Source organism: Stigmatopora argus, chromosome 10, assembly GCF_051989625.1.
Source record: "Stigmatopora argus isolate UIUO_Sarg chromosome 10, RoL_Sarg_1.0, whole genome shotgun sequence".
In the NCBI taxonomy this organism is placed as follows: domain Eukaryota; kingdom Metazoa; phylum Chordata; class Actinopteri; order Syngnathiformes; family Syngnathidae; genus Stigmatopora; species Stigmatopora argus.
The window spans coordinates 4,272,466-4,551,364 of record NC_135396.1 but is presented as its reverse complement, the minus strand read 5'-3'; the positions used below and the strand labels follow the sequence as shown (position 1 = coordinate 4,551,364).

The 278,899-nt window shown below is 43.6% G+C and overlaps 21 protein-coding genes and 2 non-coding genes across 40 annotated transcripts in view; 12 read left to right on the top strand and 11 right to left on the bottom strand.

The window, feature by feature from the left end:
* Positions 1–3,046: 3,046 nt before the first annotated feature.
* On the bottom strand, positions 3,047–41,300 carry cdon (cell adhesion associated, oncogene regulated). Of its 2 annotated transcripts, none has more exons than XM_077612110.1 (21): positions 41,068–41,300; positions 33,972–34,082; positions 30,458–31,086; positions 19,956–20,095; positions 19,483–19,761; positions 18,516–18,662; positions 18,297–18,440; positions 17,578–17,871; positions 17,240–17,512; positions 15,567–15,796; positions 14,800–14,974; positions 13,657–13,776; positions 12,207–12,410; positions 11,932–12,113; positions 10,627–10,732; positions 8,352–8,474; positions 7,515–7,706; positions 6,276–6,547; positions 6,105–6,184; positions 4,169–4,419; positions 3,047–3,503 (listed from the first exon to the last, which is right to left on the bottom strand). In XM_077612110.1, exons 4-21 carry the CDS (start codon positions 20,026–20,028, stop codon positions 3,367–3,369), a joined length of 3,282 nt encoding a protein of 1,093 aa, XP_077468236.1. In that variant the 5' UTR covers positions 20,029–20,095; positions 30,458–31,086; positions 33,972–34,082; positions 41,068–41,300; the 3' UTR covers positions 3,047–3,366. The 2 variants fall into 2 exon arrangements, with proteins under 2 accessions (XP_077468236.1, XP_077468235.1); XM_077612109.1 differs by having other exon boundaries at positions 3,047–3,506; positions 41,068–41,295.
* Positions 41,301–64,405: 23,105 nt separating this feature from the next.
* On the bottom strand, positions 64,406–69,020 carry LOC144084027 (uncharacterized). Its single transcript, XM_077612276.1, has 8 exons — positions 68,802–69,020; positions 67,848–68,138; positions 67,618–67,762; positions 67,361–67,467; positions 66,409–66,589; positions 65,601–65,684; positions 65,441–65,539; positions 64,406–65,367 (listed from the first exon to the last, which is right to left on the bottom strand). Exons 1-8 carry the CDS (start codon positions 68,912–68,914, stop codon positions 65,104–65,106), a joined length of 1,284 nt encoding a protein of 427 aa, XP_077468402.1. The 5' UTR covers positions 68,915–69,020; the 3' UTR covers positions 64,406–65,103.
* A 537-nt stretch (positions 69,021–69,557) lies between these two features.
* prdm10 (PR domain containing 10) lies at positions 69,558–79,608 on the bottom strand. 3 transcript variants are annotated; one of them, XM_077610686.1, is made up of 24 exons: positions 79,536–79,608; positions 78,346–78,448; positions 78,046–78,152; positions 77,749–77,919; positions 77,620–77,679; positions 77,430–77,534; positions 77,191–77,365; positions 76,755–76,996; positions 76,421–76,621; positions 75,785–75,857; positions 75,582–75,699; positions 75,126–75,246; positions 74,809–75,054; positions 74,241–74,585; positions 74,020–74,175; positions 73,059–73,238; positions 72,873–72,983; positions 72,602–72,802; positions 72,204–72,347; positions 71,941–72,111; positions 71,721–71,858; positions 70,927–71,128; positions 70,713–70,810; positions 69,558–70,316 (listed from the first exon to the last, which is right to left on the bottom strand). In XM_077610686.1, the coding sequence occupies exons 3-24, from the start codon at positions 78,115–78,117 to the stop codon at positions 70,128–70,130; spliced, it is 3,519 nt and encodes a 1,172-aa protein (XP_077466812.1). In that variant the 5' UTR covers positions 78,118–78,152; positions 78,346–78,448; positions 79,536–79,608; the 3' UTR covers positions 69,558–70,127. The 3 variants fall into 3 exon arrangements, with proteins under 3 accessions (XP_077466812.1, XP_077466813.1, XP_077466815.1); XM_077610687.1 differs by lacking the exon at positions 79,536–79,608 and adding an exon at positions 79,271–79,514; XM_077610689.1 differs by having other exon boundaries at positions 70,232–70,367.
* Positions 79,609–80,595: 987 nt separating this feature from the next.
* aplp2 (amyloid beta (A4) precursor-like protein 2) lies at positions 80,596–105,231 on the top strand. 4 transcript variants are annotated; one of them, XM_077610690.1, is made up of 18 exons: positions 80,598–80,868; positions 92,108–92,281; positions 92,773–92,902; positions 95,691–95,803; positions 95,912–96,150; positions 96,245–96,456; positions 97,070–97,237; positions 97,310–97,443; positions 97,566–97,640; positions 98,228–98,386; positions 98,449–98,577; positions 99,824–99,923; positions 100,273–100,431; positions 100,574–100,609; positions 101,008–101,090; positions 102,002–102,079; positions 103,140–103,295; positions 103,469–105,231. In XM_077610690.1, the coding sequence occupies exons 1-18, from the start codon at positions 80,797–80,799 to the stop codon at positions 103,568–103,570; spliced, it is 2,319 nt and encodes a 772-aa protein (XP_077466816.1). In that variant the 5' UTR covers positions 80,598–80,796; the 3' UTR covers positions 103,571–105,231. The 4 variants fall into 4 exon arrangements, with proteins under 4 accessions (XP_077466819.1, XP_077466817.1, XP_077466818.1 ...); XM_077610691.1 differs by lacking the exon at positions 100,574–100,609 and having other exon boundaries at positions 80,597–80,868; XM_077610692.1 differs by lacking the exon at positions 102,002–102,079 and having other exon boundaries at positions 80,597–80,868.
* Positions 105,232–106,065: 834 nt separating this feature from the next.
* st14a (ST14 transmembrane serine protease matriptase a) lies at positions 106,066–116,530 on the top strand. Of its 3 annotated transcripts, none has more exons than XM_077611954.1 (18): positions 106,066–106,422; positions 107,875–108,034; positions 110,518–110,648; positions 110,722–110,959; positions 111,040–111,075; positions 111,591–111,825; positions 111,955–112,097; positions 112,183–112,286; positions 112,829–112,941; positions 113,018–113,154; positions 113,268–113,372; positions 113,444–113,551; positions 113,927–114,043; positions 114,111–114,236; positions 114,694–114,877; positions 114,980–115,251; positions 115,487–115,623; positions 115,866–116,530. In XM_077611954.1, the coding sequence occupies exons 1-18, from the start codon at positions 106,381–106,383 to the stop codon at positions 116,022–116,024; spliced, it is 2,547 nt and encodes an 848-aa protein (XP_077468080.1). In that variant the 5' UTR covers positions 106,066–106,380; the 3' UTR covers positions 116,025–116,530. The 3 variants fall into 3 exon arrangements, with proteins under 3 accessions (XP_077468080.1, XP_077468082.1, XP_077468081.1); XM_077611956.1 differs by lacking the exon at positions 106,066–106,422 and adding an exon at positions 106,494–106,576; XM_077611955.1 differs by lacking the exon at positions 106,066–106,422 and adding an exon at positions 106,525–106,620.
* Positions 116,531–116,991: 461 nt separating this feature from the next.
* dhx34 (DEAH (Asp-Glu-Ala-His) box polypeptide 34) lies at positions 116,992–127,069 on the top strand. Its single transcript, XM_077611503.1, has 15 exons — positions 116,992–118,029; positions 118,654–119,223; positions 120,022–120,124; positions 120,216–120,433; positions 120,495–120,669; positions 120,734–120,927; positions 120,988–121,089; positions 121,798–122,067; positions 122,158–122,331; positions 122,402–122,504; positions 123,372–123,469; positions 123,843–124,094; positions 124,157–124,336; positions 124,563–124,707; positions 125,395–127,069. Exons 1-15 carry the CDS (start codon positions 117,361–117,363, stop codon positions 125,526–125,528), a joined length of 3,387 nt encoding a protein of 1,128 aa, XP_077467629.1. The 5' UTR covers positions 116,992–117,360; the 3' UTR covers positions 125,529–127,069.
* spred3 (sprouty related EVH1 domain containing 3) lies at positions 125,602–132,180 on the bottom strand. 2 transcript variants are annotated; one of them, XM_077611509.1, is made up of 6 exons: positions 130,137–130,280; positions 129,891–130,059; positions 129,580–129,641; positions 129,417–129,505; positions 128,942–129,094; positions 125,602–128,875 (listed from the first exon to the last, which is right to left on the bottom strand). In XM_077611509.1, exons 2-6 carry the CDS (start codon positions 130,046–130,048, stop codon positions 127,937–127,939), a joined length of 1,401 nt encoding a protein of 466 aa, XP_077467635.1. In that variant the 5' UTR covers positions 130,049–130,059; positions 130,137–130,280; the 3' UTR covers positions 125,602–127,936. The 2 variants fall into 2 exon arrangements, with proteins under 2 accessions (XP_077467635.1, XP_077467634.1); XM_077611508.1 differs by lacking the exon at positions 129,417–129,505 and adding an exon at positions 131,751–132,180 and having other exon boundaries at positions 125,604–128,875; positions 130,137–130,293.
* Positions 132,181–132,835: 655 nt separating this feature from the next.
* Positions 132,836–134,969, bottom strand: psmd8 (proteasome 26S subunit, non-ATPase 8). The gene is made up of 7 exons (XM_077611511.1): positions 134,627–134,969; positions 134,190–134,262; positions 134,010–134,112; positions 133,712–133,877; positions 133,544–133,644; positions 133,240–133,351; positions 132,836–133,181 (listed from the first exon to the last, which is right to left on the bottom strand). Exons 1-7 carry the CDS (start codon positions 134,729–134,731, stop codon positions 133,044–133,046), a joined length of 798 nt encoding a protein of 265 aa, XP_077467637.1. The 5' UTR covers positions 134,732–134,969; the 3' UTR covers positions 132,836–133,043.
* Positions 134,970–135,179: 210 nt separating this feature from the next.
* Positions 135,180–139,436, top strand: nup88 (nucleoporin 88). 3 transcript variants are annotated; one of them, XM_077611505.1, is made up of 5 exons: positions 135,180–136,252; positions 136,508–137,090; positions 137,161–138,023; positions 138,282–138,324; positions 138,463–139,436. In XM_077611505.1, exons 1-3 carry the CDS (start codon positions 135,285–135,287, stop codon positions 137,782–137,784), a joined length of 2,175 nt encoding a protein of 724 aa, XP_077467631.1. In that variant the 5' UTR covers positions 135,180–135,284; the 3' UTR covers positions 137,785–138,023; positions 138,282–138,324; positions 138,463–139,436. The 3 variants fall into 3 exon arrangements, with proteins under 3 accessions (XP_077467631.1, XP_077467630.1, XP_077467633.1); XM_077611504.1 differs by having other exon boundaries at positions 137,161–138,324; XM_077611507.1 differs by having other exon boundaries at positions 135,187–136,252; positions 137,173–138,324.
* ehd2b (EH-domain containing 2b) lies at positions 139,400–148,311 on the bottom strand. The gene is given in 7 exon segments (XM_077611512.1): positions 139,400–141,004; positions 141,062–141,226; positions 141,302–141,734; positions 142,282–142,395; positions 143,998–144,174; positions 144,839–145,070; positions 148,154–148,311. Coding segments are annotated over 6 exon segments (1,674 nt in total). The 5' UTR covers positions 145,060–145,070; positions 148,154–148,311; the 3' UTR covers positions 139,400–140,440.
* Positions 148,312–148,840: 529 nt separating this feature from the next.
* On the bottom strand, positions 148,841–163,272 carry bicra (BRD4 interacting chromatin remodeling complex associated protein). 4 transcript variants are annotated; one of them, XM_077611500.1, is made up of 15 exons: positions 163,135–163,272; positions 161,303–161,348; positions 161,140–161,185; positions 160,032–160,091; positions 157,245–159,350; positions 156,395–156,529; positions 154,686–155,282; positions 153,987–154,176; positions 153,806–153,903; positions 153,224–153,352; positions 153,056–153,102; positions 152,832–152,980; positions 152,670–152,764; positions 152,500–152,605; positions 148,841–152,170 (listed from the first exon to the last, which is right to left on the bottom strand). In XM_077611500.1, exons 2-15 carry the CDS (start codon positions 161,341–161,343, stop codon positions 150,759–150,761), a joined length of 5,211 nt encoding a protein of 1,736 aa, XP_077467626.1. In that variant the 5' UTR covers positions 161,344–161,348; positions 163,135–163,272; the 3' UTR covers positions 148,841–150,758. The 4 variants fall into 4 exon arrangements, with proteins under 4 accessions (XP_077467626.1, XP_077467625.1, XP_077467628.1 ...); XM_077611499.1 differs by lacking the exon at positions 163,135–163,272 and adding an exon at positions 161,537–161,660; XM_077611502.1 differs by lacking the exon at positions 160,032–160,091 and having other exon boundaries at positions 163,135–163,271.
* Positions 163,273–164,068: 796 nt separating this feature from the next.
* Positions 164,069–167,531, top strand: napab (N-ethylmaleimide-sensitive factor attachment protein, alpha b). Its single transcript, XM_077611510.1, has 11 exons — positions 164,069–164,305; positions 164,927–165,006; positions 165,089–165,205; positions 165,274–165,320; positions 165,407–165,484; positions 165,874–165,929; positions 166,022–166,106; positions 166,198–166,302; positions 166,372–166,440; positions 166,641–166,691; positions 166,767–167,531. The coding sequence occupies exons 1-11, from the start codon at positions 164,208–164,210 to the stop codon at positions 166,866–166,868; spliced, it is 888 nt and encodes a 295-aa protein (XP_077467636.1). The 5' UTR covers positions 164,069–164,207; the 3' UTR covers positions 166,869–167,531.
* Positions 167,532–167,771: 240 nt separating this feature from the next.
* On the top strand, positions 167,772–171,270 carry b3gnt2l (UDP-GlcNAc:betaGal beta-1,3-N-acetylglucosaminyltransferase 2, like). 2 transcript variants are annotated; one of them, XM_077610619.1, is made up of 4 exons: positions 167,772–168,058; positions 168,666–169,210; positions 170,079–170,194; positions 170,314–171,270. In XM_077610619.1, the coding sequence occupies exons 2-4, from the start codon at positions 168,710–168,712 to the stop codon at positions 170,909–170,911; spliced, it is 1,215 nt and encodes a 404-aa protein (XP_077466745.1). In that variant the 5' UTR covers positions 167,772–168,058; positions 168,666–168,709; the 3' UTR covers positions 170,912–171,270. The 2 variants fall into 2 exon arrangements, with proteins under 2 accessions (XP_077466745.1, XP_077466743.1); XM_077610617.1 differs by having other exon boundaries at positions 167,772–168,104.
* A 231-nt stretch (positions 171,271–171,501) lies between these two features.
* Positions 171,502–176,008, bottom strand: bckdha (branched chain keto acid dehydrogenase E1 subunit alpha). Its single transcript, XM_077610616.1, has 8 exons — positions 175,712–176,008; positions 174,636–174,812; positions 174,475–174,561; positions 174,294–174,402; positions 174,034–174,195; positions 173,763–173,969; positions 173,319–173,460; positions 171,502–172,956 (listed from the first exon to the last, which is right to left on the bottom strand). The coding sequence occupies exons 1-8, from the start codon at positions 175,835–175,837 to the stop codon at positions 172,605–172,607; spliced, it is 1,362 nt and encodes a 453-aa protein (XP_077466742.1). The 5' UTR covers positions 175,838–176,008; the 3' UTR covers positions 171,502–172,604.
* On the top strand, positions 173,317–178,365 carry exosc5 (exosome component 5). The gene is made up of 7 exons (XM_077610621.1): positions 173,317–173,477; positions 176,363–176,504; positions 176,775–176,888; positions 177,105–177,226; positions 177,307–177,447; positions 177,936–178,025; positions 178,203–178,365. The coding sequence occupies exons 2-7, from the start codon at positions 176,408–176,410 to the stop codon at positions 178,296–178,298; spliced, it is 660 nt and encodes a 219-aa protein (XP_077466747.1). The 5' UTR covers positions 173,317–173,477; positions 176,363–176,407; the 3' UTR covers positions 178,299–178,365.
* A 413-nt stretch (positions 178,366–178,778) lies between these two features.
* tmem91 (transmembrane protein 91) lies at positions 178,779–190,759 on the bottom strand. The gene is made up of 6 exons (XM_077610620.1): positions 190,580–190,759; positions 187,938–188,038; positions 186,319–186,380; positions 184,418–186,054; positions 181,616–181,762; positions 178,779–180,754 (listed from the first exon to the last, which is right to left on the bottom strand). The coding sequence occupies exons 4-6, from the start codon at positions 184,808–184,810 to the stop codon at positions 180,599–180,601; spliced, it is 696 nt and encodes a 231-aa protein (XP_077466746.1). The 5' UTR covers positions 184,811–186,054; positions 186,319–186,380; positions 187,938–188,038; positions 190,580–190,759; the 3' UTR covers positions 178,779–180,598.
* A 5,717-nt stretch (positions 190,760–196,476) lies between these two features.
* ppp1r13l (protein phosphatase 1, regulatory subunit 13 like) lies at positions 196,477–207,600 on the bottom strand. Its single transcript, XM_077610615.1, has 13 exons — positions 207,411–207,600; positions 202,480–202,550; positions 202,296–202,414; positions 201,816–202,230; positions 200,323–200,415; positions 200,161–200,249; positions 199,242–199,596; positions 198,549–198,967; positions 198,345–198,479; positions 198,118–198,251; positions 197,268–197,434; positions 197,010–197,203; positions 196,477–196,875 (listed from the first exon to the last, which is right to left on the bottom strand). Exons 2-13 carry the CDS (start codon positions 202,514–202,516, stop codon positions 196,840–196,842), a joined length of 2,193 nt encoding a protein of 730 aa, XP_077466741.1. The 5' UTR covers positions 202,517–202,550; positions 207,411–207,600; the 3' UTR covers positions 196,477–196,839.
* A 582-nt stretch (positions 207,601–208,182) lies between these two features.
* Positions 208,183–209,740, top strand: opa3 (outer mitochondrial membrane lipid metabolism regulator OPA3). The gene is made up of 2 exons (XM_077610622.1): positions 208,183–208,456; positions 209,209–209,740. The coding sequence occupies exons 1-2, from the start codon at positions 208,315–208,317 to the stop codon at positions 209,535–209,537; spliced, it is 471 nt and encodes a 156-aa protein (XP_077466748.1). The 5' UTR covers positions 208,183–208,314; the 3' UTR covers positions 209,538–209,740.
* Positions 209,741–210,359: 619 nt separating this feature from the next.
* hnrnpul1 (heterogeneous nuclear ribonucleoprotein U-like 1) lies at positions 210,360–232,195 on the top strand. Of its 3 annotated transcripts, XM_077612039.1 has the most exons (16): positions 210,360–210,487; positions 210,921–211,197; positions 213,037–213,291; positions 213,407–213,620; positions 220,476–220,549; positions 220,629–220,768; positions 221,604–221,703; positions 221,807–221,919; positions 221,983–222,246; positions 225,548–225,670; positions 226,350–226,478; positions 229,234–229,402; positions 230,515–230,769; positions 230,963–231,135; positions 231,214–231,459; positions 231,696–232,195. In XM_077612039.1, exons 2-16 carry the CDS (start codon positions 210,957–210,959, stop codon positions 231,810–231,812), a joined length of 2,613 nt encoding a protein of 870 aa, XP_077468165.1. In that variant the 5' UTR covers positions 210,360–210,487; positions 210,921–210,956; the 3' UTR covers positions 231,813–232,195. The 3 variants fall into 3 exon arrangements, with proteins under 3 accessions (XP_077468165.1, XP_077468164.1, XP_077468166.1); XM_077612038.1 differs by lacking the exons at positions 225,548–225,670; positions 226,350–226,478; positions 229,234–229,402; ... (2 more) ...; positions 231,214–231,459; positions 231,696–232,195 and adding an exon at positions 223,650–225,041; XM_077612040.1 differs by lacking the exons at positions 220,476–220,549; positions 220,629–220,768; positions 221,604–221,703; ... (7 more) ...; positions 231,214–231,459; positions 231,696–232,195 and adding exons at positions 217,250–217,300; positions 217,390–217,430; positions 217,517–219,250.
* LOC144084116 (small nucleolar RNA SNORA50) lies at positions 212,479–212,617 on the top strand. The gene has a single exon (XR_013303742.1). It is a non-coding gene; the product is annotated as a small nucleolar RNA SNORA50 (small nucleolar RNA).
* On the top strand, positions 214,522–214,660 carry LOC144084117 (small nucleolar RNA SNORA50). Its single transcript, XR_013303743.1, has one exon. It is a non-coding gene; the product is annotated as a small nucleolar RNA SNORA50 (small nucleolar RNA).
* A 1,030-nt stretch (positions 232,196–233,225) lies between the features above and the next one.
* On the bottom strand, positions 233,226–249,116 carry rasgrp4 (RAS guanyl releasing protein 4). Its single transcript, XM_077612041.1, has 17 exons — positions 248,809–249,116; positions 243,690–243,826; positions 243,363–243,474; positions 242,452–242,514; positions 242,224–242,352; positions 240,720–240,861; positions 240,008–240,181; positions 239,520–239,636; positions 238,307–238,582; positions 238,161–238,241; positions 236,799–236,903; positions 236,594–236,703; positions 235,830–235,980; positions 235,716–235,752; positions 235,416–235,553; positions 234,500–234,684; positions 233,226–234,436 (listed from the first exon to the last, which is right to left on the bottom strand). Exons 1-17 carry the CDS (start codon positions 248,823–248,825, stop codon positions 234,323–234,325), a joined length of 2,088 nt encoding a protein of 695 aa, XP_077468167.1. The 5' UTR covers positions 248,826–249,116; the 3' UTR covers positions 233,226–234,322.
* A 3,083-nt stretch (positions 249,117–252,199) lies between these two features.
* The window catches only part of ryr1b (ryanodine receptor 1b (skeletal)), a 62,191-nt gene continuing 35,491 nt past the window's right edge, over positions 252,200–278,899 (top strand). The window contains exons 1-50 of the mRNA XM_077611728.1: positions 252,200–252,383; positions 253,353–253,426; positions 257,633–257,755; positions 257,836–257,937; positions 258,615–258,635; positions 260,417–260,491; positions 260,555–260,633; positions 260,711–260,823; positions 260,903–261,002; positions 261,121–261,217; positions 261,386–261,460; positions 261,563–261,719; positions 262,562–262,726; positions 262,795–262,916; positions 263,404–263,590; positions 263,711–263,846; positions 263,919–264,014; positions 264,088–264,206; positions 264,635–264,768; positions 264,835–265,076; positions 265,666–265,858; positions 266,102–266,318; positions 266,389–266,493; positions 266,875–266,978; positions 267,114–267,197; positions 267,265–267,424; positions 267,489–267,636; positions 268,291–268,496; positions 268,712–268,886; positions 268,971–269,179; positions 269,344–269,693; positions 269,758–269,893; positions 270,845–271,005; positions 271,144–271,306; positions 271,377–271,463; positions 271,538–271,764; positions 271,915–272,359; positions 272,820–273,317; positions 273,401–273,601; positions 274,105–274,216; positions 274,300–274,449; positions 274,514–274,787; positions 275,267–275,384; positions 275,469–275,601; positions 276,021–276,115; positions 276,191–276,326; positions 277,480–277,663; positions 277,747–277,858; positions 277,936–278,056; positions 278,141–278,310. Of these exons, the coding sequence (XP_077467854.1) occupies positions 252,362–252,383; positions 253,353–253,426; positions 257,633–257,755; positions 257,836–257,937; positions 258,615–258,635; positions 260,417–260,491; positions 260,555–260,633; positions 260,711–260,823; positions 260,903–261,002; positions 261,121–261,217; positions 261,386–261,460; positions 261,563–261,719; positions 262,562–262,726; positions 262,795–262,916; positions 263,404–263,590; positions 263,711–263,846; positions 263,919–264,014; positions 264,088–264,206; positions 264,635–264,768; positions 264,835–265,076; positions 265,666–265,858; positions 266,102–266,318; positions 266,389–266,493; positions 266,875–266,978; positions 267,114–267,197; positions 267,265–267,424; positions 267,489–267,636; positions 268,291–268,496; positions 268,712–268,886; positions 268,971–269,179; positions 269,344–269,693; positions 269,758–269,893; positions 270,845–271,005; positions 271,144–271,306; positions 271,377–271,463; positions 271,538–271,764; positions 271,915–272,359; positions 272,820–273,317; positions 273,401–273,601; positions 274,105–274,216; positions 274,300–274,449; positions 274,514–274,787; positions 275,267–275,384; positions 275,469–275,601; positions 276,021–276,115; positions 276,191–276,326; positions 277,480–277,663; positions 277,747–277,858; positions 277,936–278,056; positions 278,141–278,310 (7,713 nt within the window). The 5' untranslated portion in view covers positions 252,200–252,361. The remainder of the gene's footprint in view (positions 252,384–253,352; positions 253,427–257,632; positions 257,756–257,835; positions 257,938–258,614; positions 258,636–260,416; positions 260,492–260,554; positions 260,634–260,710; positions 260,824–260,902; positions 261,003–261,120; positions 261,218–261,385; positions 261,461–261,562; positions 261,720–262,561; positions 262,727–262,794; positions 262,917–263,403; positions 263,591–263,710; positions 263,847–263,918; positions 264,015–264,087; positions 264,207–264,634; positions 264,769–264,834; positions 265,077–265,665; positions 265,859–266,101; positions 266,319–266,388; positions 266,494–266,874; positions 266,979–267,113; positions 267,198–267,264; positions 267,425–267,488; positions 267,637–268,290; positions 268,497–268,711; positions 268,887–268,970; positions 269,180–269,343; positions 269,694–269,757; positions 269,894–270,844; positions 271,006–271,143; positions 271,307–271,376; positions 271,464–271,537; positions 271,765–271,914; positions 272,360–272,819; positions 273,318–273,400; positions 273,602–274,104; positions 274,217–274,299; positions 274,450–274,513; positions 274,788–275,266; positions 275,385–275,468; positions 275,602–276,020; positions 276,116–276,190; positions 276,327–277,479; positions 277,664–277,746; positions 277,859–277,935; positions 278,057–278,140; positions 278,311–278,899) is intronic.

Genomic DNA, 278,899 nt, shown 5'->3' with positions numbered 1-278,899 from the left:
TGAATTGGGAGGTCGTAATGTCTTGGACAGATACGCGCCGATTGGTCTACAAGTGCCGTGGTCTGCTCTCTCATCTGCTGCCAAAAAGTCACGCATCCATTTCGACCCAGACGGTAACACTCGAGAGGGGGAAGGGAAAAGGTTTTTACGAGCTCCCTGTACGCTTGTTCGAACCCTACCACTCGTTTTTCGTTCTCCAGTGAGTTAGTGTTTAAATGTACTTAAATGTTGTTGTTGTTTTTTTAATCTAAAATTGCCAGGAGGCCACAAGTCGACAAGTAATTCCTAAACAAAACACTAGTGGCCTCAAATGGTCTTTTGTAAGCCCTTCATAATAAATCTTATTTTATTTGTAATTCATTTAATCATTGAATATTCTCTTTTATTCTTTGTATTTGTTTTGAAAGTGTTTTATTTGATTTTTTTTTCAATTAAAAAGGGTAAATAATGGTATAACATCAAGCGAATTGTAAGCAACAACAGATTTGTTGCCAAAGAAAAGCATTTTTAAAAGCGTCAAAGGCCTCCTGTTTGTTTGTTTTGACTTTTATGTAAACAAAGTCCACATTGTTTCACATCTGGACCTCATTTCAACTGCTGACACGTATTAACAATAAATGATTCATTTCTATTGAGACGATGCCTAACAATACAATACATTTGTTGTTTATTGGGGTTCACGCTCGGGGTTCGGGCTGACGTCTTCATTTGGCAAATTTGATGCAGCCGTTCCAAAGTGCGCAAATATAATGCAACACAATTACTTTTTGGGGACAATAGTGATCAATCAATCAGTCCCATTTATGAAATATTCAATGCGAATCTGACAGTTTTTGACAATTCAGGTTTCAATGGCAGTTTGTTTTTGTTTTTTGGGGGGGAGAAAAATGCTACAAATCTCCATGAAAAAAATAAAGGGCCACGAAAAAAGTTAATGAGGAAAGAGAACCCAATTAAAACTAATGATACAGCGATAAATCAGGATACAACACATATACACATATTGTTCCACCCCTATTTGGTACTCTAATGACAACAAGCACTCCGCAATTGGCTGAATAAAACATTAGCACCTAGAAAAGTTACACCGCCGACAACGTGCAGTACTCTTAAATATTTTAGCACATAGCTCAAAGGCATCCACAAAACAATCGGGCCAAAATTGCGACGCGGCGTGCATCATGTTCTCGTCATTTTCCCTCGTCTCCTTGCTAGCCTTCTGCGTTTGGTATCTTCCTCTCCAAGGTGAGTTGTCGACAGACGTCTTGCGTACTTTTTTGTGAGTCTTTGTCAGGTTTGCTATTCGACATCCACCAAAAATCCACCAGACATGTTTTTGAGGATGTCTCATGGCGAACCTGACAGTCTGGATCAATTGATTCGAAATACTTTTTGATAACATTCTATCATTTAAATTGTCTCTAGAAATGTATGCTAGGCATACTAAAAACATGCAGATACTAATCTACTGTTTAAAAAAAACAGCCGCAAAATGGCCAACAAGTGATGACCTCTTGGCCTGCATTACGTTTTTATCCCTCTATATTTGTGATATCTACAATTGCGACTTCAACGAAATTTGAACCGCAATTAACCCGGTTTCTTGTGAACGTGGACTAACCGACCGTGTCCGCGCCATTAGCGTTGGTTTTAACCGAGCCAGAGGAGGTGGAGTACTTCAACTTCAACGTGACGGCAACGTCAGGGGCCTCGGTTCGCTTGGACTGCGGCGCCGACCCGCCAGCCGTCTTCATCTGGGGCTTTACCAAAGCCGGTTCCGACGGCAGCGTGGCGCTGGCCTGCGACTACGGCCGTGGGCCCGAGCTGCGGGCTCGCCCGGACGGCGTGCTCCGAGTGCGCGTACCGACCAACGGCTCGGCACTGGTGATGGACGAGGTTCGGCGGGAGGCGGCGGGGACGTACACCTGCCAGGCCTTGTACGATGAGGGCCACGCGGCCAGAGTGATGTTCTACTCCACCCAACTTGACGTGGAGGACGACTGATTCATAAACTAATAAACTCACGAGAATCACCAGAAAAATGTCGATCATAGTCATTGATGGTTACACACCAATATCCAATGTGGTCCAATCAACCAGTAGCCGTCCAATCCATATGAAGTGGGAGGGATGGCTGCAAATACATGCATTCATTCGCTGCCATCCCTCCCACTTGAAATGGATTGGACGTCTATCACACTCAATGGCAGTTAATGAGTTAGCATGGACATTTTTGGAAAATTTGACCAGAAACCTAAACAGGTGTCTTTCTTAATACATCATTTGCTAACAACAAACGTATCGCGCTAACTTAAAATTAAATCCAACCCATTTAGCAAATTCATTTTCAAACAAATTAAAGATTCAACATATGAATTGATTCAAAATGTATTCATTCACTCACCCATTTATTGACACGGAGTACTGCAGTTACGACCAAATTCCGTTCCTACACTGAAAACGTAACCAAAAATGAAAATAGTATTTCAAAAAGTCAAATAAAAATAATTAAACGCTGTACTTACCAATATTCTTGAGAGGTAGGAGGAGAGTTTGGCTTTTTCAATGATTAATTTGTAAACGAAAGCACGCTAAAACGACTAGTATTGAAATCAAAACCAACTCGTCCACCTGTTTCTCCCCCAATCAAACGCGCGGGGCGTTTAGGGACAGCTCAGAAAACTGTTTTTAACACATCTACATTGCGACAAGAAAAGTAAATGCAACCCGATTAGTGACATTAATGTCCATATTGTAACCAAAAGCTGTTTGAGGGTTAGTCTGTTAGCGAAGTCAATTCCGTGGGCCGCAAAACCGCATTTAATGAGAAGGAAGACGTTTTCGTGCGATTGTTCAACTCCGGCCTGAACGCAGCACATCTTTACAGATGTGCGTCGAGGACATCGTAACCAGAGGACTCCCTGTACACTAACTCTTAAACCCACTAATTTATCAATCCTCTAATTTCCTCACTAACTAATCATCACTCCATACAATGAACTCACTCACATCATTGTGCATTTAAATATTAAGACGACATGTCGACTTAACTCTTCCATATCTTCTCTTTATATTATTACAAAACTTTACAAGTCGCTAAATCTCCGAAACACAAAACAATCCTCAGGCAAACACACAAAAAAAGCATAAATAATATAAAAGCCTGACCACTTTTCTCTTTGAAACAGATACATTCATAGGAAATAATAGCTTACTACTAGAAAAAAATAAATAAGTCATCTAAGGAGTCTTTAGGAGTTCATTCTGCGTTAGCTGTGACGGTTGGCTGTCCTTGTTGCACAAAGTCCTCTCTTAGGTCCTCCGAATGTACTCTCAGTAGCTCCGCCCATCCGGCTGTGGGGAACTTCAGACCTCCTGGAGGCTGGCTTGGATCAGTTCGCTCCGGCCGGACATCCAGCCGGGCTTCTCGTCACAGTCCGAGTCGGGATGACTGTCCCAGCGCACTGCCGGTCTGTCCTGGTCTACGCAGTCCACGTGCTCCTCTGCTGTAAAAAAGCACAACCAAACCACGCGTCTGAAGGATTTGATCATCAAATGTATCAAAAAACAAGTAAAAAATATCACGGCTAGTGGACAACTATTCCAATTCGTGACCGGACTTTTGGTCGCCGGACGTTTGGTCGCCGGACGTTTGGTCGCCCGGACCCAAACAACCGGTGACCAAAAGTCCGTGACAAAACAAGGTAAAACAACATGGTCTACGCATCAACAAAAGCCAACAATGGCCCTGAGCAGTTTCACTGAGCCGACGTGTATAAGAGTTTGTATGTACATGAGTTGTCCCCTTAGGAAGGGACGTCAGTCAGGGTCTTAACAAGTTCTCCAACAAAACACAATAAAAGTATGTGAAATTTGGAGCTTTTCTTTAGCCTAATAATTAATAGGGCATTAAGTATGACTAAATAATAATTCGCAGTTTGTATTTAGGGAATTTGAGCAACGATTTAAATGGTAATTATCAATAACCTTCCGGACAACCAAACGTCCGGCGACCAAACGGCCGAGTACCATTCCAATTTATCATTAGTTTAACGTTCTAACTTCCATTTCACAGATTATGAATATGCAAATATTATATATAATAATAGATGAATATTAGAAAAACATTTTAAAAATGCGTAAATGTTCCCCCCTAAAAAAAAATCACCTGTGTTATCTGCCGGACATCCCGTGTCGTCCCCGTCGAGACAACACGAGCGCGGCAAAGACTCTTGGTGATGGTGGGGCGGCGCGTGTGCCGCATCGGGCTCGTCGCCCGGTCGCTCGCCCGTGGGGGTGTGGCCGAGGCAGGGCGCCACGCCCATTGGAACCATTTCCAGAGTGTCTTTTTGGCAGGGCGCCACTCTAGACATGAGGGGAAGCGTCCCGCCCGGTAGGACGCCGTTGCTCTTGTAGCATCTGCCAAGCCACACCCAGACACAAAGTTTGCAATTGATTTACACATGTAAAGATTTAAACATACATATTTTTAATATGCTAATCTTCAAGTTGTTTTTAATGACCAAAAATAGTCACTTTCTTTTTTTAAAGCCTTTACGGTCTTAAGTATCAACGTCCACTGTAGAACAATTGTGCCTGAAATTAATTAAAAATATATAATAATAAAAAAAATGTATTTATTTATTATTATGTAGATTATAGTTACTTGGTTATAAGTATGGAAAAACAAAGCTTTTTTTAAATAACCAAAAATGGTCACTTTCTTTTTTAAAAACCTTTGTGGTCTTAAGTATCAACGTCCACTGTAGTAAAACTGCCTGAAAGGGTTAATATTAATTTAAAAAATATAATAATAATAAATATATTTATGTATTATTATGTTCATTATAGTCACTTGGTTACAAGTGTGGAAAAACAAAGCTTTTTTTTAATAACCAAAAATCGTCACTTTCTCTATAAAGGGTCAAAGGTCAACTTTTAGCTAGCTGCGTTAATAAAGCCTAAAAGCCGACATCAAAGCTGCAATATAATTAGGGTAGCGTCGTGTTTCGTAGCTCTTCCTGCAATAGGAACAAGATTCTATCCCGATCGCAATCCTGTTTTCTTTTTTTTTTCTCCAGCTCACAGAAATAAACAAACAGGAGGCTCATTAGCGCGCGGCTCGTGTGCTGGGTGAGTGCACACAGGGTAAACTGTGATGCCTCCGAGGCTTGAGTACATAAACTGGAGCAGCATGGGAATGTGGAGCTCCAAAAAAAAAGAAGAAAAAAAAAAAAGAATAGAAACATCTGCTAGAAACGCACATGACGAAACACCGGCATTCCACAGGGCTCCATTCTCATCCCATTACAGTACATCCCATTATAGGGTGCCTGTTTTTATGTGGGTTGCTTTCCTGAGAGGCCAGTACAGAACAAACATAACAGGATGTGTGGAGCAGTAATTTCATGTTTTTAAAATATCTCTGGCAATATCTTGGGGAACGTGAGTGATAAATCGAACGCTCCGCTAGCTGCTAGCTAAGAGTGATAATCTCTACAGCACATGTGTCAAAGTGGCGGCCCGGGTGCCAAATCTTGGCCGCCGCATCATTTTGTGTGGCCCGGGAAAGTAAATCATGTGTGCCGACTTTCTGTTTAAGGATCAAATTAAAATGAAGAGTATAGATGTATATTAAATTCCCTGATTTGCCACCTTTTAAATCAATAATCATAATTTTTAAATTATTTTTTTCTGTGTTTTTAGTTCAAAAATCATTTTGTTAAATCTAAATATATATATAAAAAGCTAAAATAAAAATTGTTTTAGATCTATAACAAACTGAATATTCAGGGCTTTTAATCCAGTTCTTTTAATCCATTTATATAAAAAAAATCTAAATATTATATCTAAAATGGTCCTGCCCACATGAAATCGAGTTGACGTTAACGCGGCCCGCGAACCAACCCGAGTTTGACACCCCTGCTCTACAGTATGTCAATATTTGACACTAGGATGCATTCTTGTTTTAAAATCAGAGTATTGTCAGATCCTCAAAATAAGGTGACTCGGATTCGGGTAAAAAAAAAAAAAAGAGATCGGGAAAACCCTGGTATTTTTCTTTAGTTTACACATTTATGACAATAAACTTTACATGAACTTACCTGTTATTGTTGCAGAGGTTCTGACAGCTCATACACTCCGGAGATTCAGACTGAGGAAGTGCTGTGTACATGCCGCCTCCCTACAAATTAAAACAGTATTTCGCTGGGATCATCGGGGTCCGCTAATTGGTCAATTAGCCAGCAAAGAGTCCAAAAAAATGAGGCACTCACGTTGTGATGGTGGTGAGGGTGAGGCAGCGTGCCGTTGTGGCCGTGCGGGTGTCCGCCAGGGTAGACTCCGCCGTTGCCGTTGTGCAGGCCGTTGGGGTGTTTGTGATGCAGGTGGTGGCACCCCGGTGACAACATGCCGCCGCCCCCGCCGCCGTGCACGTAACCCCCGTGGACACCTCCGTTCATACGCCCGGCGCCGGCCAACGTGGCGTACTCCAGAACGTGTCCGTTCATGTCCGTCGGCTGGTACAAGTAACCGGGAGGGTCGTATTCTGCAGTGGGAGGGAACACATGGCGTTCCACTAGGCTCCATTCTAGACACCTTTTAGATCCCCTTAATCATGTTAGGATAGTTTGATTGCACTTTCATATTAAATTAATAAAACTTTAAATATACTTAATTGATTCCCATCTGTTATTATTTGAAGCCTTTAGACTTTTTGTCATAAATTATTAATATTATGAATAGGATAGGTGTAGAAAATCGAGAGATATTTTTAGATATTACTAATAATCATGTACAATATAAAATATGTATCATCTCGGCTATTAGAAACAAATATTTTTAGATTATTTTTTTAAGTATAAATTATTTTATCTTAGGTCATCCTCACTTTTTTAATTTTTTACTTTAGGAATTCTCAACTTTTCATAAAATGTATCGGTTCAAATGAATCATTTAAAGTTTTTTTTTCTTCTTTAAGGGAATCTACAAAGTATAGAACATTATTATCTTCATACAACCATGTACACAATTATTTTATTATTATCATTATTATTATCATTATTATTATCATTATTATTATCATTATTATTATCATTATTATTATTATCATTATTATTATAATTATTATTATTATTATCATTATCATTATCATTAACATTATCATTAACATTAACATTATTATCATTATTATCATCATCATTATCATCATTATCAACATTAGCATCATTAGCATTATTATCATTAGCATCATTATTATTATTGTTATTATTGTTATTGTTATTATTATTATTATTATTATTATTATTATTATATACAATATGTGAAGTGAAGTGGACATTTACTACAATTACCACTACTACTAATAATTCATCGGTATTGTTGTTTTGGACTGATTTGATTGTGTTTCACTGTTGAGATAACTCTTTGATTCAGTTTATTGAAGCTGACCGCATGTTTAGAAAGAGCTCAATAAATAGTGGGCGGTCAGTGAGGCGTGAAAGATAAACACTCACTGTGCGTGTTGTTGTGCTGGCGGTTCCTCCACAGGCACATGGCGATGAAGGCCAGCAGAATAAGAACCATCACCCCTAGCACGCAACCCACGATGAGGTACAGGAGCCCCCCGGGCGGTCCGGCGGGCTCTTGCGGGTGCGGCCACGCCGGCGTGAAGGGCCGCTGGCTGGCCGAACCCGGAGACTGGCGAGCTGCGGGAAGGTCGCGTTTCTGTTAAAGTCCTACTATCGAGACTTTTTACACATGAAGTAAACAACAAAAACTTGTTTAAGACTATACAAAAATAAACAGAGATCCATAACTATTGAAATTGTGCAATAACAACAATTGATGGAACGGTTTGCCTGTGCATAGTTGAAACCAGTACTCGGACGTTTGGTCGCCCGGACGTTTGGTCGCCCGGACGTTTGGTCGCCCGGACGTTTGGTCGCCCGGACGTTTGGTCGCCCGGACGTTTGGTTGCCAGATGTTTGACAACATGACAGAGTTTAATGTTGAAACCAGATCTCAAAATTATATTCATGAGAGAGAGAGTTTAATATCTGAATATCTACTGTTGAAACCAGCTCTCAAAATTATATTCACCCAGGCGATCAAACGTCCGGGCGACCAAACGTCCGGCGACCAAACGTCCGGCGACCAAACGTCCGGCGACCAAACGTCCGGCGACCAAACGTCCGGGCGACCAAACGTCCGGTCACGGTTGAAACCGAAGGATTCCGACTCAATTGAAATTGTGCGACAAATTGATTGAAATTGATCACATAAGCCCTGAGGTGCAACTTGAAGACTGGATTTTTGTATTGGGGGGGGGTCTACATATCCAACATTCTCACCTCTGGTCTCGCAGATCATGACGTTGCTGTAGTCGCTTTTGCCGCCGTCGTTGAAGCACTGCATCTTAATGTCGTACGAAGTCTCAGCCTGCAGGTGGCCAATCATGTGCCAGTCTTTCAGTCCTGAACAGATGAGGGGAAGCATAAGCTGGGTTTCGCTTTGCAATTCTAATAACGTCCTCGTTACTTTTTTTCCCGCTTCGTGGAGATCACATTTTTGGGGGCTTGTTTTGGCTTTACGCACACATCAATTTTACATGCTAAGAAATAGTGTGGCAGGCATGCACACCCCCGTCTGGTCAGTCCCGCGGGCCTCTGCACAGTTGCTGCACTCTGGTCCATCTCCATATATGGCAGTTTGTGTTTGTACTGGCTCTACTCCAGTGTTAACACACACTCACACAAACGCACACAGACTGGAGAGACAAACTCTCATTTTCAAACAATGGGGTTACTATAATTATTTTAGTAAGTAGTAGTTTATATTTGAACAGTTATTCAAAATAAGCAAATGCATTGCATTACAATATTTGGTATTCCAGTGTAATATAAAGGAGTTGAAAATGCAACATTTCAAAACAGCCACAACAAAACTTTTTCAACAGGAGTGACAGCGTAATATTATTTACGAATATGATGCAACATTAATATACAAAATATTTTTTGTAGTAGAATTTAATTTCAATTATTCTAGAATTTCTACACTCATCTATTCTGACGGCAATATTTTTTCATATTCCAAAAGACATTACTTTGAAGTGAAGGCCTTGTCGTCTTCTTTCTTATCCCGTTCTTTCCTTTCCTGTTTTTATCTTTCCTTTCCGGTTCTGTTCTCATCTTTCCTTTTCTTTCCTATTCTGTTTTCATCTTTCCTTTCCGTTCCTGTCCTGTTGTGCTCTCATCTTTCCTTTCCTTTCCTTTCCTTTCCTGTTCTCTTCTCGTCTTTCCTTTCCATTTGGGGACGGTCAGTTAGCATTCCAGCCAGGGAAGCCGAGGCGCCGCGCATCCCCGCCGAGGGCGCTCATATTTCAGTTCCGTCCGGTAAATGAAGTTGCGAGCCATTTGGCAAAAGCACACTAGGGAAGCTAACGCTATCTTTTCTCAGTAGCATAGTATGTCAACTATGTTGACATGAGGATACAATATGGGTGTCAGTCATCATTTTCGCAGGCCGCAATCATCGTTATGCTTCCCCTCGGTGGGCCGTTATTTTGTAAAACATGGGCTGCTTTGATGAATCAACACATCCAACAAAAAAAATAATCAATAACTTTTGACATTGCTATCCTAGAAAACGCTTAGATTATATTTTCTTTTTGAAGGTATTTTGAAATTTCATTTGTATCATTGTTATTAGCAGGAGAAATAGCATCTGCTAAAAATATTCATATTTTATTCAACTTTGTTACTGTGTTGTTTTATCTAAAAATAAATAAACAAATTGTAAATATTCCTTTTAAAGTCGAATTTTTTTTAACAATTTCCCCTTTTTTCCTGCTAAAAATATTCAAATTTTATTCAACTTTGTTACTGTGTTGTTTTATCTCAATTAAAAAAAGAAAAATAGTAAATATTCCTTTTTAAGTTGATTTTTTTAACAATTTCCCCTTTTTTTAAGGAAGAAAACAGTAAAGAATCAATGTTTAACGTCGATCAACCCTTCAAAAAAAGGACTAAATAAATGATATTTAAATTTCATTACAGCATCTGCTAAAAATATTCAAATTTTATTCAACTTTGTTACTGTGTTGTTTTATCTAAATAAATAAAAAAGAAAAATAGTAAATATTCCTTTTTAAGTCGATTTTTTTAACGATTCCCCCTTTTTTTCTGCTAAAAATATTCAAATTTTATTCAACTTTGTTACTGTGTTGTTTTATCTCAATTAAAAAAAAGAAAATAGTAAATATTCCTTTTTAAGTCGATTTTTTTAACGATTTCCCCTTTTTTTAAAGGAAGAAAACAGTAAAGAATCAATGTTTAACGTAGATCAACCCTTCAAAAAAGGACTGAATAAATGATATTTAAATTTCATTCCAGTCGAATTTGGGGGGCCCTTTAAGTTTGACAAACGTGGGTAACACGATACTATTCCGTTTGGATCAAAATGGACCCATTTTCAAGTTTGCATAGGAAATCAATGCTCATTTTTACATACCCAAATTCGAAAACGGATCAACCTTGACCCGAAACGATATACTGGAAAGATTTATTATTTTCAAGCAAGGTTAATCTTTTTTCCCCAAGATATCAAAGATGCTATTTGGCCACTCACCTTCAACCACATCGTGCTTGTAGTCGCTATCGTTGTCGCTGTCGGTGGGCCGGTAGTAAATATAGAAGCCTTGGATGGGGGTGTTGTTGTTACTCGAAGGACTGTACTGAAAGGCAAGAAAAAAAAAACAGGGTTACATTACAGCACAATTATCCCCCCCGGCCCCCCGAGAAGCTAATGGAGCGACCCGTTATCAGCCGCTGATTGCGCAGAGGCGGACGAGGTCGTGAGAAGCTGAGGTTACCAAAAGGGCGGCGACTATCTGAGCCCATCGGCACTTGAAAGTTGGCACCATATCAATTCGCGAGCATGAAAACGAGAGCTCCGATATCGAGGAGATCGCCGCTTAGACGGGAAGTCGCCGTGGCTTTTGTCATTTTGCCACGACCCCCATTCAACTCTGTTTGGTGGGCCTTGTCAAAAAATACATGTGGTTGAAACGAATTGTTTATCACAATGTGGAGCAAAAACCGATGAAATGAAATGTCATGAAATTTTCTAAGGGTGACTGTTTATTTGTGAATAAAAAAAAAAACGATATTTTCTAAATGCTTTATGAGCATCGCGAATAAACGCTCACCTCAGGGTCCCCCAATTCAAGTGAATCTTTCAGAGGTGAGTGTTTATTCGGGAATTAAATTAGGATAAAGGCTCATCTTGGAAACATTCAGGGTTTGCATCTTAAAGTTGTTTTGGATTGGATTGGATTGGATAACTTTATTCATCCCGTATTAGGGAAATTTCATTGTGACAGTAGCAAGAAAAGGCATACTTATAAGTTAGACAGTACAGTCAAAGGCCGCAGAACAACAAAGCAAAAGCTAAAAGCACAAAGTACAAAGCAAATCAAAGTCAATGGGATCATTAAGAATCACCAAATCATTAAGACAGAAAAGCAGCAAAAACCCAAAACGAGCTACGAGTTTCGGTAGCAAAAACGGATAGACTCAAAAAGACGTAAAGTTGGACAAAAACTGGAACCACGCACGCACTTTTACAAGCAGACCCACCCTAAGCGTGAAAAAATAAAGATGATAAAATATATAGGTAATAAATATGTATTGGAATGTTTAAGGAAGCTTAAAAACGGGAACTTTTTGAGAGGTAAAGGACATCTTGACAGTATTTAGGTCAAATAGTTGTTCCTTAATTGTAGCAGGTCTACTGCTATACGTTAAAAAGAATATTAGAGTTATAAAAGTGAATATTTACTGAGATTACAACTATCTGTCATTTCAAAATGGTTGGTCATCCAAATTGACGTGATCGCCATAAAAGTGGTTACACATGATAAAGCGTACTCACAGTCCAGCGCAGCATGATCTGCGTGTCGCTGATGGCGTCGGTGGCCGAGATGTGCGGTCCCATCACGGGCCGGTCGGCCATGCGGGGGCTCGCCAGGGACACCTGGTACGGCCGCGACGCCACGCTGTGAGGACTCTCGCCGTACAAGTTGACGGCCGCCACGCGGAAGCGGTAAGTGGAGCCTGTGAGGGCAAAAAGCGGCGGCATCAAAATCCGTAATCCGTCTACTTGGCAACAAAAAGACCACCTCGACGTCCACCGTTCGGGTTCCTCACCGGGCTCCAGGTTGCGAACCTCCACGGAAAGCTTAAGCGGCGAGATGTTGTCGGCCACCACTCCCCACTCGGCGCCGCGGCTGCGCTTGTACTCCACGCGGAACGCCGTGACGGGCGATCCGCCGTTAGCTCTCGGGATCCAGGTGACGTAGACCGAGCTTTCGGTGGCCATGGAGATGGTGGGCCGGTCGGGCGCCTCGGGCACTAGCGGGGGCGAGACGAGGAAGCCCGTCAACTTTTGAACCGCGGCATCCGGCGCGGGAGGAGTTAGGAAAGGGTCAACCGCGAGAGGAACGTGTACTTACGGCGCCGGCCGAGAGCCACGCTTTGATAAGCAGCAGAAAAAAGACGGAGAGGAGGGTTAGCGCAAGGTTAGGGAAGTCTTGTTAGTTTCCTCGTCAAATTTAGACGGCAATTATAGGGGTGGAAATGATTCAAATACTCTTTAGCTTCCAAAAATTGGAAAAAAACATACTGAAAAGAAACTAATAATTAAGATCAGTCCTGCATCTCAACCGTTTCTTCAACAAGAGTGCCTTAAGATACAAAATTCTACCCTTCAAAATAAAATAACGCTATACTTTCTAGACCAAGGGTGTCAGACTCGGGTTGGTTCGCGGGCCGCATTAACGCCAACTCGATTTGATGTGGGCCGGACCATTTTAGATATAATATTTACATTTTTTTAATATAAATGAAATAAAAGAACTGGATTAAAATCCCTGACTATTTCAGTTTTTAATAGATCTAAAAAAATGTTTATTTGAGCTTTTTTGTCTTAGTAAAGGAAAATCTCTTTTAATCATTATGTTCTATATTAAAATGGAAAACAGAAAATATTTGTATATATTTTTAGATTTTACAAAATGATTTTTGAACTAAAAACACAGAAAAAAAGATTTAAAAAATACAATTATTGATTTAAAAGGGGGAAAATCAGGAAATATAATACACATCTATAATCTTCATTTGAATTTGATCCTAAAACAGAAAGTCGGCACTCATGATTTACTTTTTCGGGCCACACAAAATGATGTGGCGGGCCAGATTTGGCCCCCGGGCCGCCACTTTGACACCTGTGTTCTAGACTATTAAATAGGGGTGGAAACCTCCGATTAGCTCAGGATACGATTTGCGAAACAATGATATTTTTCGATACGTGTCAAGAAATCAAAGCACGATATTTACGTTAAAACAAAAAAAAAAGCAATTTTCACAAAGTAGAGGGATTTTTTTTGTAAAAAAAACTCCATATATTGGTCTACCTTTATAAGAAAGAGCTAATATGAAGTATTATGTTATAGTGATATTAAAATAATAATAATAATAAGTCTATATATTGACTGACCCCTGGCCATCCCTTCCAGCCCAAACGAATTGGACACCAACCGCCGCCAATGAAAGAAAGTGTTGCTGTGGTATCTACTATTCTCAAAATGGAACAATTTACCTCTATCATGGATGACCACGCCAAAGTGCGTGTTGGGCGTTTTGTCCTCGGGCACTTTGGGGGGCATCAGGACCACGGGGGGTTTGTTGGAGGGATTTTTGTTGGACGAGGTGCTTTTTTCTAGAAGAGCAAGAAGAAAAAAAAGTGGTCATAAATGAGAAACATTTGCCATTCGGGTAAAAGAAGCAAAATGAGACTGAGATGGTTGTTCATTTCCAAGACTGAATAGAGCTCATCTTGATAAAGGCTGAGAAGAAAAGCAATAAATGGCAGTGGACAAAAGTCAAACACAAACTCTTTTGTGGCTCGCTCGCTCAGTCGGCTATTTCCCGGCAGGAGGGCGTTCCCACTTGGAAAGCGCAAATGACAATCCTCGCCGCATACTTTGGACTTTTCCGGCTGCGGTCGAGCTGTTTTCTTGGGATGTGCGGCTGTTTGCCTCCATGTTTTTTTCTCCCAAAAAGCTCCTGGACAGCCTTTTTTTAGGTCACGCTCTAACTACTAATAATTGACTAATGACAACTCTTTTTGTAGCATTTACCACGATACATCTGCAATTATGTGGTTCTTTTCATCCTTGAGCAGATAGTCAAAATGTATGGACGTAGGTATGAGTAAACTTTCACCTCAGAAACCTACACCGCGAATTTCAATACATTTGACGTCCAATCCATTTGAACTGAGAGGTTGGCAGCGAATGAATGAATCTATCCATGCCATTTTAAATAGATTAGACCAGGATAACAAAATTAGTTTTATGTGTGGCTTTTTATTCATTTTTTGTTACATTTCTAGTTCCTGTTTCAAGAATTTTCTGTTTTTAACTCTTATTGATAATTTAATGTGATTTTTATATATTTTTTCATCTGTGTTTTTTGGAATTTTTGCACTTTTTGTGCTTTCAAAAAGAATCTTTTCAGTTAAATGTTGTACTACAACGATGCCTTTCCCTCACAGTACATTCCTATTTCAACAAGTCCTAACACTACCAATAAAATGATTGTTAAATTCTCAAGCTGCAGTAGCTCAGCAGTTAGCACGTTTGACTGCCAAAATAAGAGCCTTTTTTTAAACAGTAAACTTCTCAGTATTGGACAATAATTTTACGTTTTTTTCCCCACGTGTAGTACTGCAAGCACGCACCTTTCCCAGTGCGAAATGTGAGCATGGCCGGCTGTCCCTGTCCCGCCGAGCTCCGAGCCACCATGAGCACCTCGTACAGACTGGACGCCTCCAACTCTGACAGCCGCAGCGACCGCTCGCTGCCGGGAACTCGGACCGTCAGCCAGCTCTCCATCACCGTGGCCATTTCGTCCACCTATAAAATGTCAAAATATCACGCCAAGGGCCATCTCGCGAGGTACACGGTCTTTTGGTCGCCCGTCTTTTGGTCGCCCGTCTTTTGGTCGCCGGTCTTTTGGTCGCCCGGAAGGTAAATGATAATTACCATTTAAATCATTGCTCAAATTCCCTAAATACAAACTGCGAATGACTATTTAGTCATACTTAATGCCCTAGTAATTATTAGGCTAAAGAAAAGCTCCAAATTTCCCGGACTTTTATTGTTTTTTGTTGGAGAACTTGTTTCGACACTGACGGACGTAGCTTCTTAAAGGGACAATGCATGTACATACAAACTCTTCTACACTCACACGTCGGCTCAGTGAAACTGCTCATGGCCATTGTTGGCTTTTATTGATGCGTAGACCGTGTTGTTTTACCTTGTTTTGTCGCCGGTCTTTTGGTCGCCCGTTGTCGCGGTGACCAAAAGACCGCGACCAAAAGACCACGACCAAAAGACCGCGACCAAAAGATGGCGACCAAAAGACGGCGAACAAAAGACCGGCGACCAATCGACCGCACACAATCTGGCGACATGATTTTGCATGGTTCTTCGGACTCTGCTTCACCTTACGATATCGGACGAAATAGGCATTGATGGGGCTCCCGCCGTCGGGGCCCGCCCTCCACTCCAGGTCGTACACGTCGGGTTTGTGGGTCTGCGGCGGGCTGGTGATGATGGGTGCGTCGGGCGGGAGGTGGTCGGACCGCGGCTCGTTGGCGTCCTCCTCCGCCAGGAAGCCCTCGTCGCTCTGCATGGGCGGCAGCGAGGGCCAGGCATCGGCGCCGGCGTTTGATTCTAAGAGACAACAGATTGTGGAAAAACATTACTGCCGTATATTCTGGACTATAAGTCGCACTCTCCCAAAAACGGCTTCTATGACACGAGCAAGTCGACATGGAATCACCCCGGCGTATTCTGTCGGAAACAACGTGTACACGAGGAAGTGGCGAGCATGGCATCACGACACTTTGCTTTGCAAAGTAAACGCGCTGAGAGCCGGTAACACTAAACCCGATTCCCGGGAACGCCGCCAGCTGCCACGCATTCCACACGCTGGTCGTTAAAATAGCTCCGAGAGAAATACTGTACAGATACGCGAGGCTGGCGCTCCAGGAAGATGTCGACGGAAAGGATGCTAACATAAGAGGAAGTTCCAACTTCCCTTAAACTCGCTGTCAGGGACAATAGTGTGACTTTCCATTCAAAAATATCAGTGTGTTTCTCTTAAAGTGCCCCTGTTTGGCTGCCATTGACAGAGATAGCCAACAGATATGGACATTTGTCAGAATAAACTCTCACCACAGAAACATTCATTGGGAATTATAATAGGCTTATCACTACAAGAGTAGCACAGCGGTTAGCACGTCTGCCTGGCAGTTTGGAGATCAATGACCTTCCTGTGTGGAATTTGCATATATCATCCTACAATTTTTTAAAGTTATTGTCTGCCATTGACGGCGCCATACGTCCAACCTATTTGGAGAGTTAGCAGCAAATGAACGGACTTTGGTTGATTGCGCCAAGGCCGGCCCCCTTTCCCCCTGAGCTAGATCGTGAGAGTAAGCTTTGTGCACGCCGTCCGGGGATCAGCCCCCGCGGACGCTGGAATGCGAGGAGTAGACGTGAAGGGTTAGAACGGGGAGCAGACCACCCGGCTGTCAACTTGGTACACAACCGCCTTGTATTTACGTGGCCGCGTCCTCCCACTCCGCGCCGTTCATCCCTGCGTTGCGTCCCAGCTCGAAAACGTGAAGCTGATAATATAGTGGGAGGTACCACTTTGTGATCTTAGCCAGTACATCCAAAGTCAATGTTTTTAAAATGAAATAAGTATTTTCGGTCATTAAAAATAATAACAATGATATTGAGATTTTTAGATGGATTCCTATTGTATTTTTATGTTGTTTTTTTAATATAATAATGACATGAACATAACCGAATTAAGTAAAATGGCTAGAGGATAGGGAACGCTACCAGAATGGATTGGACGTCTAGCGTCGTCTATGGCACTCAAATGCATGATAATTTCCTTGCCATACTTTGGAATATACTTCATAATATTTATTTATATATACATACATTTATTTATTAACTTATTTATTCCCTATTTATGTCAAAAATATATTTTTCTGTGGCTGTATTCTCACCCTCTTGCTACTGTACAGTGAAATTTCCCAAATACGGGATTAATAAAGTTATCTAATCTAATCTAATCTAATAAATCATTCAACCACCTACCCGTCTGCACCGTCAGCATTCCCGACGACTGCGCCGACCCGACGCCGTTGTCCAGCAGACATTGGTACACGCCCTGGTCCGATGGAACCGCCTCCTGAATGACGAGCCCTTTAGCGGAGATCCGAACGCGACGTGATGCAGTTATGGTTTCGCCGTTGAACAGCCAGGTGACGTTCGGGGTGGGGTTACCCGCCGCTACGCAGCTAAAACGAGCGGCGGATCCCGGCGAGGACAAATGTCGGTCGGCGAGGCCCTCCAAGATGGCCGCCGGCTCTGAAAGTGACAAAAATTGCCATTAGATTTGTCGGATGAATTATTCTCAAACGTCGAGTCCTCACCGAGAACGTCGACGGTGTAGTTGGCGCCCGTGACCCATCCTCGCTCGCTTCCGACGGAGCAAGCGTACACCCCGGCGTCGTCCGTCGTCACGGAGACGAGCTCCAGATTGTCCCGGAGTCGTCGCAGGCGGGGTCCGAATTGGACTCGCTCGCCGTTTTTCAACCACGTGGACGCTGGGGCCGGACTTCCGGAAATGACACACTCCAACGTGTACGACTGCGACCGCTCCAACGTTACGGCGACGGGGTTGGTGGGGTAAACGATTTGCAGGGGAGAGGATGGGGTATCCGCAACTAAATAAAAAAGGGAAAATAATACGTCTTGTGATGGTTATTTTTCCATAGTTTCACCACTCATTGGCTGCCATTGGCTAATAGTAGATGTCCAATCATTTTGAATAGCAATGGCAGTTAACATCATCAAACGAATATAAATGAGGGCCGTTTTTTCCGCAGAATTTTTTTGGGGTGGTATAGTCAAAGTCCAAACTCCCCCAAAAAGTCATTCATGCTTGAAAAAAGCGTGTGCGTTGATGAATTGCAACAATTGTGCAAAGAAAAGTGGGTGGAAATATCTTGGCATTTGGTATTACTCATCAAAAAGAGACCCATTTTTTCTGGTTATTAAAGTGGCCAATTACTCTTTCCCACAGGGACGGGAATTTTAGAGTCACTCGTTTCATTTAATAAGTAAAATAACTCATTTAAATGAGACTTACGTCGTACAGAGAGTTTGATGCCGTGGGTCTGCGTGACGGTTTCGCCCGTGACGGGATTGTACGAGCCACATTTGTAAGTGCCTTGTTGGCGGAGTGAAACGTTGTGGATCTGAAGGTTGCCAGATGGAAGAACCAAGTAGTTGTCTAAAAAATAAGAGCGAGCCCATGAGCAACAACTGGGAATTTGACCTAAAAATTCCAAAATAAAAGACAGGGCACCTGCGGATTTCTCCACGCGTTCGCCTCGCACTCGTAACCGCGGCAAGGCCGGCGGCACGCTTCGGGGCAGAGGACACTCGATGACCGCCGCGTCGCCTTCCCGGACGGACAGCGAGCGTCGACGGCTGTCTTCGTACGGCCAGATTTCTGCAAAGGGAACGTTAGGAAATGGCGAGTGTTGTTATGACTGCGAAAAGGAAAACCCAAAAGCTCATTAAGGATGTTGAAACTTCTTCTGCTTCCTTCCCGTCATCATTCGGCGGCAGGCAGGCGTCCTCGCCCTTCAGGAGAGCAACTTCCTGCTTTGCTTGGCTATTTAACGCAGTGGCAAAGAGCGACCAACAACTACTATTGGCGTTTACTTTTAAAAAAAGAACGGGCTAAACCTTTCTTGCCACTTCCTACTAAACCGCACATCTTGTATTGGCTAACTCGCAACTATATTTACATCCTCAATTCTTGACCTTGATAGAAAAAAAAAATCATATTCGCGGATCGATATAGATGTAATCCAAGAATATACCTAGCAAATTTACATGATGAGATAGTAAGCGGGAAATTAGGATGTCACAGGGAAGGGTGAGTAAAGGCAGTTTTTGTATGTGTAGTACATCTGTGCATTGTACAGTAATCCCTCGAATATCGCGGCTTCACGACATCGCAGATTTTTTCTGGGGAATTTTATTTTTTTATTTTTTTATTTTTTGTAAGTTCATAAAAATGTTAAAAGCTGAAACTTGCAATGGAAGCCACTCCCCTGTCCTTTGCTTGCTGCTAGAACTCAGCAATGAAGTAAATATATATATATATATATATATATATATATTAATTTTATTTTTTAAATAGGGGTGACCTTACTTCACGGTTTTTCGTTTATCGCGGCCATTTCTGGTCTACATTAACTGCGATAATCGAGGGATTACTGTATACGGAAGTATCTTAAAAGCAGAAAGGGAATTAGACATACCTGCTAGCGTTACATGCGCGTAGCGGCTAGCAACAGCCGTCCCTTGGTTCGACCGGGCTACACACTGGTATGCCCCGGCGTGGGCGCGCTGCAGCGAGGAGATGGTCAGCGTACCCCCGTTCACCTCCACACCGGGCAGGCTGTCGACGAGCAGGGGGGCGCCGCGAAATCGCCAGGAGAGCGCCGCCGACGAGGGGCTGACGGCGCAGTGTAGGCGAGCCGCCGAACCGGGACTCTGGACCAGTGAGGCGGGCTCGGAGAGGAAAGACGGGTATTGAACTGAGGAGGGAAAGAGCAGGAGTGATGAATGGAGGGAGTAAAACCACGTTTCCACTGCGCGATAAATCACGACCCGGTGACGCTTCATCGGCTGCGTCAGCGACGGAAATACACATCAGATGAAGAAGTCGAGACGTAAATCATTCTTTACGTTTTCAATCTGCTTTCTTGCTAAAGCTCCTAGCTTAACTTACGTGTGCAGCTAATAAGCAGGGACTGGCCAAGACACAGCAGTGTGGACAGGACGACCCTGAGGCCACCGTCCATGGCGCCCTGGGACCCCTGCCAGTGGCCGTGATTGCCCGGCGTGCGCGCCCTTCTCCGATTGGCCAACCTAGAAGAACGGGAAGAGGAATTAAAAAGAAAAACATGTCAGAAAGCAACTTGTTGTCCCGGCGACCAAAGGAGACAATGAAGAGCATCTCTCTAATCTTCGCATGGCACCACTTGACCCCCACTTTGCACCCCCCCCCCCAAGAAACGACCAGATACGAGAAAATGAGCATCGTGTTGGTAGTGGGCGACCGTGTCTCTTGTCACAGGGCTCTGCTTCCTCAGAGGTGCACTCTAGCCTAACGTCCTTGGCCAGCCCTGGCTGGACGAGTGAAAAAAAAAATGGGGTTGAGGTGGGGGGCGTAATTAGAAGAATTCCTCCATCCTTTTCAAGAAGACCCCCTCCCGTTTCTCCTCCTTCTCTTTCCGAGGGTAATCCAGGCCAGGCTTTGATCCCGGGGTTCCTACTCGGTAGCCAGGGCCTGAGCCCTACAATGGCCGCCCAGCTGTGATATTGATGCCGACGCTTCAGCGGAAGGAGCCGAGAGGGCAAAAAAAATGGGTATTGGGCGCAAATGGAGGAGGGGAGGGGGCTGAAGTGAAATAAGGCAATTTCATCTCAGGCTATTCCCAATATATTATTTTGCATTAACCGATCTGGCTCATTGGTTACCATAGACATCTGATCCATTTGGACTGGCTTTGTCTATTCGTCCCCACCCAATGAAAATGGATTAGGCCGTCAATGGCCTCGAGACATGATTATTCAATGTCAGTTTAAAATGGATTAGGCAATTTTCATTCCAAATTAAGAAAGGGCTTGGATTTCGACGTACGACTGTGTCATCGGACTACAAGTAGTATACATTGAGGCCTCTAACATCAAACCCACGTGGCAAGAGTGCATGCCGCGACAGGCCCCCGCTTTGCTGGATTCATGATATATAATTACAATAATAATACACGGGAGCAAATAAAATATGCAAGCGGGAATACTGTCCCTCAAGACTGGTAGTGGGCAAAGTATAGCTAGCTCACATTTAAATGATCCAAAGTTCTTTAGCATTTAGCATTCAATTAGCTGATGTTTATATGTGGAAAAGCAATATAAATATTGTGCAAAAAGGCCCAATCTTTCAGAATTTTTGCTGGACTTGGATTTTAAAACTCAGTTTTGGTCTTGTGGAGTTCTTGTCGCCGGGAAGTCTTTTTTTCTCTAAAAAATCCAATGAAAAAGTTCCCCTTGACCACAAAGGTGCTCCATATGATCACTGCCTTCCTTCAGTTCCTGCGAGCTCTATAGCGACCAGTCGCCCTTGTGTAAACACAGACACAGCTGCCTATCGGTCCCGTCCATCTGGTGCTGCGAGGAAACACACGGGGACATCCATCTTCCCGCTTATCTACTTGACTTTTCTTTGACATCCGCCACCATGAAAAGACACACTACTAGGATATCTGGTGTCACCCCCAAAATCCCATTAGCGAGGACCGGACTGATGCTGGTGGCGCGACATGCTGAGTTGTGGATACAGTCTTGTCAAGGCTTGTCATTTGCAATGTCAACAAAATATCCATATTTCTCCTTATGACAAGTTGATGAACGAGCTCAATTCCGAATTGTAATCCACAGTACAAGTTAGCCAAAGCTAAACACACTAGCACCTAGCGGATTTCAGAAATTTGGGGGGCTCGGGAATTGGTCGATCGATAGAGAATACAAGCAATCTTGTACGCTGATCGCATCTAGAGAATGTTAGCAACATTACCCTGATAGCATTTGGTCGCCGAAATTGACGGTTAGTTAATATGAGCGTAAAAGCTAACTTTTTCAACTTTTTACGGCGGCAACATAATGTTTCGGATTCTAACGTTGGCCGCTCACTGCCACGTTAATGTGGGATGGGAATTTATTTATTTTGGTTTCTTTTTGTGATAGAATTTGGTTAGAAGATAACTGTTTAGTAAAGCTCACATTTGGCTCACATTCAAACTCTTCAGCATTAAAAGGGACGAGAAACCAAAAAAGATGTGATTTACTAGCTCTCTACTCCTGAAAATTAATCCATATTTTTCTAAAAAACAATACTACAGTCACAATAGCTGAGACCAGCAATTATTATTGAAAAATTTAAACAATCCAAAGCATTGGATTCATCAGAGATGGAATGCCAAGTGTTTGCAGCAAAATCCAGGTATCGTCCTGAATCTGCCAAATAGACTGTACAAATAAATTTACAAAATTAACTAAAACAAGCATCCTCAAGTACATTTTGAAAAGTTTTCATCGTGGATAGGCGACTGAGCAGTTAACTATTTTACAACACTGTGACTGGCACCGGGCAAAAGAAACCAGCCGTTCCTCAAGAACTGTACAAAATCTTACCATTTATCTTGCAAGCCACCCTTCCCCTGATATATACAGCATTCCTTGTAAAGAGATAGTAGCGTTTATTTGCCTGTGCGGCAGAAGCCCAACGCCGGGATAGCGCCGTCTATCCTCGTGCCATTGGATGAAAGGGAGCCGAGGTCCTGACACGGGAGAAAATAAACACACTGACAGGTCGCCCTGAGGGAAAGCAAAGGAGCAGGGGGGGGTTTCAAGTGTAGTGGGGGGCGCGAGAGCACCTGCAGGAACTCCTTAAAGCTTCATCGGCCCCCATGTGGGGTGCGGCCCATATCCCTGTCCCATTGGGTAAACAGGGACAATAAAAAGCCATGCAGTGAAGCATCAAAGAGCCGCAGGGCGCAGGCAGAACAGGTCGCAACTGGCGCTCTTGAATCGGCTTCACAAGACTGCACAGCCCAGTGCCAGCCCACCACAAACAACGTGGACTTGCCGGGTTGAGATGGAATCTCCAACCCAGAAACCCATAGACTCTTGCGCAAAAGGATTGAGCGCTAAAAGGAAAGGACGGTTTTCAGGTCACTGCCTCGACGGCCGCGAGAAGAAGCCAAGACCCCAAGAGCTAAACCTCCAACCTGCCCGCACTCGCCCATCGGATGGGCTGCGGATGCTTGCATTCCTCAAGTCGACACGGAGACAAAGTCGGCGGAAAGGACAGACGCAATGATGGGAGATAAACGTGTAAACATGAAGACGGGAAGCCGTAGAAGGAGATGAGGGTAGAAAGAGGTGAAAAGTTGCCAAGTTCCACTATCACGACTTTTTACACAGAAATTAAATGATAGGATCTTGTCAGAGTGGTCGCAAAATAAACTAGCAATACTCACGAGGGGTCTTCTAAAATAAGTAGCACCTGGCTGGAATCAACTGATTACACTTGCAAAAGGTGTCCGCCTGTTCGGTTTGAATAAAAACCTGCACCCCCTGCAGCCCTTTGAGGACCGGTTTGAGACCCCTGTTTTAGTGGATCGGATCTGTATTGTCCTGCATCTCATAATCGCTCATTTTGGCCACGTTATCGTTTTATCGCCAGCTGTACTTGATTGTTTATGGAGAACCCACCAAGATAGGGCCAGGCAATTAAACAAGCTAATAGGTGGGGACTCGGCGCTAACGCCAGCTACCTCAAGAAAGAGGGACGATTTGTAAACGGCAAGCGGAATTAGCTGCAGAAGAAGACGAGACCGTCGTCCAGGAGGGGAAAGTCATTAAAGGGTGCCAGGAGGTCAGAGCGTGGACAGTGGAGGCAGCGTTGAGGCGGGGGTGACAGCTAGGCCAAGCGGGTCTCAGGGCTCCAAGACGCCGAGGCCGTGATAGCATGCCTGCGATGCGGGATCAGGATTGAAAAGGGGAGGCCCCGGGGGATCAGACAGTCACATCCCACAAAGACCTGTTTACCGAGGACACACAGGCCCCCCTTCCCTCACCTCCTATCTCCGCCCCGATGCCTCTCAACCCTCCCCAAAAGCGGGGAGCCGGGGCCGAGACGACGCTAATTCCGCCCTGAGGCTTTTTGGCCGATAGAGCCGAGACGGAAAGGAAGGGGAGGGGGTCGGCCAGACTGAGCCTGCCTCAATGGTACAGTATCTTAGGCTTCTCTTAATTGGAGATTGTTCAGCAATGTCTTGTTTCCCCTGGGAATCTGAATGTGTAAGGGGGTTGCGGGGGGGGTCCGGTGGGAGGCGCACTCGTTTCCCAAGCTCCTCCGAGAGCCGGATTAGTGGACGGTGACGAAACTCAATCGGGGCCTCGCGCACGGGAAACGGATCGCGGGCTATCGCCGCCTTACAAGGCCGCCTCCGGACTTTTTGCAAAGAAACTAACAAGCCGGCGCTTTTGTACGAGTCCTTCCAGCTGACTTCACAGGCCTTTTAGCCCACAGTGGGACGCCGGCTCGGACCAAAAGGTAATTCCGATGGAAAGGAAGAATGCCCGAAGGGGCCCTCTTTGCCTGCAGGGAGTGTTATAATACCCTGACATGTGCCAAGAGTCTGATTTCCTCTGCCAGGTGAGACATTCCTCCAAGTCAGCCTTGACTCATGGGATGATGGGGAAACAACGTTGATGCGAGGGTAGGATCAAGTTTTCCAGAAGGTCCACCTTCACTGGGGGGGAGTCAGGATTTGTTGTGAGGGCCATGCAGTGATTTGATCCAGCTCCCCTTCGCTCCTGGATTCCGTTGGTGCACATCTCCGCGGCAACAAGCGGCAGAAAACAGTCTCTGCTCAACCTCCTCCTGATAGATCTGTGGCCGATGCCCAAAAAGTTTAAATACAAACGTTATTAATGTCTTGGTTTTGATTTCGGTTTTTAGAAGAAAGCCAAAAGAACTGATTTTTTGCAGAAACTTGTGATTAATGGCTCAACATTGCGAGATGATTTACCGGACGAACTGCGAACCAGGTCTGCAAGCACTCCTGTTGGCCAGCCAGAACAAAAACAAACATTTGTAAAGAGGTTAAATATAATTAGTCTTCCTCACCGATGCACAAATCTCTTGCAAAAACCCAAACAAACCAGCGCCAAAGACAAATATGCGTTTCCAAACAGAGTAGGCAAAAGCTCCATATAGTTTGTCTAAATGTTTATCCTCGCTGTTCTTGCTTGTTGCGTGCCAATCGGGAGATCAAAAATCAAACAGGCTGCTGTCAATAAACAAGACACGTCTCGGCTCCCTGGCGACGTCTAAAAAGTCCAGCGTCTTGAAGTCGGCCAAGAAAAACAAGACTTCACGACAGAAAACCAAACACCATAATAGAGAACTCATGCGCACCATATTTCGTAAGCTGCTACTGTGGAGCCAGACAGAGAAGATAGTGATTGGTCGCCACTCAATGCCAACGTTTGCAAAGATCTTTGCCTTAGGTGAACAACAACAAAATAAAATCAGACACAAAAGTAAACAAGGAGTGTAAAATTGGGATGAAAATATTGACAGTAGACCAACTACTTTTAACTTTACTGTGTTTAGCGATAAATTGTGCTCTAATAAAACTATTAAAACTATATTTAAAGATTGTAACCGATGCTACATTTAGCACCTCTCAGCAAATGCATGCTGGGACTGGAAAAGACAAAATAAGAAGACAAACTGTGCGCAAAATCATTTTAGCTTTTGGTGGCTAAAATCATAGCGTGAAATTGGATCATGGTTAGCCTTTTGGGTGCGAGATTATTTGAAAGATCCGATTTCCTTAAGAATAGCAAGTAAAACTGGGATTAGCTGGTTTACGGATCAGATTTCATTTTTTTTCTTCTACTTTATAAGTAAAATTGCTATGTCGCCATTATTTGTGGAGTAATAGGAATTAAACTGGGTAGGTATATTTTAGGGATGTATACAAATCGATTGTCTGACCCCCGAATCCCGAATGCACAACGGCGAACAAGATACGGGCATCGTTATGTCCAAAACATGGTAGGTTGAGGACATCCTGGAGTGTTCCCGGTACTCCTCAGGTCAGTACCAAGGGACCCTTGATACATCTGGATCATAACTCCCGATGGGAGTTGAGTTGGGCTGTTAGCGGCAAGCGGCGAGCGGCAAACGGCATCGTTGCCAGGACAGAAAAGTCCCTTGAAACCAGTCGCCGACCGCCGCTCGTTCTGGCCTTAATTTAATCCTGTTGGTCCCTGCCAAAACCAAAGTCAGAAGTGACATGTTGGCTTGCGAAACATTTGAAATAGAAAGTTGCGGTCTGTCCAAAAGCAAAAGGAGAGCTCAGTCGGGGCCCGTTGCAAGGGGCTTATTTAGTCGGACCACTTTCGGGAATCTTGCAAAACCGAAAGATGCCGAGCAGTGAGGATGCAGAAGAGTTCAAATCCGATAGTTGTCTTTTAACTGCGTGCCAACAAAGTACACCGTTTGAGCGTCCACATGCAACACATTCGACGCGCGTCGGGCAGATTACAGCTCGTCAATAGGCGCTCCCTCAAATGCTTCCAAGTACATAATAAAGGGTATTTATAGTCACTTCAAATAGCGTGGCTTAAAGAGGCGGCTTCAGACGAGTTCGCAGTCGCTTGAAGAAGACCCGGTTTGACGTAAACGTTCGCGATGGCTTCTGGGGTGCTCTGTTCGTGGTTTGCGCCTCCTTATCTTACTTAGCGTATATTTAGAACCGGTCCGTATTTTCATTACACTGACGAGCAAAACCTCAGAGAAGAAGCAGACCTCCGATCTGGGCTGGTTTCCAAGCGGTACCGCCTCGCCCTCCCTTGCTTTCCAGCGGCTGTTTCAGAACATCTGTTCCTGCTGCTTGTTTGCCTTCCTGATCACTGCGGCCTATGTTTCTCTTTTTTCCCCTCCAAATCCGTAACGCTAATCCCCGCTAAAGAAAAACTTTAATTGACACCTTCCGAAAAAAAGTGGTGTTAGCGCGTATTACTAGTTTAAAGTCCCACTGACAGGAGTTTTTTACATAGTATTCCAGGGATACAATCTTGTCAAAGAATAGTCAAAAGACGGACACAGATTCTGAACAACCAAAACTGCTCCCCAAAAATAATTTATGTCCTGTTTTTTCTCCGCATAGTTGAAATTGGTCACGTTAAGGAATGATCCGGCAGAGAACGTACGACTCAAGAGAAAACAGCACTCGAGACTCGTTGTTTTTATCATGCGGCGAGTCGGAATACATAATTGGGTCAGAGAAGGAAGTCCCAAAGAACCCAATTCAGGGAAATGTTACTTTTCAAGTGCAAATTGGGCCTCTGGGGTCCTGGGTTTAAATCCAGGTCGGTCCATTTGTGTGGAGTTTGCATGTTAACCCCAGGCCTGTGTGGGTTTCCTCCGGGTACTCCGGTTTCCTCCCACATTCCAAAAACATGCATGGTAGTCTGATTGGACACTCTAAATTGCCCCTGTGAGTGTGTATGGTTGTCCTTTGTCTCCTTGTGCCTTGTGATTGGCTGGCCACCGATTCAGGGTGTCCCCTGCCTCTGGCCCAGAGTCAGCTGGGATAGGTTCTAGCACCCCCCGTGACCCTGATGAGGATAAAGCAGTTCAGAAATGAGACCTCTCGATTCTACAAGTAGGGATTCAAACTATATTTTGCTTTTTTGTTTATTTTACAAAAAACTACGGGTTGCTACTATGTCAAGTCCAATCGATCCAATTCAACTGAATTCGGTAAAGTTACCCCCATAGGTGATGCGTTCAAATGTTGAAATATTGTTCAAATGTCTTACAATGTTCCCACATTGTCCAACATCCACGTGGATGCAATTTTAGGAAAGGCTCGCCATTCCCTTCCGCCCTCCCTGAGCTCCTCCAGGCTGCTGGGTGTTGTCAATCAACACCCAGAGGCTTCTTGATCATGGGGGCTTTTTTGGCACGCCGCCCACCGTCCCCCCTCCTCCCACCCGACAAACGGGGGCCCGCCTTGGCAATCGTCCACCGCTCGGAGGACGAAACGGCGAGAAGCTAAATTTGAAAAATTCCGCTATTTACAATTCGGAAGGCGATTTGGAGTGAGAGTCATTAGCTACGTCCAAATATTGTGACAGCGATGAAAAAATAAGTGATTTGTCTCTTTTTACGATTCCGAGGCGGAGGTTAACGGGGCGACGGCGTAACGCGTTAGCGCTAATAAAATATGCGAGACTTCAAAACTCTTGACTTTGACTCACGCACGGGATGCCGTCGGTGACGATAGACGTCCAAAACACTGTCACCGTGAATGAATTCGCTCATGGGAAACTAGCGGGTGGACTTTAATGTTCTTGTGTGGGTCACACGGCGACATGTGTTTGTCGTTAGTGGGCAGGCTAATAGTCGAAATGTGGATGTGCAGCGGCGCTCTTAATGGCATGGCTGTGCTTTGTTCCCGGCCCGTCCGATAAGAGACGGGCCCACTAATAGCTTATTAATGTCCTACCAAAAGAAGAAAAAAAGAATTCTAAAGGGACCACTAATACCGTAGTAAAATGACATTATACAGAAAAAGAGTTCATGCTGAATTTGGCTTGCTCGATGGTGCCTGTCGTCCAGGAGATTATTAAATGTCAATTGCGCTAATGATTTTATACGCCCAATCATGGGGCACTGCTGGGAATTTCGGAAGCTGATGTCCAATCCCTTTGGACTGGGAGTTTTGACAGTGAATTCATTTTCTTGAGAAGTTTACGTGGACACTTTTTTAAGTTTTACGTGCCAAGTCATCAACAAAAGGTGTGAAGGCAGAGTTTCTTCACGTTTAAACAGGGGTCTTTGATGGTTAACAGGGGGTCTTTGATGATTAACAGGGGTCTTTGATGGTTATGAATACCCTTGTTTTGACATTTTTTTTTCCTTTTCGTTCCAAAGTTGGTGAAAGGAACATCTCCAGAATGGTACGTTTGTTATCTCGTTATCTCTAGAAATTCGAGTTACATAAAAGATCTTTTTAGTCAAGCTTTATATTTCTATGATTGATAAAGATCCAGGCCAGATAGGGCTCCGGGGCCGCCAGTTTGACACATGCGCCATGGCGGTGCGTCAACTCGGCGATAAAGATGCCAAGAAGAAGAATTCGCGGAATTTGGGTTAATACTGGAAATAAAAATAAAGTAAAGGGCATTTCCATGTGATTTCTCACGACAAAAAGAGCAAGTGGCAAATATCGGCGAACCCTGAAAGGATTTGAATGGCATCGGAAGTGTCTGCTTGTCGCCCATTGACATCACAAAGCGGCGGCCAGTGTTTGAACTCGGAGGCGTTTTTTTATGCGCGGGTAGCCATGCGTGTCGAACCGAGACTTCGCCTTCATTGGCCCCTTTGTTCACCGTCACTCGTTTGGAGTGTTCACTTTGCTGACAGAAAAAAAAACGCATTACAGTCAACACCGCTCAGTAATTATCTGGCATCTATAACAATAATTGATATACTAATCGGCGTTGCTTCTCCTAATTTGGGTGCAAGGGTCAAACTGAAGGCCCGTGGGGTCAGAATTAAACCTGGATTATGAACAAAAACATTACAATCGGATGTCAGTATATGATACCGATTGTATACATTTAAATGTCTATTATCAATTAAAGTGGCCTATCTGATTTTGCATAAAAATCGAGTTTTGCCTGCGCGGGTTTGACATTAAATTCAATAAAAAGTCCCATCACACACTCGATTTAAAACAAGTCAAGCTCCCTGAGCCGAGAAAGAAACGCAACATGTTTCTGCAGCAGGTTTAATGTGGCGGAAAACATGGCTCCCCAAAGTGGAACTCGGGTTTTCTTTTGGAACAAAGTGATGATTCAATATGCCGTGTTTGGACTCTTGTTTTTTTTTAAATGGATGTTGTTAACATCGCCACGCCAACTGAGGACATAATGACCATTTTTAGGCGTGTTTTGTTGAGAGGGTATACTTTGGCTTGTGTGTCAGTCAACTGGGGGTGGTAACGGGCTGTCAAATTGACAAAAAATTGAGTTTTTTTCCCCCAAAAGTGTCAACTTTTAGGTGACTTGTTTCATCATCAAGGAGCAAGAGATGTAGTAAATCTGATGAGTACTTTTGGTAAAACTGCATTTAAAAATCATTATTTCAATGCCATCTAATCAACACAAAGTTTTGTTTACTTTCCTGATGTTCCAAAAAATGTTAAAACGTGGGAATAACAACAAAGAAACGCTAAAAGTACAAGAAATTTAGGGCTATATACATCATTTCAAAGCACCGGTGCTCGTCTCAACTTTCCCCTGCCTTCAGCGCACCTTCCCCGGCCCCTATAATGACCACTGACCGGTAAGTCAGCGGAGCTTTCCAAGAAGCTTGCCCACTCCTCATTAAACATTCCCCGGGCACTTAGCAAACATTCTTGCGCCACTCACTCCACAAGCCTCCCGTATACAACCGCTCTCCGTACCTCCCCGGGTCTCGGCGAGCCTTCGCCGGCCCCTTAGCGTGTTCCCCCGGCCAAATAACGCCATTCAGCGGACTCTTGAGCAAGCGTTCCCCGGTTCCCTCTCGCTACCCCCGGGCTGCTAAAGCTAATGTTTCACGGTCAGCCAAGCGAACTCCCTCGGCGTCCCCCTTACCTCCGTTCCAGTAGCGTTGATTCCCGTGGACTTTATCAGCAATCAAACGCATTCTCCCGTTGAAAAACCCGCAAAAGGGCCCTCCATGCCACGCGGGCGATACGGCGACCACCGCACCGGGGAGCGTGGAGCCTGAACCCGGCTGAAGGAGTCGGGAAGTCGGGGGCCAAAGTTCAACAAATGGAGGAAAATGTATCAGGCGAATAGTTGGTGGTGGACGATGGAGCACTTTCCCCAGGTGTGGGCGGTATTCCACTTTGTGTGTGTGTTTTTTTGGTATATAAAAAAGCCAAAAAGAAGGCAAAAAAAGAATCCCACTTTGCCGGAGTTACGCGCACCCTCGTCTGGATGGGCAGTAGCCGTTGAGCGGAGGTGTTCTTCGGCGACACTCGCACCTCTGCAGCCAGTGTTGAGTTGCTCCGTGGGTCATGTCAGCGGCGGCCAGCCTGGAATGTCCCAGCCCAGCTCGCACGCTGCTCCCACCGGGGGGAGGAGAAGAAGGAGAAGGAGGAGGGAAGGTAGGCGGAGGGTGGAAGAGGAATCTTGGAAGACGGCAAGCAGGAGGGACGGAGGGAGCTGCTTCCCAACATGGACTCTGTGCGTTAGTAGAGCACATTTCACAGTGTAACCTGTTGCAAAAAATAAATAAATAAAGAGAAGACTTGGTTAGATGGAAACTGATTCACGTATTCTCGAGTTTTTGATTAAACCTTTCAGGGTCAATTATTTTTTTGGGGGGTGGTACTAAAGAGTTAAACCCTTTATTGTGCAATTGCCGGTTTTTAATAAAGTCATGTATGAGCAAATTGTATCGTTTTTGATCATTTTATATCCATTTTGTGATGATGGATACATTCTCATCTCATTTGGCGAACCGCTTTATTCTCACTAGGGTCGCGGGGGTGCTAGAGCCTATCCCAGCTGACTTCGGGCCAGAGGCGGGGGACACTCTGAATCGGTGGTCAGCCAATCACAAGGCACAATGAGACAAACAACGCTTCACGCTCACACTCATACGCTAAGGGCAATTTAGAGTGTCCAATCAGCCTACCATGCATGTCTTTGGAATGTGGGAGGAAACCGGAGTACCCGGAGAAAACCCACACAGGCCCGGGGAGTACATGCAAACTCCACACAGGTGGACCGACCTGGATTTGAACCCAGGTCCTCTACCATGAGGCCGACGCACTAACCACTCGGCCGCCGGACCGAATCATGGATACATTGATACACTGTTAATAAAGCTAAATCAATGAAATTGAAATGAAAAAAAACTAACTGAAATGCACACTTGCGACATTGATGGTTGAAAAGAATAAATATATATAATCTGTATAAAATACTACAAATAAGAGTTTGAAAAAAAAGCTTGCATTAAAATTGTGAAGAATATTTTTTTTTAAAAGTCACGCAACAGAAACAAAATTGTCCCATATTACGTATACAACATTTTTACATCCTTTAATTTTGAAATGTAACTCAAACCCAGTACAGGTATGCACACCTGTACAATAATCCTGCTCTCTCAAACCAAGTCATCTGCAATCAAATCCGGCACCCCGGCGACCTTGACCACTTTCTGTGTCGCGTTCCGCAAAACGCCCTCAACCATTATCGGCTAGTTTGCGGCGGTCTACAAGGGGGGCGTGTTTTATGAGAAGCTCATCCTGTCCGCCTTCTCTCGGGGTGAAGGTCCACCCGCAGACATCTGAAGTTTGGGGAACCCAAAGGCGGGAGGGGGGGGGTGCTTGATTGGACACAGTCACATGTGAAAGGCCAGAAAGTCCGCAGGGGAGCCGGGGGTCTGCGCACAAAAGGCCGTGATCGGGAGGGAAGCAAAGCTGACAGCGCAAACACCCCCGTCGCCTTCACCTCACCCGTATGTGAGCCGGCCGGGACCTTTGACCCACATTTAACTGATAGGAGGCCCGTTTGGTTCTCGTCAACAGATTACGACATTTTCACGTTGGGTTGGAAGACTGCAGTTAGAGAGGTCGCAGAGTTACATTCATTTTCAACAGCAACGCGCGGTAGAGGATGCCATCTGGAATTTGGATAGGGAATTGGGGTGCTACCTGGATTGGTCGCCAGGGAAGCGTCAGGTGCATTTAGCAAATGAAAACAGGGCGTTAAACTCGTCTTTGTCATTGGGCTACATTTTAGTCCAAGGGTTGCCGCAAATAGTCGACTTACGGGCCACTACCGTATTTTCCGAGGGAATTGGGGTGCTACCTGGATTGGTCGCCAGGGAAGCGTCAGGTGCATTTAGCAAATGAAAACAGGGCGTTAAACTCGTCTTTGTCATTGGGCTACATTTTAGTCCAAGGGTTGCCGCAAATAGTCGACTTATGGGCCACTACCGTATTTTCCGGACTATAAGTCGAACTTATAGTCGACTCACGGGCCACTACCGTATTTTCCGGACTATAAATCGAACTTATAGTCGACTCACGGGCCACTACCGTATTTTCCGGACTATAAATCGAATTTATAGTCGACTTACGGGCCACTACCGTATTTTCCGGACTATAAGTCAAACTTATAGTCGACTCACGGGCCACTACTGTATTTTCCGGACTATAAATCAAATTTATAGTCGACTTACGGGCCACTACCGTATTTTCCGGACTATAAGTCGAACTTATACTCGACTTACGGGCCACTACCGTATTTTCCAGACTATAAATCGAACTTATAGTCGACTTACGGGCCACTACCATATTTTCCGGACTATAAGTCGAATTTATAGTCGACTTACGGGCCACTACCGTATTTTCCGGACTATGAGTCGAACTTATAGTCGACTTACGGGCCACTACCGTATTTTCCGGACTATAAGTAGTCGACTTGCGGGCAACTACCGTATTTTCCGGACTATAAGTCGAACTTATACTCGACTTACGGGCCACTACCGTATTTTCCAGACTATAAATCGAATTTATAGTCGATTTACGGGCCACTACCATATTTTCCGGACTATAAGTCGAATTTATAGTCGACTTACGGGCCACTACCGTATTTTCCGGACTATGAGTCGAACTTATAGTCAACTTACGGGCCACTACCGTATTTTCCGGACTATAAGTAGTCGACTTGCGGGCCACTACCGTATTTTCCGGACTATAAGTCGAACTTTATTCTCGGCTTAGATGGGCCTGCGACGAATACTCTAGTCCAACATATGCCGATTTTTTTCCTCTCTGACCACGACAGCCTGTTTTTGTCATTTATCAGAAAAACTGCTATGTGAACAGCTACTTATTTAGCTATTTTTTCCATTGGAATGTTGTTACTTAAACGTTTGTTTATTCTTGGTTTGTGATCTAAAAAATTCAAAACACGAAAACACTTCTAAATTAGAAGGAAAATACTTGACATCATTGTATTTTTCCCATCGACTGCAGTGTGAAAATGTCACTCATTTTACGGAATACACGACGCAACAGATCCCTCAACACAGAGGCACTGTGTGTATAGATCATAATTTAGACAGACGCGTGTGTTAGCATTGCACCTCTTTCCATCTGCTTTCTGCATGGCTGCGGTGGGATAACATCATCCGTGGAGGGGCTCCTTGGGAATTCAACAGTGTGTGGAACATCTCACTCATTCACACTCCATCATACTGCAAAAGGAGAAGAAGCATTATCTTCAGAAAGTCAGATGTAGCGGAGAAGACATTAGAGCGCGTCGCCCGCAAAGTGAGTGTCGAGTTGTGATGCTTCAAGGATGAATGCGAGTGGGCTTTTGCGGGGGGAAACGCTGTTGGAGTGGAGTGGAAATTTAATCAATCACGCGTGACAAAATGCGGATGAAAGAATTGGAGGGATAAGGAATGAAAAAGTTCAACGTGGAAACCTAAATTGTAAACAACATCTGGGCCGCTAATATGTAAATAAATACAAGAAAAAAAATTAAAACAGAATTTATTCATTCAGTACTGCCTAACCTCACGAGGGTCGCAGGGGGTGCTAGAGCCTGTCCCAGCTAAGTACGGGCAACAGGCAGGGGACAACCAGATTTTTTTTTTTTTTTTTTAATAATCAGAAACTAGATTTTATTAATATGATACGTTAAAAATAACACAATATTGTGGCTGTCAAAATGAAGAGAAAAAAAATCATAGTAGATTGCAGGGACGACAAATTCAATTTATAGTCCGGACAATACTGCCATTATTTTGCCCTAAATTATTTTACAGATTTTTTGTTGTTGCAAGGTTTCCCACAATTTAACTCCACGTTGACTGCAAGTAATTGTGAAGCCAATGCTTCCCGATTGGATTCCGCACGAGTATTATCTCATGGTGAGCGAGAGGAGGATTAATACAAAAGTGTGGTGACCTGTGAGAGCTTTGCGACTGATTTAAAAAAAAAAAAAAAGCTACATGTCGGGGGTGCCGGAATGAACTCTGGCCCTGGCAGACATCGGCTCGGCCTCCAATGGGAAAGCCATTGTTTATTTAACTAGTTTTTTATGGAATAGCGAGTGGCAGGAAGTCCTTAAAACAGCACTGGCTACTATTTACGCAGTCTCCTTTGGGAGTAAACACCCTCCCGACCACCGTCGATCCCCCCCCCTCGAGTTGAGGAATGCGGCCGTTCACCAGCTGACGGCCATCTTGGGAGCTTGGCGCTCGTCTCCCGTTGCCGTGGTGATTGGATTTCATCCAACACCGGCAGTGATGGGGTTTGGATTTTGGTAGGGTACCCTTTTAGCGGCCATTGACGCCATGGGATGTCTAATTATTTTTTAATGGGAGGGGCCAATCAACCTTGATTGGCGGTCTCGAAATATAAGCATTTAATGGAAAGAAATTGGATAATTGGGAGTGTATGATTATCAATGGCAGGGAATCCATTTAATAATATTAAATTGTATGTATTGAATTATTTTTTGATGTTTTACTTTATCTATTAAACTTGTAGGAGAAATCAAGTAAAATAAACCAACATTTGTGTAAAGGAGAATGATCAAAATAAATATATATTACATGCGTAGAAATCACTTACCTTCTAAATAATTTCAAAGATACCACAAACAAATCTAAAAAGAGCAAAAAATCCTTAAAATTACAATGTGATCTAAGTTAAAGATCCGATTAAATGGGGGCTTGGTAAAAAAATAAAAAGACTGTACTAATGAAATTTTGCATAAAGACAACAAATGTGACACTTTAGGGTCTTTTTACAGTTATTGAACAATTCATCACTTTTTTTCCATAATTCTGGATGTGACATCACTGTGACGATCACCCCAAGCTTTCTAGCTAAAAAAAATAAAAATTATTAGACTGTTGATGGCCAGCAAATGAAATGAAATGACATTAGTGGCAACGGCAGCACCAAAGAACGCAGAAAAAAGCCAGAAGCTATTGAAAGGAGAGAAGAAAAAAAAATGGAGAAATGCTAGACTGAAACAAGAGCTTTAGTGCAGGTTAAAAAAGAGCAGCCCGCATTCTTGTTGAGGCCACGCGTAGTAAAAATACAAAGCAAACATTGGAGGTCAACACAAATCTGTCACACCGCAGAAGAAAAAAAAAGCAGCCAGATATATTCGGCTCATAAAAAAAAAGCTTGCGGATGTGCGCTGGGCTCTTGAGGCGGCATCTGCTGGAGTCGAGGTCGCTGAATCTGCTGAGACGCGAGCGACCGTCAAGCTGTCAGCGTGCTTTCCCAAACTGGGGGGGGTCTAAGAGATTTGTCCCAAAGGTCCCCCATGTCACTGCATACTGGTCTCCGGACCACATTTTAATGGTCTGGGTCCGGACTGGCCAAATCTTGGTCTCATCTCTGGATTTGTTTTCGTCCAGATTAGTATTGTGCCGATACTGGTATGCTATTGTAATATTTTAGCCTTTTTCTTGTTGTGATTTGCCCTTTGACCTGTTCTTGTCCCTGTGCCTATGCTTCCTTTGACTGATCTTCAATTTGGATGTATCCTACCCAACCAAACCTGCTCTTTAGACTACTCACCTGCTTCCGGTCTCTGTTCAGAACAAAGTCCAGAAACAGAATATTACTAAAACCTGAAAGAAAGCAATACCTAACACACATCCCTTCTGTGCAATAACTTCGGGGTGTGCAATAACAATGTGCAATATCTTGGATTGTGCAATATTTTAGAATTTACCTTGCCAGGACGTGACTTTTTATATTTTTATATCACTTATTTATGTTTTTACTGGGAAAACGCACTTTGTGGAGTAGCAACACGTATGTATGATGACAATAAAGGCTTTTGATTGATTGATTGACGTTGCCAGTTGTGTACAGTTTCCAACAAAACTAGTAATAAGCAGACCGGATAAGAGTTAGGATGGTTTTATTGAATATTTGTGCCGTAATAGACATTAGTTGTTGACTACAGATGCGGTTTGGTCACATGGTCATTGCTAAAATTCAATTTTGTGTTATGTTAGCCTCTGTTTTTTTCTGATCCAAATCCAAATAACGGTAGCCTTGCAAGCAAGACGGTCCTGTTTGATTCATTCATTCGTCACGCAATGCCGTCTTGCCAACCTAAAGTCTTTAGCCACTTAGAGAGTGAGCCAATCAGGATAAAACGATCTGCTGCAATGTGATATTTTTTTTCCCCAATTTGAACAAAGCTATCCAACATTCGGAACACCTGATCTTTTTTTCTCCCGATTTCGCTTCTCGGAAAATGTTTTGGCAATTTCTGTCAGAATTTCTCATCGGAAAAATGTCCCCCAAATTTGAACGCAACCCCTTTACAGAATTTGGTTGAAACGCGGCACGAGGCAGAATGTGTAATCATCATCAGATAATCAGCGCGGAGCCTCCAAGAATGTCAACAGAGACAGACACTTTTTTTTTTGTCTTCGCCAGTCACCGGGATTGGCCGAGGGGGCCGGGGGGTGTTTTGTCTGCGCGTCCTCATTCTTGACGATCTTCCTAAACCGAAGTCGCTGACGGGACGCAAGATGTGACAGAGCTCGTCTAATCCCAGGGGTGCCATTTCCTCCCCGGAACAGGATGATCTTTGCGGTTCGGTGAGGGGGGACGTAGAAGGGGGGGGGGGACTCTGATGTGCATTTGAAGACCCACAAAAGTGATGTCTTCTTCTTGATGATTGGGAGCTCCGTGAACAATTGGTTCTCTCGTAAATCGTCCACAGGCTCCCGTTTCACATGGAGCGCCAGACCAGAGTCGTGGTCTCGGGATCGGCTCTTGGGACTTTTAAAAACCGAGGGAAGGGATTATGTTTCAGTACAGAGACAGAGATAGATGTCCAATTCTGTTCAGCTTTTCTGAGCTTTCTCAGTGAATTGAAATAAGTGCAACTCCAGTAGATCAGCGGTCTCCAAACTTTTTCTCACCGCGGATCGGTAAAGCTCTTTCTATTTTCTCGTGGAGCGGCTAATGGGAAAGGCGACAATTTAAGACAAATTTGTTGGGGGGTGGTGCACGAACGACACCCACGATGGCAAAAAAAGCCTAACCTAAAGTCGTTAGCATAATAGCAATTATTTATTATCATTATTGTTAATCATATAATCATTATTATTAGTGTTATTATTAATTATTATTATTTATTATTAATTAGTATTATTAATTATTATTTATTATTATTAGTGTTATTATTAATTATTATTTATTGCTGTTATTATTAATTATTATTTATTGTTGTTGTTATTGATTATTAATAATAATTATTATTAGTGTTATTATTAATTATTATTTATTGTTGTTGTTATTGATTATTATTATTATTATATTATCATTATTATTTTTTTTTATTTTTTTATTATTATTATTATTTCATTATTATTTTTTATTATTATATTATTATTATTATTATGATTATTATTATGTGATTGGTTGTTTGTCTCCTTGGGCCCTGAAATTGACCGGCAACCCATTCGGGGTGTCCCCTGCCCGGTGCCCATCATTGGCTGGGATAGACTCCAGCACCCGCTGCGAGCCTTGTGAGGATAAGCGGCATGGAAAATGAATGAATGATTGGTGACTCTGAAAGAGCCGTAAAACTCCATTCGGATTTAAATCTCCATAAAAAGCCTAAAATTACAATAATAGAGCGGAAATTTGAAATGGACATGACACAAATGTGGCCCATTTTTCAGCGCGGACTCCTCTGCGGAATTCTCATGGACACTGACACACTTAATCCGCCGCGGGTTAATCTCCCGGGCGGATATTAGGAGCGGCCTCTCTGGTCGCCGTCCCCTGACCTCTGACCCTGCGTGTAATCCGCCCGCGCCGCGGGCTCATTAAACCCGGGGTGCTTCACACCTCTCGCCACGTTGGCCGCAGCTGCGTTGGGTGCCCGAGTCAGGACGGGCTGGCGTCTGGGCGGGTGGGGGTCTGTGACTTGCCCGCCTGAAAAACCGAGGGCGCCCGCATCAGCCGGAGGAGGTGCGACGCTGGAAACGTGCTCATTAGAGGCGGCGTTTGCACAAAGGCCAAAAGCCTAATGGGACGAGTGTGTCGGGCAGGCCATTAATGACGGAAGACGGGAACGAGCTGGACGGAGTGTTAATTAAGGTTTAAGTGGCGCAGGCCCCATAAAAGTCCAACAGTTCCAGAAGAATGGAAGGGGGTGTGGGGGACACCTGATTGGATACATGGAACAGGGAAGAAATTGGGGTATGCACGGCACATCTAAAAAAACAAACTAAAGCTGAAGTTTTGAGGATCTTGGACTGGTTTTGGAATCGGTTCCCAAAAGACTCTGTCCTGGTTTTGTTTTGTTTCTGGTCTTGACTGCCAAAGCTCTTGATCTTGATTTAATCTGATTCCTGATTTGGGGCAAGTCCTAGTCAGATCTTGGAATTGACGATTCCCAAGGGACTGCGTTTTGGGCTGGACTGCAAAAATCTTGCCTTTTGTCGGTTTCCTGATTTCAGGCAAGTCTTGGGAAGCTGGATTCCCAAGAACTGAGTCTTGGTCCTGGTCTTGATTCTGACTTACTCACAGTGATTTCTGTTTTCAGGCAAGTCTTGGTCAGTTCTTAGGCTGGACTCCCAAAAATACTCGGCCTAGGTCTAGGTCCGTTCGTGCTCTTGATTCCCAAGAGTCTTCAAGTCTTGAACTCAATTCCCAAAAGACTCAGTCTTGTTCTCCATCTTGTTTTTGGGTTTGGGCATTGGCCTTAACTCCTGAAAATCTTGATCTCGAATCAAAGTCAGTGACTCCTGATCTCAGCCAAGTCTTGGTCAGATATTGGAATCGATTCCCAAAACGGAGTCGGTTTGGGTTTGGTTCAGGCTACGATCTTGACTTCCCGTTCTTGCCACGCGACTTCTCCTGATCTGAAACGCCTATGCGCACTGGCGGCCCACATTCCAGACCACGTGACCTCCGCGCCGGGCCTCGGACAAGCCGGGCGGGACTCGGCTCGGCACATCTGTGCCTTATTTTGTTGCCTTTCAAAAGTTGCGCTGGTATGCGGGCAACAAACAAAGAACACTTGCACCATGTTTCCCCTCTGTTTCGAGACCCCCTCGGTCCAACGCGGCATTAGGGGGAATGCAAAGGTAGAGATCTTATATATTGGAGCGGCATTCCACAGGAGCCCCCGCAGGGTAGATGACAGGCTTTTACTTAAAAGCAAGGGGGCACGAAAGAGGGGGCTGGGGCATAGAGTCTGAAGAGGATATTAGAAAAATACTCCACGGGAAAAAAAGTCACCTCTGGCAGTCTTTTTCAATTTCAGGAACCTTTCTCAGAAAAATAAAAGAGTAAAACCGTGACTCCAGAAATATTTGGCCGAGGACGTTTGGGCGTCGTTGACGTTCGGTACTCGTTAAAAAAAGGGAGGAGGGTGCAATGAAGAAAAAAAAGGCGGAGCCATGAAATGAAGCAAAACCATCAATAAATTGAAATCCTAACATTTGATTCCATTTTGAAATGATAGAATTTTTTTAACGAGTTGACGTCGGCATCCAAAGTCAGAACTTGTAATGTCAGTCGAAAGGAAGTGGATTTGATCAAACTTAAAACTAATAACCGTGGGCTCCCATTTCCCTCATTATCATCATCATCATCATCATCATCATTCTTGTCCCGCCTTGAAATATTCTGGCGTCTGGATGCAGTCAGCGAGAGGCCTGCACTTCTTCCGCACGTCAGACTTGTCCGCTTCCCGACGGATGGATAGTGACGGCCGGCCAGTTGGTTCTCATTACGACTTCAAAACTACGCCTCCCCCCTCGGCCTCCCCCTCCGCCTCCCCCGCCTCCATTTTCCTTTTTCATCCCGAGGTACAAAATTGTTCCTCAAAGTGAAAAAGACTGCCAGAGGCCACTTTTCCTCTGCAGTCTTTTTCTAATATCCTCTTTAGACTTTGTGTTTTCCTGCAGTGCGCCGTGACTTGTGTTTCTGTTTAACCCTTTGCTGTGCCTATTAAGATTTTTTTTTCTCTCAAGTATTTTTATCCTACTCGTATAGGAAAGTGGTTTCAAACTACAATGGTGACTCTACTTACAAATGCTTCTACATAGCAAATATTCAACTTACAAAAAGCTTCCATTGCTATTTTCCAACACCCCGCTGGCCTCCCATTGGCGAAATGACTAAGAGAAAAAATATTCCTGAAATAAATCAACGTGGCTGTTTTGAACTGACCTGATGTAACCTTTGGCTGACCATGGCTGCGGTTGGCGGCGTCAGCACCTTGAAGAATGTCTTATCTCCATTTTTCTTCTTCTTCAAACCCCATTTTTTGTGCATTGTCAGATGTCAGGAAGAAGAGAGCTACGGTCCAAATGGCTCGTTCCTCCACCCCATGAGCCAATGGGTGGCAGGCCAGAGTGGGAAAGTCCTTTTCTGCAGATTCTTCCTGATAACGTATGACTTACTCCGACTGCTCGGTCGCAGAGGCGTTTCTTTTGAAGGCGCCTGGTGAGACAAAGTACAGCAATTACGCTTTCTGTGAGTGTGCGACTGTGTAAACGCTAGCGTCTTATCTGGAAACGAGGATAGGAAACAGAATTGCCAAACGTGGAATCTCATCGGCATATACTGGCCGAGCTTTTGTCGTTTTCATCTCCTTCGAGATTGCTTGGAACAACAAGAAAAACGTAAAACAGAATTACGCAGCCTGATTCATACGGCATGCTTCCGGTAAACCAATCTCAGGTTTTTCCTCCCTAGTGGCACGAATCGGATATGGGAAAACCTCGAGATCAGATTGGAATCGGGCCTTTTCTACAATACCATACGCTGAAAATCCACTTTGTGACTGGAAATTAAAAGCAACCACAAAACTTCTGCTGGTTTGACTCATTCGACTCTGATTTTTTTTGCTAGTCTTATCACAAACGCTGTGTTAAACCCACATTGTCAACAAACAAGTACAGGGTTTCGAATGTGAACAGCAAAGGCAATGCAGTTGTATTCTGGGGCTGCTTTGCTTCACCTAGTACTGGACAATGAAACCTTAAAACTGACACTGACCGTTATGGCAATTCACTTGCAGTTTGATTTGCTACATACAGGGCTGGATGACATTAATCTGGGCAAAGGACAACAAAATACTACCAAGGACATTTTGAGAGAAGTACAATGTCCCAGTTTGAATAGGCTAACGTATAGAAGTAGTTTCATTCGCAAATCTGCCTTCTAAAAGGTTTTGGAAGAAGCGTACACGTCCCCCTCTTGACGTGACAGCGCCGTGTGCGCCACGCTATAAGCGTCCGAGCCCCCCTGCCGTAGATCCAACATCTGCCGCCGCCGGTCCGCCGTGTCCAATCAGAGGGGGGCGATCTCAGCCGTGACCAATCGGGCCCACTCGGCGATCTTTTCAGAGGATGCTGCCGGAGGAGTGGGAACAAAAGCCAAGGGGTGCCTCCCTAAAGGCAAGGCTTCAAATACCACCGCCCACCCCCCGCTAGTTGCTGCGAGCATCCTCTTTGATATGTTAGCCGTTAGCCCGGATAACGTTTTAACACCCGGGTGTGGGACGTTTACCTCGACGTACCCGTGAAAAGAGTGCGGCCTCCGGCGGGAAGCTCCCTCGGTGGAATTCCAGGGTCATCGCTTATCTTGTTGACCCCGCTTCAGATCAACTCCAGAGTATCTGGAATGGCAGAAATATACGACAGTTTACGCAAGTCCTTCCAGTTTCGAGTATCTTCCAATTTACTGGGAGACAGTCCAAAATTGGCGGATATTTTGGCTTCAAAAGTCGTAAAAAAAATGACATCTTCGATTTTTCAGCCTATGCTAACGTGGTTAGTCATTGTCATTTGGAATATTAGCTTTGTGAAAACAAATGTTCCCATAGGAAGCAGCATTTTGAAAATCTTAAACGTTTGTCCTCCAATTCCTGCGTTTGGGAGATGGGAAATGTGTTTTTGTAAAACTCTGAAGCCAAGGTTAAACTTCTTGGCCGTCGTTCCTAAAAGAATATTTGGCAAAAACACAGGAAGGCTCTACCTACAGTGAAGCATGCTGGTAGCAGCATCTTGAACAGGGGCTGTTTCTCTTTAACTGGAACTGAGCTTTTAGTCAAGAAATTGGAAACAGTTCCCAGATCGCAAGATCGCAGTTGCGATCTCCTCTTTTGCTCATATTTCAAACTAGAAATAGTCCATTTTACGCGACAAGAACCTGGCCATTGCCCATAGCCGTTAGTTATCCCGGTAGAGCTGTGTTTACTGCTCGTACACTCAAAAACTAGGAAGACTTGCATCTGAAGACCGTTTCAGAAGTTAATGGAAAATCCAGATCGAGCCGTTCCATTTTGGATTATTTGCCGTGAAAGCAGATGCGCTAGCAGACAGCTCGGTAAGACCTGTCTGGACAGGGGATCAGCCCCCGACCGATGACAACATGCGAGGAGTTGGCAGACGGGCAAAGAGTGGACGGGAAGGACCGCATTGTGTGCCTGCGGGGTAATTATGGGATGCAGTAATGGTGAGACGGTCCTGGAAAGTGGGGGCAAAGACCTCCATTGACACGAGGATGACACATGATGGTCCGTGACCGGCTAGAATTACGCCGCGATGAAATATGTCAGCGCTGACCCCAACTACGCCTACGCCTCCCCCATCAATGAGACCCCCGCCCTGCTTCGGCTGTTGTCTTTCTTCTAAAACAAGCAGACTTTAAGCAACCGGACGCGAGAATAAAAATGGTTAAATTGTCGTTAAAATCCTGGCAGCTGTGGTTGGCAGATTAAGACTAATAAAATTGTGTGCGGTCGATTGGTTGCCCGGACCGCGATAACAGGCGACCAAAAGACCGGCGACCAAAAGACCGACGACCAAAAGACCGGCGACCAAACAAGGTAAAACAACACGGTCTACGCATCATGAGCAGTTTCACTGAGCCGACGTGTGAGTGTATAAGAGTTTGTATGTGCATGCGTTGTCCCTTTAAGAAGCTACGTTAGTCGGGGTCTTAACAAGTTCTCCAACAAAAAACAATAAAAGTCCGGGAAATTTGGAGCTTTTCTTTAGCCTAATAATTGCTAGGGCATTAAGTATGACTAAATAGTAATTCCCAGTTTGTATTTAGGGAATTTGAGCAACGATTTAAATGGTAATTATCACTTATCTTCCGGGCGACCAAAAGACCAGCGGCCAATCGACCGTGTACCAACAAAATATGGCAAATGTCCTAAATCATTGGAAATTAAAAAATGGAAAAAACAAAGGTGGCACTGTCCGAATAGACGCTACAAGATAGTACCTCTACTTATGAATGTCTCTACATTTTTGAAACGCCTCAGGGTGAAAATTTGGTTTCAGGATACAAAAGAAATTTCAGTTATGGAGAAATTGCTCTCTCAAAATCTTGCTGGCTTCCCATTGGTTGTCTCCCAATACCCCTGCTGGCCACCAGTTGACTTTTTGACTTTTTGTATTTTTAAACCAGTAAAAACAATGTGAAAAAATAAATATGGACACGTTTGCCTAGTGGTTGGATTTTCAGCAGTCCAACACCATGATAATACTAAAAACACTCGTGACTACTGGATCGGATCTAGTGACCAAATCCGGATTGGGACATCGCTACATTATCTTTCGCCATCCCAGGTGTGGAATCGGTTAATAGTGTATTTTGTTGGAAATTGCGGAAGAACGTCTGGACAGATGGCGTCACCCCCAGTGTCCGGTTTCGGGGCGGATGTAATTCCAGAGTGGCTGTCGGGGTGGTGGTCGGGGGGGGGCGGGATCACCTGCCCCATCCCCCGACAGGTGCCTAATGGCTGTAAAATCAGGTTGTCTCGGCGGGACGGTCGCTTGAGTCGATCTTCTCCCTTTCATCCCGCGGCCTGTCAGCTCGTATTCATCTAATTGGTGTAAGCGGCGAAGAGGCGCTGACCCGGCGCCTCCCGCGCGAGACCTCCGGCGGGCCGCGGTGCCGTGCGTGCTGCGCTTTTATGCGCTTCTGCACATTGAACTCTGCTCGGCCCCCGACGCTGACGAGCCCGGGCTCATCGTCGGCGACGGGGCCGAGCGGGAGGAGCGTCTCGCCGCCGGGGGGCCGGCGCGGGGCCGCATTCCTGCAGGTGCCGGGCAAAAGATGAAATATGAAAGAGGCCAAACGCTAGCGGGAGAGAGTCATCGTTTGTTATCATTTGACGGAATGGAGGGTTCTCCCAGCTTTTGAACTTTTGAAAGTGCCAGTGACATTAATGGATGTTAAATAGTCTGGTTCGCAAAAGATATAGATACATAAAGTATTTTGAATAATGTGAGCATTTTTCCCTGGATAAAAAAACTAAAGCATGAGAAATGAGATTTGAAAATGTGTTCTATTTCTGTTTACAGGCACCGATTAAGGGTAAGAATTAGAATTTTCGACCAAGGTTACTCAGCATTCAAGTCACTGTTTTTACCAAAACGGTCAAAAACTGGTGGAGTTCCACAAGGATCAATCCCGGAAACAGCTTTTCTAAATTGAACATCAAACGTCCCATAAACGATGTCCCTGTAAATGACACGGAATTCCAAAGCTACATAAAAAACAGTGGATACACCCTCGCATTTACGATGGAGTTTTAGACAAACGTAAAAACTGAAAAGTAGATTTATCACCCTGACTCACATCGGCTTTGTCCCATCAGTGACCTCTTACAGCCACAAACCATTAACCAGGTCCAGATCCCTCCCCACAAAAAAAAAAAAAAAACTTCCATCTCCTTTTGGCAGGAGTTAACTTTTTAAGGACGTGGCCCCGGGGAATGAAACGTGATTGGTTCATGACCAAAAATAATGGAATTTATGCTTTCGCGCAAGGCCACAAACACCCGGATGAGACAACTTTGTTCACGTAGCAAAATTGTCAACATAGGAGTTACAAAATCACCTAAAAAACATGCATGACCGCCATTGAAAGACTACTGGGAAATCTGTGAAATTATTATTATTCATCCTCCTCTGATTTTAAACAAGTTTATCGGGAGTGGACGTCCAATCCGGTGATGGTGCTCGAACACAATCAATCCCCTGCCGACCCTCTTAGTTCAAACGGCGGTTCGGTTGATGGACGACAGGAAGGAAGGCCCATTTTAGCAGAGGGGGGGTGAGTTGAGTTGTCTTGAGCAGAAACACAAAGTGGCCCCCGCCAATGGCTTTCGCTGAGTGGCTGCTGGGTAATTTATAGCACAGAGAGGCTTGTCGGGTGAAAAACATTATTTTAGCAGCCTCCGCATCCCAATAGAAGCCAGATGTGGAGGGATTAGCGAAGACCCCCGACTCCCCCCAAGCCCTCACGCTTTACCCAGATAACTCTTCAGTTCCCCATCCTCCAATCTCGCATATTTTTTCCTCCAAAATGGTCCACGTTAAATCACCTCCATCCATTTTTGCCTCATTTTACAGCACGAAATGTAATTAAATCATGTAAAGTGGTACTATCAGCATTGACTTTTCAATGTAAACGGTCTTAATCCGATTTCGACGGTGGTCTAGAAGCGTCGCAACCCCAATTGCCACAACACAAACGCAAATTTCTGCAACACAAATACAAAAAGAACGTAAATTGGTGACCCAAATTTTACGTTTTCAAGCTCTGCACACATTTTTTCTTTTTGAATTGAAGAACAAATAATATAAAACCAATTCAACACAACATACTTACGTAAAACAAAGCACAGATGGCTTGGATATCATTAGTTCTTGAATTAAAAAAAAAAAAACTATATGAATTGAGGATGTAATTCTACATATAGCAAGGTAGCATACTTTAAAAACTAGGTTGTTTTTTTTGCTCATTAAAATGAAGTGTGTTCTTTTCTTTTCCCATAATGCAAAGGAAACTATGAAAAATCACTTATCTGTCAAAGTGTACAATGTGTACACCCCAGAATGCATGTGTGTATTTCAAAAGTTGTGTTGTGGGAGTGAAGTGACACAAAAAGAGCATGTCAGTTGGCGGTCAGATTCTGGTCTCTGATGTCTCCTGCCTTCCAGCTGTCACCACGCTTCTGGCAGCCCACTCGGATGCACCCCCAAATTGCCCCCCTACACCCCCCCCCCCCTGTCCATCGCTCCCTTTGAAGATGGCGACCCAGGAAATTGAAAGCTGTTTTCAAACAAAGACGGGAGGAGAAAAGAGTACAGTCGGAGTGGAAAGAGACAGAGGGAGGCGAGCAGGGGTCGACTACACTTAAATCAGTCTGAAATCTATTTAAAAAATGCCATTTCTGTAGAAATTCAACGGCGAAGCTTCCATCGTCTTGGATGAGCTCCTCCGCGTTACTTCCTGTCGGCATTGCCTCACTTCTTGCAGTCCAGGACATTTATGGGTCACTTCCTGTTGACCTCTTGTGTCAGATCATTTCCAGTTGATTTTTGAAAGATTTTGGGCCCATTTTCTGTTGACATTGGGTCACTTTATGTTTATTTGGGGTCCTGTATACATCGACATCAACACAGCTTTACGAAGCATGGAAAGCAGCGTTGGAATAGTTACGCTAGCTACTAGCTAGCTACTATTTGTGAATGGATTGTGGCCGCCTGGACGAACGTATAAAACTCAGCGTTTTCGATGACTCATTTGGACAATTGTTCAATTCGGACACAGAAAATGAGGACTTCGCGTCCTTTGTGTGTGTAAAATACAGAAATAGCACTCATTATTGAGACTGCGGCGAAAAATACGACATTCTGAAACATTTTACTTTGAATTTTCCTTTCCTGACATACACGTCACACTCTGGGGTTCCACTAGTGCTTTGGAATAACATTTTGATGATCCGTGTCTACGAGGGCAGGCCGGCCGGCCGGCCGGTTCTGCGGTTTGGCCCTCGGGCCGCTTTCCGCTGGGGAAGCTTAACAAGCCGTGACGGACAGGTGGCGCGTCCAGAGTGGCATCTTGACAACGGGACGTGCCAAATCAAATGTCTGCGCCATTAGAAGTACACCAAGCGCGTCCGTTGTGTGTGTGTGTGTATTTTTTTTTAACTTACTTAAATAAAGGTACTTTAGTGGAGTCAGCATGGGAGAAAAGAATCACAGTCGCTGAGACAATTACAGGGATTTCCACTGTTAACGCATAGGCTTCCATTGACAGGGATAGACGTCCAATGCGTTTGGATAGCGATCATTCGATTGGGAGTAGGCTCTCCCGGTCCAAATGGGTTGGACGTTGAAATGTGGTCTCGTACATTGGTAGCCTTAATATAAAATAAATTTCCACTGACCTATTTTGATTTTTACAACAGTAATTACTCTCAATATTCTTTTTTTTTTTAAATAAATGAAACCAAATATATATTTTTTCCATGTTCATTTATTTATATATTGTGAAAAAATGGTAAAAAAACTTTAAATTTCCACTTATTCACCTTTTTTTTAATATACGTTTTAAAAATACAAGAAGAAAACAAGTCTCATAATGTTTTATTTTTTTAATTATTTTTTTTTACTAAATAAAATGGGGGAAACTATATTGATTTATCTTTCTATTTTTAATTTTTGTGACAATTAAATTTAAAAAAAATGGGAAACAATATTAAAAAAAATTACTTGAGTGTTTTGTAGAGTAAAAATTTAGTTTAAAAAAGGTATGACCGACTCAAAAATAAAAAAATAATAATAAGACTTAAAAAATATGTATAAATATTTGTCAAATTGCTGTCCATTGTAATAAAGAAGCATTTCAAGAATGGCCCCTTGGGGAACTCGTCATTTAATCTTGTTTACTCTGTCAGCTGTGTTGCTGAAGACAGTGGAAAGTTTCAAAAATGTTGCTACAAGCTGACCCTGCCCCTGTAAAAAAAAATTGGGGGGGGGCACGCTATCTTCTCCGCATTCTAATGAACCGTCGCAACCTGTGTCCACAGGTGTGGGGGTCATAGGTCAATACTTTATGGCGAAGCAAGAGGCTGTGGGAACGGGTTTCTTTTGGGGGGGGTCGGGACCTGCGCTCCCTGGAATTTGGGAGTCGCCACGGCTTTGGCAACGGCGCAACCTGGGATGACAGGTAGCCCCCGGGCCCCGTAAATAACAGCCAGGCTCTACTGCTTTTGTATTCCGAGGGGGGGGGGCGGCAAACAGGAAATGAAAACGAACAAAGATGATGTTTTGGACTTTCATATCTCCGTGCCTCAAAAATCTGGGTGTTAGCAAAGGGTTGTCAGGGTTGTTAGCCAAAAGTCCCATCACAGGTGTTGTCTTTCTACCTCATTTAAGCCCCCCCCCCGACACAGCTCGGCGCAAAAGGGGTCGACCCAAAGATGGGGCGTATCGATCCGCGCGACCGATCCTGAAGTGGGGGGGGGGGGGGGGGGGCTCGAGGATAACCCGATACGGCGGTTTTCTTTCTACACTTGTGTCACCGGATCCGCCGGCCTGAGAAGAAGGACTCAGGTGTGTACAAAATAAAAGAAGGGGGGGGGGGGGGTTATTTCACAGGCGAGGGGAAGGGGGTCCTTCACCCCGGCTGGCCCCGGGGTGGGTCACGGTCCCTGACCTGCGACCTCGCTCTGAAAGAAGGGAATGCCAAGGAGGGAGCGAGAGACGTGTTGGAGCGCAGCCGGGAGGTGATGAAAAAGTGCCCACGCATTTTCAACCCCAAAACGATGGGGGGGTCGACGCCATTTTACAAAATTAGTCTCACTGGTTACTTTGGAATAAATTCATCTTGATTAATGGCGTGTCTTTTTTAGGATGTTATGTCATTAAAGTGGCTTTTTGGATGGATGCTAATTCTCATTAGCATTTGAGTATTGTATTCCTTTGTATGTTAGCATTAAGCTAAAGTGTTCGGCAAATGAAATATATTTTGTCTTTGAATCCACAGTGTGTTACTTTAATTTTGTAATGCATTAAATAATTAATATTATTAAATAAGTGACATAAACTCAATTGTTCCTGCAAAAAAATAGATTGGACGTCTATCCCCATCAATGGCACTTTTTGCATCTTTTAGTCTTGACTCTTCCCCTTTAATCTTCAATAAAAAAGAAAGCCACTCCCCCTTGACCTTTGACCGTTGGACACATCAGTTTCTTAAAGTCATGTGCCTCCCAGATGTGAATTTGGCGACCGCACGCCAAGATGTCTCTCTAAATTGTTGAACTGTTTCTTTAAAATATAGTTTTTATTGATAAGCATTGCATGGCGTTGTTGGAAAGCTGGAATTTCCAATAGTTTTGAATGCATCGCTTGGGAAGAGTCTAAATTGCAACTTTTTTGTTTGTTTTTTAAGTCCAATCTTGTGGCGATTGTCATCCTTTTTGCTGGGAATTTCAACAAGTTGATCACTATCAAGGCGTTCCCCAGCTTTGACCGGGTGCGCGCGGGGGCCCCGAGGCATTTTTTTCCTGCTCATGCGGTGTGGCGGCCCCGCTGAAGTGGCCCTAAAAAGTTCCAAAGTGTCACTGGCGTCCAATTGACTCCCGAAGAAAGAGAGCGAGAGGGAGAGCCTTGTCTCCACGGAGGAGGCCAACGCTGAGAACAAGTCTCCATGAGAAAGGAGGCCATTGTAGGGGGCCGGCCCGGCTACAAGTCGCCCATTCAGAAGCGGCCGGCCGTGTACAATGGCTAAACTAACATCGTTGACATTTGGAGCGGGGCGAGGCGACGGCGGCGCGGGGGGGAGATGGGGGAGATAGGGGGGGACGCCTGTCGGAGGTGCTAATCATCGATCAAAAATCGCACGTCAGCGTCGGGGATCAAAACCGGCCTTTAAAGACATCGCAGATGGCCACTTCCCCTCAATGGGCCGTCGGATCAAAGCGCCGCTTGCTACGCTCTACTGGTCGCCGTTAAAAGGCGCCCGGTGGGGGAAAAGTCAAGCCGGGCCGGGAGTCGCGCCTTTTGTCGCAAGCGCGCCGCTGACGACTTGATCGCATCACATGCGCTTTATCCACACCAGTTGCATATCACACTCGTCTATGGTACCACTTTAATTGGAAACGCTGTTGTAGCGACAAAGCCAATTGTAGCAAATATATACATACATATATATACACATACATATATACATATCTATCTATATCTATCTATATATATGTATATACATGTATACACATATATATATATATATATATATATATACATATATATATATATATATATATATATATATATATACACACACACACATATATACATACATATATACATACATATATACACATATATATACACATACATACATATATACATATTCATACATGCATATATAGAAATATACATATTCATATATATACATATACATACATGCATATATATATACATACATATACATACATGCATATATATACACATATATGCACATATATATACATATTCATATATATACATATACATACATGCATATATATACACACATATACATATATATACACATACATATATATACATACATGCATATATATATACATATTAATATATATACATACATATATACATATTCATATATACATACATATATATACACATATACATACATGCATATATACATATTCATATATATACATCCACACATCCACACACACGCACACTATTATTTGAACTATAAATTGCATCTGACTACAAGTTCCACCAGCCAAACAAGGCAGAACGACGAAAAAAATACTTATAAATGGCCCATTTGGGGAGGCTTTTTTCAGGAACAAAAAGCAAACATTATATGTCAAAGTACTAGAATGGTAAAATGGAAAACAACAGTCGAAATGGGCATCTTTTAACAGGTTTTCTGATAACATTAGTCTAGACAACACAACAATCTGACGGCTGTGCGACAAAAAAAAATACATACGTTGCACCTGAGTAGGAGATGCAGGCCCAGCCAAACTCTGAAAAAAATGGCGACTAATAGTACGGAAAATACGCTGATTTTCTGCACTGCCTTTTTTTCCCTCGACACGGCCGCACGTAAGCACGCGCTGACGTCCAAGGGCGAACGTTCGTGAAGGCCGCCTGTGTATCCGCCGCGTACGCGCTTAAGGGGGGGGGGTTGGCAAACGAGGCCGGACCACCTAGCCCGGCAGCATCGTGGCGACCTGTATCCGCTCGGGGGTACGGCGCCGTCTTCAAATCTGGCCACGGTGTGACCCCGCCGTTTGCGGCTGTGTTAAAAGTAATGGCAGCTGCTGCAAGTAACAAAGTGAGAAGCTGATCTACAGTGGCCAGACCTGACCTTATGGCCATGAATCAGCTCGGGACAGGCGCTACTTGAGGGCACCTCGTAAACACAATTCCCCGCAACGTCCTGGCAAACTAGCGCCCGGCTATTTTGGGCTCGGACCGTCCACGAGTCCCGGCCAGAATGTTTCCGGGTGTATTTAAAGATGATGATTTGTTTGGTTTGGGGGTGCAAAGAGACGACGGATGGCTTGATGGTTTTACAGTAACGCCTCATTTATCGCGGCGCAATCGGTGACAAACCGCCATTTTAGGACAGTGTTTTTATGGTGTCTATTGAATATTATGTGGAATTTTAATGTGGTTTGGTCATCACTTTTGGTTGTCTTCTGAAATGTACCCCAAATGTATCCGGAAATGTCCTTCATTCAATTGAGCATATACAATAACCATTCATATTTTTCATCGAGATGAATTCCAATCTCATAATTTGCTGTTAATCCGTCTTGGGCCCATATTTATTGATAGATAAAGTTCAATTTTAGAGAGAAGGCGAATATTGAATCGGAGTTGCGACAGATTATTTAATGAAAATCATCTCCCGGCCAATGGACAACAAAAGTAGGCCTGTTACCCCCCAAAAAAACAACACAGACCCAGCCTGAGTTTATCCAGGCTAGCATCCAGCTCACCATCTCTGTCCTGGGGTGCGAGTTGGAGTCACCTGATGCGTAGGGGGGCGGAGTCACCCTGGGCGCTCACGCCGTACGCCACAATGGGGGCTCACAAGGCCGGGCCACCCCCCGAGCGGAGGCCACCCAACCGTCCTGACTGACGCTTCGCTTTTTCCACTAATGTTTGCGGTTTCTGTGTGTACTTTCAATTGAATAAGACGGGAAATGGCAAAAACATCCGCGCCAACACCTGCTCGACGGATCAGGAACGAGGGATGGGGCCATTCTAAATCTCTGCTTCACCTGGTTAGGGACAAACCTTTAGAAGAATACAGACTGGATGTGGGACACGTACGATTACCGGATTGACGGTGATAGACGTCCAATCGGGGCGAATTAACAAACAGGCCATCGACATTGCAGTCAAGTGTCAAAATCTCAAACATTGGAAAGTGATGCTTTCGATGTCAAACTAGAGATGAAGTAGGGTTTCAAATGTTAAAATATGGTTTTAAACCAGGATTAAGGTTTCAAACTAGGATGTCAATCTACAGTTAGGATGGTCCACGCTACTAACATAACTTAAAGTCTAGATAATTGGTAATATATTTGGAGAAAAAAAATGTCTTTAGGGCTCTTGTGCGCCCCCACTTAGATTGCGCCCCGGGCGGTCGGCCTCGTTGCCCATAGCAAAAACCAGCCCTACACCGGGGCTACTAACTGTTCCGCCAGGAGCTGTAGCGAGACCCCCTTGCATCTGTTTTTGCTTAGTACCCCCCGTCGTTTGCTGCGCTTTCCCCGCGCGCCGACAGAGCGACGCTGGACCAGCGAGGACTCCTTTTCTGTCCCACGTGTGTGTGTGTGTGTGTGTGTGTCAAGATCAAGCGCACACACAAATACATAAATAGACGCCACATACACACACACACACATACCCGCGCATTTGTAGGCATTCCCCCAGCACCTGCAGCCACTTATTATTTAGCTGGGGGGAAAAAGAAAGCTGCCTGTCATGTTTGTTCACTGAAGGAAACAAGTTTGGTTTTAATTAGAGCGCCTGCCAAATACTGAGGTAACTGCCTGCCCTTCTTTTTACATGGCTTTTTTGGGGGGGGGAGTGGGGGGGGGGGCAGATATGTATTAAAAAAACAAAGCTTCACTAATATATATATATATACACACAACTTTATTTCGCCTCTATACCACGTGTCAAAGTGGCGGCCTGGGGGCCAAATCTGGCCCACCGCATCATTTTGTGTGGCGCGGGAAAGTAAATCATGAGTGGCGACTTTCTGTTTTAAGATCAAATTAAAATGGAGTATAGATGTATATTAAATTTCCTGATTTTCCCCGTTTAAATCAATACATAATTGTAATTTTTTAATCATTTTTTTCTGTGTTTTTAGTTCAAAAATCATTTTGTAAAATCTAAAAATATATTTTAAAAAAGCTAAAATAAACATTGTTTTAGATCTATAAAAAACTGAATATTCAGGGCTTTTAATCCAGTTCTTTTAATCCATTTAGAAAAAACAAAACAAAATATTATATCTAAAATGGTCCGGCCCATGTGAAATCAAGTTGACGTTAAAACGGCCCGCGAACCAACCCGAGTCCAACACCCTTGCTCTAAACTATTTTTAAAAAAACATTTTAAGCGTTCATTATTTTTTACCAAAAACAGCTTTCCCAAATTGGCCCAAAGTCAACAGGAAGTGAGGTAGGAATGTCCCCAAAATTATCATTAAAAGTGCCCACAAACAACAATAAGTGTCCCACAAATGTCCTAAAATCATCATAAAAAGGCCTCAAAACCAACTGAAACTGCATATGACACATTCTTAGCCGGTTATGTCTCAAGAGTTAGCTAGCTAGCATTTTAGGCCCATTTTGGCTACATAGCTAGCTAGCCAAAATATGTTGCATTGTATGTATTTTTGTCTGGCTAGCTAGCGGCGTATGGCACATTCTTAGCCGGTTAACTCTCAAGCGTTAGCTAGCTAGCCAAATCCACATGGTCACCATTTGCTTTTATTTCTGTGCAAACCCGTGGACAGAAATTCTCCTTTTTGGAAACTACTACGTTAGCGCAAGATGTAAAATGGCGTAGCGTTTTATTTTTTCTTTCTGTCAAACGTGCTTTGGCTTCGTAAACCTGGGGAATGGCCAATTGCAAACGCAACAACGAGCACGTTTGTGTCGGTCCGCCGGCACGCCACCTGCCAAACGTTTAACGATGGAGTCCGACGTTCCCATTCCGACGGGTTGGTAATGACGTCAGCGGCACCGAGGCCCAGCTGGACGCGTCCACTCCCAGGCGGCACCTCGTTCCCCCCGTAGCGCGCTAACGACTTCCCGCTTAGCGTTCGCGAGCTACGTTAAACGCCGCCCGGAGCCGGCCAGACAACGCGGGCCAGTTTTCGACATCTGGACTGGGATTGGTGACGTTGTTAGTGAGTCAGTGTGTGTTGGCACGCCGTGTGTGTACGCGGGTGTGTGCGAGTGGAGAGAGAACGCGGGTGTGTGCGAGTGGAGAGAGAACGCGGGTGCGCACAAAGGTAGGCCTGTGCGCCACGACCTGTGGAAAATTCCCGCTCGGTGGCGTGCCAAGACGGAATGCGAGATGATGCCCTTCTGATGCTAATTCTGAGGGACAAATGAGCACGACGTATTGCGATTCCCAAATTTGGGACGTGGAGACAGCTTCTACTTTCAACGCGGCGTCCGTGGCGGACATTTTTGGCGATTTCGATACCCGATACTTATGCGATCTGCTCGTGGGAAAATGCACTGCACTTGTAGGTGACTTTGGCTACATGATTGGAGTCAAAAAGCTTCTTTCAAAGTGTCATACATAAAAAAATATAAATATACAGATCAACATAACATACCTCCAGGAAACAAAACAAAGATGTTGGTTTGGTTGTTGTTGTTATTTGTGCACTTCCCTACTTATTTATGTTGTTGAATACTTGTATATTACTTATTTATTGTTATTATTTATTGGTTATTTATTTGTCTGTTTGTTTGTTATTGTTATTTGTGCACTTCCCTACTTATTTATGTTATTGACTACTTATATATGAATTATTTATCCAATAGTTGTTGTTATTATTTATTTGTTGTTGTTATTTGTGCACTTCCCTACTTATTTATGTTGTTGACTACTTATATATGAATTATTTAGCCAATATTTATTGTTATTATTTATTTGTCTGTTTGTTTGTTGTTGTTATTTGTGCACTTCCCTACTTATGTTGTTGACTACTTATATATGACTTATTTATCCAATATTTATTGTTATTATTTATTGGTTATTTATTTATTTGCTTGTTTGTTGTTATTTGTGCACTTCCCTACTTATGTTGTTGACTACTTATATATGACTTATTTATCCAATATTTGTTGTTATTATTTATTTGTTGTTGTTATTTGTGCCCTTCCCTACTTATTTATGTTGTTGACTACTTGTATATTACTTATTTATTCATTATTTATTGTTATTATTTATTGGTTATGTATTTGTCTGTTTGTTTGTTATTGTTATTTGTGCACTTCCCTACTTATTTATGTTGTTGACTACTTATATATGACTTATTTAGCCAATATTTATTGTTATTATTTATTTGTGTTTGTTTGTTGTTGTTATTTGTGCACTTTCCTAGTTATATATGACTTATTTATCCAATATTTATTGTTATTATTTATTTGTCTGTTTGTTCGTTATTAATATTTGTGCACTTCCCTACTTATTTATGTTGTTGACTACTTATATGACTTATTTATCCAATATTTATTGTTACAATTTATTTGTCTGTTTGTTTGTTGTTGTTATTTGTGCACTTTGTAGTGAAACTTTAAATCTCAATATACTTGTACAATGACAATGACAATAAAAGCATTCAATTCAATCCGTCAACTTGACTGATCCACAAAACAGGGAGGAGTTAAGTTACAAAACTTCGCTCACCGATTCACACTTTTATATACTTTAGGACAACAACCCCCACCCTAAAGTCTACATTGCATTCACACTACGGCTTTTTGCCTTCATCTTGCGGGCACTTGGAGTTCGCGTTGTGGCTATTTGCGTTCGTGCTTTGGCCCAATTGCATTTGAGCTTTTTTTCCCCCCGTTGTATTCTGGTCCGGACCAAAGAAAGTCAACTGTGGACTTTCCCTGTGTGAATACACCCCTTAGTTTAGTCCTGCGGGTTTCCAGGATTATTCTCAAATCCGCCACCCGCCCCTTTCTGAGCTTGTTCCCCCACGAGGCCCCCTGGTGGCAGGGTAATTAACAACCCCAAATCCCAAGAGAATGAAGGCCGACTAATCCGGTTTGCGGCCATCAGGGGACGCCCGGGACTCCGCCGGAAAAGACGGAGAGGTCGCGCTCGGGTTTTAGGCGAGTTGGGAGGGGGGCCACCGTCCCCCATATTCGTCTCCCAGTGTGTCGGCTCTTTTATTGTGGCGAGCAAGAAAAACTTGAGGGGCCTCGCCATTGTGGGGACGCGCGCGAGTGCCTTCATCCGAAAAGGCGGCGGTCAATGAACGTAACAAGTCGCTGGCAAATGTGGCGTTCATTCTTGTTATGAGTGGTCCGGAAAGCCGATTCAAATCAATCAAAAGGACGTCCGGTTAACTCGTCGGCTGCCAGACGTCCAATTCCTTGGGACTGGGAGGGGCGGATGAAGGTCTAGAACAGGGGTGTCTGACTCGGGTTGGTTCGCTGGCCGCGTTAACGTCAACTCAATTTCATGTGGGCCGGACCATTTTAGATATAATATTTAGATTTTTTTTATAAATGGATTAAAATCCCTGAATATGTATTCAGTTTTTTTATAGATCTAAAACAATGTTTATTTTAGCTTTTTTTATATATATTTTTAGATTTTACAAAATTATTTTTGAACTAAAAACACAGGGAAAATTGATTTAAAAAATTACAATTATTGATTTAAAAGGGGGAAAACATGAAATTTAATATACATCTATACTTTTTTATATATATATTTTTTTAATAAATGGATTTAAAGAACTGGATTAGAAGCCCTGAATATTCAGTTTTTTATAGATCTAAAACAATGTTTATTTTAGCTTTTTTAATATATTTTTAGATTTTACAAAATGATTTTTGAACTAAAAACACTGAAAAAATTTATTAAAAATTTACAATGATTGATTTAAAAGGGGGAAATCAGGAAATTTAATATACATCTATACTCTTCATTTTAATTTGATCCTAAAACAGAAAGTTGGCACTCATGATTTACTTTCCAGGGCCGCACAAAATGATGCGGCGGGCCAGATTTGGCCCCCGGGCCGCCACTTTGACACATGTGGTCTAGAATTTGAGACGTCAGGTTAATGTTTTCCTACTTATATTCATTATAAGGAACCCGACAAATCCCATTGACAAGTGGAAATCCAAAAGTAAACGATTAACGTCAAGACATGATGTTTATCTGCGTCTGCCGGAGGAATTCTAGCCGACATTCCCGGGAGAATTGACGGACGGAATCAACAGGCATGAAATTCATTTCTTCACATGGCTGCTTTCACGTCTCCTAATCATAACCTGCACTGACAATTCAATCCCGCACTTCGGCGCCTCGCCGCACGCATGCACGCACGTTTTCGTTTTTTTTGGGGGGGTGGGGGAGGCGGTCTTTTTTAAGTTCCTCCACTTCCTTAATTGTCTCCTCACCTCATTAGGCCCCAACGGAACCAATTAAGCACAGCAAAGTTCATGACGGTAATGGCCGTAAGCGAGCAAGTGACCCGGATCGTAGCCGCGACTTCACCCGGGAAGACGGAGCGCCTCCCGGTCTGGGAGAAGGGTGTCAAACTCCAGGCCGGGGGGCCCGATTTGCGTGTGTGGTCGATTGGTCGCCGGTCTTTTGGTCGCCCTGACCGCGAAAACGGGCGACCAAAAGACCGGCGACCAAAAGACCGACGACCAAAAGACCGGCGACAAAACAAGGTAAAACAACACGGTCTACGCATCAATAAAAGCCAACAATGGCCAAGAGAAGTTTCACTGAGCCGACGTGTGAGTGTAGAAGAGTTTGTATGTACATGCGCTGTCCCTTTAAGAAGCAACGTCTGTCAGGGTCTTAACAAGTTCTCCAACAAAAAACAATAAAAGTCCAGGAAATTTTGAGCTTTTCTTCAGCCTGATAATTAATAGGGCATTAAGTATGACTAAATAGTAATTCGCAGTTTGTATTTAGGGAATTTGAGCAACGTTTTAAATGGTAATTATCACTTACCTTCCGGGCGACCAAAAGACCGGCGACCAATCGAACGTGTACGCGGGGATTTGGCCCGCTACATCCGCTTCCACTTTGTTTCTGGCTAGATTAACGCAGAACCTTGAAACAAAACTTTGCAAGCCAGAAGTAACTGTAGTAGGTATTAAAAGGCCAAACTTTTTCACTCTTAGTGTGTGTGTGTGCCTGTGTGTGTATATATGTGTGTATGTGTGTGTGTATGTGTGTGTACTGTACACTCTAGCCAGGCCCCTTCTGCGCTTTCCCTGGATTAACGCCGATTGTTTGGCAATGACTCGGACCACACAAGGCGAGCGCCGAGGGGAAGAAGAAGAATGGAAGCAGAAAAGAGAGATGACGGAGGGGGAAACTACTACTACAGCACCAGGGGCGGAGCTTAAGGGGGGCCCGACCTCGAGGGGCCCCAGTTTACAGCCCAAAAAGAGGGTGAGAGGAGGATATTTATATATTAAAAATGATGTACTGAGCTATAATCTAGAGCAGAGGTGTCTAAACTTTCATTCAAATCAAAGTACGCATTTTTGTTAAATAGATGATTAGAATCAGGTGTGGAGGGGGAAAATAAATCTGGATTTAAAATCTAATTCAAATAGTCTTTGGCTGCCATTGACGGTGATAAATACCAAATTTATTGAGTTAGAGTTCAAGAAGTGACAGAAATAAAGCTTGAAATTTCAGTGTTTTCTAGTTAATACTTTTGGCCTGGATTTAGCTAGAAAAACTGTACATAAACACACCCTAAGCACCAGCAAACTGTAATGGAAGGCCAAGCCGTGCCAAGAATAAGACAAGCTGATGGGGGGGTCGTGGCTTTGACTCTGTTTGTTTAATAGTGAGTCAGCGGCTAAGCCACAGCTTAGAAAAGTCACCACGCATGACCGGCGTATTGCCACATGAACGGACGCGCACGTAAACACACAGGGATTGGCCGCTGAGAAGTCAGGTGACGCTTGTACTGTTTCGTTAACATGGCTCATTTTGCAGGTGTGCGTTCAACACAAATGGACTCCTCATGTCTTACAAAAGATGAAGAAAATGTTTTCATTCCGCGATTAAAACAGTAACATTAAGACGGGTCTAGATATGTACGTTTGGTACACGGTCGATTGGTCGCCGGTCTTTTGGTCGCCCGGAAGGTTATTGATAATTACCATTTAAATCGTTGCTCAAATTCCCGAAATACAAACCGCAAATGACTATTTAGTCATACTTAATGCCCTAGTAATTATTAGGCTAAAGAAAAGCTCCAAATTTTCCAGACTTTTATTGTTTTTTGTTGGAGAACTTGTTGAGACGCTGACTGACGTAGCTTCTTAAAGGGACAATGCATGTACATACAAACTCTTCTACACTCACACGTCGGCTCAGTGAAACTGCTCATGTCCATTGTTGGCTTTTATTGATGCGTAGACACTGTTGTTTTACCTTGTTTTGTCGCTGGTCTTTTGGTTGCCCGTTGTCGCGGTTCGGGCGACCAAAAGACCGGCATTGAATCGACCGCACACGGCACGTTTATGTAATGTTAAGAGAAAAAAAGCAGTTATGTTTTGTATTGTTCCGAGAGTGAAGAGGGGAAAAATGGCCAAAAATGAGCAGGAACCGACAAACGAAGAAGAAGCATCCTGGAATGTCCCTCAAAATCAAGAGGAAATGACCCGAAATTGACCAAAAAACACCAAAAATGGCAAGGAAGTGACGCAAAATGAACTCATTGCCTGCCATTGACAACAATAGATGTCCAATTCACTTAAAATGGCTCCTTTTTGTCCAATCCGGGTCTAACGTCATCAACAGCGCCTGGAAAGTTCACCAAAAATAGATTGGTCCAGGCCACGAGGTCTATGAATCTGGCCCGTGAACCAAAGTGAGTTTGACACCCCCGATCTGTCTCGAGAGAAAGAAGTCCATTAGCGCGAGCTAGCGCCAATGCGCCGCGGCCCGCCTTTGTGTGCGCCTGACACGCGTTGAATGGCCGTCAGCGTTTTCTTCCCCTCCTCCTCCATTTTCTCCCTATTCAACAGCACTGGGGGTGATCGGACGCGGACGGCGCGGCCACGTCGTCGCGCGTCCGCCGCTTTTGTACGCCGTGTTTGCTTAGCGGCACGCTAACGGCGCAGGTGGCGCAGGTCGATCGGGCGCGGGCTTTGAGTTATGAGTAGGAACGAAAAGAAAAGAGTGGCAACATCTTCGCGGCAGCTGTCCGTGCACACTCGGGGGAAAAAAATGATGACTTTGCAGGGATTTAAGCGTTATTAAGCGCTCCACATGTTTGGCAGCTGACGGGGAGCGTTAGCAAGAGATAAAAGACAGGTGCTGCAATGGAGGGAAGGAGCTCTTAAAAGCAAGAAGGATGATAGCACGCTTAGCCGCGGCTCTTCTAATGACATATTTTGGCCAATTGCTAACATGTGAGGGGGGATACGCGAATGTCCACTTAGAGTATTGCGTTTTACAAATGGGATTTTAAAATAACAACAATGATGAATCTGAACTACTGTATTTTCTCGCATATAAGTCGTATTTGTAACAAAAAAATGATGACTGAATCAATGCACACAAGACTTGCTATACTCGTTTTTACCAGTAGGTGTCGACAAAGTAACATGTACGATTTGTTGGTTATTTTCTGTTTTGCAGTTTAATTACATATTTTTCTATGTTTATTGTTTTTATAAAAAATCAAGAAAAAGATGATGTTTTTTTTAATGCAGATGTTTTGAATAAAAAGGCTGTATTTTTCAGGGAGTACTACTTGCAAAAGAGTTTTTTTTCTCTTAAACGATCACAAGATAAAGTAAAAATCCTACCTTTTAAATAGAAAAAAAGTAAGCCTTTTTCCATTAGAAAGATGCTCTAATCAACATGTGTCAAAGTGGCGGCCCGTGTGCCAATTGATTTTACCCCTTTTAAATCAATAATTGTAATTTTTTAATCCATTTTTTCTGTGTTTTTAGTTCAAAAATCATTTTGTAAAATCTAAAAATATATTTTAAAAAAGCTCAAATAAACATTGTTTTAGATCTATAAAAAAACGGAATATTCAGCGTTTTAATCCAGTTCTTTTAATCCATTTATTTAAAAAAATCTAAATATTATTTCTAAAATGGTCCGGCCCACATGAAATCGAGTTGACGTTAACGCGGCCCGCGAACCAACCCGAGTCTGACACCCCTGCTCTAATCCGAATTTACTACTTTTTCAGCTATGTTTTCCCTGAATAAAGAGCCAAAATATGACTATTATAAACAATTAAGATCAAAGATTTTTGGAATTATTTCTTCTATATACCTGTATTATTCCTCATGTTGACAAAACTGTGTCTATATTATCGCCCCAACTTTATTTCAAACGAAAACATTTGTTTTCTTTGTCACTTTTCTCATTCATTCTAGCAAAAGTATGACTTTATCCTTCTAAATTATGAAACCAAGCATAATAATCTGCCACTTTATGGACCTTTGCTCCCTCCAAATGTCTGCCATGTTGCTAATTGCGCACATCTGCGTGGCCTTTTTGATGTGACGCACGTGTCCGCTCGCAGCAAAAACACGTCTTAAATCAACAAACACGCAATATCGGTATAGCTACAAAGCCCTTGGCATGATTTTATGATGTTTCTAATGTCGTTTTCACATCCAACGCGGCACAGGTGCCGTTAGACAAACAAAACGGCGAGCGGGTGAGGCCATTCGTGAGCGTTAGCGCACTTTAGCGAGCTCTGGTTAGACCGATGATGTCAAGTTTTTTAAAATGTATTTATTTTTACCTTTCCCAAATAACTAGCATGCGCGTCAAAGCAACACCATTCATCATTTTAAATGCTTTTGGACACAAAATGGCCCCGCTAGATTGGCTAACTGGACACTGTTGGTTCACACATCATGTTTAACGAAAATAGTTATTAACTTTCCGTTAGTACACAACATTTACAAAGACTGAATTGAATTATTGTCATTATACAAGTATAATTAGATGAAGTGCACAAATAACAACAAACAAGTAAATAATCAATAATTAACAAATAAGTAAATAAGTAGTCAACATTCAAACGGACCATTTAGCAAACAAAACCACTGATGCTTTGTTTAGCCTAGCTTAGCACGTTCATACCGTGTCATAGAAAAATTAAGATTATTTTATGAAGATTTTTTCAATATACATGTTTTTTTAAAGTTACCCCAGTTCTATTTTAAGATGTAAAGCGTAAGTGCTGTTATAAAAACACAACAGCAAAAATGTGATGCCTTTAGTGAGTTTGAGCTTTCCTTAGTTAGCCTACTTTAGTTTAGCATGTCAATTTTCTCTAATCAACAAACTTTCATAGATGACAAAATATGAACATTATTCAAATTTACTTCAACTGCCAGCTAACTTTCAGTTATTACATTCACACAAACATTTAAAAAAACTGAATGGTCATCAATAAAAAAATATATAATAATGTAAAACTATTAATCCTGACAACAACCTAATGTGAACCACTGCTTCTTGTGTACTAGACTAGCCTATCTTAGCTTGCCAATATCCTGTTAAAGAAGAAAAACAAAGCTAATATCTGAAGATTTTTATTGAAATATGTTTCCTTACGCTACTGTAAAATGCGTGTGAAATTCGACCCGCAGTAATTGTCAGGTTAAATCAAGGGATTGACCTTTCCCAAGTAGCTTATTTTGTTAAATAACACTACACTTGAGAAGCTTTGAAACATAACTTTCCTTCAATCCGTGACACGTGAAACATACATAAATAAAGTCAAGGTTATATAAATCTTAACCAAAAAAAGCTTTTTAATGAGTTTATTCATTGTCCGGCAACGTTACCATGCCGACAACCTTTGAACACTTCCCATCAACACTACAAAATTCTCTAGTTCCAAAAGCCCCGAGGCAAAAACACAACCCGACAACACCAACGGCGCCGCCCTGCTTGCTTGAATCCAACATGGCATCTGTGTTTACTTTTGTACGATTTCATATTTAACAAGGGGGAGTCCGGCGAACCTTCTACGGCATAATTGAATTTTGGGATCAAAGAAGCTAAGGTCAAGAGGGCTCCTTCGTTTAGAATAATAACAAAAACACTTCCGGCATTGACCTTGCTCCCCTTTCTTCTACCTTCAATTTGCTTCTTACCAAAAATCATTTAAATTTTTTTTAAAAATACATGAAATATCTAGAGCAGGGGTGGCCAGCAGGCGGCTCTCGAGCCCATTGCGGCTCCAGGCCAAAATGAATGTAGCTCTATGCTTCTTATCATGTTTTGTATATACTGTCTTATTTTTATTCTCTCTTAAAACACACTCAAATTTAGCAAGGCCCATTAAAAACAAATAAAACATATTTAAAAAATAATAATTGCCAGATGGGATTTTTTTATGCTGTCCAACTTGTTTGCCACCCCTGATCTAGAGTTAAAATAATATCAGTGCAAACATCAAGTATTCCCAGAAATTAGTATCATTTGATCTGATTTAATAGATTTTAGGGGATCGTTAATCTGACAATCAAAACAATTTAACCGATACTAGCATCAATTAACCTGCTAGCATTTGGTCACAGACAGTGGTTTTCAGTGAATGCACACGTTTAGACTGTTCGAGCATTAAAATGTATTAATATGTGAATAAATAAAGATTTAGTGACCTGATATAATGCTCTAATCCAACATGCATACACATGTATATGTACATATGACTTTTCAAGGGTCAAATCAGCAACAGTTTTATCCAATGACATTCAAATTCAAGGACATATTATAACAGTATATAGAAAAAAATATCAGGACTCACCAGTGAAAACTCATCAGGAAGTTTGAAGCAGCAATTTGGCATTCCCCAAATTAAACAACGCTGCCAATTTGGGTCTGAAACGGTGATATTGTCTGAATTTTCTGGCTGGTACTTTAACAAACATTTGCTCAATACTTGTTCTTAATCTATCTCCGATTTTTTCCACCATCAGCATAATCAGTATACGTACATATACACAAATATGTGCCGTAAAACATCGAACACACCGGAAATCACTTTGACGCAAAGTGCCTAACAGCTGCATGGTGACACATGATAGCAGTGCGCCCTCTGGTGTTGAATTCGGGAACAACGTCTTGCTGTAGAATTTAGACACATCAATCAATGAATGTACAATTGCTAATGCCCAATCAGTTTTGTCTTTTTTCCAGATTTACGTAAACGTCCCATCGTGGAGGACAAACGCTGCGCCGACCTTTCGCACAAAGACTTGCGAGCGTCCGAGTCGTCATCGGAATCGAGGTGCTCTGGGGGGATTTTGCCGGCAGGCTCCGGGGAGGGGGCCCCGCTAGCCTCTTTCCCCACGGCCAGGCCCTTCAGGTGGGCTTGGAAGGTGGCGGTCTGCTGCTCCAGGGACAGGAAGTTCTCTCGCACTTCGTCCAACTAGAAGAACCACAAAAAAATGTATTTCGGGGAAGAAATATACTTTGGGCGAAATGCACGTCGCTTCTTTGACCTGCTCCATGTTGGACTGGAGAAGCATTTCGGGCCACACGGATTCGCTGCTGCAGTTTTTGAGGGTGTTTCCTGCGTGGCCGTGACTCCATATCAACTCCTGTGGGATGAGGAAGGAGGGATGTGGAAAAGATCCCAGGAAAGGAAAAGGAGATGTTTACCTGGAGGAGCTGTGTGCTGTCTTTCAGAAGATCCTGGCAGCCCTCCAGTTGCTCTCTATGGTGGCTCAGAACTGCAAATAAAGTCTTTGTCCAAACATGAAATATTAATGAGAAGGCAATGCACCAGAAAATACCAAGCATTCGTGCATAAAATTCTACAAAAGGTTGTTGACGAAGTGGATGATTTTTGGGTGAAATTCCAAAACTTTCGTGTTGTAAGAAAGAAGAAATAAAAACAGCCCTGATATGAAATTCAATATGAAATATGAATTTTTAATAGCACTATGAGATGGTGGAGAAAAAGTATAAAGCATTCGTGTGTAAAAAAGTTTTTGGTCAAATTAGATGACTTCCAGGATTTTTATTTTGGAGGTGATATTATTTCCACGATAAACATAATATATAATAAATAAATAAGTATGTACGCACGCAGGTACATACATAAATAAATAATATAATTACATAATGTAAAAAATTCCTAAATAATTCATCTGCCGTTTTTTCACTTTTGGACAAATTTCACTTCTTTTATTTTGTTAATCAGTCATAAAATTCTATCTAAAACTTAATATGATAAAATATATAATAAAATAATATAATAAATTCCAGAACAAATCAACAGTAAGACTGCCATTTTTTCCCTTTTGGACAATTTTTAGTTTTGTAAGTTAGTTATAAAATTTGATCTATTGGCTCAAGGGTGCAAATAAAATGCATGAAATCTCGATTTAAAATGTTCAATGATTTATGCATACATCCCAAGGGAAGTAAAAGAAGAAAAAAAGAGCTTTTGAGTTTTTTCTCTTACCTCTGCATCCTGATGGGCTGAGGCCAAGTCCACTCGGTTTTCGGCGCCTTGATTTGTGAGCGTGACGGCGGTGTGAAGCTCCTCGAGTTGGCGCCAGTTCTCCACCACGCCACCCCGCAGTTCCTTTACCCTGGACTCATATTCAGCTTGAACCTTGAGAAGCCTCCTAAGCGAACTACTCCTAAAAAGGTGAAAAAAAGCCCCTATTTGAAAACGCACCCAGAAATCCACCACATCTAATTCCCTACACCACATGTGTCAAAGTGGCAGCCCGGGGGCCAAATCTGGCCCGCCGCGTCATTTTGTGTGGCCCGAGAAAGTAAATCATGAGTGCCGACTTTCTGTTTTAGGATCAAATTAAAATGAAGAGTATAGATGTATATTAAATTTCCTGATTTTCCCCTTTTATATCAATAATTGTATTTTTTTAATCATTTTTTTGTGTTTTTAGTTCAAAAATTTTTGCTAAATCTAAAAATATATAAAAAAGCTAAAATAAACATTGTTTTAGATCTATAAAAACGGAATATTCAGGGCTTTTAATCCATTTATAAAAAAAAAATCTATTTCCTTACTTTCCCCCTTTTAAATCATTAATTACAATTTTTTAATCCATTTTTCCTTGTTTTTTAGTTCAAAAACCATTTTGTAAGATCTAAAAATATACAAAAATATTTTCCGTTTTCCACTTTAATATGGAACATAATTTTAAAAAATGGTTTCCCTTTGAAATGAAAACCAATTATTAAATAAATGATTTTCTCTTAATAAGAAAACAAGCTCAAATAAACATTGTTTTAGATCTTTGAATCAATTTATAAAAAAATATATATCTAAAAATTATATCTAAAATGTTCCGGCCCACACGAAATCAAGTTGACGTTAACGCTGCCCGCGAACCAACCCGAGTCTGACACTCTTGCCCTACACCTACATGAACCTCTTCGCTTACCTTTTATGCAGATAACTTTGAACCAGCGTGACTTTTTCCATCAAAACACGATCCTCCTCTCTGGATTCGGACCGCTCGTATACACTTTCCAGCGTATGGAACGTGGACTGCAACGAAAAAGGACAAGAGAACTCGGGTCGCCGACCGTCCCCTCAAAAAACGGAACCGTCTCGCATTCAGAAACCAAATTACGCTTCGTATTGAGCGACCAAGGGGCTACGCTTTATCCCGTTTTATCACCCCCAATGAAAACCCACCTCCAGCCTGGAGAGGAGATCCTGTACACGGGGCCCGCTAGGGTCCGCTAGAGGCTCCTGGAGCACGCTCAGAAGCAGGCTGTCGGCCAAGGCCAGCGCCAGAGGAACGGAGACGCCTGAACGTTTAACATCTGGACTCGGAGACCTAAAGCAACAAAGACACAAAATAAGCAACAAAGACACAAAATAAGTACAAAGACCCCTGTGAAGGTTCAAAAAAAAATCCTCACCGCTCATCGACAATCATCCCTCGTTGGGTGGGGACTTCTTCCCGTACTGCTGGGGTGGGTTCCCGTTGGCGGGCCGACCTGAAGTAGCTTAGCAGCAGGTAGCCGCAGACGCCCAGCGTCAGGTACAGCGACGCCGCTAGCCAACTCACCTTTTCCAGGTAAATGGAGATGGCAAGCAAGAGCAGGGAAGTGCCGCATATTGCAAAGACGAGCGTCCGACTTCTCTTCCCCCGTGATGGGGAAAGTGACGAGGTGGACGGCGTGGGAAGATCACCAGATGTTTGCGGCGAGCTGCGTGGGAGGGGTCAAACTTATTTGTCGTTCATTGCTGTCGAGTTGTACTTACGGTTTCATTCGGTGGGTCGTTACGTCTGCCAATTACCGTTTTGACCCGAATATAAGACGGTGGTTTTTTTTTGCATTGAAATAAGACTGAAAATGTGGGGGTCGTCTTATATCCAGGTCTAGACATTAAACCCAATGTAAATGTAATATACATCTATACTCTTCATTTTAATTTGATCCTAAAACAGAAAGTCGGATCATGATTTACTTTCCCGGGCCACACAAAATGATGCGGCGGGCCAGATTTGGCCCCCGGGCCGCCAGTTTGACACACGTGGTTTATGTCGTTTATGTTCCAAGGCTAAATTCAACTCAAATATGTATTATTGTCATTAATGATAAGGTTACATGTGCCTCTGAGTTTGGCATTTCAAATAAAAAAAGAAACAACTGAAACCAATGAACCCAACTCTTCATTGATTGTTTTGTGGGATTGCCCAAAACAAACACTTCATTCATACATTCCTTTTTTCATACTCGGAGTGATATTACTTGTAAATCACATTGCGTTATTACATTTATGGAATCGATGCACCATCCAGGAATATTGTTAATAACTATCTAATTCTCGGTGTCTAACGTGGGCCAAAGACAGGAAGTCAAACTCACCTGTGCGTCTTTTCCAGGTTATTCTGAACAGGTTCCGCCAGCGGCCCCCGTCGGTGGGCTCGATCCAGGGCCGCCCGCGCACCCGCGTGACCCCCGAGCATCAGCTGAGGCATGGGCACGAGGCCTGTTGCCCCACTCTGAAAAAGCAAGTGGAAAAGAATTAGAACGACATACCGACAGACTTTCGATTTACCTGACGAGCTTGTAGAACAGGTACAAACCGGGAGATTAAGATAGGCCACACCTCTGACAGCAACATGGCCGTTTCAAGCCCTCACGCTCCAACCTGGAGCTGGAATTAGCTCACATGTAATTATCAGGTAAAGTGAACGATCACATTTTGGGTATTAAGGTCAAAGACTAGAAAAATAAATTGGTGATAACTCAAGAACGAATAAAGGGATGATCCATTTTGTAGGGTGTTTGAAATATAAAACTGATGATAATATTGCGGAGTCACGGGGTCAAAAGGTCACAGAGCTCCGGAAAGGAATTTTGTGATAACTCAAGAATCAAGAGAATGTCAATTTTGGAGTATGTTTGCAATATGAAACAGGTGATAATGTTATGTGACAATAAGGTCAAAGGTCACAGCGGTCAGAAAAGGAATTTTGTGATAAATTAGCAGGAAGTTTGATAGCATGATATTATGCAATACTATAGGTGAGAGTTTTAGGGGAATTCTGAATATGTTTTCAGTTGAATTGTTTTTTTTTTTTTAAACCTTTCCGTAAATAAAAACAAAATACTTTGCAATTTTTGTTAAAACAATTCAAGGCTATATTTTTTATACATAAAATAAAATCTTATTATTATATCCATGATGGAGGACACTGTAAACATGATTCTAGAATTATAAACAACAACCGTGCCATTTAACTTCAATCCTTGCATATTTACTTCACAAATAAATCATTTTTGTGGCTGCCTAAAATAGATTAAAATAATCTTACTGCTATTTGAGCAGGAGATGATGCCCAGATAATGTAAATAACTTCATAATTGTCACCCGTTGCATTGTGGGACAGAATAACAACAAAAATAACATTTTACAAACACATAAAACTGTGCTGATCTTCATTTTGTCCGATGATGCGTCTTTTTTTTTTCTCTCAATGATTAATTCGCGGCGATTGACAAGTATGTCAATTACAATGATGATTGAAAACCAACCTAAGTTCTACTCAGGATCACTAAAGAAAAAAAAAACTAGTACTTTGTTTTCCCGGAGAACAAAAAATGGGGATCTCTTCTGCGGATCCAAGATGGCCGCTCTGAAAAGGACTTGACTGACTTCAATTCATGGTTGTCAAAGTTCAGGGAAATTTACGGTTTGGTGATTCGGACTTGGCTGGCGCCGGTACCGTCGGTAGTGGTGGTTATGATGTACTGCGTGGTGGATTGACGGCTCGCCGGCGCCTCTAATTGTTCCACGGGATTTGGACCGGCGCTTGGGGGAGAAGAAGCCTTGCTCGGGTCGAGCTCCGTTTGACCGTCGGAGATGACGTAGTGCGTCTGGAGGGCCCCAGAGTAAAAATTCATTAATCTGAATAACAGCCATTAAAACTGCAAATAAATAGAAGGGAAAAAGAAATAAACATTCCAATATGTGGAGAGTAAAAATGCTTTAACTGGTTGACCTGAAAAACAATGAATTATACTAAAAATATAAAAATAAACAGTTCACATACTTTGATACCAAAAGGAGAATTATTGATCAAGATATGGTGCAATATTTGTTGCAAATCTACCAGTTGTATTTATTGTGTAAAAACTACCCTTCCAAAGGGTTCTATCTGTTCTTTAAAAATTCACCTATTCGCTGCCAACCCTCTCAGTTGAAGTGGATAGAACATCTATCACCATCATCAGGAGAGAATAAATATATTTTTTTTCGCAGTGTCCACTCACCGTTTTCACCTGGTTGCTGTCAGGTCCGGGCGCGGGCGCTGTGGCCTCGGTGATGACGTACTGAGTCTGAGGTAGTGTCATCATTTGGATCTCGGACGCTAATTGAGTAGAAGTTCAGTTATTGAGCGGTCAAAGTCCAAGAATTTAGCAGTTTTTATTAAACTATACTCTTATTTGGAGAACTGTGCGCATCACGCGAGTGTGCTGGACTTACGGTAACCTCGGTAGTTCCAATTGCCGGATTGTATGTAGGCGTGCTGCACCGCCCCCTGCTGTTGCTGTTGCTGTTGTTGCTGCTGCGGCGTCTGTTGTTGAGCAGGCCCTCCACTCTGAAGATTCTGGTTGGGAGCCAATTGGGTAGGGCTCAGCTCCTGATTGGTCTCTTGCGAGTTAGGGCTGAGAGGTGGGCCTGTCACCTGAGGAAAACGTCAGAGATTGATGATTTAGAAATAAGTCACTGCCATTATGGTGGATGGACGGAATGCAATCATTCCATACTGTCAATATTTGGTCCATTTATATGAGTGGTCCTTTTTTTAAAATTTTAGCAGAAACTAGGTACAAACAATGCATGTAAAACTAATATTAAAATGAGAACAACGGGCTAAAGAAACATCTGTGTCACATTAATGGTGTAACCTAAGCAACAGGCTGCCGGCTGTCAGAATTTAAAAAAAATGTAGTCTGAGCATAAGTTGAAGGCCTAGCCAACTATTAAAAAAAATAAAATAAAAATAAAAAGAGTGATTTATAGTCCATTAAAAAAATCTATTTTTAATGTCATGCATAAGAAGCCACGGGGACACTATATGTCGGATACGCCACATCGTGTTTCCTTTTAGGAAAAATTGTTCTAAGTTCTTATTTAAAAAAGGGAAAAGAGCAACAGTCTAGCTAAAACACAAAAAAGATGGACTTTATTGGCTTTTGCAGGTCACGTCAAATGACACGGCAGGTTAAATCTCCAGTTAGCTACAACACAATAAGTCTAACACTAGGGGCTCCCACCTGATCGACGCCTTGTCCGGGAGCCGAAGGTTCCGCGACCTGTATCTGTTGCACCTGGATAGCATGCTGGCTGTAGCCATTGGGGTCGTGCAGTTGGTTGACATCGACAGCTTGCTGCTGAGAGTGCGGCGAGGGAGCCTGGGAAAGACAAAAACGGTGACTCTTAAGTCCTCTGATGGCCTTTCCATTTTTTTTTTTTTTTTTTTAAATGTGTTCTTACCGGGGCCACGTGGACCACCTGCAGTTGAATGTGCTGCTGCTGGGACAAGTTGCCTCCAGCCTGGGACACGGGGATGTATTGTATCCGCTGGTAGTCCCCCTGTGGGGTTCTGTAATCAGTTGTCAGCGTCTGAGAGAGTTCCGTCATGGCCTGGGTTAATAAGTCGGTGGTCTGCAATTTAAAAAAAAAAGAACAAAAAGTGGTTATGATTGCAGGGCTTTTTGTCTGCTAATTGGAGCGAGGTTGTTGCATTTGCGACTAACCACGACGGCCTCGGCGGCGCCACCGTCCGCGCTGATGACGGGAGGCGTGTTGTTGATGATGGTCGTCGGCAGTTGAGTTTGAATGTTGTGGACGTGCTGAGCGAACTCCGGATGCTTTTTTCGGATGTGCTGCACCATTTTAGTCTGAGGAGGAGATACATGTGGAAAATATTACAAAATCATTTTTTTTTTAATCTTTAAATTGCATCTATCATTGAATTTACTTGACAACACTTCAGTGTTTCTTCATTTTTTTAAATTCAATTATCAATGAACTGAGTATTTACAGTATCCCCAGTGTAAAATAATTATGAAATGAAAAAAAAACTACTTTTCAGTGTTATTGGTGGACATAACCAGGATTTTTTTTTTAATTTATTGAATTTTATCACGCTCACCTTGCTGCTGTATTGCTTGGCGCAATGCGGGCAGCATACAGGCGCGTAGGCGATGGTGCCCGCTAATTGCGTGTGCGTGGTTAGCATCGGGTCGGGTTCGCCTGGAGCGGCTGGACGCAGCTTGCGAATGCTGGGTGGCAATTCCGCCCCTGGGTGGTTCTTCAGTATATGCGACTTCCTCTTACTGGCGCTCTTATACACCTACGAAAATAACGATTTAAATTATGACTTCATTTTTACGGCAGCTTTGAGAATGTGTTAGGCTCGTCACCTTGTCACAATACTGGCAGTAGTAATCCCTATTGGGCTTGATAATGGGTAAGGTCAACTCGGGGACGTCATTGACGCGCATGTCGGGGTGACGCTTCGACAAATGATTGACCTGCAAAGACAATTATTAAATCTCATGTTAGCTCTTTTAGTCCACGTAGCACGTTGGCGACGGTTCCGGGCTCACCAGCATTCCTCTACGTCGGAATCCCATCATGCACAGCCTGCATTTGAACATAAAGCTCTCAAAGTCATTGGTGGGGATCTTCATTTTCTGGCTTTTAGCGCGGTGGCTGCGCTCGGCCTTTTTAGCTTCTCGCTCTGGATTGTGCATGCGCTGCATGTGCTCCCGCAGTTTGTCCTTTCTCTGGAAAAAACAAAAGCCGTCATTTAGCGCAAATTAAATGGGGAACGTACCGTATTTTCTTGCATATACGCCGTATTTGTCGCTAAAAAAACATGATGACTGAATCGAGGGTACAGCTTACATGCGCACACATTAGACTTCACATGCACAAAACTTGCAAGGTGACAGACAAAACGCCATAACACAAGACAATGTGGCCGATTTGGTAATTTATCTCTAAATAGAGAAAAAATAAACAGATAAAACGCTAAACAAAATTTATTTTGACGTCTATGAATGAAATTCAAGAAGAAGAAAAAAACACATCTTGCATAAAACATGAAAAAACTCACTTGTGCCTGCCATTGCTCGCCACCATCTTACCTTTTACGGGTAGTTAAATTAGACCTCTACGGACACACTTCCTGGTTGTAGTGCTCACGTGACTTCCTTTTTTAATTTGTCTACGTCCAGGCAACACGCTTTCGGATATGCAATCCAGGAAGACGATCCTTTCGATTCATACAGTATCTCAAAAATACCATGCGTGATGACTTTTCTTAAGATTTTGTCTTCAAAGTAACACATTTGTACTCCCTATTAAAACCATGAATTTGGAGGTGAAAATTGTGAATCAGGGCGCGGCATATACGAGAGAAATGGTAAAATTCAACGATTTTAAGGACATTTTAAGGGTACATCTTATACTCGGAGGCGACTAATATGCGAGAAAATACGGCCATCCCTCATTTTAGGGTCCCTTTCTTCCTTAAATAATGTGAAAAATACATTGCAGTCTCACCTTAAACTGCTTCCCGCATGTGGAGCACAGGAAGTCCCGGCGATCAGAGTGGCGCAGCATGTGTAGACGCAATTTATCCGGCCGACAAAAGGCCTTTTCGCAGTTTGGGCACGGGAATAGCTTTTCGGAATGGAAGCAGCGCATGTGCTTCTTCACCTGGGGGAATTTCATGAATTTCAAATTGTAGATCTATGGAAAAAAAAAGGTGTACCGCTACCGACCTGGATAAAGTCGGGGAAGGTCTTTTTGCAGGACGGACAGGTAAAGTTGCCATCCACGACGTGCACTTCAAGGTGGTCCTTTAGCTCGTCGGCCCCGTCGAAGATATCGGTGCACAGCAGGCACGGGTGAGCGCGGTTCCCGGCGTGCATTAGTAAGTGGTCGTCCAGCGCCGTGTCGGTCAGGAAGGTCTTATTGCACAGGTGGCACGGGAAGAGGAAGCTGTTGCGCCCGTGCACGCGCAAGTGCTGCTCCAGCTTGTCTTTGTCGCGGAAGTCCTTCTCGCAGTGTTTGCACTTGAAGGGACGGAAGGTCTTTCGGATGAAGAGATGCTGCAGCGACGCGTTCTGGCGAGCAACAAAAAGTTTAGTTTCAATTTCGATGGGGGAGCATGTCAATTTTAGATTCTTAACATGGGAATTCATTTTGAAAAATGAATTCAAGTCAATACACAGCAGAGTCGTTGCATTCTGACACGTAAACAGAGACACCAAAAGTGTTGTTCACACTGTAAAAATTAAGTCACTATTAATCATGCTAATTTTTAGTTAAAGTTTGATTTCATCTCACCCGCATCCTTTTCAAACGTCGCACGTCCGGAGACGGGAGCTGCGCTTCCGACTGGTCGCTCTGAACGAGCTCCTCCTTGGGAGGCGGGTCCATGCAAGGGGGCGGGGCTCCTGAGGCCGCCGCCGTTGAGGGTGCGGTTTGGCCCTCGGTTTCTGTGTCCGGCTCCGACGCGGTCACTTCGACGCCATTTTGCAACGTCTCTGTTGGCTCGTCTAACGGCTGCGCCTCGGCGAGATCTATCACATCCTTGGAAAAAACAGGTGTCCAAAGTTGAAACTAAGGATATGTTTAACGTTATGGAAACACAGGCTCCTTACCGTCGTCTTGTCCACTTCATCTTCAACCGGTACATCTAAACGTATGAATTTTGGCGGTCGCCCTGGCCTCCTACCAGTCCCAAATCGCTTTCTGCCCCTGGCCCGCCCACGCCCTTTGGACCTGGAAAAGGAAGGGGGAGCAATGACACCCAGAAAAAGTGAATAAAACACTCATAATTAAACAGGAACGACGACAACATGATGTTTTTCCAAGAAATCCAATCGTTTTATCAGTTTAATGGTCCAACAGTGGCGATTTTTTTTCCATCTAACCAACCAATGAGCCGAGTGATTTGACGTTTTGAATGTTTGTGAGTACGTATTAACTATATTTTATTTTTTAATACTCCAACATATTTGTATGATTTAATCAGTGCGCAAAAACACATGATAGTGGAACTAGCCAAAATGAACCAACTTTTACTTGATATTCTAATTTTTTAGGTAGTTCTGTACCTGCTGACAGATTGGATCAGGTTGTCATGCATGTTGAGATGCTGTTGCAGTTGCTCGGAGCTCACGAAGCGCCGACTGCACTCGTAGCATGGCCAGTTCTTCTCCAGCTCCCGCAAAACTGAGAAATATATCTTGTTTTTATTGTTGCCACAAGTCATTGCGATTGTGTGTTGGCTTGTGGTTTCATTGCTAATTATGCTAACCTTTTCTCTCTTCTTCTGTAACGCTGTGCAGCTTCTGATTGACAAACTCTGCATATGTGGCCGCATACCACACCTGCGGGGGTATCAAAAGTTCATATTTCACTGCTTGCCATTGATGTGATAGGTGTCCAATCTATTTTGGCTGGAAGGATTGACAGCAATTGGTCACTGAGGAAATTGCATTTTCTAGTCTTTTTGTGATGTCTTCTGGTAAAACCCGAAAATTTAAGCATGCAAAAAAAAGAAGAAGTGAAAACTGCAAAAAAAGCTCAATCTACGACAAACCCCTCAAAATGTTTAAAATAGCGAAAAACGCGCAAACAATCCCAGCACAAAACATATTCAAAAATCCCAGACAAACCATTAAATCGCAAATAACCATGAAACGATTTTTAAAAATATATATATAAAAGAAAACAGATAAGGTTTTTAAAAAACATGAACTGTAAAAGACATGAGATTTTTTTTCATATTCTGCTTATTGCAAATGTTAACACTCTGAAGTAGACATTTTTTGCCCCAGGGAAACAAATTAGATGTCTACCACTGTCAAAAAATGGTGTTTTGAAATATTTCTACTAACTGCCACAGCATATTCTCTGTGAATAATACACTGGCATAAGAATCGGTATCCACCTTGAGCTCTTGCTTGGGCTCGATGTTCTTGATGGTGGTGTAGAAAATGTCGGGACCGTACTGGTACGCCACCAGATTCTGCTCCAGATGGTTCTGGGCCGGCCTGATGAACATCATCCAGTTGCAGCTGTCCTCGTCAGACAAGTCCAGCCACGAATCCTGTGATTTTTCGCAGTTTTTTTCTGCGTCCAGGATGCAAAGCTGAGGACGTGATGGAAACGGTAAACCCATCATTTTGTGAACGACGTCAACAATTTTAAGGCAATTTCAAGGGTGAGGCTTATACGCGAGAAAATATGGTCGTCGATAATCATTTCAAATGTTGCAGACTCACTTTTAGATGAATAAAGTTTCCCCCCAGCTCACTCTGGGGAACCAGGGGTCCATCCACGGGGCCAAACTGGGTGCGCTTGGGAATGTACCTCTTGGAGAAGACCCCGCCCAGGAAGCGGTCGATATAGAGGATCAGTGGAAGGCTGGCGCGAGCCTTAGACATCACCGGCCGGTTGGGGATGGGATGGAGGGGCCCGTGGTTTAGACAATCTGACGTGTTGGCGTTGTTGCACTCCTCGCACCCTAACAAGAGACGTGGGGGTTTATTATTAGTACAGTTATTTTCCACTTTTATACAAATAATGACTGGCAAATACCCGTATTGTCTGTTACTTTAATTATTGTTCAAATTTTGGATACATTACTCAAAGCGGGGTTTGGTGATTACTGTACAATAAGTATATAAGAGGGGAAAAAATAGGGAAGACAATACGTACAGAGGTTATGAGGGTTGAACCGCTGACGAGGCTCCCAGTCGACAATGTCCAAGTCATCCTCGTCATCGTCTTCTTCTTCAGAGTCGTCCGTGGTGTCCATGACTCCGAGCGGGCTAGACGAGGAGTCCGCCATGTCGGCCATAGAGGCTAACGAGTTGGAAACGGGCAGTTCCTCCTGTGTGAATATTGGACATCTCCTTTAACTTAAAAAAAATTGAACTCAAAATATGAGTGCATACCTGAGGCGTAGGTTCAAGCGTGGACTGCGGTGCCTCGGCCACATTGCTGAGGACATGCAGACTGGCGGTGTTGACGTTTTGCCCGCTTGGAAGCAAAACCGCAACCTTGCCAGGGACATAGGTTAAATTAAAACAGATAAAAAACTGTGTCAAAGCCAAACAAATACATGAACAATCCGACTACCCACACCTGCTGGGAGGTGCCATCCTGCTGGATGTATGCCACTTGCGGTTGATCTGCAAAGACAGCCTAAAAAAAATAAAAATTAGATTTTATTAACCGCCCAGTGGGAAAAATTCAGCATTTTTTTACCCTTACCTGGGTGGCATTCGCAGGGTGAATATAGACTAGCGTGTGCTCCGCCGACTCCACCGACGTATACGAGTTCCCGTCGGCCGTGTAGACCACTTGTTGCTGTTGCCCCCGTGCCTGGTTACTACCATCTCCGCTGTACACTATCTGGGCCACGGTGCCACCCTCGAAATGAACCTTGAACCGCAAAAAAGTACCCAATATCACACTCAAAATGAACTTGAAGGAATGAAAATAAACAATATGGGGGAAACTAGAATGACAGCCTGCATGCCATGAACCGTTTTCTGTCATTCGTGTTACCTGGGTGGCATCGGCTGAATCCGTGTTCCCGGATTGATTCCACACAGTGGCGGACTCCGGCTTGGTTTCCATGGCAATGCCAGTCACCGCAGTCGGACCAGCATCACCTATTATTGCATCATGCCATAACAATGACAAATTTAATGATGTTCACCCTATATTTGGGCCCAAAAGTAAAACAACGAACTGAAATTAAATGCATTAAATGTTGAATATACCAATACAATGTACAAGAACCATGTCTCATACGAAGCAAAACTATCTTAACATGCAATTACTAGAGCAATACTGCAAACTTACCATCACTTGCTATTATGTCGTCCCGCCAGGAATCCCCGTCGGAAAAAAGCTTGATTCCCAATGCAGTGCAATTCTAGATTTGACAGCTTGAGATTTCTTTTCCCTAAGCAATAAGAAAAACAACCTAAAAATCACCATTTATAAAGAAAATGTATGCATTAATGATGTGAAATTAGCTTGATAAAATTATGTATATCTACCAAAACACTGTGGAACCGTGTTAATAAAATCATACACATGTTTTTCCAATGTCAGACAGTTATAGCTGCATTCCTTAGTGCAAAATATGTCATAAAACAAGAGATTTGTGGCAGAAGAGATATTGAATGATTTGAATAAAGTGGAAGTCATCTGCTTGGCTATTATAAATAGCCCTACAGAAAAAGTCAATAAAAACAATTCTATTATCATATTTGTATATATAGTTTATTTAAGTAAAGTATTTTCAGTGGGCATTTAAAAACAAACAGCAGTGATCCATCATACTCGTGTGCAATGGTCACCCGGCACAATTCAATCTAACAGGGGGTAAAGCGCACCCGAAGCGGCTAAATTTTGACTGCAGTGCCGCCGCTGAACTGGTGCCTAAAAACAAACGCGAGTAGTTCAATAGAAACAATGTGGATGGGGGAGAAAATAGAACCTAAATGTCCGATTTTCCTACCAAACCAGTCTATTAACGTAATTAAGGTTTACCCCCTGTCTAACCCCGCAGGTTGTCGATCCCAATCGGACCATACCACCAAATGAGAACAGTAGAAACGCGTGCGTTCAGTGTTAGCATTTCGGCCTTTTTGTGCCACTCCGAGGCCGACACGAGTGGAACGGATAACATTTCGTTCACCGAGTCGTTGCCTGCGTGTAACTATTGTGAGCAAAACGTTGTATAAACCGGCAAATAAGTGCGGTATTTAAGTCGACCCACCCGTCCCCCGCCCTAGTTTGTCGAGCCCAGCCATCAAGGCGAATGTGGAACAAGGAAGACGGGCTCCATTTTGGGTGGGACTACCAGAGACGCAGAGTCAACTAGCTACAAATCCTATCTTGTTTCGCGTCGCTTGTGCTCCCAAAAGCAGACTCACGTTTGAATAGTGATCAACGTTAGAGTATTAAGACCTGAGCGCCGCGTTTTAGAGGTGGAAATCCTACGTTTTAAGGCGTTTTATGGAAAAAAATCAAGCTGTCCTTACCTCAGAATGGTAGCTGCAGCGACGGTCGTATTGCATATATTAACATAATCTGCCCAGCAACGACGAGTGTTTAGCCACTTGATTGGTTGGCATTTACAGGGCAAAAACCGTAGCCATTAGACGATTTAATACACTCCTTAACTGCGTACAACCCCAGATTTTGTGTTATTATATTAAAATGAATACAACGTTGACCATTACTTGTGGAAAAAATGACTCATTTACTCACTTAGATAGCAGCAAGACATAAACATTGGCCATATGCTCTGCGATTGGCTGGCCACCAATTCAGGATGTCCACTGCAGGGTTCCCGTGGTTGGCTGGGATAGGCTCCAGCACCCCCAGCGATCCTCGTGAGGATAAATACGGAAAATGAATGGTCATATGGAATTTGATCGTTTCCCATTCATCAATTTTTTGTGGAATATTTTCTCACCTATAAGAAAAAGATGAAAAACAATATTTCATAATTTCGCTTAAAGGTCACAATGGAAAACGTAGTTCAAATGACCAAAATGTTTTGTAACAAAAAAAATATGTTCATGTCACATAACCAGAATCAAATAGTGTACAAGCAGATTGTTTTGACAAAATGGGAGTGTTAGTATACAGTTATTTATTTTTAAATCATTGTCTCCTAGTGAGTTAACTTTGTAATATAGATTAATATTTCAATAATTGACAGTGTTAAATGAGGCATTTCAATTCATCATCACGAAGAATGTCATTCATCCCAGTTAACATCTCACAGTTAATTTAATTGGGCATTACCTCATTGCCTACCATTGACAATAATAGACGTCTAATCCAATTGAACTGACAGTTTAATAGGAAAATCCAAAATTAATAGAAAGACACCAAAAATATACAGGAAATGAAAATCATACCCGAGCATTTTTTCCAAAAAGATCATTTTCTATTTTCAAAAGCATCTCCACAAAATTGTTAGCCATTGGAATATAAAAAAATGACAAACTTCCCCTTGAATGTCACTAGAGGGCACTGTTCGTTCACCCCCTCTTTAAGGTAAAATGGATGAGCCGAACCGGGCAGGGAGAGGGAGGAATAGGAGGCAGCCCTCAAAATAATCTCTGCCCACATTTCCACGGTGGAGAGACTTCTACTTGGTGCCCTACCTCGCATTTCCTCGTCCCTCGGTCGCGCTCGTTCAAAGAGCGGATACCGCCATAGCATTCCAGGACTTTTTTTTTCTTTAAAGAGTAACTGCTCTTTTCAGGACTTACTTCTCACTTGTCGAAGATGGGTTCCGTTCCGGTGATATCAGCACTGCTTTTGGCCGTGGTCGTCCCATCGTTTGCCGGATATATCGAGGTACGTCCACGCGTTGCCTTTTCGTGCTTTATCGCTGAATTATTACTCGAAACAAGCATGACAACGCTATTCCTCTCTGGTGTATCCCTTTTTTTTAATGTTACCTTATGTCGGTATGCCAGCAGAGCTTTCTTCTTCTGTGGTTTTATTCGCGCTAAAACACGTATGGTCCGTTCCATGTTGTTGATGATGATTTTATGGGTGCCTGTTTAGCTAATTTTATTTAATTACGAAGGCTATGTCAAACACAAATGAAAAATAAAAATATGTCCGGCTCCCACCCCCCTCGCTGCGTGGTTTTATTCGAGAAGGTGCGTGGTGCAGAGATCAAATGAAAGACGAGTGGCTTTGTCAGGCCTCGGGGGACCTCGCACATAACACATAGTAACCTCCCTCCCTCCCGCCATGCTAGCTAGCTGTTTACAGTCTATCTTTATCTCAGAGGAGGACGTTTTTAATCCCCCTGAGCCCTTTTAGACACTCCTGTCAGGTGTTACGTTCTCCATGTCGTGGATGTAACATGTTTTGTTTTAACCTTTCCAAAACGTGTGGAGAAATGGACCCATTAAACTCATTGGCTGTGATTGACGGCCTCGGACGTCCATTTGGACGTCTAGCGCCGAGTGCTAATGGCATGAGAATTATCGCATATGTTTCATAACCTGATTTTGCATATGTAAAAAGGGAAATAAATTCCAATTTGAACCCCCTCCCTAAAAAAAAATCCCCTGTTATAGGATTATAAAAAGGTTATTAGTACAGCAGTGATTTCAGAAAAGCTAAATTCAATTTTTTTTTGCATATCATTTATGCAGCTCAATATAAGGTTGCTTAAAAATCCGTTAAATTCTTTGTGCTTTAATATTTTTCTGTAAAAGAGTAAATGTCATCTACTTTGATAAATTGATCTGTTTTTTCTTGACTTTGTTTTGCTTTTGATGGACATTTTCTCTTTGTTCTGCAGTTTGTTTTAGTAGTTTAAATATCAATATGTATAGTATAAAATGCAATGTGTATAATTGTTTTAGTCGTAGTTTTAAAAAACCTTATCTCAGGATTTTTTTGTTGCTGTAGCCCTTGACACATTCACTGCCATTGACAGTTCTCAACATCAAATTCATTTCAACTGGGAAGGTTGGCATGGTCATTTATCAATGCCTTTGACGGCCATAAACGTCCAATCCTATTTAAATTGTTGGTTCAAACAATGTTCCAGATCGGAACACTCAATTTTCAGAGGATTAAAATCTGGGTAATAGAAGTTGCACTTCCATTTGTATTTAATTTTCAAGTATTAACTAATGAAAGATCGCTTTTGGTCCTTCCATTCAAAATGGATTGGACCTCTAGCACTGTTAAAGGCAGCCAATGAGTGCAATAAGGATTAATGTTGTGGTTTTACAAGTCAAAAGCAATAACAGTTGCAAAGTTAAATGCTATGCTATGCTAATGGCTTTTTGTTAAACGGTAGCTTTACCAAAAGATGTCTTGCCTCACTAAAGGTTAAGAAAGAATGTGGTCAGTGGTCCAAGACCTCCTGTCCAAACAAAACCCCCCTTTCCCCATTCAACTTCACACTCAACTGACTTCCACTTTCACACCTAGCGCAGGATGGCACATATGTAACAACAAAGCGCTTTTAACAAGACGTCTAGCTGACTGTTTGGAGGTCGGACCACCCGCCGGGCGCAGCCCCTCGCAGCCAGAAAACGCAAAGCAAAGCGAAATCGATGCCGCCACGCGACGGTCGATTCCGGACGGACTCCCTCCCGGGCGAGATTAATGGAGGAAATGTACGGCTCCCCCTGATCAGTCAGCGTGATTAAATGGCGGGATCGTACGATGGCGGCCGGCGGCGGACGAGTTGCATGCAGAGTTTTTGTGTGTCTGAGTGTGTGTGTGTTGTTGAATCGATAGCTGAGCTGAATGGTGCTGCTTGTTTTCTGTGTTTGGAATTTATTTGCACTAGCAACAGCACATGCAAATGACTTCATTGGGCTGTTGAAAGTGTCAATAAACACTTTGGAGAATCCCCGTGAACAGAAGAAAACATTATTTGTTATTGATCAACTACCTGACTGTGCCGTATAAAACGCCTCTTTGTAGAAGAAAAAATATGGAGAAAATATACCATGAATACAAAACGTCATTTTAAAAATCTACGTGAATAAACTCCATTTAAAAAGTAAACTAATCATATATATTGTATTAACAACAGAAAAACAGCCAATCGCAGTGCACAATGAGATGCTTACACTCATACCTAGAGGCAATTTAGTGTATAATTAGCCTAGCATGCATGTTTTTAGGAAGTGGGCGAAAACCGGAGTACCAGGAGAAAACCCGCGCAATCCCGGGGAGAACATCCAAACTCCACACAGTGATTACCGGTCCGGGATCAAACCCTCGACCACAGAACTGCGAGGCCGAGGTGCTAACCAATGAATGAAATCAACATAAATCTCATAATAGCCTCAATTTTTGGATGTTTTTAGCAAGCATATGCGTATTATACTTGATAAATGATCATTTTTTAACGTTTTTAACAGATTTTGTTGTTTTCCTGCCATGTCAGCGTGCTCTCTTCCCTGTCACTCCCTTCTTTTCATTTCCTGCTTTGGCCCTTCTCTTCCTGAGAGGAAACATGTCCGTGAGTTCACTCCCACAGAAACGTGCTGGTAGAGCTGGGTAATCATTTTAGTCAACCCGCCAGGGGACCGCACGAACCGACCGTTTGGGGCCAGGATGGATCCGAGACAGGCTCGACAAGTGCTCGATCGCTGGCACGCGTTGCGCTTGATCTTTTATTAATGGCATAAAAGTGTGCGAGCACGCGGACGGGTGAGAGAGTTTAAACTGCTTCGTTGCCTCGCATCTTCCAGCGGAGAAAGCATGAAATAATAAGAGGCGGTCCTGCTTGCAGCAGCATTATTGCCGTGTGTGTGTGTGTGTGTGTGGGGGGGGGGGGGCAACGGTGGGCGGTTTTGTCTGGCCGACCCAGCCAGGGCAGGAAAAGAGCCGGCTCGAAGCACAATACAAGCACAAAGCGCCGCATTCCTGCACACAAAGGCCAGCGCCACGCAGCTGTTGCGAGGTTGCGCAGGTGTGCAGGGGGGGCTATGTTGTCCTACATGTGCATGTGACCTGGTATTGGGGGCGTGGCACGGAAATGGGGGGATAGGAGGAAAAAAGTCGCACTTGGGGGGTCCAAATGACTGCTCGTCACGGGCCATTGTTCTGCTTTAAACACCGCCGCAGGATGATGTTGCAGTTGGTATATCCACCAATCTGGAGGCCTTTTTAGATATAATATTTAGATTTTTTTTTTTTTATAAATGGATTAAAAGCCCTGAATATTCATTTTTTATAGATCTAAAACAATGTTTATTTTAGCTTTTTTTTATATATATATTTTTAGATTTTAGAAAATGGTTTTTGAACTAAAAACACAGAAAAATGGATTAAAAAAATACAATTATTGATTTAAAATGGGGAAAATCAGGAAATTTAATATACATCTATACTCTTCATTTTAATTTAATCCTAAAACAGAAAGTCAGCACTCATGATTTACTTTCCCGGGCCACACAAAATGATGCGGTGGGCCAGATTTGGCCCCCGGGCCCCCACTTTGACACCGGTGATTTAAAAGATAGAGCCTTGTCAAAGAGTATTGAAAGATAAAGGAGTGAGTCTTACGCAGATTGATGACTATTGAAATTTCACAATGAAAATTATTGTCTGTGTAGTTGAAAACCATGACTTAATCCAGGTTAGGGCGTATGACTCAATGGAAAACGTTAGGCGAGACTCGTTGACTTCATCGTGTGGTGAGTCGGAATATGACATTGAACATGATATTCATTTTGACTGGGAGGGGCAAATATAGGTCCAAGACCCCCACCTTGACTTGACATAAAGACAGAATCACTATGGAAATGTACCTGAGAAAAAATTGGCTTTTTAGGTGATGATTCTCCCGGCTAATAGCATCTCTGTGGTTACCGTGGCAACCTGACTCGCCTGCTTCGGTGGTCTATAATTAGTTGTTATTTTGACTGGAATGGATGGCAGTAAATTATGTAGACGGAGATTCATTGGCTGCCAAATGTATTTTGACGTCTAGCGCCGTCATTGAGTTCACATTGTTTTTGAAAAGCATCTTTGTTTTGGCTATGTTAGCAACAATGTCATCTTGTTGCATCGTTTTTGTATCGGTTTATTATCAGTAGGAGAAAGGATGTTTTGTTTTATTTTGTCTTTTGTTTTTGCAAGGACGCGCTTCAATATTTACCAGCGTCAAACTCGTGCAAATGTACAAAAAAGCCACCCAATTGAAAGATTTAAATAAGTACACCGATAAATGCGGCAACACTGACTTCCAAAAACAAAACAACATCTGTCCCGCTCGGGTCATGGTGTCCCAGTAATTCACAGATAAACAACAACAAAACGTAACAACCTTGGAAAAAAACGCTACAAAAACACACGGCACTGCAACAATTGCGTTTTTAAAACAGTTTTCATCAGCAATCTGTGAATCGGATTCACTCGCAGCCAAGTCTTTTTTTTTAATGATACCTACTTAGTTGCCCGAGCTTGCACTTTTTCCCTTCCACGTCCAGAAAAGTCACTCTGGGCTTTCAGGATAAAAAGCAATCAAGTGCGGACAAGAATTCCATTAGTTTGATGAGTTATGAATTTAAGCCGCGGGCGGCAAATGTGAAATAGTCAGACAGTCTTTTAAGGTCATGTGATCTTCCCTGGCTAATTTTAGTCTTTCTTGCTTTCGGCTTGCTTCCTTCTCACTGCAAATGAGTCGAGATTTTATGCAGTGGCTAACATTGTTAGCTTTTATTTTGACCTAATGGATTGGACATCTATTGCCGTCAATGGCAGTTAGACGCATGGCAGCGTCTCACAAAATTTGAAAATTCTCTTTACCCAATAGGAAATCAGATTTTTTGACGCTTGGCAGCTCTGACACAGGAAGGTCGGAACCCACCAGGGATTGAACCCTCGATCTCAGACCCCCGAGGCGCTCGTGCTAACCACTTTCCACCGTGCCGCCCAGCCATAAATTCAGTCCTTAGTTAGTCTTCCATGAAAAAAAGGTTAGTTTGTCCTTGACAATACTGCAATGTGATTCCCCCTGGGATTCAGACATGGTCCTCCTCTTGCTCCATTTGTGTTGTTATCGTATTCCATACTCGCCACTTACGAGCTCATTAGCGGTGGCCGTCTTGGGAAAGAAGAACGCTTGGAGAGAGGGCCCATTCTGCATTTCAAAAGTACAAATAGAGACGTATAAATATGGGCAAAATATAGCAATTTGTGGTCTGCCACAGAGTGGAACGAGCGCAGGTCATCCCTTCTCAAATCCTCCTCCTGAGCGCCAGAGATTAGCCGGCCGACCGCGGCGAGAACCCACTCCCGTGGCTAATCCTGCTCTTTGTAAACCGCTGAGCGCGCAGGACGGAACGGACGGACTTGACGCGCCGGACTGTCGTTAAAAAAACAAATGGCGCCGCCGTCGCTCGGTTGGAAATCTAAGATGAAATTTGCAACAACAACAAAATGCAAAGCTAAGAATATAGTAGAGATTTCCGGAAGTTAAAAAATCAGGTACATCCCCATTGGTTAGCATGTCTGCCTTACAGTTCTGAGATTGAGGGTTCAAACCCTCCTGTGTGGAGTTTGCATGTTCTCCCCATGCCTACATCGGTTTTCTTTGGGTACTCTGGTTATCTGGCACATCCCAAAAACATGCATGCGAGGCTAGCTTGTTGAGCTCTACATCACCCCTACCTATGAGTGTGATTGGTCATTTTTCTCATTGTGCTGGGTTTCCACTATGCAGAGGCAAACGGTTCCATCATGGTTTTTATTGTACAATTTCAATAGTGATGGAGCTGGATGATTCATTTTCAAATGCTCTTTGACAAAATTCCATCATTTAATTCCTGTCGAAGAACTCCTAGGTGGACTTGTATATTCCGTCTAACCTCCATCCCCCCTTTCACCTCATCTTCTCATCCATACCATTTCTTTAATGACTTGACGCTGCGTCTTTGGTCCCCCTCCACCTCGCACGGCTAATTTAATCAGTCTAATGCCTGCATGACAGCACAAAGCCTATCGAACGCCCGCTCCATCCCCGCGGCGCTTCCACGCGCCACACGGATGGAAAAGCCAGACGGGAACGACCCCGTAAATTTAGCCGACTTAATTAAGACCATCTTTGCGCCGGAAGGAAGTCAAGGGGTCGACATGGACGATGGGCTAAAACTGCGGAATGTCGGGGCCCCTCGTTTTGAGCGGACAAATGTGTGATATAGCCTCCGGGGGGTCTCGTTCGGCGGTAAACATCTGGCAACGTGATGTAATCTGACGGAGGACACGTGGACTCTACATAAGCTAGGACGGGAAACTCACATGGCGAGTCACACCGAGGCTGGACCTGGTGGACAGCAGGGTGGCATTTTATGGGGTTATTTTGCTAGCAATTCGATTGGATAACTTTATTCATCCCGTATTCGGGAAATTTCGTTGTCACAGTAGCAAGAGGGTGAGGATGCAGAAATAGGAAAGGCATTTTAGACATAAATAGATAGGTACCGTATTTTCACGACTATAAAGCTCACTTAAAGGTCTTACATTTTCTCCAAAATAGACAGGGCGCCTTATAATCCAGTGTTCTTTATATATGGGAAAAAAAATTAAAAAGTGTCATTCATTGAGGGTGCGCCTTATAATGCGGTGCGCCTTATAGTCGCGAAAATACGGTAATAAGTAAGTTAATAAATAAATAAATACATGAATAAATATATAAATAAATGAGCGTGTTGCTGAATATATATATATATATATATATATATATATATATATATATATATATATATATACATATACATATACACATATACAAATACATATACACATACGTGTACATACATATATAAGCACATAAATACATACATATAGATGTACATGCATGCATATGGTAGGTCTTAACACTCAGCCATTTGTTTTGTTAAAGAGCCTGACAGCTGATTGGAGGAAGGATCTGTGGAAGCACTCCTTCCTGCAATGAGGGTGCAGCAGTCTATTGCTGAAAGATTAAGATTGAGTGAGGAATTGACATTTGAAATTGAACTCCAGAATTTCCTACGAGATCAATAACACATTGACTTGAGGCCTCCAACACGGCTAAAGATTCCAAATTAGGATTTCTGACGCTGGTTCGGGTTCCAAGTCGATCAGTATTTTGTCCTGCGACAACCGCTGTGGTAATCAAATGCTTTTGAGGGAATGTCAACAGAGCTGAGTCATTAAAATGTTCAAGTCTTTGCAAGCAATTATCTCTCATTTTGCAGGAAGTCGATGTTGCTGTCTGCGTAATGCTATAGTTTATCTTATTACGCACCTGGATATCCTAGCAACAAGGCATGCTCGCTCTAATCAAGCCTTTCCCTATCTGCACATCAAACGCTCCTCATTCCCTCGGCTGACGTACACGGCGGTCCGCTCCATGAAAATAAAGTGTTGACCTTTGTAGAAGGTGTTCGCGTCTTCGGAAATAAGCAGGCATGTTAGCAACACACTGCTCGTTTGTTCATTTGTTCGCAAGCATCGGTTAGTTGGCAAACTAACAGTGAATCTTCTACACATATATAAGCCTTCTTTTCTCATCTCATTTTCTGAACCTCATTTGGGTTGTGAGGGGTGCTGGAGCCTATCCCAGCTGACTTCAGGCCAGAGGCAGGGGACACCCTGAATTGGTGCCCAGCCAATCGCAGGGCACAATGAGACAAACAACCAATCACTCATAGCTAGGGGCAATTTAGTGTCCAATTAGCCTACCATGCATGTCTTTGGAATGTGGGAGGAAACCGGAGTACCCGGAGAAAACCCACACAGGCTGGGGAGAACATGCAAACTCCACACAGATGGACCGACCTGGATTTAAACCCAGGACCCCAGAGCTGTGAGGCCAACGCGCTTAACCACTCATCCCCCGGCCGTTTTTTTTTTAATTGGCTAGTTTTTTTCTTTCTACAATTACTCGTAGAAGATATTAATTAGCATCTCGTGGCTTAAGAATGCATGCTAGGCTAGCCATTTTCTTGTTGTTTTGTGCTGGGATGTGACAGTTAAAGAATACTTATGGTGATTCCACCATTCTTATTACTTAGTGTTTTAGTTAGTTTGCTAGCTAGCGAGCTAGTTAATCAACAGACAGCAAGTTGAATGAGTGTGTTGGCATGTTGCAACTAAAGATGAAATGTGAAGTATCTTAGTATGACAGTGAACCAGAAACTAATATTTAGCTTTTTTTTTTAGCTTTGAAAGGAATTAAATGCTAACGTTTTAAGGCTAATACTAATTCCCATGTGTGATGAGACGAAACCCCCATGGAAACTTATTAATAGTCCAGATGAAATTTTTGTCCTTCCCTAATGGAAATTGACGACACGAGCGCAGTAGGAAGAACACTACGCTCCAATTAACGATCCTTTGACACGTCGCCATTGGCAGTGTCCTAAAATACAATATTTACATTTTTACAAGGCAGCCATCGCTAATATTAATGGCCGAAGAATCTACAAAAACTATGTTTGGTGCAAAAAAATATATATATAGTATAGTATGAGACCAAACATAAGGAATAAGAAAAAACAGCTTTCAAGCTAATGTTAGCAAAGAAAAGGTGATTCAGCATTAGCATTTCAACTTTGTGTTACAGAAGTTCAAGTTTAAGGTTCCCGATTTCAAATTAGGGTCTGCGTGATGCTTTCGTGCCACGTTTCCATGGTGACGGCCCGTATTCAGCTGTGTTTGCTGTGGCGAGACAGACAAGCTAAGAGGAATGGTCGTCACAATATATGCTAATTTTAAACGCAACATGATAGCCTTAACTGAGTTTGATGTATTGCTTTGAGGCAAGTTTTTTTAAGCTTGTATACTAAGTATTCAAGTGAAACTAAATCTGACTTCAAGTTCTAGTCCTGTTCTGAGGTTCAAAATGAATCAAGGTTAAGATTAGAGCTGTCCCAGCAGAAAAAAAGATCTTTCATTGACTCTCTTCAATGACAAACACGCGATAAGCGAACCACAGTCATGATCGTCGTCTTCTAAAGCCGGCATATTTAAGGCAGGAATGTTTGTACGTCGCTAGGGGACAAAACATCTTCCCAATTCTTTTGGCGGTGAAAGTGTCCAGTGGCCCTGAGGACAAAAGAGTATTTCAGCTGGACAGAGATTCTTGTTTGCATTCCTGTGAGGCCTTGCCCTTCGGATTCAGAGCATGACACCTCTTTTTTGTCCCTTTTATGACTCTGTTTTTACTGTTCACCCTTGGCCAAGGGGAAGGGCTTGTCCCGTCCGTCCATGTGTGTGTGTGTAGGTGTGTGTGGGTGGGAGGGTGTCATTGGATGGCGTCCTTCCACACTGTCCTACTGTCCATTTGATGTTTGTGCAGCGTCTCAGGTCTCGGCCTTCCCACGGTTTTGCCGTCTCTGTGATTCATGGGTATTTGTGTGCGCTTGCGTGTGTGTGCGCCGTCGCCTTGTTTTTCTGCCGTGGAATTTGACCAAAATTGACAATTAGTCTTGTAGTATAAAATTGCGTTCGGTGGTTAACTGGTTTCAAAGATAATTTGTGGGTCATTAAAACCAGACGAATTCAACATTACAATGTGGGTAAAACGTGGGTTTCAAAGTTGCGGCTCGAGGGCAAACTATTCATTTTTTAATACATTTTTTTTAGCCAATACATTTTTTACTCTAAAAATAAACATTTTTTTTCAAAATTTGAAAAATAAATATATTTGCTCTCTTTCCTCGATTGAAAAATTTATGATTAAAAATAAAAAAGGGAAATATTTAATATTTTCTCTATGAAAAAAAATTCAAATAAATATTTTCAAAAAAAGAAATGCAAATACAGTTTGAGAAAATAAAAAAGAATACTAGCTAAGAAAATGTGGATCATTTTTAATATCTAGAAATAATATATCAACTATCAAAAAAGCTTTTAATTCATCAATTGTGGCAGTAAATACGACGTGGCCTGCGGCAAACATTATTTTAACACCACCCATGCAAACTTTGCTAATTATTGTCAAATAATCCCATGCGGCAAACAGTCAAAGTGCAATAAAAGCCGCCATTCTGCATTTTATCTTCGCACCCGCAGAAAAGCTCATATGAGAGTGTTTTCTATGTGATAGAGTGAATATGAGGGAGTGACTTTCACGCTACACTCTCCTACTTAAATCTGTAGTCACCGCAGGGAAGGATTAGCAGGATTAAACCATACCAGGCATTTCTCTGCCGTCACATGGCCCGCGGGCATTCTGGGAAAAGTCCTAAACCGAGACGTGCCAGGAGGCGCGCCCAAATTAGACGAGGTCCGACGTTTGAAAAAGTTCAGGCGTAGTGCAAAAAAAAAAAGTTCAGAAGTTACTTTGAACATCTCCTCATCTTCCTGTTTACTTCCTCTCGGGATGGGCGTGTGCTTTGTTAGATTTGGTGGGACGTCATTGGGCGTCCCCAGTGGACTTTGGCGACTATCTCGCATGCAAAACCCTGCCAATTGACACAGATAAAAATCATCTTTTATAGATAGTTCAAAAATGAATACTTCATTTTAATGCCAATGCATTGACTTTGATGGTAAATTTGCCCCTACCAACATGGCCGCCCCGAAGCCATGTTGCTAGGGGCAGTGAAATGTGTTTTTTATGTTTCTGCCAAACATTGAGATGACTGTCCTTAGTAGGCGCCCAATCCATTTGAAGTGGAAGGGCTGGCAGCAAATAAAACATATTTTTGTTCTTTTTCTTTATTTTTAGTATCGGCCAATAGCACACCATCTGGTATCAGACTTGGGTCCCAAAACATGGTCTGGTCCGACACCACATACAAGTAGTTAATAATTACGCCACAACAAAGCTACTAGTAAACAGAGTGTTACTGATTAAACATATTAATTTCCCTCCAGTATGACCTTTGACTGTCATCTTTGTTGCACAATGTTAATAATTGGCAAGTGATGTCTACTGAACCCTTTTGACCGGTTAATGGAACCCGTGTTATGTTTATCTTTTTATGAAACACAAAAAAAACCTACAAAATTCATTCATTCTTTTGTGGATAATCGGTACAGATGACGAGTGAATAAGAAAATAACAGAAAGGCACTATGAGTTGAATGTGAATTGTTGATTTCTCCTGCAGGCGCTAGCAGCCAACGCGGGCACCGGGTTCGCCGTGGCCGAGCCGCAGGTGGCCATGTTCTGCGGCAAGCTCAACATGCATGTCAACATCCAAACGGGCCGCTGGGAACCCGATCCGTCCGGAACCAAGAGCTGCCTGGGTACCAAAGAAGGCGTGTTGCATTACTGCCAAGAGGTGAGTCCATAATCCTGGAAAGTAACTAACATACCGTATTTTGCTGTTTCATATACCCGGGTATATTAAATGATTTTTGCATTTAATATACCTCTGCTGTTTAATATACCCGGGTATATTAAATGGCAACTCAGCTTTTTTGGTAAGATTTGTATGGTGTTCGTGGGGGCATAATTATAGATACTTAAGTTCATTAAAATTCCAAGTCAGACTTTATTCAGCAGTAAGTACTTTTAACCTGAGCACTAAGTAGTTTTAGTCGGCAAAACGTTGATGCACCCCGTCACGGCATAAAGAGTGCTTAGTGGATCGTACCTTCCAGTTTTTGCACCATTTAATATACCCCTGCCGTTTAATATACCCGGGTATATTAAATGGGGGATATATTAAACAGCAAAATACGGTAGTAATTTGGAAATAGATTGGCGCACTGGACCATTTCCTCTCACTCTGTATTTAATTTTTTGTATTATTTTTTTTTATTGTAACAGATGTACCCTGAGCTTCAAATCACCAACGTGGTGGAGGCCAACCAGCCGCTGCGTATCGACAACTGGTGTAGGAAGGAGAAGAAGGTGTGCAAGGGCCACGCCCACACCGTGGTGCCTTTCAAATGCCTTGGTAAGCGCCACTACAGATTTTGTTTGTTTTAGGACGCAATTACACCAGGAATGTCCATAGTTGACTTTCTTTAGTCCGCAATGCACTTCCAATATCTTTAACAGTCATAAACATACACGTAGGGCAACTTTCATCAACCATTTTGAGAATTACTTTGAGCCATTACGTCAACTAGCAGGTCTTTAATAATACTAATAATCGGACATAGGCTTTGTCATCATCATTGACTCGACAAAAGCCTAATTGTCATCATACCCATAACTGAGTATGACGAAATTGGTAAAAACTGGAGAGCATAGAGCCGCTGCACCCGTGCGCGCCGCCATTTTGGAATCTTTAAATTAAGATGAAGGAATAAGGGGGACGGGCCATCATTTTCCAAATTTTCCAAACGCTCAGAGCCTGACTCCTTCCCCAAACAAATGGGATATGACATTACAAAAACAATAAAATTATACCAATTTCGCATGATATAGGAAGGCACCTCTACCACGACAATTTCAAAATAAAATTCCAAATACGGGAAATGTATTCATTTTTAGGGGATGTTTTATTTCATTTTGGTTTCATAACTTGCACACATATCTTGGAATGCTTTTCGTAACCTGAAACTTTGTATCTAGAAGCATTCATAAATAGAGGTACCACTATGCATATATTCTATTATTATTATGTATTGTCTCTCTAGTATATATATATATATATACATGGGTGTCCTGGTTTCTTTGTGCTTTTTTTAGAAGACAAAAGTCGCCTCAATGGCGAGTGTCAACAAATAAAAATGAGTTTTGGAAAAAATAGAAGGGAAGAAAAGCTCCAAATCATCTTTTGTGCTGCAGCAGCTTTCCGCCACTCTTCATCTGCGCGGAAGCCTTTTTTGCTGATTGAGTCGTGCCGGCGCGATTGAAAAAATCCATTAGCCTTTGCGACGGACTGTGAAATGGCCGAGAGCATTTTTGGCAGTCGCTAGGGCGGACGGGTTAGAATCTTTTTTTAAATTTGTTTTTTTATTTGGGGAGGGTTTCACATAGCAAACGTAAAATACGGATCAAGAGAATTCACGGGCTGAAATTTATGACCGATGAGTTATTGAACTCTTTTAATGCTAACGTTGAGAAAAACCAACTTGAAATTTGAACTTAGTTGCGTTTATTCGCCCCTCAAATTGCGACATTTTAATACGCAATAAATAGCAGCCTGAAAAAATAAGCCAGCTCTTTTTAATTTACCGTGTGATGAGTTGATTTATTGCATATTGCTTCACGTTTACTGCCAAACAATGACATTAGTGCAAAATTAAGATAAGCTTCACAGAGCGCTGTCTTTTATATGCCTGTCTGAAAAAAGACTGCGCTAACAAGAGAAGTGAGCCTTGAGGGTAAAAAAAAAAAAAAAAAGCTTTTGCAGGCAATTAAATCAGTGTCTGTCATGCACGCAGCGTGACAAGCCACTAAAAGCTCTCTGTGCGGTTGACAAGAGTGAGGCTTTGACGAAAATACCCGCGCGGAGTGCCGCAGACACCATGGATTAGCAGCGTTTAGCGAGAAATCAAACTTGACGGGCCAATGTGAAATTTGTCAGCTTGACAAAATCTGCTTTGATGATTCGATTGGTTGGATTGCATTTCTCAGCCAACTGTGAAAGCAATACATCAGGGAACGCCCACTTTTTTTTTTACAAAATTCTGGTTGTGATGTCACAACCAGAACGGCAATGCTAGCAGACTGCAAAAGTATGCTGCTTATTCCGCATCTGGCATCAGGTGGCACCCATATCGCCTAACGAAAAAATATGTTTCACAATTTGTGTGGAAAACAAAATGTGCTAAAGGAAGAGAAGTTGTAAAATGAAGTCATTTATTTTTGCCAGGGGTGCTGGAGCATTTCCCAGTCAACTGTGAAAGCAATACATCAGGGAATGCCCACTTTTTAAAAAAACTCAATTCTGGTTGTGATGTCACAACCAGAACGGCAATGCTAGCAGACTGCAAAAGTCTGCGGATTATTCCGGATCTGGCATCAGGTGGCACCCATATCGCGTAACGAAAAAAATGTGTGTGGAAAACAAAATGTGCCAAAGGAAGAGAAGTTGTAAAATGAAGTCATTTATTTTTGCCAGGGGTGCTGGAGCATTTCCCAGCCAACTGTGAAAGCCACACATCAGGGAACGTCCACTTTTTTTCAAAATACAAAATTCTGGTTGTGATGTCACAACCAGAACGGCAATGCTAGCAGACTGCAAAAGTCTGCGGATTATTCCGGATCTGGCATCAGGTGGCACCCATATCGCGTAAAACAAAATATGCTAAAGGAAGAGAAGTTGTAAAATGAAAAGTCATTTATTTTTGCCGGGGGTGCTGGAGCATTTCCCAGCCAACTGTGAAAGTCATACATCAGGGAATGCCCACTTTTTTTAACTTGATTCTGGTTGTGATGTCACAACCAGAACGGCAATGCTAGCTGCGTCTTATTCCGGATCAAATTCAATAATACTACAAAATTTCAGGAGTTGTTGATATTTTTCCCTTTTCCACCCCCAAAAAATCCACACGCCAATTGTGCGAAGGCATCGCCACCGCTGCATGCCTTTCATTTCTCCTTCTCTTGGACAGCTTCTATAAATAAAATCCATTCATCAAGCACGGGATCATTTAGCAAAGTAGAACGGGCAGATGTTCGCAGGTCAAAACCTGCCCCGATGGCAAACCTTTTTCTGCCCGGGCCCCCGCGATTCGTCATCGGGGACACTCGGCGCCGCTAACAAAAGTTTTTGGGTGTGGTTTTTGTAGTTGGGGAGTTTGTCAGCGATGTCCTGCTGGTTCCGGAGAAGTGCAAGTTCTTCCACAAGGAGCGTATGGACCTGTGCGCTAGTCACCAGCAATGGCACGGTGTGGCCAAGGAGGTAAAAATCGCCATTAAAAAGTGACCTTCGTGAGGTCAAGTTGTCATGTCCGCTTTACACTCGAAAGTGAGATTTGTCATCTGTTAAATGGCATCTCCCTGGTCACAGGCGTGCGTCAAGAGCTCGACGGTGCTGCACAGCTACGGCATGCTCCTCCCGTGCGGAACCGACAAGTTCCACGGCACCGAGTTCGTCTGCTGCCCCGCCTCGCGTGCCGAGGAGACGGATGACTTGGTCCCAGAGCGAGAGGAGGTCGAGGAGGAGGAGGAGGAGGAAGAGGAAGACTTTGAGGACGAGGAAATCGGCGAGGACGACCTGGATGAAGACGAGGACGCCCTAGAGGACAGGTTAGCTCAACAATGTCACAAAGAAAAAAAAAAGTAGTAATACACAGGGAGTTTAAGCCACAACTTGACGCATTTTGGTTGCTTTTAATGGCAGCGAGGCTCCGGCTGAAGAGAAACCCACGCAGAAGGAGAAAGAGGAGGAGCGGCAGGATGAGGAAGGCGAGGTAGAGGAGGACGAGGACAAGGACGATTATGACCACTACGTCTATGAGGATGAGGAGATGGATGAGGAGGAAGACAAGAGAGAGAGCAGCAGAATGACAGAAAGCCGGGAGGACTTGGACAAAAGTCTGGAGGAAGTCAAAGGTGTTTTCTTTTTTCATTCTTCCAATGGGAATTATTCATTATGGGCTCGTCGCTTGTTACCGGGCAGGATTCCAAGCCTCTGTTATTGAAGTTAGAATTAATTAATTTTTAGAATTTCATACCTGTCAACCTCTGCCGATAACTGCCCTTATAAATGATTATGATTCCACTTACAAACCCCCAAAAAACCTTACAAACACCGTACGACTCTTACGGTGTTTGTAAGGTTTTTGGGGGGTTTGTAAGGGGAATCATAATCATTTATAAGGGCAGTTATCGGCAGAGGTTGACAGGTATGGAATTTGGAAATTAGTATTATCTCATGCTTCCTTGTGATCAATTTGACAGTATGTTTGGCCTCAAGTTAGAGTTTTGGTGATCATAAAATAACATTCGATTGGTTCCTAATTAGTATTATGTATGTATAATGTTGAAATTGTCAATGACCAATGTGTATTTTGTGACCAAAATGTTTTCTTTTGGACCTTCTTATTGGCTTTTCCTGCGCACTGGATTATTGTTTTGCCTTTAAAAATAATAATATTTAGTTCACAGAAGAGGGACATTGTGCAAATTACCATGTATTTCCACTAACGACTTGCCTTTGTTGCAGCCGTGTGCGCCGTGGAGGCGGAAACGGGTCCCTGCAGGGCCTCCATGCCCCGCTGGCACTTTGACATGAGCCAGAGGAAGTGCGTGCTCTTCATCTACGGAGGCTGCGCCGGAAATCGCAATAACTTTGACTCGGAGGAGTACTGCATGGCCGTGTGCAAGCGACTGGGTGAGCCCGAGAAAGCTTGCCATCTCCATGGCATTGCATTTTTTTGACGGCGGTTTCCTTTTGTTTGAACAGCTACGCCCCCCACGCCTCAGCCCGCCGACGACGTGGACATCTACTTTGAGACGCCAGCGGACGACCAGGAGCACAGTCGCTTCCAGAAGGCCAAGGAACAGCTGGAGATGAGGCACCGCAACCGCATGGAGAGGGTAACCCAAACCCAAGCCCGCTAAATATGGGGATTTTGTTCGTGATGCTAAATGCTCATGTTAGCATTATAAAATATATAGCTACTGGTGGAACTGGTCTAATTGCTGATTTTCTGCCACAGGTCAGGAAGGAGTGGGAGGAGGCGGACAGCCAGGCCAAGAACTTGCCCAAGGCTGAGAGGCAAACCTTGGTGCAGGTCAGTCAGCGCCACCCTGTGGTCGGGTCAGAAATGACAGCCTGCAGCAGCTCTTCATTTGGCCTTGAATGTTGTTATCATTTTCAACCGCAACTACTTTGTCTCGGATTGAATATTTCATGGAGAACCAAAGCTGCCAAAAGGAAAGATAAATGAAGAAATAAAATTGAAAATAAAAACAACTATACATATAAGAGTAATAAATTAGATTAAAAAGAAATCAAGGCAAAAAATGGAAATAAATATGTAATTCAATCAAAGTAAAAGGGGAGCCCGCGTACCCACAGAAGACCCACGCAGGTCCTGGGAGAACATACACTCTGCATAGGGAGGTCAGACCCACCGGGGATTGAACCATCGATCTCAGAGCTGCAAAGCAACCGTCCCAACCACTTTACCACCGAGCAGCCTCATTTTTATCTGTACATTTATTCTACAAAGTATTTATTTTTGCATTTATTATTTTAGATTTATAGTCTTTTTTATATTCACTTTGATTGTTTTTCATTTTGGCAGTATCGGGCCTCCATCCTATTTACCAGATTCAAAATGAATCCCAAAAAATAACGTTACCGAATATGTTGCAGCACTTCCAGGCCATGGTGGAGTCCCTGGAGGAGGAAGCCGCCAGCGAAAAGCAGCAACTTGTGGAGACCCACCTGGCTCGGGTGGAGGCCATGTTGAACGACCGACGCCGCCAGGCCTTGGAGAATTACCTGGCGGCCCTGCAGGCCGACCCCCCCAGGGTAAGCGCCTCTTTCCGTCCGGAAAACGCTCCCACCAGCTAACCGGCGTACGCACTCGGCAGCCCCACCGCATTCTGCAGGCGCTACGCCGCTACGTGCGCGCCGAAAGCAAGGACCGTCAGCACACTATCCGCCACTACCAGCACGTTTTGGCTGTGGACCCTGAGAAGGCGGCTCAGATGAAGTCACAGGTGGGTTTTGGCGAATGTGGGGTTGCTAAAAAAACACGATGAATGGGAGGTGTAGTTTTATACTCAAGATTAAAGTTTCCAAGTTATCTTTGAAGCCAAGTGTAGGATTTGACCTGGATTAGAATTTCAAAGAATGTAAAATGTTATGTTACGGTATGCTACAATACATTTTGTTATGTTATGCTAGGCTACGTTATGTGTGACTTATGCCATGCTTTGGCATGCTGTACTATGCTACGTTATGTTAATTTAGATTAAGGGACTGTGGGTTTTGTATGAGGATTTAAGTTTTAAAGTCAGGTTTGATTTCAGGTTTTTAATATATAAGCACGGGTGTCAAACTCGCAGCTCGTGTGGCAAGATCCGGTCCCAGTGCATCATTTTGCGCAGCCGGTGAAAGTCGTGTTTTGACTTCATGTTTCTTGCTAAAATAAAATCTAAATAAGTTCAGACATATCATCTCAATGGCAGCCAGTTTTGCCTGCTTTTTTTAGGTAAAGGTTTTAAAGTAGGGATTCAACTAGGGTTATAACGATAACTAAGCCTTGTCAGGGTTTAATAAAAGGGTTGGGGCTTCACTTTTCTCTTTGTTTATCATTGAAAATTTAGTCAGACTGTTTTTCCCCCAAGTAAAAGCAGTTCATTACCTTGCTTGGCTCAATACCGGTTGTGAAAGACTGAATTACAAGACAACTGTACTCGTGATAATGAGTGGGAGTCAAGTCCAAACACGTCAACTGAAGTGTCTCAAAAACAAGCAGAACATTGCAACAAATGACTCACACATGACTTATCGTGTCAATATGAAACTTGAATGCAAGGATTACCAACATTGTCCTTTATCAAGGTAGCCAACCGGATATTTCATGTGCGCACACCTGACTCACCTTATTTTTTCCAATTTAAAGTTACACGGACCTAAGTATAAAAATCTCTCTCAGACTAGCCTGAATAAAAAATGTTCCACATTTGGAGCCAAAATTGGGGTGTTAAAATATTACTTTCATACAAAGATCAGTTGTGCTTCCTACTGTCAAGATGCCTCTTTATACTGCAGTTTTCTTGTTATACTGCAGCAGGCAGGGTTGCTACCAAGTAATCGCTGCTCTATTGCCACCTGCTGGTCAGACTGTGCTACACTCCTGACGCTCATTCAGGCTGACATGCTCATTTTTATTTTAGGCCCCCCTGTCACAATATGTACATGCCACATATCCCATTTCCTCTGGTTTCTTTTACCTGACAGGTGATGACCCACCTACGTGTGATTGAGGAGAGGATGAATCAAAGTTTGTCTCTGCTCTACAAGGTTCCTTACGTGGCCGAGGAGATCCAGGATGAAATTGGTGAGTTCTTCTTCCCAAGGACCGGAATTGTCATTTTTTGTCAGTGCTACAAAATGTGGACCTCACAGCATAATTCCATTGAGCTAAAAAATGGCATTTATTATCTACATTTATGTAGCAAGGTTGTTTGTTTGTTTTTAGAAGCGGTTAAACGTGTTGTTGTTGTCGTCGCATCAGTTTGAACACTTTGACATGGTTGTGAAAACGAATCGAGAGCACCGACAGAATTAGGTCACGTCGAAGCCGCTCCCTCGTAAAAAATAACAAGACTAATGCTAATTGCTAGTTAGCGGCACCCATCTCTGATGCTCCGTAGAAACTCATCTTTTTTTATCCCTGAATGCACTAGATGAACTTCTTCAGGAACAGAAAGCCGACATGGACCAGTTCCTGTCGTCCATCTCCGAGTCCCAGCCCGACATCACAGTGTCCTCGGAGGAAAGCGTCGAGGTGAGACCCTTCCGGCCTGTCCAGGTCAACTCGTTGGGGTCCCGCCCGGAACCTGAAGGTGAGCCTGTCCAATCCATTGGTGGCTTCTCATACTTTTCTCAGAGAAATTCCTTCACAAATTCATAAATTTCATCACTCAACCCACTTTTTTCTTCTCCTTCTCTTTTCTTCTTCTTTTATTGTCACTTTTTAACAACAAGGCGATCTGTCCGACCTCCCGCGAGTCTTCAAGAAAGGTTGGTGCCCAATGTGGCGTCTCCATTTTTCATCTTTTTCTTTTCTTTTATCTCATTTTAAGCTGTTCTCCTTCCCATAGCATTCTTGTCCACCTAAATTTCCCAAAGTTGACTATAAGCCGCGTCTTAGTATGTGCTTTTAAAGTTAATAGACAAAACAATGTGGCTAGCAACTAGCCGTACTGCTAATGGTCACCACAGTACAGCTAGCCGTAGTGCTAATGGTTAGCATGGTAACGCTAGCGGCTAGCCGTACTGCTAACGGTCAGCACAGTACCGGCTTTGTGTCACTAACAACAATGACTTGCATTGTCTTCTTTCTTGGAGCCCTACGGAGACGAGCCTGTCGCGCGCGGGGGTGCTTTGTATTGAGAACTCATTGGTCGTCTTTCTCGCAGGTTCGGCCACGTCCGACCTGGACGGTCTCATCGGAGCCGAGGAGCGAGTCATCAATAGCAAGATTAACATGGGACCCAATGTGGTAAGAAAAATGCTATGTATAATATAATATTTAACGTCTCAAAGTGCCATCGACGGGGATAGACGTCCAATCCGATTGGATGTCTATCGCTGTGGTCATTTGCTGCCAGAATGTGCAAATTCTGAGCTCTCGCAAAGTGGCACACGGCTATTTGTTTGTCTTTGTTGGTCGGCATGCGAGCGTTTTGGTGTTTGTTTGGATGTCGCATGCGTGTATTTGGCATGCTAAGACGCGTCTAAAATGCCGCTTCTCAAACTCAGCATTATTTTATCATGAGAGAGGATTTTGCGTATTGAAAATGGAGAGCTAATATAGCAAATTCAGGCAATTACGGCCCACTGTTTTTGTTTTGGTTCCATTAAAAATGCTTGTAATGTATTAGCGCATATCTGACATATTGACAATAATAATGATGTTAATTTAGAGAACAAATTGGAGGCTGACAGGAAAGCGATGCTGTTTTTTTTAATTTACTAAAACACCTTTTTACTAAAAGTGTGTTTTTTTTATATATATAAAAAGGATATAGCATTATTATAGCATTAAATCCAATGAATTAAAAAAGATGAATTCCTCAAGTTTTTTTAACAGAGCTGGTTTTTGCCATGGGCAATGTTGGCAACTGCCTAGGGTGCATCTACGTGGGGGCGCGGGAGAGAACTCCCCCCAATTTTTTTTTCAGCGAAAAGTTTGAGAAGCTCTCATTTGAAAAGCTGTTTTGTGTGCGTACGTGCGTTTGTGTGCTAAATACGGAGGATTCTCATCAAGATCTTGGCACAGGTGACAGACGCTTCCTCTGCAGGTTTGTGTCACCAAAAGGGAAAAAAAACGATTAAAATGCTACCCAACTTTCTCTCTCAAACACCAAAACGCACCTGGACTTACACGTCGTCACCCGTCTGTGTTGACAGGTGATTGATGAGTCTCTGGATGTTAAAGAAGTTGTTTACAGTGCAGAGAGAATCCGCGTAATGCATGACGATGAGCTGGTGAGTACGGTGGCGCCCTCCGCTGGCCAGAGGGCGTGGCTCGTCACTTCCGTCTTTTGAGCAATGCATTGACTTTGGCGCAAATGTCGTGTCATGGCGGCCATGTTGGTAGGGGCAATGAAAGGTCTTTTCATGCTTCTGCTACGAATTGAAATATCTCACTAGTAGGCGTCCAATCTCCTCGAAGTGGGAGGGATGGCAGAGCATTGATTTTTCTGCCATCCCTCCGCCTTCACACGAATTGGGCGTCTACTATAGTGATAAACTCATTGGGGGGTGGTTCTGATGTCAATGCATTGTCTTTGCTGCGTATGTCGCCTCAGGGCGGCCATTTTTGTTTTTACTTTAGAGGTTTCAATGTTATGGAAGATTGCAAAACATGTAATAATAATAGTCAATTTAGAATCTGATGACCCAAAAAGTATATATATATATATTTTTACAATGACTATTCTTATTTTACAGTAGCGCTGTGACGGTTTGTGCATGGCTGCATGCGTAGAAGGCTAATGGATTGATCACATGACTCGTCGGGTCACGTGACGACGCATATGATGACGTCATATGTGCCCAGTGGCATGATTTGAGACGTGTTTTGGAGTGACAGGCGGATTTGTGCGACGACACAATATCACATTATTTCACGCGATCATCTCCCACTAATGCGTTGACTGCCATTGGCCATGTCCAATCCATTTGGACTGGGATGTTGGGCACTGTCGATGGCAGGCAGAGCTTTTATTATAGGAGATTTAACAAAAAAAAGCTTTTAAATCATTGGACACTTTGAGTATGAATTTTCATTCCAATATAACGTAATGATGGTAAAATTGCTGGGGGGGAAATACAGTTAAGAAAAATAGAGCAATATTAGGTGAAAATATGCATATTTAAAAGTGCAAAGGAAAAGGAAACTAATGACAAACGCTTAAAAGTCGATAAAGTCGGGTGTCAAATGACTAGCGAATCCACCTCATATTCGAGCCTAAAATATCTATGAAGTCCTGGCTTTCATTGAGCAGGCTGCTTTCGGTCATTGCGCTTTTGTTGCCCCCTTCAGGCGACCTACAGACCGCTCGGCGAGGACTTCAGCTTCGGCAGCAGCGTTCTCATCGGCCTGCTGGTGATCGCCGTGGCCGTGGCCACCGTCATCGTCATCAGCCTGGTGCTGCTTCGAAAGCGCCACTACGGCACCATCAGCCACGGCATCGTGGAGGTACGGCGCGCCGCCTAGTGGCCAGGATGATTACTTCGCCTCATTTAAAACCATACATCCGTTCTTTGCTGGAGCGTAGCGACTACCTTTCGGGACGCAAAGCATCGCGATTCATCGATGGGTTGTCCCACCACTACTTTAACGATGTCATGTGACTTGTGTGTGTCTGTCAGGTGGACCCCATGTTGACGCCCGAAGAGCGCCACCTCAACAAAATGCAAAACCACGGCTACGAGAATCCCACCTACAAATACCTGGAGCAGATGCAGATCTAAACCTGAGGGGGGCGCCGCCCACTGCCGTACTACTGACCAATAATTCCGTAACAAAATCATAACACGCTATTGTACCATAGCGCGCTTTTTTTTTTCACTGTTGTTGATTATCTTGTTATTTGCGTTACCTTGGATCAAAGATGTGTCACATTTCTGATGATTTGTTTAAAAAAATCGATGAATCAAACCCATTTTTTTTTTATAATGGAAAAGAGGTCGCCATTTTGTTTTTCTGAATGCAGAGGAAAAATACCAGTAAATCAAATTGACCGTAATTTAGAAATTATGATCATGTGTTGTTATAATTTATCAAGCGTTTATTACCAATACCTCTCGTCTGGAAATACCGTTTCAACTCAATGACTGCCATTGAAGGCGCTAGATGTCCAATTCATTTAAAGTTGGAATCAACAAACGTTCATTTGCTGCCAACACTCCCTGTTCAAATGGATCCAAAGCCTATTAGCAAGAAAGACACTTAAGTTTACTGCAAAAAGTTGATTGGACGCCACAGGATTGGACGTCTATCACCGTCAATGGCACTGCAAGTGATCAAACTAAAAAAAATGCAATACAATTCCGTGCAATAGCAAAGAAGTGTCTCAGCCTGTTGGCCGCTAGGCTTATAAAATATTCCCAAAAAAAGACAAACACTATATTAAATGGATGTAACAGAAATGTATTTCTATAACTCAAATGTTATTAACTCATTCACTGCCATGGACGGCGATAGACGTCCAATTTATTTCTACCTGGAGAGGCTGGCCACAATCATTAGATCGTCAATGGCACTGAATGAGTTGACGACATTTGCTACTCTACAACTTTTGTTGAATGTAAAATGGAATGTTCCATTTTGGACTGTTGGGGAAGTCAATTTTTTGATGATTTCTTTGATTATTTTTCCCCCCATCTTAAATTTAACCCTTTATAGGGCAAGTAACTATTGAAATCCATTGAATTTAAATATCATTTATTTTTTCATAAATACATCCAAATACAAAATGAATACAATGTTAGTTTAAACAAAACAAATAACATGAAATTAGAGATTTTTCCAATGAAAAAATCATTTCATAAAGGGTTAACCCCCCAATTTTTAAAAGTGGTACTCCCCACTAAAACAGCATTTATTTCCATAACACTAATAAACAATGTACATATACAGATATTTACTATAAAAAAAGAATCCAAACACCCTCCATGTTTGTCTTTAAAAATTCCAAATTGCCATTAAAAATGAACTAAAATCTTCATTGCCGTCTTTGTATAGTCGATGTTACAATCAAAACTTATTTTTTCTTCTTCCCGGTGAACTTATTCTGTGCTGGTGTGCATTGTTCTGATACATAAGAAGATATTTTAAATATATATTCTTTTTTTTTATTTGTTCCTCGTCCTGTGACAGTACTGCACTACCCCCCACCCCCAAATAAAAATAAAAAACATAAAAAATACAAAAAACAAACATTAAAAACAGCTTCAGTCTTGTAACTCTAAATACCTGTTGACTGTGTGGAAAGACAACACGCAAACATGCGGCTAATACTGTTTATGCTGTATTTGGTTTGTATTATTATTAGTTATCAGAGAGTGGCGTTAACAAGCTTATTTCTGGTTAAGGGGAGGTCATGTCAATAAAGTCACAATTTACAGTCCAATGTGTGTTTTTTTGTTTTTTTATTTATTAGAGCAATCCCAGTCCCTTTTATTTTACATACACCTTTAAATTGGCCATTAGGAGAGTTAATGTACCTTTCTTTTTAGATACTGTTTGATGATGATGTTTTATGCATTTAAAGTTGTGTTTTTATGACAGAAATTAGGTCGCCATTTTGTTTTTCCCCTCTCAATGCGGAGATGGAAAAAAATAGATGATGGGATGTCAATATTTGACATCTGCCACTGTCAAAGGCAGTGAAATAGTTCAATTGAACCAATTAAATAAAAATATTGTCAACTAAAATCTATCTTAAATTAAACTAACCCAAAACAAAAGTTGGATAGTGATACAAAAGTGCACCCCATTTAGTCCCTATTTTGCAATTTAGGAATTCTTTTTTCCATTATGTAATTCCCTGAAATCCAAACTGGAACCAGATGAGTCACCGCTGGGGGCAGGTGAGTCAGCACAGGTGAATCACTTTTAAATTCAGGGTTAAATCACACATCCGATACCAAAAATAATCAACGTGAAATCTCCTATTCTATATTTAGCCCACCCATGTCAGTCTTTATACCATTGGGTTAGATCGCTCCCTTTTTTCTCCGCAGCAAATCCGCACAGAAAAGTAGTTCCTCATTGTTTGGGAATCTTCCGTCCCAAAATGCCATCTTGTCTCAAGTTTCGCACCTTTTTTGTTCTTTTAACGTAAATGTCTGACTTTAGAGTCAGCTAGGTTGCTGTTTTATGAGTAAACTTACTGTAAAAGTGTCGTATTTGTTACTCGCAGGTAAACACGGAAGGACGAACAGGTGCGAGACACGCCCACAGAAACCTGAATTTACCGGAAGACTTTTTTTACCTTCCTTTTGGCTCTTAAAGTACTTCATTTCTGTCCGTTGAAGGACACACCCGGTCGACCTATATACGCAAGACTCCGATTGACATACATTTAAAAGTTAGCTTTTACATTTACTACAATATCCAACGCGTTTTGAATTTAGGGTGTTGACAACTTCAGGTAACCTCGGAGATCGCATAGCTCATCAAGAAAGCCGAGAAAAGGAGAAATAATAAGATCGGCAGGAACGACGGCGTGGGATCAGTTGTTTTTATTTCTAATTCCTTTTCGATCCCTGCAACTTTCATGGATTACATGGATAGTGGTCTGAGGTACACCCCCACCCAGGTAAGAAGTCCAGTTCTTGTTCGGTGCTTCACGGTTGTTAAATTGGAGAGCTGACATTGAACTCACCTCTCCCGTTCTAGAAGCTTCAAAACTTCACTCGTGCACGTGAAAATGAGGGCTAACTCTGTTTTTATTCGACCAAATGTCATGAAAGGTAGTATTTGAGCCAAAGGTTCAGTTACGTAAGGAAATATGCAGGTGTGTGTGTACAGTAAAGGTTAAATACGGGCTAAGATGCGTGAACATGTGACATTTTGGTTGTCAGACAGTTTTGGTGGAGGTTCAGAGTTGATTAAATTCCTTCTGGTTGTTCGCCCTTGTTCAAACTTGTTCCAGGAGTCCCCTGCGGTAACTCTAAATCCAGAATGCCTTCAAAACCAATTAATTGGAGTAGGAATGTTTAAAAAAAAAGTTGGTACGATACGATATCTGCCGATATTACAATATTTGATTCATTACACGCGTAATTATTCGTAATTAACGCGAACTTAAACCTCCTAAATGAAGCAAATGATGCTAACTAACCTTTTTACCTCGCTAGCAATGTTGTTAATTTTCATATTCATCGTGGTATCGAAAGGCCAAAGGTTTTGTTTAGTTGGCACTACGTCATCTCAGTTGTTGTTTTTTAAAATGATTTTAAGTACGTATTGTGGAGCCAAATCGGAAATGAATTTCAAAATAAAAAAAGTCGACATACATTTAAGCCCTGAAGTTAAAGCGTGCAGTGAAACGATGAAATTCTTGTTAATCATGGTTCGTTTTTGGTAACTTTCCTTTTGGGTCATTTTCTGGTGACTAGTTGTTTTATTTTGGTCGCTTCCTGTTGACTTGGGTTTGATATTTGCGTCACTTCCTATTATTTTTTGTCACTGTCCAAAGATTTGTCATTTTTAGGTGACCATTCTGCTTTCTAATGTTTCTTCATTGGTGGTTTGTTGTTTAATGGCGATTTTTCCATTTAGGAAATTAATTTCCATTTTTAACGCCGACGGCGGGCCCCGAAATGAAAGCGCAATCGGAGTCCAATTTTGTTGCCGCGTCCGTCGTCAGCAGGTTTGACAGGTTGGCAGAAACCGACTCCTTTTGCTATCTCGCCCCCGAGACCAAAAACATCGTCATCATATTCCTTTCATTTCGTGAGCAGTCACCGAAACTGGAAAAAAAATGCTTTTTTCCATCTCCTCGTGTAATATTTGGATAGGCACTTTTTGGGGGGTCACGAAAGGGCACAGGTGTCCAAACTTTTTTTGTCCTACGAGGGCCCACTTGAAATCCTTCCACTTTTATTTCCTTAATAGACGACCGGAATCGGTTTAAAAATGAAAGATGTTATTTAAAATTTATTTTAAGTATTAGGTTGTTGGCTGCCATTGACGGCGATAGACGTCCAAGCCAATATTGACAAAAAAAGTCTACCATTGCTTTTAACATGTCTTTTTTTGTGGACAGAACAAAGACTGGGATGCCAACGTTCAGTTTCTGCCGGCGTCCGACAACAAAAAGCTCGAGAAGAAGAAAGGGCCGGGGAAGTTGGGCGCCATCATCGGCGTGGTGGTCTTGTGCGCCGTGGTGGCGTTGATGGCGGGGCTCTTGGTCTGGCATTTCCATTGTAAGTCGCCGCCTTTGCTCTTTCTTATGATACCATGGGAATTAGGTCCACGTGCTACGAGATTAAAGTCGTCATGTGATAAGAAAAATAAATATGTGACGTCACGTAATGTTAGAGGTGAAGTCATAATGTTACGTAGCATTCACCATAGTAAAGTCATAATGTTATGACAATAAAGTTGTGTCATATTACTAGATTAAAGTCACCATATGACATAACTTGATATGCTGCTATGAGGAAAACGTCCTAATATTTGGATTGGATAACTTTATTCATCCCGTATTCGGGAAATTTCGTTGTCACAGTAGCAAGAGGGTGAGGATGCAGAAATGGGAAAGGCATTTTAGACATAAATAGATAGGTCATAAGTAAGTTAATAAATAAATACATGAAGAAATCTATAAATAAGCGTGTTGCTGATATATATATATATATATATACACACACACACATATATATATATATATATACATATATATACATATATATATACACACATATATATACACACATATATATATATATATATATATATATATATATATATATATATATACACACACACACACATACACACATACACACATACACACATACACACATACACACATACACACATACACACATACACACATACACACATACACACATATACACACATACATACACACATACACACATATACACACACACACACATACACACACATACACACATATACACACATATACACACATATACACACATATACACACATACACACACACATACACACACACACACACACACACACATACACACACACACACATACACACACATACACACACACATACACACACACATACACACACACATACACACACATACACACACATACACACACATACACACACATACACACACATACACACACATACACACACATACACACATACACATACATACACACACATACACACATACACACATACACACACACACATACACATACACACACATATACACATGTACACATGTACACATACACACATACACACACATATGTATACATATACATAGATGTAATACAATTAAACAATAAAAATACAATTTGAGCTACTATTAAGTCACAATATTATACTCAAAGTCGTCCTATTAAAAGAATAAATCGCATGTTGGAATACTACAATGAAAAAGTCAAATTATTGCAAAAATAATGTGAAGTATTATGAGATTAAACACATAATATTATGCAATATTTCGAGTAAAAAGCCACGGAATGTCACGTAATATTGCGAGGAGAAAATCTTTTGTCATACAGTAAACTGCCATTGCATATTACAAGATTAATGTTGTCATATTACATATTTAAGATTTCATAATATGGATGCAGTGCGGCTAATTCATCAAAATATTCAGTAATTCTTGTCGTCCTGTTTGTTTTTTGTTTTTTGCCGGACGCAGTTTGGGTTTTAACTCAAAACCCAGAAAGAATAAACTGAAATCAAAATAAATACATATCAGATCTTTTTTTTATCTTCCTCCCCGGGCGTCCTCTGCCGAGGCGCTTTTGATGAAGCAGGCGGAAAGTTGCGCTCTTTTTTCACCTTTTTGATGTTTTTACTTTTTGGGGGCGACGGGGGCGTCCGTGTGGATCCCAAAGGCTTCTGAGACGTCAAAAATGAAGAAAGCGATGGTAGGCGAAGACATCAAGGCGTGTCTTTTGAGTTGAAAACCTTTGTGTGCTTGGCGGAGGCGACTTCTCTTGTTTTGAAAAGCTCATTACAGTCGCAGTTAGCTTACGCTCGGCTTTGCGCTTTTGCTTTCAAGGCGCGTTTGAAGCAAAAAATGCAGGCGCCAAAAATTGGACCAGCAAAATTATCCGGGTATAAATCGCAAGAGTAGATGTTGTCTCATTTTGACGGATAACAAACATCATCATTGAGGAAGAGAGAAATCAAAGAATATTGATATTATTTTGATACATTTTTTTAATATACATTTTTTAGATAAATGATCAAATGTGTTCAATTGTTTAATCCAAATTTCACACATTCCAAAATAAATAAAAAGGGAATATTTACAGTTTAGTATTTTAAAATTTGTGTTAATTGCATTAAGTAGCCTACAAATCAGTGTAAAACTGGACAAATAACTCGTCTCATAATTGGCGGATGGTGACGGGAAGGCGGGACATCTGTTGTAAATACCTAATCAAATCGATAACATTTCGAGGCTGATAGGCGACAATTAAAATGGGAAAATCTTGATTTAGCCAAATATTGTCCAAGAACATGTTTCAGCTAACTGTTGGCTAAATGACACAACAAACTGTAAAAAATGTCATCCCGAAACTACAGTAATTAACGGCGGAAGCCCCTTTTCCCCCAGTAAAAAAACCAAAAGCCGATTAAAAAAAAAAAAAAAAAAAAATCACTTTAAACAGAAACGGTGATGCCGGATTGCCCAGTCCTAACTTGTTGTTCTCTTGTGTCCTCGCAGTCCGCCAGGACGTCCGCGTCAAGAAGATGTTCAGCGGCTCCATGCGGATCACCAACCAGGCCTTCGAGAACGCCTACGAGAACGCCAACAGCTCCGAGTTCAAGGCCCTGGCCGATAAGGTCAAGGCGCAGGTGAGACGACGACGCCGACGTCCTGGCCGCCGCCATCTCCGCTCTCCTCACGGTCACCTCTCGTCTCGGACAGCTCAAAAGGCTCTACGGCAAAAGCCCACAGCTTTCCAAATACTACGTGGGCTCGGCCGTTCAAGCTTTCAGCGAGGGCAGCGTGATCGCCTACTACCTCTCCGAGTTCAGCGTTCCCGCCGGCCAGGAGGGGGCGGTGGACGCCTCCATGGCCTCCATGGACAAACTGGTGGACAAAGAGCAGCGCAGCATCTACCGGCCCGGAAACTCTTTACTGCTGGAGAACGTGGTGTCGTCGGGTGAGAGCGCCGTCCTCGCAAATTCGGCTAGCGCCCGATTGCTAGCCACTCCATTGATCTAGCTTCTTTTTACTTTACAGAACTTGATTCACGGTTGTTTTCGAGGACCTTCAGCGGTAAGTTCGCCTGTTTGGAATTTTTGTTTTCCCACATTTAGACTCTTACACCCTTGTACAGGGAGTCCTCGGGTTTTGTCGTTTCGAACGCCCCATGATAATGTAAAGGCACATGTTCCTTACACTGTCAAACAGCGCCATCGTGCGTCTGAGCACGGTTACAACATGCTCATGCAATGCTGATTAGTGCAGCGTTTCAAAAGACCATATTGGCCCGAATATAAGACGACCCCCTTTTTTTCAGGACTCAAATTTGAATATTTCCTGTCAATGATATACATTTGTGTGATGTATGTGTTAAAATAATAATGCAGGGTACTTTCTGTATAAATACCTTAACAGTGTAAGTCCATTTTATTTATATTTTTCAACTTTCGACACCAAAATTGGGGTTACGCCGCGTTCCCGGCAACGGATCGACGTGACTTTATTGCAAATGGCTGACATAGAATGAATGAAATGGACATTTTAAGCAAATGATCTCTATACTAGTTTATATTTTATTTTTTTCAAAGGAGTTTTGAGATTCGCCGAGCACACCAGGACCAACCACATTGGCCAGATCCGGTCCCCGGGCTTCCCCGACAGCCCGTACCCGCCCAACACCTTCGTGCAATGGCAGGTTCGGGCCGACCCGGGCTACGTCATCAAGCTGGACTTCGACACCATCAACCTGGAGGAGAACTGCCAGAACGACTTCATCAAGATCTACGACTCTCTGGTGGCCATTGAAAGCAGCGTGGTGCAAGAGTAAGTTTGGAAATGACTCTAGCGACCCCTGGTGGACATTTGACGTCCCTGCAATAGCAAAGGATTTCGCTAAATATGTATTTTTTAAAACTGGACATTCAATGGCAGCTATCTCCGTTTTGCGTTCAGGATGTGTGGCTACTACGCCCCCAGCGAGCCCCTGGCTTTCCTATCGTCCGGCAACGTCATGCTGGTCACCATGGCGACCAACGGGGTGGAGAACTACCCGGGCTTCCGAGCACAAGTGTCGCAGGTGCGACGCGGCAGCACCAGTAGGAAGCCACGCCCCAAAAAAATACAAATGGAAAAGATAATTGTTGGAAAATGTGCCCATGTAAAATTGTACTTCTTCAACAGATACAAAGTGTGGCGGAACGCTGACGGGCAATGGAGGAAGTTTTTCCTCCCCCAATTTTCCCAATTACTACCCGCCCCGGACTTCCTGCCAGTGGACTATTCAGGTATTTAAAAAAAAAATGACGATATGGGTGTGGCCCGCTGCCATTTTTTTTTTCTCCTGGAAAATGAAAATATTTGAATATGGCCTGATCAAAAAGTTTGAGTGAGGCTTCTGTTTTGGTGCACTTCTGAGCTTAAACACTAGATAAAGCCAGTTCACTCGTTAAGATCCATGTTGGAAACAGTCGAATTCATTTCGAATAATTCAGTAATCCCATGTCATAAATTAAGTTTTGTTGACTTTGTTTGAAACTTTCTTTCTGGATTACTGTATTTAAAAAGACATTTAAAAAAATATCATCTTTTTTATTCACCCAATTCCGCAGAAAATGTTGTGATTGGGCCGAATTCTGATGACATGCTGTGATCTGATACATCCATAACATGCACATAATAATTATGTACATGTATGGGTGTGTGTATGTATGGGTGTCATCATGATCTATATATTATGTTTAACAAATGAAAAGGGAAGGATTACTTTGATTTTATTTTTTATTTTTCCTGAAAACGATCCTGCTATAATCTTTGCACCACTTCTCAGGTCCCTTCCGGAAAGTCGGTGAAGGTGACCTTCAAAAAGTTCCTCATGGACGAACCGGGTCAGGGTGGAAGCAAAGGCTGCCGCAAGGACTACGTTCAGATCAACGGAAAGAAGTGAGAGCCACGTAAATGTACGGAAAGTACCATTCCTCACTAAAAACCTGACCTGGGCATTTTTTTTTCTCTCCAGATTTTGTGGCGATCACGAAGACAACTCGGTCACGGAGACCAGCATCTCCAACCAAGTGACCGTGGTGTTTTTCTCCGACGGATCTTACGTGGACCGAGGATTCAACGCCACGTACGAGGCGGTCGACGGCACCGATCGTGAGTCGGTTTTCTCACGTTTGTTTGAGCACCTCTGGCGCGCAGTCATGCTAATCCTGTTTCTTTTATTTCCCGGTTGTTGTTTTTTTTTTTTTGAATGGTCACCCTTTTAGCTTGCCCCAAGCAGTTCCAGTGCAAGAACCAACGTTGCATCAAGTCGGAACTCAAGTGCGACGGCTGGAACGACTGCGGCGACATGAGCGACGAGTTCAACTGCCGTACGTCCTTTTCGCTCGCCACGCCGTGGCTCGACTCGCCGCTTTGACGCTGTGGCGTTTGATTGTTTCAGAATGCGACTCCACGTACATCCACTGTAAGAACGGCCTTTGCAAGCCAATGTTCTGGAAGTGCGACAGCGTCGACGACTGCGGTGACGGCACCGACGAGCAGGGCTGCGGTATGACCACTTTCTTTTGGTTTTTCTTTTTTTTTTTTACACAGAAGTGCCTTTTTTATATTATTATACTGTTGAAAATTGTCTTTCTTATTCTGTCTCTAATGGGAGATTTCCTAGATACAGTGGTACCTCGACATACGATCGTAATCCGTTCAGAGACTGAGATCGTATGACGAGCTTTTCGTAACTTGAGCGAACGTTTACCATTGAAATGAATTGAAAACAAATTAATTCGTTCCAACCCTCTGAAAAAATTTAATAAAAGATGATATACATTTTAAAATTTGAAGTAAAACAAAATCACAGTGCCAAAACGCTAGGAATGTTCCAATGTTTTTGCCATTTAGTAAATTGTCCCAACTGTGACCCCGACAGGCGCTTGTTCGAAAGGACAGTTCAGCTGCAAGAACGGCAACTGCGCTTCGGAGAAGAAACGCTGCGACGGCAGAGACGACTGCGGCGACGGTTCCGACGAGCTCGATTGCGGACGAGGTGAGTCCGTCCCGTCGCCGTGTTTTCGCTTAAAAAAATAACCGTCCGATTGGCCTCGGCGGTGCAGGCACGGCGCCCGTGACGTGCACGGAGCTCACCTTTACATGCAACGACAACAAATGCATCAGCAAAGTCAACCCGGAATGCGACGGCGAGAAAGACTGCGACGACGGCTCTGATGAGATCAACTGTGGTGAGTATATCTTTGGTTGTGCGTGGGTTTTTTGGGGGGGATGTGTGTTTGGGTGTCCTTGTTATATCGAGCTTTCGTCTGCTTCATAAGAATGATTTAATAATATGCACATATTCCATATGTACCCCAATATCATACCTGTCAACCTCTGCCGATAACTGCCCTTATAAATGATTATGATTCCCCTTACAAACCCCCCAAAACCTTAAAAAAACACCGTACGACTCGTACAGTGTTTGTAAGTTTTTTGGGGGTTTGTAAGGTGAATCATAATCATTTATAAGGGCAGTTATCGGCAACGGTTGACGGGTATGTTTTTGTGTCTTTTATAGGTGTGGTTTTGTCTACGTTTTAGGTTTGTGTTTATTATGTCTCGGCATATTTGACTGTTTTTGTGCGCGCGCGTTTGCCATTTTGCTTTGGATTGGTTCCTAACGAGCGGCCATGCTTTGGGCAGATTGCGGCCGCAGGAAGTTCAAGTCCACGCGAATCGTGGGCGGCCAGGACGCCGAAGCGGGCGAGTTCCCGTGGCAGGTCAGCCTGCAAACCAAGAGTTTCGGACACCTCTGCGGCGCCAGCCTGGTGGCTCCCGGCTGGCTGGTGACCGCCGCCCACTGCGTGCAGGACGACAACAGGAACAGGTACGAGTCTCGTCCCGAAACGGCGGCCCACCACGCCCTCAGATTTGTGCCGACTCCCGTGAGGGCCTGGAAGGTAACGGTAAATAAAATGGCTTCGGACAGGTTCCACCGGCCCGAGACTTGGTTCGCGTACATGGGCCTCCACACGCAGCGCAACGTTGGCAGCCCGGCGGAGAAGAGGAACATAAAGCGAATCATCCCGCACCCCTACTACAACGACCACACTTTCGACAACGACATCGCCCTGATGGAGCTGGACCGTCCCGTCAAGTACAGCGACTTCATCCAACCCATCTGCCTGCCCGCCGCCCAACACGTCTTTCCCACCGGGACCACCGTCACCATCACCGGCTGGGGCGCCAAGCGGGAAGGAGGTGAGGACAGGCCTGGAATTACACACACATACACACCCTTCTTTGATTTTTAGCCACTCATTTAGTCTCACGCTTTTCTGTCTACAAGGTGATACACTGTATGTGTATAGCTTTAATTACACAGTATTTACTGTAAGTGTCCTATGAAGGGTTTAAGCTTGAAGTTGACAAATTGCTAGCGTGTTTTTTTGCCTGTCAGAACGGCGGCAAATGTCAAAGCTGTCTTCTCGTGCAGGCTCGGCGGCCACGGTGTTGCAAAAAGCGCAAGTGCGCACACTTAACTACACGGTGTGCGACAAGCTGATGAACGGTCAGCTGACCACCAGGATGATGTGCGCCGGTATTCTGACCGGAGGAGTGGACGCTTGTCAGGTAACGCCGCAAATTCGTACCGTTAAATGTGCAAATTAAAGTCGGTTGTTTTTGCCTGTTTCTTTGTTATCAGATGGTGTTTTTTTTAAATTGTAATCAGTTTCAACTATGCAGAGGCAAACGTTACAAAAATGATTGCACAATTTTAATTGTTGTGGGTCTTTTTTGACTATCATTTAATAAGTTAGTAAAGTAATATAATGATAATGTGGCTTTAATGGTGCATTTTTTTTCCTCGCCAGGGGGATTCCGGTGGGCCTCTAACCATTCCATCCGGCAACCGCAATTTCCTAGGGGGCGTGGTCAGCTGGGGCGACGGTTGCGCCCGCCGAAACAAGCCAGGCATCTACACGACGGTCACCAAATTTCGCGCCTGGATCAAACAGACCACGGGCGTGTAAGAAACGACCCTCAAAGGATAGCGGCGGCGCTTCAGGCCGCGGACATGAACTCAAACTGAGACACGATGCAGCGGGAGACGACGACATGTCGCCTGAACAGCAAATGCAGCACTGATTCGTGTCAAATGTTATTTTTATTATAGCCAAATGGAGATGTTGTACATATGACTTATGTTTTTAGCACGTTTGTTTTTAAGGAAGCACAGGAAACAGTTTTTAAATGGACAAATTCATCCTACCTCCCATGTCAGGATCCGACAGAAATAAAGTCGGTAAATGTTAACGGGCAAAGTGCTACTCAATTATTTGGGACGATAGGAATTTTGAGTGAACAGAGCTCCCTCAACACATTTGCAATGAAATGTTATCTGGGCTGAACATTATTTCATCAGTACATGAACGGTCTTATTTTTGCTAAATGCGCTGGTAATAGAAATCTGACTCATACGTCACTCTCTGTGGATGTTTTTATAGTAGCTGTTTTAAATAAAATATTTCTAATAAAATGATTTTTTGTAATCCTTTACTATGTCATATGTTGCATAGCAAGCTTACATGAATGCGGTAAATTCTAAATCAGAGTATATAACTAAAAGGAATGTATAATAAAACTATCATATCGTTCGCTTAGAATAATTGCCCGAGTTTTTTATATTATATTTTAGATTATATTATTATTGAATACAAGTTTGAGGCATCTGCCTACCAGAATCCTCTGTAGCAAAATGGCCGCCGCCAATTACCTTGCACCTTTACTTAATTGTCTGTCTTCGTACTTATAATACGTTAAAAAAATGTATTGTATTATAACTCCAATATAATATAAAAAAATATATTTGTAATACAAATAAATATATTTGTAATACAAATATATTTATGTCTCCTTTTTTTTCTCTGTCGTGTTCTTCCGGAAATAACTAAGACAGACGTTATTCTCTACGGACTATATTAGGAACGAACCGGAAATAAGTGCAGCAGTGATATTCTTCCGACTAAATTCAAAATAAGTTAAACGCCGTCCTCCGTAAGTCTTTATTACTTAACTATTTCTCTTCAAATATATATGAAATATAGTCGTTAGATCGACGTGCTGGACGTGTCCACTTCCGTTTAATTGTTCAAAAATGAAGTTCATCGTATTTGTTGATTTTTAATAATCATGTTTAATTCCATGTTGAATCCTCGCGACATGAGGATGTTTCATTACCGGTCAATAATGTTAAAACTGAAATGTATTTTTGCGCTGTAGTGGAAACCACTTGAAGAAAATGTACATTTAGGTCCTAAAAGTGACATTTCCAAAGTATAGCTCGTTAAGGTTAAGAGTGAAAGGTCAATGGATGTGGACGGAAGGCCTCGCATCCGGTCTTGGGACTGGGACAGCCCTCACTGCCGGTCCCTGTTGGACGAGATCTTCTTCCGGCCGAACGACTACATCCAAGCTGGCAGCCAGGAACACAGAGACTTCTGGGCCTTTTTCGACCGCTTCCAGAGGTTCAAGCTAAAGAAGGAGATGCGCGGACATTGCGAGGACAGAGACCGAGTCCAAAGCGGGTCTTTGGACCTGCCCGAGGAGTACGACGCCCGCTACCGCATCAACGTGTCGTTGATCACCAAAGACGTGGAGGAGCGCATGGGCCGACCGTCCCACGGCAGACGCGACTCTTGGGCCCCGACGGATGAGGCCGTTTCGGATTTCCGTCTATCTTTGCTGCATTACTTGGACTTCAGTCAGCGGCAGAGCTTCGGCAAGCTGGCCAAGCTGCAACGCGAGCAGAAGAACCTGCCTATCTACCGCTACCGAGAGCGCGTGGTGGACCTGGTCCGCCGGAACCCGGTGGTGGTGGTGGCGGGGGACACCGGTTGCGGGAAGTCCACCCAAGTGCCCCAGTACCTGCTCTCGGCCGGGTTCTCGGAGATCGCTTGCACCCAGCCCAGACGGATCGCCTGCATCTCGCTGGCCAAGAGGGTCAGCTTTGAGAGTCTCAACCAGTACGGGTCCAAGGTTTGTCGTTTTTTGTTGTTGTTGCTCAAACTGATATTTTTGGGGGGGCAAGTCTGCAATTGAGCAGACAAGAAAAGCTCTTACGGCTAATCCTGGGGTGTCCAAACTTTTGTTTCCAAGGTACGATCAAAGGATGCAAGGGCCAACTTTCATTTGTTAAATTAATGATTAACCAGGTAAAAAAAATAAAAACATTAAGTATTAATTCATTGGTTGCCCTTCATGGCGATGGACGTCCAATGCATTTTGACGGCCAGGCGATCCAATGATTGCCTCAGTCAAATTGTATTATTGTAATATTAATCTGCCATGTGTGTAAAAGGTACTCGGACGTTTCGTCGAAAGACGTTTGGTCCCCGGACGTTTTGGGCGACTTGTTTATTTTGGATCTAATTTTGGTCATTTGGGGTTCTTTTTGGCTGCCTGTTTATTTTAGTCACTCCCTTAAGATGTTCTATTATTTCTAGGATATTTAAACAAATGCTAATAATTGCTCCCAAAAAACTTCAGTTATTCTTTTCTTCAATTCCTGTTATATTGTCTATCCAACGACGGGACGTCTACCGCCGCGAGTTAACGGCTCGCTAACGCGAGTGCCTGTTTTTTATTTTTATTTTTTTACAGGTGAGTTACCAGATCCGCTTCGAGACCACCCGCACCACCGCCACCAAGCTAATCTTCCTGACCGAAGGTCTGCTCCTGAGGCAAATTCAGCAGGACAAAATGCTAGAACAGTACCAGGTTCTGATCGTGGACGAAGTGCACGAGCGCCACCTGCACGGCGACTTCCTGCTGGGCGTCCTGCGCTCCCTGGTGGCCGCTCGCCCCGACGTGCGTCTCATCCTGATGTCGGCCACCATCAACATCAAGCTTTTCTCCGACTACTTTGGCTCCGCCCCCGTGCTGCAAGTGCCCGGCCGGCTCTTTCCCATCCAGGTGACTTATCAACCCGTCCCGGCCGAAGAGCAGGCGGCGTCCCGCACGGAGAAGTTGGAGCCGCGCCCGTATTTGCGGATCCTGCAGGGAATCGATCAGCGATACCCGCCGGAGGAACGCGGCGACCTGTTGATCTTCCTGAGCGGCGTGGCGGAAATCGCCGCCATTCAGGAGGCGTGCCAGGTGTACGCCACGCACACGCGCCGATGGATCGTGCTGCCGCTGCACAGCACCCTCTCGTTGGTGCAGCAGGACAAGGTAGGCATATCGAAAAAAATACTATTTTAGAATATAGATACATTTTAAAAAAAGATTTTTTTATTTTTTTTTTTTTATTTCCTCAGTGATCATAAATGAGTATCCATACATTTAATTACAATTTAATATGATATCCAGATACAAGATATATGGATTTATACTTTAGACCACAGGTGTCAAAGTGGCGGCCCGGGGGCCAAATCTGGCCCGCCGCATCATTTTGTGTGGCCCGGGAAAGTAAATAATCAGTGGTGACTTTCTGTTTTAGGATCTAATTAAAATTATATATATTATATATATAAATATTTTCTGTTTTCCAATAATATGGTACATAATGATTAAAAGAGATTTTCCGTTACTAAGAAAAAAAAAGCATTGTTTTAGATCTATAAAAAATGGAATATTCAGGGCTTTTGGTCTAGTTCTTTTAATCCATTTATAAAAAAAACATCTAAATATTATATCTAAAATGGTCCGGCCCACGTGAAATTAAGTTGACGTTAAAGCGGCCCACGAACCAACCCGAGTCTGACACCCTTGCTTTAGACAACCCTTTTACAGTAATCCCTTGATTATCGCGTCTTCACTTATCGCGAATTCACTACTTCACGATTTTTTTCCTCTATTATTTATTTATTTTTCTCATCAAAATGTGAAAATCTACGCTATAACTCAAAGTCACTCTTGCTACTAGGCCTCAGCACTGAAGAAGAAGAAAAATTCAATAACCGCGATATTTGAGAGATTACTGTAGTAAACCAAGCTGCATTGAATGAAATCCCTATTTTATCATTGTAGGTATTTGACATATCGCCCCCTGGCGTGAGAAAATGTATCATCTCCACCAACATCGCGGAAACCTCCGTCACCATCGACGGCGTGCGCTTTGTCGTCGACTCAGGTCGGTCAAAGTGGGCAAAAAAAATTCTGTTTTGACTTGAAGAGCAAATGATTTCATAAAAGTGGATTTTTGTTTTGTTTTGTTTATTTAGGCAAAGTGAAGGAGATGAGTTTCGACCCCAAGGCCAAAATGCAACGTCTTCAGGAGTTCTGGATCAGCCGAGCCAGCTCGGAGCAGAGGAAGGGACGCGCCGGCCGCACGGGTCCGGGCGTGTGCTACCGCTTGTACGCCGAGTCCGACTATGACGCCTTCGCTTCCTACCCCGTGCCCGAAATCCACCGGGTGGCGCTGGACTCCCTGGTTCTGCAGGTGTGCCGCATTTCTATTTCCATTCATCGGGATCTTTGTTCAATTCCTCCTTCGTTCGCAGATGAAGAGCATGGGACTCGGGGATCCGCTTTCCTTCGTCTTTATCGACCCACCGCCGGCGGCCAGTATCCAGACCGCCATCACCTACCTGAAGGACCAGGGGGCGCTAGACGACGGCGGCGAGCTGACCACCATCGGGACCGTGCTGGCCCAACTTCCCGTGGACGTGGTCATCGGTAGTGACGCCTCGTCTTTTTGTCGATTTTTGGGGCGGAATACTGAAGTTACTGTCCCTTTAAGGCAAGATGCTGGTCCTGGGCTCCTTGTTCAACTTGGTGGAACCCGTGCTGACGGTGGCCGCCGCCCTCAGCGTCCAGTCGCCGTTCCTGCGCAGCTCGCAGCAGAACCCCGACTGCGCCACCGCCCGCCAGCCGCTGCTCTGCAACCAGGGCGACCCCTTCACGCTACTCAACACCTTTAACGCCTGGGTGCAGGTCAGCACTTCAATTGAAAGTTGCTCGTGTATGGATTCTGACTCTTGTGGGGGTCCGCAGGTGAAGGGCGAGAGAGGGGGCGGGTCCAGGAGGTGGTGCCGGCGGCGTGGCGTCGAGGAGCAGCGACTTTACGAGATGGTCAACCTGCGCAGGCAGTTCAAGGTAGTTCAGAAAATGAATGAAGTATTCCACTGGTGTCAAAGTGGTGGCCCAGGGGCCAAATCTGGCCCGCCACATCATTTTGTGCGGCCCGAGTAAGTAAATCATGAGTGCCAACTTTCTGTTTTAGGATCAAATTCAAATGAAGATTATAGATGTATATGATATTATATTTCCTGATTTTCCCCTTTTTAAAATCAATAATTGCAATTTGTATCCATTTTTTTCTTTTGGTGTTTTTAGATCAAAAAGCATTTTGTTAAATATAAAAATAATTTAATTATTATTAAATATTTAATATTTTCGGTTTTCCACTTTAATATTGAATATAATTTAAAAAAATGTTTCCATTTGGAATGAAAAACAAATTATAAGATGTTTTCCCTTACTAAAAAACTGAAATGAAAAAAAGTTCAAATAAACAGTTTTATATCTATAAAAAAAACTTAATATTTAGGGCTTTTGATCCAGTTCTTATAATCCAATTTAAAAATAAATAAATCTAAATATTATATCTAAAATGGTCCGGCCCACATGAAATCGAGTTGATGTTATTGCGGCCTCCGAACAAACCCGAGTTTGACACCCTTGAATTATTTTACTTTTGTACACCGGCCACAAGATGGTGCAAAATGACACGTGGCAAAGCTCACTCACACATTCAACAGTGGCAACAACTAACTCCCCGTTTAACTGTCTTGTGGCGAGCAGGAACTACTGAAAAGCCACGGCCTGGTGGAAGCAGACGACGACAACCGCCGCCAGGACGACCGACAGCAGCGGCGCGAGCGTCTGACCGAAAGGAGGAAGCTGCATCGGATGAAGCGAGAACACGAGCAGCAGGAGGGCACCAAACGCAAAGTCCTCCGACTGGAAGAAGGCCAGGACGGCGACTTCTCCTCCGGTTCGGATGCGGAAGACGCGGGACGAGGGAGGAGGAAGAAGAAGAAGGACAAGGATGAAGGCAACGTGGACATCCAGGTTCAAGACGCTTGCTAACAATACGGCCTTTTTATTTGCTACGTGCCTCATTTTTTCATTTTTTTGGCATGGGTGTCCTTCATCCCACAGGAAGTGAAGTTCAAACTGCGCCACAACGTGTCCGATCTGCAGGACGCGGTGGACGCCAGCCAAGATTTATCGTCCCGCCAGCAGGCGCTTCTCAAACTTCTCCTCTGTCGAGGACTCTACCCTCAGCTGGCGTTGCCGGACGAACACAACGGCACGCGCAAGGACACGGAGCAGGTTCGGGGGATCTGCCGCGCCATGCTTTCCGAAGTTGAAGCCAACCTCGCTGTTTGATTTTGAACTGTAGGTCTTCCATACCAAGAGTAAGCAGGGGATTGTGATTCACCCTACCAGCGTGTTTGCTAGCGACCCCGAGGTGTTGCACGTACGGGATGATCCGCGAGACCCTAGTAAGCCTACTAAAACATCCGCCGTGTGTAAAAACAAACAAACAAAAAAACTAAACAGTCAATTTAAAGGGATTTAAAGGATTGTATAGCGTAGGGTAAGATAGCATAGAGTGCATAGGAAAACATAGCATAGCATATCATAGCTTTGCATAAAATAGGATATGATTGTATAGCCTAGGATTAGATAGCATAGCATAGTAGAGCACATGTGTAAAAGTGGCGGCCCGGGGGCCAAATCTGGCCCGCCGCATCATTTTGTGTGGCCCGGAAAAGTAAATGATGAGTGCCGACTTTCTGTTTTAGGATCAAATTAAAATGAAGAGTATAGATGTATATTACATTTCCTGATTCTCCCCCTTTTAAATCAATAATTGTAATTTTTTAATCCATTTTTTCTGTGTTTTTAGTTCAAAAATCATTTTGTAAAATCTAAAAATATGAAAAAAAAGCTACAATAAACATTGTTTTAGATCTATAAAAAACGGAATATTTAGGGCTTTTAATCCAGTTCTTTTAAACCATTTATTTAAAAAAAATCTAAATATATTTAAAATGGTCCGGCCCACATGAAATAGAGTTGACGTTAATGCGGCCCGCGAACCAACCCGAGTCTGACACCCTTGGCGTAGGATAAGCTAGCATAGCATAGTAGAGCATGGGATAAAATTGCATTGGCGATAACATAGTACAGGATAGGATAGCATAACAGGCTAGGATAGGATGTCTAGCGTAGGATAGCATAGCATAAGATAGCGGTCAATGGCAGTCAGTCAAATGAAAATTTCTACATCAAGGGGGTTAAAGTCACATTTTATTGTTGTTATTGTTAAAAAAAATGATGACTTTTTGTATGTTCCCAACAAAAAGGCCGAGACAGCAGCAAGCATCAACTACTAGCCTTCGTCACTTTGCTGGAAACCAACAGACCATATTTGTCCAACTGTGTGCGTGTTCCGGCACTGCAGGTTAGTCCTCACTTGGAAACTATTTTCAATTTTTCATATTGAAAAATATTTTCTGTCCCTTTTTGTGGTAACCGACCTATAGAAAACTCTTATTCAACAATTTCCAAGATGTAAAAAAAAACAAAAAAACAAATGCACTTATCATATGTCTCAATAATTTCTTGTTTTTAATTTCTTTTTGCTCAATATTTTTGCCTCTGTTTTAAAACGTCAAAAGGACCGTGCTTGCACTAGCCTAGGAAAAATTGAGCATATAACAACAAAGTACCCAGAGGAGAAATATTAACTCTTTCAGTGCCAAATGGCAGCCAGTGAGTCTATTTTCAAAAATAAAAGCAAGGTGGTAATCATGTGTAAATTGCGTGGGTGACAGGCTCTACTTTTGGTGGCCAACTCGGTAGACAGTAACGCCGACTGCTCCCGTCTGGTGGTGGACGGCTGGTTGGAGCTCCAGATGAGAGCCCCCGAGGAAGCCCTCAAGACGCTGTCGGGGGCGCTCACCCTCCGAGCCGAGTGGGAGCGCCTCCTGCAGTCCCAGCTGGGACAAGACGCCGTAGAGGAAGGCGCTCGCAAGACCACGCGGAAGCTCGCAGAGCGCTTGGTTCGCTTCCTGCTTTACACCGAGGTACGCTCGCCCCATTTCTCTCGCGTATAAGCCGTCTGACGTTTGGCTTTTCCGCTCTTCAGGTCAACTACAGCTTGCAGCGACTCTCCGCCCTCGGAATTCAGAATTTGTACGTCGGACCCCAGGCCGAGTCGGATCTCGGACTCGGCGCGGCGCCGCTCTTTTCGGGGGTGGAGGCCAAGCCCGATCCCATCAAGGGGGGACTGCGCGTCAGCAACTTCTTCACGTATAATTGCCTGACTGTAAGTACAAGCCGTAGTCCTTTTCTTTGTAAAGTAAACCAAAAAAGGTCAAAAAGACAGTTTTAATCCCATTTTGGTTTTGCCTGTAGCGATTATGCTAACACGTGGCTATCAGTTTGTTCTTGGTTTCTGATCCAGTAAAAAATTGCCTTACCAAAAATGCGATTTATACTCCAGTGCGACTCTCTATGGTGGATTGTTTGAAAATCTGGTGTTTTTTACTCAGGATTCCAGGGACCTGTACAGTGACTGCTTGCAAACTTTTTGGAATTGTCCCAACTGTGACCTCAACATGCCCCTCACGCCTCTGGAACGAATGCAGCACGAGACCACTTGCAGGCCAGCGGGTGAACAGCAGGACCAAGACGAAGGTTGGTCCTTCTTACTATTACAAATTTAGATTTCCCTTGAAAGTAACACATTTGTACTCCCTATTAAAACCATGAATATGGAGGTGAAAATTGTGAATCAGGGGGCTGCTTATACGAGATAAATTGGAAAATTAAACCATTTTAAGGCCATTTTAAGGGTTCGGCTTATACGAGAGAAATTGTGAAATTCAACCATTTAAGGGTGCGGCTTATACGAGAGAAATTGTAAAATTCAACCATTTTAAGGGTGCGGCTTATACGAGAGAAATTGTAAAATTCAACCATTTTAAGGGTGCGGCTTATACGAGAGAAATTGTAAAATTCAACCATTTTAAGGGTGCGGCTTATACGCGGAGGCGGTCGATATGCAAGAAATTATATAAACAGTTAAGAGGCATGATTTCAAATGGGTGTTTTCATTTTAAAAAGTCAATAAAAAAAGAAATATGAAAAAAAATGTAGGGAAATATTGACTATTAAGCGGGTCCAAAAAGGATATGAGAAAATACGGTGTAATATAAACAGTTACGAGGCATTTACTGGCTTTAAATGGGTGTTTTCATTTTAAAAAGTCAATCAAAAAAAGGAACATGAAAAAAAATGTAGGAAAATATTTGCCAAAAAGGATGTGGATTTTTTTTTTTGCTGTAACTATTGCATTATGTTGACTTTTGTATTTTTCCCCAGACGTGGTGCAGCCCAAATCGTCATTTTCCGCCCTATCCCGGGTCTACCACTGCGACGTCTGCGACCAAGACCTGACGCTGACGTCCACGGAGATCCTCAAGCACAAAAGGCAGCACATGTACTCTGCTAAGTAACTCCTTTTTTTTCAATCCCCCCAAAAGCCACGATGGCGTCCAAAAGGCGAAGAAATCGAGAGCGGCGCATTGAAAATATAGACTGAGGGTTTAATAATGATACAAACCCACGATATGTAACACCTCAAAGCAGCACATTGGCACAAAGTCAGAAGTAAGACAGCACAGAAGATTAAAAACCTGCCTCGGACAAAATCCCCCCCCCCCCCCCCCCAAAAGAATCCCCATAAATATCCCAATAAATAAATAATCTAACAGGTCATCTCGTTAATTACTTTAAAACTAAGAATAATTCATACATTTGGAAATATGCACGCCGGCAGAAAGGAGAAAAAAAAAAAAGGGAAACAGTACCGGATATACAGAGTTACTCGGGTAAATCATAAAGTATTGATTACTCAAATCAAAAGGCACATTTATTAAGATGTAAGAAGGGGGGGAAAAGGAAGGGGAAGTGCGCGTGTTAAGCGGAAGTACCAAATGTGTGTGTGTGTGTGCGCGATGGCTTCTTTTACGGCTTTGGTCCGACAGCGGACGTGTGTGTGGGTTCGTGCGTGGGTGTTGGTTGGCGTGGGAAGGCAGGAAAGAAAGGGAATGGCAGTTTAGTTGACCCACTGCTGATTTCGGACCACTTCATTGACGTTAAAAAGGGGGACAAGAAGCAAATGGGGCAAAATGGCTGCTTCAAGGTGATGCCATTTGGACTTGAATGTTTTACTTTGGAGGGGAGAGGAAGCGACTGGGTTTGTTTTGGAAGATTTTCAAATGCATTAAGACTATGTTCTCATAAGCGTTTGGGTTTGTTAGTGGTATTTTTGTCTTGTTTTAGGTGCGTTCTTATTTGACGGAATGGTAAAGTGTTGAGATGGAGTTTTTTTAAATGGTGCTCGATCTTTTTAGGTCGGGTGACTCCCAACACGGGACCCTCTGTGGGATGAGTGACACTTTTTAGTTTAAAAAAATTGGGATTAGGGTTCAATTTCGACTTTGGCCATTTATAATTTTGTAACATTCTCAGCGTATGAATTGCTGCTTGTAATATTACGACTTTTTTTCTCCTAGTGTTAAAACTAAGGATGTTATTCTCGGGTAATACTAGTCCTAAAAACACATATGTATAGCGCTGAGGGTTTGATCATTTTATAATAGTGATTTTAAAGCAATTTATCTCGACAGTTTGTGTATAGGTTTTTTTGGGGGGTGCTAATCTTCATCCCGTTTTCCTATGGTCGCAATAACACGTGACGGTCTGCACGTTTTTCTGCTAAAGTGACGTACAAAAATACTTTGTCAATATATTGTTCATTGCACTTGCTCTTTTTAGTTGTTTTCTGTCGTCAATGGGCTTTTTAAAGTGAATTTCTTTGGGGCAAAGTGGCAACGTAAACGCACTTTTAGTGGTGGCTTTCTTAAGGGTGTTTTTAAGGGAGATAAAGGGCAAGAGGGCTATAGCAAACCCCAAGAGGACTTCCTGCTAGTTTTTGTGGGTGGTGGGGGCGGAGCTCTTTGTTACATTTCATTAAATGTGCTTATGACAGACAGTCTTGGATTTATCAACAGAGATTTTCATTTGTTCATTGAAATAGTTTTGCGTTCATGGAAGCGGCCCCAGATTTCAATTTTTAAAGGGACAGACAACACTTGCTATAAATGACAAAAATCCAAAATGATAAAAAGTAGATGATAAGAAGTCCCCCCCCCAAAAAAATTACTATTTTTTTTGCTAAATTGGCGAAATGTTAATTCGGGCATTTTAAATAAAAATGTTTGTGACATTATAGATTAGCGCCAACCGCATGTTTTAATGAGAATTAATTATGTCATGAAATTAATGAGGGGATCAAGGATTGTCTGTCCCTTTAATAATACATTCACTGCCACTGACGAAAATAGACGTTGAATTCATTCACGACGATGGTGGACGTTTAATCCAATTTGACTTTGGCGCTCCCCGTCCAAACGGATTGGACGTCCGTCGTCGTCAATGGCCGCCGAGCTGGATTGCCCAAAGGCTACGGTGGGGGTCAAAATAGCAAGTTGGGGCGTTGCCTTCAAATGCAGCCGATGAGTTAGTTAAATTGAGTTGAGATCTTTTGGGATGATTGACAGCCCATTCATTTGGGGACATTTTTCAAAATGATATTGAAATGTTTTTTGTTGTTGTCTTAAAATGCATGCCTTGGCGTGAGGTATGAAAGCTTTGAATGGAAACATCAGCTTTCGGGAAATTTAGGGAGCGTCTGTAAAATGTTGGTGTGTTTAGAAACGGATATTTCAAAATGGGGTCGACGTCATTTACCCGCCTCGGTCTCGGGGTCGGAGCGGACGTGGAGCCACGGCGAGGCTTGGGAGGGGCTTCCCCGAGGGGGCGGGATTCGCCCCGAGCCCGGCCCGAGCCCGGCCCGCTCTCACCGGACCGCCTTGTGCTTCCCCCCGCAGCAGCCGCAGCGTTCGCCGCAACGCAGGCAGGCGCGCAAAGGCAGGTAGCAGCACATGCAGGGCACGAAGAGCGACATGGCCAGGAGGGCCAGCCAGCGGGCGCAGCACAGGGGGTGCGGGCGGCCCCCCATGGATTCGTCGCACGAGCAGGGCTCCCAGAACTCGCCCTCCGAGTCGGAGGCGCAGTGGTACAGCAGGCTCTCGGCGCACCACACGCAGGTCCACTGGCGCAGGCAGCGCAGGGCCGGGTCGGGGGCGTCCCTGCAGCGGCCCCGCCCGTTCTCCGAGGCGCTGAACACCGAGCGGCAGTAGACGCAGCGGGACGAGCACGAGGACGACGACGCCCCCGCCGCCCGCGGGCACGGCCCGTCCTCGTCGGGGGAGACGGCCCCGCCGCCCCTCTTGCGAGTCCGCGAGCGGGGCGTGGCCAGGGAGGTGTGGATGCAGCACGGCGAGGGGGAGCCCTTGCCGGCGGTCTCCTGGGGGGAGCCGGCCCCCGAGGACGCGCCCGACGCGGCGTTGGGGGCCGGCGGGGACGAGGACGGCCGCCGGGCCGCCTTGCCGTCCAGGGTCAGCGTCACGTCGCAGCCCCCCGACCCGGACGGCTCCTTCTCGAAGCGGACCACGCACAGCTCCGACTTGTCCTGCGGGCCCACCACCACCACGCCTCCCGTCAGCCCGCCCACCACCGTCCTGGCGGAGCCCGCTCGGCGGTAGTCCTCGTACCCCCTGGACCCCCAGAGGTCCTTGCAGGGATCCACGCTGCGTAGGTCACCCTCCTCCAGCAGGGAAATGGTCGGCGAGAGGGGCGACGAAGCCGGGGGGCCGGCGGGCGTCTCTGGAGGCGGCGGCGCCGACGACGGCGAAGGGGGGTCCGAGAGCCGGCGTTGTCCCGGCCTGCCGTGGATCTGCGGAGACGGCGTAGCATCGAGTCCTGACACTGATGGACGGACGGCGGCGGCTTTTGGGACTACCTGGACGGGCGTCTGCGCCGTTGCGCCGGACGCGAAAGCGAACTCCTCGGTCCGCACGAAGCAGGTCGACGACGACTCGCTGGTCACGATGGTGAGGGGCTTCGGGAGCATCTCTTTCCGGCTGTTGGACGACGACTCGCTGCCTGTGTGGGACTAGCAGAGGTCGGAATCTTAATGGGGTCCCTCGGGGCTCGACCCCTCGACAAATCCAGAGCAGGTCTGCCTGTAGCTTTTGAATACCGGAAAAGCTAGAACAAACAAACAACTGCTCCTCAAGCGATCCACCGATCCCGGACACTTCAAAGGCGTGCCGCAATCCTACGCTGGGGGCGAATGGATTTTGAATCAATTGCGGGAATTATTGTCGCCTGCAAGTTCCAAGTTTGCCAATAGAGGGCTTGTCGATCCAATTTGTTTGGAGGTGGAAGCGGTAAAAGTACCTCGAAGTTGAAATTCTACAAAAACAAAGCGTTACCTTGAAGTCGGCTCGAGTACTAACACGGACAGCCGGCGGACTGTTAGGAACGTACCGACGACGACAAGTAATATTTGGGTGTAGCAGGACTGTGGGTCAAAATGAAGGGAAATAAATTGAGTCGCAGCGAACCAGAACCAAAAAGACTCTAAAGAATACTCACGGCTTGCCCGTCGTCCTCGGTGTCCGCCTCCTCCGGGGTGGACGACGAGGGGGAGTCCGAGCCTACCGGAGGGGAGACTGACGTTAAGACCGCCGTTGCGGCCGTGCTAATGCTAGCAGCGCTCATTCTCCAAAGAGTCGGAGGCGGGGCTTAATCCTAGCCCAGCCCAGGACACAATTGGACACCCGCTCATAATTGGGGTCAATTTAGAGTCTTCAACCAGCTAGCGTAGCATGCATCTTTTTGGGATATGGGAGGAGTACCCGGAGAAAAGCCAGCATGCAAAGTCAAGAGTTTTTTGGCAGGCCCACCTCGCTCCAACTTGTCGATGACCACCTGCAGACCCTTCTCGAAGGAAATGGCGTCGGCGGGGGTCTGGAAGGTGAGGCCGAATTTGCGCTCGTCCACCCGCCAGTGGTGAAAAATGGGGTTGACCTTGTTGTAGACCAGCCCCCTTTGCACGGCGCATTCCAGCACCGGCTAAACACACACACACATACACAAGGTCAAGAAAGTCCTGTGGTGAGCGGGTGGCGAGCGGCGTGGTCATCACCGACCGCTCTGTCTCGCAGCCTCTCCCCGCGGATGAGGTATTCCCGCCGCTCGCGGCTCCGCCCCTTGCAGATGACCACGTGACTGAGGCCGCCGCCGCCCAGGGGCACCCAGCCGCCGCTGGAGTCGTCGCGTGTCATCACCACGGCGCGGACTCGCACGCTGGACCAGGCGGGAAATCAGGTGATGAGCGGCGGGGTCAAATTCGGGTGAACAAGGGGGATTGTTGTTAGAATGGAAAAAAAAAAATACAAAATACATACTTGCTTTTGCCAAATCGGGACAAAATTTTAAACCAAGTTTAAAGCGCCACGGGAACAAATTCCTTCATTTGGCAGAAAATTATCATGTTTCGATGCTTTGACGTCCAATCCATTTAGACTGGGAGGGTCGGATGAACGAACCTTCAAATCTAGAGTCGGGAATATGTGTAATTTAAGTGAGCTAAAAATGGAGTTAGACTGGCTTAAGAATTGTCCATTTCATTCAGGTGTGCCAGTCTAAATGAATTGGACGTCTACTGTTGTCAATGGCAACAAGTGAGTTAAAACATTTATTTTTGATATTTTCTTTTCAGCCTAAATGCATCAGCTGTCTATCATCGTCAATGGCGCTGAAAATTGAAAGTTTCTAAGGTGAGTGTTTGTTCATGAAGCATTTAAACAATAATGTCAATGGCAGCCAATTTTTATCATCCCAAAATATTTTTTAAAAAACCCCAAATTTAGTAAAACACCATTTTTCAATGTAAATCAGAAAATCAAACTATTTCTACCGCGTTGCCTTTGTAAAAATAGCAAAAGACCTTTCCACTTGTTCATAAAAAAATGTAAATACTAATAATCGATGGATGGACGATCAGAAAGGCCGTAATTTAATTCTTCGATGAATTTAGTCTCCCCTCTGTTCACTTGTTTGAAAATGAAACATGCCATATTTCCCTCTGGTGAAAAGGAGCATGTCATTTTTCCATTTTCCTTCCACCTATGGCCAAGATTGCATGATCCATATTGTCCAATGTTATGGTGCGAGTGCTGTGACGTCACCGAGCGAGTGTTTCCTTGGCTACCCATCAATGAACCCCGTTTGCGCGCGCATTTCCCCCCTTTTCTTTTACCACACCAACCATCGCGATAATTCCAATGGACGAGTGCCCCCCCCCCCCCTTCCTTGCCTCCTCCCTTCCTTTCTCCTACCCTTTTTTTCCATTCCGCCCCTGCTTACTGCAAGCCATTAACAAGACATATATGTTGTTGTTTTCTTTTTTTTATGAATGGAGCGAAAAGCGAGGCTAGGCGAGGCTTTGGGGGAGGCAGGGAGGGGGGTCGAGGATGAAAGGGGGAAGGAAAGATGATGATGAGGATGCTAGTGGGGGGAGGGAGCGGCGAGGGGAGTAAAAAAAATCACATTTCATTCATAAAGTTGGGCTTTAAAAATCATAATGAAAAGCCGAGACACGTTCATTAAAAAAAAATCACGGCGCCATTCATGATGACGTGTTCATGTTCAGGTAGGCGTTTTTTTCCCAGCGTGGAAAAATAGGGATAACGCAGGAAGGATTTTTTTTAATGGTGCGATTTTTTCAATGGTCATCATGAGAGTAGATAAGAATGACTTACTCGCCCTCCATGGCCGGCCCCCCCTCTGCTCCCGGTCCCCTGCTCCCGGCTCCCGGTCCCCGGCTCCCGGCCCCCGGAGCCCCCGCGCGGCCGCGGGCTGTGGTGTCGCTGTGCTCGGCTCGGCTCGGCTCGACCCGGCCTCGGCCTCCTCCTCTCCGCAAAGGCACGCCGACCCGGCTCACATCCTCCCCGGCGTCCGCTCGCTCTCCCGGCCGCGGTCGGCCTCCTCGACGTCGACTCGGCCGATCAGGACAGGCTGGAGGTTGCAGCAGCCATTTTCCGCTGGAAGCATCCTCCTTCCCTCCTCCCTCCTCCTTCTCCTCCCTCTCTCTCTCTCTCTCTTTCTCTCTCTCTCGCTCGCTCGCTCTCGTGCTACCTGCTGCACATCCGCACTAATCATTGACAGGCTCGTGCACGCGGCGCGGCCATGTGACGTGAGGGAGGCAGGCAGGCAGGCAGGGCGGGCAAGCAGAGTGGTTGGTGGTGGATTCCCACTCCAGGAAGCGAGGGGGCAGGACCATGGACAGCGGACTCCATTCATCCACTTGGACTAAAGTTGCTTTACGGCGATTTTGGGGGGCTTTTTTAACTCTTTGTAGGGAAAATAACTATTAGACCATCGTTCAGGTATCATGAGCTTAACTCAAGTCAGAGTAGGTGTTGTGGTAGTTAGCAAAAGAAGAGAAATGATCGTGAAAAGTCGATAATCGACGTCTATTATGATTACGTGGTTAGAAGGAATTGGCGTCTATTGCTGTCAATTAATCAGGTGTCTGCAGGATACCCATTTAACTTGTAGGCTGCCATTGACAGTGATGAACGTCCACAGGGGACATCTTGAAAATCTTCATCTTGTGAGTATATCCTTATATATTTATATATATATTTTTGTTCACTTCTTGTTCATTTTAAGTCACTTGCATCTTTTTGACCATTTGGGGGACTTTGTCGAGTTTGCTTACTTCTAGGGCCGTTCTTATTAATATTGGGTGACTTTCTTCCATTTTTTAATTGGGCTGATAGAAAATATTGACCGTTGAAGTGCTGAAAAGAGTTGGTTTAAGAAAAAAAAACAAAAAACTTCATTTGTTGATAGAGTTGACATTTTTTAATATGGTGACAGTATTGGCGAATCGTCAACATAAGAAAAAGACGAGCCAAAATTCCTGTTTTGAATGACAATAAACAGTTCGCTTTGACTTTTACAAGATGGGTGAGAGTCATTGTAAAAAGACAGTAAAGGTGAAAACCGGAGATGGGAGGGGGGGAAAGGCAAAAGTAACGTTTTGGGGGTCAGACGATCATCTCCAACTGCCTGGCGTATTCGATGACCTGCTCCGCCAGCTCCGTAGACGGAATGCTGACCTCCTCCGTGCGTTGTTGCTGACCGCTGAACGAGTAGCAGCCGGCCGCGTTCAAACTCCAACCGCGCTGAAAAAGCACGCCGCACGTAAATCGTCCCGTTCGGCGCCCCGGCAAAAGCCCCCACCTTCTTGGCGTAGTCGGTCATCTTTTTAGACGAGCTGAAGAAAAGCACGCGCGTGGCCTCCGTGAACTGAATCTGCTCGTACGCCTTCTCGATGCAGCCGGCGATCTCGTCCCTGCAGAGATGAGGGTTTTTTTCCCATCGGTTTACGGGTTAAATACGGTGGCCGCTTGGCGTTATTTTAATTTTTCCTTTTTTTTTCCCTTTGCAAAGTGTCTGGAATTAATGTTTGCATTTTTTGCCCATTTTTCTTTGCAAAGCGACACATTCAGGCCACCGTAGCGAAATGGGGCGGGGCATTTCTTACCGAATAGTGTCGAGCAGGATGTCGATGAAAAATGTGTAGCTCTCTGCTGGGATGTTGCCTTTGGCTAGGAAGACTTTGTTGTAGCTTCCTTCCATTAAATACTGGAAAAGATGGCCGTTTTTAGGGTTTACATTAGGCCTGGTGCGATGAATTAATGAATATTTTTACCTGCTCTAAGGAGACGGGATGCCTGATGTAGACGTTGGTCTGGATGTCACGGGCACTCAGCCGTTCTAGCTCCGTGTGGAACTCGGACACGCGGTTTTGCGAGAGCAGGAAGAGCAGGTTGAGTCCCAGAATCTGATGCATGTAGGCTGCTTCCGGAAGCTCGTCCCTAAAGAAAAAAATGCAATAGAAGAGGGGGAAAACATATCACATTCCTCAATTAAGATACGTTTACAGGGTTAAAAATACATTCATTAATGACGTGAAAATTAGCCGCCAATCAAATGAATGAATGATGTACTTGTAGTCAAAGTAGTAACACTTGAGCTGGGCCATGTAGCGCTCAAAGGATGGGATGTCTTTTTTCAGGATGCTCCACAAGGCTCCGATTTCTAGGACATCGCCTGAAAATAGGATTTTTTTTAGTGAGCGGATACATATTATAGTCATAATGATCATCGTTAAGAAGGACAACACTCACGTGCTAAAATAAGCTGCTGTTTAGTGAACGTGGAGCCACTTGTGGGAAGAAAGTTGAGTTCCAATAACGATACCTAAGATGTGGTGGACTATGTTAACTCATTGGCTATTGACGGCGATAGACGTCCATGTGAGCTGCCAATTCAAATGGATTAAACCTCTATCGTCGTCAATGGCACTGAAACATGATTATTGACTTAAAAATAATACAAAAAACAGTTCGTTACAGTTAGTATGATTTTCTTGATTACATTATAAATGGCTTAACAATGTCTCATGAAGGGTTGACGTTAATGTAAAAAGTAGCACTTTTCCTAAATAAACAACGTTATTGCTACGTTAGCATGCTTAGCCTTGTTTGCTAACCAGTTACTATAAAAAAAATGAAGATACCCCGATAGATTAGATCAAATTGAACGTTTTGAAATAGAGTTCTACCTTAAGTTTAGTAAGTAGTTCGCCACATTTACTAAGGCTGGGGCTTTTCTTGTTCCACTCCGCTTTTAGCGTCTCGTAGAGCCCGGCGGTCTCCCTCAACGCCATGGTGATTCTGCAAATTGTAGCACGACACCGGCCGACGAAATACGGTAGTCATGTGTCGTAAAAAAGGGGGGGGGGCTTGCCATGTCTAGTGGATGGATGGAAAAATGAAAAGACGCAGCCGCCATATTGAAGGTGGAAAAAAGCGAACAATGCCTCAAATTTTCACTCAATGCCAAACTAAACAAAGATGTAAAGTGTTAGTTGACGATTACATTTCCGTTACATTATCCCTGAAGTTAATGTAAGAGTCCAAATAATGTGATACAAGCTACCTCGTATCTAGCTTTTCGCTTTGTGATTATTTAAAATATATTCATTAGAAAAATAAGAAAACATACAAATTATTCCCAAAATTCATTTTATAATTCAGAGAAAGAGTAATAAAATTCACTTCATGAAGTTAATTTCATGACTATAAACATAAGGGTTTGCCTTTAATTTGACACATGAAATATGGCGGCAAGCTAACGTAATAGCTATACAGCGGCTCAGGCGGGTCCATTAGAACGGCGTCTATGCTGCTCCGCCCACTACAATTTGAAGTCTGTTCAATATGGCGGCGTTCGGCACGGACCGCTGGCTCGACGCCTTAGCAAATCATGACATGTTCAAAAAAGTACGCGATAAATTGGAGTCGGAGCCCAAGACTTTGGAACGCGCGGTGGCCAAGAACCTCATCTTTTGCCTGGGAGGCGACTTTTTCCTTTGGGACGACGTGGACCGCGTTTTTTACACGACCAGCCTGCGCCAGTTAAACACAGCGGAGGACCGAGGGGAGACGTTCCAGACGCTGCTGTGCATCAACCCGCCTCGCTTCCCGGTGTGCCAGCTCCTCCTGAGCCCCACGCAAGGCCACGTCGCGCTGGTGGGCCAGCGCGGTGTCTCGGTGCTGGAGCTTCCGCAGCGGTGGGGTAAAAAATCGGAATTCGAAGGCGGGCGCAGCTGCGTCAATTGCAAAAGCACCCCAGTCGGCGAGCGCTTCTTCACCAGCTCGCCGTTTGTGAGCCTTCGCCAGGCGGCTTGGTACCCCAGCGCGACCGGGGAACCGCTCCTGGTGCTCCTCACGTCCGACAATACCCTCCGTTTTTACGGGCTAAAGGCCCCGCATGCTCCTCTCAAAGTGGTGCCCGTGTCGCAGGCTGATGACGACACCGGCGGCGGCGTCCGGGCACCGGCGCGCTCCTTCGCGGCTTCCCTCGGAGAAGTCGCCGTGGCCTTCGACTTCGGCCCGGCGTCGTACGTCAGGGAAAGGCCCGTCTACCCGCTTTACATCCTCTACGAAACGGGCGAGACGTACCTGTGCCACGTCAGCCAGGTGAACACGCTGCGTGTGGGCAAGCTAATGGGCCCCCTGCCCATGTACCCTGGGGCCGAAGACAACTACGGCTACGACGCCTGCGCCGTGCTCTGCCTGCCTTGCGTGCCCCCCATCCTGGTCATCGCCACGGCCACGGGCACCCTCTACCACTGCGTGGTGATGGAGTCTGACGAAGACGATGAGGAGGACGTCGCCGAGCCCAGGTGTGCCCCCTGTAACAAACGCCTACACGACTGGTAATCGAATTGGAAACAAAAAAATGAGCGGTCACCCACTTTACTCATAGCAAAAACTGGCCCTGCCCACATCCGACATGTCCAATCCAATTTGATGGCCGCTAGCGTTAAACCAATCCCAATACTTTCAACTCGTACCCACATGATGGGACGTCAATTATCGACAACGCTTCTGAAACCGAATAGCACCCTGAATGTGTTTTTCTCGCTCTCCAATAACAGGTGCCTCACGGGCAGCTTGCCGGCGCTCTACGTGTTCGAGTGCGTGGAGCTGGAGCTAACCCTGAAGGTGGCGGCGGCCGGCGACGAAGCTGAGGATGAGCCGGACTCGGCCTGCCCACTGCGGCTGCACCGCGACCCGCTGTGCCCGCAGCGCTACCACTGCACGCATGAAGCCGGCGTCCACAGCGTGGGCCTCCCGTGGGCCCACAAGCTGGCCACTTTCCTGCGGACGGGCGAGGACGAGCGGGACGGGCTGCCCGAGGCGCCGGCCGAGCGCCGTTGCGCCGTGGAGCACATCGTGTGCACCCGCCCCCTGGCCAGCAGCAAGCCGGCGCCGGTGCGAGGCTTTCTGGTCTTGTCGGACTTGTCGCTGGGCGCCACCATGATCTGCGTGAGCGCCGCCTACGAGTGCATCCTGCTGCCGCTGCTGTGCTCGGTGCGGGCGCCGTCGCCGCCGCTGCTGTGCGGCCGCTCCGACCCGGGGTCGAGCGCCTCGCCGCTTCGCGGGCTGGCCGGGAGCTCCTTCGAGCAGCATGTGCGCAACATCCTGGCGCGGGGGGCCACCAACCCGCTTCTGCTCAAGGTAAGAAACGGCGAATAGGCGACATTAGTTTCTGATTCTGCCGGATTGGCGAGAGTGACGTGACGTGAAGTTTTGCGCGCAGGCGGGCGACGGCGAGCCCTCGCCCCAGGAACGCCTCCAGCTCCTGAGCCGAGCCACGCAGGTCTTCCGCGAGGAGTACGTCCTGAAGCAGGACATGGCTCGCGAGGAGCTCCAAAAGCGCGTCAAGCTCCTGCGGGGTCAGCGGGCCAAACAGCTGGAGGAGCTGTCGCGCTGCCGCGAAGAACGCGCCGCCCTCCGCCGCGAGGCCGAGCGTCTGGCCGACAAGTACGAGGACGCCAAGTACCGGCAGGACGCCGCCAGCCGGCGCGTCAAGCGGGCGCTGGCCGCCCAGCGCCTGCGCCTGCCCGTCCTCTCCGACGGCGAGAAGGACATGCGCAAGGAGCTGCGCGCCGTGGCCGAGCAACTCAAGCACTTGGACGTGTGCATCAAACAGGTGAAGATGAAGATGGAGTACCAGAAGACGCAGGTGGAGCGCCAGCCGTCCGCCGCCCACGCCGGGGTCTCCGTCTCCCTGAGCGGGCCTCAGAAGAAGGTCGTGCGCGACGTGCTTCGAGAAGAAGGCCAGCAGATTGTGGACATGATGAAACAAGTCAAGGAGATGTCCCGCCTCGTCGCCATGAAGAGCTCCGACTTGGACTCGAGCAACAAATGAGAGCCTTCCCATCTCTCGGACTTCATTTTTTTAAAATGTTTTTTTCCCGATGAAGATATCTTTGTACGCTGGATTTGTATGTTCAATAAAAAAGGAGTGAAAAATATCCTTTTGGTGTTTTTGCCCGCTAGAAGTCGCTACAATCCTTGCTTTCTCTGGACTGAGGAATTCCCATCGTCGACGCCTACACACTGAGGGAGACCTGCCTGCTTTTTATCTACTGCTGACCAAGAAAAGATGTATAAAGAATATCCTTTTATGTTGCTAATCATCTCTAATTATCACAATAATCAATACATATTTGGATATTTAAGATATTTGCCATAGTATTCCAATTATAACAACTTTCATCGCATGCCGTGGTATTCATAACATAACCTTTCTCAATAGATAAAGAATGAAACATGTTTCTTCGGTGATTAAATTTGGTTTTATTTGTCATTTTAATACAGAATTTTCCTGTCATTTGTCTGTCATATTTTTCACATATATTGCAGCACTGAATATTCACTCTCAAGACGTCTTTCCGTCAGTGGCATAGTAAGTAAACTACACTAACATTCATTTTAACTTGGTACCATCACCGAGTCAAATCATCTAGATTTTATTGATGTGATTTTTTTTTTTTTTTTTACATAATCCCAAAGTCAAATAAATCATGTTGTGTTTCTCTTAAAGGCACAGCGCGTGGCTCCCGTGAAGGAAACTTGACAGAGATATTAATAACCCTGAGTCCGGCCCTCCGCATTCTTCCCTCGTGAGTCAGCGTCAGTGCCAGCGAACAAGTCAGTGACTCGGGAAGGATTGCTCCTGTTTCTCATTTGCCTCCCTTTTCCACCCATGAGAAAATATGGAAAAGTTGACGCATACGCGCACGAACACACGTGCTTAACATCTGCGTGTATGCACAACTGGATAGGCTTCACTTTGTGAGGGTGATGTTGTGATTGGGGGGGTTGGAAAATGGTGGTATGCGCCCTTGGCTGGAGTGAGTGTTTATCAGGACGGCCTGCTCGAGAACATGACACGCCATGGGACTCATTTCCAAAGAAAATTTGTTTTTTTAGGAAGCTAGCATGGCAAATAAGGTGGACGGGTGGATTTTGTCCAAACTAAATCTTTCAAGTGGTCTTGCTCTGATACAATGTGTCGACGTTGTCCAAAATGTACTTTTAAGGTCAAGGTTATGCCCTACCTAAGATGGCCACCAGCTAAGCACGCCCTTCCCAAGGTGGTGATGGATGCCCAATCATGATTAAGTTTATCGCTAGTAGCCTGTAATGGTCCCGTGTAGATGATGTTTAGCTAACATTAGCAATACTCAAACATGTATGGATTGGCTACAAGTAGTAGTATCTTAAAATCAAAATGGCTTCTTACATGTTTAATTTCAGCAAAGGGTTTTTTATGTTTCTGTGTTGTTAGACATGTCCAACCATTTCGTGATAAGTAAAACTAGTCAGTGGCTTGTTTAAAATGGCAAAAACTGTCTTAAAATAATCCTCCAAAATGCACTTTTGCCCATTGTTAAGGATACCTAATTTGCTCCGTTTAATTTACCCATAATGCCTGCTTCAAGACAAAATGGCTGACTTCCTGTTTATCAAAACTTGACTTCATTCACACTTTTTTAATTAAACTTTTCACATGTACATTTTAATGAATTCACACGGTTTCACTTTCCAAGCTCATGTCTTTAAGAATGTTAACGATCAAACTTTGCATGTTACAGCGGCTTACAAAAAAAAATAACATGGAAATTACAGCAAAGCGCAGACTAAACACAAATAAATGTATTGCCATATTAACCACAATGAGGCCAGGCGGTGGCGCTGTGCACAGCAGTAGTAGTTTTCAGCCTCGGTGAACTCTTTAATTAATACAATCGTGTAAACAAAAGCAGCAATGGGACGCACCTGAACATAAGTGTAAAAGTCAAAGTGCACGTGATGCACGTGAGTACGTCACGTGCTAAAGGCTAATGTGCTAACGAGAGAAGCCGAGAGGCAACAGACACGACAGGTAAGCTGCTAAGTAAGCGGTGTGGGCGCTAAATAGTTCAAATACGACACGATTGTGATATTTTAAATACACTTTGGCTTGTACTTATGTTACTCTTTTCACCACTTTGTGTGGTAAACCTGCAGACTAATCCGTTCCTAGCGAACAAACAACTGCTGCTTTCAGGGCACCTGGGAGATTGAAGCATTTAATAATAATAATAATAATCGGACATAGGCCATGTCGTCATTACCACAACACAAAAAAGCCTACTTGTCATCACAGGATCTGACTATTTTAACCATTGCATGAACAATTTTACAGGACACTCGTTTAACTCAAATTTGGCCTTTAGGTTTATAGCCTTTGCGCATTCATCAATTTAAAATGGAATGGTTGTCTATCCCTGTCAATGGCTGCCAATATGTGGAATGTAAATAATTTTCCCCAATGTTTTGGCCGATCCTCTGTTTAACAAACAAGAGTGGCAAGATTTCAAGTTTTTTTGAACATCCTCGCATTACAGTAATGTTTTACTCACTGAGAGCAGCCAACGGAAAAGTAGTAATCGGTGCCAAGGAAGTATTTGGAAGGAGGAGATTTGATTGGATCGTCCCCATTAGCGGCGGTCGGCGGGGAGGGCGACGGCGCCGTCTCACACGTCGGAGCCCTTCAGCCTGCGTTTGGAGGGCGGCACCAAGCGGACGGGCAACTCCGGGGGCAGCCCGTGACCTTCTAGCTTGACTTCCATCAGATGGCTGGCCAGGGCAAACTCCTCCTCGTCCAGCATGCCGTCGCGGTCCACGTCGGAGAGCTTCCAGATGCGGCCCAGCACCGAGTTGGGCAGGCGGGAGCTGATCATCCAGTGCTTGACCTTGGTGCCGCTCAGCTTGCCCTCGTCGGGCGCCAGGTTGTAGAAGATCTCGTCGTACTTGGGTTTGTCCTTGGTCACCACCCACCTGTCGGGTTCCTCCTCGTCGCCCTCCTCGCCCAGGTCCCCGTCCTCTTCGCCGAAGGGGTCGCCCTCGCCGAAGGGGCCGGCGCGGACGCCCAGGAAGGCGCCGCCCTGCACGCCGGGCATCTCGCCGGCCTCCAGCTCTTCCTGTCGCAGGAGCGGCATCAGCTTGGCGATGTCCACGGACAGGAGTTCGTCCAGGGCCGCCATCAGGTTGGGCTTCAGGGTTTTGAACTTGGTGAAGTCGTGAACCATCAGTTGTTCCTGGAAAGGCGGCGGTGTCAGAGTTCGCCCCAGTGAGGGTCCGTTACCGGATCTTACCTGCATCTTGGCGCAATCTGGGAAGTCTCCGGCGGAGATGTTGTGCTGCAGTTGAATTTTGGAGAAGATAACGGGCAGCTGGTAGATGAGGTTCTTCTTCTTGTTGTCCTTCCTGAACACGGACGGCATCTCCTGCTTCAGGTAGCTGATGATGTGAGCGTGCACCTGAACGGAGAACATATCCTTTCCGACTCCGCCTTCACCGTCGTAAAACACCCTCCTATCTCGAGAGAGACTCACCCGAACCAGGCGCGCCCGCTTGACCAGGTCGTTCAGCTTGCGCAGCGCGGCGTGCCGAGGCAGGTTCTGGATATCGGTGAAGAGGTCCTCCTCCTCCAGCTCGAAGAGCTTGCGGTTGTCCGTCACCATCAGCGGCTCGGACCAGAAGGAGCCGATGTAGACCCTGAGGACCTCCGGGGTACCGAAGACCTTGCCCAGGGACCACATGAGGGCGCCGTAGACCCTCATGAGCTGCTGCGTGCCCACCATGTCGGCCTTGTTGAGGACCACCCGCAGCTTGTCCTCGTTGCCCTTGAGCGCGCCGATGGCTTCCGCGAATTCGTCCGAGATCTCCAGCTTGTGGGCGTCGAAGAGGAGGACGATGCGGTCCACGCGCTCGGCAAACCAGCGCAACACGGCAGGGAAGTCGTAGCCTGTGGGCAGGGTCAGCTAACTTATTTATTTATTGATATTGAAAAATCAATCTTAAAAAAACAGTTGAGAAATAGGCTAGTTATGACTTGATTTTAATGTAAATGGATTGACGTTGATGGGAACCTTGGCCCCACGGCGGCCATGTTGGGAGAGGCAACGAATGGTCTTTCCACGCTTCAGTCGTGAGTTAGAATGAGATTATCGCTCGTAGACGTCCAATTCATTTTAAGTGGAAGGGTCGGTGGCGAAGAAACGCTCGTTCGTATGCTGCCGACCCTCCCACTTGAAATGGATTGGAGGCCTGGCACCGACAACAGTCAAGAAGTGGAAAAGTGGAACATTCCAGCGTGGCATTCTATGCCTCAGTGCTAAGGATGATGTCATCTTTTTGGAATGTGTGACTTTTGACACTCATGACTCAACTTTTTGGATTCGTACGTTAAGTGTGGCACAAGGCAACCGCTTTGCAACCACTTTGGTGTTTGAGTCTGGGGATGCTGATCTAATTTGATACTTTAAAATAAAAATGACTAATTAGTGTACTGTGTTTTTTGTTTTTTTAGGGCGCGGGGGGTGCCTGACCTCGACTGACTCTCTGCTTAGCTCCGGACAGGATTCCAGGGGTGTCGATGATGCTGATGCTCTCCAGCACCTGATTGGACATCTGGGCGCACTGGAATCTACAAAAACAAAAGATTAAAAAATACACAGTAAGTACTCAAAATCAATTTTTTGTCATGCTTTACAAGCCCAAATTTTGATTTTTTTTCCCCCCAAAACAGCTAATTTACACGTATTATTAAATGATAGATTTATTTTAAAAAATCTTGATAAAACATTTAAAAATGTAATCATATATTTTTCGATACATTCATGTCAATTCACTTGAATAGAGTGATTTGGTACATAATTTAAGTGTTTCTGGCGTAAATTATTTTCTTTTTAATCATATGACGGTATCATCGCCTTTCATCGTATTAGTCATTGAATTAACAATAAAAGAAAACATGTGTACTGAGAATGAGGGAAAAAAATGTATTTTCACACTGGAACAGTGGAGTTGTTGATTTCAAAGACGATATGTCTTTTATCCGTCGGTCCCGAACAATGCGGCTCTTGTGGCCCAACCCATGCGGAGCCGAGGAACGGGGCGCCGTTTTGGACTTCCTGAGTGGAAAAAGAGGGCGTCCCGGGCGGCGCAAAGCAACAATGAGGCTCGCTAACGATGTTGCGTTTGCGGAAAAACAACAAGGCCACTTCCCCGCTTAATGAGTGCCCCGTTTCCCCAGCCTTCCCCAGATGACGGAAAGACCAACAAAGGACAACATGGCTCGCTCTAAAACATTGTTTTTATGGCTCAGTTTACTATACATGGTCTATTTTTTAATTTAAAAAAAGGCTTACTTACTATTTATTCATGGTCTTTAAGAAAAAAAGCCTTACTATACATTGTCTTTTTAAGAAAAAAAAGCCTTACTATACATGATCTATTTTTTAATTTAAAAAAAAAAGCTTAGACTTACTATTTATTCATGGTCTTTAAGAAAAAAAGCCTTACTATACATTGTCATTTTTTAACAAAAAAAAAAGACTATACGGTAATCCCTCAAATATTGCGGTTAATGTACAGCAGACATGGCCGCGAAAATCGAAAAATTGCAAAGTAGTGTCGCCTATATTATAACTTTTTTTGAGTTTCAGTGTAGATTTACACATTTTTATGAACTTAAAAAAATATTTGTTTTCAATTAATAAAATCGCAAAGTAGTGAATTTGCGATAAGTGAAGACTTGCGGTTTAATTTTATTAATTTTAATTTATTATTATTAATTTATTTATTATTTATGTATTTTTTATTTATGTATTTATTATTTATTGTTATTTTAATTAATTTGAACCTTATTGTTTAATTCAAAATGGGTCATTGTCCATAGACTCCCTGCAATTGGTCGCCGGGGTGAACCAGTGCGTCCCTCCCCTCAAAGACAGGAAGTCAAAGACAAACGCAAAAGAGGGAGTCCCGGGATTTCTATGACGGAGGCGTGTCCAAACGTCTTCCTCTAGACGTCATTGGTGGAAAATGAAAACCAGCAGTGATTCTGCTTGGGGTATTCCCAGTCGCACCTGTTCATCACTGGCTTTGTTTGTCTGGGCACTGTCAGGCCCCGCCTTGGATATCAAAAGTGCATTTACATTTCAGGGGATCTTTCCTTTTGTTTGACGTTTCCTAACTTATTCTTATTTTTGTATCTCAGGACCAAATTTCCCGAACGCCGACTCACCTGTTGAGGAAGGTGTTCCCGAAAGGGTTGAGTTTTCGGAAGGGCTTGTTGGGGTCCACGATGAGGGCGTTGCCGGGTATGAGGCTCTCTACTTCGCCGTGCATGATGGCGGTGAAGCAGTCGGTGGTGGGTTCGGGTCCCACCCGGCTGCCCGGAATCTCCTGCTCCAGTAGGTACCTGCTCAACACGCCTAGCGTTAGCTCCTTAGCTATCCCAATCTTCTCATTGTTTTTGATCCAATTAATATAGTATATAAATACTGTATATCCCGGACTATAAGTCACACTTTTTTGTAGTTGTAGAAAAATAGAAGGGTGGAAAGAGTAAATAGTCTCCATTAAATTCATTTTTCTTCTAGATCAAGGGTGTCAGACTCGGGTTGGTTCGCGGGCCGCATTAACGTCAACTCCGTTTCATGTGGGCCGGACCATTTTAGATATAATATTTATATATATTTTTTTATAAATGGATTAAAAGAACTGGATCAAAAGTGCTGAATATTCCATTTTTTTATAGATCTAAAACAATGTTTCTTTTAGCTTTTTTAAAATATATTTTTACATTTTACAAAATGATTTTTGAACTAAAAACACAGAAAATTACAATTATTGATTTAAAAGGGGGAAAATCAGAAAAATTAATATACATCTATACTCTTCATTTTAATTTGATCCTAAAACAGAAAGTCGGCACTCATGATTTACTTTCCCGGGCCACACAAAATGATGCGGCGGGCCAGATTTGGCCCCCGGGCCGCCACTTTGACACCTGTATTCTAGATATATTTATAAATATTTGTCAGCGGCTGCCAGCGAGTTCAAGGACGGGTCGAGGGACTCACTTGATGAAGGTGGTCTTCCCGGTGGAGTACTGTCCCACCACCAGCACCATAGGTTTGTTGTCAAAGTCGGCATCCTCCAAGCTGAGCGAGTGGAAGTCGTGGAATCCGTAGTACTGCTCCAGCGGCAGAAGTTTTTTGCGATACAGCGACTTGAGGCCCTCGGTCACCGTGCGGATCACCTCCGGAGTCTTCTTCACATTCTTACGCCCCCAGCGTGACATCTTGGCCCAATCTAAAAACGCCGAAAAGAACACGAGTGGTTCTCAAGTTTGAATAGATAAATTGTCCGTGGCTGGGGTGCCCAGACTTGTTTGCTCCAACATCTACTACTTCTCCAGGAGCTAAATTCCAACTAGCCTAGCTAAGGAAACCAACAGAAATCCAAGAGTGAGCGAAGGAGGGCTCGATTTCCTCCGCAGGAACACCAAAAAGCCAAAAGCTTCAGATGTTTCCTGTATTTGTGTGCGACAAATGCCCCGTCGCCCCTCGAGCCAAAAAGTTCCCGTTTGAAGTGGCCGATGGGCAACAAGGTGGATGTCACGGGAGTTATTGAAATACAGCTTGTTCCAAAATGTTGGACCCCGTTTCGTACGCCAATCATTTTGAGAATTTTCGTTGGAATGACCTCAGAATTTCACAGCTTGTCTAGAAACGTTTCCAGTTTTTGGGTGTGGCGTTTGGCATTTCTATAGTTTTTTCAAATTCAATTCAAAAGAAAAGGCACTGGAGCAATGTGCCTTTTTCACAAATGTTGCAAAGAAGGCACCAACTATAAAACAAATTGGGACTTGGCACCAAATACTTCAAGAAAAGGGCTGGAATGTGGCTTTCCACACTTGCTCTTCTAACACTCTTCCGAGGACGACACAGGAAGGCTTCACCAACTTGTCTCAAAATGATTGGCCTACAAAATGGGGTCAAACATTTTGGAACACCTTGTGTTTGCGGGGCAATCTCAATGAAAAATCTGCACTAAATATATTTCATGTCCAAGTTGGGCTATTGGCATACCTTCCAATAATGACAATGTATAGTGTGGCCAGTGTGGTGTAGAGGTTTGTTCACCTGACTGCCATGCGGGCAGGTGTGGTTCGAATCCCGGTCGGGAAACATTTTCCCTTAAATAGAAACAACCATGTGTAGTCAAGACTTTCCAATAATGACAAAGTAAAGTGTGGCCACTTCATGGCGCAGAGGTTTGTTCACCTGACTGCCGTGTGGGCAGCTGGGGTTCGAACCCCAGTGGCCGCTGATTTAAGACAGACTGGTTGATGAACCATTTTGCCATTAAAAACAGTCTAAGTCTTTCCTTAAATAAAAGCATCCAGTGACCATGTATAGGCGGGCCGCCTCGTGGTGTAGTGGCTAAGTCAACCGCCTGCGACGTGGGTGTCGAGGGTTCACGTCCCGGTGTCGCCAGTCGACGACTGTATGGCGTCGGCAGTCGGCCGCAGGCCGACTGTCGAACGCCACCAGGAACCCCCCCTCCCAACTGTCTTCCGGTCAGCCGAAGGCTGACCGGAAAATATTGTTTTGCTGAAAAAAATGACTAAGTCTTTATTTTAATGAAAAAAGGATTACCCATTTACTGAACTACTAGTGTAGTGATCAGTCAAACGAGAGCGGGATTCGAACCCCAGTCTCCCACATAACAGTCAAATCCACTAACTCCATTGACTTTGCCACTGGACCACAGTGACTTCTGAAATGATGTGACTGGAAGTTATATTTATCCTTTTCGTTACCTCAATAAAGAGTTTGAGAATTGCAAAGAGTGGAATTGAACTCACTCCAGATTTGAACTTGAGTCCACCTGAAGTTCTGACCCATTGACTTTGCCACTGGACCACAGTGACTTCTGAAATGATGTGACTGGAAGTTATATTTATCCTTTTCGTTACCTCAATAAACAGTTTGAGAATTGCAAAGAGTGGAATTGAACTCACTCCAGATTTGAACTTGAGTCCACCTGAAGTTCTGACCCATTGACTTTGCCCTTTTTCTTATAATTTTTGGTGCCAAGTCCCAATTTCTTTTGTAGTTGATGCCTCCTTTCCATGTTTTCTGTATGTGAGCGTAAGTGGAAAAAATGTGGATGCTCACGAAGGACTGCTCGCTGCACCTCGAGTACAGATGTGGAATTTATTTTCCACGTTTTCTTTTTTGTTTTTTTCCCCAAGCCCTCCAGGAGGCTGCCTAGCATTGTCTGTACATGCCTGGAAAAAAAAAAGCTGGTGCTCTAAAGTTGAAGCCTTTCAAGCCTCAGCCACACTTCATGACTTCACTGCAAAGTGACCAAAACATTCCGCTTTCTTCGCCCCGCGACGTTTACGCCGTACGACTGGGGGAGGAAAAAAAAATTCCACTGGGGAATCCTGCTTTTGGACTAAAAAAGGCGCCGTTCATTAAGTGCGGCGGAGGCAACGTCTCCATTTTTGGAGTCATTAGTGGGGCGGAGGAAAAAGCTAAGCTCGATACTTGACATGTCACAAGATACCAAGTTGGTGTGAGAAATGATAAAAGCAACAACAGGAGAATAATAGAATAGATTGATAAGACCCTTTCAAAAAATAGACTAGGAATGCATGGAAAAGTTAAATACAACCGAGTGGAAAGTTATTGAAGCCACTGTTATAAAATATAAAGGTCAAAATGGAAACATTTCAACTCCATGAGGCCCTTTGTTTGCTGTGATACTTTTTTAAGTAGCATTATAAATCACATTCTTTCGTGGTGTAGAGGTACACTCGCCTGACTTGAGTGCGGGCAGGCGCGGGCTCAATTCCCGCTGATGACGATATGATTACAGATGCGTGTTGTTGTCTCTCTGTGTGGCCTACAAATTACTGACGACCAGTCTAGGGAGTAGTCAGCCTTTCACCCAATGACAGCTGGGATGGGCTCCAGCACCCCCGCAACCTTTTCAAGGATGGGCCTTATGGATGAATGAGTACTCTTGTGCAACTTAGTGTTTTTCTCTTTCTCTCTAACCATCTGTTTTATTTTTTTAACTATTATTTATTATTTTTATTATGGTATATGAATCACTTTAGCATTATTTTGTACTACAGGAAACATGCTCGACCCATGACCGTATTTTCTGGACTATAAGCCGCACTTTATAGTTTGGCTGCGCCTGCTCCGATTTACACACAAACTATATTTATCTGAAAAACTGTTAATATGTGATGCTAACAGATGCATATTTAGCCTGTTTATCTCCATTTTGTTGGCCAAAACGTACAGTATAAAGACTATTTGAAGTCAAAACTTATACTTTTCTTGTGGAAGATGTGGCAAAAAGTATTTTCCTACCTGGTGGTTCTTGTCCTGGACCAGGTGGCACCCCTGCTAGCTTCAAGTGGGGTGAAGATGGAGGTAAAAAGGAGGGTTGGTTCGTTCCGTCTCCTGCGAGGTTTGACGTAGTTCTCGTCCTAGTTTTTTTTCCTTCTTCTCCTCACTCCTACTTGGATGCTCCTCCTCTAATTCCTCCTCCCGTTTTCCGTCTGTAAGCGGGGATGCCTGGCAACCCTAGAAAAAAATCCAAAACACTCCGGGAGGAGGAATTAAAGGAGGGAAAGAAGGACGGCGCATGAAAAATTGCATTTGGGCGGAGAGGACTTTTTTTTTCTCTTCCCTTTTAAATGTGACACACGAGGTCTTCACATGACAACTTGCTACTGTGGAGGCAAATTCAACTTTTTTCAGTGTTAGTCAGGATCTAAAACGTATTGCGTGGCTTATAAAAAGTCGGTCTTGACATGAATAGTAGTGGACATCCAATCCATTAAAAAAATAAAAAAACATTCATTAACTTTTTCACCCCATCATTTCAAAACTATTGTGGATATTTTTTTTTACTTTTAGCAGAAAACTTCCTAATACAAATATCCCGATTCCAAAATGTCATTATATTCCCAAAAGCAATCCCCCCCCAAAAAGTAATTTTTCAAAAATACCACTAAACTGTCACCCATCTAAAAAAGAAATAACCCCCCACAATTCATATAAGAAGCAAGGTTTAATTTACACTTTTACTAAATGTACATATCTTTTTAAAAAGTATCCTTATACACAATAAATACAATACAAAATTAATCTGTAATACTATACTTCAAATTCTCTTGCGCTCTTTTTTTGTACATTATTATTGTTCCTTTTTTTCCTTGTTTGTATTCCCCACTTGCCGCCCGCTTGTGCTGCATTTCAGGTGGACTTTTTTGTCTGCCAAGTTTACCTTGGAAAAAGAAAAACATTAAAAGGAAGGCGTGGCGTTGAAAGATGACCAATGAGTGACTGAGCGAGTGAGTGAGGTTGGCCTGCCCCCTGCTGGCCCAAATCATTCACGGCCTGGAGAACCTACTTATTTATAACTGCTTAAAAACGTGAAATAGTTCCAATTAAACATTTAGCTGCCACTAAGGGTATTGGTGTCCAATCCATTTTGACTGGGAGGGTCTTTCTACTTAATGGGAACATGATGCCAAAAACATATATTTTTCTTTCCAATTTTTGTATTTACTTCAAATTGACAGCTAGCTAGCTAGCTAACTTTGCTACATGTTGACAGTTTGGGTTCTTTTTCCAATGATCTGTAGCTTGAGCCAAAAATAATAAAGTATAAATAATGATTAAAGCAGGTTTTTATATACCATTGTTTAAGAATTTTGGTAAAGGTTTAGAGCCAATTGTGATTTCAAGTTTAAGGGGGCACTTCATCAAATTATATGTACTTTTACTTCTAATTGACAGTTTAGCTAGCTAGCTAAATTCGAAGTTTAGCCTTTTGTCTTCACTGTTCAGTGCTTTTGTTTAGTAATTATGCCAGTTTAATAATTACTTTTTGTTGCAAATTTTGGGTTTTAGTTATTTTCAGTTAAATGGGGCACTCACAACACAAATTGTTTATTCTTCCAATTGAACATTTAGCTAGTGAGCTAGCTAATTTTCACATCATAGGTTCTTAAGTTCAATGTTCAGTTTTAGAAAATGAATTAAGTGCTTGAGTTCTTTGCACCATGTAAAATTGAGTGTTCTTTCGATATGCTCGGAAAATTTAGCAATAAGTAGAAATTCCAATGTTTCATTACTTTAAAAGAAATATAAATTGATCTTAGTTGTCCTTTTAAAGACAGAATATTTAAATATGATTCCGTTGCCACCCTTTTTGGCTGCACAACTGATGAGTAAATAATGATATATTATAAACATTGCTTAAATCACTGTTTCAGTAAACTGTTTTTATTAAATATTTTTAAGTTTGTTTTCCTGGGCTCAGGACTTCTCAAAATGAGGTGACTTGGACTCAAGTGCAAAAATATGTGGTTTGGGACATCCCTGTGTCTAAAAATGTGTACCATAATTTACAAGCAAAGTAGGCATTTAGGTGGTTTTCTGGTTACCGTGGTAACCACAATATATTAAAAGGCCCAACATTGTATTGCTGAGCACAATGCCTATATGTGGTTTAATATCATTTTTTTAAATTTTTAATTCTTAGTTTTTGCTGCAGTGCCCCCTTAAACAATTTGTACTTTGATTGCCGTCAACGGCAGCCAATGAGCGAAACATTTGGATGCTCGAGCCTTAAGAGAAGTTCAAAGTTCAACTTTTAAGTTTAGAGTCAATTCGAAATAGTGCAGAGACACCTTTGTGGTAATTTGTTCGCTAGTGTGCCGTGTATGTAAAATATGTGCCTCGGCTCAACCGTGGTTGCGAAACACTGCTTTAGGAAGACCCCAAAGGAATGTGGGGCGGAGTTTAAGGGGTGGGGGCGGGGTCACGTGACAACGCAGGAGGAAGAGGACAAAAACACCACCGCTGACAGACTTGGCAGAGTCGTCGTCGTTCCTCTCGCTATTCCCTCGGGCGCCCCCCCTGCCCCTGCGAGTCCGGCGGGGCCAGGGGGTCGGGGGGGACGTTATCTACTCTGAGTCCGCGGCGCTAGGCTGCCGTTGTGGCCCCGCCCGCCGACTTGAGCGCGCTGGGCCAGCGAGGAGGCGGCGGACGAGGCGGAGGAAGACGACGCGGGTGGCGGCGCCGCCGAGGGTCTCGGTCGCGTCCGCCCGTTGCCGCCCTTGTGCTGGTGCCCGCGGGGCGCCGGCTCCTGCTGCAGGTTGAGGATGCTGTCGATGGCGCATTGCAAATGCTGGTTGAGGGAGTCGTCGGGGGGGCTGCCGCTCGAGAAGCTGGCGTTGTCCATGTCGGGCGAGTCCGATTTGCAGCGCTTGGCGGCGAGCGAGGGCACGTCCGGCGAAGGCGGCCCCGGGGCGTGCTGGTCCATGCGGAAAGTCCCCGCTGGCCGCTGTTTGGTTTTCCCGCCGGCCCGCTTGTACTTGGGGAAGTCGTCCCTCTCCGAGCCGTCGTCCCCGCTTCCCTTCGACCCCTTGACGGCGCGGTTGAAGGCCTCGTCCGCGGGGTCGCGGTCCCGGCCCCGCTTTTCCACCTTGACGCTGGCTATGACCGTCCTCTCCAGCGCCGGGGCCGTGTAGGGCGCCGAGTCGCCGTCCCCGCCGCCCCCGGGCACGCCCGGCCGGACCCGGGGGCTGACGTTTTCGCGGTAAGTCTTCCGGAGGGGGAGGCGGCAGGTGGTCTGCGAGGGGGCGGGGTTGGCGGGGGCCGGGTTGCGGTGTTCTAGAGTGCCGTTCACTTGCGCCGAGGACGAGGAGGACTGGGCGGGCGCCGGCGCCACCGTCGTCTGTGTTCGGACCGCCTCGACGGGCGCCGCCGACACGGGCGAGGCTTCGGGTTTGTTGGGCTGAGAGGCGTGCACGGGGTCCAAAGCCGTGTTGTGGACCACCTTACCGAAACCCGTTTGGTCCTGCTTGATCTTCAGCTTCAGGCCGATCCTCCTCCGAGCCTCGTAGGTTTTGATGGGGGGCTTGCTGACCCTCTGCGGCAGCGCGTCGTCGTCGTCGTCCATTTTAGAGTTTGAGGAGGAGGAGGAAGAAGAGAACAACGACGAGGCCGTCTCCGTCGCACGCGTGAAAACCGGGTTCGCGTTGAGCGCTTCGGTACCCCCCGGTGGAGGAGGGGCGCAGCTGCTGGACCACGACACCGAGGCGCCGCCGCCGCCCTGCTTGATGACCAGTTTTGTCGGAAAGGCGGCGGAGGGCGGTGGGGCGACCGGCGTGGGGGCGACGGGAGTCGGGGATGGGGTGCGAACGGGAGGGGGCTTCGGCGCGACGTGCGACGGAACGGCGGGTTCGGGTTCCACCGGCGGCGCGGCGGCCGGGGCGACTCCCGTGCTTGCGACGCCGGGCTGAGGCGGGGGGGACTTATGTTGGGAAGACGCCAAACTCTCCAGGTGACGAGCGTTGGCGACAAACTCCTCTGCAATCACACAGCGAACGGCAGTTAGCGCATCGAGTATTTAAAAATGTATTTATTTGTTCATAAAGTATTAACCCATCGGCTGCCATTGACAGCGATTGTCGTCGGATTCCTTTTATGGCGGCGATTGTTCGTTGTGTAGCAATATATGAAAATATGTGAAAAGATAATTTCTACATCCAAAAATTTGTTTCACTAGCTGTTGCGCAATATTGTTTGTTCTTTACATAAAAAAACAGGAAAAAAATACTTTTACTGCTTACCTTTTGTCAAGCTATGTACAAAAGTGGCTTTTATCAGGGTAGGACTGAATGGCGCATTACCCTTACCTGGTCTCTCCTTAGCCAAAATCCTGTCCTGACTCAACGCGAGTTTTTCCTCTTGGATGAACATGCGGTCGATCATCACCATCTCTGCCGAGGGCCCGAGTCTCTGCTGCGGGTTCAGACGTGGACTCAAGACGGGGTCAGAGACGGCGGGGTCAATTCTCGGGACTCACCTTGGATTCGGAAAAGAGCAGGTATCGATATTTATCAAGCATGGCTTGCGTTCTCCTCAGCAGCTGGCAGGAGACGCTCTCAAATTCGTCGTCCACTGCGTACAAACAGAGTTGCCAGATGAGAAATGGACACTTGCGTGGAGGTTGGCCGTCTCGGGTTACCTTTCTGATAATCTTGAGATGAGTTGGCAGTTCCCTGGTAGAGATGGTAAGGCAGTAATCGGTGCAACGTGTCCTCGAAAGAGTAGAAAGAAGCGCTGTAGTTGGGGTGGAGCACTGAGCCTTGATGTTTGCGTAGCTGCTCCAGGAACCTGCAGAGGGGATTGGATGTTTCTCCAGAAAAAAAAAGACAATGATGGGCAATGGTGTTTGTTTGGAGGACAAACCTGGCTTCTTTGCTTGGCTCTGCACTGAAAGGCATCTTCGCTGTTGTCTGTAATGTGGGACAAAAGTTCCTTCAATACTTCTGACAGACATAATAATAATGCTGGGATTCCATCAATGCGTTACTGCGGGAAGTGTGTCTATTTAAATTGAGATTTGAGTTCCCCTACCTGAGGTTGTAGTGGAGCGGGGGGCTGTGGAGCAGGCATCTGGGTGACATTGGTGCCCAACACGTGGATCTGCATGCCACCTTTACCCAGAGTCATCCCTCCGACGGAGTTGATCACTCCGGGCTTTGGCTGAATCAGTCATAAAAGAAAAAATAAGTAAGCGCCAAAGGGGTTCATCGGTGAACCTAAGTTAACTACATGGAGGACAACAAAGGCAGAAGTAAAATAACTAAAATAAATAAAATATCAACCTGAAAATATTCCCTTGAGTTGTTCAAAGTATTAGAAATAATAATAAAAAAATTTTAAAAGTCAGTTATTTTCTTTCAGGTTATTTAATAAAAAAAAAAAATACAATACATATAAAAAAAGAAAAATACTACCAAAAAGGGAAACGTTTTTGCCCATTTAAAATAATAATACAATAGATAAACAATATTTCAGTTTTTTTTAATGGAGAGAATAATTAGTTTTAAGAAGGCTCAAAAAACAAGACTTATTTTAGGTCAGTAAAGCCTCTGAAAAAAAAAAATGATTCGGCAAGAAATAACATTTTTAGATACCTCTGACCATTGACCTTACCTGTGCAGGCTGAGTAAGGCTCACGGAAGCGATGCTCTTATTCACCGCGGCTCCGGCTGGTCCCTGGACTCCTGAGACTGCATGTAAGTCACTTGAGGCTGCAAATGAGAGCGGGCAGAAGGCTTAGAGAGAAACGACGGGGGCGTCGGCGTCTCGTGGCGAGGGAACGACGGAAGCTCACCTGCGGCGACGCTCGTGATGAGCGCAGGGGCTGGCGGCAGCGCGGGGCTCGGCTGAACGGCGCCGATCGATGAGGTGATGGCCGCTTTGTCGACGGGCACGTCTTGCTGCGTGCTAAATTGGTTGTTTGGGAGAGGTGGAGCTTGAGCCTGAATGGGCAGCTTGACCTGCAGCAGGATGCTTTGCTGGATCTGATAGCATATAAAACACAACACCGTGAGAATTCGAAAACTAAAGCTGGGACAATAACCATTGCCTTTTCACATGTCTGCCTTCGGTCATGAGTGCCGACTTTCTGTTTTAGGATCAAATTAAAATGAAGAGTATAGATGTATATTAAATTTCCTGATTTCCCACTTTTTAAATCAATAATTGTAATTTTTTAATCCATTTTTTTGTGTTTTTAATTCAAAAATAATTTTGTAAAATCTAAAAATATATTAAAAAATCTAAAATAAACATTGTTTTAGAATTATAAAAAACTGAAAATTCACGGCTTTTAATCAATCTTTTTAAAAAAAATCTAAATATTATATCTAAAATGGTCTGGCCCACATGAAATCGAGTTGACGTTAACCCGGCCCGCGAACCAACCCGAGTCTGACACCCCTGGCTTAAACAGTGCACGGGGCCAACTTTTGGGGTCGAGTCCGGACCAAAAAAAAGTGCAGGTGTAAATACGACCCAAGTGAGCACATACCTGGTGGAGCTTCTCCAACAACTGCTTCTGCTGCAACGAAGGCTGGCCGATGGCCGACAGCGTCTGGATTTGCGAACCCAACAGCGCCAAGTGCTGCTGTTGATCCGCCGTCAGGCTGTGGACGGGCCCGTGCGCCTTTATCACGGCGGGCGCCGTCGAGGCGGCGACGGCGAACGGATGCGCAAGTGGGGGCTTGGGCGACCGGGACACGGGGGGCTGCTCTTGCTGCTGGAAGGGCGCCGGTTGAGAGGGGGGCCGGGGTTGTGACAGGAGCTGCACTTGGATCGGAGCCGACTGCGGTTGGCCCACTTGGGGCTGCGAGGGGGACTCGCCGATTTGGTTGTGGACGATGAAGAGGGACGGCGGGTGAGACGAGGGGGTGCAAGAGCGGGAAGGGGTTTGTGACGGCGGCTGGGGCTGCGAGGGAGGACGTGACTGCTGCTGGTGCGGCGACTGGATTTGCTGGCTCAGAGTCAGCGGAGACTGCGAGGGCTGGGGGGTGTCGGACACCGGGGGCGCCGCGACGTGGCCGCTCAAGGCCGGCGAAGGGGACATGCCTTGGATCTTTAGGGCCTGCTGGTGCCCGCTGGAGGGTACCTGTGGACGTGGAATATGGCAATTAAACACAAATACAAAAACATTTGTGAAGAAAGCGGAAGAAGCGGACCGCAAACTAAAATGCAGAGCAATTACTTGAGCTGTTGACATTTGCAACATGAAGTTTGAGCAAATATGGGAAATGTACTTTGGAAATTCCGTTATAATTTAGTGTGGGACTTTTTCGAATTTGATGTATTTCTAATCCTGCAGATGCCATCAACTCATTCATCACTAATTCTATTTGGCTTGTAAAATAAATGAAGGAAATGACATCAATATAAAGAAAATTTCTGAAGTGCTCAGTGAAATAGTAAAATTGTTTTCAACGAAAACCAGAATTTCAAAAGCTATCGGGATTTGCATAAATTATGCCCGGGTGAGTCCCTTCATTTCCATTGCATTTTTCAAATAAAACAGCAATAGCCTCAAATCGCTAGCTCAACAACGCATGCGCGACAATTGACCGAAGAAACAAACAGGACAAATGTAAAAGCCTGAAAACCCAATGAATGACTGCATGTGTTTGACTATAAAATGAGAAGAGTCGTGATGATATGATTGGAGTCAGAAGAATTTTGTGACTTTTTGACTCGTTCAATGGCGGGTTCTTCCCTAATCTGACTCGAGGGTCGCGAGGGATCGTAGCCTTGATTTAGGTGCAGCACAGCTGTGTTTAATTGACAGATTAGTCAGTGACAATAAAAGCAACTGCGTTGGTTGAATTGGAGTTTTGTTAGTGATACATTTCTTTGTCAAGCCACTTTCCGTTTCATGCTTTTACAAGGTTAGCGCTCTTTAGCATTACATAACAGGGAGGATAGAAAGCCAACAAAACTTTGAAAATAAACTTCCTCTCAAAAATGTTCTTAACTAGTCATTATACTACCTTGGCTCATGCGTTCACACACAGCAAAGACATTTTACTAGTAGCACATACAAGCAGCGGTTGCGTTAGCTGGTTGCGCGCTACAATACAGTGACATTCGAGCAAGGACTACAAGGAGCAAGGCAGCTAAAGGGAACATCACGTCTAAAGGGGGCGTGGCGGTTGCAGCAAGTGGGTGGACGGGGTGGGGAGGGGGGACTTTAACGTAGCATGGCGCGTCTACCTGCTTGACCAGTGGGGGGCTCTGACCCACCAACGGGTCACTTAATTGGGCCGGAGAGGCGACGCTGGCGCTGTTGACGATTACGGACGCCGGGACGCCCACAGAGGGGCTGAAATCACTCCCTCTGTTCTCTGGCTAAATAGTTTACCGTTTCCGGGGGCCAAAAAGGAGAGAAGGAATGAATGTTGGTTGGATGAGAAGCAGAATGCTGAGCCAGAGAGGTCGGTTCAAGGCTGTGTTCGGAATCACTCACTTGTTCCATCCTAATCACTAAATAGTCATTTTTAGAAAGTGTGGGCTGCGATAATGTATTTTTTTAAAGGTTGACTAATCGGCTCGTATGTAAAGTTGATGCTATTTGTTGGTATATTATTCTGGGCTTACTATTATCGGTGAGAATGCACACGGAAACTAAAAAATATATTAGGGGATGGTCAGTCCTAGGTCAAGGACTACAGATATTGCAGATTATATTCATTTTTTCCCCTCTAACAGTCCTCAATAGCTCAAGCTAACAGCAACTTTTGGTGGTGCTAGCCAATGTAAATGACCAAATTTGCACCTTTTAGACTTACACTCACCCAAACTAGCAATAAACGTTTAGCATAATAAGTCAATTTGACAGGGAAAAGGATGTTATTTAGTGTACAATGATCTGGTAAACCATAGTTGTTGATTAACCCATCGACTCATTGACTAATCCCAATATCTGGACGACACATTTTGGAAAAGAAAAGGGCAATAAAAGGTATTAGTGGAAAAGGGAGTGATTCCCAACACAGCCGCTACCACTCTGTCACAACGTTAATGAAAGTTTCAGGACAAAGAAGGCGGGGAGGAAGACACTGACCTGCTGCAAGAACATCTGCAGAGACTCCTGGCTCAGGATCATGCTGGAACCCTGGTTGGTAAACAGAAGCCGTCCCGGACTGTGCTGAGCCTGGTGAGGAACCAAGCCCACGGCGGTTATCGACGAAGAGGTGGGTATGGACGGAGCGGATGACGACGCGACGGGAGCTTGCTGCATGGTGATCATTGAGGCCTGCTGGGCGACCTGGTCAGCGGAGGTCCCTAGCACGGTGACGCACTCTCCCGGCTGTCCTTGGGCCACTGCGGCCGCCATGGTTACCGCCCCAGTGCTGCCGCTGCTGCTACTACTACTACTACTGCAATTGATACTACCGCTAGTAGTACTACCGATGCTGCTGCTGCTGGGGACTCCACCTGCCTGAGCTTGCAGGGCCGTCTGAAGGCTGACCGCCGGGCTCAAGCCCTCCACCTGACCCAGCATGGTCAAGGAGTTCTGGATGGGCATGCCCTGGATGACGGTGGGACCGTGCCCCGAGACGGTGTGAGTCTGCACCTGGTTCTGCGTCTGAGGCAACGTGACCGGCATCTGGAACAGGGTGGGCGTGCCCATCTGGCCCGGCTGGAGTTGAATGGATCCCGATAGAATGTGGGCGGCTCCAGGATGTCCCTGGGATGTCAACACCTGACCCAAGTTGATGTTCTGGTTGGCTGTTAGGATCTGGTTGGCGATGAGCTGACCGCCGGGGCCCTGGCTGGTGATGATGTGACCGCCGGGGTGTTGGGTCAAGATTTGACCACCCGCTTGCAGCTGCGGAAGGAGGAACTGGTGGTTCTGCCCCTGCAGGACCGTCTGAGAGGGAATAACGATGCTGCCCGATTGGTTTAGCAAGTGGACGCTGAGCGGCTTACCCGCCGCTTGCCCCGCTTGTTGCTTGAAGAGCGTTTGCTGGAACTGCGAGCCTTGCGTGGCGGCTTGAGTGCCGAGGACGACGTTAGATGCGGGTTTCCCCGTCAGGAAAGTTACATTCTGAGCGGCAGAAACGGGAATTTGCTGCAACCCGAGAGCCTTGGCGGCTTCGGTCTGCAGGTTCGCCGCCGTCGGCTGCGGTTGCTGCTGTTGCGGCTTGAAGAGTTTCGTTTGGAGGGCGCCCCCTTGGGGGGGCTTGGGCTGAATGGGCGTGGGTGTGCGCTGGATAATCACGTTGTGCATAATTTGGCCTTGGGGTTGAGTCTGGGGTGCCATTCCCGAACTCAGGGGCGCGCCTCCGAAGCCCAGACGTGCAGCGGAGGCGGTCATGGTTACGCCGCCGCCGCTATTTGCACTGCTGACAACTGTCGCCGGTCCATTTAAAGCTGGAGATGCCAAAGTGGTTTTGTTGCTTTGGATGAGAAGTCCACCTCCCGCCGCGCCGAGCCCCGTCTGAGTCGTGGCCCCCGAGACCTCCGGCGCAGACTGATGGAGCTGGTAGCCACCCATGGCTTTGGCGAGGATGGGCTGCCCCGACTGATTGATCGTCATGACCGTGGGTTGTCCCACAACCTGAATCTGTCCGATCCCCAAATGTCCAGACTGGCTCCCGTTGGGGAGCGTTTGAAGACTCGAAATGGGTTGAAGCGTCACGTTCCCAAGGCCTACTGGCTGCATGAAAGGTTGAACGCTGATGGCCTTGTTCATGACTTGCGATTGGAGCTGAAGACCTTGGTGAGCCAGAACAGAGCCCAGCATGTCCGCAGCTGCATTCGGGGGAGCGCCGGCGGCGCTTTGGGCCGACCCGGGAAAGATGGCCGCCGTCCCGCCGACGCTTATACCTACACCGACGGCGGCGCCCGCGGCCCCGGAGAGGCTGGCTTCGGGTAGTGTCTGAACAACCTGCGGGAGGCCCGGAATCTCAAAAGACTCCAGGTCCAGCTCCGCGTTGGCTTCTTGTAAACTCTGCTCGGTGATGTTGGCCTCAGCCAAGCTCTGCTGCAGGATGTCGCAGGGCTCGTGGTTGGTCCCGATGCCGTTGCTCCCGCCTTCCCCGTCGGGGGAGCCGCCCAGGATGTCGTCATCCTCCAGGAAGTCCAGGTCAACACTGACTCTGGGCAGACCTGCCGCCTCATTGGCCGAGAGCTGGACTGTGGGCCGGACCTCTGGAACATGGCCCTTGAAAGCGAGGAGTAAACGAGAAGATAGTTGAATTCAGGCGTGTGAAGATGGCAGCGCTTAGTTCGCTTTGACAGTTTTTCCTAGCATTAGCTAATAAAGGACGTTAAGCCAGTGTCCTATGCCTTTACCAAAGTCTGGGGCAAATATAATGCAATAATTGTCTTAAAATGCCCTAAAGTTTTCGAGAAATGTATCATGATTTCAAATCTAGGGAATTCTTCTACATCTTAGGAAGTTTTATCTTAGAAAGTTTTATTAAGACAGTTTCAGGACTGCAGAAAATCTGTATTTTATTGACGGGCACTCAGCCATTCATTCGCCAGATGAGTAAATGTTGCATTAAACTATGAATAGGGTTTCTACCAGAGGCTTATAAGCCTGGTGGGCCGCCAGGCTCCCCACCCCACCCCCACCAGGTTAAAACAAGCTGTTCCAGCTTTCTGCCATTGTAGTGAGTTGCATTGTTTGTTTGATAAAGCAACACTGTGTCTTTTTGCAAGACTCTACGTTGAAGTATTGTTAACCGGCAACCTCCAAGTTGAGGAACGACTCCTCTACCAAAGATCCGTGTGTATGTTAGTGGGGGGGACAAGCAGAGGTAGGAGGTGGGGTTTTCAACATGCATGCCATACACACATAAAAAAAAACAAATTGGAAGGGGAATGGGGTTTTACTCACTTCGCTGGCAGAGAAGAACGAGCTGGTGGGATCACCCGAACCGTCCAAAAGGTCGTCCAACTATACGGACACGCGGCCACCCGGGATAGGACAGACAGAATACCAGCAGGCAAAAGCCACCAGGACAGGGAAACAGAACATCGGAGGAGGCGGTGTGGGGTGGGGGGAAGAGGGGAAGGCAGTGGCAAGGAATAGGACAGGACATAGAAAAAGAGAACCAAGATTGTAAGGAGTCAGCCAAAGATTAGGGAAAGAAAAGCACGACGACAGGGTTTTGGTAGACTTGGGAAGCGTTAGTTTCTCATTTGGGTGAGTCAAAGGGGAAAGGGGTTAGGGACAGGCTGAAACCATAAACAGAGCATCCAGAAAGGAAACAGCCAATAAAGAGTGTACGTGTACGTGTGCGTGCATGTGTGTATGTGATGTTGGTTAAAAAAAAGGGATGGAGCTGCAAGGTGCATCTACATCTGCATGAGGCATCACTCAGCTGATCTCGCAATTATATGCAGATTCACGACACTGTAGGCATTTTAACTCTCCCAGTTTCAAAAACAAACAAACAAACCGCAAACAGTGTGAGCTCGAAAAACTTTAAACACATTAACCCTTCACAGGGCACTCATTTAACAAATTGGTTCCATCCATCCAATCCATTACAATTGGCAGAGATCAGTTAACATTAAATATTTTCTGAAGTAATTAGATATAAAAAAAAAAAAACATTTCAGTTTTGATTTTTGTTGGACTGAATTAAAAAAGTAAAAAAACAAGCCTAAAACATAACATAGTTATGTTTAATACTTTCTATCACATGCTTTTAAAACACGTTTAATGTGTTTCAATATTTTTTTTTATATTTAATCAAACAGAACCACAATTAGTGGTTGCATTACAGCCACATTATTTTTTCTGCATTGACATGTATCATTGTTTACATTTATTTTTAAATGATCGATGCATTAACTGGATGCTAGAGGCTAAGAAATTGCATGTAAATTGACTTCTTACCAGCACACACTGTAATTTCTGCCTTCATTTTAACACTATCGACCAGCACCTTACTCATCAGGCCAGCTAAGAAAAAAAAAAACGTTTTTTTGCTACTCACGTGGGTTTCAGATCCATGAAGAAAGTCATTGAGAGCTTCTGGGTCACTGTTGGTGCAAACAAGGGATGAATTCATATCAGTGCACGACAAGCACAATTCAATTAACAAGAAATAAATAAATTTTGAAGGACCTTTCAAGTGGAAACTCTTCAGGGCAACTTACCAAATCACATCGAGAAGGCACCTGCCGTCTTCATCATCCATGACAACTGTTTCACATGACATGAAATTGCTTCAGTTATCACAGAAACAAACAAATCGACTGTTTGCTACAACAACAACAAAATCCACAACATGATGATGACTCGTGAACTTGTGCAGATTTTAGGACTTTACAAATCCAGCAAATAGTAAAAAAAAAAACTAGACAGCATTTTTTTTGCTGTGGGTACGTCACCTTTTTGTAATTGTAACACTGCGTGCATTTTTCTGGGATGTTTTGGAGCTGTCCTCACAGAAAGTTGGATGTAGCAAGGCCAAAGTCTTTTGTTTTGAAGATGATAACCAGGGGGAGCCACCACTAAGTTAAAAGCCACTGTGGTTTGTTTAGGTTAGTTTGTGAGGATTTCAATACTGGGGATTTGTTTGAACAAATAATCAAAAATAAGTAGCAGATTTCATTTTCACATGTTAAGTTGCTGTTTACATATTTTATTACTTGTATGTGAAACAGCAATATAATGCTTTGCCTTTCCATAGTGGCTAGGACAAGGACTGTCCTGAAATTGTCAAAGGTCAAGTTGTAGGGTCAAATGTCATGTACAAGTTCATGTCATAATGATTATATATGTACTTAAAATTTATTTTTAAAGACTGAGATATTTCAAATCAACAATAATGTATCCTAAATTGGATCATAAAAATCAACATACTTTCTTAATGACTATGGGCCCCAAATTATCTTCCACATTTCCTCCTACAAATTCATTTCTATTTAGAATTTTGCAAAGAACAAAAAAAGCCCATCAATGATTCTGTGAGCCTTGCAGAATGCAAACAAAAATGTCCAAAAACACTTTTCCAACTACGCATAAAATTTCTATAAAATTAAAAGAGTGAATCGTTTATCCAAAATCCAGCCAGTATCATTCTCATCGTTATTGCCCGCTTTGTCCCAATTATTGGTCAAGTTATCAGCACTAGTTTCTGCAGGGCAAGCTAAAAGAAAACAAAGTGAAAACGCGCGGAATCTTGGCACCTCGCGATTTTTCCTTGCGATTTGTGAAGGGGCTACCCCGACACATTAACATACATCAATACACTGCCCAGTCAGTACCCCGAAAACCGTACGTACCCCCACTTGCCCTCTCTACAAAGGCGGCGGATATTAGCATTTAGCGGCGCCAGTGCGCAGTATATGAATGGGAGACGCTTTTAGCTACATGCTAACTCGCATCCCCCCAACATCGCCGTCTGCGCAATAACGCTTAATTTTGTCACGTTACGTTTACGATAACAAGCCCAAATCTTACACAAAGTGTCCGCGTGAAGAATAAAACTAACAAGCCCCAGCTGTAACTCCGGAATCTTATCCCATTTTGCGGGTTACGTTTGGTTAGCCTTAGCTGGTTAGCCCGAGCTAGGCTACCAACACTATTCGTACGTGTATCGCTAGCTCGGGAGCCTTTGACATTCAAAACAAACCGCCAGCGGAGGCGGTTTAAACGCCCGAGCTTGCACGCTCCCACTCGGGCAGAGAAGTAGCAATTAGCTAGAAGGTGGAAGACGCTAAAAGTAGCACACAGCCAAAACCTATGTCTGCCAGCGAGCAGAAAAATATGAGTTAATGTTGGAATACTGTTGGATGGAGGGGGGTATGCTTGGGAATTCGCTGGGAAAAAGGAGCCCCCGGTTTTGGGCGGGCCGTGCGGCAGTGTGGCGAGTCGACGCCGACCACCGTGCACGAAGCGGCGGTCCACGCGCTGCGTGGATAAATGCAGCTTTGTAGTAGTTATTGCGATTAATTGTCAAATTGCTACATTGTAACAAACTCACCCGAGACGATAGAGGTGCAGGCAGCGCGGGGTCTCCAGGACAGCCTCACACGGGCTGCTGCACAGGACCCGACTACAGGCAGGGAACTTAGTCGACTGCCGTTGTGCCTGATGGAAAGTCGACTTTAGCCACGTTCGTTATTTACCACCAGCGAAATCTTTTTTTCTTTGAGGTTTTGCTTTTAAATATTCTATTTTAAAGGGCTCTCATTTTTCTAAAATTTGTAGAAAGATGCGCCAGTAAGGCAACACGGTGGGATAATGCAGTGTTTCCCAATCTTGATTCTTGTACATATATACGAGTATGTTCTATTTTGGGGCATTTTGTTAGACATAATATCAAAGAATATACTCTTCCAGGGTTTTACCAACAAAACAGCCCACCCGTGACCCATCATGTTGTTTTATGGGAGGTTAACCCCTTTGAGTCCAAAATTTGGAAAATAACGTATTTCCTGGGAAACGACAGTCGCTGTCATCCATCCCAGTTAAAAGTGAATTACTAAACGTCTAGTGCTGTCAATGGCAGCTAATTAATTTCCATTAAATATGTTTATTTTTTCCAGCTTTGAATTAAAACAAAAATAGGGACGAAAAAAACAATAAATATGATCGTTTTGTTATTTTTTTTAATTAAGAAACATATTCCAAAAATGTCTCTTTAAAAATAACAACAAGAACAACAAAAGTCAAAACTAAACAGCATTTACACTGTAAACTCTCGATAGAATTGACATTTTTAATTGCAGGCATGAAAATAGTTTTTCTACTTTGATTTACAGAATAAATGAATGTATCCATGAATTAATATGCTTTCATTCATTTATTTTCAACGCTGTTAGTCACGTTCACGTTCGCGGGGATGAAAATACATTTTACCAAAATTATGTTGTTTTTCTCGTTTTTCCCAACAGCCCTTGAACGCCCCAGAATGCCGTTTCTGATGTTAGCTATCACGTGACAAGTGAGCTGGTTTCTAGTGACAAATCGACGGCTGCTGCATATGCTACAAGTTTGTTGACTTTTTGTCTTTTTGTCACCTTCTCTTTCTAAACCGAGACATACGCCGCCGACATGGACAACAGTGGCAAAGAGAAGGAAGCCACAGCGTTGATCGCCGAAGCCGAAAGGAAGTTAAAGTCGTCCCAGTCGTTTTTTGGGGCTCTTTTTGGGTGAGTTGCCACATTAGCTCCCCTAGCTAAAGGGCCAACTAACCGGAAAATGTAGCTAGCCTGTCATGGCTAAAAACATCTGCTCACGAGGCTTTGTATTACTTTCGCTATCTGTCTTACATCTTGTTGTTTACCATTTCATAGATTGACGTGTCATCTCAACGCTTCGAATACACAAGAACGCGCATGAGCTCCATTTAACATTAAAATAACATTAAAACGGCCAATAAACAGATAAAGTGAATAGGAAAATTGCTTGTAGTTGACAGAGTACATTTCTCCAGATTAACCACGAGCATCGTAAAAGATAAAATGCAATATTCATCATCAAAACGAAATACCATGGCCACCGGATCCCGCCACCTAGTGGAGAATTCAGGTTATTCGTGGCGTTTAAAATGTTGATCATTCATTTTGGCTAACTTGTTCGAAAAAAAACCATTGTCAAACAAATGGATTGCTTGAGCCGTAAGAGATTTATTAATATTATGAATAAATGAATCAAAAATGAAAAATATGTATTCTTGACCCATTTTATAACTCAAATTTATGACAAAGTGAATTCATTTAATGTGTAAAAAAAAATAAAGATGAAGTATAGTAACTCTGTCTCCCACACAGAGGTTCCTCCAAACTGGAAGAAGCCTGCGACATGTACATAAGGGCCGCCAACATGTTTAAAATGGCCAAAAACTGGTGTGGTAAGATGACTTTTTTCAACCTGAGACAATCAGCTACTCCCCTTTGTTTTCCGTTTTATCTCGGAATTTTGTCTTTTCACAGCTGCGGGGAACGCCTTCTCTCAGGCAGCCCGGCTCCACCTGCAGATGCAAAGCAAACACGACGCGGCGACCAACTTCATCGATGCGGGGAATGCCTTCAAAAAAGCAGACCCGCAAGGTAAAAAGCTTCCATTAATAGTCCCGTTTATAAAAATGCACATATTTATTGCTTCCTGGTTTCAACAGAGGCCATCAACTGTCTAATTCGAGCGATCGAAATATATACAGATATGGTGAGTTTGGATTTGGTTGACCATTTTTGTCTTGGAATGTGATTTAAAAAAAAAAAATTACTCATTCTTGCCTTTTTCTTCTTCAGGGTCGCTTCACCATCGCGGCCAAACATCACATGGGCATCGCCGAGGTCTATGAGACTGAGTTGGTGGACATTGACAAGGTGAAATATTAAATAAAAAATAGAAATAAATATTATAATAAATCAATTTGCCCTCAAACAATTCAGGGTTAGGCTCCAGCACCCCCTGCGTCATTTGTGAGGATAAGTGGTACGAAAAAATGAATGAATATTTAAAAAAAAAAAAAAAGATTGTTTTTTTACTATTTTTGAAATGTAAAATTTAATTCATTCCTCAAAACAAAAATCAATTATTCTCACAATAAAAAAAGTTTAATTATAAATCAGAGCTGGCGTCAACATAGGTGGACGTCAAATTGTCCGCCACGTAAACCACAATTGTACACCAAAATCTTAATATTGTGGCATATATCACCCATGATGTGACATCCATGCATGAGTTTTTTTATGACTGTGTATTCCGCTCGCAGGCCATCGCTCACTACGAACAAGCGGCAGATTATTACAAAGGCGAAGAATCCACCAGGTGACCCTTTCAGTACCATTACTCTTGTCTCGATCACCTCAATTTCATCATTCGCCTTCTCCGACTGAGCAACTCTTTCCTTGAAATTCCAGTTCGGCCAACAAGTGCCTCCTAAAGGTGGCCACTTACGCCGCCCAGCTGGAGCAGTACCCCAAAGCCATCGAGATCTACGAGCAGGTCGGCTAACAATCTTAGCATTAAGCGTGTGGAATTTTGACAAAACGGCTTAGCACGTAAGCTATAGAATTTGAAAATTTGCTTTTTGCAGGTGGGCACTCACGCCATGGACAGCACGCTGCTCAAATACAGTGCCAAGGATCACTTCTTCAAGGCGGCACTGTGTCACTTTTGTGTGGACATGCTGAACGCTAAGGTGAGGGAGTGGGCGCGGTGGCTTTAGCGCCGTCCAAAATCTCGCTTACCCGTTTTCTCATCTCGTTAGCTTGCCGTGCAGAAGTACGAAGAGATGTTTCCGGCGTTTTCCGACTCGAGAGAGTGCAAGCTGTTGAAGGTGGGTTCACAAAAACTTAAAGCGGTGCTGTCAAAAGTGCAGCCCGCGGGACGGAAGTGGTCCGGCAGGGGGTCGGATCCGACTTTTAGTGTTTCTTAAACCCAAAAAGTTGGCATGAAATGACTGAAATTTTTGCCAGGGCTTGTCTCATCTTTCCACAAATGAAATGTAACTCGTAAAACTATTTTTTTGTCAATCAGAAACTTTTAGATGCTTACGAAGAACAAAATGTGGAGGCCTACACCGACTCGGTAAGCGGACAATTCCATTTTTTTTTCACGAGACAAAACGTGTCATCTCGAGGTCTGATTGTAAAATTTGAACAGGTTAAGGAGTTCGACACCATTTCGCGGCTGGATCAATGGCTCACCACAATGCTATTGCGCATCAAGAAGACCATACAGGAGGAGGAGAGCGACCTGCGTTGACGTCTTCGCGGGCTCGAGCCTCGTGTGTTTGCCTTGACTCTCCTCGCTCTTTCCTTCCCGTCACATCTGCGGGATCCCACGCTGAAATTTCGGACGAGGTCACATCTCCCTTTTCAAATGGATTCGGACATCTATCGCCATCACTGGCGCTAAAACGAGCTAGTAAATCTCATTTGCCCTAAAGGACCTGGTGTGCTTTTGTTCCACACGTCATCCACTTTTTTTCCCCAACAGGAAGTTATAAATCAAGTAAAAACCGTCAACTTTACAGGCAATGTTTTAAGTAACATTTTAACATTCCCCGCCGTCATGTGAGTGCAACCATAATTTAATCACTGTATAAAAAAAGGACAAATAAAGGTAAAATAAGATAAACGCCTCTACTTTTGTACGTGTTTGACAGACAATATAGACGCAATATTCGAACTGTATGCAAAGCAATACGACACCTAATGGCCTTCTATGGTACTGACTGGGATAAAAAAAATCACTGATTCCTGTCGTGTTTTTCTCAAATTGTTTTAAAATAAAGTACCGTCTTTTCTGTGCTGTCAGTTTTCCCATTAAAATCTGTAATTTGATTTGTTTCTAGTTGATAGGCGTGTATGTATGGAAACACTTCATAATGGGATTAAAAATAAAAAGATTTGTTGTATCAGTAAACCAGTAGTACTCAAGTTTTTTATATTTATTTTGCCTTGTATTATTATTATGGTTTGTATTTTTAATTATTTTTTTAAATGTATCTTGTTTATCTGGTATGACGTCATCCCATGACAACGATGGATGTCAAATCAATTTAAACTGGAACTGCTGGTAATAAATGACGTGCCTTGGACGTCTCTCGTCGTCAACGGCAGCCAATGAGTTAATTTTTAAAATAATCTTAAAACCGATAGAACACGAGGAAGTTTTATAACTGCGTGTTTATTTTTAGAGGAACTGCACGGTTCATCTACCTCCATCAATGGCCACACGATTTCGCATCCACATTTATGACAACACACCCTCTTATTGTAATGAAATGAGCAAGCTTTCTTATCTTGTTCATTTCGTTCAAGGAACGAGTTTTATTTCCTGTAAACGACCAATAATTAACAGCAGGTGTTTATCATCGGTCACATTTTGCCACAGGCCTTCTCCGCCGCGCGCACTATTTTCTCTTTAACTGTTCATCCGCTTCCGCCGAGGTGAGTTCACGCTATCTTCACTATCTCCGTCCGAAAACGCTTTTGTGTAAGTCACCTTTCACTAATTTTGATTAATTGTTCACATTTTTTCATAAAAAGTTTCCGAAATGTTAAATTTAGAGCTTCAATACGCATGACTGTTCGCCTCTCTTTTCCTTTTGTCCGAATTAAAGGAAGTTCTTCGTAAATTGCTTTTTTGTGTAACACTCGTGAGTTAACCTAGACCACAAAAACTGGTATTAAACAAGCTAAAGTTATTTATTAACTCGGAAAAAAATGTTTTCAGAGTACCTTGAAAAACTTAAAAACTTAAGCAGTGTTTCTCGCTAGCTAACATTTACATGCACAGGGCAAATTCGGCTATTGAGAGAGATAAGTGGGTGACGATATATCGTCAGTCGATATATCGTGATACAGGTTGTAACCAAAATTTTATGCTGGAATGTTTGTCATTGTCTGCGGACTGTCGTCTATTGCTGTCAATGGAAGCATACGTAGACATGGGCCTTATTCAAGTTTTCAATGTATCTCAATTGGTTTGAATCTATTTTTAGACATTTATTAAAATGTATTCTTATTGTACATTCGATTCCACTCCTGCGCACAGGTTGCCGGTCCACTTGGAGAAGATGAGCCACTCCTGATGCCCTCATGAGACTCACTCAGCGGTTCCTCACTTTGCTCCTCCTGTCCACGGTTTTCCTCCTCTGTCTCTACTCCGGCCTACACGAGAAGGCGGTCCCCCGAGCCGAAGACCTCCCCGAGCGCGCCGGGGCAGTCCGGGCCTCGGCGCGAACCCGGGCCCCGGCCTCGTCCGGCGCCAACGTGTCTTCGACATTTAGGGCCTCCATCCCGGAAAACGGAGCCTACTGGAATCGGCTTCTGCACTATGCGCTCAAAAGCGCGGCACGGGGCGAAGACCCGTCCGTCCGGGAGCCGCCTTGGTCCAGTTGCAGGGAGACCGAACGGGAGGTGATGGAGCTCAACGTGCACAATTTGGCATCCTATCCGCTCCTGCTGCAGAACTTCCTGCGTGGGATGAAGTGCCGGTCACCTCCCATTCTGCTGGATCAGCCCGACAAATGCCAAGGAAATGCCACTTTCTTGCTGTTCGCCATCAAGTCTGCTCCGGCCAACTTTGAGCAGCGCCAGGTTTTTGGACTTTTTATCATTTTGAACTTATAAAACAGGGCTCACAGAATTGGGGGAAGTTTTACGTTCCAGCATTCATGTTTTAAATACTAAAACATGCTGTTTTGGAGAACGCATTTAAAAAAAACGGAGAAACAGTAATCCCTCGATTATCCCGTCTTCACTTATTGCGAATTCACTACAATTTTTCCCCCGCTATTATTTATTTATTTATTTTTAAGTTCATAAAAATGTTAAAATTCACGTTGAAACTCATCAGCGCAAGCCACTTTAGCCATTAGGCGATTATTGCGACCATATCTGCTCTACATTAACGTGATATTTGAGGGATTACTGTATATATATATTTTTTAAAAGCAACCAATTTTGAGACAGTCTATAAAAACTGAAAAAAACCTTCTTTTTTTAAAAATAAAATATGAAAATAATGAGTTTCCACTGAATTGCGCATTTTCTCTTGTCCTAGCCCAAATGCCAAATTTAAATCAAATCAAAAATAATTTAGCTGACATTTTTATTGCTTGATTATCTGCATCTTGTTGCCTTGTAATCATTTAGTTTAATTAGCATAGCATTTCAAATATTTATGATTATTTGTAGAACAAGCATCCCAAAATTTGCCCGCGCCAATGTTACCATAACATTTTTTACTATAGTGGACAATAGCAGTGAATAATGCGATACGCTGGATTTGTCATAAAAAAATCCACGAAAAAAAAGGATTGCGTTAATTTGTCCTTGCTAATATTTTAGAGATTTGATAAAATATTTAACCTTGGCAGAATGTCTCTCAAATGTCCTCCAATTCTGAAATGATCCAAAAGCGTTCCCATTGTTTGAGGCTCCCTTTCTATACTTTATTTTACAGGCAGTGCGTGACACTTGGGGACGGGAGCGCCTCCATGGCGCTGGACAGCACGTGAGGACCGTGTTCCTGCTGGGCACCGCCTCGTCGGACGACCCGGATCTCAGCATTCTCGTCAGGTCAGCGTTGTCGAATGGTCGTGCCTTTTATTTTTGTTTACGCTCTGGATTTAATATCAACGTCATGATTATTGCGATTAATGATTGGCACGTTTGCAAAACGAATTCTCCCTTTCAAGGTTCGAAGCCGAGCACTACGGCGACATCGTGCAAGCAGACTTCCACGAGTCGCTCTTCAACCTGAGCCTGAAGATGAACGTGTTCCTCCGGTGGACCCTGGAACGCTGCCCGCAAGCCGCCTTCGTTTTCAACGGGGACGACGACGTCTTGGTCAACACTCCGGCTCTGCTGAGCTACTTGCGCTCTCTGGACCCTTCCAAAGCCTCACGCTTGTACGTCGGGCAAGTGATAAAAACAGCCAGGCCACTCCGGGACCCCAAGAGTAAGTACTTCATCCCGGCGAGCTTCTACGAGGGCCACTACCCGGCCTACGCTGGCGGCGGAGGCTTCGTCGTCTCCGGGCCGTTGCTGCGACCGCTTTACTCCACCTGCCGGGTCATTCCATTCTTCCCAATCGATGACGTCTACGTGGCCATGTGCTTCAGCGCTTTGGGGATCTCGCCCCAGGCGCACTTTGGCTTCAAGACCTTCGACATCCCGGAGGTAGACCGGGACAACTTATGCTCCTACAAGAAGTTGATCCTAGTCCACCGTCGCTCCCCCAAGCAGCTGAAGAAGATCTGGAGGGGGATTCATAGTCCCCTGCTCACTTGCTGAAGCAAAGTACCATTTATGTGTTGCAGGGAGAAGGGAAACTTAAAAAAATAATATTTCAGTTCATTTTTAGGGGCACCTTTTTGTTTCAGTCAGTAGTCAGCATGACTAGGCAAATCTAAAAGACACTCCAATCAAAATTGCTGCCAAAAAAGTAGCTTGCTTGCTAGCAAAAGAAGAGTCAATTTGTGTCAATAAGACGAATATACATGTTGGGTTTTGTTTGAAAGTAATGGTGTGTTTAATGCATGTTTTATTTTATTTTGAGACTTTAACATTTGAGCTTGGTGTGTTGTTGGTTTTGAAGCAGTTAATCACGCTCCAAGTGGGGCATTCTGTATAATAAAACAAGAAAAAATTCACATTGTGCACTAAAATACAAAAATAATTGTTTCCACCACTAGCTTAGATCGACTATAGCCTGTTCAAATTAGCATCATTTAGACGTTCATACTCAAACTCCACATAGACAAATATTTTTAATAGAATTTGTGGGTATATGCTGTCTACGTTGTCAAAAACAAGTTACTACTATATCAACAAAAGATTCTAAAATCAAATTCGAAGAAAAAAAAAACTGAAGGGGCCATCAGTTTCTCATAGTTTAGTCTTTTATTTTTTCCACAAAACATGACAGAAGCTTTCAGCATATTGTATCTGTACCAACGATTGAATAGGTATCCATTTCAAATAACCCATTTAAAAACAATTAAAAACCTTCCGCCTGTAAAAGGCGCGTTTTGACTTCCTCATTCAAACGGCATCCTTTCATTCTTCTGCTTCCACTTCAATGATAAATGACCAAAACTTCTGCTAATGCTAATGGTAAGGCACCGAGAGAAAAAGCATATATGATAACACAATCTTCAAACAAACTGTTTTTGTGCATTATTAATTAACCGAGGATTCTCAAACGTCTTGTTTGTTGCAAGCTAGGTCATGTCGTTAGCATGTTAGCATTTGTAGCTAAATCGTACTTCGGTTGAATTGATTAAACAGTCGATTATTGTGACTTTAATCATTGAAAGTCTACTCTTGAAGAAAAGGAGCACCATTTGTAATTAAGGTAACCGGTTAAAAACATTTAAAATTTTGTAAATTTGTGCGTGGGGCCTATTTTTAAGAGTAAATAGTATTAATATATTCTCTTAAGGTACCACCACACAATACGTAAATATTTTTTAAAACAATATTTTTTTTAGTTAGAATCGTCACAACAAAGAAACACTGCCTTCCAAAATGTTACCTTTTACTATTAAAATTTAATTAACATGGAGGGCAGCACTTTGTGTATTACTGTAACAGTCAGTTAAACACGTTTTAGCATTGTAGTACAGGTGTATGTCTATGACTTGCATATTTTCAAAGTAAGAACTGAGTCTTGTTTGCCTAAACAAAAGTCAAATTAACAAGCTCATTCAAGACTTTTTTCCCTCTAAAAATTAAAATTTATTCCGGAACAAAATTTCACTTAAATATATTGGCAAAACAATAACGCACACCAAAAAGTAGCCGTGTTCTTTAACAATATGACATGCTCATACCAGAGCTGGCCCAGCGCTAAATATTGTCACCAAATATTGTTTGGTGTGAACATTTTAAAACCTTTTGTTTTTAGGAATATTTTGACAGTATGATTTTGTCAAGTACCAAAACATGACCATTTGTTTGAGAAGCCCCGGTCGCCCTAAATGAATTAGTGAGAGTCTTTGACATAAAGGTCGACGGGGTAGTGCTCCTTGTACTGCTGGACGTGCCTGCGCAGCGCCTCACGTTGCTTATCGAGCGCCGGCGTCATCTCCTCGTAGACGTCGGTGAAGAGCAGCTCCGGGTTGGGTTTGAGGCGCTTCTCGGCCCGCTCGAACACCTCCATGACGGTCTTGCGCGACTGCTTGCGCCAGGCGCGCTCGTCGTCCTCGCTCCACCAGCCCCGCGTGGCCATGTAGTGTCGGAGGCGCGAGATGGGGTGGTCCTGCTTGTCCCAGTAGTTGACCTCGTCGACCGAGCGGTACGCCGAGCTGTCGTCGCTGGTGCTGTGGTGGCCAATTCTGGCAAAATATTCGGGGGAAATCTGTTAACTTGACGATCCAAACCAGAGTCTTGGGCCCAAAATTGAAAAATTAGTTTACTAACTTCATTTAGCACAACAGTTCCAAACAGCTAATGTATCGTTTGAGTCCGGTCTCAAGTGGCGGCATTGTTGCATTTTTCACAAAACGTGAGGAAAATGACGCAAAAATGTCCCCATTTAGCCTAGCATGTTTTTGGGATATGGGAAGAAAACCAGAGTACCCGGAGAAAACCCACACATGCCCGAACTATTTATTTTTGGCTAAAAATGTGACCGGGACATCCCTAATTTGCATATTGTCTGTCTCCAGTTGTTGCTGCAGCACAGGTGCCAACTCACCTGTACGTCATGGCTTCGATAAGAAACGGCTGGTTTTCGGCGACCGCCCGGCGACGCGCTTCCTTTGTGGCGTTGTAAACGGCGAAGACGTCGTTCCCGTCCACGCGGATGGACAGCATGCCGTAGCCTGGTCCGCGAGCCGCTGGGAAACATCACACGGTAATATTAAAATCACTATTGTTAGTTAGTTAGTAGGGGTGTGCATATTGCCTCTCGTTTTGCCATATGATTCGATTAACCCCGATACTACACTAAGACGATGATTGCAATTTTTTGCATATCACCTTGGAAAAAAAAAAATCAAAATGGACATAAAAGTACATATATGAAAAAACATTTATAAAAACACGTGAAAAGTTTCGAATCAATACAAGAATTGTGCAAGGTAGTGTCGCAGAATGGATTTAAAAAAAAAACATCTGTAATCGTGAAGAAATGGTTTACCGATGCCGTCGCCTCTGTATTGCTCGTTGGTGGGGGTGGAGATAGCGTAGCCATTGTTGCGGCAGAAAAAAATGATGGGACACTCCAGCGTGGCCGAGAAATTGAAGCCGGCGTGGGCGTCGCCCTCGCTAGCCGCTCCCTCGCCGAAGTAGCAGATCACCGCCCGGTCGACGTTCTCTCGTTTGATGGCGTACGCGGCTCCCACGGCTGGGGGGGACGCCCGCCTGGTCACGTGACCGGACTCGACCCGCCGGGGTGACGGCAAACTCACCTTGCGGAATCTGCGTGGCTAGCGGCGACGAAATGGTGACAAAGTTGAGGTCTCGCGAGCCGTAGTGGACCGGCATCTGCCGCCCTTTGCCCAAGTCGTCGGCGTTAGCGTAGCATTGATTCATGAAGCTTTCCAGGGGGAAGCCGCGATACATTAAAACGCCTGCGAGGGGCGCATGAGAGGAACGGTCACAGAATGGTCTTCAAGAAAATAGTTAAAAAAATACATACATATTTTTAAGTAGATACACTTATACTGACCAGCTTCTCTGTATTGACCAAAGACAAAGTCCTTTTCATCAAGAGCTGCAGCACTTCCAATATGCGTCCCCTCTTCGCCATAGTTGGTCATGTAGAAAGAAATCCTCCCCTGTGATGAATGTCATTTGAAAAATTTGCGCCATCTGAGTTCCCACTCAACCCTCAATCGCACAGGAAGTACCTGTCTCTGGGATTCGTAAAGAATCCGATCCATCGTATTCAGTAGCGTCATCTTCTGGTAGAAATTCAGAACCGTTTCTTTGGAGAGCTGAAAGGAATTTAGATCTTGTTGTTATTTTTGGGAGGAGATTGGCAGCAACATAGCTAAACTCGAGCATCTACCTGAGGGTCTTGAGAAGGGTTGATGATGTTGCCTTGGCGGTCCATGACCCGGTATACCGGGATACCCGAGATCACGTTGGGTTCGATGAACTCGAGCTGGTCGACAAACTCTGCCGAAGCGCCGGGAAACTGCGGTTTCTCCAGCGTGGAGTCGAATGGCTGCTGTCTGTGCGCTGCCTGAACATACAGTAGGGTGTAATTGCTTGGAATATTTTTGGGGAGGAAATTATTTTGGGTTTCTACTGTTAATTCAACAAATGACTACTTTCGGAAATGACTCATACACAAAACCGTTGGTGACTTTAAATGCGTGGACGTTTGTCTATTAGTATTTTGGATGATGTTCTTATGACTTTAAATAATGATTTTAATAGACTTAATTTTGGGGGGGGAAATAAATCATGTGGTAGGGTAGACACTGTCAAATTGTGCTTATCAATCGTACTGAACTAAATTATTTCTATACTTCAGCATACAAATTGAAAGAAAGAAAAGTGGTCTCGTGTCCAATGTTGTTGCCGTGACATCATTTCCGGACGCTCCCACTCTTCCACCAATCACAACTTTTTGGTCACACGACCCTTAGCTAGCCGGTTAGCCACCTTTATTTAGCTACGAACTCCCTAAAAGCCATTCGCTGTGCGCTATCCCACAAAAACTAAAAATAACAAGAGTATAAAACAATATTGTAACAATACTTCACAAAAACATTTGCTCATATTTAATGCCCCCTCGAATAACTTGTCGTAGGGCTAAATACGTTGCAAAGTATCGCGATACTTGTTCCCACTATAGGTGCGCAACACACTATCGCGAGATTGGAATACGTCAGCTTTCCACGAAGGGTATATCATTGAGGGAAACGTATTTTAAACCACTTAATTTACTTCTTTTTAAATCACACACATGGTCGTAGTATGAATTTTAAAAACACTGCTTATACTTGTCTGTTTTGAGGATTAAATGCCCCTTCCGGGTTGCAAAATTGTCTGCATGATAACATGGGGGATGGGGAGGGGGGACATCGATGCTAACGCGACCTTCGGGGTTGCAAAAGTAAGGAAATGTGCACTTACATTGAGTCTAAAAGATCTTTGTTGGGGTAGCCTCGACGTCTTCAGTGCCGCCGCCGCACGGCCAGCGTGGAAACAGGTCCTATACATTTTGTTCATGAGGCTAATGCTGCCGACAACAGCCGCCATTAATTCTTCGACGCTCAATTTAACAATCAATAAGTTGTCACCGGCCGTAGCACGTGCTTGAAAAGTAATATTAGTAGTTCGATCACCAAACTAGATCAGTCACTTTTCAAAGCGCAAAGGCACAGCCATAAATCCGGGGAGGAAAACAAAGCTCGACACAGTTTTAAGAGCGTAACGGAAACTGAATGACGCTTCAAAATAAGACTGACTTTTTAATCGTTTTTCTTTCGCGGAATGTATTGTTTTACAATTGTAACACGTTTTTCAATGAATCGCTGATAGAAAATATTGTCATATTGTCCTTTAATTCTTGTAAAATAAGCACAGGCTAAACGGTTAAATGAATAAAGTGACAATACCTATTCGACAATTTCATTTGTTTTTAATTTTATTTAATATTTTAATTAACATAAGACTACAGAGTCATAATTGTACACATGTATTTCATATGATATGGTTTTTATTTGATTTTTTATTACAACTCGGCGCTATTTTATTAACCGGATGTACTTACATTTACCACAGCGGGAGAGATGGGAGATATGACGTCATTACCTCGCGACTAACACGATGGAGGACTGCGGTGCAACTACTGTTTCTCTAAGAGAGTTTGGCTGCGAACAAAATTTACTTTCGCGTCCTGACGGTTCGGCCTCTTTCGTACAAGGTAACTTCCAAATTAATACTTTGATTAATTGTGCATTTTAGAAAAATGTGTTCTTATCTGTTGTATCAATTAAACAGCGTTGTTTACATCACTTGTGATAGACGTGACCAGATTTTCTCTAAAATGAAATGTTTTCACATTTAATTCAGAGCAACTTTGTCATATTATCTGACAAAATTTAACAAAATATGTTCTTTCTAAATTAAGATACGCTTTTGAAGGAATTATATGTTTTTTTTTTTTTTTAATTCACAAAATTATTTGTGGAAGGGAACACCAGTGTGCTGGCTGCAGTGTACGGACCAGCTGAAGTCAAAATCAGCAAGGAGATTTATGACCGGGCCACGGTAGAGGTGATAATACAACCCAAAGTTGGAATTTCAAGTAAGTCATGAGCTCAATTCAAATACTATAATAACATCAAAGCTGCCTTTTACTCCGTTAATTGGCAGGATAGTCTACAAAATGTGTATTTCATGGTCTATGATACAGCAAAAGTGCATACATTGAATATAATGAACTAAAGGGAATGAATATTCTTATTTTTTGCGCAAGATCAGAAATAGAAACCTGTGACTGCAGAGTTTTGTATTCTTGTAGGTGTAAAGGAGCGAGCTCATGAACAGTGCGTACGGGAAAGCTGCGAAGCCTCTCTGCTGCTGTCCCTCCACCCTCGCTCGTCCCTCACGCTTGTCTTGCAGGAGCTCCATAATGACGGCGCCGTATCCTTTTGGAATTTTTCCGTCTCAAAGCGTGCCGCGTTCAGCGCAGAGAGTCTTTTGCTTCTTGACTTTTGGTCCAGCTCTTGTCCTGCCATCTGAATGCCGCCTGCATGGCCATGATGGATGCCGGCTTGCCCATGAGTCGCCTGTTCTGCGCCGTCACCTGCGCCATCCAAGTGGATGGAAAAATCATCACGGACCCGACTGCTGCTCAAGAAGCGGTAAGTTGAGTTTTTTTGTGTGTTTCATCATTTGGGAGTCCAAATTCTAATAAGCATCATTAATCATGGCAATATTTTTTTTATGTGGATGTTACTGTCACCAATATTGGTGTCAATTTTCCTCAATGTTGGGAATCAAAATGACATTTTCTGAGTGTAATTGTCACAAATTTAAAAAAAAGGTAACATTAGAGAGTCAAAACTTTGCATCAATTTTAACGTTTTTCATCACTGATTTTTTAAAAAAAATTGAGTGAAAATTTGTCACTGGCTCTAGAATGTTCTGTCACAAAGTCAACTTTTTTTAGTGTCACTCCCCCAAAATTTTCAGAGTGACACCCGTTTTTGACTTTTTTTCCCTCAAAGCCACAGACAATTTAAAAATATCACTGATTCAATTTTTTTCACACTAAGTGTTCGAACATTAGTTAAAAAAATTCTGATACGTAGCCAATAATGAATTCTGAATGCTTGTTCTGCTTCGTTAGGAGAGCCGAGCGTTGATGACTTTCGCCATTGACAGCAAAGAGCGTCAAGTGATGATGACCACAACTAAGGGTTCGTTTTCAGGGCAAGAGGTTGGTGAAAATACACTTGCATTTTTTAGGCCCTTTGAATATGATTTGGACCAGCTAAGTCGTAAATTGAAAAAATGGACCGTGACGAAGCTCATCATCATTCATAGCAACCGATGAGTTCAACAAAAGCCAATCAGGGCTTTAAAAAAGTCATGAACAACGTGTGTGTTGCTACAGATGCAGCAGTGCATCGCCGTCAGTCAAACGGCGTCCGAGAAGATCTTTGCTTTCCACAGAGAGTCGCTCGCCCGGCGCTACTCCAAAAGCGTCTGATCTTTTTTTTTCTTCCTGTAACTCGCCGCACAACGACAGATTTTTATAATAAAATATTCAACAGCCACTTTGGGCCTCCTCTGCTTCATTTCACTTCTAGGCCATTTCACTTTGTTTGTGTAGTCTGTCTTGTGCTTCAAGCAGTCTGCAAGATCTACATTGGAATGGCGCAAGTGAAAAGAAAGAGCTCATGAGGTAGGGGTCTTTTATTAAAACCGGGGTGTCAAACGTACGGCTCGCGGGTGGCGAGGGGGTCCGATTTGGACTGGCACTTTGTAGCTCATTCATATTGTACATGTAGAAGAAAATGATTTTCCAGTAAGTTAACTTTTTTGGGCCCAAAAAATTAAACATCCGGCCCACATGAGATGGAGTTGTCCTGCACGTGGCCCGCGAACCAGAGTTTGACACCCCTTTTTAAAACATGGAAAAAAAGCTGACTGCATATTTGAAAGTGCATTTTTATTGGAATTCTACTGATTTTTTTTCCCTTTCACTTTATTTACATGAAACAGAAGAACTTGAGCCCGGAGAGGAAGTCCACGTGACTGGAAACCACTCAGAAAACCGTGAAGGAGGATTGTCGGCAAGTGGGACGCTTCACTCACAGTATGTTTGTTTTTCATTAGTGCACTCTATGTATGATTCAAAGCAAAACAAATCTCCATCTACTTAGAAAATGTGGAATTTTTCATTAAAATAGTCGCTGGCTTACACTGAAGTTCAAGCCAAGTCAGGTGAGGGACTCATGCTGGACATGTTTGGAATTCCCAAAGGAATTGTCACTGTACATCATGTCGCAAAACTGACCCCTTTCAGTCTCTTTTGGCACTTTTCTCAACGGCGTCGTTTCGCCGTGCGTCATACCGATCATTGGAAATGTTCAAATTCAATCCCAAATGTCCTGAATTGAAGGGTGATGATATCTTTTAACCTGAGCACTCGAGTTAGCATCGGTAGAGAAAGAGTGACGATTGTTTGATATTTTTCCGTCCACACCGCTTTAACTCTTTGGCTGCCGTCGGCAGCGATTGATGCCCCATCCATAAATTTTGGTCTGAAATTAATTAATCGCTTAATGAATCATGAATAACTGCCAAAGAAGACAATGACTTAATATCTTTGGTCTTGGTTTTGCGTTGATTTGACTCATGTAATTCTGTTAGTTATGCTCTGAAATAAAATAACATTTAGTCATATAATATATTGTTGGATTAATTTTTGATGATTTAATATTAATTGGAAGAGTGGCTAAAGAGTTAATAGTTTTAATTTGTTAGTGTCGAATTGAAATCATGTTCTGAAATGAAATTAAAATAATCAGATTAATCTATTCTTAAATGAATAGGGATTCATCTATTTTACCATCAGAATAAAACAATGTGTTAATCTCTTTTTTGCGTTGATTTGATTCACATAAATCTGTTAAATTAATGTTCTAAAGTTAGTCATTTTAATCATCTTAATCTATTTGTGGATTAATTGTGATTATTTCATATTAATTGCATAAGCAACCAACGAGTTAATCGTTTTAGTTCATTTTTTGCATCTATTTAATTCAAGTAGATGTGTTGTAAATTACTTTCAGTTCAAGTAAAAAAAAACACATTAATCTATGACTAGGTTATTTTTTTATTATTTAATATCAATTGCATTAGCAGCCAATAAATTCACAGATGTTTTGGCTTGATTTAACTCGCGTAAAACTGCTAATTATGTCCTGAAATTCATCTTTCCATCTCAATCTACTGCTATATTAACAGAGATTAAAGGATGGAGCGTCTAACGCCACCAATAGCCACGAATAAGTTCAAAGTTCACGACGAAATGCGGCATTCACAAAATATTTTTTGCATACTTACCGTAGCATCATAATGACACAATATTTATTTATCTTTTTTCATGAATCGATTCGCGGCGCGGTTTTCGAACTTCACCAGCCCACGGCGAGCTCCGCCATTTTTCAATTCTATTTCCAGTTATTCTTAAGAGCGACAATGATATGTACAGTGTGTTTTTTTTTCTTCTAACTTTGGTACAGCTAACGAGAATCCAAAAGGGTTGCAGTGGGATAAAACCAAGCGCATTTCCACTAAGATTAGATAAAAGACATTTGCTGGCTAAGTAAGCCACACCCCCTGAGCAGGGTTTTAGGACCAGCAACAGACCAATTAATGATGATGATGACGAAAAGTAGAAGAGCTGACGCACTAAAATTGGAATATTTTACAAGTAGCTGTTGATGGCATGTGCACAAGGTCCATTATTATTAATTTTTTAGGGAACATTGTCAACTTTTTTTAAGGGGGTTTAGCAGACAGGTAAGAAATGAGAGCGGAGATGGCGCAGATGTAGGTGATGATGCCAAACACGATGGAGAGCACGGAGAGCCACAGGGCCTGGCGGGACGCCGCGTTGGCCCCTTGGAGGTCCCCCTCGGCCGAAGCCTTGTTGGTCTGAAAAAGAAAAGACAGAAAAGTCTTTGTTTAGCAGCTTTTTGGACTGCTGCAATTTGAGCACAGTTGGCACATAGTTTTTGCACCCGAGTCAAATTTATTAATCTATTATGGAACAAAAAGAGCTCTTTGTCCAGCGTAATTATTTGTTGGATTTGACTAATAACAAAATCTTCCATTAAAAGTTTAGCGTTTTAGTCAGTTTTAGCGTTCACGTCTTATACTCGGGTGCGATTTAGTCTAAAAACATACAGTAAGTCATTTTTAAGGGCTACAAATGAACAAAGATGTTGTCAAAAGAAACTAAAAACGTGTTTTTTTTTTACTACGCAACATTACAGATAGCTGAAGCGGAAACGACTCTTATGCTAGCCTTCGCGGGAAGCTAATACGACTTATACTCAGGTGCAATTTAGTCCAAAAACATACATTAATTGTTTTTTTAAGGGCTACAAATAAACAAAGATGTTGTCAAAGAAACCAAAACAGTTTTTTTTTACTACGCAACATTACAGACAGCGGAAGCGGAAACGAACTTTATGCTAGTTGTCGCGGGAAGCTAACGGTAAAACCGCAAGAGTGAGCATGTCTGAAGCGTGCCAATATTTTTTGGGAGCACCTAAATTTTTAAGAAATCCACACACATTAAAAACAATCCCTGATTGATTAAAATCGTCCTTTCCGCACGTCAGGTTTAAGTTTTAAATTTAGCCCAGTTCGTTTGATCCATTGTGGTCCATTTAATCCCGCAAATCTTTGTAATCCCTGCTCTTAAAACACCGAAGCTGTTAGTCCGTTGTTAGGCCGAATGTCTTGTCAAGCGAGTGTAAACACATCTGTGTGTGTGTGTGTGTGCTTTACCTTCTGCGAGAGGTAAAAGGCAGCGATGCCCAGGGGCCAGAAGCAGCAGAGCATGGAGAAGAAGGCCAGGCCCAAGTAGTCCTGAGGGATCATCAGGGGGAAGTTGCTCTCGCTGTCGCTATCGCTGAAGTCTTCCATGGACGAGTCCTGAGGGTGCCGGTCCACAAGGTCAGAAAGCATGCTTTTATTACAGATTTGCTTAAAGATGTCCAATGCATTTGAAGTAGGGGGGGCAGCGCCACATCTCACGATTAAGCCTTATGATTACTACAGTGGACATGTATTCAAAAGTTAGCATTGGTAAATTAGGCTAAAACCGGTGTTTAAACTAAAACTTTAACACTAGATGCAGTTAGCCATTTAAATAGTGACTCTCCATTAGCTAAGAGGTCAAAGGTGGATGACACGTTGAAACAAATCTAAAAAAAAAAGTGTAGAATTCTATAACTGTATTTTGGAAAATTATTATACTTAAGGGTTATTTTTCAATTCTGGTCAACAAATCCGTTCCAACTTTGAAAGCGGCAATTGAGTCATCAGGTCTAACTGCCCCTGACGGCGATAGATGTCCAATCTATTTCAACTGGGAAGGGCAAATGAATTCGGCCAATCAAAATGGTCGCTGATGTTTGCATACTGGCATTCAAGCGCACGGGAAGTCAGCCTGATTTAACCCTGGCTTTTTCGCATAGTATGAGTCACGGGCGACCTGTCAGACCTCGTCCGGGTTAACCTCATTCAGTCACATGACCTCATTCAGCTCCAAGGGACCAGTGACATTTCTCCAACGCTAACTATGAGCGGCTCTTTGAATGATGAGAGTTTATTGCCATTGACAACGATAGAGGTCCAGTTGTAGAAAAAACAATGACTAGTTGGCAGCGATTGGACGATTTTGTTTGTTTTTGTTACGCTGAGCTCGTTTTTTGTACTTCAAAATCCAACATTGCTAACATTTGAAGTCTAAATAATGCAATTTTGTGCTCGAGTTGTTCCTGTCCGCTTTAATTCCCGCACGGCGGCCATTTTCCCGGGCCAAACGATTGGGGCTGCGGCGAGTGCGACGAAGGAGAAGAAAATGCCGTGTTGCGTCGGAGGTCACGCCGAGGTTTCTTTCCCCCCAAGCCCGCGCTTTTTCGCATGACTGCGCAGCCGGCAGAATTCCGGCTGAGCTTTTTGTCTGTTCTAGAGGAGCCAAATTCTTTTGACAGTGTCGAGGCAGTCAAACAATTTGGGGAGAAAATTATCTGGCATGATTTGCTCTCCCTTGAAGTCTCATCCTGTAGATTTTTGCTTGATTTCTGTCATTTTTGGGTCATTTTTTTCTCTCAGTCCAAATGGATTAGACATCTAACGCCACCAATGCCACTCAAACTTGAGCATTCCAAGCCAGTCTGACGTCTATCTTTAATATTGCAGTATTCCCTTGAATATCGCGGTTAATGTAGACCAGACATGGCTGCGATAATCGAAAAATTGCGAAGTATAACTACCTTTTTTCTTTCTTCAGTGCTGAGTACTAGTAGCAAGAGTGGCTTCCGCTTACAAGTTTTAGCGTGGATTTTCACATTTTTATGAACTTTAAAAAATATATTTTAAATTTATATAATTTAATTTATATTTTTAAATATATATTTAAAAAAAATCAGTTCATAAAAATGTGAAAATCAACGCTGAAACTCCTAAGCGTTTAGCGTGGATGTTAACATTTTTATGAAAGTTGAAAAATAGATATGTTTTTAATTTACATAATTTAATTTATATTTTTAAATATATATTTTTAATCTTTTTAAAGTTCATAAAAATGTGAAAATCCATGCAGAAACTCATAAGCTGAAGCCAGTCTTGCTACTAGGACTCAGTGCTGAAGTAAAAAAAAAGAAAAAACACATAAATTAATTAATAAAAGAAAAAAATCGCAATGTAGTGAATTTGCGATAAGTGAACTTGCGATAATCGAGGGATTACTGTAGTAGGCAATCCTTCATTTTAGAATGCTTATGGGTCACTTCCTGTACATTTTGGGTCATGCCGGGGTCATATTTTGGATCTTGTTGATTTTAGGGCATTTCCAGTTCACAGGTCCTTTTTTGTTCACTTTGTGAGTTTCGGTCTGGTTTTGGGGCGATTGGAGGATATCTTGCAAGAAATCCGAAAAGTTGGAACGGTCCCACTGTGTGGAAACAAAATAAGAATATCAAATATGGGGAGCTTTTTTGCTCCGTTATGGGACGCGCTTTAGCTTCTCCGATTCGTCCTTGGCCGACCGCGTTTGTCGTCGGCTGTCGGAACAGAGCTGTCGCCCGACAATAGTTACCTGCGCCGAGCTTTATGCAATGTGACTCCTTGACAGCTTCGGCTCGCCGCTCTTCCCAAAATAGTACTTTGCCGAGGTCTATTAATACGTCCGGGGAAATGACGTTGGATTCATGCCACAATTCCCTGTCTAAAAATCACTAAAAAGTGGCTCAAAATTGACATAGAGGGACCTGAAATACACCCAAATCAACAGAAAGTCACCTATAAACAGCCCCTAAAAAGATAATGGTCCAAAACCTACTGGAAGTGACCTCAGCAAGCCTCAAAATGTAGAGGAAGTGACCCAGATAAATCCGTTAAAATAAGAGCAAATAAGAAACATCTACAGAATGCTCAGAAATGTGGACTCCAAATTAACCCAAGTGTCAATGAGGACTTTTCAGTATTTTGGGAAGGAACCAAAAGACTTATCAGGACCCTCATTTTGTGGAGGAAGTCCACATTTCAAAGCAGCCCAGAACGGGAGATTTGGACCAGACTCACGTCTGAGTCGGGCAGCAGGTCGTCTTCATCGTCCAAGCTGTGGAAGTCTCCGTGCGCTTCCGCCAGCAGCTTCCGTTCCAGCGTAGACCCCGGCCCCATGTCCACGAAGGTGGTCTCCAGGTAGTCCTTACTGAGAAGCGAGTCCCCGTGGCTCCAGATGGGGGCCGCCGGGTAGAAGGATTCAAAAGTGCGGGGCAAGGAACATGGATCCAGAAGCTGATGCGGTTGCCGGACGTCCGGCGGGTGTCCGCAGTAGCCCCTCCAGGCCAGAGGGGGGTACGCCATGTCCTCCTCGCATTTGACCAGCATTCCCTTGAAAACTCCCCCGGGAGAGGGTCCCAAAGGCGGTTTATCGCCCAGCAGAGGGTGCTCCAGCTCGTCGCGGTTCTCCATGGTCGTTGGCTTCCACTGGCATCCGCTCCGCGCCTAAAATGTAATCTGCAAAATCGGACCGAGGGACCGCACAATGGGATTAGACGCTCTGCCGGCTGCTCGCGTTTTAGCGATAATCCATCTTTAATCCAATTCTATCATTTCTCTCCGGGTAAAAGCTTGCCCGCCAAACACAACAACACACTTTTGCGTCCCGAGGATTCAATCGGCTTCAATCTTCAACTGTCTGCTTTTCAATTGGGGCTCCTTTCTGACAATGGACCACAAACAAAAAAACCCTTTCGGGGAAAATCCAAGGAATAGTTCTCCAGGTGGAAAAGTTTACCCAACAATCGGAATGACTGCCTTGCCTGATCAAAGTCCGGGTTGTAGGGTTGTTCTATGAATCCTTTCCGTCAAGGATTAGAAGTTCTGGGTGGCAAGGAGAGTTGAGGAATAATCAGACACTAACGAATCAGACTGTGCCTAGATGTTCAGGTTTGGTATCCGTACTGGACAGGTGGAACCGTTTTGGAAGAACGGTGTAGTCACAGTTTTTCAATCCAGGTCTTGGAAAATGAATTCTGAGATGAATGAGGGTCTGAACTTTCTTGGTTTAGATGCTCTGTCCGTCTGTCTTGTTGTGACGAATCCCGGGTCGAGGGTTTTCACATCAGTCCTTCCCAAGAACGATTGGAAAACCAGGTTTTGTCTTGGAATGGTTGTGTGGAGACCGCTAACTCAGGTTTAGGAAGAAATGTCAGTTTTGGAGAGATGGTCCTTACATGTGGATTTTGGAAAAATAATTTTAGGGTGGCTGAGTGTGTGTTGTAGGTCTTGACCAATTGACCAATCCAAGGTTTGAGATTTTGACACCACTTCTTCCAGTCAAGGATAAGACAATAGTGGTTGTGGATTCTTAGTTCAAGTTAGTGATTTCCAGGTGAGGATTTGAACAATCCAGTTCGTCCTCGACCTTTTTGCCCAAAGTGAATACGGAACTGGGTGGATTGATGGCGCGGCTCAAACGGCTGCTTGTTGTTTATGCCCGCGCATCAGTCAAATTTATGGCGCCGAGGGCGGCCATATTGGAAAGGCGGTTTAATCCGTCGTGGCAATTCACAAGGCTCCACAGATAGAATCCCACGTCGATTTACGGCACGCTGACTTGGTCTCTTTAACGGGTCTCTTTAACGTAGTTCGTCCAGCTTGGCAGGGCTTCGGTTGGGGAAAAGGAGGCGTGACCAGAAAGCGCTCGCAGAAGCCTATCGGAGAGAAACAACAAAGACATTTCAGCACGGACGTTCCCTTGATCAAGCAAAGCATTTTCCTCCAGGATTGCGCCGATCAATCGCACAACGATCGTCATTCCCTTTTTAAAGCGGCTCCAGAGTGAAGAGTAAAAAGCTGCAAAATCCCTAAGAAGAACTTTGATTTCATTCTAGAGCAGACTCCACATCAACGTTATATAAGAAGGTTGGTGGGAGTTTAGAAAGTTACTTTGCGCATCGATAGACGCTAACACTTACTTTGTTGGGCTTGTTGGCTTCTGGACGTCTTCCAATGAGATCAGGAAGTTCTCTGGAGGGACCTGTGGTAGAAAAATTATGTTTTCAAACATAAGAGCAGAAGTTGCTCCGTTTATTTTAGCTACGGCAGCATGTTTTGAGTATTGAGTGAGCTGCAAATCTTCTGTAGTTAACTACAGTCTTTACCAAATTACTAATGTTGCATCTTGTATCAAAACTATGAAAAAATTACATGATGATAAATGCAAATGTTGAACGTTTACATTTTTGCCTCTGTATTTTAACTTGAATTGAGTTTAGCATTTTGCACAATGTCAAAACGTTCCTTTATTTTGAAAGTCGCGTGCCCGTTTCCTTTTCAAGGACTGTGCATTCTCGTCAGTTGTTTCGAACAATGTTGGTTAAAACAAAAACGTTAGTAATAGTTAATTTGCTGTTTGTGTGTTTTTTTGCTACAATGAACTATTGAAAATAGGAAAATATTTGAAAAGCATGAGATAATATCCAGCTTTATTTTTATAAATGGCTCGCAAAATCGGAACATTCTGTTTACCTACTACAAAATATGATTTTTGACATTTGGCAACTGCAGTTAATTTGTTATTAAATATACCAATTGTTGGTTTTAGTATGTATGGCAAATCTTGCATGAATCATCTTTAAAAAAAACAAAGCCGCAAAAATGCTAGCTTTTCGTCAACCACTTTTGTGGCGCATTAGCGCAAACACACAATGTTGTCATGGAAAAGAATGGCAAGTGTGCCCGCAATGAACGCAGCCTTTTACTTGACAAGGGCGAGCGAGGATTGCATCACGGCTCGCTCTCTTTTGCGTCCTACTGCGTCTGCTCGCTTGCTGGCGTTTCTTCATTCCGTGAGTGATGCACTCGGCTTATTACGGCCGCGTGCCTCCCCCGTTTGGGATTCTGCAACGCTAATAAAACCGCTACGAGGGAGGCGACAAGGACGCTGACATCAATCACAAAAGAGAGCGCACCCCCGCCTTTTCCTTTCATCCAGATCACTTTGTCAAAATGGCGGTCCGGGGGACCAGATCGGGCCCGCCGCCTCATTTTCTGCGGTCCGTGAAAGTCAATTGTGTCAATTTTAGGAATATTTTTTTGAATACATGTCCACTGTACTAGAATGGAGATTATAGATGTATGGGTAATGTTTACCTATTTGAAGTACATGAATAATTGTTGTTTTTTTAAATGTCATATTTGGGTTTTTTTCAGTTACAATAATCCCTCGAATAACGCGGCTTCAGTACATCGCGTTTTTTTTTTTTCTGGGGAATTTTTTTGGGGGGTAATTTTTTTTTTTTTGTAAGTTCCTAATCGTTTTTTTTTTCCGTTTATCCCGGCCATGTCTGCTCTACATTAACCGCGATAATTGAGGGATTACTGTACTTTTTAAAGTCATTTTAGTGATCTAGTATAAAAGTAAATTTTGTTTTCGGAAAATGTATGGAGAGTATTGACTGTTTTTCCCGCTATATTTATTTCTTAAAATCCAAAAGCATTTTTTTCCTGTTTGTTTTTTAGTCCCTATAGTACTTTTTTAGTCACGTTTTCAAAAACAAGTTTTAATATGGTCAGACTGTGCCTGTGAACTCACTGGTTGCCATTGACGGCATCAGACGTCCGATCCATTTGAATTGAGCCGTTCTGAATTTCCACGAGTTTGTTCCTAGTGGATGTCCAAACGGTGACGATAGCCTAAAAAAACACAACATTTTTGAGTACAAGAACACGACAGTATATATATTTTTACACTTGAAACAAACTTTTCAGAACTAAAAACAAATGTTAAGCCACTGCAAAAAGTCACGAAATCCCCATCAAAATAGCTCCGTTTCTCACACTTCATTTTATGTAGCGCAAATTCCTCATTTGTTTGCAACCTTATTTTGTTCTGCCGGAAAAACGGATTATGATTGTTTTTTTCACGGCGTTGAAATCACCCTTTTAGATGATTACGTTGCGATAGCTTAGTGTCAATTTTGGGGGGGTCATGTAATAGTGAAATCATTAAATCATTCAACAGTACAACAAATAAAATAGGACACTTTTTTAGTGGAAAAAATGTTGCTAGCGACCTACTTTTTTCCCCTTCTCTTTTAAACAATGACAAAACCATTCTTAGCATATTAATAACTTTTTGTGGCATCAAAGTATCGCCACTTATCACCGTGTTATGAAATCAGATTTTTTTTTCCACTTGAAATTTAATTCACCTGAGCGCTAAGTGTCAATCCTGTCCTTTTTTTTTGAAGGGCACTGCAGCACATTTAATCATCAGCGCATGGCCGACAAAAGCCAAATCGTCCCGTGCATAAAAATCCCTGTTAACCCACCAGATTCTCACAAAGAGGCAAATAATTAGCTTTTTTTTTTTGGCAGCGGATCCATCGCTGAGCGTTTCCATAGGAACAGGCAGGAGCCCACTTTGGGAACAGCGAGCGAGCCGCGCGCATTTTTCGTCTTTATCGCTTGGGTGAAAACGACGTTTAAGCGGCGCTTGGGGCGTGCGCGTACGCTTTTGTTAGCGCCCGCCATTCGCTAAATGACATGCGGGCCACTCCTGTAAAGTGGTAGAAAATGGGACAGCATTTTTTTTTAACCTTTCGATGCCTGACTTTCTATTGAAGAAATAGACATGGCGTATTTTCCTGACTATAAGTCGCACTTCTTTTTATAGTTGGCTCAAATACTCAAGTGTAACGTTTTTTTTTTAAATTCCTTTCTGACCCGGAACCTTTTTTTAAGCCTATAGTTATTGGAAAAAAATAACAAATGCTATGTAAACAGATAACATATTTATCCCGTTTTGCTTCCAATGTATTCTTATTTTTAATGTTTGATCAATGCGACTTACACTCCAGTGCGACTAGTTTCTACTTTTCTCCTCTTTATTGTGCTTCATTTGGTTGGTGCGACTTAATATTGAGTAAATGATCATAAACTGCGGGTACGCTATCATAAAACGATTCTCATTAATGTAAAAAAAAAAACTAACAAAGCTTTAAAGATATTTTATATTGAAAAGTGGCTTCTCATGTCAACGCAGTGTTTTGGGAACATTTTCCTTTCCAAAATGTGCTTTTATGATTGGATAAGCCATGCTGGGCATTTGACATTGCCCAGAGCAAAAAAAGCAAGAGTGGCTAATAAACTGGGTTGAAAACAGCTGCAGCTCCACGATTGGCTCATTTGCGCATACGCACAAACAATAGCACACACCATTGTGCTCCGCACACACATACACACACACACACACACACACACACACACAACACTGAATCTGACATATGACGCGCCTCGCTGCACACTATGTTATTTTTAGTTTAGGCTTTTAAATGTTTGGGTACGCCTGAATTTACATTTAGGCTTGACATCAAATCAGCACCGTCCAATTTTCTTTCTATTTATTATCATTTTCTTTCTAGTACAATCCAGTCCTAAATGTCCTCCAATTGCCTGAAAGTGAAGTGATCTGTGATTTCCCCAAAAACAACAGCAAGTGCATCACTTTTTTTGTCACTTGCTGTAAATTTTTTTTATCAAGTCCTATTTCTGGCCTGTTTTCTGCAAACTGGGTGGCATGTCCAGGTGACTTCCTGATTTGGGGGGGGGTGCATCTTAAGGACCTCGTTAACTCGTTAGCTGCCACTGACAACAAATACCAATTGAATCTGTATGAACGGTATGAATAATCCACAACTGGGGTGTCCAAACTACCCCACAAAAACTCTTTCCGGCGCAATTTATAATTTGAAAAATGCACATTCACTCACTTTCTAAACCCTCACAGGGGGTGCTGGAGCCTATCCCAGCTAACGACGGGCACCCGGCGGGGAACACCCCGAATGGGCGACCGGCCAATCACAGGCTACAAGCACAACCGACAATTTAGCCTACAATTAGCCTCGGATGCATGATTTTTGCGACGTGGGAGGAAACCGGAGTACCCGGAGAAAACCCACGCAAGCCCGGGGAGGACACCAAACCTGGGGGTGGAACCCTCAATCTCGGCATTCTGAGGCTGACGCGCTAACCGCTCGGCCACGATTACGATGATACATCTTCCCATCGGGCCGCACTTTACCGGTCCATCAGCATAAGTCATCATAAATCAAAACAATAATGGCCATATTGTATTTTGGCGAATCTTTTCAGCGACACGCACACAGTCAGGCAGGCACGCCACTCACACACGAACGGGGTATGAAATCCGCTGCGCGTCGGCGGTGGGCTCACCTTCAGGTGGGATCCGTCCATTTTTCAGGCGGCTACCTCAGACGACGCGACCGCCTCGTTTTGCCTAAATCGGTGTTGCTTCCCAACACCAAAGCGCGTCTTCCTGTTTCCCAACTTCCCGGCGATCCGTCTCTCGATCTCCTCGCGTTGGCACATACCGCAGCTCTTCTGCTCCTCCTCCTCCTCTTCCTCCTCTTCCTCCTCCTCCTCCTCTTCTTGGTCCTCCTGCGCTTTGCAGCTTCACCACCAGGTCCTAAAGCCTTGAGCTCTTTCAATTACTGCAGAGGGGATAGAAAGAAGCTCGCTAAGCGAGGATGTTTGGCCTTTTCTTACTTGTTTAAGAGGATTACAAAGGTCGAGGCTTGATTTTTTTTTTTCTTTTTTGGGGGGGACGGAATTAGGATTGGGGTTAAGAGCACACATGCGGCCGGGAGGGAGAAATCGCCCAGCGCGCTTTGTTTTCATGGCCAAAATGTTCACGTTTCTATCTGTTTAGCTTTCACTTGATCGTGCGTGTCCGCTTTGTGGTTCTGACCCACTTTGGCGCTTCCGAGTCACGCTCGAGAAGGTCGCCACCTGGATTTTTCTTTCATTAACACACTTTTGAGTGCTTTTACTTTTGGATTTCTTATTGTTTGGATGGCTGAAAGCAAATTTGTTTTTAAAGTCCTTTATTTTAGCGATGGATCCTTTCAGCTCACGTGAGCTCCATTTTGAAAGTAATCATTGCATGCCACTGACGATCATAGGCGTCCAATTCTCTATATCAAAAAGAGTCACGCTTTTTGGAGGAGAGATATACCGTATTTTCCGGACTATAAGTCGCCCTTTTTTGTCATCGTTTGGTTTGGCCTGTGATATTTTTTTTTTCTCTTTGACCATTGACAGCTTGTCATGTTGGTTTTTTGGGGGGCTAAACGGTTATGTTAACAGTCGCCAGGTCAAAAAACTTGCTGTAACACGTCACCTCAAAATGAGGGTGTTCATGTAACGAGTCAGATGGCACGTTTCAGCAATAATTGGGAGTAGAGCATCTTATTTTTGTGTATTTGACTTCTTTTGTAGCACGTAAACTTCAACTTGGACCCGAGCGGCAATTTGCATCACGTCACCAGTTTGGGTTGTGATTCCCTTGTGGGAGGAAACCGCAGTACCCGGAAAAAACCCACGCAATCTGGCAGCTTAGGCGGAAAAAATTGGCAGGAAGAATCTTCCCTTGACTTGGAAATGTTCTGTTCTTGGAGCAGAAACGCTGGCAGAAGCATTTGAAAGGCCTCCTCAGCAAACCTGGCCTTAGCGCCACAGCCTGAGGCGCTAAGAAGCTCATTAGGGAGAACACAAGTAATCCATTTCTAGCGCTCAACTCCAAAACATGCCTCCCATTAGGTTCCTTCCCAACCTGTTTTTGTTGTTGTTATCGAGCAGCCCGCGGCAAGGAGAAGCGGTTTGGGAATGCTTACTCCTGCCCCAGCTCAAACGGGATTCCTATTCGACGGGAACAGCACAGTCACCTATAGAGCCAGCCAGCCTTTGTTGATGTGTCGGAATTTTGGGGTACAAAATCTTGCAGTGGAGGAAGAGTTTTGTGATGGAAGATTTTGTAAACTAAGGTGGCATATGCATATTTAACAAGATTCTTCCATTTCAGGCGTTTGTGGTTTTTTAAATATCTGACAGCAGTGGTGCGTTTTTGGCTTTCTGTCCAATATTTTCAGGGCTTGCTTATGAATATAATGAGATTTAAAGCTTTCACCACATCGTGCACAAATAACAGCAGACGGACAAATAAATCAATAAATAAGTACCTTATTTACTTGATTTGTTTTACCGTATTTATTTTGTTAGGCAGTAAGTTGTGTCTGATATGATCATTGTGTCAAAATATAATTTTGCTGACTCAGGTGTTAGATTGTTTCTAATGAACCTAAAATTGGACAAATTTAATTGAATTGTATTTATTTATAGTTTTTTCAAATGTAATCTGTCGTTTAAAGACAAGTTGAGAGTCAAGAGTGATTCCTAGGTATTTAAAGGTATTTAAATTCTTGGACTAATTTTTGTTTGTTTTTAATTTTGGTTTTGATCCGCGGCAGTATAAAAGGACATTTTTGTTTTGCCTCGAGGTCAGGGGTGATCATTTTGTAGATGGCACGACAATAACATTCTGATCCCTCCTCCCTGTGGATTTCCTTAGCTAGGCTCTTCTGAATTTGGCATGTCCGCAGTAAAGCTTAGTGTGAATGGACAGTGGATTTTCACCCCCGTTCCCTACCGCTCCCTTCCATGTTGATATAGTCTAATACCAGGTACATCATTACATAATTAAGCTTTGTCAAATTAAAAAAAAAAAAAAAAAACAGCTAAATTGTGGAAGGTTAACTCCATGAAAAGTAAAAAAAAGTTTGAACCCCCCTGCAGTAAGTCACGTGTGATACCTTTCCACAAATGTGGCATGTTACAAGTGCAGTTGATTGCAATCAGGTGCGTCTCATTTCAGCCCAACCCCCGTTTTGGTTCAATTCTGTGTCTGTGGAACAAAAATCTGCACCTTCTACCGCCAACGCCCCCCACCCCCCCACACACACTTTTTTTCTAATTGAAATATATATATTTTAAAAAAAAATTAAATGCTTGTCTTTTCCCCCTTTCATTTTCACAGTAATTTTTTTTTTTTTTCAAACGGTTAATACTGGAAAAATATTGATTTCCCCTTTTTTATATAAGAAAATACAGGTATAAAAAAATGCAAGACAGTATTGGCTATAAAGAGTCTCCAAAAGAGGATTTGGACAAATCTTAATGTCTCCAAATAGTCCATGGTCTATTTGGACTGCTGTCATTTCATTGGTCAATTAACTTAGACACCCATAATTAGCAAACACGGCCCGCGACAACTATGAGTTGACTGACACCCCTGGCCTGAAAAGTCTTTTCTGTCCAATCAAGGAAGACCATGGCCAACAATAGAAAACGGAGGCGCAATTACAGTGATTAATATCCTCCCCCTCGGGGGTGACGGAGCCGGATTAACAGGGAGCCTCGCTCTGACGGCTAGCGAGGCAAAGAGGCTAAATCGTTATGTTTCCAGAGTTCGCGCAAAGTTCACCTCGAAGGGAACGTGTTGAGGAAAGTCAACTCATTGTCCCATTTATTTATTTTATAGCATCTTATTATTATTTACCTCTTTGTTAGTATGTTGTTGTTATTTGTGCACTTTGCTACTTATTTATGGTGTTGACTACTTATTTTTTTACGTATTATTATTTGTTTGTTGTTGTTATTTGTGCACTTTGCTACTTATTTATTTATTATTTATTTATTTTAAGCCATCTTATTATTTATCTCTTTGTTAGTTTGTTGTTGTTGTTATTTGTGCACTTTGCTACTTATTTACGTTGTTGGCTACTTATTTATTTTTTATTTTATAACATCTTATTGTTTATCTCTTTGTTTGTTTGTTGTTGTTATTTGTGTACTTTGCTACTTATTTACGTTGTTGACTATTTATTTTATAACATATATTTATCTCTTTGTTAGTTTGTTGTTGTTATTTAGTACACTTTGCTACTTATTTACGTTGTTGACTATTTATTTATTTTATAACATATTATTTATCTCTTTGTTAGTTTGTTGTTGTTATTTAGTACACTTTGCTACTTATTTACGTTGTTGACTACTTATTTATTTTATGACATCTTATTATTTATCTCTTTGTTAGTTTGTTGTTGTTGTTATTTGTGCACTTTGCAGCAAAACTTTAAATCTCATTATACTTGTATAATGACTATAAAAACATTCAATTCAATTTGACGGCCATCGACGTTGGAGCCTTTTGAAGTGGGAGGGATGGCATGAAAATGCAGGAATGAATACCCGCTCGAAAACCACCTTCCCTCCCACTTCAAATGGATTGGACAACGCCGAACGCTAAATGGCAGAGGGTTGAAAAGAGCGCCTTGATCTGCTCATTGGTCGGTTATCGCCATGTGTCGGTTCAATATCGTAGCGTGACTCATTTACGGTGACTGAACGCAGAAGCGGTGCCATTTTGGAGCTAGGCCGCTCGGGAAAACGGCGGGAGGGAGCCGCCGCCGCCGCCGCCACCGTCGCTGACGTCAATCCGAATGCGGAGACGGGGAACAAAAGGTGCCGCAGGATGTGCGGAGGAAAATTCATTTGCGGCCCACTTATTGTGCACTCAAAGGCGTGCGCGTGCGTCCTCCTTTTCACACTTCCTCTTTCTTATGCTTACGGATCAATGCAAAATGGCATTTTGGCACAAATTGCCGGCCGAGCCCGCCTCGTTTTGTTCATTCATGGCCTGCAGCGCAAGACCAAAGCAAATTAGCATTCGCAGCCGCTCCTTCCAGGTCAAATGAATTGGATGTCTACTATTGTTGTCAATGGCAGACATTTTGGGTTTGTTCATTGTGGGTCACTTCTGCTTGGCTTTAGGGAAAATACTGCACATTTTCAGGGAGTTTCAAGGCCACTTCCATACATTTTGTACCATTTACTAATCATTTTCTGGTTGATTTTGGCTTGCTTCCTCTCCATTTTGAGGCATTTACCGGCAACTTGTTAATTTTTTTTTTTTTTGTCCAAAATGACCATCAATTAAGATTTTATAAATCAATTGTAGCGAAGGGCTCGCTTCCTGTTGACTTTGGGTCATTTCCGGGTCACTTCATCTCGACTTTGAGTCACGTATTCTTAATTTTCCTGCTTTTTTTTTTTGTCGAGAAATGATGAGCATTGACGTTTTTTTCGTGGGTCCAATTTGTAAATCAAGAGAAGTGAAAGTGTTGTATTTTTGTTCTTCATAAATTGATTTTTTATCTTTTGCAGGTGAAAACCAATCCAAGTGAATGGAAAGATTTTTAATGGAAATTGAATGCGCCCTTGGAAACGAATGACGGCAGAATATCAATGGCGAAATGTCTTCCACTCATCTTCTGAAAGCACTTGATGAAATCATATAAAAAAAAGGTAAGGAATGATTGAAACATATTTCCAAACCTAAAACGAAGCAAATTGTTGTATTATTAACGTGCAAGAAGAAGCAAACGTGATCCACCACAAGGGAATTGACACAAATTAGCAGCATGATGTTGTTTTTCTCTAAATAATGCAGCGGCGTGCCGCATGTTATTTTTCACTCGCTGCACTCAAAAAGCAAAAAAATAAATACAAATAAAAAACAACCCATACGACATGGATGACTTTGCCGGCCCTCCCCGACCGAACAAGTCAGTCCGCCCACGCTCCAAAATGAAGGCATCATGTTCATCCAATGGTAATTTGTCAATTCCCATGTGAGTGAATGCTACAAAGTTTTAAAAAAACACACAAAAAGTCAAAGAAAAAGGCCTTTTAATAGCTCACATTACAGAAAACAGTATTAATACTATGTGATTACATGACGCCGCCTTGTGGTCAGCAATATGCATTGCACTCTTATTAAACAATACAAAGTATATTCCTATTATTAAAAAAACGCACACAACCATCTAACATGATATACACAAATATCCATTTTTATATTCATACAACACAGTAGAAAATATGACGTCACACTTTTTCGGGTAAAATAAAATCGTAGCTTGACTGCTTAACTTTGATGGCGCTAGACGTCCAACCCGTTTCAAGTGGGAGGCGTGGCAGTGAACATTCGCTTGTTTTCATTGGTTCACTCGCTGCCTGCCCTCCCTCTCCCAATAGATTGGACATCCAGCAAAAATAAAGTCAATAAACTCACAGCAGAAGGTTAATTGGACGCAATGGCGTGAGCGTAACTGGCGGCCATCATGGGTAGGGCAACTGGCGGTTGGAAACCACCGCATTTACTCGCATATAAGCCGTACCCTTAAAATGGTTGACTTTTGCCATTTCTCGCGTATAAGACCCCCCCCCCCGCCATGGTAGTTTTCTTACGGCAAAACAGAAAATAACCAACAAATAGCAAATGTTGCTTTGCCGACATCTACTGGTGAAAAAGAGTATAGCAAGTCTTGTGCACAAATAAGCCGTACCCTTGATTCAGTCTTTTTTTTGTTACACATACGGCTTATATGCGAGTATAAATACGGTAGATCCGTTATTTCTTAGTACTCCAGGATGCCGATGACTTTTTAGTGGCATATTAGTACTCAGGCGGGTATTGGTGCCAGGCTAATTAAACTCAGCTAACAGAAAGTCAAACCGCAAATATAAGAATACTGAGAGTTGTCCTTTGGGTTGTCCTTGATCGCTCAAGTCGATTAGGAAAGAGATTTTGGCCGAACCTTTGGAAAAAGCTGAGAAACGTAGAATAAAAGAGGAAGAGATGATTATTTCCGTGTTCAGAGAGAGAAAAACAAGCCATCAAACAGTTTAGTCGTTAAGTTGTACTAGGCAACGTTGCCAATCTACCAATTGGATTTCGTCTCACCCCAAAGTAGTTGTTGGGCACAAAGCCCTCGCGGCCGCAGAGCGACGCCCACCACCAGTCGGAGCCGTCGGCCTTCTGCAGGATGGTGACCATGTCGCCCTCGCGAAAGCTCAGTTCGTCCGGGGCTTGAGCCGGGTAACTCCACAAGGCGTACAGCACGCCACTGTTTTCCATTCCCATGGCTTCCTCCATGCCTGCGGGGTAGGGGCGGGGCTCAAACGCCAGCGATCGCGTCGTTTGGAAAAAGCGGCGGCTTACCTCTCAGGAAGCTCTCGCAACCCTCGAAGCCCACGGCGTACGGGTCGCACTTTTGCGCGGCCGTGGCGCCGTCGCTCTCCGTCATGGCCATGACGGCCGCGCCGTTCCTCACCAGGAACTCGCAGAGAGGCCGGTCGTTGCACGAGGCCGCGCAATGTAGCGGAGTCCTGCCGCAAAAGCGTGTTTTGATTGGCTAGCACACGTGTCAAAGTGGCGGCCCGGGGGCCAAATCTGGCCCGCCGCATCATTTTGTGTGGCCCGGGAAAGTAAATCATGAGTGCCAACTTTCTGTTTTAAGATCAAATTAAAATGAAGAGTATAGATGTATATTAAATTTCCTGATTTCCCCCCTTTTAAATCAATAATTGTAATTTTTAATCGATTTTTTTCTGTGTTTTTAGTTCAAAGATCATTTTGTAAAATCTAAAAATATTTAAAAAAGCTAAAATAAACATTGTTTTAGATCTATAAAAAATGGAATATTCAGGGTTTTTAATCCAGTTCTTGTAATCTATTTATAAAATTTATATTATCAAGCGTTTGCTACGTTAGCAAAAGAAGGATGCTAATCATTTTTTTGGGTTTTGTCATGTTAGCAAGAAATGTGAATGGACAGATTTAGCTTTTTACAGGCCAAACAAAATTGTGGTGGGCTAGTTGCTGAAATCCGCTAAAGTTTCATTGGAAGCTTCGGCACGTTAGCCAGAAACATGAAACGGATGCACGACGCTTTCGTTTGTAGGGTTAGGCTTGGATCTGGCCCACAGGCCTTGAGTTTGACACCGGTTTGGTAGTTTCTAAAATGCGCATGTGTTCTGTTGCGGCTGGCGTAGGAAATGTAGACCTTTACCATCCGTGGCTGTCCGGGGCGCTCACATTTGCGCCCGCGCGAACCAGGAAGTCCACCACGTTGTAGTGGCCGCCGCAGATAGCATTGTGGAGCGCCGTGATGCCCTCGTCGTTAGACTGGCTCGGGTCCGGCATCTACGGCACGCACATTTCTCCGTTGGTAGTCCGTAGACAGATGTGGATAAATGTCTTACGGGCCAAAGTTAGCATTAGCATGAGCCTTCGTACCTCCTGCACGGCGCGTTGCACCGTTTCCAGCTCCCCCACCAGCGCGCCGTCCAGCGCTAGCACCAGCGGGCTGAGGCGGGCTCGTCTACCGGAGCTTTTGCGGTCTCGGCCGGCCCTCAGGATGGAATGGTAGTTCTGAAGGGAGGAAGGCGGTCGGAGTTGAGACGCGGGCGTCCCGCTTATTCGGGCTTTTCCGTTTCTTACTCTGTAGTCGTGGGGAGCGGACGTCGACGACGGAGTTCGCGGCGGAGGTAGCGCTGCCGTGTCCTCGTCTTCCGACGAGGTGCCCGTCTCGCTGCCTCCCTTGCGCCGGAAGAGCTTGTTGATGAGCTTCTTGTATTGGTTGGGCTCGTAGTGCGACGCCTTGCGATTGGGTCGCGAGGGGTCCGCCGAGCCGCGCCTTTTCAGGGGGCGGGGGATCTCCGAGCGGATGCGCAGCAGCTCTTCCAGGTCGGGGATCTCCTGGCTCTGGGCTTCGGGGGCCACCACGGGCTGCAGCCGGGTGGGGCTCAGAGGTCGGGGAGGCCCACCGGGAGGGCCGCCTTCGCCCTCGCGGATCGGCGGCATGTGGTGAACCGCCTCGCGTCGGGATAGCTCGGCGTCGATGTCACCCGGGTTCAATGCTGCCAAGAAGGAAAAAGAGACACTTGAAACCAAATGGAGTTTTTCTTCCTCTCCACTTATTCGCACAAATTGATGATTTAGTTTTGTGGTCACGGGGCCGTTATGGGCTCTCAGTGACCACCCTTGATGACCAATCCTCCCAAACAACTTCGATTGGTCACCTAGCGGCAGCCCAATGAGATAGCAATGTGGCCAAATCAATAGGAAGTTACTGAAAGCATCCATCACCATGCTCATTAAGTTCTCCTGAAAGTGATAGTTTTTGCTTTTTACCGTCGCTGTAAACGGCCGGTTGTCTCAACTCGGGCGGTGGATGCATGGCGGCTTGGCTGAAGAAGTTCCTGGATGGGCTGGGCTGGTAGTGAGCCTCCCAGGGGTCCCCCGGTGGGCCGGCGAGATCGGAAATGCCGCCCCATTGGGGGTTCTGAAGACGCATGATGACGGAGAGAGGGATGGGCCGACGTTGGCGGGACTGGGCGGCCACGGGAGGAATGGAAATGCGGGAAATGATGGGCTGCTGGTGATACTGTTGGGACGGGCTCGGAGATGCCACGTCTGGAAGGACTGTCACACGAGTGTTCCTGGATAAGGAGCCTTGCGGGAACTGGACCGGTGGACCACGATGATTCTGGAAAGAAAATGCGGTCAGATTTGAAAATGAGGAGTGGAATCTAGCCATCGGTTTTTGTTCTTTCAGAGGTCGAAAAGCCCTCCAAGTCAGATGCTGTGGTGTTCCTCAAGGCTCAATCCTAGAGCCCACCTTTTTTGGCACCTCCCGATGATATTTTCTCCATTCTTAATGGCAAACATTGAAGAACTGCCTTCTGAAGGAGTGGATTTTTGCCAGAGTAAACTCAAAAATCTTTGGTCAACTAACCCCATCAAGCTTTAAATGTTAAGCCCTGTCCTTTTTGGACTTTAGCAACAGATGTCTTTCCAGATTTGTGTTTCTCCAGTCGAAAAATGGACTGCTGAGACATGAATTTGTTTCTGAGTAAACGCTTAGATGTGGTCCCCCCCCCCGTAGTGTTATTTTCCAACTGGCAATTTCCCGATTTCAGGAAGCCAATTTTATGATCCCAGGCCTACATGGCGGAAATCGTGTGTTTCCCACTGGCAGCTCTGTGTGGCAAGAGTAGAGTTCAAACGCGGAAAAGGGAACTTTGGATAGCCGATTCCACGCCGCACGCACCTTTTTTGAGCTGGAGGCGGCGGCAGGGCCGTCCAAGTTGGATTCTCTCCAGTTGCTGTTTGGCACGGATGTTCTCAACCACTCGCTCTCTGGAACGAGAGCACAGAAGAACCTTTTGATGTCTCTAATTTGCCTCGTACAAAGCCAATATGGACGACTCACTGTCATAGGTGTGGTGAGGTTTGCTTTCAAAGGACGTGTCCAGATCTGTCTCGTTCCACTTGTTAGGACTCTTTTGCCTCTGCGTGCCCTCATCTGAAGTTAACCGTCAAAAAAAACAAACAAAGAAAAAATTACAGACGAAATATGTACGGCACGGGGAACGTTTTTAGGGCTGGACTGCTTAGGGTGCTCATTATTGGTCAATAGCCTGCGAGTAAGATTTGATCCAGTCGTTTCGTTTCCTCTAGGCTTCAACAATGCCTCGTTTGTATCGCGACATCGCATTTAGCCCAGGGTGCATATCTGACTCATTTAACAATCGTTAAGGTTCTGACAACTTAAACGGCTGCTTATTAAGTATTTCCTTTGATTACTGAACTGATAAGAGACTTGCCACATCTTATGTTTCATTGCGACACCCTTTTTTGGTAACTTTGTGGCTAATTGCATGCTAACTTCGCCCTAGTATCAGTATGACTGGTCATTCCTGTCCTTGTGCCCAGTGATTGGCTGGCTATGAATTCTGGGTGTCCCGTGCCTACTACACACACTGGGCTGGGATTGGCTCCAGCACCCCCCGCCACCCTTGTAGTGAGTGACAAGCCCAATGGAAAATATGGGAATGAAAAAGGGAGGATTTTGAAAATTATTTCCTGCCTGTTTTGATGTGCCAATCAAATTGAACTGCCATTTTGTGTCCTGGCTTTCATTCTTATCTGCTGTGGTTTTATTTGCATATCAGCCTTTATGACTTCCCGGATTCAGTGCGGTTTTGGATGCTTTCTTGCTGTCATCGCAAACCTGTTTGACGGCTGCGTGTTCCCACTTGGATGGTGAAAATTGACTTTTACTACAACACGAAAAGTCCGGCAGCGGTTCCGCCCTCTAGAACAATGTCAAGACTCCTTGACATGTTGTGGCATCACGTCCAACAAAAATGTCAATGTTAACTTTGCACAATTTCACTGTGCTACGGCGCTAGCTCAGTGATGAAAATGGAAATCGGGTTACAGTAATCCCTTGATTATCGCGACTTCACTACTTTGCGATTTTTTTCTGATATTATTTTTTTTAGGACTCAGCACTGAAGATAATAATTAAGAAAATGATTATTATTTTTTACTATTTTAATAGGGGTGACCCTACATTGCGTTTTTTCAATTATATTCAATTATGTCTAGTCTAAGCACTGAAGATAATAATTAAGAAAATGATTTTTTTACTATTTTAATAGGGGTGACCCTACATTGCGATTTTTCAATTATCTTCAATTCTGTCTAGTCTACATTAACCGCGATATTTGAGGGATTACTGTACTGTATTGTCTTCTTATCCAGTGGTTGGGTGTTGTTGTGTTAACTCGATGTTTAGTTTGGGCTTATGGGGAAACCCTAGTTCTGGACAAGTATTAGTCAATTGTTTTAACGGAAAGAAGTTACGATCATGGGACTTTCAGCGCGATTGGTCCCTGCCGGATTGTTACGGTCACTCACCGGCTTGCCTGAACGTAAACGCTCGAGGGAGCGTTTCGGGCGCGGGGTGATGAAAAGCCAGAGGCGACGGAACCCGTTCGGGCCGAGGCGACCTCCGACCGTCGAAGGGGCTCAGCCGTTTAGGCGAAGGAAGCGGCAGGTGCGAAATGGGGCTGTGTGCCGGGGACGGACTTCTTTCCGCGTAGCTCGCCGATCCACGGGGACTGTTGTCGTAGCTTCGTCTGGGGCCGTGGGGAGAGTGCTTGGGGCTCATCTGCCGGTACGACTGGCCGTCGGTAGCGCCGCGGGGCGTCGTGGATCTGCCGATTCTGGGCGAGGAAACGGGGCTGCTTTTATTCGGAGCGCTCGACGCGTAGCCGATGGTAGTCCAGCCGCTGGCCGTGTCGGGCGGCGGTAAGATGTTGCAATGGGAACTCTGCGCGCAAAAATGCACATTATTGCTAGCTAGTGTTAGCATTAGCGCAGCATGCTAGGTTTTACCTGAAACCTGGGTTGCCTGTCTTTGGATCCGGAGGCGTCCTTTAGCATGGAGTCGAACTGGTTGGCCAGCGCGTCCGCGTTGGCAAACGAGGCGTTGAGGTCCTCGTTCATTGTTTGGACTGGAAAAGTCGTGGAAAATGAGGAAGACGGTGAAGTCAACGAATGATGGGAGGTGTATACTCACACAATAGGCTGCTCCCGTAGCTGTTTTGAGAAGTCATGGGGGTTAGCTAGCTAGCCAACGATGTTGAGCTTCTGGAAAACACAAAAGAAGGTCAAAACGTTGGGGTATTTTGGGCTGATTTTAGACATTTCAACCCTTTGACTACGATGGACATTTAATCACATGGCTCTTTAAAACTAAACTAAAAGTTTTTTAAAAAAAATAACAAAGCCCACTCCCAATCATGTAGTTGATACCTGAGGAAAAAATATTTATGCTACCTAATACAAGTAGCATTGCTGTCTAGCATTCATTCGAAAGGATGACGCAACTTTATTTCATAAAACAGTTCAAATTTAAATAAAACCATGTCATCTCAATTTGGAAGAAAGTTATCATTCTACCACTACAATGACATCATTTAACCATTTAAAAATATGTATGCTACCTAATACAAGTAGCATTGCTGTCTAGCATTCATTCGAAAGGATGACGCAACTTTATTTCACAAAACAGTTCAAATTTAAATAAAACCATGTCATCTCAATTTGGAAGAAATTTACCATTCTACCACTACAATGACATCATTTAACCATTTAAATCTTGATTTTTCCAGTGCTCCCAGAGAAACCGTGCTTTGTTATTTTAAGCTGCCGAGTTCAACGCGCTATCATCCACACCGTTTCAAGTATTTTTAGACTTCGAATGCCAGACCACATCATTCAGAAACCCTTAAGAACGCCGCCAGTAGTCCCACCCTGAAACGGATTTATTTTCTCTCCGCAACTTTAAACGGGATCGTCCCTATTGTTCGCCACGAAGCTCAAAGTGGTCCCCGGGGGGCAAACGTTGACAGCTCCACGCCCTTCCCGCATGCGTTGCCATCGGGGGCGGTAGGTGTGCGAACTGCTTTTTTACCGACATGAGCTCACGTCTGCTTTCGTGACTCAACGGCGTCGCGTCGGAGGGCCCGCGGTAGCCCCTCATGACAAGTTTTACCTGTTTGCTGACTCATTCTTTTCTTTCCGAGTGCGATCGGGTGGCTGATAAACGGAAGCTGCCAAATTCCACACCTCATATCAGTGCCCCAAAACACAATAGATTATGACGGTGTCCTTATTGTTATATATTCTGTCAAGAGCAAAGGCCAGATAACACAGAGGTCAGCTCGTTCTAGCCGCCATCTTGACTTGCGTCTGCTCTCCGTCTCGATATTCACAGCCACCCCGTTTGGTCCGCACTGAAGCCGAGTTTGACTGTTGAGTTTTGATTTATTTAATAAGGGACAGCACATATTAATGCAAATATTTTCATTCATGTTAATGAATTTATATGTAAAAATGTAAGATTGTAGCTGAGTGCTAATTTCCATCTTTAGTCCCTTGTGTAGGTCGAAGATAAATGATGACACACATGACACACGTAGCACAGTTTTAGACGGCGTTGTCATTGCAATTTTGTTTGTCTTACAGCCAGGCTTTAAGATGATTGGCTAAGAGGTTCAGAGACAGGACTTCACATATGCTAATTGCTATTAAGTTCCAGGTATGTTGAATTGAATGCTTTAATTATCATTATTGACATTCTTATGTTATATACACAGACAGAGAAGATGCTTTGGCTAATTTAGCACTCTTTTGGAAAGGGAACTACACAGTCACCTCTAGAGCCAGCCCTTGTTGATGTGTTGGATTTTTTTGTACAAAATTTTGCAGTGGAGGAGGAGGAGCTTAGTGTTGGAAGATTTTGTAAACTAAGGTGGCATCTCCATATTTAACACTATTGTTCCAATTCAGGCATTTGTTTGTGTTTTTTTTAATATGTGACAGTGTTTGTCAGTTTCACACTTACGAGTTTAATTTACTTCTCATACATGTGGCTGATCTTTAACCATTTGGCCTACTTTAACGCAGAAACAGAGCTTAACCTTTCACCCCAGCAACTTAAAATAAACAACAGCAGTTTCACCATACGATTGCGCCATTTTTAGTAAAAGTTCAAAAGGTCAGTTCCGCTGATTCAGAATGGCACATTTCCCGAAAAAAAAGACAAGTTAAGCAACACTTTGGTTCACCTTTCCCCAGAATTTACAGGGTAACAAAATGTCGGTCTTTGTCTGATTATATGGAAGGGGGGTTAGAGATGATCATCTTTAGCGGAATATCACGCATTATTTGTGTTTGTTGCCGTAATCTCTGTTGCATTCCAAAACTCTGTGGCTTCCTGCATCTCTTGTTTTCATTTTATTCGTCCTTCCATAATTTCCTTCTACGGAACTCTGCTCGGAGGGCAGCTTTGTCTTTTTTCACTTTCATTTAAATCTCACAGCAGGGGAAGATGCTTTTCATTCCCTTAATGGCGGATAAATGTGATAATTTGACAAGACACCCTGACAATCAGCAAAAAAATGCAATATTTTCCCAAATCTGGCAAGAAACCGCTATAAAACATCATGAAACTTGAAATAAATCTCATACAACTTGGTCGTTTTGCGGCAAAATCCCATAAAACTGTCGCAAAAAACACATAAAACGTCTTTAATCCCTCAAGACTCGGGGTAAATAATCCAAAAGCTTCCAAAATTGTCTGGTTTAACCAGGAAAACTCCTTTATTATTATTTTTGCTTTTATTCAATTCCTAACACCATCAAAATCCTATGAGATTAAGAAAATCTTCTCGACTTTCAATCACTCCAGATGCTTATTTTCCTTCTTTTTTTGGCATACTTTCCCAAAAAAAATGATTATTTTGCTTTTATTCAATTCCTAAAACATCTTTCCAAACACCATCAAAATCCTATGAGATTAACAAAATCTTCTTGACTTTCAATCAATCCAAATGCTTATATTCCTTCTTTTTTTGGCATAATTTCCCCAAAAAATGATTATTTTGCCTTTATTCAATTCCTAAAACATCTTTCCAAACGCCATCAAAATCCTATGAGATTAAGAAAATCTTCTCGACTTTCAATCACTCCAAATGCTTATTTTCCTTCTTTTTTTTGGCATACTTTCCCCAAAAATCTGTCTATCCTCAGCCCTTTAGGTCAGTGGGTTACGCATTGGTCACGCCAAGCTCCCGACTTTACTCTCGGGAGGATATTTTTAACCCCCCCACACTGAGAAAAATGTACTGCAAAACCATTTGTCACGTCAGAAGGATGACTCAGTCAGTCTTTTGTATTTGTAGACTTTTGCAAGAGTTACGCCCAGGTTGCTCGAAACAACTCTCACCCTTTGAGTCACCGCGGTGCTAGCCGTTGCATCATAAAAAAACAAAAAAAAAACACTCTTTCCCTTTACGCCAGTGTCCGTGCATCTCAGGAATCCGTCCATGCTACGGCACACGTTCAACATTTCCAGACAGCTAACAAAGCCAGGCCATTACGCAAAGATTTGCAGGTCGTTTCCCACAATTTATGTTCTCCGTCCAAGCGATGTTGCATTTTTTTTTTCCTGTTCAGGACCTAGAAAGCGAGTCTTTTCCCACAATGTGGTTTTTGGAACCGCAAAATGTATTGGTGTAAAACGTAGAAGATTAACTGAATCCATTTTAGGGTAAGATCTTGTTCCCTTAGGTTGGAAAGACTTCTACTTTCTACTTTTCTTTAGTTGACAATGGCAGTGAAAAAGTTAAATGCTATGAGCAAAAAAAGTATAATGATTAGGATGTCCCAGATTCTATCACGTGATTGGAAATCTTTACAAGATCTGAATTGGGTAAAAAAAAGATTTTTTAAGGGCTACAAAACACAAAATGAGACGTAAAAACATCATCAAAAATGGATAAAAATCTACTTTTAAATCAATTGTAGAAGTAATGGGTCGTTTATCGCTATGGGGATTTTCCCAAAACCATGTGACTTGAATTTGGGTGTAAAAATATGCGATTGGGACAACTCTGATTTTGAACAGTTTGTAGAAATTTGCAGGTTTGTTATTGTGCTAATCATGTAAAGGTGGTTTGAACATTCTACAAATAGATTTGATTTGCTCGCAGAGGTGAGAAAAGCTTTCAATTTTGCACATCCTTAACACGTGTCAATCCCGCGTCAGGGTGAAAAGAACTCGCAAATGTTCGAGTTCCAAACATGTCCGTGTTTATATGACACAGCATAACAAGTTGTCAAAATAGTTTGACTGACACTTCAGTTTCATTCGGTTGAAAAATAGTGTTGCACAATTCAATCCTTTTATTTACATATTATATCACTGCATATTCACTTGAATGTATAATAATTGCTATCATGGCTTGGTAGACAGTGTTTACCAATCTAGCTAATATGTGTGAGGAATACATAAATAAACTCTTGTCAAATTTAAGACTTAAACTGTTCTCCAGAGCCATTTTTTTCATGTTTGTTCAATATGGCATCAATTTAGTAGATTACCTTGGCTCGTGTGCTATTTTTCCTGATGCTAGCAGATCATAGACATTCGCTAGCCAGTGGCAAAACTAAATTTTGGCATGTTATTTTCGGGGTCTCTAAACTGTAAATATTTTCTGAATTTTACTTTAGCAAGAAACGTCACATGGACACACGTTTCACTTTAGTTGGCCACAAAAAAAATCATGCGGTCGGCCCAATCTGGCCCCCATGCCTCGAGTTTGACACATTTAAGAACATGCTCATTTTTTCCAAAATGATATTTCCAGTGAAAAATCAAGCCTACTACAATTCTGCCATAATACCACAAGAATTGAATCTGAAACTACTCCAATCTATTTCTGGCCAATTATTTTCTCCTCATTTCGACGTCCCTCACTTTGGTCGATGTTTGCAAAATCAGACTGCTACAAAAATAGTAACATCTGATCTTCATTACCATGTGAAAACAGAAAAAAAAAACACATCCTCCTCGCCTTTAGGAATTCACCCCGACTAAAACTTCATTCTTTTAGGACAAGGAGGGGCTACATTTTGCAGGAATGCACATAAGAAGACTCTTACCTCCAAGCAAAAGGAAAATTCCTGTCTTTTTCCTGCTTCTGAGACTACGGGAGAAAGAAAACCTGCGTGTCCTGACCCTGGAACTTTTTTTTTTCCTCCTGGGCTTCCTGAAGTTGGCTGCCCAGTCACTAAGAGTGGAGTGTATGTACACACACACACTCACACACACACTCCCACCACACACACCCCATGCCAGATCCGCCCTATGCTCCTCCTCTGCATGGACGCCTTTAACCTGAGCAAGAAGCTTAAAGGGACAACACCGAGTATAGAAGACGGTTATGCTTAAAATAATTATGTATATATAATTATGTTGTTTTTTTTAGCTCCGTGGCTGCCTTCGACTGCTGTGGACGTCCATTCCATTTGGACTGAGAGGGTGAAGTAATAAATATTCATTTTCTGCCAGTCCTCCCAGTTCAAATGGATTAGACGTTTACTAATGAAAAGCTCATTTAAATTCACAGCATTTGAAATGAGCCATCTGATTGGACGTCTGTCATAATCAATGGCACTGAAAGAGTTAAAGGAACAAAAAAAATGACATTGCTCACAGGTGCAGTCATTTTGTGACGTCAGTGGTACGAAAATAAGATGACAGACAAATAATGAAAGTTGCTTATGAACATGATAAAACATGCCACTTTTTTTATAAATTAAAGTATTATTTTGTTGTGTTTACAATAACACCTTACGTTTCTATTTCTTCGGACCGAAAAACAGTCGAATGTCAAAGTACAAATACGTATGAGCACATAATGAATGTAGTCCTTGTCTGGTGTGCGTTTGTCATCATGACGTTGGCGTCGTATCAGCGCGACGTCTGATTCGTGGATGGGGTAACCACGTGATTGACATTTTCTACGCGCTCCGCCCCTGGACGTGAACGCACTTCCGCCCCAAGATGGTCGTCGGCGCCTTCCCAATTGCCAAGCTCCTGTACCTCGGAGTGAAGCACCTCAGCAAACCCGTTGCCAATCGGATAAAAGCCGGGGCTCGAAGGAGCCAGTTTTTCAAGAACTACATATGTCTGCCGCCGGCACAATGTGAGTAAACGGCCTTAAAGGACGCGTGATGACCGCTAGATTCTAGTATCAGACATACTACCTTCCCTGTTATAACCCTTCTTGCAGAAAGCCAATGGGATCGTGCTTAGTTTAGCCTCGTATCCAATGGGAGTCGCGAATTTCGTTGACTGACCAATGAAATACAAAGTGGGTGGGTCATGTTTGTCATTGAACGCTTGTTAGCAGTACCGGACAACTCTCCACTTACTCATTAACTCTTAATTCATTTTAACAATTCAAATAGTCTAAAATGCAACGACTTGTTTAATAAGATTAGAAGAGCAATCTACTATTGATTATTTTGTGGTATCTTGAGTTTCAAGCTAAACCACATTTAAAGGCATTAAATGTACATAAATATTTTAATTACTATCTTATATTTTAGTGTAATACTTTACCACTGATGTTTTTTAACTTGAAAAAGATGAATGATTTTAAATAGATTACAACTTTCTAATATTATAATAAATTTTATATAAAGACAAATGCATCCCATAATCAAGCTTGAAGCCCCCACTGGCATTGTGTTTTTGACTGTATTCAAATATCTGCAGTTTAAAGGCTTACAACTACTCAGATATTGATCGTAGACTGTAAGCTGTTCTGCGAAACCTTATTATAAACTTTAATTTAAAATATGAAGAAAGTGATAACTCAAGGGAGGTTACCCGCCCCAACACAATACGGTATATGGCATTACTGAAACCCGCATATACTTTGTATCACCGCAGTATACCACTGGATCGAGATGAGAACCAAGATGCGGATCATGGGCTTCCGAGGGGCCAACATTAAGCCGCTGAACGAGGACGCGGCCGCCGAGCTGGGCGCCGAGTTGCTGGGCGAGACTGTCATCTTCCTGGTGGGGGGCGGGTGCATGGTCCTGGAGTACACCAGGCAGGTGGTCAACTCTCGTCGCAAAGAGGAGGAGCTCAACGAGACGCTCAACCATCTACAGACTCAAATTGGCGAGCTCACGTTTACCACAGAGACGCTAAGCGCTCAGTTGAGAGAGGTGAACAGGCAGCTGGTCTCCTTCCCTATGCCTGAAAAAAAGTGATTCGCTTTTCAAATGAGGCACGAGAACACGCCATTGACGCGTGTGAACCGTGATGCTGCTACGTTGACCACTGCCACTGCAAGGAGGAAGAAGTGGACATAAAATCAAGGAGCTGTCATATCTTAGGGGCTCATTTTCTGGAGCAACTTTGTGCATGGAAAAAATTGAGATTGCTATGATATTCATAGTGGATATTTTGTGGTTGATATTACATGATCGATACAAATTGGACTGACTGTAAATACAAATTGCATCAACAAATTCAAACGTGATCTGAAACAACAATGACCGTCAATATCAAGTTGGGAGATGCGTTGTTAATAAATAACATGCCTTTCAGACAAGACAGAATGTCTCAGTCATAATCACTGTCAATAATTGATGCTGATTTACGTGGATTTAGCGTGATGAATGAATTGTGTAAAATAAAGAGAATGGTATTAAAGGTTGTACAAATTTCCCTAAAAATAAAATTATGGCGTTATCAATCATTGTCCTTGTTGTGCCTCAAAAACAATTAATATAGTTTAAAACAATCTAAATATCTTTAGTGTTCTCAAATGCGATGATTATTATTTAAGCCCCTTATCCGTTTCTTTTCTAAATAAAATGGCGATGGTTGGTGGGCGTTCCCTAAAACTACAATACCCAAGATTCCCCCATACATCACGTTATTTCGACTTCACCACTCCAAACAATTACTTAACAAAAAAGGCTAAAAGACTTATAATATAAAGTGGGTAATAAAATAACAGTTTGCAATCAAAACGTAAAATTGTCAAAATAAATTAATTGTAAAATGCGTATTTTGCATGTTGAACTCTTTAGTGACGCAACTTCCGGTGCCTGTTGTTTTCCGGTGAGCAGTCGTTGTGTTCGACGCTAGTTGGCAACGGTCGCCCTTTTTGTCAACTACGTTTTTATCGCCCGCGAGATTCGCGTCGGACAAGGTAGGCCTCGACTTAAATTTCAGCCACAATTCGCCTCATCACATTTATTCTTACTGGTGCAAACTACAGTTCGAATACTCTATTTGCACGCGTAATAATTTCTTGTTTGCAAAATGCACTTTTCAAACGCTTTTGAAGCGTCGCTGCACTGGCCTTTGTGCTAAGCTAGGTGGCTAATATCGGCGGTGATAAACATTAATTATTTAGCGGTAATATCCGCACGTGTGGTGGTTTCTTTCAAGGTTATTTTTCATAATTATTCGTTTTGCCCAACGTTATTGTGTTTTGCTCAGGTGTTTTGAGTACAGCCGTATAGTTATCAGCTAGCGTTAGCATTTTAGCGTAACGCTCCATTATGGCGGCCCTTGCGTGTTCAATACAATTCGACTCGATTGACATTCCAATAACCCGCCCCCCTGTATTTTCTCTTCAGCATTTGTACTGCACGCGCGCACACAATAAGCAAGCGATGAGTTTCGACGTGAAGAAACTGAAAGTAAATGAGTTGAAGGGTGAGCTCCAACGCCGAGGCCTGGATCCCCGAGGCCTGAAGGTAAACCTAGTGGAGCGACTCATGGCGGCGATGGAAGAGGAAGCACTGGCCGAGTCGCCCGGCGGAGGGGCCGAGGAACAAGCTGACGATGTGGCGGAGGACTACGACGACGACGGGGGTGTGTGCGAGGATGGGGACGAAATGCAAGAGCCTCAAGGTAAATTACACATTTGTATTTTTCAATAGGTTACAGGTCGTTTGGCACGAGTACAATTATTTCATCTCCAAATAAAAGCAAAATTTTGAGTGGGCCACATAATGGAGATTTAAAACGTTCGGCGTAGTCAGATTGTGTACAATTCGTTCAAAAACTACACTTGCTTTCTTGAAGCTGTTTATTTCACCCAATATAGCCATTTCATTCATAGTAATCATGAAAGGTAAAGCAGGTTGATTTATTTTTGAAAGATGGAAATCACCTTATATGATGTAAATACCAGCACCAAAGTCAATTTAGCTCCTTAACCCTTTGTTGTATTGCCGCCATACAACTAAATTTAAGTTGACTTTCAATAACGTGTCAACAGTTGTTATATTTATTAATAAATCACTATTTTGTGTGGTTATAATTTTGCTGTTGAAATTGGGTGGACAAAAGAAGGCTATGGTCTGGGTATTGCATCGGGGTGCGGTATTGGCAGATTCTTAGAATCAGGCGACTCGGACTGGCAAAAATTAGGGCATCCCTAAACAATATTCAATACAATTCGCTGAAATAAGACAGTATTGCGTGCATGTCGACCATGAGATGTCACAACTACGGTTTAAACCGCGTCAAAAGATATGGGAGCTGTAGGGTCCTGATGCCCCTCCAGGCTCTGTACATCTTAAATAATATTGCCTACAAAATGGGCCTTGTAGTGGTACTTGCAGTTATGGAAAAATGCCTTTTGGAAAGGGGCACACGCCTGTATGTGTCTATTTGCTCGTTCCACAGAAAGTTTTATTTTATTTCTAACAAATAACAGCTCCTTTGACTTTAGGCAATGCCACTTTACAAGTGAATGCAATATTCCTGATGGTGTTTCTATTTAATGACCTTTATTGACAGACTGTGACCTCTGCTAGGTATCCTAGCAACTGTCCTTTGGGTTCCAAAAGATTGATGCCAGTAGTGGTTGGGGGAGTGATTGATTAAACGAGGGGGACTTGGATGAATGAGATTATTTTTCTTAGAACATTGGATAACATTAGGCTTTGTGGGGCTTGCTCTAAATCTTTGAAAATGCTGAGATTTTAATCATGTTTTTGGGTTTTGGAAGATGGTTGGCAGCGATTGAAGGGGTGTGTATTCTCTGCCAGCCCTCCTATTGCTATATACTGGGTATTGGACTAATGGTATTGGTAATAATAGAAGAAACACAATAATCAAGGTCTGAGTAATACATCTTTTTATTTATTTATGTGGTAGGACTTATCGGCTGTCTAGATGTGTTTTTGGCACTGTCTTTGAACTTATTTGGTCTGCTCAGTGACCACTCGAGCCAAGCTACAGTGCAAAAGTGTATACCAGGATTGTTCATAACTGGGGCCTTCTGGATTTCCCCAGATGGCCCTTTTAAAAGCAAGCCACACCTCCATACGATAAAATGATTACTCGCATAGCTAACTCACTGCTATTGACATCAGTCAATGTCCATTTGATAACCACCGTTGAATGCGAAACAACGTGTGCATGTCAATCAATTATGCTTTTCAATGGAAAACCATCAGTCTCAGAGAGCTAAATGAAGATTGTATTAGTTGGAGCTATAACAGAGTGTGTATCACGTTAATTTTATTCGTAGTGTCAAACCGTGTAAAACCCAACATCATGTTTTCGGGTTTTGGAAGATGGTTGGCAGCGATTGGAGGGGTGTGGATTCTCTGCCAGCCCTCCTAGTGTAAATGGAATGGACGTCCAACAGTGAAAGCTCCTTTAAAGTAGCGTTAGAATGGCTTTTAAAGCATTCAGTTGACTATGATTACGGCATTAAAAGTTTCCAACGTTTTGCAGGAATGGCTTTCGGCGAGGGGGATGGTGACGGGCTGCTCGAGGAAGACGAAGGCCGAGATTCGGGCGGCTACTACGAAGACGAAGAGGCCGAGGCGCCGGTCGACCGCGAGGCGTGCGAAAGTCGCACGACGCCAGAATCGACTCCCGGCGTGCCGGACTTCCCCGCCGAGAACTCTGGCGGCGGCGGCGACGACCTCAACGATAACGTCATCAAACTCGAAGACGAAGAGGACGAAAATGCCAACGTCAAAGACGGTAGGCCGTAAGACAATCCCAGTGGCGACATCATAGAGAGCCTTAAAGAAGAAGCGCAGAAAAGGAAAACAAATGCGAGGAAATAGAATCTCACTTCCCTTGTTCTTTGCTACAGAAGACAAAGAAGACGTCCAAATGAACGTCACCACCCAGAACAGCGGCGACGCCGGACGGGACCCTCTAAAGGAGGAAGCCAAAAATGAGCAAGACGCCGGCAGCGACGCCGACCAGGTGAAGGCGGAGTCCGAAAAAGGCGGACACTACAGCCGGAAGCGGCCACATGAGGAGAACAGGGGCTACAGCTACTACGAGCACCGTGAGGAGAAGAGGTATGTATCTATTAATTGTTCATAAATCAAAGTGTGAAGAGCAGAATGTTCCAAAAGCTATTTGCAATGGGTGAAAATAGACAAAAACATCTGACAAAACATACACACGCTACATTAAAAACATCACTAATACCTGAGAGCCACGTGAATTGGACATTAGGTTCATGTTAGTGCACTTTTATACCAAATGTTTATATTGTAAACTGCATGATCCAACATATGTCCACTAAATATTATACATGTATATTTTCTGGGTCCTTGGGATATAATATATCAGATCACAGCATTTATTTGTGAATACCAGTTTTGAATAGTTCCAAGTGCAACCCAGACAATAAGATGTCACAACAAGAATTTGGTGTGGGGCGGAACATCTTGTGTCATAGTTTTGTGTATTATCGCTTATTGAAAACCACCAATAAGTCGGTAGGGTAAAGCCTTTAACCCTTTGAGAGATCTTATAGATTTTCGTCAAAATACAAAATAGGGGCAGTCGTGATTTTAGATATTCCGATGCTGATCCATAACCCATATTTTTAGAGGTAGGCATTTGAGAGGAAATATCGTACTTTTTTGTAATAAAGCCCTGCAGGTACCACCTCGGACATGCGTTTTACAGATATTTCACGCTGATTTGTTACTATCATTTAAGAGAAGTACTCCCACTCAGTGGAAATGTTTGCCTAGATGTTTGATTTACAGCAGCTGAAAAGCTCCATTGTGCTGAAAAGGCGCACAACTCGTGGATCGAATCCGATATTTATTGCCTGATTCTTTAAAAAATTGAATCGGGCGCCAATACTGCGTATTGGACTAATAGTATTGGTAATAATAGAAGAAACACAATAAGCAAGGTCTGAGTGATCAACCTTTTTATTTATGGGGTGGGACTGTAGATTTTTGGCACTGTCTTTGAACTTATTTGGTCTCCTCAGTGACCACTCGAGCCAAGCTACAGTGCAAAAGTGTATACCAGGATTGTTCATAACTGGGGCCTTCTGGATTTCCCCAGGTGGCCCTTTTAAAAGCAAGCCACACCTCCATACGATAAAATGATTATTCGCATAGCTAACTCATTGCTATTGACATCAGTGCATGTCCATTTGATAACCACCGTTAAATGCGAAACAACGCGTGCATGTCAATCAATTATGCTTTTCAATGGAAAACCATCAGTCTCGGAGAGCTAAATGTAGATTGCATTAGTTGGAGCTAGAACAGCGTGTATCACGTTAATTTTATTCGTAGTGTCAAACCGTGTAAAACCCAACATCATAATATTTGACAGGCATTGTATATTCTTACTTGCTGCCAGATGGGTAACCCTTTAGCTCACCAACTCAAACAATGCGCAACTAGTTCAGCAAACATTTGTTTCTCTTTCATTGGTCTGAATTTCTCAAGTAACATGGCTTCAATATTTATGCTTATTCTAATTTCTATAACCTGTAGACTTAATGAGAAAATAGGGTTGAATGTGATTGTGAGCATCTGATATCTATGTTGTATGCCTAAAACATTGGCTGAATGTTCACATATACAAAAAGAAATGTATTTGAAAATTAGCATACTTTGTCACTTTATCATGAATTCTGGGCCAAATAGCAGTTTGTTATTAATTTGCACTGCTACGGCCCGAAATTGTATTTGAATGTTTTTGGGGATGATTGATTGATGTAGACTATAATAGTTGATCTAAACTCTAGTTTGGATGCTGAAAAAGGGTTCGAATACATTTGAATGATCACTTTTTTAGTCAGGAGAGTAGTCTTACATTTTACAAAGATTCATTTCTTCAATTTACATTCTGCACTTCACAATGCAACCATCAGAAAATTATTGTTCATTCCACTGAGCAGCATGTGATTAATGCGTAGATGCCCCTGAAGAAACGAAAGGAATGTCTTGAATCTGTATCTACTGGGAGACATACCAATTTCTGCTGGAGTCGTCCTATTTTGTAAACATCCCGAGAGTATCGGAGACAGAAAAAAAAACATTCTGGAAGCTCGGATCATGGCACGCAAGACCCCAAGTGTGTGGACGAAATAAGGATTCCTTTCAAGGGGATATACAGTAGGACAAAACCATAGGTCCAAGCCAAGCCATACTCAATGGGGTTCGATTTGGCTGCCATCTGTACGAGAGAGCACTGACGGAACCCAAGCCAATTCTAAACTGAGATTGTCAGGTGACGAGCTGAATTTAGCCCCGACTCATCCATAAGGTCAAAGATAGGAGTTTTCTGCAGACAACTACATAGTGGGCAAACTCCTTGATTTAGGTGTTTATTGGGAGGAAGGGCAACCGTCATCTCAGAAAGAGAGGAAGCACCATCTGTGCTATCGATTGGTCTGACCACTGATCTTGTGTACTCCTTTAAAGCAATCAGAAACTCTACAAAATTTGTCTTTGGAATGAAATCTCCCCCACAATCATCCTTTGTTGTGATCAATGCTCATTTACAAGAGACAACCAAGCTCCTCTTCCAAAGAAGCAGTAAATGAAGAGACGACAATTTCAGACATGTCCAGCAACCGTGTAATCCTGAACATTTTGACACGCAAAAACGAGCACACAGATGCAGACAAGGACCGCTTAAGGGCTAGGAATAGACCAGCCGATAGAAGTCCGTCATCTGTGGTCCAAGCCACCTCAAATAGATGTACCTAAAGACCCCCCTTGCCCATTTCCTTGTGATAACAGGGGATGCAGACACCACAACTAATGATATACCAAGACCGAGTGCTCAGAGGAAATGTCCGAGCCACTTCAAATCGGTGTACATAAAGACCTCCTTCCCCATTTCTTTGTGAAAACAGAGGATACACCAACACTGGACTATTGATGCAAATAGACCCAGTTGAACATTTGCTAACCAAGAATGAATGCTCACAGCTAATGTTAGGAACTTAACAGTTATTACAAGAGCCCAACCATGCAGCAGACCTATTCAATGTTTTCGTGTATTAAGTTAGTAGTGGTACACATAATGAAATCTTGTGTCCAGTATGGCCTACATTGTAATATAAGAATTATTTTTTTCTTGGCACAGTTTTCAAATGTAGGTTTTATGGTTTTTTACCATTGTACGTGAGTGACATGTTTATTATTCTGCTTAACGAAAAGAAACTGTTTAATGACGACTGCGTCTGCAGACTTATGTCATATATGCTTTTGAACGGGGCGGGCTGGGGACGGGCTTGCGGATCTTCCGTCAATATTCCAAAACCGTTGTGAAATTTTCGTCGGCCAAGCCTAGGGAGCATGACCCCGACGATTCAAAGCCCGATGCTAGCGTGAAAGTTAGCGTAACGCATAGCGCGTTTTACCACCGACGAATCCGGGTCAATGAATTCCGTGAGACTGACCCGGATTCGTCAGATGAGTGGTTACCGTCTGGATCAACCGGAAGCAGCAGCAGCCTCGTCCCCAGACGCTCCAAAAGACTTTAGAGGTAAGAACTGACTTGCTAGATAGCTCCTTTTCATTGTTTTGACCAAGGGTCATTACTTTGATTGGAGCGATCAAAGTAATCCATCCTTGTGTCAAACAAATGCAATTTAGTTCCAGTAGTTCATATACCGAAACGCACTTTGGCAGAACTGAAAAGGCTTTTAATTGAACAGATCGTTTTTCCTGCGGGGATCCAGTGCTAGTTCGGAGTCTGAAGATGACTGGTAAGTCGGGTGTTGGGGTCTGCACATTCCGTAAACGTATTCTTGTGCTAATTGTGATTTTTTAATATTTTTTTATGTCGTTCCTTCAGCACTGATTCCGAGCCCTTACTGTCTGAAACTTATGAAGAAGGTAAGACATTTTTTGTTTTGTTTTTTTACCTCATCAAACAGATCAATTTAAAGGATTTTGATATTAATGTTTTTCTGTTTCCACAGTAAATTCTATGAGCCACGATATTGAGTGGCGTCAGTCCAGTTGGCAACCCCGAATGTTTCCCTTTGCCGCCAACCCCGGACTTCGGAGCGCTGCCGCCGAGTTGATTTCCGACCAGCCGGCCGACTTTTTGGAACTCTTCCTAACGGACGAGCTCCTCCAACACATCGTCGATAAGACGAACCAGAACGCTCTCCATTGTTATAACGCTGAGAGGCAGCTGAATAACAATGGCGTTGCGTTCAAACCGGTAGCCGTGCCGGAACTGAAAGCTTTTCTGGGACTGAATTTTGTCACCACTTACGTCAGAAAGCCCACCACCCATCACTACTGGAGCGTAGACGAGATCGAGGCCACCCCCTTTTTCAGCCAGACCATGGGAAGGAACCGATATCATTTCATATGGAAGTTCCTTTGTTACAACAATCTCATAACGCACGACGACCCCGACGAAATGTACAAAGTGCGCCCAGTGTTTGATTATATCGTGGAGAAGTTCAGGGAGATGTACCAACCGGGCCAAAACATTTGCATTGACGAAGGCGTGATGGTGTGGCGGGGGCGCGTGTGCTTCAAAGTGTGTAATCCCAACAAGCCCGCCAAACACGGCATCAAAAACTACATCCTCTGCGACTCGGCAACGGGCTACTGCTTTAATATGCTGCCCTACGGCGGGGAAACCCAAACCACGTCGGAGATAGTCTTCTCCCTCCTTGACCGTCTACCCGGTCTCGGATACACGCTCTATCTGGGGGAGTCTTTCAATTCCGTAGCCATGTGTGAGCTTTTGCTAGGAGCCGAAACGAACGTCTGCGGAACCCTGAAGAGGGGCAAGGGCGAGATCTTAAAGGGCTCGAACGACCTGAAGGAAGGAGAAAAGCTCACCCGACACAATAGTAGAATGATGCTGTTGGCCTTTCGGGAGAAAAAGCTGGTGACCATGCTGACCACGTGCCACCACGATAAGATGCTGAAGGCCCTGTTGCCCAAGGGACAGAAAGACAAGGAGGTGCAGATCAGACCGGAGTGCGTGGTCGCACATCACGCCTTCATGAATGGCGTGGATAAATTAGAGCAAAATGTCGAATATTACCCCTTAGTCCATAAGTCCATGGACTGGTCCAAGAAGTTTGTGGCTTATCTCTTTCAAATCTGCATGTTTAATGCCTACGTCCTCTACAGAATCAGGCACCCGGGGGAGTGTAGGAGCCTTTTGGAGTTCATGCGCAAGGCTATCAAGTCCTGGACCGTAAAGCGACACGCAGGGGTGCAGTTAAAACGGCAGAGCGAGGTGGTGGAAGTTGCCGTCGTTAAAATCGAGGACAATTGCATCTCCGAGGAAGGCCCGCGGAATGCTAAGAGGGCGCCGTATAAGACGGACCCGGAAAGTAGGCTCGATGGACAGATCGCCAAACACAAACTCCAGTACTTGAAGCCCACTAACAAGCGTTTAAAACCAGCTAGGAGGTGCAGGGTCTGCACGCGTAGGGGCCTGCGCAAGGATACCAGAATGTGGTGCATCTCGTGTCTCATCCCCTTGCATCCCGGAGACTGCTTTACCGATTACCACACTAAGATTAATTATTCCGAGATCTGAGAAACGCAAACCCGAGTTTCGTCGCAGCTGTGTCGGAATCCACACGCAACTGTGAATGGCTCAAATGTTGACGCATTTTTGCCCCCATGTAAAACTTGTACATAATTTTGCTTGTAAATAAAGTTTCTCATTAGAAGACCTTTCCGCTTGACTTTTATGTTTTTATTGTCTGACTTTGTTGAGGTGTCGCCGAAATCGCTGTCTATGGTCTCTAGCCGCGTTTCAGGCTTGCTTAGAAGGAATCTCCAAAACGAGTCCAAAATACTGCGTTTAAACCCCTCAATCGCATTAGGGGAGAACCACGGGGTTGTCACAATGTTCACTAACACATTTTTAAATAGTCATGTCTTCAAATATGCAGAGGTCTTGTGCCAACTACACTTTTGCTTCATTGCCTGAAACTGTCTATTTTCTTGACTTTTGCTTTCTATTTATATGATGTACGCAGCTGTTGAAAAGCAATTTCAATGTCTCCTGACCTTTTGAACTATTGATGCTCTGACAACTGACCAGGCAAACAATCAATTAGGAAGCACTTGGCTAGCGAATAAGAAACAAACCTGTACCTGTACTCAAATTTTCTTGTCTGGTCGTTGACTTTTAGTAAGTCTGACAACTGACCTCTGTGACGACCAACCTGATTCTCCCCTACTGTTTATGGGAATGAGTGTGTCCTGTCTGTTTATGCTTTGTTTTAATTTCATGCATTTTGACTGTTACACTGGAGAAAACGTAACTGCTTCATGTTGAAGCACTTTATCATTTTTAGTCAAGCTATTACTTTAGTTGGAATTGTTCATAAGGGAAAAATTGGCATCCATTTGCTAAATATTGAGAAAATAATTAATTCCTTCATTTTGCTAATGTAAACCTGGCCACTGGTTTTCTTGATTGTCCCTCAAGTTTGCATCCAAACGTAGTCTGATTTTTTATATTTTTTCTAAACACCCTAGCGCTGCAAATAGCAGATTTTTCCGTTTTAGATTTTTTTTTTTTAATACAAAATTACACTGGAATGCGCTCGTTTTGTTGTTTCAGGTCTGGAAACTTTTTAGTATATTTTTGGGTGCCGTAAATCTTTAAGGGTTCTCAATTGTTCTCTTATCACGTGAAAATCCAGAAATCTAGGATTCCCTTATTCTTCCAAAAATAATAGCTTACCGGTGATATTAAGGAACGGAAAATGGTAGCAAGCAAGTATTTTCTATTAAAAGAAGAGGCTCAACTTTGGGTAGCTCGCAGACCACTACAATCAGTGGGTCTTGACAGGTCAGTCAAAATTCTTAAATGGCTGTCAATGTGTAAATTTTCCATGTTCACAATCACCTTTAACCTCCCTCCCTTCTCCAACATTACTTTTAAAGGTCTCGCACGCCACAGCCGCCCGCAGAAGACGAGGAAGAGAACATTGATGATGCTCTCGTTACCATCGACACATGTAAGTGCGCCGAACGGCCAAATCAATATATAGATTTTTAGCTCACTGTAGCTGTGTGCTCTGCCTGCCTGCCTTCCAGACAACTGCGATCTGCACTTCAAGGTCTCCCGAGATCGCTACAGCGGCTACCCCTTGACCATTGAGGGCTTCGCCTACCTGTGGGCGGGAGCGCGGGCGACCCACGGCGTCAACTGTGGACGTGTCTGCTATGAGATGAAGGTCATTTTAACTCTTAGTTTTATGAAACACAATGACACCGATACAACCTCAACCAATTGCTCCCCTTTTTAACCTATGACCTGGCGTCCACATGTGTGGTGGACATCACATTTTTGGGTTGTCAAAGACTACAATGTTAAATTTCGGAATACAACGGCCTGGCGTCCACTTATGGTGTGGACATCAATTTTCTCAGAAACTACATGTAAAAAGATAATTCTTTGTTTTTACACTCATCAGGTCCGTCCCAATTAGCCTATATATCAAAGAGTAAATAAAAATGCATGGCTTGCAAGATTTGGGGTCTTAGGAGGTTAATGATTGCAATTCCCCTTATTAAGCGATTTAAAAAAATGTACAAATGCAAGGAGGCTCATATTTACTTGCATAGGGTGCATTTAAAAGTAGACAGGGTGACCAATCAGTATGCACTAAATTCAAGGTTCTGGTTACATTGATTGCTGTTGGCAGTCGACGGTGAAGTTTTAGTCAACCAGTGACCAAGACGATCGAAATTAGACCCGAAATGGGTAAAACGAGATCAGTTATACAAAATCGTACTAAACGTACACGATCTGAAAATGATCAAAAAATGTCTAAAATACGTGAAAAATTTACAGGTTGGCAGCCTACCTGCACATCTACTTACCTTTGTCGGACTTGCTAGCCAAGACCTAAAAATCTAGCTAAATCAAATCAAGCTAATGATGTAATTAAGAATAAAAATAGGAGTGCATTTTACAACCTGATCTCTGAAAATGATGTGATCGCTGAAAGCCAATCAGAATCTGCAGCTAATGTTGTCCATAACCTAATGTGGCTTTTGCTCTCTCAGATCAATGAGGAAATTCCAGTAAAGCACCTTCCCAGTTCCGAACCGGATCCGCACGTGGTACGAATCGGATGGTCCATCAACCACTCCAGTACTCAGCTTGGTAAGAACTTTTAAGTCCAAAATTGTGGGAAATGAACCCGCACTGAAAGCGACAATTACCACTTAATTGCTTTCCCTAATTCTCTTTTTATCTTATTTTTTAGGAGAGGAGCCTTTTTCCTTCGGGTTTGGAGGAACCGGAAAAAAGTCGTCTGACTGCAAATTTGCCGACTACGGGGAGAAATTTGGAGAAAATGACGTCATCGGCTGTTACATAGTGAGTGACGCTGACCGACCGGATTTATCCTAAAAGGCTAACATCCACTTGTGATGCTCTCAGGACTTTGAACAAGGTGAAGAGGTGGAAATGGGATACTCCAAAAACGGAGTGGCACTGGGCGTAGCGTTCAAGACCACCAAGGAGGAGCTGGCCGGCCGAGCGCTCTTCCCTCACGTGCTGGTAAAGAATTGTGCCGTGGAGTTCAACTTCGGACAGAAGCAGCCTTATTTCCCGCCGCCGGATGGCTACACCTACATCCACGGCGTGCCCGAGGAGAACAAGGTCCGGGGCACCAAGGGACCCGCCAGCAAAGACGAATGTGAGGTAAAAACATGGCCATTTTGTTACCTTTTTGCCTATGATTACAATTTAATTACCGTATTTTCACGACTATACGGCGCATCATATTTTTAGCTGCAGTGTCAATAACGAGTGCTATTTCTGTATTTTACACACAAAGGACGCACCGTTTTTATAGACGCAGCCAGGCATGGCAAAAGATACCCCAGCTTAAACATACACGCTACACCCACACGCTAAAGAGGCAACGGAAGCAAAACTGAGTTTGGTTGTACTTTATTTAGCCATTTTACAATGTACTTGCGTCATCATCACCCACAAATCCATCAAAGTCCTCATTTTCTGAGTTTTATACGTTCGTCCAGGCGGCCACAATCCATTCGCGAATAGTAGTAGGGTAACTTTTCCAACACTTCTGTCCATCCTTCGTCACGGTGTGTTGATGTCGATGTATAAAGGCCACAATCCATTTGCAAATAGTAGCTAGCTAGTAGCTAGCTAGTAGCTAGCGTAACTTTTCCAACGGTGCTTTCCATGCTTTGTCAAGCTGTGTTGATGTCGATGTATACAGGCCATAATCCATTGGATGTCTTGACAAAAGAACTACATATCCCAGCAGTCACTGCGCAGTACTTTTTCTACGGGGAAAATAGTAGAGTCGGGGGCTGCTTGCCATAGTTGTGAGAGCTGTAGAGGATGGTGTACCCTATCGACTGATTTATTTTATTTTATCGTGATAACAATTTTAGTATTGGTCCATATATAAAGCGCACTGGATTATAAGGCGCCCTGTCTATTTTGGAGAAAATTTAAGACTTGTGTGCCATATAGTCGTGAAAATACGGTACATACCGTATTTACTCGCATATAAGCCACTTTTGTCGGTCCAAAAAAATGACTGAATCGAGGGTATGGCTTATATGCGCATAAAATGTTGACATGCACAAAACTGCAAGTTGACAACGCCATAACGTCATGACGCCATGGCGCAAGACGATGCGGCCGATATGGTTGGCTGTGAAACTGGTGCCCAGACAATTCGTCGGCCGGACAATTCGTCGGCCGGACAATTCGTCGGCCGGACAATTCGTCGGCCGGACAATTCGTCGGCCGGACAATTCGTCGGCCGGACAATTCGTCGTCCGGACAATTCGTCGTCCGGACAATTCGTCGTCCGGACAATTCGTCGTCCGGACAATTCGTCGTCCGGACAATTCGTCGTCCGGACAATTCGTCGTCCGGACAATTCGTCGTCTGGACAATTCGTCGACCGGACAATTCGTTGAACAGACATGTCATCGCCGGACGATATGGCGAATGGATATTTATTCGAAGACCCACTCAGTTAATTGACTCGTTGTCTCGGTACAGTTCGGGGTTCGGGATTTTTTTTCTTTCTTTTATAAAATTTATATTTTCTCTTACAGGCCATGGAGTTCACTGTTACTAAACGTGGTGGAAGGAAACTACTGTACAATGGATATGCTTATACTGTTAACAAAATGAGGGATAGCATTACCTATTGGGAATGCGAAGAAAGAGGAAGATGTGGAGGGCGACTTAAGACAGTGAATGATATACTACAAGGTGTTCCCAGCCCACATTCTCACCGACCAGATCCCAGTAGAATTGTTGTACTGAAGACAGTACAGAAGATGAAGGAACAAGCCTCTAATACTGAAGAAATTACCAGTACTATAATTCAGAGCTGCACATCTAATTTTCCCTTAGAAGCAACTGGATCTCTTCCCAAAAAAGACTATCTTAGAAGAATGATTAGAAGACAAAGGAAATTCACAGATGGGAACAAAATAACAGACAAACTTAGGGTTTCGTTAAGAGGGGAGAGATTTGTTTTAGTCGAAGAGGAAGATATCGTTTTAATGGCAACAGACACTAATCTCGATTTATTGGCAAAAAGTATGCACTGGTTTTGTGACGGTGCGTTCGATAGTGCACCTGACAACCATCAACTCTATACCATCCATGCTCTCCTTGGAGAAAATCATACTGTTCCACTTGTGTACTGCATTACGAAATCTAAAACTCAAGAAACATATGATACGATATTTTCTAAGATTAAAGAAAGGCATGTGATGGAGCCTCATTCAATAACTGTTGATTTTGAAAAAGCTGCAATCAGTAGTATGGAAAAGAATTTTCCAAACGCTCATACATCTGGATGCTTTTTTCATTTCTGTCAATGCCTTTGGAAAAAAATTCAGGCATGTGGCCTACAAAATTGGTATAATGAGCTAGGGAATGCTTTCCTAATCAAAAATATTACAGCACTGGCGTTCGTTCCAAAGGAGGATGTCATAGACGTATTTAATGAATTAAGGGCTTCACTAGACGAGGAAACAGATGAAGTCCTAGGAGAATTTCTCGTCTACTTTGAGACTACTTGGTTAGGTGCTGTACAAAAGGGAAGGCGACTCCATCCATGTTTTGATATCTCCTTATGGAATGTAAGAGAAAAGACCTTGCTAGGAATACCATTCACAAAGAATTCAGTTGAAGGTTGGCACCGCGCATTTCAACATAGAATGTCAGTCGTTCTTTCAAATTTATCTCTCCTTATGACCAAACTCAAAAAAGAGCAAAATGATTGGGAACTAACAATACAACAGGCTTCACGCGGTATTATGCCTAGAAACACCAAAAAGATAGACACAGTTGTTAATGAACGGTTGAAAAAGCTCATGGATGACCATGCAAATGCGGATGACTATGCAAACGTAGATAGACTAAAGTACCTACAAGCCATTGCACATCATTTGTAAGTTTTGTATCTGTTGTAATAAAATGTTGATAACCTGGTTGATCGCTTTCATCAAATTATTTATGCAACAAAACAATCGTCCGCGAGGTCGCGAAATGTCCGGTCGGCGAAATGTCCGGTCGGCGAAATGTCCGGTCGGCGAAATGTCCGGTCGGCGAATTGTCCGGTCGGCGAATTGTCCGGTCGGCGAATTGTCCGGTCGGCGAATTGTCCGGTCGGCGAAATGTCCGGTCGGCGAAATGTCCGGTCGGCGAATTGTCCGGTCGGCGAAATGTCCGGTCACGGTGAAACTGATTTTTTTTTTTTTATTGATTTTTCATTTGGGGTTTACATTTACATTTTTAAAAATTGTAAATAATAGTTTGAGAAAATTATCATTATGAACTAGTTGCGGTCAAATGCAGTATTCTACCTGAGAAAGTTGAAAATAGTAAGTAAAGGTTTCAAGTGCTGTTTCTTTGTATCACCGCACTTTTACACCATCTAGAGAGGTTTTAACATATACCGGATTTGAACATTTTTCTTACACTTGCATAATATCAGATTCTGATGATGGTTGGCCTGCCCGCCTGCGGAAAGACCACCTGGGCTATTAAGCACGCTGAGACCAACCCGGAGAAGAAGTTCAACATCCTGGGCACCAATGCCATCATGGACAAGATGAAGGTGAGTTGAATATGCTATAACAGCATCATCACTGCCTGTTTCCTTCAAATTTATTAATTTTTCCAGGCCTTCTTAGGTCAAATATAAGGGAAAAATGAAATCTTGGGGGAGTACAGGCAAGGTAACATCAACTGAACTGAAAAAAATTGCCACCAATTAAACTGACCACTTGGCGGCATCAAAATAACACTAGTTTCGTCAAGGATGCACACGGATGCCAGTTTTGGCCAATTTTTAATTCAAATAAGATTTTCCAGTCAAAACCTAAATTGCGTTTTATGGCCTCTAAGAATGCATTAGCCTTTTGATAAGGCTTTTCATGTAAATGAAGTAACAAAGACAGCTAAATCTCGACTCAATAATAACATAAAGTACAGTGGTACCTCGATATACTATCTTAATCCGTTCCGGGACTGAGATCGTATGTCGAGCTTCTTGTAACTCGAGCGAACGTTTCCCATTGAAATGAACTAAAAACAAATTAGTTTGTTCCACCCCTCTGAAAAAACACCAAAACCAGGATATTGGATTGTAAAAAAATGTTTTATTTCTTCTAATTCGCCATTTATTAACAAAGTAACACATAACTAGTGGTTTAATAGTATTAAACCACTAGTTATGTGTTTAGCCCGCTATCGTGGTTATGGTCATTATTAACAAAAACACTTACCGGGACCAGATGATGGGCCTGCGTCGCCAGCGGAACTACGCGGGGCGCTGGGACATCCTGATCCAACAGGCCACGCAGTGTCTGAACCGCCTGATCGAGATCGCCGCCCGAAAGAGACGCAACTACATCCTGGACCAGGTAGCGTAACGCCAGACGCGCATTCACTCAACACACAGCACCGTCACTCAATGATTACTCTCTCTAATGGACTATTTATTTATCTTTCAGGGGGGCTCTGTGTATTGTAGAAGTAGTAGAAGCCGCATTGAATCTCACCCTCTAATGTCACTTTGATTGTCTTGTACTGTAAACGAAAGTGACGAGCTATTTATTCCATGTTGTCATCCCTCGCTATATCTACTTTTTTTGCACTTGCTATCTCTTGTCATAATGTCTTGTGAACTGCGAAAATGTACAAGTAGACCGTGACTTTGTAAAGATGTTGAGAAACAAGTAAGCTCTGACTCTGGTGAGTAAGAAAAACACCTTCTGTTGCTAAATATTTAAGAGAGAGCTTTTTCACCTTTTGAAAGCTGTTTTTTTAAATAGTAGAACTCGGATACGTGGAACTGTTGAGTGTGTGTTTTAATGAATTGACCCCCCCAAGGTAAGTAGTACTAACAGCAACCAGATTTTCAGGTCTCGGGCAGCGGGGGCGACAAAGGTAGGTGGGGTCAGATGGCAACGTTGCACTGGAGACGTGAGTACGGGCAGGTAGGTTGTATCTGTGTCGTTTGTCTTGCGTGGGACTAGAACTCTTTCAAATCGGGTAAGTCAAGGTAAGTGTGGGGGAGGGGGGCCAAAATTAACCTCGCGCGTATTCGCTTTGAAAAAATGACTTAACTGTGTTACGCTGCTTAATATTTCCCCAAATTAGTTTCCCCTAAAATATTTGTACCGTTTAGCTGACATCTCAAAACTTCAGCTGTATTTGCTACCCATTTTTCAATAGGAGAGTAAGATGGTGATGTTCATGATAGATCTGTAAAAACAGCTTCAAGAGCAGGTTAAGAAAGAGAGATCAACTTAATAGGAAATAGGTTATTACCAGACTGCAGGATGGGGAGAGAGCTCGAACAACTGTGAACCGCTCAGTCTGTTGTCCTTGAAACTCTCTCTCCAATGCACAGTGGGTCAGTCTTTATATAGGAAAACAGTATAGTATAGTTTCTATGACAACAACCAAAATCTGGGCAAAGTCTGATTAATCAGTGGCAAGTCTCCATGACAACGACCAAACTTTGGGCAAAGTCTGATGAATCGTTGTCAGGTTTCTATGATTACGATGTTTCTATACTTACAAAAATTGATACAATATGAACAAGCAATTGCCAAGCGTCTTTGTCACCTTATCTTACAGTTTACCCATTACGTCTTGGATAGTTTGAAATGGTACAGAGTGGACCGCTAACTGACCCTAGACCACAATTTTAGAACCACAGGCTTTCATATTGATAAATATAAGCACTCGGTGGACTGATACTGCTTTGGGACAGTTGCTTGAATCTGGTTTAGAGCGACGTGTCTTTGTCGTTTGTAAACGAGAAGTCCGATTGTGTCTTTCTGTCACCCACGACACCAGAAATGCTTGGTCGACTTTGTTCTGGACCTGAAAACCTTGCATCTTTATACAGCCGTAGAGCAAATCAGAACATCCCAAGTTATGCGGCAGTAAATTGTTGAAGCAAAAAAAAATTAAACTGCTTTCTCTGCAAAACCTAAGAACGGATTTCAAAGAGCGGCGCTAGAAAGATACCAGGTGCTCAGATTTAAATTATCACAGAGTAGAATGCTACAAATGCTTGCCGACCGCGAGGTGGTCTACTGAGGGGACCAATAGCGCTAAGAAAAAGTTATTTACGGACCACGTGTGTACTCGATCCACGTCTTATTGAACAATCGGAACTCAAAGGAGGCTTTAAGCCTTACTTTTCAAGCTAATTACACAAAATAAGTTTATTTTGAAACAAAGCTTACGCAAGTATACAATCTACAGAGTTATTGCTAGGTCCTAGGTAACATTGCTACAAAGTTGGAACATTTTTTTATTTTTGTACAGACGTTATGTGCATTACAGAAGTCTCATAAATTCCAAACAATGCTGCAGTTTGCATGCCAGCTAAAAGACTGCCCGTTAAAATCCTAAACGCTATTAAACGTGTGCAAATGCTACAACTTAATTTTATATGGGAGGACAAAAAAAGTTATTTGAACTTTTTGGAGTTGTTTTGTTCTTTGTCATGACGGTATTGTTTTCCTACGACAAGTATCTTTGAAATTTGTCAATATTTTTCGGAGTATATAATGTCAGAATTTTTTTCCGAGGGAATGTTAGTAAGAAATCCGTTAACATTTGTTTGAAAAACGCTTCTCAGCCAGAAATACAAAACAATTGAATGAACTGTAGCTAAGGTACGTTTGTAACCAAAGTTGGGTCAGCCCCAGCTAACTAGCTCAACACGCTACTCGAAACGTTTTTTTTTTTTTTCGTCAACTCCTCTATACTAACTTTGTAATGCTAATAGTATATATTTCTGCACTGTTTTGATGTACGTTACGCGCGAAAACCGCCAAACTAAACACGCATACGCACGTTTCCACGTAAACCGCTTAGCGCGCTAACGCGAATTTGAAGCGACGTAAACGTGATTGCTTTAGCGGCCCCCCTCCTTCGAATCTGAGTAAACAGGTAACCCCGGGCGGCGAATTTTGCAGGTGAGTTTGGCGAACGACGCGACCTCTAGCGCTCCAGCTAACTCGTAGCCTCATCCCAGTCAAACAAACCTGTGTCACTTGATGATTGCAGGGTTCCAGCTTGCCATTCCAGCGGAACGCCTTTGCAAGTAAAACAATAACAAACAAGCTTCTACCTCTTTCTTGTCGCCATCGCTAGACAAATGTATATGGATCAGCAAGGAGACGAAAAATGCGTCCTTTTGAGGGTTTTCAACGCAAGGCTATTGTAATTTGTCCCACGGACGAGGATTTAAAAGAGCGAACATTAAAGCAAACCAATGAGCAGGGGAAGGATGTGCCTGATCATGCTGTGTTAGAAATGAAAGGTAGGACCGCTGTGGATACAAGCAACAAAACATCAGATCTACTGTTTCTTTTGTTTAGTTTTCTATGTGTATAAAAAAAAAAAATCTGAACTTGGAAGATGCCCCCTTTTTTGCCTTCCTCTCTTTCCCTTTTCCCTTCAAATCCACTAAGTCATCAGACCTGGACTTTTTATTTATTTTTTGTATTCAAAGTCATAATTACTTTTAAAAGCTCTGTCTTGCGCACTGCAAACACAGGTGGTATCCCATTATTTTCCCTCTGATACACGGTTAACGATTAATTAATCATGTGTTTATCTTGCGCTTTCTGAAAAATATCTTTTAGTTGCGAGAAGATGGCGGCCATGCTTTCTCTAAATGGTAATTGTTCTACGGCACCGGTTTCAAAATCATGGCGCGTAAATGAAACTTCTATAGTCGTCAAATAAACGGGAACAAATTTTTTTTTTTTGTATATATAGTACCAATGGATACCGTCAAGCTAAATGCAAAAAGATATTTCAAACATCCAAAAATATTTTCCAGTAGTTTTGCTAGCTTTTAAACTATTTGAACCAAAACAGTTGTAGTAAAACTTCTACTGCCCACTTGTGGACAAGGAAGAAACCAGGAACAGCGCAATGTCTATTAAGTTGCAGCAAAAACTATGGTGCTACATGTTTAAATTAAAAAATATTGATGCCATTTCTATTGTTTTGAAAGGGGGGTGCCGTATTTAAAAAAAATAGTAACTGCTCACGGAACAAATGTAACTGTTTAGAAAATTCAACTCAAATTTTGGAAGGGTGTCAACTACTTATAGTCTTTGGTCCGCTTTCGATTCAAGAGCTGAAGTTTGACAAAGCTGATGGGTGCTCTCCTCGGTTTGCAGTGCTTTCCCCGCCCCTCCTTTGTCTATCCTCAAATGTTGCCTCCATGGAGGAAACGTTTACACCTCATAACTTCATCTTTCTGCTCTTTACGCCACCTCTGCACGACTCTAATTGATCTCCATTTTGTCTTTTTGTCTTCTGGGGGCGTGGCCCCTCCGGTCCCCACGCCTTCTTCTCTCTCTCTCTCTCTTTCTCTCTCTGTCTTTCTCCCGACCCTTCGCTCACCGTTCCGACTCCAAGCCAACTTCACCCTGCCGGAGGAGTGCGACTTCCTGGAAGCGGTCACCTACGCCGAGGTCCAGGGCGAAGAAGCCGAAAAGCTGCTGAAGCAGTACAACGAAGAGGGCCGCAAGGCGGGACCGCCGCCCGACAAACGCTTTGACAACCGGCAGGGTGGCTTCCGCGGCCGCGGCGGCTTCTCGCGCTACGACAACCGAGATGCGCCCCGCGGCGGTGGCTACCAGAACCGAAGCGGGGACTCTGGAGGATACAGGGGTAAGCTCCTGTTTTTTTTTTTTGCTATACGACACAGTTAAATGATAGAATCTAAAAATCTGCACTTTTGACTCATCTTAACGGCGGCGTCTTATCTGGAAGATATTTTTCCCCTTTTTTGAAAGTACACGGTTCATCAAAGACACCCCGTGATTTTTGACCTCTGGGGGTTAAACTTGAACTCTTTTGTCAGGCTACAGCCGGGGCGGTTACAGTCAGACCCGCTGGGGGGGCAACGGCGGCGGTGGTGGTGGCGGCGGCAGCTACCGCGACGGAGGCTCCGACAACCGTTCCGGGTACCGCAACCAATCATCGGGAAGCGGCTACAACCGGCCGGCTCCTTACAACAAGGGCGGTTACAACCAGGTAAATTTAACGTTGCGCCGAAACCAAGCTAGCTTCTTTTGTGCCTTTTCTTACATGGTTCTTTGACCCAACTTGCAGGGATACGCCTACAACCAAGGCGGCTACAACCAAGGCGGTTATAACCAGGGAGGCTACAACCAGAACTACTACGGGAGCTACAATCAGTACCCGAGCTACGGGCAGGGCTACAGCCAGCCGGCGGCCACCGGCCAGTCGTACGGCCACCACCAGCCACCCCCTCAGCAGGCCGCCGTGGCGCAACACCAGGCCCCGCCTCAGCAGCAGCAACAACAGCAGCAGAGCTACAACCAGCAGTATCAGCAGGTAAGGAGTGGACAACCAATCGTATGTTTCCGTTGACGGAACCTAAGGGTGGGAAACACGGTCCCAAAATTGATCCCTTATATTTTGTCAGGTTACCCCATGCAAAATGTTTGATTTATTCATTTTTTCACGTTTAATTTCGCACAGAAACTCCATTTCAAGTGCATTTCATAGACTACGATCATAAAATTGCCCAAGCCTAGCATAGCTTTAACCTTATTTGTGTTACCCCACAGTATGCTCAGCAGTGGCAGCAGTACTACCAGAACCAGAACCAGTGGAACCAGTATTACAGCCAGTATGGCGGCTACCCCGGACAGGGCAGCCAAGGCTCATCTTCCGGTTCTCAGTAGCTCCCCCCGCTTTTACCCAGAATCACTTCCTGTGTGTGCTATGCCCATAAATTCTTACCTAAATCATTAAGCAGTGGCGTGGTGATAGATGCTAGCTAGCCCCGTGCTAACCCTTCCGATGCTTTGCGCCATTTAGCGGAGATGCTCAAACATTATACAAAAGCATGCTCTATAATTTTCATTGAAATTCTTTTCACAGTCGCACATAAAAGTGACATTTTAGAAACATTTTCAGTAGAGGCATTTTGTTTTATTTTGATTTTTTTTTAACCCCTATTGTGTTTCCTGTAGTTTGAATCCGATGAATATCTTCCAACATTTTTTTTTTGTACCAGTGTGAAAAATCTGTCTTTATACAATAAATATAATTGTATACACCAGGATGAGATTTTTCAGTGTTTTTGAGTTCTTAGACCCCTTTTTTCTAAAGTCTATTACAACAAACTCTAGTGCCATCCATAGCAGCCCATTATTTGAAATTTATAAATGTTCGATACTATGTTTATTTCTCAATTAATCTTGTTCATTTTGGATTTTCCAATTTCAACAGGTTCATTCACTCTTCAGTCAGTTTTCTATTATTATCAGTGGCCGCCATTAGCTAAATATGAAGTTAATTTTCTGGATTTGACGTTTATGACAAAGATAGTTGTCAGAGTGTAACTAACTCATCGACTGACCAATTTGATGTTTTTAAATGATTTATTTGCAAAATGGACGACAGGTGACGACCGTTCTCCACAATCTAGGCAGGATTTTGAAATGATAAAAATATTCTTTTATGTATAGAGCAAAAAAAGAATGCATTGCTGAAGTTTGTAATACACCAAGCGCTTTGTTGTTACTATTTAAACGTAACTTGTCCAATGTGCCTCAAAGTGGATGTGTCCTTAAAATGGCCGAAAAGTGACGACGCCGAGAAGTCCGTCCCCATTGGCTCACCACCGTCGCGCTCGATGACGTCACTATCAATCGCGCCTAATGAAATGAACCTACAGCTGTCGAAATTGCCGGAAGGGTAAGAAACGCTCACTTTTTTTGTGGAAAAACGATCTATTGTATGAACAAAAGTAATCATAAACTTACATAATACACGTATAAAACTGAAATGAAACAATCAAGTCATGCTTGCCGCCCATTTCGAAAAACGTGTCTTGTCCATAAGCGATTCCACTTTGGCAAAAATTGAGTGCACGCCGTAACATATTGACCATTTCTGTGAATATTTTGAAGCGTAATGATCAAACTTTAACCAAACTACATAAACAATTCTTAGATCTTAGCCTACTTGCCTTTGTTTAGGTTTAAAACTGTTTTGTGACTATTGATTGTGCATTTTCCAAAGAAAAGTGACCATGGGTTGTTGCTCCTTTTAGTTCAATCTATCCAAATTCAGTAAAGTAGGCCATGATGTGAGAGTTGAGACTTGAATACAATTTTTTAATGGTAGTTTCAACACTTGAGAACAAAAAAAAATGAGAAGAAATTCCGTTTTAGTGTCCATTTCCCTTCACGGATTCAATAGGGAAACATTAGCACCACAGATGACGATGTCCTTAATTTAACCCTTTGATACCTGAATTTACGTTTAACAAATATACACAAAATATTTGAGTGAAAACTAGTACTACATAAAATTGCAATCATTGAAAAAAAGCCTACATAAAATGAACACTTTGTCTGCATTTAAATTTAGTCCAAACTGTACTCATACACTCATACATTGGCTTCTTAATCACAAATAAAGAGCGCCCTCCTGCGGTTGGTTGTGGCTAATGTTTACTCCATGTTCGGCGAATATAACATTTCTGATTACATGTCAAATTTTATTTGTAGCACTTGAGTATAAGTCGCAGGCGATGTATGAAAAAAAAGTTTAATTAATAGTCTGAAAAGTACGGCACATTGAAAAATACAACACAAAATGGAAAATTTAAACAAAAATCCTAAAGAAATAAATAGAAATGTTTTTGTAATTTTAATACCATACGCCGGTGTAAATTAATTGAACGTCTATTGTTTTCATGAGAAGTGGCTGGAGGAATAAATAATTATATAAAAAATAGTAATAATAAAAAATAGAAAATTAAATAGAAATATACAACTAAAGTTGGATCATCTGAAATCATAAAAAAAGGAAAACAAAAGTAGTAAAATTCAAATAAATGCATTAAAAAAAGCAATTTATTACATTTAATTAAATTTCTTATTATTATTTTGACTCATGGATTTTCATTGACAAGGCTTTTATTCTTAAACTCACCAAAAGATTGTCAATTTGTTATGCTAACTGCTACTTATTTAACCTGTTCGTATTTGTGCCAAATTCAAAAACTGTCCCCCAAAAATGCAACTTATTTTAGTTTTCCTTCCGCCATATTTATTCCCCCCAAAAATAAGGTCCTTGTTTGCTAGCCCAGTGCTTTTTGATGTATTAAAATGTGAAATGTAAATTCAGGCATCGAAGGGTTAAATTCGATAGGAATCTCGATAAAATTCCCTGAGTCCATTCAGTCAGGTTCCCGGTTCTTCTCCTTGCTGAGGTGAAGCTGCTCCAGTTTTCCGGGCAGAAAAGAGACCGGCGCCGAGCACCCGCGACTCCTCGGGGGAGGCAACGTGTTGGCCTGACAGGGAAAAAAAAAAAACTCAAATAAAAACAAAAACAAAATTAGCCTAGCCTATCCTACCTTTCCGGGAACGTTGTGGTAGTACGTCTTTCGCTCCTTCTTCTCCTGAGGGGTCCACACTCCGGGGTCCGTCTGCGTGTAATGTACCCACACACCCGAGGTGTCTACGGTTTTCCTGAAGGGGGCGCCCTTGTGGGCTTCCGAATCGTTCCCGTGGGGGAAGAAGAAGGCTTCTTCGTCGGAATCTGATAGGCGGAACACACGAAGGAGTATTAGGACCGATTGAGGAAATAGGGAAGAAAAATTGGTATGGTATATAATCGCAATATTACGGGATTAAAATCGTCGCAGGTTTAAGTTGGAATGTTATGAGACAGATGTCGTAATTTCACCTTTCGTGTCACGACTTTGTGTAACTTGACGTAACGTTACGAGAACAACGATAAGAATGTTACAAAATTGAAGGTGTAATATGACCAGAAAACACTTATTAGTAGTATTACAGTAATCCCTCGAATATCGTGGTTAATGTAGATCAGACATGGCCGTGATAATCGAAAAATCGTAAAGTAGGGTCACCCCTATTATAACTACCTATTTTTTCTCTCTTCAGTGCTGTTTCCTAGTAGCTTACGAGTTTTAGCGTGGATTTTCAAATTTTTATGAATTTAAAAAAAATAAAATAATTTATAGCAGAAAAAATCGCTAAGTGAATTCGCGCTAAGTGAATTCGCGCTAAGTGAATTCGCGCTAAGTGAATTCGCGCTAAGTGAATTCGCGCTAAGTGAATTCGCGCTAAGTGAATTCGCGCTAAGTGAATTCGCGCTAAGTGAATTCGCGCTAAGTGAATTCGCGCTAAGTGAATTCGCGCTAAGTGAATTCGCGCTAAGTGAATTCGCGCTAAGTGAATTCGCGCTAAGTGAATTCGCGCTAAGTCATTTCGGCAATGCGATAGTTGGCGACGTGCGTCGTGGACACTTACTCGGCACCGCGCCCTTGGTTCGGGAGTCGGCGGCGGGGGTGCACGGGCAGGACCCGCCGCTGTTTTTGTGTTTCTTCATGCACTCGATTCCCACCAGGTCGCGGCAGTGTCTGTGGCAGTTCATCCCGCAACCTGCAAAGGGAAACGGCTCGTGAACAAGTCTGGCTTAAGGTCGTTTCGTTTTACTCTCTCGTCGGCCATTACGCTTCATTCAATTCAAATCAACAAAAAACGGGATCCAAAATTGACTGGAAATGGCCCAAAATTAATAGCAAGTAACATGCGCTCACGTACCTTTGCATTGGTAGCCTTGCTTGACGACACCCCTCAGCTGCAAGAAAATACAGCACGCTATGCGCCGTCTTCCGATTGGAGTCGGAGTCCCGCGTCGCATTAGAAAAAACTCACGTGACCGCCGCAGATGTCGCAGAACGTATTCTTTTTGTAGCTCGTCTCGTGAAAGTTGTGCGCTTCGTTGAAGTTGTAGCCTAGCTTGGCGCAGACCGACATCCCGCGCACGAAGTAGGACGTCATCTCCTCGCGGCTAATTTGACCTGCCCTACGAAGGAGGAGGGCAATTAATTTTTTTTAGACGTTAACATCAATTTTACAATACGGAGATAATCCCAAATCTAAGTCCTTGAGGTACGACAACTAGGTACGGCTAATCGCTATGCTAACATTGAATTGAATGCATTTATTGTCATTATACAAGTATAGTGAGATTTAAAGTGCACAAATAACAACAACAAACAAACAAATAGATCAACAATAAATAATGACAATGAATAATAAATAAATAATCAATAAATAAGTAGTCAACAACTTAAATAAGTAGGGAAGTGCACAAATAACAACAAAAAACAAACAGATAAATTATCAATAAATAATAAAAATAAATAGTCAATATAATAAAAGTAGTAGTCAACGTAGAAGCGGGATAAAAATGTAAATAGTTCATTTACTGTATTTTCCGAACTAAAAGACTAAAGTGCGCCGTATAAGCCGACGCCCCTTCGGTAGCGTATTACACCAGTCTTTACCAAATGACTAAATATATATTTTTAAAATAAAAATTCTTAGCAATTTTTTTTTAGGAATTTACATGGAAAAAAAATCAAGTTCAAAAGTGTCCCTACTGCGAAAGACGGAGGAAGCACAGTTGGCGTCACCTGTCGTTTTGCCGCGTACAGAAAGAGAAAGGGAAGTTGGCTGCGATTTTCTCAAAGTCCTCCAGGGGGACGAAGCCGTCCTGCTTGTGGTCATAGTTCTTCATGATGGACTGAAACGGGGAGACACAGAAACCACCGCCTGCGTTCACCGCTTCTGCTTTGCCGTAACGGCGAATAAGGAAGCGAAACGCGGCCTCGTACTCACATCCACCATCTGTTTGACGTGTTTGGAAATGGTGTCCGGGTCCAGGCGGGGGGCCACCCCGGACCCCCAATCGGCCACCACCGGCGCTTTAACTGGAGTGACGGGCTGCGTAAAAAAAACCACAACGCACGCATTTTGAAATGTAATGTGTTCGACTGACGGTTGCATTTGTTTTCTTCCAAAAACGATCACGCCGCTAATGCTAAAGTCCGCTAGCTTGGTAAAGGTAAACTAGAAATTTCAGATGCTTGACCACTCTACCGGTGAGAAAAACACACAAACGATACATCAGCCGTTTATAAATAATATACCGTATTTTCTCGCATATACGCCGTATTTTTCGCCCAAAAAAAATGATGACTGAATCAAGGGTATGGCTTATATGCGCACAAATTAGACTTGACATGCACAAAACTGCAAGGTGACAAAGACGAAATCCATAACGCAAAACAATGCGGCCGATACGGTCATTTATTTCAAAATAGAGATAAACAGATAAAATGGGAAACAAAATTTATTTTGACGTCTATGAATGAAATTCAAGAAAAAAATTAACCGTATCTTGCATAAAATATGATAAAACTCACTCGTGCCTGCCTACCATTGCTCGCCCATCTTTAATAGGGTGACAAACTAGACCCCTACAGACACACGCCTTATAATCCAGTGCGCTTTATATATGGACCGATACTAAAATTGTTATCACGATAAAATAAAATAAATCAGTCGATAGGGTACACCATCCTCTACAGCTCTCACAACTACAGCAAGCAGCCCCCCGACTCTACTATTTTCCCCGTAGAAAAGGTACTGCGCAGTGACTGCTGGGATATGTAGTAGTTCTTTTGTCAATACACCCAATGGATTGTGGCCTGGACATCAACATCAACACATCTTAACGAAGCATGGAAGACAGCGTTGGAATAGTTACGCTAGTTACTAGCTGGCTACTATTTGCGAATGGATTGTGGCCGCCTGGACGAACGTATAAAACTCAGCATTTTCGATGACTCATTTGGACAATTGTTCAATTCGGACACAGAAAAAGGAGGACTTTGATGGATTTGTGGGTGGTGATGACGTGAGTACATTGTAAATAAAGTACAACCGAACTCAGTTTTGCTTCCGTTGCCTTTTTAAAAATGTGTTTTTAGCATGTGGGTGTAGCGTGTATGTTTAAGATGGTGTATATTTTGCCATGCCTGGCTGTGTCTATAAAAACGGTGCGTCCTTTGTGTGTGTGTCAAATACAGAAATAGCACTCGTTGCTGACACCGCGGCTAAAAATACGATGCGCCGTATAGTCGTGAAAATACGGTACTCATTGGTGGGTGAGTTAGTGTCCCAGTTGTGTGACCTGACCTGGATTTTGGGGTTCTTGGGTTCCTTGGTGTAGGACAGTTCATAAATTTGATCCTCGGTGTAGTAGAGGTCTAAAGACAGCTGAAGCATCCCAGACGCGATTGGCCACGGGTCTCCTCGGAGGCGACCGGTCGGTGGTCTCCTACCGTCAACAGGTGCAAGAGGTCTTTGTTGGCCTCGAAGGGCGGCGAGAGCGCGTGCAGCTCCAGCAGCTCGTTGATGTTGCTGTGGAGGTGCTGCAGCTTGCTCAGGTTGATCTTGTCCCCGTCCACAAAGTCGGGCAGCGCCTCGTTGAGGACGATCAGGTCTTTGAGGTGCACGCCCAGGATGGGCACCTTGAAGCCGGAGCATTCGCCGTACACGCGCCGGTAGTTGCCGTAGTTGCTGCGAGACGACAGCAACTCGGTCATCTCGCTCAAAGCCTGAAGGCCAAGGGCGAGGTGGGGACGGGGGGACAGGGGGGGTTCGTTAGTTACTCGCCTGGACTATAATCTGCTCTACCTAGTCTAGACCCGCTATGGACTCAATTGGGATTTGACGGAGCCACGACTCAGTCTTTTTTGTCCTTTGGACATGTTAATATTTAATGTGGGAAAATTTCAGTATTCAGAATTTCGGTCGTTTGTTTTGCCTACCGTATTTCCGGACTATAAATCACTTTTTTCATCGTTGGTCTGGGCCTGCAATTGTGTTTTTTTATTTTGTTTCAATCTGACACCAAAATCTTACGTTGTATTTTTTAGGCTACAATTATCCAGAAAATTGTTCAACCACACAAGCCAGGGGACAACATCCAAAGCCCACACAATGAGGACCCACCTGGGATTGAACCCTCGACCCCAGAACTGTGAGCCCGACGTGCCCTGCAATGTAAGTTGTTTACTTTTATTCGCCTTTCCTTCTGCATTCTTTGGCTATTGCGTGTTCTACTCAAGTACGACTTCTAGATATATTTTTGGGAATATCCCAAAAATAATTCAATGCGATAAATTAAGCTATCTTTGTTTTGACTTTCTCGACTTTTTTGCTGGCGCTGGACATTTTTTTTCTTTTCTTCTTCCAAGTTTAGTGCAAAATATTTGTTGGAAAATTCTTATAATTTTCTTCCTGGTAGCCCTTAACTCGCCACTCCCGGTCACAGTTTTAGACAAAAACTGGGAAGTCTGGCGTTAAGTAATCATGTTTCCCATTCTCTGTCAGCCCTCCCAGTCAAAATGACTTGGGTTGGACGTCTCACGTTCGCAATGGCAGCCAATGAGTCCAAATATTTTTGCAAAAAAATCCAATTTTACTCTTTGGGGGAACAAAATTTTGGACACCCTTGGTCTAAATGGACTTTGTATGATTCCGTTGGAGTACCTTGGTGATATCAGGAGGCAGCAGGTTGTACGTGTCTTTGAGGCGGGAGATGGCGCTGTGACAAAGACCTCCGGTGACGGCCATCAGGGTGTTGAAGTTCTGCAGAGCTCGAAGTCTCTATTAGGCCCAGAACCAAGAAAAAAATCAGAAATAAATATGGAGGGGGAAAATGTGAATCAGGGGGCGGCTTATACGAGAGAAATTGTAAAAATCTACGATTTTAAGGCCATTTTCTATGGGGAAAATAGTAGAGTCGGGGGCTGTTTGCCGTAGTTGTGAGAGCTGTAGAGGATGGTGTACCCTATTCACTGATTTATTTGATTTTATCGTGATAACAATTTTAGTATTGGTCCATATATAAAGCGCACTGGATTATAAGGCGCCATGTCTATTTTGGAGAAAATTTAAGACTTTTAAGTGCGCCTTATAGTCGGGAAAATACAGTAGCTTAGTTTAGCGACAGAAACAAACTAATAGTGGGGTCCCACCTGAGCCACCTGGATGTACTTGGTGAAAACCTGTGCCCTCTGCTGGGCAGTGTGCCTGTTGAGAATCATCAGCTGGACCCACTGCGACACGCCGTTGCACATCATTACCGAGCGTTCCAGCGCCGGGTTGTCCCGCACCGAACCTCGCACCACGTAGCTGCGGTAGTCTAGGAACTGACCGGCGAGGAGTTTGACAACAAAAGGGAAGCGTCAGGTTACAACATCCTGTCTTCCAAAATAAAGCGCGTTACCCAATGTTCGGAAATCGAACCCGTGGATTTGGCTAAATGTACGTATTTAAAGAGCTTCCAATTACTAGCAACCTTTTGTTGTTTACCACGTCAGGTTTTACCAAACTACTAAATCTGCAATTTGTATGAAAACTACCAAAATGATATAAAAAAATAATAATAATAAGCAATGTTTTTTTTCCAGTAATTTTCACGGGAAAAAAACGAAAATGTTGAAAGTTCTCGTTTTGGCCATTTTAACTTACCTTGACAATTACTTTTTATATGCTACAGAAAGTTTTGCATTTCGCACATTGTCAAAACTTTGGAATTATTTTGAAAGTAGCGTGCTTACTTCATTTTGACGACGCGTGGAAAAAGGCTACCGAAATATGAAAACTACACCACATTGAAATATGTTTTTTTGGCAGCTCTGAAATGATTTATTTTGACCGTTGGGCGGACACGCTGTCGGATCTCACCGAAACGTTGCAAAAGTTCTTGAACTCCAGGTAGCTGAGGTGCTCGGCCATCTCGTCGGCCTCCATGTGGTCGAAGATGAGCGACACTTTTCTCTTTTTCACGCACGGCGAAGGGGCCTGCGACAAGTCCACGTAAGGACTTCTGCCAAAAAACAAAAAAAAAGCATGAAGACCAATATTTTCGTAGGAATTTGTTGCTTATTTATTAATATGGACTTTAAAAAAAATGATTCATCCTCTTAGGTAGCCTTTGTATTTGGCCTGGCCATTCCAATGAACAGTCAAATTGCCGTTTTTTCTCGCATATTAGCCGCATCCGCGTATAAGCCGCACCCTTAAAATGGTTGAATTTTCCAATTTCTCTCGTATAAGCCGCCCCCTGATTCACAATTTTCCCCTCCATATTCATGGTTTTTCTAGTGAGTACAAATGTGTTACTTTCAAGGGAAAATCTGAAGAAAAATCATCGCACGTGGTATTTTTGAGATACCGTGAATTGAAAGTATCGTCTGCTGGATTGCACATTATTTGGGTCAATATCATAAGAAAGTTAAATCAAAAAAGGAAGTCACGTGAGCAGTACAACAAGGAAGTCTAGTTTGTCATTCCTAGGTAAGATGGCGGCACCCGGAGCGAGCAATAGCAGGCAAAAGTAAGTGAGATTTTTCACATTAGTTTTAGGCTAATTCAAGGGTGTCAGACTCGGGTTGGTTCGCGGGCCGCTTTAACGTCAACTTGTTTTCACGTGGGCCGGACCATTTTAGATATAATATTTATATATATATTTTTTATAAATGGATTAAAAGAACTGGATTAAAAGCCCTGAATATTCCGTTTTTTATAGATCTAAACCAATGTTTATTTTAGCTTTTTTTATATATATTTTTAGATTTTACAAAATGATTTTTGAAATAAAAACCCGGAAAAAAATGATTAAAAAATTACAATTATTGATTTAAAAAGGGGAAAATCAGGAAGTTTAATATACATCTATACTCTTCATTTTAATTTGATCCTAAAACACAAAGTCGTCACTCATGATTTACTTTCCCTGGCCACACAAAATGATGCGGCGGGCCAGATTTGGCCCCCGGGCCGCCACTTTGACACCTGTGGTCTAATTTGTGCGCGTATACGCCCTGCCTCGATTCAGTCATCATTTTTTTGAGCGACAAATCCAGCGTATATGCGAGAAAATGCGGTACTTCAATTCTTTTTTTAGGCCTGTCCTCCTCTAATTTGGAGCTACTAATGAGAATATCTTCGAATATGGCCCGCACAAGAAGCTTCAATTCAGCCTACAGTCATTTGCAAGCCCCCATTTCAGACTCAAAAAAAAGAAAGGAATATGATATGCGGCCAGCTTTGCTTGGCGAAGCATCCTCGCCACGAGCGCATGTTGGAGCGTAAAGCATGCGCAAAAACCGGCGGGACCGCATCAAGGACATGCCAGAACCCAAGCCAACGGAGCGCGTGCCGATCCCAATTGCAGACGGGAGCTCACGGGCAGGTGGCGTCGGAGACGTGGGCCTCTTCCATGGCGTCCGAGCGCACCGACGCCCACAGGTCCCCCATGGTCCGCTCCAGGAGGGGGTCGGCCTCGAAGGCGGCGGGGAACTGGCCGATCCAGGTCCTGACCGCCGGGGCGCGAGGAAGAGCGCGTGTTTAGTAAGCACGGGACGGGGGCGGGGTGGGGCGGGGTTTGAGAGAAAGAACCGGTTCGGGAACGCACCTGACCAGGTGGCACACTTGACCCCGCCTCAGGCCTCTCTTGTCGGGAGGGCAGTCCTTGTACGTGTCCTTCGGTCAAGGAGAATGCCTTCCTTACTCATTTTTTTCCTGGTCTTTTGTCTCGCCTTATGACGCTTCAATTTCTCCCGAAGGAAAAGTACACTTTTCCAAATGCGGATTTGAACCCGTGTGAAAAAAGTCATGGCTCCACCCTCGTCTGATCACGAGTTCAGCGTGACGAACCAGTTTTTGCTACGCGGACTTCAATTCCACTGGCCACGCCTAAACCTGATTTCTGCCACTTAAGCGGAATCCATAAATCACGTCGAGAAATGACCTGCCAAAAAGTCCCACATTGTCATTTTTTTGTGAGAAAAGTCGTAATATGACGAGATAAAAATTGAAATATGACCGTCATCTTGTGATATTACAAGATTCAAATGGTAATATTACTCTAAAGTCGATTAAAGTCATTGTGTTGCTTGTAAATGCTAATGCTAACAGCACCTTTAGGTTAAAAAAAACTGAACAATTTAGGCAATTTCAAGCATTCAACCAACCAAGCAGCTAGCCTAGCATGCATGTTTTGGGAACGTGGGAGGAAACCGGAGTACCCGGAGAAAACCCACGTAAGCCCAGGGAGAACATAACAAACGCCACACAGGAGCTGCCTGCGAATGCTAACGCTAGTGATCGCTGCCGCCCTCTCACAGTCAAAACGGATTGGACATCTTGCGCCGTCTTTGGCAGCCAGTGAGCTCAATGTTATCCAATTGGAAAAAAAAATTGGGACACCGTGACCTCCCATTGGCTGTCATTTTCTCAGTCACCCGGAGAACAAAACGGCACTAATAACACGATATCGTCTCTCTACCAGACACGTAAAAACCCCGGGCTTGAGGACGAGGATATAAAGCCAGGAGCTTCTGGGCGAAGGTCTGCGACGGCACCACCCAGCTGTGCATCATCAGTGTCATGTGGACCATCTGGGACCCTCGGGGGCTGCACAGCTTCCCCTCCGCATCTGACGTAAGTACAAAAAAGACAAATTCACCTCCGGGTAAATGTTTCCCATGTTTCAACGGCTTCCAGAAAAGCCCTCGGGGGAACAAAAAGCTCCATTGTGTGATCCTTCTCTAGCATAGGACCCCCGCCCCCCCACAACCCTCCAATCCCCCCCGTCCCTCCCCCTGTGTAGCCCACACCTCATTTACATAAGCAGGTTATGATCAAACTGACCAAAGTAGCCCAGGCAGCGTAGGATGAGGTCATCCAGGCTGGCCGCGCTGGCGCTGGGGGCCGACGGGGGGCCCCGCAGGGCCCGGTTGATGTCCTGGGGACTGGGACATGTGTTGCGTCTGCGCGGCACCAGCTTCCTGGGAAATCAAATCCAATATTTTTGGACAACATTTCAAAAGTACAACTTGGCTTGTACAAAAACACACATTTTTTTCATTACTTCAAATCATTTAAAGGAAAAAATTGACAGTAATACCTCGTTTATGGCGGTAAATCGGTTCCAAGAACTACCACGATGTAGGGACAGTGTTTTTAAAGTGTGTGGCTCCAGTTTTTTTTATCTAGTTCTACAATGTCTTGTGTGTCTGTATTGATACTGCAACCAAGAACATTTCCCGAATACAGGATGAAATCAAGTTCTAATCTAACATTACTTTTAAAAACCTCAATGTACTATTTTTTTTGCTCCCAAAGGTAGACACTCCCCTCTTGTGGCCAGTAAAATAATGTACAATTGTGTGCTTTTGGCAGTCAAAGCATTGTAATAGGCTGGGGATTGGCATGCATAGGTTCTGGAGCCGCATGCGGCTCTTCAGCACCTTCCCAGTAGGTCCTTGGAGTTTTTTCAAAATTGTTTGAAAATGGGGGAGAGAAATATATTTTGGTTTGAATATGGTTTCTGTAGGACAGGGGTGTCAGACTCGGGTTGGTTCGCGGGCCGCGTTAACGTCAACTCGATTTCCTGTGGGCCGGACCATTTTAGATATAATATTTAGGTTTTTTTTATAAATGGATTAAAAGAACTGGATTAAAAGCCCTGAATATTCCGTTTTTTTATAGATCTAAAACAATGTTTATTTTAGCTTTTTTATATTTTTTTGATTTTACAAGATGATTTTTCAACTAAAAACACAGAAAAATGGATTAAAAAATTACAATTATTGATTTAAAAGGGGGAAAATCAGGAAATTTAATATACATCTATACTGTTCATTTTAATTTGATCCTAAAACAGAAAGTCGACACTCATGATTTACTTTCCCGGGCCACACAAAATGATGCGGCGGGCCAGATTTGGCCCCCGGGCCGCCACTTTGACACATGGAGGACAAACATGACACAAACATTCTTCATGTTTTCAATGCTGTAATAATGTGTAGAATATATTACTCCATTTGAACATTTGTTAACAATTTGCGTCACAGCCTGCGACACACGTTTCTATGCTAGCTAGGTGGCTATTGTAAACAAACCGGCGAGAAAAATAACGTAGAATTGGACGTTTCTTGGAGCCAATCATTTGCATGCCTTCCCAAAGCAGAAGGATTGCCTTAAAGTTACAACTTAAAATGTGAAAAATACAATAGAATATCGGCCTCCATATTTTTGCAATAAGCCGTATTTTTCTTTATGTATTTTCCTCTTTAAATCGACGCCAGCCTTTGAAAATCTCGTATCGGTGGACCACCCTAAATAACGACAAATTGAAGCAACGACACGTGAAAGATGTTGACATGCGCCATTTCCTTGTTTATCAGCTAACATCGACCGCGCATCGACGATCCTGTTTGCGTATTTAATTGTCTGCGGCCAGTTTTGTGTAAAAGTGTGCGTGCGTGCGTGCGACCGCTGCTCGCTCATATTGTGACATTACCAGGAAAGTCTGGCAGTTCACAGAAATGACGACAAGTTCCCTGAATGGCCAGACCTACATCCCCTTCCCCTAACCTCTGTGTAACTCGCACACACGCACCATTACGCAAGTGATATTACACGGCCGGTCCGTTATGATTACGTTTTACACTTCTGAAAAAAATAAATAAACATTATAACGGGCGTGTGTTCGGATTGGCGCCCTAATTTGACCTTGAATTGAAATGTGTTCATCACTCGTAGACGTCCAATTGTTCGTTCGTTCGTTCGTTAGCTGCCACCCTCCAACTTCAAATGGATTGGACGTCTCGAGGCTTTAGTGGCAGTTAATTAGTTAGCAACTGTGATGCATGAATTAAATTGAACTCAGCTAATTTTATATATATGTGTATATATATATGTGTATATATGTGTGTGTATATATATATATATACATACATACATATATATTTACACACATAAAATTAGCCGGGTTCAGTTTAATTATAATTTATATATATGTGTATATATATATATCTGAGTATATAAATGTGTGTGTATGTATATATATATATAAATATCTGTATATATGTATGTGTGTATATATATGTATATAAATATCTGTATATATAAATATCTTTATATATATATTTACGTATATATATGTATATATATATGTATGTATGTATATATGTGTATATATATGTGTGTATATATATATATATACATACACATACACATATATATATATATATATACACATATATACATACATACATATATATATATATACACAGATATTTATATATATATATATATATATATATATATATATATATATATATATATATATATATATATATATATAGGGTTGGAACAAACAATTATTTTGACCACTTTTGCTTTTTGTGACTAATGCACGTAAGAACCCAAAACGTGGATTTTGCAAGGATGTGACCTGTCAAAGCAAATGTAATAAATAAAAGACTAGGGGAGCACTCTAGTTCCCACCTTAAAATTCATTTATTTTCATTTGAATGAATTTTGCTCAATTGGACATCTATTGGCGTCATTGGCTCAGAAGCATCAAGAAGCAAGTGTCTCTTAATGGCGTCACAAGGGAGGAAGTTGTTCACCTTTTTCCTCAGCGCCGTCTTTCCTCTTTCTTCATGCTATTTGTGTCGGGAAACCGCTTCCCCTTTTCTTTCCCCCTTGGAACCCCCCCTTTCTTGTTCCCATTTATGTCGGGACTCCTGGCAACAAAACCCCAAGCCCCCTGACACCCCCAAGCCCCTCCCCACCCTCCTCCACAAGGGAATATGCAAATTCCTCGCTTTCTGTCCTTAATTGATTAATTGAAGGCCCTTTTCAAGGGAGAGATTGTGTGGGCCTCACAATTTACATGAAGGGATGCTTCTCCTTTCATCCATAATGCTAATGCTAACAGCACCTTTAGCTTCTTATATTCAAGTACGCATACTCATGAGATGAATAAATAGGTGATCAAGACCCCTTCTGTAGCCGTTTGCCTCTGCATAGAGGGGAATCGGGACCGAATCGAAGGCAGGGATTCCGGGAGAGGAAAACGACAGGTGAAACTCGTTGTTGTTATCGTGCGATGACAAAATGGAAAGTGCGTCAGTGGAGGAAGTACGTGATTCTGCTGAGATTTTACCATAATAAAGTTCATATTCAAAATTAGCATAACAGAGAGGGAGTGGTCAAAATATTTTTAAATTTAAGTAAAATGTTTTTCCAATGTATTTCCCATTTAAAAACACTGCAAATATACTTGTATTTAGATTAGATTATGATTATATTAGGATTAAATTTGGATTATATTAGGATTAGATTATGATTAAATTAGGATTAGATTAGGATTGGATTAGGATTGGATTAGGATTGGATTAGGATTGGATTAGGATTGGATTAGGATTGGATTAGGATTGGATTAGGATTGGATTAGGATTGGATTAGGATTGGATTAGGATTGGATTAGGATTGGATTAGGATTGGATTAGGATTGGATTGGGATTGGATTGGGATTGGATTGGGATTGGATTGGGATTGGGATTGGATTAGATTAGGATTAGACAGAATGTATGCCATTGTCGATTTTCACTAGGGACTACATACGTTTTATTTTAGAACATGCGCGTGATTTACTTTCCCAGACCACGCAAGATGATGTGGCGGTCCCAATTTGGCCCCACGTGCCTCGGGTTTAACACCATGCCACGATTCGGGACGAAATAACAGTAAAACCCCAAGAGCAGACATTTTTCGACAGTCAATGGTAGAATCTTGTCAAAGAATATTAAAAAAAGAAATGATCAAGACCCACACAGGTCTGCGTGTCACTATTGAAATGGTTGAAACCGATGGCGTAATTGAAAGCAAAGATTCCAGCGAAGGGGCGTGGCTAAAATTCATTTAAGCAAACTATATAGCATAACTAGCAAATAATGACGCAACACGTAACATCAACCATAGAAATATTCAGGAAGAAACCTGAACTTTGAGCATTGTTTACATCCCTCGCGCTGCAATGCATGCTGGGATGCAGGGGGCACTCTTGATTACCTGCTCATCCTCTTGTTCTTTTCTATTTTTACTGTAACGACTGTTCTAGTGATTGTGGCAATTGCACAATTCTGCTCCCAAAGGTTGTTGGGTCTTTTGTTACAGTCAATAATTACAACAACCCTCATTGGAAAAAAATAAGTAAAATGATGTATTTATATTCAATCATGTATATTTATCTATTTCCCTTTTGCACGTAGAGCAATTTGATGACATCCTCGTTTTTGTGTGGCCCACAAAATTCAATCATATGTATTGGCTTTATGCTTTCCATAAAGATAAATTGCAAATACAATTTCATATTTCCTGGGCTTATGCCCATACAAACAAAGTATATTAAAAAGATAAAAATAATTTATTTAATTTAAAATTTGATTTTGAAATTTTAATCCGGCGATCCAAAGTAAGCCCCCCCCATCCGCCAGACTAGGGGTAGGAAAACTATGGCTCTCGAGCCATATGTGGCTCTTTTCATGGGTGCATTAATCATATTTTTTTACCATTTCCACTTTTTTACTCTCGTTGATTAGCAACAGCGTAACTATGTTGTCAACACAATTTCAAGACTTTTCATACTTTTAAAGTGGTAAAATTAGGTGAAAACGGCACCAATTTTCATGTCATTTGACTTTGAAATTCGCAATTTGGCTCTCAAGGAATAACATTATAAATAAGAATTGTTTGTGGCTTCCCGACCCACCCGCGCCAGACTTTTGAACCTTCAACCCAAAAAACAGCTCTGACATTTAAGCATGCTGGCCAAACAAATGAGCCGCGAACCGCCCTCCAACACTCAAAAACCCCCACTAAACGATACTTTTTCTTGATGGTCTTCTTAACCACACCTGACTTGAAAACCTCTCGACGCACCCGGGTTTTCCCCGCCGTCGTTCGCGGCGTTTACCTCTTGGGCTTGTTCATCTCGTGTGCGTTCTCTCCTCCATCTGAGCGCTCGACCCCCTCACGCCGTCCTCGGCCCGGCGTCGGCCCCCTCGCCCGTCGGCCTGGGCGCACCTGCCTGCCGTCGACGAGGCGCTCGGAACGCGGAGAGCCAGGAAGGCGGAACGGAAGGCGAAAAAAAAAAAAATCACTTGTTGCGGCCACGCCAACGAGTCAGCATCTTAAATGGAGGAACTGGCTCTGGCGGATAGGGGAACTTGCATCGCTTTCTGTGTGAAAGGGGGAGGGCCGGCCGGGGGAGGCCGTCCACAGAGAATGGCGCACACATGCCCAGTTCGTGGAGGGAGTGTTGTGTATATGTGTGTATCTGTGTCTGTGTGTGTTTGTGTGGGTCATCAACAATCAACATGTGGCCCAGGAAGCAGCACTTAAAGGAACCTCCTGTTGAAATTAATATACCGACCACATTTTGCCTATTAGTTGGGGTCCTGGGTTCAAATCCAGGGCAATCCACCTGTGTGGAGTTTGCATGTTCTCCCCTGGGCCGTGTGGGTTTTCTCCGGGTACTCCATTTTCCTCCCACATTCTAAAAACATGCATGGTAGTCTGATTGGGCACTTTAAATTGCCTCTAGCTGTGAGTGATTGGTTGTTTGTCTCATTGTGTCCTGTGATTGGCTGGCCACCAATTCAGGGTGTTTCCTGCCTCTGGGGTGAAGTCAGCTGGGATAGGCTCCAGCACCCTCCGTGACCCTAGTGAGGATAAAGTGGTTCGGAAAGTGAATGATTGAATGAATTTTGCTCTTTGAGACAGTGATGTTTCGTCCTCTTCTTACAAAGTTAATTTGGTTCTAGAAGTTGTTTCGTAACTTGGATTTTTCGTAAGTAGAGCAGTGCTTTACAGTGGTACCTCGACATACGATCTTAATCCGTTCCGGGACTGAGATCGTATGTCGAGTTTTTCGTAACTCGAGCGGACGTTTCCCATTGAAATGAACTAAAAACAAATTAATTTGTTCCAACCCTCTGAAAAAACACCAAAAACAGGATATTGGATTGGAAAAAATGTTCGCTATCGATGGACTGTTTGCTGTTGTATTCCCTTCAAAATATTCCGAAAATGATGCACACAAATGTCCTCACAATAGGATAACGCACGACCACTTGCCAACGAGAAATAGTCTTAAAGAACGATCGCGGGAGCTAACAAGCTAAGGAAGGAAAAACAGGAAATGCAACAGCTCAGCCTACCCACGTATTGATTGTGGGTAATGAAGTTTTATTCTGAGAAAGGGTGCCATTGCCTATAGGTGTTGTGTGCACGAGTATACTTCATTACCCAGAAAGCCCTCTTTTTGCCCGTGCATGCGCGTTGTGCGTTTCCTGGTCGAAACTAGTCTGAATAAATCGTTCAGTCCTCGTAGATATAGTAGTTATACACGAAAGAGATGCGGCAAAAAAGACAGTGCGCTACAATGATAAAGAGCCTCTCATGTCATGGACACCTGGCTTGGTCGCATCTCGAAATTTTGATCGTATCTAGGGCGAATTATTTGATCGAAATTTTCATCGTACCTCGAGCATGTCGTAGATAGAGCTGATTGTAGGTCGAGGTACCACTCACTGTATATGGAAATTCTCTTTGACCCGCTAGAGCCTTTAAAATGATTAATGGTGTATGGGAGATGTGAGAAACACAAAAATGAGAGAAAATGATTTATTAATTGGAAGCTAGGTAGGGGAGTGTCAAGAAGGACGCAGGGCAATTTCAAAATAAAATAACGGTGACAGGAAATGCATTTACATTTTGGGAGATTTCATTTTTTGGGGGGGGACTCAAAATGGTCAAAGCTTCGGCATCTTCACCTCCTTCTACCGTACCGTAGCGACCCCCCCCCCCATAAGCCCCCTCCCCCCTCGGTGCCAAGCCACTTGGCGGGCATTAATGTTCCCTGTATGGTCGCCTCTTCCTCCTGGCGCGGTGTCCCAACAAGGATGCCATTGAGACACTCGCGTCCAGCTGCACGGCCACATTCACGGGAGCAAACACTCGCCGCCCTGTGCGCTCGCGGACGTGGGGAAGAAAGGATGGGAAACCTGATAAGGGTATCGGCGCGCAGGGGTTCTCAAAACTGGGCTCCCTGGAAATGACCGAGGGGGGAACGGGGTAGGTTGGCACCATTTTTAAATGGGACATTGCTATTCAATTAGAAAGTGCCTTCCTGTTATGGATCAATTTCGGTTCGGACTTTCCTGTGTGGAGTTTTTATGTTCTGCTTTGAATTGCGTGGGTTTTCTCCAGGTATTCCGCTTTCCTCCCACATCCCAAATTATGCATGAAAGACTCCAGCACCCCCTGTGACCCCTGTGAGGATAAGCAGTTCTGTAAATGAATGAATAATCTCAACTACCGTTTTCCATTGAGTCATACGCCTTCTGTCATCGGTTTCCACTATGCAAAGGCAAACTGTGACCTAAATGAATGTTTTTTGGGTATAATTTCAATAGTTATGAATCCGTTCGAGTCTTATTTCTTGTATGTATGTATGTATGTATGTATGTATGTATGTATGTATGTATGTATGTATGTATGTATGTATGTATGTATGTATGTATGTATGTATGTATGTATGTATGTATGTATGTATGTATGTATGTATGTATGTATGTATGTATGTATGTATGTATGCATGCATGTATGTATATATACATATACACATACACATACGCACATACACACGCACATACACACAAACACACATATACACACACACATACACACACATACACACACACATACACACACATACACACACATACACACACATACACACACACATGCACACATACACACATACACACACACACATACACACACACACACACATACACACACACACACATACACACACATATATATATATATATATATATATATACATACATACATACATACACATCCATATACATACAATTTTAATATTTACACCTTCCGTTGGAATCCTTACCTTACATTACGTCATCGGTTTCCACTATGCAAAGGCAAACTGTGACCTAATGAATGTTTTTCTGGTATCATTTCAATAGCTAAAGATCTGTCTGAGTTTTGATTCATATAATTTTAATATTTCGAATTCAGATCATGTTGTTTTTTTTGTCCTCCGTACAAAACAGACAAAAATCAATTGAAAAACCGTCATCTAACTTGACGTGGCGGCCCGCGCGCATGCTCAGTAGCGCCACTGAGAAATATTTAAGTAACAGCGCCGCTCTGTGGCGTCGCAACGCAACTGCACCGCAAGCAGACGCCAAGTCACGATTGGAGCAGAAAAAAAAGACTCCAGTTCTCATAATGCACCTCGGCTCTTGGGTGGCGCGTCCCCTAGCGGACCTGCCTGTCATTGCCTGCCTGACTAACGGCTGCTTCTTTTTTCTCTAGAGGGGCGGCGATGGAGGTGGCGGTGGTGGTGGCGGCGCTGGTGGCGGTGGTGGTCCCGAAGAGTTGTGTCCTCAAAACGCCTTCGCCCCCTTGGAGACGGACGGAGTGGAGGATGACGGATGCCACATGGATACCAAGCAGGTAACGGCATTGCGTGACTAGACATGCCACTACTTGACTAAAAATGTGCTTTAAAGGACCGACAATGTCACTCGTGCATATCTGCTATCTGCAAATGTCTTCTATTGGACCACTAAAATGAGGATTTTTGTGTGTGTGTGTGAATGTGTTGGGGTAACTATTTTTAGTCAGCTGCAGCGGTTTTTTTGCAACGCACAAAGATGCCACAAGATGTCATGGAAGGCCTAGCCTAATCAAAGCAGCATTTTTGGGGTCAAGAAATAGAATGGACGGCCACTCTGCGCCCCATTTTATCATTCTTATTTCTCGTAATGTATGCTTTTTTAAAGTTCCTCGCATTGGCCAAAAATGATCAGGTGGTGAGCAAAATTATGTTTGATTTATTTAATAATAAATATGTTCATTAATATGTGCTGTCCCTAAAAATAGATTATTTTCTAATTTTTCATTTTTTCCCAACAACCCCCCAAAAGAACCTTAATTTTAAAATTCAGAATATTTACCATTTTTGTTTCCCTTTGGAAAAAAAATTACATCATAATTAACTCCTTGCCTGGCATTAACGTTTACTATTGATGAACTCTTTTCAATTCACGTCAAAAGCCCGATTGGACACCTCGTCGTCGACGGCGCCGAAAGAGTTAAAAGGCTGCCCTTCATAGACCGAAAACTTGCCAACCTTAAAATCTGTCAGATGCCCCCCCCCCTACCCCCACTTTCCCCACCATCCTTTTTTAGCAACACAGGAGGAGGGGAGGGAGGGAGGGTCTCGCCGTGTTACAAACATGGTGGCGCGGCAAGGTGGGACAACCACGCCCCTCTCCGGTGCTCCCTCCTTCGCCAATTCTGCAAGTCAGTCCATCCCGGACCCTCGACAGAACGAGAGAGGGAGTGGGGGGGGAGGCACGAGGAGTTGAAGGAACCGGAGAAGAAGAGCGCAAACTAACGGATCTTGTCTTGTCCCCGGAGGTGCTGCCAGTAACGCGTGGCCCAGGATGGCGGAGGGCGGCGAGGGAGAGGAGGAGATCCAGTTCCTGCGGACGGTGAGTCCCCGCTTAGTACGGAAAACTCGGTATATACAGCGCGTACAGTATTTATTTAAAGGATAAGGCACCAGATCTGATGTCCATGCCAGTCTTTTTTGGGAAATGATTAGCTTTAAAGCACAGGGGGTGTCAAACACATCATGTGATAATATATCAATATTAGCACTTAATATAGCGCAATATGTCGCCAAATAGGCTGTCAATTTTAATCTATTCCTGAATGGACCGTTTTTCTGATCGTTGAGAGATCGTTTATAGACTATTTTTGAGCCCGGTACTAGCATATAGTATTTAAAAAATTTTTTTTACCTTTTTTTGCAATCAAAAAGAGGAGAACAGCCATTACAGTAATCCCTCGATTAGCGCGTCTTCACTTATTGCGACTTCACTACTTTGCGATTTTTTTTTCCACTATTAATTATTACTATTTTTTTTTTTTAGTTCATAAAAATGTAAAAATCCATGCTGAAACTCCTAAGCGGAAGCTACTTTTCCGACTCAGCACTAAAGAAAAAAAAGTTATAATACTTTTTCAATTATCGCGGCCATGTCTGGTCTACATGAACCGCGATATTTGAGGGATTACTGGATTTCTTCTTACTTTTGTAGCTTTTCTCTTTTGAATGAAAAAAAGAATATTCGGTTGATTACGAGGAGGGGCCAATGAACCGATGTATAGCGGTCATACGTTCAAATTTGACTCCGAATGAAGTCCGCATAGAGGATGAACATTTGCAGGTCGCGGCTGGCCCGATCTGGCCCCCAAGCTGCCAGTTGGACACTTCCGAGTGGCGAGCTTTTCTCAGGAGACGCACGTAAGGTCATTTGAAAAATGGTGTTTACACACAGTGATCCGTCGCTCCCCGAGGATGGCGGCAAGTAGGCCACTGGCTGTTCCCACCAGGGCGCTCACTTCAAGCCGCACGCTAAAAAAAGGCTCTTCAATTATAGACTGAAACTGCAATACCACTTGAAAACGAAAACGTCCTTCTCGGTGCCGTGCCACGATGCGTCCAAGTTGATTTTTTTTTTGTGAATTGGACATCTATCATTGTCAATGGCAGGCAATGAATTCATTTTAGCCTTTGACACCACTGCTCTAACGTGCAATAAATACACGTATTAATTGGTTATGTGAGAAAAGTAAGATTGGTGTTATCTGTTTTTCGTGGGCAGGTTAAAAAAAACATTTGAGGGAGATGTTTTTATTGGCTCGAGCCGAACGACTTTGCGGGGCTTCGCAAGTGTTGAGCCCGGCGGATCCACGCGCCACCTGTCGTGGCGAGCGTGGCGGTCGTTAGCACAATAAACACGTGCTTATCAGTTATCGATGATGATGCAATTTTTCTGGAATGTCAAGGAAGAGCAGATGTTTGTTGAAAATATTCATATATTCATTTGGGCTAGCATGTGATCATTCTAATACTAAATAAATAATTATCTTTTTGAATAAATATGTGAATTGGTAAAAATTTAAACATGCAATATTTTTTAAAATTATTTTTCTTATCATAGTTATCATACAATAACTTATACATGTGTATATATTGCCCATATTTTATGTTTTTTAAAGAAATTGAATAAACTTATTTTTTGAATGTCAAATGCTAAAATTTTAAACATGCAATATTTTAAAATATATATTTACTATCATAGTTATAATACAATAACTTATACATATATGTATATATTGCCCATTTAAAACAAAGAAATTGAATAAACTTATTTTTTGAATAAATGTCAATTGCTAAAATTTTAAACATGCTATATTTAAAAAAAAAATATTATCATAGATATACAATAACTTATAACATATGTGAATATATTGCCCATTTTATTTTAAAAAAGAAATAGAATAAACGTATTTTTTGAATAAATATGTCAATTGCTAAAATTTTAAACATGCTATATTTTAAAAATATATATATACCATACAATAACTTATATATATATATATATGTATATATTGCCCATTTTATATTAAAAAAAGAAATTGAATAAACTTATTTTTTGAATAAATATGTCAATTGCTAAAATTGTAAACATGCAATATTAAAAAAAGAAATCTTATCATAGTTATACAATAACTTATACATATATATGTATATATTGCCCATTAAAAAAAGAAATTGAATAAACTTATTTTTTGAATAAATGTCAATTGCTAAAATTGTAAACATGCTATATTTTAAAAAATATATATTTACTGTCATAGTTATCATACAATAACTTATATATATTGCCCATTTTTTAATTTAAAAAAAGAAATTGAATAAACTTATTTTTTGAATAACTGTCAATTGCTAAAAAAATTAAACATGCAATATTTTAAACAATTATATTTATTATCATAGTTATCATACAATAACATATATGTGAATATAATGCCCATTTTATTTAAAAAAAAAAGAAGAAATTGAATAAACTTATTTTTTGAATAAATATGTCAATTGCTAAAATTTTACACATGCGATATTTAAAAAAAAAGATATTTATTATAATAGTTATCTTACAATAACTTATACATATATATGTATATATTGCCCATCTTGTTGTCCATGACTTAGTATTGAGTCAATTCTCCTTCACTTGAGTTTACCAGTTTAGTTTTTGAGTTCTCCAGCGCTCGCTGGCCGCCGTCTCTCCCGCGTGGAGCGTCCAAATATCTGCCGGTCAGCAGAAGGAGGCAACGTGATCGCGACAGGTGCGGCCGCCCAAAATAGTCGCGGCCAACCGTCGGTCGTGTCGCTGACGGGGAAGAGCTCATCCGCCATAGAAAGACACAAACCGGAACGCGGTCATTCCACGCTTACATCCAAATTCAACCTTTTGTAAGCGGCGCGCAAGCTAGCAACGACAATCCTCCGGCTTGACGTCGCCGTTTACGTTGGCGTCTTCCAACTATTTGCCACGCGTGGCTTGGCATTGTCACTCCTTTAGTGGGCTTTACGTGGGTTTAAATGTCACTCGGTCAAATTTGCTCCCCGCGCTCCAGCCCACTTGCATATCTGCCCGTCAGAAGGAAGTCGCTCTCGCGTCTCAACTTTCCCCCCCGCTAAATCCTTTAAGCGGAGTCGAGGCATCGCCGGGGTTACGCGGGTCACGGAGTTAAATTCCCGCCGGGACCCGAGCCCGGGAACGAGGGGATCCAAGCGGACGTTCCTCCGTTAAAGTGCGGCAATTTGGTGTTTTTCACCCCTTGTCAATCCTTCCAAATGGGATTTTATTTTATTTGCTTAAAAATCAATGAAAGAGACGTAGGTGACAAAAAAAAATGTCATTATCGTGGTTTAATGAAAAGATTCATGCCCAGTTCTGCACATATATAAACATAAATTTAAACCCAATATAATACTCTTCATTATTCCTCACTTTAAAAAAAATGTTTTTACCTAGTTCTACAATGTCTTCTGTGTCTGTCTTGCTACTGCAACCAAGAAATTTCCTGAATACGGGATGAAATAAAGTTCTAACCTAACTAACAAAAACAATTATGTAATATCATATCCTATCCAATGACAAAGATTGCACTGTACAGTCCTACCTTGACATACGAGTGCCCCAACATACGTGAAACTTGAGATAAGGAAAATTAGGAGCAAATGTTTGCCTTGAGATACGAGCATACCAGATCAACTTTTCTGGTATATTCTATTATATTATTGCTGTCATCCATAGCCCTCGCTTGGCTTTGTTATCGGTTTGTTGTCATTGGTTTATCTCATTAACGCTGCGCTGTCCGTGCTTGCTAGCTGTTAGCCTAGTTGATGTTGCACTACGTTTTTATGACCTTTACCTCCAACCAAATAAATCTCCCTTTGGGTACCAGATGAGAAATTAGCGTGTTTGAGAGGGGTTGAACTCTGACGAGTCCATTTCCAAAAAGCGGAAATCCTCTCAATGGGACAAATGGGCGAGTGAACGCGTCGGGTTAAGCGGCGGATTCTCTCGCTCGTGTAATGGCTGAGCTTCGGGCGACAGCTGAGAATGGCCGGTGTCAGCTAGGGGTACGGGGGGGTGTTTATGGCGGTCTTTTGCGCTAGTCAAATGACCGTCCCTTAGTGCCTTGCCAAGGATGAGGACGCTCCATGCGAGACGGCCAATTCCTGGTGGGCCATACTGTGATATTCCTTTGTGTTCAATCCATTTTGACTGTCAAAATCCAAAAGATTGGACCTGAAACATGATTATTGATCTATGCAGGATGACCAGGTGGTTCTGCAGTGCACCGCCTCCATCCTGAAGGAGCAGCAGATTAAACTTTGTCTGTCCTGCGAGGGATTTGGAAACCGTCTCTGCTTTCTGGAAACCACCTCCAACGCCCAGGTAAGCAGCAACTTGATATTTTCAAGTTTGGATCAAACGGAACGACCTTTTGAACGTTCGCTCCGTGCTTTCGTCGGCAGAAAGTGCCTCCAGATCTTGCGATATGCAGCTTCATCCTGGAGCAGTCGTTGTCGGTGCGCGCCTTGCAGGAGATGCTGGCCAACACGGTGGACATGACCGAGGTAGGATTCCCCAAAAGTTTGCAAAACTTTGGTCTTCCTTTCTCAATTTGGCTCATAGGGAAATACTGTATTTACTCGCATATAAGCCGCGTTTGTCGGACAAAAAAATGATGAATGAATCGAGGGTACGGCTTATATGCGCATAGAAAGACGCGAAAAATTGTAAAATTCCAAAATTTCAAGGCAACTTTCAGGGTGCGGCGTATACGCGAGTAAATACGGTAGTTGTCGAGAAAAGATGTTGAAGCCATGTCAAGAGTGAAACTCTTGAATGTTGATGTTTGATTCATTGTGCTTATCAACCAAGATTCTGATGATCGAGTTTATTGGAAGGGCAGCATTGATTAGGAATTTACAGTCCGAATTTGGCCTTTAAAGTCAGAATTTTTTATTCTTCAATGGCCCAAAATCCTCTTTCCTATCAACCTACCTTAAGAATATAAAAAAAGACAATAACAGAAGAGAGAACAGAACTGACTGGTCACCAAAACCTCCACCCGATTTCTTCGACAGGAAAAGGGAAAACAAAAGGTCACTTCTGTTGGGGAAATACGCTTTATGCTCAATTTTTCAGGACTTGTTGAAATACAAGACCCCCACTTGTTATAATTCTTATTATTTTACCACATTCAACGTCCGATAGTCTGTAAATAATATGTGGATCCGCTCTCCTCCAGGCAATCCATTTGGACAAATGGGTACGTCAATTAACATCTGTCTGTCTCTTGACACTTCCCTTGATGTCGTCTCGTTCTGAGTCCCCATCTGTGGTAGTTTTTCCAACCTATTTGTATTTTAGAAGCAAATTCATTCCATCTTTTGCACGCTTTGAGTTTATTTTCAGTCAAGTCTCATCTATCCAATTCATTTAAAACACCCTGATGTGACCATGGGACTGTAAAAATGATCATGTTTCAATGCCATTGACGGCAAACAACGTCCATTCCATATTGAAATGGATAGGGTTTAGGATTTTTATTTTTTTGCCAGTCATTTTAACTCTGCTGACTTTTACAAACTCTAAATAGAAAGATAACAAACCAAATGGAGATTTTATGTCATCTAAGATCTCTGTTTACACCTTTAGCTTCATGCGGGGAATCCCGGATGAGGATTAACAAGGCCAGCCGGGGGTTGGGAATAGCATGGCATGTGGCCCACCCACCTCTGTCGGAGGTAGAGGGGCAACAAGACACTTCCTAAACACACACCCGCACACACAAAGTGGGAAAGGCAAGCGTCGCCACCTGTCCTGATCAAGTTAGCACTAATGCTGACAGTGTTACGCTAGTACTCGACATACCGGCACCCCCTCGTGCCGCCTCGTGGGGATTAGGAAAACGTGACCCTGCATAAAAGTCTATTGTCGTCACCCCCTCGGGGTGGTAATTGTTTTTTTTTTGTATCAATTGGAATGTATTTTTCTGTAGATTTATATTAGTTTAAACAAAAATCATAGCTTGGTTAACCAAGATCCTTTTAGATGGATATAGATATATTTGAAATGTGGGGGAAAAAATCTCATGTATTTTTTTTAATTTTTACAAACAAATACATGAAAAAAAGTATTAATGTACAATATGATGAAAACTTTGTTTTTAAAATAATGGAAATTCTAATCCCGTCTGATATATAGTGTCATCTTCATTCTTATTCTCATCCAAAAACAAACAAGGACTTGCATGTAATATATGTATATATTTCGTTTTTTAATAGGTTATTTTTATTTTATCGGTATGCATAACATACTCCAAAGCTCTATAAACATATATTCAATATTTTATTTTCATTATTATTATCAATTTTTCTATCTTGTTTTTTTATGGATTCATTTTTCTTAAAAAAAAATCTAAATATGTATTTAAAATCAAAACAATTATTCTGTCATGAATGCCATCAAGGTAAGTATATCATTTTATTTACCCTTTATCATATTCATTAAATCAGGGGTGTCCAAACTTTTTCTCCAAGGACCGCTTTAAAAAAAAAAAATTGATGAAATTGAATAGCCAATTGGAATCAGGTCAAAACAAAACAAAAAAAAACAATATATATTTGGCTTCCATTGGCTTCGATAGACATCCAATCCATACAATTTGGATTGTTTAAAACTGAATGACTTACGGGCAAAAAAAAATCACAAAATTTGACAGTTTTCTACGTTTGTCTCAACATTTTTGCGTTTTTTGACAACGCAGCTAACGGTTGTTTAAGTGACGAGCACCATCTCGGGTTAAAAGTTGAGAAATCTCAAGCCTGGATTTAAGCTTCTTGTGCCGGCCATATTCAAAGGCATTTTCGCCATTTGGTAAAGGTCCATTAAAAATGGGCCATAGTTTGGTCATCCCTGCACTACGTGTCGCTTGCATAGATTACAATAGAGAAGCTTAGAGACGATCATTTTCCCAAAATAAAACGTAATGACGGTCAACGAAGGTCTTGTCAATGCTGGTAAATGTGCTCTCTCGTCCTTCCCCAGTCGTCGCAAGGCGGGGGCCATCGCACCTTGTTGTACGGCCACGCCATCCTCCTCAGGCACTACCACTCGAGCATGGTGAGTTCAGGGTCAGCTCCGTTTCAGAGTTCCCAAAATGCTGACTCAGGACTTTTTCTCCAGTACCTGAGCTGCTTGACCACATCTCGCTCGCTCACGGACAAGCTGGCCTTCGACGTGGGCTTGCAAGAAGATTCTACTGGTGAACCTTTTTCCTCCACCAATTCATTGTTTGGAAGTCTCTCCTCTAGCCTGACTCCGTGTTTTGGTCCTTTCCAGGCGAGGCGTGTTGGTGGACCATTCATCCCGCCTCCAAGCAGAGGTCGGAAGGTGAAAAGGTCAGAGTCGGCGACGACCTCATCCTCGTCAGCGTGTCTTCTGAGCGATACCTGGTGAGAGAGATCCTTCTAAAATAAAAAAAACAATGCTGTCGGTCAAAACTGAGCCGTCATTTTTTTTCTTCTCTATTAGCATTTGTCCTACGCCAGTGGAGATCTGATGGTGGACGCCTCCTTCATGCAGACTCTGTGGAATATGAACCCCATTAGCTCAGGATGTGAACTAGCTGAAGGTACGGCCACAAAAGAGGCGTGGCGGAACAAATGTGTCCCGGACATGTCGGGGCCCGGCCCCCAAAAACCCCCCTAAGCTCCGGCCCTGGTGCTCACTTTCGCTTCCGCTATTTTCAGGCTTTTTGACGGGCGGTCATGTACTCAGGCTGTTTCACGGTCACATGGACGAGTGTCTGACCATTGCCACGCCAGAGGAAGGAGAAGAGAAGCGCAGGTGAGAAGAAAATACCTTCATTTATTCCTTATTTAGTCTATGACGATGACTGTACCGTTCGTTTGAAATAGCCTCTTTTTTTCTAACTGTTAAAACGCGGCTCATTCCTGCCGTTATCTTCATTGTTTCTCATTTTCGCCTATTCTGTGCATATGTTTGTTTCTCCAGAATGGCTCACTACGAAGGCGGGGCCGTTTGCAGCCAGGCTCGTTCCCTGTGGCGCTTGGAACCTTTGCGCATCAGGTGATCGATCTCATAGAAGTCATGAAAAACATTTCTATCCTACAAATAAAGGACAATGCTTTGTTCTGAATTAAAAAAATGTTTTTCTTGTCTTCCCCGCAGTTGGAGCGGCAGCCATTTTAAGTGGGGTCAATCCTTCCGCATCCGTCATATCACCACGGGCCGGTACCTGGGTCTGGATGAGGAAAAGGGCTTGTTGGTAGTGGACCCGGACCGAGCCAACACCAAAATGTCTGCGTTCTGCTTCCGGGTGTCAAAGGTCAGACATCATTTTTTTTTTACATTTTAGATGAGATGAGACGAGATGAGATTTAAATGAGATGAGATTTAGATGAGATGGGATTTAGATGAGATGAGATGAGATTTAGATGAGATGAGATTTAGATGAGATGAGATTTAGATGAGATGAGATGAGATGAGATTTAGATGAGATGAGATGAGATGAGATTTAGATGAGATGAGATGAGATTTAGATGAGATGAGATTTAGATGAGATGAGATTTAGATGAGATGAGATTTAGATGAGATGAGATTTAGATGAGATGAGATTTAGATGAGATGAGATTGAGATGAGATTTAGATGAGATGAGATTTAGAAGAGATGATATTTAGATGAGATGATATTTAGATGAGATGATATTTAGATGAGATGAGATTTAGATGAGATGAGATTGAGATGAGATTGAGATGAGATTGAGATGAGATGAGATTGAGATGAGATGAGATTTAGATGAGATGAGATTTAGATGAGATTCAGATGAGATGAGATTCAGATGAGATGATATTTAGATGAGATGAGATGCTATTAGATTCATCCTGTTTTCGGGAAAATTCAGTTTGTAGCAGTAGCAAGCACAGACACAGCACAAGACAATGTAGACCTAGATAAAGCTGGAACCACACACAGGAAGTCCACACCAGGTTAGGAACTTCTGCAGACTGAGGCTGAGTCCCTCAGTAGTCTAGATCTGATCATCAGGACCAGTAGCCTTCCCTGGCCTGAGTAGTTCCAAAATGATTTTCCTGCGCTTTTGACCAGGGCTGGCCGCCATTAAGTGAACGTTTTGGTCTAAAACTCAACTAACATCTCTGTCCGAGCAGGAGAAGGTGGACGTGGGTCACAAGCGAGATGTGGAGGGGATGGGCATCCCGGAAATCAAGTACGGGGAGTCCATGTGCTTCGTGCAGCACGTGGCCACCGGCCTGTGGCTCACGTACGCCGCGCTGGACGCCAAGGCTGCGCGTCTGGGGATGATGAAGAGGAAGGTATGTGGTCGGTCGGATGGCGCATTTCCAGGATGGACTAGCAAACCAAAGGTCCCTCTGACTCGCAGGTCATCCTGCACCAAGAAGGCCACATGGACGACGCCCTCACCGTCTCCCGCTCCCAGACGGAGGAATCGCAAGCCGCTCGTATGATTTATAGCACCATGGGGCTCTTCAGGCAGTTTATCAAGTATGTCATACTCTTAATACGAACTATGATTATAGAAAAGATACATTGCATGACATTAATCCATTCCGGAGTCGGGATCGGAAGGCAACATTGCTGTATGGAAATTATTGTTATAGGAATAAAGTTTGAATTCTCTACTGAGCGATGGAGGGATTTCAGCCATCTTAGTAACATCGACAAATATGTTTGAATTTTGCAACTTTTTGGTGGTTACTTTAACATATGTTTGTTCTTGGTTTCTGATTTTTGAAAAATTGTCCTCCAAAAATCTAGTTTATACTCCAGTGCGACTTATATATTGTTTTTCGTCTTTATGGTGTATTTGTTGGCCGGTGCGACTTATATTCCGAAAAATCCAATACCAATGCCATATCAGGGCCGTGTACGATGCTAGTATCGGTGCAACACTACTACCTTTTACTTTGTAATGTATATAAGACTCGATTTGGCTGAGAATTTGAAATGTTTTTGTTGTTGTAATTTTTAGGTGTTTGGACTCTCTGAAAGGGAAAAACAAATCTCCAGGGCCTTTGTCGCTTCCTCTGGAGGGCGTGGTCCTGTCCCTGCAGGATCTCATTTTCTACTTTCGCCCGCCTGAGGAGGAGCTGGAACACGAGGAGAAGCAAACCAAGCTGCGATCCCTCCGGAATCGGCAGAATCTCTTTCAAGAGGAGGTGGGAGGGACGACTTTGAAAAACATCCATCGCTGCACCATTGCTCGGCTTATTTCACTTCTGTGCGGTGACGGCCAATAGCAATAATCTAAAAAGTCTAAAAGGGATTTTGTGTGTCAGGGAATGATCACCATCGTCCTGGAGTGCATCGACCGGCTCAACGTGTACAACACGGCGGCTCACTTTTCCGAATTTGCAGGCGAGGAAGCGGCAGAGTCGTGGAAGGAGATTGTCAACCTCCTCTACGAGCTGCTGGGTAGGACAATCGCACGGGTTCCCACCAAAAGTCACGCGTTGATCACGGTCTAAACCCTCATCTTTTCTAAAGCTTCACTCATTCGGGGCAACCGCTCCAACTGCGCCTTGTTTTGCGACAACCTGGACTGGCTGGTCAGCAAACTAGATCGTTTGGAGGCCTCGTCAGGTATCAAATGGCCTTTAGTTTACGAGGGTTTGTGGACCATAACGATCATTTTTTTGGGCAACTTGATGTCTAGGTATTCTGGAGGTTCTCTACTGTGTGCTCATTGAAAGCCCCGAGGTTCTAAACATCATCCAAGAGAACCACATCAAATCCATTATCTCTCTCCTGGATAAACACGGCCGGAACCATAAGGTGACTTTTGGAGATTTGATCCCCACCAATGTTCCCTCTAAGATGCGCGCGTGCGCAATTGCGCACTACTCTCGTCTTCTCTGCGCACAGCAAATCATATGGAGCGCACAAAATAAAATCCCAATTTTTTTATTTTTTTAGCTGTGAGGCCGACGCGCGAACCACTCATCCGCCGGGCCGCGCATTCATAGATATTAATCATTACATTTTATTATTACTAAATCATTTATGTGTAGACATACACCTGCTTATGGCAGGTGTGATACTGGTGTGTGCCCATAGCGAGCAATGATGATGTTGCTCACACCAGTACTCAGTGTGCTCAGGGAGGTTTTCTTTCTGCCCAGACAAACAAAAAATTAGAGGGAACATTGATCCCCACCCTCAAATCGAGTGATATATATTTTTCCACTGCGTTCTTTTGGAAGGTTCTCGACGTGCTCCGCTCTCTCTGCGTGTGCAACGGCGTCGCCGTGAGGTCCAATCAGAACCGCATCACCGAGAACCTCCTCCCAGGTCGAGATCTACTGCTGCAAACCAACATTGTGAATTACGTGACCAGGTATGGTGGCTACTTTTCGGCTCGCTGGCGGTCCTGACACTCACGACGATTGCGGCCCGGGCGCAGCGTCCGGCCAAACATCTTCTTGGGGACCTGCGAGGGCTCCACGCAGTACAAAAAGTGGTACTACGAGATGATGGTGGACTACGTGGAACCCTACGTGACGGCGCAGGCGTCGCACTTACGCGTGGGCTGGGCCATGACCGAAGGCTACAGCCCTTATCCCGGAGGCGGCGAAGGCTGGGGAGGCAACGGCGTGGGCGACGACCTCTACTCGTATGGCTTCGACGGCCTCCACTTGTGGTCAGGTGAGGTCACGGCCGTCAAATCGGGAAATCCTACATTGTTCGCTTTTAGCTACACTACGACTGGTCTATCGTCTCACTTCTTGTCGATTTTGGGCCATTTCTTGTTTATTTTGGGGTGGTTTCCAGTAGTGACGTCCCCATCGGACTTTTTGGGGCAGGTGAGACAGTCTCTGATTTGGTTTCAAGATCAGATCCGGTGTGTTTTAGTGCCATTGTGGTTTCTGAGTGCTGTAAATCAAATCAATAGGCAAATCGATCTATGGCTACTTCTCTTTACAAACTAATAATCGTAACGGATCATCGTGTAATATTTAGAAACAGAGCATTCCTTGACTTTTATACAAACAATACAATTTATCATTTACTGGTGACATTTTTTTTTACTGGTCTAAAATTATGGGCATGGGCAAAACATACATTGAGAAAAATCGGAAGTCAAAAAGTTGGTATCGGGACATCTCCAGGGACATTCCATTTGCTCGATTCCTACGGAAATTTGCCCCTAAAAACACGAAAGTTTACTCTGATTTTTTTTTCTTAGACCCCAGAGGCCTAAATAGGGTTAACCCATTGTATTCCATCTGAACAGGGACCGTGGCTCGGCAGGTGGCCTCACCGGCCGCACATACTCTGGCCGCAGACGACGTGGTCAGTTGTTGTCTGGACCTGAGCGTGCCCAGCATCTCCTTCCGAATCAACGGGCACCCGGTTCAGGGCATGTTTGAAAACTTCAACGTAGATGCCCTCTTCTTCCCCGTCGTTAGTTTCTCCGCTGGAGTCAAGTAAGAACAACTTTTTTGGTTGTTTTTGTATGCATTGTTGCAAAATATCCTCTCTATATCCACACACTCAATAATGTTTTATGTCATCATCCAAATATTGCTGCCCCCTCTCGCCACCCAAGATATACTTTTCTAGATCCGGCCCTGGCTCTCCCCAAATGGTCCCTAAAACTCTTTCCCATTCAGAATAATTCTCCTTGAATGTTCAGATCAAAGATTCTTCCTCTTTGGCATTTCCACCAGAGCCCGTTTCCTATTGGGCGGTCGTCACGGAGACTTCAAGTTCCTTCCCCCGCCGGGCTACGCGCCATGTTACGAGGCTCTTCTCCCCAGAGAAAGGATGCGCATCGAGCCCATCAAAGAGTACAAGCACGACTTTGGCGGGGTGCGAAACCTGCTGGGGCCCACCCTGTCGCTCACCCATACATCTTTCACGCCTTGTCCGGTGGACACGGTTCAGGTAAGGGAAAGCAAAATGACAAAGGCAAATATTCACGGCTCCCACCTGATCCATACGTCCGTGTCTCTAGATCGTATTGCCGCCTCATCTTGAACGAATTCGAGAAAAGTTAGCGGAGAACATTCACGAGCTCTGGGCCGTCACCCGCATCGAGCAGGGATGGACATACGGAACGGTGAGTGCGGAATTTGATGACAAATAACCATTCACACTCAATTTAGTGTACAACAAGTAGGGGGGCCTGGCTTTGCCCGTCCCACCTGCTTGTTTACAATTAGCCTAGCATGTTTGTTTTCGGGATGTGGGAGGAAACCAAGGAGCCTGGAGAAAACCCACATCGGTACGGGGAGAACAAACAAACCAAAACCAAAATGTCGGAGGTTTTGCAAGTCATGTTCAACACCATACGTATAAACAACCACAAAAGTAGTACACCAAATTCCCATGTGGCACATTAAAACGTTTTCGCCTTTAAAAAAAACGAATGAATTGGACATATATTGCTGTTTTGTTTTGTTTTTGTCCTCAAAAATCACTATTTATTCATCGTCCACAGTTCAGAGACGACAACAAAAAACTTCATCCCTGCTTGGTGGACTTCCAGAGTCTCCCTGAACCCGAGAGGAATTACAACCTACAGATGTCTGGAGAGACTCTGAAGTGAGTTTTATGTTCCAAATTGAGGAAAACATTCAGGAATTAATGGTAGAGAATGGACAAATCTGGCTAACAATATCAAAATTGGATCAGATAATCATCTCTGTCCAATAATAAGGTGACTTTCTTCCCCGACAGAACTCTCCTGGCTCTGGGCTGTCACGTGGGCATGGGTGACGAGAAAGCGGAAGAAAACCTCAAGAAAATCAAGCTGCCAAAGACGTACGTTAGCCGACGTCTTTACACCGCGGTCGCGGGAACGTGACGCTCCATTGCGTCCCTTTTTCAGCTACATAATGAGCAACGCGTACAAGCCAGCGCCGCTCGACCTCACCCACGTTAAGCTGACTCCCAACCAGAACCAGTTGGTGGAAAAACTGGCAGAAAACGGACACAACGTTTGGGCTAGAGACCGTGTTCGACAAGGGTGGACTTACAGCATAGTTCAGGTAAGAAAAGTTGAGAAAATACGACAGGTGACCGGGTTGACCAGCTCGTCGGGCATTTTCTTAGGACATCCTCAGTAAGCGGAACCCTCGCTTGGTGCCTTATAACCTGCTGGACGAAAGAACGAAGAAAACCAACAGGGACAGCGTTAACAACGCTGTCCGCACCCTCATTGGCTACGGCTACAACATTGAGCCACCGGATCAGGAGAGCAGTAAGGCATCTTCTTAGGCTGCTGCGTTCAGAAGGGATGCGTTTTGTCACGTCAAGTTGCCAAATTCTGGTTTGGGTTCCCACCGATCTCAATGTCGGCAAAAATTGAAGTCTGCAAAACCCGAACGACTTTTGCTTCCCGTAAAAATAACTTTAATCTCATCTTTTAACGGCATTTTTTGTCCTATTATTACTATAATCTCCTAATATTACGCCAAAAGTTGTTTTGTTTTGATACAGACCTTATGTTGCCAGTCCACTCTTTCCCGGAATTCTGGTTGTGACATCACAACCAGAATTGACGATCATCTCTAGATTTCCAGTGATGCGTTAGCTATTGAATGTTGACAAAATGAGTGCGATTACATAGCAACAAGAAAGTCAATGGATAGCATGCTAGCAAACTGCTAGCTCATTGTGTGAGTGACATCACCCTGTGTTTAGAGATTTTTAGGGGGTGGAGCCAAGGCAGTTGGGGCAAAGAAGATAAGTGAGGATGTTATTAAGCCTTTTCTCTTTAACTTTTATGGTTGGATTGTCCCGCTATTTCTTCGACGTTATCGGGTGACCCGGAAAAAACGCGTCCAGTCTGAACGCAGAATTGCAGTTAGGCCTACGCTGTGTTTTACGTGATGGGCGTCGCCCTAACCCGCAGCCGGCCACGCCCTGGAGAACGTCCGCGGCGACAAGGTCCGACTCTTCCGGGCCGAGAGGTCGTACGCCATCACGCAAGGGAAGTGGTACTTTGAATTCGAGGCCGTGAGCACGGGGGAGATGCGAGTGGGTTGGGCCCGCCCCAGCGTCCGCTCGGACACCGAATTGGGAGCGGACGAGCTCGCTTACGTCTTTAACGGTAATAAGGTCAGTCTTGATTTTTCTTCTATTTTAATAGTTGAAGTTGTTTGTGGGTTCGCTCTTAATAAAAAATCCAAACTTTTGGGCAATAACGATGGCACACATTTGCCAGTAGATGGCAGAGATGCACCATTTTAGATTTGGGAATTTAAGAAATATTCCGTTTTATTTGTTGTTTATTTAATTTTAATTGAAATGTTTAAATAATGGGCTGTTTTTAGGCCCAGAGATGGCACGTCGGCAACGAGCCCTTCGGCCGCCAGTGGCAGTCGGGCGACGTGGTGGGCTGCATGATCGACTTGACCGAGATGAACATCATGTTTACGCTCAATGGCGAAATGTTGATCAGCGACTCCGGCTCGGAGATGGCTTTCAAAGACATCGAAATCGGAGAAGGTCGGAATTTGAGAAGAAGGACTTTCCAAAAGGCACCTGAAATGCATTTTCCTGTATTTATATTGTCTTCCATTTGCTTGTTAGGTTTCATCCCGGTGTGCGCGTTGGGCCTGTCCCAGGTGGGACGGATTAATCTGGGCCAGAACGTCAGCAGCCTGCGCTACTTTGCCATCTGCGGACTTCAGGAAGGCTTCGAGCCCTTCGCCATTAACATGAAGCGAGACATTACCATGTGGTTCAGCAAAAGCCTTCCCCAGTTTGGTGCCGTCCCCGCTGACCACAACCACTTGGAGGTAACGGTTTAGCGCCGGGGTGTCCAAACTTTATTTCTCCGAGAATCGCTTTAAAACAAAAAAAGGCAAAGGGCAGATGGTTCCACTTTTGCTGTTTAAATAGACAATAGGAATCGAGTTTAAAAATGTATTTCAAGCACAAACTCATATCCTCCATCCCCTAGGTTTCCCGAGTAGATGGGACGGTGGACAGCGCCCCCTGTCTGAAACTGACCCACAAGACCTTTGGCTCGCAGAACGCCAACACCGACATGATGTTCCTCAGGCTCAGCATGCCGGTCCAGTTCCATGAAACCTTCAAGATCCCGGCGGGCACCACCCTGCTCACCCGTGCGCTCACCATACCCGAGGACGACGAAGTGCTGGTGGTGGAGCCCGATTCGGAGTTCGAGGTCCTGAAGAAGTCGGCTAGTCGCAAGGAGCAAGAAGAGGACAAAAAGGAACCGTCGGTGCCGAAGGAGATCTCTGTGGAGAACGAGAAGGACGCCATGTCAGAAAAGGGAAAGAAAAGAGGGTAAGTTTTACAGGACTACAAATTGGGGCACGCCAACAACCAGAAAATTTTCTCTACTACTCAGATTTTTCTTCAAAGCCAAAAAGGCCGCCATGATACCTCTCGCTCCTCCTCCCGCCCCTCCGACCGTACCCCGCTTGGTGGAAGATGTGGTTCCTGATGACCGAGATGACCCTGAGATCATCCTAAACACCACCACTGTAAGACGCACATTTTAGATTTACATTTTGGAGGAATTTCATAGTGACGGGTCATTGCTTCAACAAATACTAACCAAATCAATGAAGAAAGTGCAATCAGTATCAGGCCCACGTCAATTTGAATTATAACTCTATGTTGTTTCAAAATAGTCTATTACTCCTGTCGCACCCTAAAAGGTCTGGTCTGTAGAAATCTAGAGGTATGAAGATCTTGAGTGGGAGATCTGAAGATCTCGAGTGAGAGAGCTGGAGATCTCGAGTGGGAGATCTGGAGATCTCGAGTGAGAGAGCTGGAGATCTCGAGTGGGAGATCTGGAGATCTCGAGTGAGAGATCTGGAGATCTCGAGTGAGAGATCTGGAGATCTCGGGTGAGAGATCTGGAGATCTCGAGTGAGAGATCTGGAGATCTCGAGTGAGAGATCTGGAGATCTCGAGTGAGAGATCTGGAGATCTCGAGTGAGAGATCTGGAGATCTCGAGTGAGAGATCTGGAGATCTCGAGTGAGAGATCTGGAGATCTCGAGTGAGAGATCTGGAGATCTCGAGTGAGAGATCTGGAGATCTCGAGTGAGAGATCTGGAGATCTCGAGTGAGAGATCTGGAGATCTCGAGTGAGAGATCTGGAGATCTCGAGTGAGAGATCTGGAGATCTCGAGTGAGAGATCTGGAGATCTCGAGTGAGAGATCTGGAGATCTCGAGTGAGAGATCTACAGATCTGGAGATCTCGAGTGAGAGATCTACAGATCTGGAGATCTCGAGTGAGAGATCTACAGATCTGGAGATCTCGAGTGAGAGATCTACAGATCTGGAGATCTCGAGTGAGAGATCTACAGATCTGGAGATCTCGAGTGAGAGATCTACAGATCTGGAGATCTCGAGTGAGGGACTGGAGGTCTAGAGAGAAGGACATTGTATAAATCTCCTTACCTCTTCTCTTGTTGTCCTTCCAGTATTATTATTCGGTGAGGATTTTTGCTGGGCAGGAACCGACCGGCGTGTGGATCGGTTGGGTTACCCCTGACTACCACCAGTTTGATCCGAGTTTTGATTTACCGAAAGTGCGCAACGTCACGGTCACGGTGGGGGACGACAAAGGAAACATACACGACAGGTGGGTTGATTTCACATCGCTGCAGGTTTTGTCACGTGTCCATCTTTTCAAAGCAGCAAACCTATCATAACTAGCGTCACACCGATACACCACTAAAATGTCTTAATCTGTATACTACTCGTAATGCATTTCCAATAGTATGAAGCATAGCAACTGTTACATGGTGTGGGGAGGCGACCTGGTGAGCACTCAGCAGACCCGCTTCAGCCAAGAGGACATGGTAGTGGGTTGCCTGGTGGACCTGGCCACGGGCCTCATGACCTTCACAGCCAACGGCAAGGAAATTAACGCATTCTACCAGGTGAACCCATCCTCCAATCTATTTCATGACGTACGTCTCGTTCCGGTCAAGTACAAAGGTTTTGTCTCAGGTGGAGCCCAACACCAAGCTGTTCCCTGCCGTCTTCATCCAACCTTCCAGCCAGAACATGGTGCAACTGGAGCTGGGAAAACTCAAGGTCCGCCGATCCTCATGTGCATGTTTCTCCTTTGTTTCATCAAGACTCTCAAACCTTTTGCTTGGCGTCCTCAGAACATCATGCCGATCTCGGCCGCCATGTTCCGTAGCGAGCGCAAGAACCCGGTTCCCCAGTGCCCCCCGAGGCTGGATGTCCAGATGTTGACCCCGGTCATTTGGAGTCGAATGCCCAATCGCTTCCTCAACCCGGAGGTGGGCAAAGTCAACGAGAAACTGGGCTGGATGGTGGAGTGTACCGAGCCGCTCATCATGATGGCTCTTCACATCCCGGAGGAGAACAGGTGAGACGCCGATATCGGCCAGACAACAACTGACCACTAGCATAGCATAGCATAGCATAGCATGGCATGGCAATGCATAACAACGCACTGTCATGGAACATAGCATAGATCGAGCATAGCATAACACAGCATTCCCTAACTTATTTTCAGATGTATCGACATCCTGGAACTGTCAGAGCGCCACGATCTGATGAAGTTCCACTACCACACCCTCATGCTGTACTGCGCCGTGTGCGCCCTGGGCAACAACCGGGTGGCCCACGCGCTCTGCAGCCACGTGGACGAGTCGCAACTCTTTTACGCCATCGAGAACACCTACCTGCCGGGACCCCTGCGCAGCGGCTACTACGACCTCCTCATCAGCATCCACCTGGAGTCGGCCAAGCGGGCGCGTCTGGGCACCAACAAGGAGTTCATCGTGCCCATGACGGAGGAAACGCTCAGCATCAACCTCTATCCCGACGCCAAGAAGGCCCACGCCCTTCCCGGGGTGGGGCTCAACACCTGCTTGCGCCCCAAGCTGCATTTTTCATCCATCAACTTTGTGGGAATGGATCCCGACCTTTATACGCTCAGCCCAGTTTTTCCGCTGCAGGTAAGACAAATTGAATTGAATTGAATGCTTTTATTTTCATTATACAAGTATGATAAGATATTTAAAGCTTTCACCAGCTTTTCTAAGGCACTGGGATTTAGAGATGCTGGACAGGGTGGGTAGGGGGCAGTTGATGACCGTTTGGGCTGTGATCACCCTCTGCAGTCTTCAAGAAAAGGGTTTAAGATAAATAATTCAAACTTTGTCAACGGTCAACTTCCTTTTTTTTGCTGTTTTGTGCATAACAACCTCAGCAAAAGTCCAAATTATCTCATAATAGGTACAGCTGTGGGTTACGCTAAGTGCTAATTTATGTCACTATAGCGACATGCTGCGACATCCTAGTTTTTAATAAAGCCTGGCTGTCAAAGCCAATTTAAATAAAAGAAAAAAAACATGTTCTCAAAACTCTTGCGACACAAAACTACAACATTCTTATTATTATTGTACTGCGTTTCAGGAGCTAAAGACCCGAGCAATTAGCATGCTAACGGAGGCCGTGTTGGACGGTAGCCAAGCCATGCGCGATCCCGTAGGAGGCAGCGTGGAGTTCCATTTCGTGCCCATACTCAAACTGATCAGCACGTTGCTCATCATGGGGATCTTCAACGACGAAGACACCAAACACATCCTGAAGATGATTGACCCCAACGTCTTCAGCGGGAAGGAACAGGACGAGGGTGCCGCGGAGGAGGCGAAAGGCGAAGCCGGCGAGGAGGCGGAGCCGGAAGACGAGGAGGAGGAAGAGGAGGAGGAGTTGAAAGCTCTGGAAAATGCAGAGGATGAAGAGGACGAGCAAAAGTCGGAAGGAGAAGAGGTCTCGGGCAAAAAGGTGGACGGGGAAAAGCAAGAAGAGGAGAAGGAAGTGGAGATGCTGGAGGCGGAGCCTAAAGAAGAAGAAGAGGGTTTGGAGGAGGGCTTGCTTCAGATGAAGTTGCCAGAATCTGTCAAATTGCAGGTTAGAAAGATGCGGATGCGGGATTGAAGGAGCCCGCCAGTCTTTTAAAGGTGACTTGACTATCCCTGAATTTTCCCCGTCAGATGTGCACGCTGCTTCAGTACTTCTGCGACTGCGAGCTGCGACACCGCGTGGAAGCCATCGTGGCCTACTCGGACAACTTTGTGCACGAAATTCAGAGCAACCAGCGCGTCCGCTACAACCAGCTGATGACGGCTTTCACCATGTCGGCGGCCGAAACCGCACGCAAGACCCGGGAGTTCCGCTCGCCGCCGCAGGACCAGGTAAAGAAAAAATATTGGCAAAATTAGGACTCGCAAAGAAAAAACGGTGATGGTTATTTTTATTGATTTATTTTTAACTTTTAAACAGTGATTGTTTCAAATCATTGATTGAGCATAAGGGCTCATTTAAGATAGAGTATCACGATATACTGCAATTTTGATTATATTGCGACACCCCTACTGTACATATTGTGTATATAAGTGCTAACTCTGTATTTAGATTGTTAATTTGAGTATAACTTGCTGCCAACCATTGAGTACCTTGCTCCAGCACCCCCGCGACCCTTGTGACGATAAGCGGCTTGGATAGGGAATGAAATCATGGATTTCATGATAAGATTATTCACAACTTCACTGGTTTTAAAGCTATCGTACATGTATATAAAACAATTCATTAACATTAATCAAATTTTCAATGAACAAATGAATCATTTGATGAAATAAAAATGTTCACAGTTAGCAAAAGGGTTCATTTTTATCTTTTTTTTTTTTCAATCGTAAAGGTTCTTTTGCTGACCAATTTCAAACACAGTCCCGAGGACGAAAATTGTCCCGTGCCCGAGGACGTGCGAGACACTCTGGGCGACTTTCACACCGACCTCCTCCTTCACTGCGGTCAGTATTCCCGGAAACAATCTCGCAGCCATTCCGTTTTTTTTCCTTTGCCGTCCTCAACCGCTCTTTGCACCCCCTCGAAGGGGTCCACATTGAGGAGGAGACGGAGGAGGAGCAAGTGGTCACCTCGCTGAGCGGGCGCCTCCTCAGCCTGGTGGAGAAAGTGAAGAGCTTGCGAAAAAAGGAAGAGGACGATAAGCCCGAGGCGGAGGCGGAGGACGAGGCCAAACCCAGTGAGACGTCTTCATTTGAAGGTTGGGAGGAGCCGGCGTAAAAATGTCTTTCCTACGTCCGCAGGCAGCCTCCAGGAGCTGATCTCCCACACCATGATCCACTGGGCACAAGAGTCGTTCATTCAGAACCCGGAGTTGGTGCGACTGATGTTCAGCCTGCTCCACCGGCAGTACGACGGGCTCGGGGAGTTGATCCGGGCCTTGCCCAAAGCCTACGCCATCAACGCCGTGTCTTACCAGGACACCATGGACCTCCTGGAGTGTCTGGGCCAGATCCGCTCGCTGCTCATCGTCCAGATGGGCCCGGAGGAGGAGCGCCTCATGATCCAGAGCATTGGGTTAGGATCATTTGAGTCAGAGGCGGACGGCTCGGACGTTACGTCGAAAGACGTTTGGTCGACCGGGCGTTTGGTCGACCGGACGTTTGGTCGACCGGACGTTTGGTCGACCGGACGTTTGGTAGAACGGACGTTTGGTCGCCGGGTTGTTACTGTTGAAACCAGCTCTCAAAATTATAATCATGAGAGAGAGAGTTTAATATCTAAATATCTAATATCAAAATATCCACAGTAAACTCTGTCATAATTTGACAGCGAGCGAACCTGGCGACCAAACGTCCGTTCTACCAAACGTCCGTTCTACCAAACGTCCGTTCTACCAAACGTCCGTTCTACCAAACGTCCGTTCTACCAAACATCCGGTGGACCAAACGTCTTTCGACGAAACGTCCGGTCACGTGGGCGCCATGGGTGGACTCGCCCATGTCAAAAACCAGCCCTTAAAACATTCTAATCGACCCTGATTTTGATTTCCCCAGGAACATCATGAACAATAAAGTGTTCTACCAGCACCCCAACTTGATGAGAGCGCTCGGTATGCACGAGACCGTCATGGAGGTGATGGTCAACGTGTTGGGTGGGGGCGGAGACTCCAAGGTAGGCCATCTTCCCACTAAAAACATCCACCGTGGCAGTCTTAAAGCGGACATTTGACAAGATGTCGCACATTTTGGTCCACAGGAGATCCGCTTCCCGCAAATGGTGACCAACTGCTGCCGCTTCCTTTGCTATTTCTGCCGAATCAGTCGACAGAACCAGCGCTCCATGTTCGACCATCTCGGTTACCTGCTGCAAAACAGCGGCATCGGACTCGGTGAGTCTACAGCACCGGAGTCCAAATCGAGGCATGTGAGCCAGATATAGGCCAATGGTCATGGCGGCCCCTCTTGGTAAACAATTGCCGCCTGAAGAAAAGAAAACAAAAAAACGCTATTAAAAAAACACAAACACCTGAATTGGGACAATACAGTTAAATAGCGAGATTTTGTACAAAAAAATGACAGTGCATCAACAAGGGCTGGCTGGCTCTAGAGGTGACTGTGTAGTTCCCTTCAAAAAGAGTGCTAAATTAGCCATAGCACCTTCTCTCTTCATACCTGGAACTCAATAGCAATTCGCATACGTGAACTCGCTTCTCTGAACCTCTTGGCCAATTATCTTAAAACCGGGCAGTGCAAAATTGCAATCACAACGCTGTCTAAAACAAATGTGTCATATGCTTCTGACTCTTAGGCATGCGTGGTTCGACTCCTCTGGACGTGGCGGCGGCGTCCTGCATCGACAACAACGAGCTAGCTTTAGCGCTGCAGGAGCAGGACCTCGAAATGGTTTGAAAACTGAGCAAAAAAAAAAACTCCACACCTTATTCCAAGCTTTTCAAATGATGGCACCGTATGTTACAGGTGGTGACGTACTTGGCGGGCTGCGGTCTACGGATGTGTCCTATGCTGCTATCCAAGGGTTACCCCGACATTGCCTGGAACCCATGTGGGGGGGAAAGATATTTGGACTTCCTGCGATTTGCAGTCTTTGTGAACGGTAAAGTTGCTCCTCTCTTCTCGTCGTTTGCCTTTCCTTTTAGGTGTTATTTTTGCTGCAGTTATTTTAAATCTACCGTATTTTCTCGCATATTAGCCGCCTCCAGGTATTGTCCGCACCCTTAAAATTGCCTTAAAATCGTCTGATTTTACAATTTCACTTGTATATTAGCTGGCTCTGCGTATAAGCCGCACCCTTAAAATTGCCTTAAAATTGTTGAATTTTACAATTTCTCTCGTATAAGATGCCCCCTGATTCACAATTTTCACTTCCATCTTCATGTTTTTAATAGGGAGTACAAATGTGTGCAAGATATGCTTTATTTTTGATATCTTTTTCTTGAATTTCATTCATTGACGTCAAACTAAATTTTGTTGAGCTTTTTATCCTTTCATCTTTTCTTAAAATAAATGACCGCATCGGCCACATTGTATTGTCGTAATGGCGTTTCGTCTTTGTCTTCTTGCAGTTTTATGCATGTCACATCTAATTTATGCGCATATAAGCCGTACCCTCGATTCAGTCATGATTTTTTTAGCGACAAACACGGCGTGCATGCAATAAAATATGGTATTTGTTTGGAAGGCTTAACTTATTATATTTTAGTCGTTATTTTTGCTCCAGTTATTTTAAATCTACCGTATTTTCTCGCATATTAGCCGCCCCCGTGTATAAGCCGCACCCTTAAAATTGCCTTAAAATCGTAGAATTTTACAATTTCGCTTGTATATTAGCTGCCTGTGTATAAACCGCAACCTTGAAATTGTTTTTCTTAAATTTCATTCATAGACGTCAAGATAATTTTGTTAAGCTTTTTATCCTTTCATCTTTTCTTAAAATAAATGACCGCATTGTATTGCGTAATGGCGTTTCTTGGTCTCTGCAGTTTTATGCACGTCACGTCTAATTTATGCGCATATAAGCCGTACCCTCGATTCAGTCATCATTTTTTTGCGAAAAAATACGGTATTTATTTGGAAGGCTTAACTTATTGACGGCGACAGCCGACCAATCCCTTTTGACTTGGCCGGTCATGGAGGCTTCGATCCCAGTCGTGGTTTCATGACGGAACTGAAATGATCTGAGCATACATGGGTTTTTATTATCAGAAAATGGTAGTTGTCGCCATTGACTGGTCGTCTTCCCCTCGCAGGGGAGAGCGTGGAGGAGAACGCCAACGTGGTGGTGCGTCTCCTCATCCGCCGACCCGAGTGCTTCGGCCCGGCGCTGAGAGGAGAGGGCGGCAACGGTTTGCTGGCCGCCATGGAGGAAGCCATTAAGATCTCCGAGGATCCGGCAAGGGATGGACCAACCGTCAAAAAAGATAGACGCTTTATGTGGGTCTCCCGCGGGCTCCTCGGCGGTTTTGGGTATCGGGACCGTCGTTCACCATGGACGGACTCCTCGTCTCTCTCGTCAGGTTTGGCGGAGAGGAGCAGCAGGAGGAGAGTCGGGTGCACCTGGGAAACGCCATCATGTCCTTCTACTCGGCCCTCATCGACCTGCTGGGACGCTGCGCCCCCGAAATGCACGTGAGTGAAGATCCTAGGACGGTTCCTCCAGTCGGATGCGGGACCGCTACTCTTGACGTTTCTTTCCACGTTGTTAGCTGATTCAAGCAGGAAAGGGCGAGGCTCTGAGGATCCGAGCCATCTTGAGATCGCTGGTTCCCATTGAGGATCTGGTGGGGGTCATCAGCTTGCCCGTGCAGATCCCCGCTCACGGCAAAGGTGAGATTCTGAGCCAGCCCCGGAATGTCGTCGATGGCCCGATGGCTCCCGCTTAGCGCTTTTTTTGTATTGGGGACTCTCCAGACGGCCAGGTGGTGGAACCCAAGATGTCCGCCAGCTTCGTACCCGACCACAAAGCCTCCATGGTGCTCTTCCTGGACAGAGTGTATGGTATCGAGAACCAGGACTTCCTCCTTCACGTGCTGGAGGTCGGCTTCCTGCCTGACATGAGAGCGGCGGCGTCTCTGGACACCGTGAGTCTATTCCTCATACTCTTCATCTAGACCACATGTGTCAAAGTGGCGGCCCGGGGGCCAAATCTGGCCCGCCGCATCATTTTGTGTGGCCCGGGAAAGTAAATCATGAGTGCCGACTTTCTGTTTTAGGATTAAATTAAAATGAAATTATTTATTTTCCTGATTTTCCCCCATTTAAATCAATAATTGTAATTTTTTAATCCATTTTTTCTGTTTTTAGTTCAAAAATCATTTTGTAAAATCTAAAAAAATATATAAAAAAAGCTAAAATAAACATTGTTTTAGATCTATAAAAAACTGAATATTCAGGGATTTTAATTCAGTTCTTTTAATCAATTTATTTTAAAAAATCTAAATATTATATCTAAAATGGTCCGGCACGTGAAATCAAGTTGACGTTAAAGCGGCCCGCGAACCAATCCGAGTCTGACACTCTTGATCTAGACCAAGGACGTCCGAGTTATTTTCATCGTTTGCCATGTCGTAGTTAGATTAGATTAGATAACTTTATTCATCCTGTATCGGGAAATTTCCTTTTTTTTGTTTGTTTTGTTTTTGGACGGCCAACTAGGCCGGCCAACTGTAA

Coding starts and splice junctions, on each gene's coding strand:
- napab (XM_077611510.1), top strand. CDS start 164,208: ATGGACAACAGTGGCAAAGAGAAGGAAGCCACAGCGTTGATCGCCGAA. Junction 164,306..164,926: donor TTTTTTGGGGCTCTTTTTGG/GTGAGTTGCCAC, acceptor TCTCCCACACAG/AGGTTCCTCCAAACTGGAAG. Junction 166,107..166,197: donor CCATCGAGATCTACGAGCAG/GTCGGCTAACAA, acceptor TGCTTTTTGCAG/GTGGGCACTCACGCCATGGA.
- cdon (XM_077612109.1), bottom strand. CDS start 20,028: ATGGACGGTGGCCTCAGGGTCGTCCTGTCCACACTGCTGTGTCTTGGC. Junction 14,975..15,566: donor ATTTCGTCCGATATCGTAAG/GTGAAGCAGAGT, acceptor GACATTTTATAG/GTGGACGAAATGGCCACGGT. Junction 12,411..13,656: donor CGTGGTCATCCATGATAGAG/GTAAATTGTTCC, acceptor CGCCCCCGCTAG/TGCCCGAGGCGCCCGACCGG.
- bckdha (XM_077610616.1), bottom strand. CDS start 175,837: ATGGCGGCTGTTGTCGGCAGCATTAGCCTCATGAACAAAATGTATAGG. Junction 173,970..174,033: donor AGCCACGCAGATTCCGCAAG/GTGAGTTTGCCG, acceptor CGTCCCCCCCAG/CCGTGGGAGCCGCGTACGCC. Junction 172,957..173,318: donor ATCGAAGCCATGACGTACAG/GTGAGTTGGCAC, acceptor ATATTTTGCCAG/AATTGGCCACCACAGCACCA.
- tmem91 (XM_077610620.1), bottom strand. CDS start 184,810: ATGGAGAACCGCGACGAGCTGGAGCACCCTCTGCTGGGCGATAAACCG. Junction 181,763..184,417: donor ACCTGCTGCCCGACTCAGAC/GTGAGTCTGGTC, acceptor CGGCACCCTCAG/GACTCGTCCATGGAAGACTT. Junction 180,755..181,615: donor CCTTTTACCTCTCGCAGAAG/GTAAAGCACACA, acceptor TTTCTTTTTCAG/ACCAACAAGGCTTCGGCCGA.
- exosc5 (XM_077610621.1), top strand. CDS start 176,408: ATGGAGGACTGCGGTGCAACTACTGTTTCTCTAAGAGAGTTTGGCTGC. Junction 176,505..176,774: donor TTCGGCCTCTTTCGTACAAG/GTAACTTCCAAA, acceptor TATTTGTGGAAG/GGAACACCAGTGTGCTGGCT. Junction 178,026..178,202: donor GTTCGTTTTCAGGGCAAGAG/GTTGGTGAAAAT, acceptor GTGTTGCTACAG/ATGCAGCAGTGCATCGCCGT.
- aplp2 (XM_077610690.1), top strand. CDS start 80,797: ATGGGTTCCGTTCCGGTGATATCAGCACTGCTTTTGGCCGTGGTCGTC. Junction 98,387..98,448: donor TGCAGGCCGACCCCCCCAGG/GTAAGCGCCTCT, acceptor CGCACTCGGCAG/CCCCACCGCATTCTGCAGGC. Junction 103,296..103,468: donor TCAGCCACGGCATCGTGGAG/GTACGGCGCGCC, acceptor TGTGTCTGTCAG/GTGGACCCCATGTTGACGCC.
- rasgrp4 (XM_077612041.1), bottom strand. Junction 239,637..240,007: donor AGTACATCCAGGTGGCTCAG/GTGGGACCCCAC, acceptor TGGGCCTAATAG/AGACTTCGAGCTCTGCAGAA. Junction 238,583..239,519: donor TGCCTCCTGATATCACCAAG/GTACTCCAACGG, acceptor CTTGGCCTTCAG/GCTTTGAGCGAGATGACCGA.
- hnrnpul1 (XM_077612038.1), top strand. CDS start 210,957: ATGAGTTTCGACGTGAAGAAACTGAAAGTAAATGAGTTGAAGGGTGAG. Junction 211,198..213,036: donor CGAAATGCAAGAGCCTCAAG/GTAAATTACACA, acceptor AACGTTTTGCAG/GAATGGCTTTCGGCGAGGGG. Junction 220,769..221,603: donor GTGTCTGCTATGAGATGAAG/GTCATTTTAACT, acceptor TTGCTCTCTCAG/ATCAATGAGGAAATTCCAGT.
- b3gnt2l (XM_077610619.1), top strand. CDS start 168,710: ATGAGACTCACTCAGCGGTTCCTCACTTTGCTCCTCCTGTCCACGGTT. Junction 169,211..170,078: donor CCAACTTTGAGCAGCGCCAG/GTTTTTGGACTT, acceptor TTTATTTTACAG/GCAGTGCGTGACACTTGGGG. Junction 170,195..170,313: donor GATCTCAGCATTCTCGTCAG/GTCAGCGTTGTC, acceptor CTCCCTTTCAAG/GTTCGAAGCCGAGCACTACG.
- nup88 (XM_077611505.1), top strand. CDS start 135,285: ATGGCGGCGTTCGGCACGGACCGCTGGCTCGACGCCTTAGCAAATCAT. Junction 136,253..136,507: donor GAGGACGTCGCCGAGCCCAG/GTGTGCCCCCTG, acceptor CTCCAATAACAG/GTGCCTCACGGGCAGCTTGC. Junction 137,091..137,160: donor CCAACCCGCTTCTGCTCAAG/GTAAGAAACGGC, acceptor CGTGACGTGAAG/TTTTGCGCGCAGGCGGGCGA.
- bicra (XM_077611499.1), bottom strand. CDS start 161,564: ATGCACGCAGTGTTACAATTACAAAAAG. Junction 155,283..156,394: donor GCCCCCCACTGGTCAAGCAG/GTAGACGCGCCA, acceptor CCACGTCCACAG/GTACCCTCCAGCGGGCACCA. Junction 152,981..153,055: donor GAGCCAAGCAAAGAAGCCAG/GTTTGTCCTCCA, acceptor TCCCCTCTGCAG/GTTCCTGGAGCAGCTACGCA.
- opa3 (XM_077610622.1), top strand. CDS start 208,315: ATGGTCGTCGGCGCCTTCCCAATTGCCAAGCTCCTGTACCTCGGAGTG. Junction 208,457..209,208: donor ATGTCTGCCGCCGGCACAAT/GTGAGTAAACGG, acceptor GTATCACCGCAG/TATACCACTGGATCGAGATG.
- prdm10 (XM_077610686.1), bottom strand. CDS start 78,117: ATGGAAACCAAGCCGGAGTCCGCCACTGTGTGGAATCAATCCGGGAAC. Junction 72,984..73,058: donor TCCGACGTAGAGGAATGCTG/GTGAGCCCGGAA, acceptor TTGTCTTTGCAG/GTCAATCATTTGTCGAAGCG. Junction 72,112..72,203: donor GCGCCGCCGAGGCCGTCGTG/GTTAGTCGCAAA, acceptor TTTAAATTGCAG/ACCACCGACTTATTAACCCA.
- ppp1r13l (XM_077610615.1), bottom strand. CDS start 202,516: ATGACTTCTCAAAACAGCTACGGGAGCAGCCTATTGT. Junction 197,435..198,117: donor GCCCCGGACAGCCACGGATG/GTAAAGGTCTAC, acceptor CTTTTGCGGCAG/GACTCCGCTACATTGCGCGG. Junction 197,204..197,267: donor TTGCGAGAGCTTCCTGAGAG/GTAAGCCGCCGC, acceptor CCTACCCCGCAG/GCATGGAGGAAGCCATGGGA.
- st14a (XM_077611954.1), top strand. CDS start 106,381: ATGGATTACATGGATAGTGGTCTGAGGTACACCCCCACCCAG. Junction 112,942..113,017: donor GTTCAGATCAACGGAAAGAA/GTGAGAGCCACG, acceptor TTTTCTCTCCAG/ATTTTGTGGCGATCACGAAG. Junction 113,552..113,926: donor CACCGACGAGCAGGGCTGCG/GTATGACCACTT, acceptor TGACCCCGACAG/GCGCTTGTTCGAAAGGACAG.
- spred3 (XM_077611508.1), bottom strand. Junction 129,642..129,890: donor CATCGACAAGTTGGAGCGAG/GTGGGCCTGCCA, acceptor CCCCTCCGGTAG/GCTCGGACTCCCCCTCGTCG. Junction 128,876..128,941: donor CGGCGCAGACGCCCGTCCAG/GTAGTCCCAAAA, acceptor CCGTCTCCGCAG/ATCCACGGCAGGCCGGGACA.
- LOC144084027 (XM_077612276.1), bottom strand. CDS start 68,914: ATGCCTCAGCTGATGCTCGGGGGTCACGCGGGTGCGCGGGCGGCCCTG. Junction 68,139..68,801: donor AACCTGGAAAAGACGCACAG/GTGAGTTTGACT, acceptor CCTCCCACGCAG/CTCGCCGCAAACATCTGGTG. Junction 66,590..67,360: donor CAAAGTTATCTGCATAAAAG/GTAAGCGAAGAG, acceptor TCACCTTTTTAG/GAGTAGTTCGCTTAGGAGGC.
- psmd8 (XM_077611511.1), bottom strand. CDS start 134,731: ATGGCGTTGAGGGAGACCGCCGGGCTCTACGAGACGCTAAAAGCGGAG. Junction 133,878..134,009: donor TGTTACTACTTTGACTACAA/GTACATCATTCA, acceptor TTTTTTCTTTAG/GGACGAGCTTCCGGAAGCAG. Junction 133,352..133,543: donor ATCCTGCTCGACACTATTCG/GTAAGAAATGCC, acceptor TCATCTCTGCAG/GGACGAGATCGCCGGCTGCA.
- dhx34 (XM_077611503.1), top strand. CDS start 117,361: ATGGATGTGGACGGAAGGCCTCGCATCCGGTCTTGGGACTGGGACAGC. Junction 124,337..124,562: donor TCACGTATAATTGCCTGACT/GTAAGTACAAGC, acceptor TTTTTTACTCAG/GATTCCAGGGACCTGTACAG. Junction 124,708..125,394: donor ACAGCAGGACCAAGACGAAG/GTTGGTCCTTCT, acceptor ATTTTTCCCCAG/ACGTGGTGCAGCCCAAATCG.